This window comes from Crinia signifera, chromosome 1 (assembly GCF_055691185.1).
Source record: "Crinia signifera chromosome 1, ASM5569118v1, whole genome shotgun sequence".
NCBI lineage: Eukaryota > Metazoa > Chordata > Amphibia > Anura > Myobatrachidae > Crinia > Crinia signifera.
In genome coordinates this window covers 183,008,700-183,297,057 of record NC_139217.1, presented here as the reverse complement: position 1 = coordinate 183,297,057, position 288,358 = coordinate 183,008,700, and the positions used below count along the sequence as shown (strand labels likewise).

Sequence of the window (288,358 nt, the reverse complement as noted above, 5' to 3'; positions counted from 1 at the left end):
CCATGTGCACTACAGGTGGGGCAGATGTAACATGTGCAGAGAGAGTTACATTTGGGTGGGGTGTGTTGAAACTGAAATCTAAATTGCAATGTAAGAATAATGCAGCCAGTATTTACCCTGCACAGAAACAAAATAACTCACATACAGTAAATCTAACTCTCTCTCTATACATGTTACATCTGCCCCACCTGCAGTGCATATGGTTTTGCCCATTTTGAGAACAAATTTGTACTGCGATCAGATCTGAATAAGGGCCATAGTGCATTCATGAATGCAGTAAAAACCCTTAAAACTGGGTTTTAATGCATTTCTTCATTAGTTCATCTTGGTCCCTGACTACCTGTTACCTGCCCTGCACAAAAATTATATAAGGACATGTCTGACTGAAAATGTCTTGTATATAGATTTATACAAATATAAGAGGTAAATAATTTTAAAAAAAATACTAAAAATCAAGGGTACAACAGTGCAGCACCTTTGAGTAGGTGCCTGGAGATACCTCTGTAGCCCCTGTAATCCAGGTTTTAAGTCTATCATGCTTAGGCACAGGTGACTTAATTAGTACATCTGTCAGTTTCATTATACTATTGATGTACAAGCAAGGACAATGTTTTGAAACCAGTGGGTTATAGCATATATGCATTTTTGCATCATGTTTTTGCCTATCAAGATTTGAAAAAGAGGCATGATGGGAAATAACCATATTGTCACCCACATTATAATATCTCCCTGGTGATTCTGAAAATAAACTAGCTGGCCATACATCAGAAAGACCTGCTCACATGATTGTGTCCAGATTTCCCTTAAACTCCCCTGCAGAATTGGTGATTTTTGGACGCACAATGTACTCACAATCCACACAAGGTGTGCACATAATCCATCATACAATCCAGCTGCTGCATACAACCAAGGGGTCAGTGCTCATTGCCTGAAGTTAATGCTCATTGCCAAGGGATAATGCTCATTGCCAAGGGTTAATGCTCATTGCCAGGGGTTAATGCTCGCTGTCAAGGGTTAATTGTCATAGCCAGGGGTTAATGCTTGTTGCCAAGGGTTAATGCTCATTGCCCAGGGGCCTCGGAAGAGACAGATTCAAGATGTCATATTTGACCTACCTTTAGCGTCTGACAGGGAGCACAGCGCTGCAGTGTTGCACAGAAGTGCCGGGAGCGCATATCGCTGTGCTCCCTGTCAGACACTAGAGGTCAAATTCAATCTCTAGTGCCTGTCTCCTTTACAGTAGAGGAGTGCGGGGGAAGACAGCAGTGGGCAGAGGAAGGAGGCGGCAGAGGAATGCGGGGGAAAGCGTTGGCAGGAGGAAGGTGGCGGACTCGTCGAACGACCAATTGCATGTGCTTAAAAGCACATGCAATCTGGTCCCAATCTCGACTGATCTCACGACTGGTCCCAATCTCGACTGATCAGTGGGCCAACCATTCAACCCACGGGACCACGCAATGCACGATTGTGTGCATGCGATGTGCACACAATCTGCATGTAATCCGTTTTACAACCCTCGAGATTGTACGCTTGGGTACAATCTTGTTCTGGTGTATGGGGGCCTTAACCTTACTGCAGTTTGCAGATAATTCCCTTTTGTGATATTTGTCTGACCTTGGTTTTAACAGTTTGGTTAATAAATAAAACCATTTGGTATATACATTTAAACCAAACACTTATATTAATACAATTTATTCTAAAACATTGAAAAATGTGCTTTGTGCACGTATATTGTGCCTTTAGGTTAGCAATCCGTATCTTGCTTCTCTAGATATTTGGGAAGAAAGAGGTTAATGAATGCTACACCTGCAATGACAGGAGAAAAATGTCGAGAAGGGGGCTGTATGGATGCAAAATGAATGTGGAAGGCCTTCGTCTTACCACCCAGAGAAAGAGGAACTAAAAGGATTATAAAAGTTCAGATTAAAATGATATGAAATCTAGCATTTGGCTCCTACACTAGTGCCTTGGTCCTGTGAAGCTAATCTGTATGCACTCTGTGACCTCCTCGCAGCGAACCCTGCTAAATATATTATTCCCACGGGGCCTTTCACTGCTGCTTGGTGTCAGAAATCAATATGTATGAGGCGCGTGGATGGGAATTTCTAATAGATCTGCCTGGCCCTGTGCTGCTTTTCAATATCTGCCTTGGACTATTAGTGCCGGCTCAGTGCCTGTGAAATAACCGAGATAATCTTTTAAGGTGCTCTGTTAAGGTGGAACTTAAATGCTGCTCTTTCAATTAAAACAAAACCCCAAAAATTATATGTATGGATACACACATATGTTTGATATTCATAAATGAGTCTTCTTGGCGTAACCTTGTGTAAGTACATTGAAATGAATGATTAGAGCATTGGGGATTAAACTATCACACTGCCTACATGTATTTACTATGAGTCAATTACAAAACAAAAGGCATTAACCCCCAAATAACGCAAAATGAGCTTGATTTGCTGATGATGCCTTTTCTTGTTATTTTTCTGCATTTTTTTTCATTTTCTTATTTGTATTTTGGGTGTTTTCAATCACACTGGGCATGTCACAGCACAGGAACTGACACACAAAGCATTGCAGCAATCTGTATGGCAGATTATTAAGGAGGCAGGTTTTTTGGGCATATTCAATTAATGGCTGCATGGTTTAAGACAATAAGCTCACCGAAAAATAGAATATTAACAATATTCAGCAATATTGACATTTTGTGTCTGTCAATTGCTCTTGTCCGAAAGCAATTTCAGAGAAACACACATACACAGAGATTGTAAATAAGTGTGTCTGCATTAAAAATGTGTATTTTTAGAAGGCACACGTAATAAATCCTGTGTGTGTATGTGTGCATTTGTGGAGCAATGCAATTGTCAGAATTCTTGAGCTGTCTCCCAGTTGTGTGTCTGGAGCAGAGCAAATGCTGAGCTGATTTTCCCCTTCCATTCTTTGTTCTCAGAGGAAGCTGTTCCAGTTCAGTGCACAGAGGTGCAGCCTATGAGAGCCATATTATGCAGAGGGGCCTTTTATTAGGAGAGGAAAAGGTACACGCGCTAATCCATGCATACATTGACAAAGCCCAGGGCTGATTTACCCTATTGCCAGATACTACTCATCTGAAAATCTATCACTCCTTTGGGGAATTTAATAATATTTGTAACTGGGACAAGTTTGCCCTTGTGGGTTGGTTGTCACCCTACCGCAAGTTGGGAAACTAGCATTTAGCCTTGAGTTCTGCTGCACACTTCACTTAACACAGCACAAACCACCTGACAAATGATTGGGAACAAATATCTCCACTGTCTGTCTTTTTCCTGACTTATCTGGACCTTACTGTATGAGACAGGAACGGAATACTGAAGATGTAGCAATAGTCAATGCTTAGAGGACACCTCTATGCGTGAAGAATATATGGAAATGTCACATGGCTTCTGGTTTAGTAGGTTTTGACTCCTGAGTAACTCTTTCAATCCAGTTTCATTTTGAATCTCATTATAATAGAGGTTCATTTTGTGAAGAAGCCATTTGTTGTGCCGTTAGGTTACCTACATCACATTGGACTCATTTCTACCTATTTTTGTGCAAATTATTAATTTACCTCCAACATATTCTGCCTTGAACATTTTCTCCTAACACGTCCCAAAAAATGGGGACGTTCACTGAGTACATAGGAACACATAAAGAAATATAACAAATATGGTAAAATGGGCTGAGACAGGGCACAAATCAAAGTCTTAACTTAACGTTAACGTTACCATCAGACAGATATATCAAACATATCTACTTTAAGTTATAATAAAGTTACACTGTTACTGGGTGCACACACAGGGCAATTCTTCTAAGCAATTTTGACTATGCTATCAAAATCGCTTAGCCCCGCAGTGTCGCTATTGCCTGGCCAAATAGACAGTGCAGGCAAGAATATTCTTGCTGGACTGAGTATATGGCCGTGGCTCCCATGGCTTGCAGGATGTAGTTAGCCGTCTCTCTGACGGCTTAACTGCATCTTGATTCCCATGAGGCTCAGCCGAAATCGCCGGCACTGAGTTCTGTATATACATGGCTTTAGATACGTAAATTGATCAAATAGACAGATATACTTAGGGGTAAACAGTTTAGATGGTTCAGATATATTTATTAGCTTATTAATCTATAGGTATTATGTTGTGTCATTTTCAATAATGACTTTCAATGGCTTTTATTTGGCTATTTATATCCAGTTGTAAGCAGTGGCGTAACGACCAATGATGCGCCCCACCCCAGTTGAGATCTCCCGCCCCTCCCCCTCATGTGGCTGGGACCTGGGCAGCGTGAAGTGCCAGCGCCCGGGTGCTGTGGGTGCGGTGGCGGGAACTGAAGGGTGCTGTGGGTGCAGCTTCCGCAGTGTCTAGGAACTGAAGCAATGAGAGCGGACACTGCGGACGGACAGCCGCAGCAGTGTTTGAAAATTCAAAAGATAGGCCGCTGATTGGCTGATAATGCACTCTCTGTAAGCCAATCATGGGCCTTGACTGCTGCTGGCCGTCCACAGTGTCCGCTCTCAGCGCTTCAGTTCCTGGACACTGCGGCGCTGGCGCTTCACGTTGCCCAGGTATGGGGTGCCATATCACCTGCAATGCTGCACCCACAATGGGGGGATAGGGGGCGCTGGGGGCGTAACAATAGCGCCCGCAGACCCCCGGCGCCCACACATAGTCAGCGCCTCCCCGGGTTTGCAGCGCTATAGTTACGCCACTAGTTGTATGTAGTTCTAAAGGAAATGTGTACTAAAAATACAATAATATAATGTCAAAATCATTTCCACAAGCAAAGTTGTACAATTTTTGTATTAAATAAATCAGTTAAAGATAATGGTTGAGATGCATCAAGCTTCAAAAAGTGATAAAGTGGAGAGTGATAAACAACCAGCCAATCAAAAAAATTACAGGAACTCGCTCAATGTTATAAAAAAGTGCAGAATGTATTACGGTGCACGTCCGGCAGCCGCTCAGGTTGTCAGCTGAACTTTGAGGTTTTTTTTGAAAAGGGGCAGTCATTTACAAGGCATTTTTAGTATTTATTTATTAACAGTTTCTTATATAGCTCAGCATATTCTGTTGCACTTTGCAATAGGAGACAGTGATACAACAAACTGGGTATTTACAGACATTCAAAGGTATGAGGTTCCTGCTCACAAGCTTACAATCTATAGGGAAATAGGCATTGATACACAAGGATATATTTTTATTGTATAAAGTCCGCCAAAATGCAAAGGTTTCTAGTGTGCTGTATGATACGGTGACCCAGTAGTTTGGCCAGGGGTCATGACGATGGAAAATGTAAAAAAGTAAGAGAGAGGCTATGTGAGGCCTGTAGAGTGGGGATGTGATTGGATAGGAATGGTAAGTTGCTGGTTCTGGATTCTGATAAGCTTGCCTGAAAAGGTGAGTTTTCAGAGAGCATTCCAGAGAGTGGGTGTACCTGAAGAAAGTCCTGCAATTGGGAATGGGACCGAGTAATGAGTGTGGATGAGTGACTCAGATCTTGGGAGGAGTGTAGAGGTTGGGTTGGAAGATATTTTGAGATAAGAGAAGAGATGTTTGTTGGTGTTGTTTGTTTTTGCTAGTTCCCAAACTTTTTTGAATCACGGCACCCTAGAGCATCAAAATGTTTTCAAGGCAAACCTAGGCCAAATGTTTCTTATTGAAAAATTTTGAAAAATTATTAAATTAAGTGCATTGTGTTTATACTGTATGTCATAGTTATCTGGTGAGGGACAGAATTTGCTTCTGTTTGTCCACATATATAATGATTGGCAGCCACCAGCACGTTCTGCCTGTTACATTGACCATTAATAATATGAATTGATCCTGGTCCACCAACCCAAGGAACCCTTGCCTAGGCACACAGTTTGGGAACCACTGGTTTAGGGTCTTGTGTGTAAGTAAAAGTATTTTGTATTGAATATGGTAGAATACAGGTAACCAATGAAGTGACTGATAGAGTAGATTTGCAGATGATTTGGCTCAGAAGATTACCCTCGCAGCTGCATTCATGATTGATTGCAGTGGTGAGAGTCTGTATTGGGGAAGGCCAATAAGGAGACTATTGCAATAATCAATGCGTGAGAGGATGAGTTTGAGCAGTGTCTTGCATAAGGTAAAAGCCAATTTTGAATATGTTTGTGTTGGTGCATGTGGCATGATTTCGAGACCGATTGAATGTGTGGAACAAAGGAAAGTTCAGAGGGAAGGATGACACCTAGGCAGCGAGCTTGATTGGTAGGAGTAATTGTCATATTTTCAGCAGAGATAGAGATATCTGGTTGGTATAGGTAACTACTATTTATTGGTGGAAGTATAATTAATTCTCTTTTTTCAAATTCTGTTTTTTTTCATACAAAATGAAACAGCAGAAAGGCATTCAGAGACATGGCCCAATACAGATGGAGACAGGTCCAGGGAGGATAGGTAAAGTTGAGTACTGTATCATCCACATACAGATGATACTGAAATCCAAAAGAGCTGATTAGTTTGCCAAGAGATGAGGTATAGATTGAGAAAAGCAGAGGACCTAAGAGCGAACTGAGGTACTCCAACTGATAGACGTAGCGAAGAGGAGGAGGATTCAGAGAAATTAACACTAAAATGTCATAAACCTACCAGCCGCTTCTCTTGATACTGTTCGTCAATCTGAGTAGCACCGCCTTTATTTATTTATTTATTATTTATTTACAGTTTCTTATATAGCGCAGCAGATTCTGTTGCGCTTTACAATAGTAGACAGTGATGAAACAAACTGGGTAACAACAGACAGACTTGGAGGTAGGAGAGCCCTGCTGCAAGCTTACAATCTATAGGGATATAGGAGGGAAACACAAGGACAGGCATCAGTAATAGCATAGCAGTTCCACCAAGTTACAAGTCCAGAAGGGAAGCTATATAATACACAAGTGCCTCAGAGGGTTATACATGTGGAACTTAAATATCAGTGGCGTAACTATAGCTCCGCAGCCCCCTGGGGCGCAGAGAAATTGGGGGCGCCGCCGGGGGGGCTGCGGGGCTATAGTTACCCGCGGTCTGCGTCTCGCCCGGCTCTCTGTTGGGACCTTCCTGACGTCACGGTCCCGGCCGGCTCCTGCTGCAATGAAAACTGACAATTAGCAAATGGCTGCCCCCATACTGCAGACAGTTTTCTGTCTGCACTATGGGGGCAGCCATTTTCTAAGAGTCCGTTTTCATTGTAGCAGCAGGAGCCGGCCGGGACCGTGACGTCAGGAAGGTTCCGACAGAGAGCCGGGCGAGAGTCGGACGCAGACCGCAGGTAAGAAGGGGGGGGGGGGCAGGTTAGGTGGGGGGCGCTGAATAAATGTGCGGCGGGGGGGCGATAAATAGTTAGTTACGCCCCTGTTAAATATGATAGGCTTGCATGAAGAGGTGAGTTTTCAGGGAACGCCTTTGAAGTTGGACTAACTTTGGACACACGGGGTTATACATATACGGTAGACTGCCACCAGCACAAGCCCAGTTTAGTGGTTCACTTGCAAGGTACAGTACACTTGTGAACATACCTGAACACACACTAACATTTAGAAAAATGGATAACATGAGCCACACGACGCCTTGGGTCATAAGTAACACAGGATAAGAACTGAAATGGAAATGATTTAATTCCAAGAATACTTCAGAGCTTTAGTTACAAAAAATGATCACAAAGATGATAAAGTATATTTTTAGAATACACACAGAGTATGATGCAGTCTCAAGTAAAAATAAAAGGAGATAATTCAGAAGCCTAAATTACACACAAGTATAGTAGTTTGCTGTGGGGAGGGGGGAATTTCACAAGACAAAAAGTATGGTTCTATCCCTGCTTTGTCACGCCAGTTGTCTGCCCCTACCCTTTAGAATGTAAGCTCTAACGAGCAGGGCCCTCTCTCCTCATCTGCTTTTCTAGGAATATATCTCTGCCACTGTTATAATTGCATCAGTGTCCGCTGCTATAACTGTCTTTTATTTACCATAATTTGCATTTGTACTGTAAATCACTATTTTCTTGTTTTGTTCTTTTGCTCATCTATGTATTGTCAGGCGCTGCAGAACCCTTGTGGAGCCATATAAATAAACAATAATAATAATAATATTCATATGGTGCATCCAATGAATGAATACTGGAGCTGATTTTGCCCAAGTTTTATCTTGTAAATTACTGCCCCCTATTATTATTTAAAAAAAACTCCATCCCACATGCCCGCTAGACTTCTGCTGCAATACATCTGACTCAGTATAATAGCTCTTGTCTGTCTGTGCTGCCTTCTGCAGTACTCACTATGGGCCTAATTCTTGTATGTACACAATTGTGATTTTCTAGGCTACAGAGTTGCTAATGTTAGCAAGTGAAGCTTCCGCCAAGAAATGAAAAACTCATTCGCAATTGCATACACATTGGCAGCCCTTATGCAAACATGAGGAACATCAAGGTTAAGGGTTGGTTTAAGGCTATGTAGATTGGACACAGTAGTAGTGATGCAGTTGTCATTTCTTTGCACCTACCAGCTGTGCATCTGGCACTGCTGCATTTTTTTTATATCCATTTACACTTCCAAACGGTCACTTACTGTCAATCATTACTCTCTGAAATCCTCATTGTGGGTGAGATTGCAGTGGCATCTTGAGTTCACAACACTTGCATAATCTGCTGATAATGTCTCCAATGTGTGAACAACAGCCATTGCAAACTAAACGAACATGAATTACAGTAGAACAACCAACAACCCAATAACCCCACAACTGCAGGTAAAGAAAAAAACAGAATAGCCCCACACGTAAAAAAAAAACACACATACAATGTCTCCCACAGGAAAAATAACACATAAATTGGTACCCACAGGGAAAAGAATATCACACACACACACACAAATAGAAAGAAAACACATTTTGGCCTATAATCTCATTGGGAATTTTACTAAAATGAGAGTTCTATTTCACATGGGATGCTGTAATGGGCAACCAATCAGATACTATCTATTATCATCTAGAAGGTGCTAAATACATAAGAAGTAGATTATGATTAGTTGCCCATAGCAACAACATCCCATATGAAAACTACCATATTAGTAATTTCCCCACAATAAAATAACACAGCCAGAAAAAAACGCAGTGTAGAAAAACATTTTACATATAAACATAATATCACCTGCAGAACTACTGTAATCACAGGAGACCAGCCTACAGTTGCTCCAGAAAGTCCAGATCAGTGAGTATCTTCCACCAGAGCTCAACCCCATCACCTTCCATCACAAGTGCTGTGCTGCAGGTAAGGGTCCAGCAGAAGCATGCACAGGCCACTCAGAAGTCTTTGGCGCATGGAACTTGTGCTCCACCAGATTATCTGAGCCCAATGTTTAAAGGCATTAAAATATAAATCGCTTAAAACTATACTTGCCTACTCTCCAAGATCCTTTTTTGGAGTTGTCCCTGGCATCCATGGAACCCTTCCTGCATTCTTCCCACTTCCTAGTGAAGTGGGCAGAATGGAGAGAACCTGTGGTCCATGCAAAAGGAAGTAGGTCCTAGTGATGCCATCCTCTGTTAATTACATGATTTAGGCCCTTTCCTCTGTTCAAAAATGCATGATTCGTGGCACTTTACTGTGGGTGGGGCTTAGTGATGCAAGTGCCCTGGATCTGCTTCATCACAGCGGTTTGTTCTCTCCAGATTTCTCCAAAAGTGCACAATTTAAAAGTAGTTAAGTGCAGTATGGTTACAACAGAAGTGAGATCAGTATCACCTCAGGAAAATTGCATTAGATTTCATCTCAGATTACTTGAATGTTCGCTATTAATTTTTTTTCCGTTTAATTGTTTTCTTAAAGACACTTCCAGTGGATGGATGGTGTGCACTAAAAAATTGCCACTTATAGTTTACCTTAATATAAGACCACAATAATGCTTGCTTGGAAGAAAATAGAAATTATTAAAATAAAAGGAAAAAATATATTTGAAGGGGGGAGAACATTTTTTTTTTTAAGTGAAGATGCAAACAGTGACGGAGGTGAAATAAAGGAGAAGAATTATAGATGATTGTAAGTAATAGGTGTACAGTGGAGGAAAGAAATGAACCACCTGTGAAGAAATAGAGAATGGGAATAGAATGCAGTTGTGATATGGTGTGCACATTGTGAGGACTAGAAATAAATAGATTGGAATCTTTTGAGAAAAAGCAATTGCTTGCTGTGGATGGCAGGCACATCAGTGAGTAGTATACGGTACAATCTTTATGGTTAACTATCTAAACACCACTATCTGCCTGCTTACATGCGTTTGTCACTAAAACAAGATTTTTTTTGTTTTTTAGAACATAAAATGTGTCCCATGGGTTGGAATTAGCACAAATTTGATGTCATTTCTGATTTTCACTGCATCGCGCATCTCTGTCTGTGAGCCGGGGGTCTTAATAGAGGAGGATTAAATGAGCAAGAAGCACTGCTCTCACTGTTGTAATCGCTCACACAGAGGAAATAGGAAAAGGATGCGTGGGTCACAAAGACTAAAGAAGCGCTGCCCAGAGAACCTTTCTTTTTGGTGGTTGAATAAATAGAATGTCATGATGACAGAACAGTAGACCTGTAAATGCCTACCAGACATGGTTTAGCCACTTACTGTACCCTCTTTACACTATATACATAGTTACCACCAAGTAAGTTAATGGTTTTAGCACCTAAGGCAATTATATAGCAACATTATTATTGGGGTTATTCAGAGAGACCTGATCACTGTGCATCCGGGAGGCCACCATTTTTAAATGCAAGCCAATAGCAAGTTGAATTACAAGAAGATGGTGTTTGGGGGTGGTAACCAGATGTTTTCTGGGAATGTCAGGGAAACACAGGCATGACTAAGCATTTCAAGGAAGGCATGTGAAGTCAGCTCCGCCCCCAATCAGCCTGTTCCTATAGCATCGGCCGAGTGGATCCTGGATTCCGCACAGACTGCACACAATGAAAAAAAATCACTCAATGGTGAGTGAGTTGCAACTTGAATTGCAGCTATTCACCAATACGGGATATTTTCACAGGCCTTCCGTAGATCTACACAGGGCGGGACTTCTCTCTGATGGGAGGCAGTTTTCTGATCACAGGGCGTTGTAAATTAGCAGAGAAGCAATCAGGTCTGAGAAACCCCCTGTATTCCAACAAAGGGAGCTTATTCAGAGCTGGTTGCAGTTTTGTGAAATTTAGCAAAAATGCAACCTCCAAGGCTGCATGGTAGGGCGAGGACCCAGCACAGGGCAAGGCCACCCAGCTTGCCTGCTTGCAAAAATTTGCAGGCACTTTGGTCCATAGGGAACCGCTCGCATATGCCACCCCCCCCCCCCCCCTGAAAATGCTGCTTCCTGGCCCTGCAATGCCATGCCATTGCGCTGCAAACGGTCCATTGCGCAGCTCCCTCCCTTTTGGATCATAAACTGTGATCAGCAGATGATCTGCGATTTTTTTACAAGTGCAACCAGGTCTTAATTAGGCCCATTGTTTGTTAGCCTGCAGGTATTTCAGGGATCACATAATAAAATAAACAGTCAGTGGATATCATAAATGATATCGTACATGAGAATGGCAAGTCCTGAGATGGCCCCATGGTGCAGCTAATGAACAGGGATACAGGTAAAATCCCATATGCCCCACTGCTTGAGGGCCACACCCCATCCTCTAGTTTCAGGTCCCAAATTGTGCAGTAAAATTATACATTGGTACCCTTTTAAAGGACCAGTTACATAGTATCTATTTATTGCCCTGCTTCTAATTTCAAGTCCCAGACAGTGCGCCAAAATTACATTGTTACTCTATTAGTGGGTTAGTTATATGGTATCTTTTTAGTGGCTGAACCTTGGGGGGTGGGTGGAGGGTTACACCCCATGTGTAAATTGGCCACACCCCTTAAGCATGGAACACTACCACTGCATTCACCTGTTGGGCCCTGTCCCTCCAGTCTGACACCAGATGGCCCTATGCAATCAGAGTAACGGCAACTGTCTCCCACTTTTTCCAGCCAACCGCCTTCACTTCTGCACCAGCACATTTAATATCCCTTTTCCACTGCCAGAAATATCCTGGGTTTTTGCACAGGAGCGTGCATAAACCCAGGATTGCAGGCAATGGAAATGCTTCCAGTTGAAATTACCCAAAATTTCAACCCTGGTAGTGAGCAGTGTTAAACATGGATTCAAGCCAGTTTAGGGTGCAGTATAAACAGTTAACCAGGGTTGATGCGACCTATGAACAAATCACTGCAATGAAATAGCCAGCACTGGCTCAGGACTTGCCTCTGCTGATGTCACCCATCCAGCATTATGCCAAGTAGTTACAGCAGTGTAAAAAGGGCCACAAGCTGGATCGCACCTGGGTTGAATCCGCGTCCAAAATCCCAGGTGCAGTGAAATAGCTGGTGCTGGGAAATAATCTCCCAGCGCCAACTCTAGACCTGCCTCTGCTGATGTCACCCACTCATCATTATGCTGAGTAGTAACAGCAGTGTAAAATGAGTCACAACCTGGATCAAGGTTGGAGCTGCGTCCAAAGGCAAAAGTTTGCATAGGCAAACTAGGCAATTGCCTAGGGCATTTGGAATGCCTTGGGGCATCAGCAGCTTCTGCTGATTAAAATGATATGCAGCATGCCTATATTCTGTGTGTGAGTGAGGCTGTATCTGCATATGAAATAGTGTATTCATGGAAATCACTGTAACATAGCATTCCGTATGCAGGTACAGCCACAGTCGCACACTGAATATATTCATGCCACATATCATTTAATCATCGGAAGCTCCTTGTGTGTGCTGGTCATAACAATGCAAAAAAGGCACCCAATTTTAGCAGAACTGGCCAGGAGCTGCATGGCTTATTGAGTCAAGATGTATGAGGAAACATTTGTATCCAAGCAGAGGCAGAGGTCACAGTGTTAGCGGCTGTGCGAGTGCTGTCTGCGGGTGGGTTGGTTGTGCAATAGTGTTTGGCATGGGACTTCAAACTGTGGCCCTCCAGATGTTGTGAAACTACAACTCCCAGCATGCCTTGCCACAGTTTTGCTATAAGGGAGTGTTAAAACTGTGGCAAGGCATGCTGGGATTTGTAGTTTCACAACATCTGGAGGGCCACAGTTTGAAGACCCATGGTGTCCGGCAAATGTGTAAGGGGCATTCTGTGTGTCATGTATAAATGAATTAATAATGTGTGACATATGTGTAACAGGCATTATGTGTGTAATGTGTATAAGGGCATTAATGATGTGCAACATATGCTTAATGGGCATTATGTGTGTCATGTGTATAAGGGCATTAATAATGTGTGTTATGTGTAAGGGGCATTACTGTGTGGTATTATCAGGGGTGCTGAGAGAAAGGGGTAGGGGGTACAAATTACCCAGGCCAAAGTCTGATGGAAGGGCCCAGTGGGGGCCCCGGGCCCCCTCCCCTTTAGTGACAGCAGCAGCTCTTCTCCTCTGCCCAGCACACACTGCTTTGTGCTGGCTTGCAGTGTGGCCATGGAGGTGCTTAGAATACAATATTTTCTCAGGATTTTTTTCTAAGGGAATAATGTGAATAATGTGAGAAGTAATGTACATAAGCTAAATTGGTAATACTGTGTGATGTAACATGAATAAGGGACACCATTGCATGATATAATGTGAATAAAGTTGCACTACTGTGTGGCATAATTTGAATTGGGGGTACTATTGGGTGGCCATGCCCCTTCCCAGCAAGAACACACCCCTTTTTGGGCTGTGCACCGAATGTGTGCACTGTTTCTATTTAAAATATTGCGGATAGGAGCACCAAAATGATGACTGCTATGATGAGGGTTGATGGTGCTGGGAAAGGGGAGCAGGGTGTGAGGTGGAACTAGTGGCGGTGCTAGGGGGCACCAGCCAAAATCTTGCCTAAGGTGTCATTTAGGCTAGGGCCGGCTCTGACCTACAGTATTAATTAATAATTATGTAACTTACTGTAAAATGCAGATGTCCCACATTCAGAATTACTGCTCATTCACACTGCCTGTCCTGCTGACTGAACATGTGTGACCCAGGAATGTGCCATTACACATGTCAGTTTCCCTGTCATGGGTTGCACTCAGTAACATCTCCACTTTTAAAAACTGGCACTAAATGTTTTGTGATGAAAATAGTCCTTACCAAAGACCAAAACAATATATCCGCAATACAGGTGCAGCAGTTTATTACGTGAAGGATGATAATAAATGTGTTTGTAAATGATTCAAAATATGGTAAATCTATTATTATTATTATTATTATTATTATTATTATTATTATTATTATTATTTGAGTTCATTTTATATGTTTCTTAGTATTTGAACAGTCATTGAGGTACAATGCTTTGCTGTGTTTATGCACGTCCAATGCATTTTTTTTAAATTAATGTTACTTCTTTAGTTTTAAATTGGGTTCTAAGGTTAAATACTGTACAGTGCAATAAAAACTGAATGGAGCAAGGTGGGTGTTAACTGTGTTCCCTATTCCTATTACACCTACAGTATCTACGGTACTTATGTAGTATCTGGGCTGCCGATTTTTTGATTGTATGCCTTAAGTTAAGGCATACAATCAGATGCGATGCGATGCGATATCGCATCGCATCGCATCGCATCCGATATCGGATGCGATGACCCGATTTTTCCATAGGAATCAATGTTAAAATGATTCCTATGGAAAAATGGGTCCTTTTCATACCCCTACTATCCAAGTGGGCATGGAGTTGGATATAAACCTGTGGCGAGCGTAGCGAGCCACCGAGCCCGAAGCGTGGCGAGCGAAGCGAGCCCCGCGAGGGGACGGTATTCGTCCCCTCGCGGGGCTCGCTTCGCTCGCCACGCTTCGGGCTCGGTGGCTCGCTACGCTCGCCACAGGTTTATATCCAACTCCATGCCCACTTGGATAGTAGGGGTATGAAAAGGACCCATTTTTCCCATTGAATTCCATGTTAAAATGGACTCAGTCCATTTTAACATTGATTCCTATGGAAAAATCGGGTCATCGCATCGCATCGCATCGAATCGCATGGTCGCATGCGATGCGATGCGATCTCCCGATCCGACCCGATTTAGAAATCGGCAGCCCAGATACTACATAAGTACCGTATCTACTAATAGGTTGCTTTTGACTTTTAAATATTCACTTACTGTATGTTCTGTTTACTAATATGGCTACAGTGTAATGAATACTGAATCTGGAGATGGGTGTTTGATTTCTCTAGCTGTGCCACATTCGGTACTTTGTTATAAATTGTACCACTTATTTGTTACAGTCAGCTAGGCTTTCACTGACATAACTGCATCCCATGCAACCATACTGTCCACTTCAGTCCCCTGGCTACAAATTATGAAATCCATTCTGTTCATGTGCCCCATACTGCACAGCTTTTTTCAACTGACTAATGAGTCTTAAAACTAAGGACTGAACCTCCGGTATACTCATCTCAATAAATGATCATGCTCTTAGGGGGTTATTCTGATTCACTCGGAAAGGCACAATCACTCTCTAATGGACAATACCATGAGCACGGCAGGTGCGGCTGATAGTTGGATTTGGGTGGGGGTGTACTTCAAACTGATATCTATATTGCAGTGTAAAAATAAAACAGACAGTATTTACCCTGCACAGAAACAATAAAACACCCACATCTAACTCTCTCTCTGCACATGTTACATCAGCCCCACCTGCAGTGTGCATGGTTTTGTCCATTGGAGAGTGATTGTGCCTTTCCGAGTGAATCAGAATAACCCCCATAATGTATTTGCAGGACATAATCATAGACTATGGGTGACATTCTATGGAATGAGAGTTGTGTTTTTTGGCGATTCTTACTCCAAAAAACGGCTAATTCGCATTTTTCCGTAAATTCGCATATTTAATGTGATTCAAAAAGGTCCCTAAATCGCATATTTTTTGCGATAAGTCATGCGTACTGAAAGTGCGGTAAAAATGCGCACTTTTATCGCATCCAGATGTTTTCCAATAGAAAAGTATACAAATCGCTTATTTAATGGAATGGGATTTCGCAAATCACACTTTTAAGGTGTCTAATAATGGCAATTTTTTCAGACCAGGTTCTGTTGGGCGATTTGGGCCAGAACTCAATTTGGTCAAGTGCACACATGGTTAATGTCATCACAGGTGTCCTTAATTTTACTCACAAACACTCCTACATATACCCCCACATCATTAAGGACACCTGTGAGGGTTTGAGACATGGAGATTGTGCAGAGTGGATTTGAGTTGCTCATTTTGGATTTGGCCCATTTGGAGGAGCTGGGCAGGAGGGAGGAAGCTGCGCACCAGAACCAGGTACCACCCCAAATAGTGCGTACCCCACATATGTATCGTGCTAGGCTGTACCTGGACTCCCTCTCGGATCAACAGGTTGTGGGGATGTTTAGGCTAAACCGCAATAACTTGTTGAACTTATATGAGCAGGTGAGAGATGATTTGGACCCTTTTGGGGGGGGGGGGCAACTATGCAGTGTCTGGGCTGCAGAAATGAATGTGTACCCTCTACTATTTGGCCACTGGCTCCACTCAGTCCGTGACCTCATGGTCCTTGGGGGTATCACAAGCCACTTTCTCAAAGCATTTTACTCAAGTGTTACTTGCTTTTAAGAAGTTGTGGAGGACATACAGTACATCAGATTCCCCAGTTCTGAGTCAGAGTGGCAGGACCACAAGGTTGCTTTCTATAGACTCTCAGCATTCCCTCACGTGCTTGGAGCTATAGACTGCACACACATTGGGATTAGGGCACCGCACGTGCGGGGCCACGTCTCTGTCAATAGGCGTGGGCGGCACTCCCTGAACGTGCAGGTTGTATGTGATGCTCATCTGAAAATCCTAAGTGTGGTTGCAGGATTCCCTGGGAACTGCCATGACGCCTATATTCTGAGACAGTCCGGCCTCTGGAACCGATTTACCCAACAACAAATGCCAGAGGGCTGGCTACTTGGTAAGTACATTTTTACATATTACCCTCTCTATTTGTCTTTGTACCTGCTGAAATGTGTGTGTGTGTTTAAATTTTCACCTACTACTCTTGACCAAGTAAATACTATTTGCCCACTGCACATACCTTACCATATAAGGCAATAACTTCCTTTCTTTGGTTTAGGTGACTCAGGATATGGGTGTCTTTCCTGGCTCATGACACCTTTGCGCACCACCGATGGCCCTGCACAGCACCGGTATAATGAAGCCCATATTGCAACTCGCAATGTGGTGGAGCGTACGTTTGGAGTGTTGAAAAGTAAATTCCGGTGTTTGGACCATCATCTGGTTTGCTGCTTTACCACCCTGCAAAAGTAGTGATGATCGTCCAGGCTTGCTGCATGTTACACAACATAGACCTATACCAACCAGCCTATGTGGAGGAGGATCATGCAGCATTCGTGCAGGAAGCCCAACCTACAGTAGGAGCAAGTTTCATCTTTGCTCCTTTGGTCATGGCTAGCCATGGCTAGCCATGGCTAGCCATGGCTATTCTATTGTTCTCAGCTGCAATACAATACGTATTGCAGCTGAGAACAATAGAATAGCCATGGCCAAAGGAGCAAAGATGAAACTTGCTCCTACTCTACCACACCTCGGGTAGTGAGGGGTACGCAGAGGGGGAATCTGGTGCGTACAGACATCATCAGGCACTACTTTTCTGGTAAGCACATGTGCCCTCTATTGCTACATGTACCTTTGCTGGAAGTGAACTCACCTACATTACATTTATCACTAACATCTTTTTGCCCCCACATTTAGCCCAATAGACACAGTCCAAGGGTACAGTTGGTGGTGCAGACCTATCCCTTGCTGTAAAAAACCTTGTAAGTATATTCACAACATGTATGTGATTTTTGTGCAATCAACTATGGCTCACCTGTTGTTGTGGAACTACATGTCCCAGCATGCCCTGACACACTGTAAGCATGCCAGCTCAAAACATGACTACCACAGCTTGCTGAAATATGTAGTTCCACAACCTCAGACGGGCCAGATTTGAGACAACAGCATCTTCTAACAATACCTTGCCCATATATCATTACATTATGGAACAGATCACACAACAAATGTTTGAAGAATAACACACAGACAAAATGGTATGCGTTGTGACATTTTTACTACAGTATATTATGTCATACATAACCTGCATTTGGCAGTCGCAAACAATAGAAATTTGTATTAATGTCACAAAAATGCAAGCATACTACATGCATTATCAATTTATTTAAAGGACAATAATTATTTTCTCCCTCCATCAGGCCGTGCACTACCACCTCTTGACCCTGCGCACACGCCACCCCGGGTCCTAATACTCCAATGGGGTGGGGAAGTTGGTGAGCCACTTACTGGTGTGCTAGATACACTACTAATTGTAGATGTATTTGCACCTCTGACACCTGACACCTCTATTTGATGGATTTGTGCCTGCATAGCGATCAACGCATTGGTCTGCGCAGTACACGATTGACTAATTGAATGAATACTTTGTGCTAGGCTGCCAATATGGATATTCTGCTCCCTTACAGCAGAACTAAGTTCAGCCAGACGGGTGTCTATGCTATTTGCCATACGCACCTGAGTGCCTACACCAACCCGTACACTCCTAGACAATTTTCTCAACTGTAGAAAGGTGTCACACATGTACCCCTTAATGTTGCCCATTTCCAGACTTTGGGAGGCCATAAATTCTAGTTGTTTGTCCTTGAAATGTACCAAGGAGGTAGCTACTTGGGCAGCAGAAGCAGCTGTAGGGGGAGTATTTCTGGGTGGGGGTGGGTTTGGAGTCACCCCACTTGGTGGCAGATCACTCTGTGATAATGTGTTTATTTCCTCCTCAGCTGCAAACGTGTCCACTGGTTCCAGAATTAGCTCTAGGGCATCCTCCGGCATATCAGAGGATTCTGTGGATTGTTGTCCTAGTTGTACAGTACCTGTGGATACAGAGGAAGAGGTAAGTACAGATGCATATATTGTCCTTTCTGTCGTCAGTACTGTTTTGGTAAGGGTCAGAGATGGTAGACGCCCATACATAGGGGTACTATGTACTTACAAATGGACCCCGATCCTGCATGAAACATTGACAATAATCTTCATTGACATGGCTAGGCCACATTACATTCATGTCCGTTGCAATGTAGCAGCTGGAGATGACTGTAATGTGATTTATTATTTGATGTGACATGGGTGTGTGTACTGTATGTGTAATGGCCTGTGGTTTGAATATTTACCTGCTTCCACAGATGCGGCACCATGGGAGCTTCTTCTCTTGGAAGCTTGATCACTTCGGGACGGACAATCTGTGAAAGGAAAGATCGGCAGACTTTATGTACCGAGCAATGGAGATGCTTTTGTGCAAAATCATCACATAAATTACAATAATGGACAAATTTACCTTTGGTTTAGGGCTATATTATTTACTATTCATATTTTTACAATGATGTTTTGCACCTGTAGTCAGGCAAAAAAATTTAAACACTGCTTGACACATTACAACTGTTGGCAAATCTGTGGTATGTAGGCGTGACTGCTAAACCACCAGTACACCAATGTTTTTGGCCAACATACATATGAAGCTGGTAGAAAAAATGTTACAGTGTGGAACAATAGATGTGCAGTTGTGGAACTACAAGGCCCAGCATTCTGATAATTTTTAAAGTAGGTGTAAACTATTGCCATTGACAGACCTTGCTGGGCAATGTAGTTCCACAGCACCACATTAATTAGTATAACAATACAAAATAACATTGCAGTTTAAATACATTGGCATGTATGTTTCATATTGCATGTGGTGACACTTACCAGCTCTGGGTGGGCTTGCCGGCCTATCGGTATCCACAATGTGCATCCCAGGCAGGACCTCAGGGGGGATAATTCTTTGGAGCTTCACCTCATATGATGTGTAGGTTATTGTGGTGGGGCTTCCTCCGCCAGTCTTGGTGGCCTCCTCCATCTCCATGGCCATTTTCTTTTTCAGCTGCCGCTTGATGTCGTTAAACCGCTTTTTAACGTTTTTGCTTAGCCTCTTGCGGTGACTGACAGCGTTGACCGCCTGGGTGATGTCCTTCCACATACCACGTTTACGATGTGAGGTGGTCTTGTGCTGGTTTTTCCCCAGTAAGCGGTCATACAGGGGTATGATGGCCCGGACAAGCGCCACATTCTCCTCATAGCTGAATCGGACCTTTCTTCCACTTTTGGTGCGGCCAGCTTCACCCTCCTCCTCATCCTCTATATCTTCCACCTGCATGTCAAAATCCTCCTCCATGCCAGTGTCTTCCTCCTCCTCCTCCTCCTCACCTCCATCTTCCTCCATCTTGGACATGTGGCCCTCCTGCAGCTGCTGTGGGGTATGGGCAAGGTCCTGGCTACAGGATGGGGATGCCAGCGGATCCTCCACCTCCTCCTGCTGGGCCTGGTCCGCCAGGGCCTGGTCTGGGGCTGCCCTTGCAGTGGCCATGGTGGCTGCCACACTGCTGCCACTCCCTGTAATGGAGGTCGACCTCACCAGTCCTCTGCTGCCTCTCCCACTGGCTCCTCTTGCCTGGCTGCTGCCACTGCTCCCTCTGCCACTGGCCCCTCTTCCTCTGGTCACACTGCCACTGCTCCCTCTGCCACTGGCCCCTCTGCCACTCCTAACTCTGCCACCAACACCTCTTCCTCTTCTCACAGTGCCACTGCTCCTCTCCATGCTCCTTACTTCCTATCAAAGAGTGAAATGGCGCCAATGCCCCTTTATATAGGGGGTGTGATGCAGAATGGAGGGGACCTAGGTGGCCCAATAGGTTAGGGGGTCATTTCTCATGTGGAGACAGTCTTGTAAATCGCACTCCGGTTGGTCTAAAATGCGCACATGACCGGCGGAAGAAATCGCACTTTTTAGTGACATAATTTCGCATCAATTCGCCGCAAATCGCACTACATCGCACTTTTTTATCCTCTAATGCGCATCCCATTAAATATGCGAATTATGACTAAAAAATGCGATTTCAGAAAGTGCGAAGAACGGCGATGTGGAGTGCGAAAAATATATGCGCTTTTCTCTCAGCCCATAGAATGTCACCCTATGCCTCATAGCTAGAGAAGTCATTTTTTTTTTGTTTTGTTTTCTGTTGGGGTGGGTGGGTAAGGTGTCAAGTAATACACTTTGCCATGGGTAACCAGACAGATTGGTTACAGCAATGAATAGGACTTTGTCTTTCTACTGACTTATTTATTTATTAACAGTTTCTTATATAGCTCAGCATATTCCGTTGCGCTTTACAAAGGAGACAGTCATACAACAAACAGGGTATTTACAGACAGTCAAAATGTGGGAGGGCCCTGTGCGCAAGCTTACAATCTATAGGGACTTAGGGGGTTATTCTGTTTGGTACGGTGGGACCGTATACAAGCGGATCAGGCTTTTTCTTCATCTGCACATGCGTATCTTTCACAATGCGCATGTGCAGCGACCTCACACCGCTCACGGACGGGTCTCTCCGTGCGAAAAAACCTGTCCGCAAGAACACGGTCATTGTGGGCGGCATGTGGGCGTTTTTATGGGAGCGGCCGGAATAATGAGGAAAACTGGGCGTAAACATGGGCGTACACGGGGGTGTGCACACAAAATGCACGGTGCCACAACCGCCTCGATTGGCGAACGCACCGTGCATTTTGGCCCAAAAACAGGCAGACGCCAAAGATTGCTCCTGCCCACCCCTAGAGATACCGCATGAGAGCGGACGCCTGGGTCTGCTAATTAACGCCGATTACTAGTCAAACACATACACATGAATGTAATAAGCAATGCTGTAGGCTATTAAGTGAAAACCATTATTTCACTACCTGCAAGCCACACACAGCACTCAAACACATTGGAAGCTTATCTGGTACTTGTTTCCTAGCACGGCGCCCGTCGGGGTAGATCGCATGCCTTAAGTTAAGGTACTTAAGGCATGCGATGGACGCGATGGACGCGATTTTCTGTCAATTAGCAGCTTTAATTGCCGTCATTGAGAAAATCGCGTTGATCGCGTCCATCGCGTGCCATTATAATGGCACGCGATGCGACCGACACGATCAACGCGATTTTCCCATAGAGATCAATGTTAAATGAGTTTTTAAAGTTAAAATCGCGTTGATCGCGTCGATCGCATGCCATTATAATGGCATGCAATGCGATCGACGCAATCAACGCGATTTTACATAGGGAACAATGTGAAAAGGGCCAATGTGCCCTTTTTTTGATTCTATATGGCCCCTCATGGGTATTAACTATGGTTAATGGTCCCCCATTGTTAACGTCACCCCACTATTGACGCCAACCCGAAGCGTGGCGAGCGCAGCGAGCCCGCAAGGGGCGGCAGTACGCGTCCTCCGACCTTTTCATACCCCCACTATCCACGTCGGCGTGGAGTTGATTTTATAAAGTGTGGCGAGCCCAGCGAGCCACCGAGCCCGAATCGTGGCGAGCGCACGCGTATACCTGTGAAGTTATGCAGCTGCGCTCGCCACGCTTCGGGCTCGGTGGCTCGCTGCGCTCGCCACACTTTATAAAATCAACTCCACGCCGACGTGGATAGTAGGGGTATGAAAAGGTCGGAGGACGTGTACCGCCGCCCCTCGCGGGTTCGATGCACTCGCCACGCTTCAGGTTGGCATCAATAGTGGGGTTGCGTTAACAATGGGGGGCCATTTCACCCATGAGGGGAGGTTTGCAATGAAAATGGGGATTTTTGGGGCTTTTTACATTGGAATCAATGTTGAATTTGGTCTCAGGGACCATTTTACATTGATTCCAATGCAAAAATCGCGTTGATTTGGTTGGCATGCGATGATCTAAACCCATTCAGAAAGTGTTTTTTTCTACTTTAAAAAGCAGGACACTCAATTCACAGGAGTCAACATGTGTCAACTTTTTCACTGTAACACAAACATACCAGTTTTTTATTATAAAAAATACACATAAACCACGTCTAAGAGCAACAATTATGTTTTTGGACTCAATTTCTACTTGCAATGGTGGAGCAATGTCCTAAGGCCATGGCCACTATTTTGCACACAATCTGTATTTTTTTTTCCCAAGAACATACATTATGCACTTTCATATCTGCTATGAACTTTATGTAGCACACTCTGTATGTAAGATGCCACCAAGCACATTATTGCAATCACATATCTCTAACAAAGGATCCCCACATCTGCCTATCACACTCTAAAGTCTTATTTTGAACAATAGTAGAACATGTTTACATGTGGCGTACGCTCAGATATACGGAAGGTGTTGGTGGGAAAACGGATGAGATCCGTCCGTGCACTGTGGCGTACGCTCTGATGTATGCCAGGTATCGGTGGCTAAGAGGGAGATCTGTCCGTGCACGGTGGTGTACGCTCAAGTGATCGCCACTCCCCATTGTTGGTGTCTGTGACCTTCCGTGTGCGGCTGTTCTGTGGGCGGACTTACGCTCACCGCGAGCGTACGGAAAACGCACGGTGTGACAGACCGTACGCACATTTTACAGTACCAAACAGAATAACCCCCTTAGTTCTGGATCTTCGCTGGTACTGTCTAATTCATCTTGTTTTGACAACTACTGTATTTTCGGTACTTGTGTAGTTTCACGGCGCCGCCTTGCGCACAGTCTGTCTCAGAAACTTGGCAGCTTGCCAGAAGCTCTGTTTAACTGTGTGCGTGCCGCTCTAGCTCTGTGTAACCTTGTAAATTCCACTATCCACACCAACCCGAAGTGTGGCGAGCGGCGGCGGTACGCGTCCTACGACCTTTTCATACCCCCACTATCCACGTTGGCGTGGAGTTGATTTTATAAAGTGTGGCGAGTGCAGCGAGCCACCGAGCCCGAAGCGTGGCAAGCGCACGCGGATTACCTGTGAAGTAATCTGCGTCCGCTCGCCACACTTTATAAAATCAACTCCACGCCGACGTGGATAGTGGGGGTATGAAAAGGTCGTAGGACGCGTACCGCCACCGCTCGCCACGCTTCGGGTTGGCGTGTATAGTGGTGCTGTTTCAGGAACACATTCACACCTGCACACTCATACACCTGAGACAGTAATGTCGACACTTTTTGTAACTATGAATTGGTTTTTAGTTAAATGTAAACTAGAAAACTGAGGAAAAAACCATTCATGAACAATAGATAATCAAAGTTAAGAACAGTCAAATTTAGGGAAAAGTCATGATTCAGAAGAGGAACAGGAAGCTGCTGCTGCGTCATCACCGCCACCACTTGCAGAGGAATCAGCTGCAGATGTGGATGCTGTCGGCTCTGCGTCGGCATCATCCTTCTCAAGTAGGTGGAGCAGGATCAGTGCATACAGGATGCGCTTGAAAGGGTCCTGGGCACCTAAACTCTGCCTCCACATAAACTCCTGGAGGTACGAGTCCAGGTGATGGCGCGCGGTCCCCCTTTGGCGCTTATTGCGCCACTTGCAACTGCCCCACAAGCGCTCAATGTTCTGGGTGTGGACCCAAGTGTCAGGATCCACAAAGTTATATTTATGATTCACCTTTCCGTGCTGGTACCCGGCCTGCTTATACGCCCTCCAGCAGTCGGTGAATATAGTGGTGCCCGGTTCCACGTGGGCCTCAATGGCAGCCATTAGGGTGGTCGCATCCCGCCGCTCCATTGCAGTGACGAAACACTGCCCGGTCTCCCTCGAGATGCCCCCGAACACCCACTGCTGGGGCAGGATCCGTCTCACATAACTCTTCCTCTTAACGTAGAGGCTTTCATCCACCTCCACGATGATACCTAGCCCTCCAATCCGCTGCTGAGGCTGCGCTAGCAGGTCCACCGTGCAGGCCTCCCTCATGAGATTGTTATAGAGGACTGCTGTCTTCTGGGAGATGTTCAGCTGGCGGTCGCAAAATTTTATGCTGGTCAGCTCTTCCGCCCAGCAGTAGATGAAGCGGATCAGGGTGATGAAGCTGAAATGAGACCCCCTGAACCACTGCGCTAACCTCACACTCAACTTCTTGCGCAGCTGCGAATGTGACAGTGCCACATGCGCTCCTTCACGCTCAGCCTCATGGGGTGGCCATTGGGGCAGGTCTGGGTCTGTGGCAGGAATTGGTAGGCCTGCAGGAATGCCACCGCCTCCTCCTCTGTCTGCGGCAGACTGAACAGAGACAGACGGTCCATCGCCATAGTCAGGTTCGCCACTGCCATCATACACCTCCGTCTCTCACACAGTGCTACTGCTGACTGACTACGCTAACTGCGTAGCGCTCTGACTGACTACGTTACGCTGTCCGCGCGGTACTAAGCACAGACTGTGCGCGCAAAGTGCCGGGCGTGTGAATTCAGACGCTAAAAGCGTCTAAAATGTTAGCGTCTACATTGGGGAAACCCCCTTTGATAGCGGTGTGCAGGGGTGTGTACTTTAGAAGCCCCGTTTGTGTCCTGTTTATACGCTACATTTCATTACATTATAGCTAGAGTGGCATGGGCATCGCTACGCTACATTACATTACATTATAGCTAGAGTGGCACGCAAGCGTCAGGCAAGCTGCCAAGTTTCTGAGACAGACTGTGCATGCGGCGGCGCCATGAAACTACACAAGAACAGTATTTTCTAGTAAACCTCATGGTGACAAGTCTTACTGCTTCCTTTCATTCCTATGAGCTGGTATATAGGAACCCAGTCAGAGTTGCTGTGACCTACATATTGGGAAGAGTGAAGCTCACACCACCTTAGTGAGCATTGTGACACCTTCCACCCCAGCTCTTGCTGTTTACTTTCTGACTGTATTTTGTATAGCTAACGGTACTCATATCCTATCACCCCTTATCTTCTCTTTACCTTCTAGAATTGAGACCAACCCATATATTTGTGTAATGGTAAATTTTTCTCAATATAATATGTACTGTATGTCTATACCTTGTCAACAACATCTTGAAGAATCCTTTTGTCTATCTCTAAGTCGCAGAGTCTATAGTTGGTACAAAAGATTTGCCTGAAAAGTACTGTATACTTCTGTCTAGGCATGCAATTCCATCAAAGCGTCTCCTCTGAACTTAGCTTATGTTAGAATGCTATGGAACAATTACACCTTTTAGTTAGAAGTGTAAATGCATCTGAAATGCATATGATTCTATATAGCCTGTATTTGTATATGTCCAATTCCAGAGCACCTGCAATAGAAAACATGCAAGATGCACTCTGCTAAAGACATACACCTAACTCTGTACTTTCCCCCTTTATCGTCAGATTACATGTTTGTGGGAAGATGTCATTATCCCATGGAAACAATGACTAGTACAGTGGTTCCCAAATTTTTTTTTTTTAATCACGGCACCCTAGAGCATCAACAGTTTGTCAAAGCATTTAGCTATATACAAATGAAATTCAAAATCTAGGCGCTCTCTGAATGGGCATATATTTCTTATTTTTTATTCTTGAGGCTGTGTAACAGGGTGTAAAAGAGAAAGGGGAGTACTTCCCTTTTACGTAAGTTTCTCCTCCACCGTGTTCTTCTTCGTTTGATCCTCCTTTTTCTCCTTTCCCCTCCAATGGATGGATATGTGGAAGAAAATATATATTGGAGTTATATCTTGTTTCACAGTTTGTATGATAAGTCTTCTACAGGCGGTTTGGACGCATACCAAACTCACTGAAAAATATGCTGGAGAAAGTGTATCAAGGTATCTTTCTACTGGGTGACACGCACCCGTACTCACGCTGTAAACTGTGGTATCAATCACATCAAGGTTTCTTTTCTCTTTCGTTATCTCCAAAATGATTTTTATTGATAAATATACTCATAAAAGACAAAGAATTTTTCTTTAAAAAATTCCAACACATAGAAGCCTGTTAGGGCTGCAGTACCTCCTCCAAACGGTGTTAATATGTCATCTGCACCTCCAAATGGAATTCCGGACCCAAATGGCAGCTGATTGGCATATATACACTCACCTGAACTTGGCAGCAGTCCCCCAGTATGTGCACACTTAGATCTGAGTCAACATGTTTCGAGACTAGGTGTCTCTTCCTCAGGGCTCAGCTAGAAGAGACACCTAGTCTCGAAACATGTCGACTCAGATCTAAGTGTGCACATACAACTGGGGACTGCTGCAAAGTTCAGGTGAGTGTATATATGCCAATCAGCTGCCATTTGGGTCCGGAATTCCATTTGGAGGTGCAGATGACATATTAACACCGTTTGGAGGAGGTACTGCAGCCCTAACAGGCTTCTATGTGTTGGAATTTTTTTAAAAAACCTTTTTTGTCTTTTATGAGTATATTTATCAATAAAAATCATTTTGGAGATAACGAAAGAGAAAAGAAACCTTGATGTGATTGATACCACAGTTTACAGCGTGAGTACGGGTGCGTGTCACCCAGTAGAAAGATACCTTGATACACTTTCTCCAGCATCTTTTTCAGTGAGTTTGGTACGCGTCCAAACCGCCTGTAGAAGACTTATCATACAAACTGTGAAACAAGATATAACTCCAATATATATTTTCTTCCACATATCCATCCATTGGAGGGGAAAGGAGAAAAAGGAGGATCAAACGAAGAAGAACACGGTGGAGGAGAAACTTACGTAAAAGGGAAGTACTCCCCTTTCTCTTTTACACCCTGTTACACAGCCTCAAGAATAAAAAATAAGAAATATATGCCCATTCAGAGAGCGCCTAGATTTTGAATTTCATTTGTATATAGCTAAATCTTTTGTTGGGGGTCCTATAGGGTAAGACCCCAGGAAATTCAGAAGGGCGAACTATAAATATACATCCAGCGCTACGTTAACTTTCAATCTATTCCTTGCTACTAGTTTGTCAAAGCACCCCTAGAGCAAACATTTATTTTTGAGAACTGCAGAAAAAAAAAATTAAATTGTCAATTGTGTTTAAATGTCATCCTTAGTGTCAGTTATATGGTGATGGACAAGATTTGCTTCTGTTTGTCCACATATGTTATGATTGGCAGCCACTAGCACTTATTTTGCCTGTTACATTAACCATAAATAATTTGAATTGGTCATGGACCACCAACCCGAGCCACCCCTGCAAGTGTCCTGAGGCACCCGAAGGGAGCCACGGCACACAGCTTGGGAACCACTGGACTAGTAGATGTTTCTTTATATATGTCAATGGGATGCTGACAGTGAGGACCTATGGGATGTGCATGGGCCTTAGAATCATTTTAGTTTAGTTTTATATAACTATTTCATGTTGTTCTATTCTGAAATAATCTTATTTATAATTATGAGGTTCCTTCCATGTCTACAAATTACTGTGAGAATGATGATAGTGTGCTACAACATTTCACACAGTAGCAGTTAGCTAGACAGTAGGACTACAATATAAATAATTATGAAAAGGCATATTAGTAAGAGTTCCAGTCATGTTGTCTTTTATGTGAACAACTGTTACCCGGACAACGGGACACCATTATTATAATTGGAGGACTTCAATACAAATATACACTATAATGCATATTAGTATGCATTGTGGTCATGTGCTCTAATTGTTATAGCTGTTACCCAGACAACCAGTTTTTGTCCTAGAACAACAGGTATAGTATATGACTTACATTAGTATGACATCTATTTATACATTTATTTACAGTATTTGTATTCACGTGGTCTGGTTTTCGTCATTCACATGATTCATTTGATAATAGATAGAAAAGAAGGATCCATCCAAAACCACGGCTCTAGCATGGGGAAATCTTCAAAAACATAACTTCTACTCCTATGATGTACTAAAATACTGTATATGCAAACTGTATTTTTTTCTAAGAAAACAAAAATTGTCAAACATCCTCTCACATTCTAGCTACAGGTACGAATAGGGTTTATGAACTGTACTATAGGGTATATTGACTAAACATTGGCGAGAGATAAAGTGTGGAGAGATAAATTATCGGACAATAAGCTCCTTCTGTGTTACAAATTTGTTCTCAAAATGGACAAAAGATTTGGATTTGGAGAGTTAGATTTAGGTGAGTTATACTGACCAATTTAGAACTATAAAATAATATTAAAACTCACTGACCTTAACTCCACCAAAATCCTGTATAATCTAAGTGCGTGTGGATACATTTTTAGTGTTTTCATTCTACAGTATATTGCTGAGATACAACCTCAGTTCCATACAGTTGTGCTCATAAGTTTACATACCCTAGCAGAATTTGTCAGAAAATATGAATGATAACTCACAAACTTTTCTTTCACTCATGATTAGTGGTCAGGTGAAGCCATTTATTGTCAAACAACTGTGTTTACTCTTTTTAAATCATAATGACAACAGAAACTACCCAATCGACCCTGATGAAAAGTTTAAATACCCCAGTTCTTAATACCATGTATTGCCCCCTTTAACATTAATGACAGCTTGAAGTCTTTTGTGGTAGTTGTGGATGAGGCTCTTTATTTTCTCAGATGGTAAAGCTTCTTGGCAAAACGCCTCCAGTTCCTGTAAATTCTTGGGCTGTTTTGCATGAACTGAACGTTTGAGATCTCCCCAGAGTGGCTCAATGATATTGAGGTCAGGAAAGTGAGATGGTCACTTCAGAACCTTTACTTTATTCTGCTGTAGCCAATGACAGGTCAACTTGGCTTTGTGTTTTGGATCATTGTCATGTCAGAACATCCAAGTACGTCCCATGCGCAGCTTCCAGACTGATGAGTTCAAATTTTCCTCCAGTATTTTCTGATAACATGCTGCATTCATCTTGCCATCAATTTTGACCAAGTTTCCAGTGACTTTGTAGCTCACACCTCCCCAAAACATCAGCGATCCAAATCCATGTTTCACAGTAGGAATGGTATACCTTTCATCATAGGCGTTGTTGACTCTTCTCCAAATGTAACGTTTATGGTTGTGGCCAAAAATTTAAAGTTTGGTCTCATCCAGGGGCGAATTTAGGGGTCAGGCTGCCCCTAGGCACAACATTTTTGTGCCCCCCCCCCCCCCCCCCCATTTTAATGTAATCATATGTATATACATTGTTATTTATATATTTCATTAAAATTTAACTGTAGCCCACCTTAATATTTTTTTAAGCACTCTGGACTGCTCGCGGTACGGAGGACCCGGAGGGAGGCACTAATTAGTACAGTGATTAGCAGAGTGTCTCCGTCAGTCTCTCTCCGGCTCACACACTGGCATGTATTCAATGCTCCTATGTCGCTGTAAAAAACGGTGAGAGTGCATGTTTTTTGGAGAGTGGTGAACTTTTCTCTCCTATTTTGTGCTTCCCTCTATTCAGCTCTGTTGCTTCTCCAAAAATATTTTGCGAAGCTAACTCAGTTCACCCTTCACTTCTCACCATTTCTGTTCAATGGGGATTTTAGTGTCTCTCTCCAAAAGTGTATTCAATGCACAAATTGCGAGTCCTGCTGGTTTCTTTTTTTACAGCAGTTCACCATTTTTCCCTCGGCATCTTTTTTAGGTGAACTGTAGGACTATCTTTGTTAAAGTTGTTATTTTTTTTGTTTTTTATGGCTTATAAATTAAAAAAAATGTACTCTAATGTATTTATTGCAAGTGCCATAATGCTGTACTTCTATATTAATTTATTTGGAATTTAATAAGTTATTTTAATGGTATCCAATAAGAAATCAGTAATGCTCCTAGTTAGACCCCCCTAACATAAAGCAGCATGCAGGGAAGCTCAGGGAGACCCCACCTAACATAAAACCACAATTTAGGGGTGTATTAAAAAAAAAAAACTAAACCAAAGCCCCCAAAAAGGCATTTAAAAATGCTAACAATTACAAAATAAATAAAATAAAAACCCAGGGCACTGAAAGGCCAAAGCACAACATAATAATAAGAATAAATGAGGACAAAATACACAGCACCAGTCTGCAGCCACAAACCCAATTAAAATTGTCACACAGCCATGTGTTGTATTAAAAACAATGCACAAAACACTAACCTTAAACCTGTTCAGAAGCCAAAATCCACAGATCCCCCGAACACACTGCTCAAACACAAGTCTGCACACCTCACATGGAGAGCAGGAGAAACCTGATCTCTCCTGCTACAGCTCACCCTTTTCCCCTCGCATAATTATGCAGAGTTCGCAAAAAGGGATGGTGAGCTGCAGAAGCGTTGAATAAGGAGACAGACAGAAAGGAGGAGATGATTAAAAGTGGTGAGTGCTTCAGCGAGGTCACGGTGACATGCAGGAGCGAACAGTGAGCCTGACTCGCAAAAAGCATTGAATACATGCCACTGTGACTAACAACTGAGCGCAGGGGGGATCTGCGTGCCTCTCAGCTCAGCTGCTGGATACACAGCAGCCAATAGACTGTGTGTGTGTAGAGTAGCCAATGGGCAGGAGCCGGCAGCAGTGAGCCTGAGCCATTTCTGGAAGCGCAGGGGACCGTCGGACCCAGCCACTAAGCGGTGATGTAATGTGCATGACAGAGTGGGTGGGCAGTGGTGAGTGACGAGCGGCGCTGCCGCCGACATATGATAATTCAAGTCTGCTGCGCTCGTCACTCGCCGCTGCCCTCCTGCTGGGCCATGCTGCTATTTAACTGAATGTCAGCCTGCCTGCCGCCCTTAATTGGTGCCGCCCTGAGGCCGGTGCCTCACGGGCCTAGGCACAAATCCAGCCCTGGTCTCATCACTCCAAATGACTTGGTTCCAGAAGTTTTGAGGCTTGTCGCTGTGCTGTTTGAAGTATTGTAAGCGGGATGCTTTGTGGCATTTGTGTAGTAATGGTTTTCTTCTGGTGACTCAACCATGCAGACCATTTTTCTTCAAATGCCTCCTTGTGCATCTTGAAACAACCACACCACTTTTTTTCCGAGAGTCCTGTATTTCAGCTGAAGTTATTTGTGGATTTTTCTTTGCATACCGAACAATGTTCCTGACAGTTGTGGCTGAAATTTTTGTTGGTCTACCTGACCGTGATTTGGATTTCACAGAATCACTATTTTTCCATTTCTTAATTAGAATTTGAACACTGCTGATTGGCATTCCCAATTGCTTGAATATCTTTTTATATCTCTTCCCTGTTTTATACAGTTCAATTACCTTTTCCCGCATATCCTATGACAATTCTTTTGCTTTACCCATGACTCAGAATCCAGACACGTCAGTGCAGCACTGGATGAAAGATGCAAGGGTCTTTCAGGAGACCAGAAACTCACTGATCTTTTATACACACACACTGATTACTAGCAAACAGATCACAGGTGAGGATGGTTACCTTTAGTGTCAACTTGTGTGCATGTTATCAGGCCAAAAACTCCAGGGTATGTAATCTTTTGATCAGGGTCATTTGGGTAGTTTCTGTTGTCATTATGATTTAAAAAGAGGAAACATAGTTGTTTGACAATAAATGGCTTCACCCAACCACTAAACATGAGTGAAAGAAAAATTTGTGAGTTATCATTCATATTCTCTGACAAATGGCCAGAAAATCAAAAATTCTGCTAGGGTATGTAAACTTATGAACACAACTGTATAGCAAGGCATAGGACAGACCTTTTATTGAAAATATTTCTAACCAAATTTTTAACTTTATAAAAACTTAATGAGTGTAGTATGGAAAAATGCTATTTAACTGTCAACACCAGAATGTCAATGTAATTACGAAAGTCAACATGGACAATACATTGATAGCCATAAACATAACAAAAATGTCTACTGTCAACATGTTAATTGTCAACATTATGTCGATATTTTAGCTATGTTGACATGTTGACTCTGGACATTCAAAACATGTTGACATTCTGACCTGATATCAAACCTAACAATATTTCAGATAACCTAAAAATATGCAAAGAGAAACAAAATAGTGTTGTATCCTTGGACCCTAGATAATTTATAAAATTACTATCCCTCTTTTCCCCAAATAATTATAATGTGTATTAAAGTATACTAACAGACCACACCATTTGATGCATATATCTTAAATGACTAAAGAACATATTTGACCATTATCACTCAGCACTTCACTTTGTCTATAATCACTGGCATTATTTACTAAAAAGCCAGCTTTAGTGTACATTGGCAGCGAAGAGAAGTGATGTCTAGCACGTTTAACTCAGCAGTGTTCAGTGATCAGCAGGAGCTATGGCGTGAAATAGATTGTTGCTATGGAAACCCAGCAAAACTGAACCTGTTTTTCAGCAGTGATGTCATTGCTGTCCAGCTGCTGAAGATGGACAGCAATGGTAAAGGACCATTGGACTTAAAAATATTTAATAGAAAGTATTATCTCTCTGCTTTATTATAGACTTCTGGAAATGTCTGCCGCTTATTTAGGACACTGTCGACAGCGATGCAATTGGATGTGATAGAAAACTAAGATTCATGTCATTTCAGCATTAATTTATCATTTCATATACTGTAAAGTAGGTTGTTGTGTTGTAAATTTTGCATAAAGCTAGCTTGGTGCAGGTGGGACATAAGTGTGTGCAGTCTGGGACTTATTGTAATGACCTTCTATGCCCATGTGTGGTTTTCCAAGTCCCACCTTGATTATAGTGTGGCCTCAATAAGATCTGTTATCCCATTGAATTGCTGTCCACCCTGTAGGCCATGCCTGTCTAACCTATGGCTCCCTAGCTGTTGTGAAATTACACATCCCAGCATGTTTTGCCACAGTTCCCTAACAGCAAAACTGTAGCAAGGCATGCTGAGACATGTAGTTTCACAACAGCTGGAGAGCCCCTGGATGGCCAGGCTTACTGGCGCAATAAGTAGAAGAGGAGGAGACATATCAGAGTCTGGGCTTCTATCTGTCCCTTCATTTAATTGAGTCTAGCAATAAACAAAAAGGTTATACTGTAGTTAGATGGTGGGAGGTCTATCAAAATGTAACCTTGAAGGTGGGAAGTAGGATATGTAATATCCTATTACCCACTACCCAATGGTTCTGGATGAATAATTAATTTTTAAACCCCAATGGGAGCAATAAATGGTACCACAAAAAAGTTCTTAAAATGCACTCTATGCCATAGGTGATTGGTCAATGCTTAGCTCATGATAGGATCTAAAGTTGCTGAAGAAACACAAATTGTGTATATTAAAAACATTTCCATCCAGAGGCTAGATCTGAAATAATGTAAATCATTTTTATACAGTACTTCTATATTTTAAACTCCAGGAAAGTTTTATTTCTTACTATGGGCCAATTAGCTCCTAACATGTTATAGGCCTTTTTTGCTGGGTGGATAGCGTTGCATATGGAAATCGGTGAAACAGCTTAAAAAGTGCAATGCCAAAGGCAAAAGAATATTGTATCCAAAGAGTTAGAAAAAACACAAGAAAACACAAGAAACAGAAAACAGGGTTTACAAAAGAAGTAACAAGTATTGTAAAAGCAAAAAAAAAAAGATGGCTTTTAGGATATATAAGCAGATGCAAAATAATGAAGACAAGAAGAAGGTAATCAGATGTGCAAAGGCCAAAAGCCAAGGAAAAAATGGCCGAGTCAGTGAGTAAAGTAGGCAAAACTCTTTAAGCAAAACTTTTTAAGATCAGTATGTACAGGAAAGGAGAAAAACAAGAATAATAAGACCAAAGACAGAGTCTTGTAGAGAGAGGCAATGTAATAGTAGATCATGTTAATAATTATTTTCACTCAGTATTTACTACTGAAAAAGAGGGGAAGGGGCTTAACACAGTTAAGTTGCAGGGATATTCTGAAAATGAAATAAGTACATTTACAAAGGAGGGGTCCTAAAATAGCTTTAAGGGGTGCTGCAGGGATAATTCCAGTTGATTGGAAAAGAGAAAATGTGGTACCACTGCACAAAACTGGAAGAAGGGAAGATGCAAGAAACTACTGAGCCCTACACCAAAAAAAAAGAGTTCTAAATTATCTAAAATCCAGCAATTTACAGAATCCAAAACAGCATGGATTTAGTCAGGGGAAATTATTTCAAACAAACCGTATTGAATTTCTTGACTGGGTGACTAAATTAATAGATAAAGGAGGAGTCGTAGATATAGCTTATCTAGACTTTAGTAAGGCTTTTCACACTGCCCCACACCGCAGACTGCTAAACATACTGGAAAGCATGGGATAAATGCATGGATAAGATCTTGGTTACAGGATAGAAAACAGAGTTGTAGTAAATGGAGTGCATTCACACGAGGGAAATGTTACATGTGGAGTACATCAGGGATCTGTACTTGGAATAGTGCATTTTACTATCTTTATTGGTGACATTTCAAATGGTATTGAAGGGAAAGTATGCATTTTTGCATATTACATAAAGGTATGCAACAGTGTAGACACACCAGGAGGGGTAAATCAAATGATTGATGATCTAGGTACACTAGAGGAATGGTCAAGAGCATGTGAATTACAGTTTAATGTCAAAGAATTCAAAATCGTGCACTTGGGTCTCAAAAATCCAAAGGCTAAATATAGTATTAATGATATTATATTGGAAACTATTGGAAAGAAAAGGGATAAAGGTGTCACTACTTCAGATGACTTAAAGGCAGGAAGGCAATGTAACGAAGCAATGAGGAAGGCAAGTCAGATGCCTATGGAGAGGATTCAGAAGCAAAAATAAATACTGTAAGTAATAATGCCACTGTATAGGTCATTGGTACGACCTCATCTAGAATAAATGTGTCCAGTTCTAGAGGACATATCTCCAATAGGATATAAATACAAAAGAATCTTTCCCTCCTGGACCTTGTTCAAACTCTTGATATGTTCATACCCCTTTCACAACAGAAAATGCAGTGACCCACCCAGGAATATGGCCCAGGGATCATGCCGGGCCATTCCCTGGTTGGCCCCTTTCACACCAGAAAAGTTCCTGCATTTTCTGGAGTGTGTAGGGGGTGGGAAGGAGGCAGGGAGGAGGCCATCAGGAGGCAGGCAGGTGGCTTGAGGGTGGTGGGATGGCGGATGAAGGTAATGCAGCTCTCTGGTGCCCTCACTGCCACCGGAGAGCTGCATTATCTTCATCCGCTGCCTTTCCTGTCATTTGCGCCCGCCGCCTGTGTGGATGCCCGGCCTGACAGCACACCGAGGACTGGCTATCCAGGTAAGTACCCTCTATCCCTTTCACACCAGCCAGGTCCCCAGGTTGAACCCGGAAACAACCCTGCAATTTTTGCCGTGATTTTGGCCTGGGAACCTCACACACCAGCATTAGTCGCGGGTTGTTCCCGGACCAAACCCCGGTAAATAGGCTGGTGGGAAAGGGGTATAATACATTCCATTATGTCCCCCTTTCCTCTGCTACAAACAATACATATTCAGATTTTTTAGTTTGTCTGGGTAAGTTTTGTGATGTAGGTCATGTACTGTACCTTTTTAGTTGCTCTTCTTTTTACCATCTCTTAAACATAGAAACATACTGTAGAATTTGATCCTTATTTGGTTTGAGGTAACATGTTTAAAAAAGGAGCTGACTAGATGGTCCAAGTGGTTCTTATCTGCCATCAAATTCTATGTTTCTATGTTTAAGAGCTGGTAAAAAGAAGAGCAACTAAAATGGTACAGTACATGACCTACATCACAAAATTTACCCAGACAGACTAAAAAATTCTCAATATATATAGTTTGTAGCAGAGAAGGGAAAGGGGGGACTTAATGGAATGTATAATTATATCAAGGGTTTGAACAATGGCCAGGAGGGAAAAATTGTTCAAATGCAGAGAAGAATTAGAACATGGAGGCATGCACTAAAACTGGAGGCAGGTACAGTAAGTTCAGAGGAGATCTGAGGAAAAATTACTTCACAGAAAGGGCACTGGACAGGTGGAATAGCCTCCCATCAGAGGTTGTAGAGGCTGAGACAATAGAACAAGTTAAACATGCATGGGACAGATATACCGACATTCTAACAGAGAAATTTATCAAATAGGGTCCGGACCACCTATAAGACCAGTGACCATAAATATTTGCTATAACTCGTATTTTACCTGAATATGAGGACTCACTTTTTCATAATGCTGGGTCCTCAGGGACGAACTCCACAGCTGCAATTGGCTACAGTCTACATACTGCCAGTACTGGGCCGAGGCTATTGCAATCACAGCAGTTAACTGGGAATGGATAGTGGCAGCTTGGCCAACCAGTTAAGAGGGCTGTGGGAGGGCTGCTGGGCATGTATGGCAACCCACAGTTCCTCCCATTGGCCTCAGATCCCCATTAATCCTGCATTCAGGGCATCAGTATGTGCCAGGCAATCTTAAATTACATGAGCGGCACCTGTGGCAGTAAGTACGGGTCTCAGGCTGCGTAAGAGGGATCCAGAGGTATGCAAAGAACAGAGATCTGTGAGGGTTCCCAGTGTGGAATCTGGTCTGTTGCGTCTTCCCCAAAATCAGTATTCTTCCAGGTTAGTAGCCACTACACCCCCACCCGCCCCCCCCCCCCATACACACACACACACAAACCCACAGCCTAACCATAACAACCCCCACCCCTGCAGCATAACTTTATATATAAGCCCCTCCCCCAAGCCTAACTCTCTATATACCCCCCACAGATTTACTCTAACCCAGGGCTTGTCAAAACCTGGGGGGAAGCAGATCACGCCAGGCAGAGTGGCAGCTTGTATCAATGGCAACAACCGGGCAGCGTGGTTGACAACCCACCTGGCTCTAGCTGTATCAGAGTAGGTGCAGCTATTTCAAAACTGAAGCTGGCTCGCAAGCCAATTGGAGCTGGTTCGGACCGCAGACCTGATCTCATACAGCTGGGTGAGTTGTCCACCACTCTGTCCGGCTGTTGCCGTTACAGTGCATTTTTAAAGCAGGGAGGGAGAGGAAGGAAAGATGAGAAGGGGTAATCCCCTGTGGCAACAAGCATGTACCCCTGGCAGAGCATGCAACCCCTGGCATCAAGTATGCAACCCCTGGCATCGAGCATGAAATGCCTTGCATCATGCATGAAACCCCTGGCATCAAGCAAGGAACCCACAATGAGCATGTAGGTAAGCGGCACTTATGTGGCATAATATGTAATAGGCATTATAGCCTGTAGTATTATATGTAATAGGCATTATAGTGTGTGGCATAATGTGTAATGGACATTACAGTGTGTGCCATGATGTGTAATAGGCATTACGGTTAGACAGTACTGTATATATTGATTTAAGTAGCCTGTCACTGTTTGGGCTTGGGGGGATTTGTGCAGCCCACTGGGTCCTTGTGTGAGCCTTCAGCCAGCCAACTTAAGTATGGAAGGACAGCAACCATTCCTGTGGTAACCAATGTCTTGACATGTAGGTTGCAAAAGTGGGGTGTTAGGTAATGTTTTTTCTAGCTAGGCCATGCCTTTTTCCGTGCTGGGCCACACAATGTTTTTGTGCACACAGAAATATTTCAGTCCCGTGTTATCTGTGGGGAAGGGGAGGCTGGCGGATGCATTTTTAACTGTTTGTACTTGGAGACAAATTGTATATAAACAGCCCTGGTGTTTTCTAACTTTTAATCAATGTCAACCCAGTCAGGAACATATAGGCTGAGCTTGGCAGGGATGACTCCCGCCCTCCCCTGACTTTTCGGCAATGAAAATCGTCATGTGCGTGAACTGGTGTGATGATGTCACGCGGTGCACCCACCCGCCCGGCTTTCTCTGTGTGGGCAGCGAAGCGGCTGTGTACGTCCTGCTGCTGTGTGCGAGTGTGACATGGGTGGCGTAATGATGAGTAATCATCACGCAGGTTGCGCCCCTGCCTACGCTCAGCACATGAGGCACAGTATAAAGCATTCCTGCACATGCCGGCTGTGTCCGACTGAGAGAGTGTCAGTCACCTCACAGAGCACTGGGCATGCCCCCACAGCAGCGAAAATGGGAGAGTGGCTTGTGGGAGTATCATCCCCACTAACCCCCCCCCCCCCCTTTAAGTGAGACTTTGGCATGGGTTCGCAGCGCAAAGGCCCCTATTATGGAAGTAGTTCAATCCGGGACTACCCATTGCCATATTTATAGATTCGCCAGTGGTTTGAGGGTAACAATATGGTAAAAAAAGGGGGAGACTACTGTAAATGGGCCAAATGGTTCTTTTCTACTGTCAAATTCTATGTTTCTATCTAACATGTCCTCAGCAAAGATTTTCAGGATATACTTTCCTCGGCACAGCATCAGTGGTAGCTAGCAATACTGTAGTTCAGCATTCCATTGTTTGTATGTTATAGATATATTGTATATTGTAAATGTTTCTGTTATGTTTCTATTTCAGATTTAACAAATTCTACTATAACATTTTTTAGATATTCACATCTAGATCGGACTATTGAATTGTACGAGTGATTATCATGTTTGTCTTCTTATACTCATCCTAAAGGGAAGTGTATAGCAAGGGCAGAACAACTATGCTTTATCGTACAGAAGTAATGTGATATAAGTAAAGTTGCAGTTATTTCCATAAAACTGTTATCATCCCAAGATGGTCTAATTAGGGGATCTAATTATTTTTTTAATTATTTTACAATTGTAACACTCATTAGTTATCTCTGATTACGTATAACATGTATACATAATATTGTACCACTGCAATTTTTTGTGCCGGGATTCCACAAAAACCCCAGTTGTTCATGCATTCACTCACTGGAACATTCACATTCACAGTAATTAATTGAGTTCAAGAAATTCATATTCACCTGTGGCCACAGAAACAATATTGCATAATAATGCTTGATAAATGTTAAGCTGCAATATTAATGTGGAGCTCACTAAGGAATAAATATAATCAAAATGACTGGGCAGTGTCAAACATTTATAAGATGCTATTCCCCTAATAGCACTGAAGACTTTTAGTATTTATGCTATTATGTAGTATCTAGCCAAGAGTAGTAATCCAGCATTCAGAGAGCTACATCCATTCTAAATAGTAGTATACAGTAATATATATATATATATTTATATCTAAAGATGCATACACAATGTACTGTACATTTTTTACCAATTTCATTGAAAGATATTGATGACCAATTTCCCTTGAACCCAGTGTGTCCTGGATGAAAGATGTTGATGAAAGATGTTAACGAAAGACGAACAATCTAGCTACAGTTTATGGGCTTCTTTTGAAAGATATCCAAATTGAGCTGCATGCAAAGTTCATAAACAATCTTGATGAACAACTGGCGGTTATGCGCATCATCATTCGTCTTTTGTCGCATAAATACTGTGAGATATTTTGACCAATATTGTTCAGAAGGGCCAAAATTAACGAAATTGCTAAAAAAAATTGTACAGTGTGTATGCACCTTTACACTAAAGCTGAGTAAACTATAGACACTATTTTGACCAATTTTGCCAGCCGTTTGGAAAGACAAACCATTCAAATCATCCAGGTTGTACCCACTATGTCAGGAGAGCCATCCCTGTGCTTTTCATGCATACAGCATTAGTAAATTCCAATAGGCATGCAATGACTGCTGGGGTATGGAAAAAGGGAGGTGTTGCCTAGGCAACCAACTGGGTGCTTGCGGGGAGTATGACGCAAAGCAGCTACTGGGGGAGGGAAGAGAAATCCCTCAAACATATACTTTTTTTTCTTTAGCTCTACTTTTTCTCTATTTTTACTGGTGGGGTATGGTATGCTATGTGTAATACCCTTATTTCCATTTACAATGTCGAAATCAACTGTTTATCTTCCACATTCCAGAGGTATTTCTTGGGGTTGTTTCTCTCAATGCCAGCATAATGTACAAATATATCTTCTTTGGTGCCATCAGTTAGAAAATCCAAATCCACATCATACATTGAACCACACGACCTGGCTCAAAATTTTACTTGCTCTAACTGGCAAGACACTGCTTTTGCATGATGTGCCGACCACTTCAGCCAGATTCTGTAAATTTATACTGTATCTGGGCCTAATTAGTTGGGGTCTCCTGAGGGTTTAGTGCCTCTGATAGACATTGTCACTCCACATATCGACTCTTTTGGCACCGTTGTCATATAGGGTGTCTGATCAAACTGGTCTGTTGGCTGTTGCCCTGGCCTTGCTGTAGGTCTCCAATTATCCCTATACAGTCTTTGCGAGCTCCTTCTTTGACTAGGCCCAAGGAATTTAATTTTAAAATCCAGGAATGTTTCCTCAGGAGCTTGTTTCCACAAAAGCTTAAACTGGGACTGACTGCTTATTCCTTATTCCTTATTCCTACAATAAACTGCTCCACCAGGGTCTCTCACATTTTCCCAGCAGTATCTCACATTTTCCCAGCATTCACTCGCTGATTAGCCTTCAACTCTTCTTGTAAGCGGAGAGCAAAGTCCCTTAAGGACACTTCATAGTTCTGCATCCTTGCATAAAATGATGCGTTTAATTCCAAAATTGTCTTTATTTTCAAATGACTTTGTCAGTCTGTCAAGGATTTGTGCTACTGTTGTCATGAATTAACTTTTCTCAGTGCAGAATACTTCAACTGTACTTTTAGTACTTCAACTCTGACCACAGAATACATTCTCAACATGGATAATACTATGGGCGGTATTCAATGAGCATTTTTCTGTATCACCATCCTCTCCAGAGTAGCATGGCAGAGTTAGTATTATTTTGCTGATTTCTGGCAGCTGCTACAGCTTGATGCTTAGGGTTCTTTTTTCATGGTGTATTTGGGAGTTGCCAGGAGTCTCTGATTCTGTTTGTGACACCCACATTTTTGTGTAATACCCAGGTACTCTGGTGTGCTTGCTGTTTGTGGCACTTTTTCTCACAATTCAGCTAAGGCACACAGTGACAGAGGCAGGTGTAGGTGAAATCTCCCCTCATTGCAGACAAAGTACCACTCCATTAGGATCCAACTCAAATTTATTAACTAAGGATCTTTCCTTTAGCAGGCATTAACAATGCATACAATATACACTTAACACAATAAGAAAAACAGGAATAACAAGGACAGAATTACTTTTCCTCAGGTGAGCAGGTACCAGAAGCCACAAAAGAATATACAAGAATAATGACTGCGCCTTATATACTGCTACCCTTGATCATCCACAAGACATCCCAAAAACTGTTGACTGACCTGAAGTAAGAGCCCTGTATTCATATAAGGGTTTCTTTTCAGTCAAGACATATTAACCAGACTTCAGTGTTCACATAAAGACCAGAATAGCAAGTGGAACAAAGCATCCCGGATGTAGGAGTCCCCAAATGTCCTACAAGGGTATCAAATTATTTTAACTTTATTCATTATAGTTATTCTTGTGTTACACATTCAATATATGTATGTTTTTTTATTTTATTATATTTTTAACTTGAAAGAAACCGTCACTTTATTTGAGAAACAAGCCAGTGCTGGTTAACTCTTTGTTTACTTCCTCCAAAATTCAGGCTGCTATAATGTAATGTGTAGTATATAAAAAAGGGGGTTCCTATTGTAGGCATTATGCATCCTGCCCCAGCTGTTGCTAGGTGGCAATTAAATAATGTAGAACAGATTTGAACCTATGCAACTTTATTGTTCCCCAACTACTAGGTATTGGATTTACACCAAAAAGCAATGGTATTTGTTTGCTGTTAAATATACTATGTCCATAGTTCCAATAGAGGTTTATGTCTGATTTCTTAAGTGTAGACCTTTTGTTGACTTTTAGAAAGAAAGAAGCTGTGATAGAGGAAGATCTTTCTCCTGTGAAAATGCCTTAGAAAGGGTATTCTCAATTTCAGAAATTGAACCCTGAATCTGTTAAGTAATATTGAACAGTATTCAACCTTGAAATTAACCATGTTAAAATGTTTGTATACTATAGCCTGGCAATTCAGTAACCAATAAACTTTTGGCTGCAAAATTCTTATTGTGAAATCTATTATTTATTATGTATATGTGATGGTATTATCTTTGGCCTTAAAGTAAAATCTATTTCTGAGTGTTGATGGCTAACATTATTGATTGACTGCATTGATTCTTAGTATCCTACTTTGCATTAAAAATGTATTCTACAGCGTTCCGAACAAATGTTAACATACAGTAAACTACATCTTATTATTGTGAAGAACAAAACAATATTTAGGAGTTAGTATATAGCATATACCGCATGTTGTATTTTATTTATTTGTTAAAGAATTTAGACCTCCTACATAATTACGGTCTTTTGATTAATACATAATAAATATTACCACCCACCTCTGCCTTTTTTTGCCACAGAAGCCATGGATCATTATCGATTCATACTATTTAACAAGTGAGACCGCAAATAAATCATCGATTTCTCTTGTGAGCCCTCTATGATCTCTCTGATGTCCCCATAGCCTGACATAAGGACAGCAAAGCTGTTGCAGATAGTGATGCACAATGTAACACCATTTTAGATGGGAGTTACCGAGGGTTATTCAGATCTAATAGCTGGGCTGCTAATTTGTAGAGCCCTGTAATCAGGTAATAGCCCCCAATCAGAGAGAAATCCCACTTTGTGCAAGACTAGAACAGCGTGCGAAAAAATTGCAGATCAGCGATTAGCTGCAAATCCATTTGCAACTCACTTATCATCAAATGCTTTTTCCTAGGTGTACAGTACCCCAGGACTTACTCGACCAGTACAATAGAGACAGGCTGATTGGGGCTGGAGTTCACGTCACACACCCTCCCTGAAAATGCCTGGGCACGCCTGCAGTTTCCTAACCAGTGCTAGAGCAGTGCTTACCATCACTTTGCCCTGCCTCCACAACACATTAGTGCAAAGCTACTCTGACTCTCCTGGTTGCTGTACACACTACAGTATGCATGCCATACTTCATAGAAACATAGAATTTGACGGCAGATAAGAACCATTTGGCCCATCTAGTCTGCCCCTTTTTTATCCTTCAGGTAATCTCAACCCTTTCTAATCCTTATTTCTTTGTAAGGATATTCATATGCCTATCCCAAGCATGTTTAAATTGTTCTACTGTCTTAGCCTCTACCAGTGTGTCACGATCCTAGGTGGCGATTCCCCAGACACGCCAATCTGGGAATCCCTGCCACGTGACACGATTACTGAGTACCCCAAGCATGTGTTTATTTCACCACGATTCCGCTTGCCACCAATCAAAGTACACTTTTTGGATGGTAGCGCTCTGGCGTATTCATCAGAGGCTTGGGCTGGACAACAGCATAAACCAAAACTAAATTATGATTTTTAATTTAAGTGAAAACACTACAAGGCAGGTACCCTGGTCCGACCGTTCCCCCTCGTCCCTCCTGGGCAGCAGCAGCACACACCTGCAGCATGTGCTGTGCTGACAGCAGGCTCAGCATGAGCATCTCACTGTGGGCCAGATGTGTCCAGCCAGTCTCAGTGTGCCTACTCCGCTGCCCCATTACGTCAATTGCAAGTGCAGGGCTACTGTGATCCAGCCCTGTCCCGAGTCCTCCTGAGCCCTCCGAGCATGTAATCCCTCATTGCATCGAGCATAAAGGCCCTAGCATTGAGCATTAATAACATGTAGGTAAGCAACACAAGAGTATGTGGCATCATATGTAATAGCCATTACGGTGTTGGGCTATAATGTGTAATGGGAATCACGTGTGTCAAAAAATGTGTAATTGGCATCACAGTGTGTGGCATAATGTATAATGGGCATCACAGTGTAATGTGTAATGAGCATCACACGAGAGGCATAATGTATAATGGGCATTACAGTGTGAGGCGTAATGTGTAATTTCAATATATGTAAATCCAATATAAACTTATATAGGTACTTGTGTAGTTTCACGGTGCCAGCATGGCGCCGTGCGTCTGAGTCCCCTTGCGGGGCTTGCTTCGCTCGCGGCGCCGTGAAACTACACAATAGCCCTTATATATATTAGCCGTAATGCTGATTTGTAAGCCTCAGACCACTTTAAACCCCCATGTTGAAAAATAAGTGACTATCACTTGTAGGTGGATATGTTTTTTCCCTAGTGATCATCTAGCCTATAGTGTTTTAGGAGTCTTGTAAGTTTGAGGGGTTGACAGATTGTTCATCTTGTCTTCTGGAAATTCCATCTTTCCCTCCACATTGTGAGTTTCCTTTCTTGTTTTTGGTTGTGTTTTTGTTCAGTCATGTGATGGTGGCAGATTATTTGTGTACAGTATATGGTATTCTGTATTAGTTGGATGCGCTCTCCCCACAAATGGTGACATATTAGACAATTGTTGTACCAACCTGAAATCAGACTCTGCATCTGGGCATGCTTTGTTGATTATTGAGTTTCTGTATGCAAGTTATTGCCTCATTTTCTGTTCTATTTGTTCACCACCATACCAATAATTAATTAATAAAATTAGATATCAACTTAAATTTGATATTTTTTTTAAATGCCAACTCCAGTGGTCATGTGTCGTTATTTATTAAGTTAAGATATTTAATGGCTAGATATTTTTTAATGGAGGGGCAGAATGTCTTAATAGTTGTTTACAGTCTGATTATCTAGACTACAGTTATTGCATACCTCCCAACTTCTGGCCGGAGGAAATAGGGACACTCGCGCGGCGAAGCCGCGCGAGCGTCCGAAAAGGGGGCGGGGCGTATGCAAATGAGGGCGCGGCTTATGCTAATAAGCCGCAACCTCATTTTCATACGAGAATAGACGCTGTGCGCATGCGCACAGCGTCTATTCTACTAGATTGGGGGGTCTCCCAACTGTCACCCCCCGCAGCGGGACAATGCCTGCCGCGGGTGGGACGTCGGGACAGGACCCGAAAATCGGGACTGTCCCGACGGAATCGTGACAGTTGGGAGGTATGTTATTGGGACCATGGGAACAGTAGTTCAGATAACAGTTTGCTCATACAATTGCAAGTATATAAAGTTATTTATGCATGTTGGGGGTTTTTTTGTAATTTTTTTAATACAGTTTAGTTTTATACAGTATATCTTCAAACACATGTCATTGGTGGACTAAACAGAACAAAAGGCAACTCAATTGTGCACTGTACAATGAATCAAGTATAATCAGTGCATTCTTCTGGTGGTCTAACATTGAATTCTGATAGCTAGTCCCAGAAACAGGAAGGGGTAAATTTACTAAGATTGCAGTTCTATTGAAGATGGATGTTGCCCATAGCAATCAATCAGATCCCATCTATTATCTTCTAGAACAAGGATGGGGAACCTTCGGCCCTCCAGCTGTCGTTGAACTACAAATACCAGCATGCTCTGCTACAGTTTTGCTATTTGGCCATGCTAAAACGTTTGCAGGGAATGCTGAGACATTTAGTTCAATAACAGCTGGAGGGCCAAAGGTAGAATCTGATTGGTTGCTATGAGTAACATCCCATCTTCAATAGAACTCGCATCTTAGTAAATTTACCCCCAAAGACATCAGTTACATAATTTCACAAACTTAAAAAAAAAAGCATCTGCATACTTACCAGCAGCGTGGCAGCCATATATTGTAGCAATATACAGTATATATATAACTTTAGGTGAATAATGAGGAAAGCTAAACAATATTATTATTTGTTCCCATAGATCATTTTCATATAATTGCCATTTGGGATAACTGGCATTTGGATAATCGGTGTCCTACTGTCCACGTGACCTCCCAGTCATTTAGTAGCCCACATTTTACAATATCAATGTAGACTTGTTTGTGCCTCAGAAATAGATGAAGGAAGGTAAAAAGCTGTGATTTACAAGACACTGTTTATTAATAGATATACAGAAACTGTAAACTGGTAATGGATGTGATCTTGGGAAGGTTTACATCACCGCTATTATACTCCATAAATGGAGCTGACAGGCAATTCAGCAACAATCCTGATAACACATTGGTGTGATGAGTTTTGCTCTAGCACTGATTCGTTTGTATTTTAGCTAAGTGGGCTTTGAATGTTCACTAACATCGCTCTGGACTCTGATAGTAAAGGTATGCAGAAACTTGGGTATATGATGTACGCTATTAAAATAATAATAATAGCTACATTTGTTACTGTACATGACATTGGATCTTATAAAATATACAAACACTATAAGAATATAATACAGTTTTAAAGGGAATATAGATGGTTGGACGGCAGTCAGGGGTGCCAGGCAGGGTCACCTGATGTCGGGATCCCGACTATCCCGTTATTTTCCCTCATGGGGGTCCACGACCCCCATAGAGGGAGAATAGAATAGGTGGCTCGCGTAGCGAGCCACCATGCCCGCAGCGTGGCAAGCGCAGCTTAGTTGCACTCGCCATGCTGTCTGGGTCCGGCCAGTCGGGATCCCGACGTCGGGATAATGACTGTCGGACCCCTATACAACACCCGGCAGTCAGGATGCAAGCTGTAAAAGTGGCATCATGATGCTAAGAATCCCAACTGAGGACCGGCAACTATAGTATCCTTACCTTCTACAATACATCCCCTAACCCTACCATTCCATACCCCAGACCTAACAACCCTCCATCCCTTCCAGCACCCTGGGTGTGGTATAGTAGGTTGACAATGTCTAGGTCAACAATGTCTAAGTTGACACTAAAAGGTCAACATGCAGAGGATCAACAGTGTCAAAATCTACACACACGCACACAAAAGGTCAATGTGGAAATGGTCGATGGATGAAAGGGTCATCGTGAGCTTTTCACTTTTTTGGTGTCAGTTTGTAGTATTGAGCACATTGACCTCCAATTAGTAGTTATGATCATGTAGACTATCCTCTGGGCCTGAGGTTGCGCAAACTGCCAATGTTTGTGTAGTTGGGCAAGGCTTTGTGCCAGGTGACTCGCTCTAACGCTGCACTCGACACACTCTAGCATTCCCAATCAGAGTCCACAGTGATGATAAAGTATGAAAAAGGGAAAAATTTCTAAAACCTAATGTAAATCTTTTCACGTGTTGACCATGATCATGTCGACCATTTCAATCTTTTGACCATGTCAGCCATATGCATGTCGACCACACAGTGTTGACCTATTGACTGTTGACCATCACATTGTCAACCTACTGTATCATCTGCATTCCCCACAGCCTAACCCTCCACCTTAGGGCCAATGATTTTGCAGTGCTGCGGCTGGTAATGGTAGGCTGTGCATTGTCACCCCTCACACTGCGCCATATAGATACAGCATTGCAGATATTAGATACTAAATGTAAATATGAAAAAAGAGACTTTAAATAACCATGTAGGACCTGATTCTTAGTTAGACTCTATATTGTTTAAAATCCAGTCATAAAATGCTTGTAAACGGAACATTTGGAGACAGAGAAGGGTGTGATAGTTGCAGAGAAGGGATGGCATATGCCAGGTTCATATTACTAGGTAAAAGATAAAAGAATCCTTCCTAAGCCAAACAGCACATGTGCACCTACTGAACGTTGAGGAGACAGGTAGTAGAGACAAACTTGTTAATTAACTCCTTCAGTGGCAATCCCGAGAATTTTTCGGGCTGTGCCTCAGTGCCCAAGCCCGGAGAATCCCATCTGGGGACTAGGGGATCAGAGTTCAGGAGGCAGAGCAATCTGCCAACGAGTATATAAAACTACATACCAGGTGTGTGGAGCTGGAGCAGTAACCAGCTGCTGGAAGGCTGATATCTCTGGTTCTGGGAACAGTAGAGACAAGCTACTAGTATCCATCAAAGAAGGAGAGTCCCAGCTTTTAGAATATACCCTCAGAAAAACTCTAAGTCAGAGAGAACCTGAAATATCTGACTGGGAAGAGCAATTAACAGGCTTGGATGGGGACCACTGATTTGAAGTCAGATATCTCCGGTTCCCCAGGGCCCATTTTTAAAATTCTTGTACCCATGGAAAGAGGGAAAATTCCTGGGGGGGTTTCTGGGTAATCAGAAACCCCCACCCCTGTGTATGCCACTGGGGTGGGGTTTGTACTTCAAACTGATATCTATATTGCAGTGTAAAAATAAATCAGCCAATATTTACCCTGCACAGAAACACTAAAACACCCAAATATAACTCTCTCTGCAAATGCTACATCAGCCCCACCTGCAGTGCATGTGGTTTTGTCCATTAGAGAGTGATTGGGCCTGTGCAAGTGAACCACAATAACATCCTTAATGTATGTTGCCATCACCTGTATTGAACAAGTTAACCATACCTCCCAACATGACCCTCACCCTAAATAACATAAAAATCATTTTATAAGTAAATTATCCATACCAGTCCCACTCCCAAGCTAAATAAATCTCGTTATTAAGAAATATTTTCTTTGAAGGTAGTACAGCTTGACTAAATGACATCTTCACATTTTAAAAATCACTTTAGAAATTAAAATTAACTCAAATTTCGTATGGACTTCATAATATTTCAAACTGTAACGGAATATACTGAGTCATACAATCTGTGCCAAACCTCATATCTGATCAAATTGACCCTGGTCATAATATATATATATATATATATATATATATATATATATATATATATATATATATATATATATATATATATATATATATATATAAAAATACATCTAAAACAAATACATCTAAAACAAATATATATATATATGTTTTTCATGTTGTATAATTGAATTGACCAACAATTTCCAATCTAAAAAAAAGGTCCCGTTTTTGCCATCCAATTACGCGCAATACATAACTTTGCTAAAGCTGACATATTAGTTACATACAGGTTATCATCCCTTGAAAGTAGTTCAGTATCCCCCGCACCCAATATACACACCTTGGGGGTAAGATAGTCCGATGGGATACCTGTGACTACCAAGGCAGTCTTAATCTGATCCCAGAAATTACGAACTACAGGACATTCCCATATAAGGTGCCAAAAGTTACAGTCAGCCCAATTACACTTTGGACATTCAGCTGAACCTCTAAACTTGACCAAACACATTGGAGTCAAATAAGTTTTATATAAAATAGTTGAACCTGTTGTGTTCTAATTGAGGTGGTAGCAAGAGACGGAAGTTCCCCAGTAGCATCCAATTCATTATCATTAAGAAAACCCAGATCAGCCTCCCATTTCTGACATTGGACCACCAAAGAATCTAAATGATGTTCCGAAAGCAGAAAGGAGTAGGTTATAGTAATATTATTTTTCTGTCTCAATTTTAAAAGAAATATTTTCAGAGGTAATGGTACAATATTAGGGGGAGTATCCTTAAATTGGGCTTGTGGGGCATATCTCAGTTGTAGATAACAACAGAAATAAGCACGTGGTAAGTAAAATTCCTCCTGTATTTGTTTAAAGGTCTTCAAAATACTATTATTATATAATTGTCCCAATGTTCCAGTACCCCAAGGAGTACACACCAGCCCACCCGAAACCTTCCCCATTCCACAAAGCCGACGGGAGTGCCAGAGAGGAGTGTCAGGGTCATAATCACAAAATGTAAACAAGGTTTGGATGTCTCTCCAGATTTTAAGCGCCTGAGTTAGAATAGGGTTTTTTTCAAGTCCAGTGGCACTGCCGTTAAAATCCATTAGTACTGTTGCATAAGTCCAGTCGTAATGCCGTTAAAGTCCAGTGATTATGCTATATAGTCCAGTCCAGTCCAATGATAGTGCTGCATAAGTCCAGGATATCAACATGCCTATTTAAACATGCTTGGGATAGGCATATTGATATCCTTACAAAGCAATAAGGATCAAATATGGTTTGAGGTAACATGTTTAAAAAAAGGGGCAGACATGATGGGCCAAGTGGTTCTTACCTGCCATCAAATTCTATGTTTCTATGTTTCTAACACTAGTGCTAATTTAACCTGAGGATCGCACAACACATTTTTTCTCAAAAGGGGCAAATGTAATATGTGCACTGTTAGCAATGGGTGTTATTTTGTGTCTGTACAGGACAAATACTGTCTTCTTCATGTATACACTGCAATTTTCCGTTTCAACACATCCTACCCAAAACTAAAGGTAGCCATCCACTAGTATGATATGGGCACTTTTTATGCAATTCCGCCGCATTTCTGCGAAGGATCACATGAAAAGTGACACATCGCCTCACATTGCAGTTGCAGATCCCTATGAATATTCATAGCAGCCAATAGCCGTGACTGGGATTGCATACTGTACATCATATGAAAAAGGACCGCATACAATGTATAATAAGTGATCCTGCTGCCCAGCAGGTACTGGGTGAGTTGGCAGGGTATCGAATGCAATACTTCGCCCTAGGGTATGGGCGACTGCCAGACCTGCAGTGAACATGATTTTGCCCATTTTGATCATTTTGTGATCGTGGGCTTTATTCTAGTTCACTCTTAGAAGTAAATTCCTTCTCAAATGGACAAAACTATGTGCACTGCAGGTGGGGCATCTATATTGCAGTGCAGAAATAAAGCAGTCAGTATTTTACCTGAACATAAATAAAATAACTCACCCAAATCTAATTCTCTATGCACATGTTATATCTGCCCCACCTGCAGTGCACATGGTTTTGTCCATTTGAGAAGGAATTTGCCTCTAAGAGTGAACCAGAATAAGGCCCCAAGTCTGAATTAGGCCCTTTGTTGTGGCAAACACTTCTCTTGATTAAAAAAGACTTTTATTATTTTTTATTATTATTATTTTACAAAATATAACTGTAATGTAAAACATGTTTAATTCCAACATAACATTACTTTCCTAATTGCATTTTTCTTACAAAAAACAAGGAAATAAAGACATTTTATTGTTTTATCCATTAAAAGTATATTACATCACCTTAATGTTTTGACATTTTAAAAATACTGTATTCCTCATGTATTTGATTAAAGAAATGTGTACCAGATTTATAACTGAAATGGTTTATTTTACAGCATACAATACAATATATCTACAAACAAAATACATTGACAAAACTATAGTTTTTTAAAGTGTACAAATGCAGTAGGAATAAATTAGATACAGTATGCGTCCTATCACATGGGCATAGGGGACCATTCCCATGTGTCTTGTTTTCCCAGGAAAGCTATGGAAAGCTTTACCTTATGACACGTATTTTCAGAGGATTAAGATTCATGATATGCCTGGAGAAATAGGATTAGTGAGTATGGATTGTTATTATTATTATTATTATTATTATTAGTATTGTAATTGTTATTCAATGCATTTAGCACTCCAAAATGTAGCAAGGGGTAGCATTTATAGACTGTGCAAAGTTAGTACAAAGAGGATCTAATATTATTTTATTTTTTTTAAATGGAAGACCTAGCCTAAGGTTGATTGACAAGGCACAATGTTAAGACTATGTGGACTAGAAATATATATTCTTTTTAACAGGATGGTAGAATGATAATGTGAAGGATGTATATATATATATATATATATATATATATACTGGTACAGCGGCAGCACTCAGACGACTGGAATGAACAGAGACCACACACAGGTTCAAGATCTTTCGAGATTTAATCCTCTGGACATTGGAGTGTACACATGTTCAGGCTACACTGAGATAGGGGATCTTTAACTTTGCCCTAAAAACCTAGAAAGTGATTACATCATCTATTTGAAGGCTGGACAATTTAAGCCTTGTTTCCAGTTTTTGCACCCTTGATTTGAACCTAAAAGTCTATTTGGGGATCATTTTTTGGAGGTTAAGAATAAGGGACCTTGCCATAATTGGCTACCCTTATCTACTTAAGCTTGACTCACCTGTCCTGAGTGCAATTCTCCTATGAAAGTCCATTAGTGAATGGGATCACATTTTACTCACAAATGGTTCAGCTTTATTGAAATTAAGAAAAATTCCCTAATTAAGGAATAAGAACAGTAATTATGTCCGTTACATTTTGAATATCCAGTGGGAATAAATGATTCAAACTTCCTTGCAAATTAAAAACATCTTTAATTCCTTAAGATTCATACTATAAGTATCAAATCCCTGATGAAGTCTCATAAAGAGACGAAACGCAGCGGGTACTTGGTATGATCCCAATCCCAGTATAGACAGTGAATAGTTTAAAATATAGCGCAACCAAAAAGCATGCAGCAGTGGGTGAACCGTGTTTTTTGACACAACACCAAGAATACAATAGAGGTCAAAAAGTGGTTTGTTCACCAATCAGTGATACTTTAGGATGTTCCCATTAAATACACCATTAAGTGATGGATAGATATTAATACATAACTTTTTGTAGACAGATGGAATTTCCAATAATCAGAGTGTAGATTGAATCTGAAATGATACAAAAGTACCCTTTTGTCCCCCAAATTTTGGGACTCACATTAAGGGTACATAACGCAAACACATCATAGTGTAGTATGTTAAAAGCAATTGAAGTTTTAATGTGTAAAAAAAAACTCACAAGGATTGATGAAAAATAAAGCATGAATACATGGAATCCCCAGGCAAAAAACTGCTCACACGTTCCCCAGGCTTGATCCTCAGGAATGTGGAGTCCAACTCCGGAAATCGGGTCACCACAAGAGTCCTCGGAATGGAGGGTGTCAGCAGGCCAGCCAGCAGGGATCCAGGAATAACACCAGACACTAAATGCATTTTGGACGCTGCAGGTCCTTCTTCAGAAGTGTGAATGATCCCAATCCCAAGAGAATACTTCTATTCCAGGAGTATTTGCTTTTTATATGTTTTAAAATAAATGTTTTATATTTAAGAAGAAGTCTTGGTTGTTAATTTTACAAAATGTGGAAAGACTGAATTCATTGTATTGTTGAATTATATATGGGCGCTGAATAACACTATTGGTTTGTGTGTATATATATATATATATATATATATATATATACAGTATGTGTGTGTGTGTGTGTGTGTGTGTGTGTGTGTGTGTGTGTGTGTGTGTATATCAGACAGCTTACATAAGAAAAAAACCTGTAAAGTCATCATTTAAGTAGTGCAGAATTTTACAAAATGTGGAAAGACTGAATTCATTGTATTGTTGAATTATATATGGGCGCTGAATAACACTATTGGTTTGTGTGTATATATATATATATATATATATATATATATATATATACAGTATGTGTGTGTGTGTGTGTATATCAGACAGCTTACATAAGAAAAAAACCTGTAAAGTCATCATTTAAGTAGTGCAGACTCACTCGTTTGTGTTGGAGCAGTGTCTACTTCCAGGCATCCCTGCTCTCACCAGGACGCACATCAATGACGTTATCTCCAAGTGTTGATTGCCGTGACAACATTAGAAACAATAAAGTGCTTTAACATCAACTCGTAACAAGTTTATAACAGTCTAAAAGTGACTGGACTGTGTCTAGCCTCAACGAAGTGATGTGCAAAGGCTGTTCACTTGTGCCCTTTGCAAGGGCTGCCTTTATCACAGAGCGATTGAGCACCATCCACCATCCACTCTTTGAATTGATGCTCCATTTTACCCATATAATTGATAACTAATTTTGTGGTACATGTTAAATAGTCATTAATTGGAAAACTCATTTCTGTGTAAGGATAACCAAATGAGGAACCTGTCTGGAGGAACCCACATGTAGTGCTAGTAACTAGGACAGCAGTAACACCTCTTTTTTTGTGAACATAATAAGGTTGTTATCAAACTACTGCCCATATTGGTGATACCTGTTTTTTTACTCAGCTATCCTGTATGCCGACATTAGAGTGGTATTTTTTAAATTAAGGTCAGGATCAAAATTAATAATCGGCTACAACTTTTTGGCTGACTTGATTACTTTTGGGGAATGATGAGTGTATGGATTCACCCAAATTAGTTTGTTGCGTGTATCTTTGGCTTTAGTTTTAGAACTTGTCTATGTTTTCTTAATTATTGTTTTTACACTCTCATAATCAGGTCTATTATTATATTTAATGCCCAGCTATTTGCTTCACTTGCTTTATAGTTTTATTGTTTGGTTTGCAGTTATACAAGTTTGTGCTGTGTTCAGCGGGCATTAGTAGTCACTTTTAGACTGTTATAAACTCGGCAACTGACACTTGGAGATGACGTCATTGACGTGCATCCCTGCGTGAGCAGGGATGGCCGGAAGTGGATGCTGCTAAAACACAGACGAGTGAGTCTGCACTACTTAAATGGTGACTTTACTGTTTTCTCTTATGTAAGCAGTTTGAGAAAAGCCAATAAAGGCTGAAACATCACAACATTTAAGAGCTTCTGTCATATTTGCTTTTGAAGTTTGGAGTGCTGTCTGCATATCGTGTGTGTGTATGTGTATGTATATATATATATATATATATATATATATATATATATATATACACACACATACAAATATATAAACGGCAAAGTTAAGCAACTCAGAAGTTTATTTTGTCAAGATCCCCACCAAACAAAATTCAACCAAGCTCACTCATTATGTGGACAATTGAATTTAAAGGAATCCCGTGCTTCACTGATTGTAGGGAATTTTTGCTAAGGTTGCCAAATTTCTCTATCAGCTCCAAGAGCTAATTAAAGAATGCCAAAGATTGCAATGTTCAAAGAAACAGCATTCGAAAGCCAAAAACATGCAATAACTACATACAGTGTATGCATTTGGAATATATCATAGACAAAATATATGAATGGATATTAAATTAGAATTTAATTTAACTATTTTGATTATAACAAAGTAAATAATTACAATTACAGTGCATACACTACCAGACATATACTAGTTACAGAAATATAAAACATAAACAAAAATGTTACTTTAAAGCACATGGTAAATATTGTGGTAGTCATTAAGAGTTGGATGCATTTTGCAGAAAAAAAATCAGTTGCAAAATTTGTTCTCTAGGGATGGCACAATTACGTATTTTATATCTTTCAATATCTGCAACTCAAAATACATCTAAATACGTCTAAAGATACAATTAAAAAACAAAGTGTCTTCACTTAATGTGCAACTTGATGATGATGATGAATGTAGCATGAATGTGTTTAAACAGAGAAGTACTGTAAATGAATAGCCTAGTTACAGTGAGGGTTCCTCCATCAGAATGTGACACAGCTTCAGCCTCGTCAAACATCTCCAGTGTTTTCTAGTTTTCTTTGCTCAGCTCAGGATATCTACACAGGTTCTGGACACCATTGGTTCCCAGGCCGCACCACCGGTTCCCAGACCGACATTATTATCGGCTCCTTAGCCATAACATCGGTTCCCATGCCGACCCCTTCTATTGGCTCCCAGGTCACGCCATCGGTTCCCAGACTGATCCCTGCAATTGTACCCATAGGCCACACAATCGGTTCCACCATTGATGGTCCAACATCCCATCATGTTTTAGTGTCATTCACCCTGAGCATTTCACATTCGCCACAGAGAAACCCAGGCAGAGGGCTGTGACCTGTTTGTCAGGTGCAGAAAAGACCCTATCCCCTTGAGGGGGGTCACTGGTGAAAACCCCTGGCAAGTAAGTGTATTCTCCCAGAGCTCTCTAGCACATGAACTATAACTACTTCCAACCACCTAGCTTCCAGTTCCATGTGCCCTCCACTGGCTCACCCAGGTCATTACGGGGAACCTGACAAGCATGTGACAAATGCATTTTTTGGCAGAGTAGAACCTTCAATGTACTAGTATTAGGTCTTTGCCACAATGGGGGTATGAAAATATCATATTAAAAATATATTAAAAACGTATATGCAGTGCAATACTCCCAGTGTCCGACTGGAGCATGGAGAATACAATGGTTGGGACCTACTAAATTTCAGCAAATTAATTAAGCCACTCCTGTTGGTTTTATCCGCCTTTGCTATATTCTTAGAAATCAGTAACATTTACATTATGGTTACTACTTGCTAAAATGCTAACATAGGAACGGACATCATTCTTCGTTGACACACCACCACATCCAGGAACATCCATTACGTGCTTCTATCTCAACATCCTGCTACCCATGGCTACAGTGAGATAGAGTGGCACCTTATTGTGGTGGACATTCAGGACGAGTACATCAGCATCGGACATGCATTATGTTAGCAGAGCATGTCACAGGCTCATGTCATTATGTATTTCTTGTCATTGACATTGTGATGTATCTAAATATATTTCTTGGGGGTAAATTAAGCCATGAAAAAAAATGTGTGCAATTGCACTAATAAAATATATTAAATAATATTATATGACATTGATAGTGCAGTAAGTGTCACCACATGTAAATAATAATAATAATAATAATATTGATAATAATAAATAACTATCAATGATAAAAAAAACACGTGGGTTTATGTTCTTAAAGATCATTTCACAGATGTAGCCCTTAAAAATAGTTACTTGCACTCAGAAAAATATGAAAGATAAAGGCTCAGATGTAATGTGAGCCAAGTTTGGTCCAAGTTTGTGACATGTCTGAATGTTCCGCAAAAGTCGCATATTTTGCAAAGTTGGCCAATGTAATAATGCTTGAATTCCCCAAAAAGTCTAAAGTTTTTTACTCCGAGCAAGAGTGCCCAGTAAAAATTGGGATCTAAAAGTTATCCCCGTGTTAAACCTATAGATGTGTCCACATACATTCTAGTATCTACAGTAGTTATATGACTTAATTTAGCATACCATGATCTCTGTGACAGCCACACCTAGTCAGATATGCCTCCACGTAGTCACATAAACCAGGGGACAAGATCAACTTGAAGCCATATAGCACTCCTTAAGTCTAGTTAAAGGCTGTCTCTAAAGAGGTTAAAAATATATTAGAAATCGGTATGATTTGAAAAGTTTAACAGTAAATGGTCATGCGGCTGCCCCATAGTTGTATTTCCCAAACCAGATAGCAGCCTTTGTTTCTGTAATGACTTCAATAAGCTAAATGGAGTGTTCAAGTCTGAAGCATTCCCCATGCCCAGTGTGAGTTGAAAGGCTAGGAAAATCGAGATATCTCATCACACTGGACCTGACAAAAGGTAACTGGAAAATATCTTTTAACTCACAGGGTAAAATAAAAAAGTCTTATCTATTCCAGAAGGGCTTTTTCACTATAAGATGTTGCTTTTTGGTTTGCATGGTAAGTATAAGGAGCCTTGATAAAGAACAGACCTTGGTTGAAACGCGTTGGCGTGACCCTGATGGGAGAATAAACTGCTGACTACACTACCAGGGATTGTTCCAGATACACGCTCCCCGGGCTGCCACTCTGTGTGACAATCTCTTTTCTGAACTGTCTTTAACCATTCAGTTCCACCACCTCCGGAGGAACCCTACCCCACTCCCCCCCTTGAAATACCCCAAAAAAAGGGGAAGTATTTTGATTTATTTATGTTTTGAAGCGCTGGTGAAGGGTACTCTGCCTGCTTTTGTGTATACGTGTATTTTGGGTGAGGAAGAAACACCCCCATAGAGTGCACATCCCAGCTGCCTCCTTTTGCGCAGATCCTGTTCCACTCACATCTGTGTATATTCGGTAAGTATAAGGGATGGGTCCTAGATGTAATACCCTATGTAATGAGAGGTGATGCCCTAAAGTAACCCGGCCACAGCACTTAAAGCCCCAAAAAACTAACCCAAAACTGACATACAGATACCCATTTACAGGTATTACCTTAATTACAGTACTCAATGTGCAGTATGAAAATGCTAGGATCCCTATTTAAAATCATCATGGACAGGTGGTGAGGGTGCTACTAGGCTGAAGGTTCCTCATACATTCAAATCTACATATAAGTACGCAATATAGGATTATAGGGAGGGGCTCTAGACTGCACACCCTATGTAATGAGAAGTGATACATTTCTGAGGATTTTAGTGCAACACACAAATAGAGAAATTATGCACTATTCAAACATTACTAATTAGAATTGTAATATACAGTATATGCATGCATTCATATGGGGCCCCTGCAACCTTCTAGCATGCAATGGATAGAATGTTAAAGCCCCAAGGACCTGTGTGGTAATTCACATTCCAGCTTCAGAGTGTCATGTGGTTAGAGTACAAGCAGTGCTGGACTCAATCACAAAGATAGGGCTAACAACCAACCCAAAGAAAAGCTGCTTAGCAATGGAAGATGTAAAATACTTAGGCTTCACCATAGGTGGAGCACTGATAAATTCCCAGGTGAACATAATTGAGGATATCCAAAACTGTACCCTTATGGAAAATAAAAAGATTAGAGCCTTTTGGGGATCACATAATAGTATGATTTATTGATGTTTTATTTCTAATTTTGCCACCACAACACTTATGTCATCAGACATCAATAGAGGCAAACAGTCAATTATCTTTAAATGGAACCCTGAGGAAGAAAAGGGATTTCAGGCATTGATAGTGGCATTATGCACACAATCAGTGCTGACACCACCAGACTTTCCTAAAGAAGTTGTGGTTTAGATGGATGCCTCAGTGGTAGGGGTAGGTGTTGTATTTTTCTAACAGAGATAGGAAAGAGCACTCCATTATTTGAATAGCTATTGTGGAAAAATAAGTATTGGTTATTAAGCGGGCATTAGACACTATGGGGCAGATGTATTAAGCCTTAACAAGAGATAAATTCAAGTGTGATAAGGAGAGATAAACGTCCAGCCAATCAGCTGCTTACTGACTTTTTTCAAACACAGCCTGTAACATGGCAGTTAGCAGGTGATTGGCTGGACGTTTATCTCTCCTTACCACACTTGAATTTATCTCTTGTTAAGGCTTAATACATCTGCCCCTTTGAGAGCTTACCTCTTGGGCAGATGAGTCATGCTTTTGTTAAAATGGATGCGTGCAACTAAAGACCAGAATGCATAACCCTTTGAGTGCCAACATCTCTGTGAGAGATGCGCAAAAATATCTGCTAAAAATGCCAACCTCTCTGTGATCAATGTGTAAAACATTCACTATAATTGTTAGCGTCACTCACATTTGTTATTTAAATTAAAATAAAAAATGTTCACACCAATATTGACAAATTCACTTGGCACTCAAAGGGTTAAGTAACAAGATGGATTTTAGCATTGCAATACTTTACGTTGGACATACTGGTACAAAACCTGCCAACACAAATGTGTTGTCTCGCATATTCTGTTAAGGGGCTACACGTTTTCTGCCTGCTAGGTTGTAGAAGGGGGAGGGGGGGGAGTAAAAAAGCACTGGGATAGAGTTCAAAATGAAGGTATATTTTCCCCAGGTTTCCAAGCTATGTATTTTAATACCCTAGGAATAACCTAGTTCTTCTGTTTTGAGATTTTGGGGGGATTTTGGAACCTGGTATAATGTCCCAGGGTATAGGGATGGAGAGTGAAGACAGGCTCTATAAATTCGGCTCAGTGTGGTTCTTATGACCTGTAGCCTGAATTCAGGCTACAGAAATTATTGGAAATTATTGGTTTCACCTGCATGAGGATGTTAAAAGACTGGTAGCCTGATTATTATGGGCCATATGTGATAAAGTGGAGGGGGATAAAGATTGGTAAAGTACCAGCCAATAAGCCCCTATTAGTCATTTTTCAAACCCAGCGTGTATCATGGCATCTATGCTGCTGCTGCTTCCCCAGGAATAGGTGCTGAGCACACCATTCTAACTGTACGTGCTTCCAGGTCAGTGGGAAGAAGTGGTGGTATGGCACACCGCCTTTTACTGGCCCACTTTGACCACGCACCCTAACAAAATCTGTTGATGAAACGCGTTGGGCGTGGCCTGTTCGTGCTGGCGTAGTGACGTCCATCTTCCACCTGAAGTCCTGCTGGTTCCCGGTCTGTTTGGTGTGTGGCTCTGGCGTCTTGGTCAGGGATCATGTGGTCTGCGGCTGAGTGACGGTGCTTTGTGTTCATCTGTCGGGAGGTCCTACGGTGACTGTGACTAATCAGGCTGGCAAGCATATGATTTTAAACTGCAACTATCTACAAATGGGTCCTGGTACGATCAGGGCCGGCAACAGAAATCTTGGGGCCCTGTACAATGATATTTCTGGGGCTCCCCACCTAATCTCAAATCCACACAACACTCTTCTGCATGAGCCTCATTTAACCTTTCGCTGCTCCAGATCCTGCTTTCAGGTGCGGACTTCTCTCATTCTCAGTCCTGCTGGTTTGGCTCCTGGCTGCTGCTTCCTGCTGGCTCCCGGCTGCTGACAGCCTGTCACCTTCACAAAAGAATGCCAAGTAATACCAGCAGTCAGGGCAGGTCGTTCTCAGAGTGCGGAACAGACGACCCGCGCATGCGCAGTAAAAGTACAGGAGCCAGAGACTGAGCTAACAGCACCAGCAGGGGAAGGGGGTGTGTGGCTGTGCGCCTGCGGCCCCAGGCCATACGCACACACAGAGTAGATGGCTCTGCACGCCAAGTGGCAGGGTGCACACACAGTAGACAGCAGTGGCACACAGTGAGTCAGTCAGATGGTGCACAGTAACGGCCGGGCCCCAATGGTCACTGACAGCCAGCTAGCACAGGCAGTGGCCATGCCGGGGCATGGAAACTCTGGGGCCCTTCAGATCTCTGGGGCCCGTCACACTTGTCCCCCTTGACCCCCCTGTCTCCTGCCCTGGATACGATCCCTCTGAATGGAGACTGCACACACTGCATGATACTGTGGACTTTGATATACATTAAGGACATTTGCGCTGGGTTTCATTGTCTTTATATATATATATATATATATATATATATATATATATATACATACACTCACATTTTTCTTGTGCATACATTGGATTTTTTACTAATGCTAGATTTGAAACTAGGTGCTATAGTGTAATTATTTAATTTTTTTGCATGTGGGTGTTGATTCCTTTTTTTTTTATTAAACTGTATATTAAGAAATATTTCTATTAGCTCTGAGGAAACTTTCTTTCAAATTAAACCTTGAGATTTTGAGTACAGTTTTAGTGTAGGTCATGTATACCCAGTAGCCTGTGAAATTATAGTTCATGTGTTTTATGTCAGCTTTTATAAGCCTCAGACTGCTGGACCAAAGCATGTTTGATTTGTGAGTCTTCACAAGCTATACTGTAAGTGATCCCTACTTGAAAGCTGACTGAAAATCTTGATATTGCTATAGCTTTTCTCCTGCTTATTTTCTTTATATTGTCCTTATTTTTTGCTTAATCTGTTTCACTTTCCCCACCTTTTTTTCTTTATACTTGTTTAGTTTTAATGTAGTTTTGATTATTCCTGTCCCATTCCACCATTCACTCAACCCCCAAATTTGCAAAAGTTGGGGAATCTGAAGCTGCTTCCTTACATTCTGCCCATCAGACCAGATCCATACCACCAGTAACATTTCTCAATTGTGATTGTTAGTAAATCTGTGCAGCAGCCTAACAAAGCTACACTCAGAATCAGAGTTGGCCACAAGTGATAAAACAGTCCTGGTGGAGTCAGTCAGGAGCAGCACAACTGAACCATTGTGCCACATCTCCACCTGACCTGTTAGTGGTAAGTAGACAGTGACTGGCCATGTCTTGGGCACTATCCCAAGTACCGGGTTCTGGCCAACATACTGTCGAATGGTACAGCCTGGGTATGGATCAGTTATGATTTTGGTTATAAGAAAGCTTATAACCAAAATGGTACATGAAGAGTACTAAAATATGTAGCCCTCACATTTATTGTCTGTGCAGCATCAAAACACGTGGGGCAGATATGTGAGATCAAGTGTCCCTGGAAGCCCCATATTGGAATGCAGCAGATCAGCAAATGGCAAAACGGGCAGAGTCTGGCAACACAGCAAAATAATGTCCATTTGCAGGAAGTGGAGTGAAACAGATCCACACAGAGGAATGACATTGTAGAGCACTCCAGGAATTTCTAGAATTCAGAGCTGTCTGGTAGAATCCAAAGTAACAGACTATCCAGTGTTCTCTGCTTTGCTTCACTGGGTCATTCTGTTTTGAACCCCCTGGATATGGTTACACAAGTCACAAGGAGTAATATTTGCTTGAAGGTAATTATTCTAGGAAAAGGATGACTGATCTGATGAAGAATAAAATTATCAATGAAGATAAACTTGTAAATTCTCACACAGGGAAAATACTAGTAGTCCAAAATATGCACAAAAGAAGATAACAATACAACCAGAATGGTGTGCATGTCATATATTTGAATGTTCTGGATGCTTTGGTGGCTTGGCACCCATTTGACCCAGGTTACACATATGCGCACTTGTATGCAAAAGGAAAATGCTTTGCCGTTACTATTTTAAAATTGCATCTGGTTATGAAGGCATTTGGCATAATTTTCGAGACCTCCCGGATCTGCAGGTCCTAAGTAAGGTACCCTCTGCCATCCATTTGGAGATTATGACCAAAGTGTTGGCTGGTTTCATAATACGAAGGATTTTTGTTTTTGTTTTTAGGATTTTGGTTTGGGTTTAAGCTGCCTATCCTGAATTGAGTTTCTTGTGATTTTGAAAGCAAAGGTGCATAAGGAAATACTGTTGGGTCACATGACTGAACCATTCCCTGTTCTACCTCTGGAAGATACTGTATAATGCTAGAACCAGTAGGTGTAGTTCCTTAAAAGATGCAAGGAAAGAATCCATTTATTCAGTGGCAGGGTCTCTTCGGTCAACAATGTTATACCTGCTGATTAGTTTTTTAACTCAGCTCTTGATATTGTTATAACTTCTGTACAAGGCGTCCTGCTGTGTATGATTCATTTGAAATTGGCTTTCTGTTTGCTACCCTAAGATTCTTATTATTGCCGGTTTATGGGTGTTCAACTTGATTTTGGATATTACATAGACAAGTAATTAGACGTTTATTGTCTTGCACATTTTTCAAGCAGTTAAGCATTTTCTGGCATTGGCACAAATAATCTACAGTAGCTGTGGATATCACTGTCTTGATGACTTCCCTTACATTTTTCCAGTGGATTCTAACCTTTGTGCTTTTTTAACAGACCTATTCCTAACTTTAGGATGCATATTGTACACATCAAGACTGAAGGTCTGACGCATTGTCTGTCTTACTTGTGTATATAAATCAATACCCATGACATATGTATTTCTCTCCTGAAGGATAAGGTTGGCAAGCTTATCTGGCATTGTGTTTAACTGCTAAGAAAAGCACATACAATATGTCAAGTTACATCTTTAATAAGCCTTTTTAACTTTGCTTGTATGGTGAATCCAATAGGTAGGATTTTTGACTGATGCAAGAAAGGGATATGGCTGGCCTGACTGTCATTGTAAATTTATTGCGATCTCATTATTTGTATTGCCATTTTGGAGCTCATCATTGTTGTTTTTCTATGGATAGCATGTCAGTTGATAACTTCCAAATGCAGTTATTTACAGATGCTACTGAGTCCAAGAGGTTTCAATGTTACCTCAAAGTTTCCTGTTGTTTAACTCCATGCCCTGCAGAATGGGTATTCAAGGGGTCTGACTAGAGACCTCCTACAGAGTGTATGGGGGATCGGGGTGCAGGGAGCAGTGCTAAAATTACATATCTCCCAGAATCACCACAACCACCCAGCTCAACAGTGGGAGATGGAGTTTGATGATCTCTGAGGCCAGTGAGACCACAGATGGAGTCCAGTCAGCACTGTAGTCAGCCAGGAAAAAAATGGTCATGAGCAAATGAAACCTCTGACAATTAGCAGTAAAAGGAAATGGGCAGCTGTAACTACAGTAAGAGCAGCCTCCCATAAGGCAAGCATGTTAAAGGGACATTACTGTGACTCATGATGTTATACGGGGTACTACTGTGTGTAGCATAATGTGCAAGGGGCATTATGGTGTGTGGCTTAATGTGTATTGGGCATTACGGGGCATAATTTTTAAGGGGCATAACGGTGTGGTGCATAATGTGTAAGGGGTAGTAAAATGTGTAATGAGCATTACGTTGTATGGAATAATGTTTAAGGGTTATTTTTACAAGAAAAATGCCAAGTAATGTAAGGCGCATGAATCAGAAACAAAAATATAGTTCTATTTATTGTTTGAGAGAGGTAGGCCTTAAATCATTATCTTACCCCATAAAATCTAAATCTGGCTCTGGGACAGCTACAGTAAGTGTAATTTACATTATTGTGATATTACAAGGGGCCAGCGTGACAGTATGGATAATCTGAATGAATTTCCCTGAATATGAATTTCCCTGAATATGGACTGATCTTCTGTTTATTTCTCTTCTCACAGGTATGTGATTTAAACTGGTCCATTTCTCTACAAGTCGCAGCATTCTGCTCTGCAAAAATCCCTATGAGCCCATTGCAACAGTATTACATGTATGTGATTTAAACTGGTCTATAAAACACTATAACAGCTAATCTGTATTTTTGCCCTTTGCATAACAAATGCTGTATTATTAATGTGTTTCTAGTCTTTATTGTACCTGTTTGAAGCTGTGGTCAGTGAGGCATACTTTATTGTAGTAAATGTTTTGGCTAGTGTTTATGTTACACAGGCCTTGATTAGCTGGTCATGTGACCTCAGCTGTAGTCTATCTTAATTAGACCTGCTATATCTGGTCATATAGAAGGCAGTCCTCTGCCTGGGCAGTTCTCTAACTGAGAAATCTACTAAGTGGGAAATATACAAAGTGGATTTACTTATAAAGAACAGTTATAAAACAGTTGAAAAACATTGAACAACATCAACCAAGGTAAATACTATACTTATTCCACACTTTCTCAAACAATCTCCCCTTTACCTGGTCACCAACAGACAAACTATCACATCATGCTCACCACAATGCTACTTCTCATTTCATTACATGGCATACTTAACAAACTTCAACCATCCTATAATCTCCCTGACACTCACCACTCTGTACACATTGCCTCTTCCATTATTCACTCCCCTCTTCTAAACACTCATGAGCTCTTTAATTACTTCTCTACTTGTACTTTCACATCCACTTCCCATCACCAATACAAAAAACTGCAAACATCCACCTATCTCTATCTCTCCTTTCTAATCTTATTAGCTGGGGACATATCACCTAATCCAGGCCCCAACCACCTGACCCACCCAGATTTAATGGCTTCTAAGCCTAGAAATTCAGCTAACCTCATAAATATCACATGCCTCCCATCACACACCAAGCAACTTACATGTGCCCTATTGAATGCACGCTCTGTTTGCAATAAATTAACATCCATCCATGACCTCTTCATCTCCCACAACTTCAATCTGATGGCAATTACAGAAACCTGGCTCACACAATCAGACACGGTCTCGCCTGCAGCACTGTCACATGGTGGTTTCCACTTCACTCACACCTCTAGGCCTGGTAACTGTAAAGGAGGTGGAGTTGGTATATTACTGTCACAAGACTTCACATACTCAGTTCTCCCACCAGTTCCTTCACTCACATTTACATCATTTGAAGTACACTCCATTAGGGTTTTTTCCCCTTTCTCTCTGCGTGTTGCTGCTATCTATCGTCCACCTGGGCTTCCCAAATCTAAATTTCTGGAAGATTTCTCTGCCTGGCTCCCCCATTTCTTATCCTCTGACATCTCCACTGTCATCCTGGGTGACTTCAATATTGCTATTGACAGTCCACCATCTCTGCATGCCTCCAAACTCCACTCTCTAACCTCCTCTCTTGGCCTCTCCCAGTGGTCCGACGCCGCTACTCATGAGGAAGGCCACTGCCTTGACCTCGTTTTCACCAGGCTGTGCTCAGTCTCTGATTTTACTAACACTCCCTTCCCTCTCTCTGATCACAATCTCATTACTCTCTCACTCTCCTCCATTACCTCAAGCTCACTGACACAGAAATCAGGCAAGCCTACTCTAACCCGCAGAAATACTAATGCTATTAATTTTCCACAACTTTCCACCTCCCTGCAACAACAGCTCTCACTAATTTCTACATTTACCTCTCCTGACTCTGCTGTTTCCCACCTCTACGAGACTCTTGAAACAGCCCTTGATGAAGTGGCTCCAGCTACCCATTATACCCCACGTAGGCTTAGATGCCAACCGTGGCACTCCAACACAACAAGACAACTACGAAATCAGTCACGTAAAGTTGAACGCCAATGGCGTAAATCTCGTAATATTACTGATTTCCTCACATATAAGACTAGCTACCACTCCTACTGCAATGCTTTGGACACGGCCAAACAAACATACTACCAATCTCTCATCTCTTCTCATGCCACCAACCCTAGGCGACTTTTTAACACATTTAAGTCTCTTCTGTACCCTCCCCCTCCTCCCCCACCGGCTACCATCAGTGCACAAGAACTTGCCTCCTACTTTAAGGACAAGATTGATAACATCCGAGATGAAATGGTATGCTCCACAATCTCTAACCCTCTTTCTGCCACACCTGAACCCTCTGGCACTTTCTCTTCGTTTGAGCCCACAAATGAAAAGGAAGTATCCGCACTCTTCTTATCCTCCTACTCTACTACCTCTCCTCTTGATCCTATACCTGCACAAGTCATTAAAAATCTATCTCCTGTGCTTATTCCAACCTTAACTAAAATCTGCAATCTCTCTCTTGCTACTGGTACTTTTCCGTCTCTGCTCAAACATGCAGCGATTACTCCCATTCTGAAAAAACACAATTCTGACCCTAACTCTCTCTCTAACTATCGTCCTATCTCTCAGCTCCCATGCCTCTCCAAGCTACTTGAGAGACTTGTCTACTCTCGCCTAACAAACTTTCTAAACTCCAACACCCTATTAGACCCGCTTCAGTCAGGCTTTCGCTCTCAACACTCCACTGAGACAGCACTGACTAAAGTGGTTAATGATCTGGTAACAGCTAAGTCTAAAGGCCATTACTCACTGCTTATTCTTCTAGATCTTTCTGCTGCGTTTGACACTGTGGATCACACTCTCCTTTTACAAACACTACACTCCCTAGGTCTTAATGATACAGCCCTTTCCTGGTTCACATCTTACCTATCTGATCGCTCTTTCACTGTTCGCTTCTCTGACTCTACTTCCTCTTCACTACCTCTGTCAGTCGGAGTTCCGCAAGGCTCAGTCTTAGGTCCTCTGCTTTTCTCAATCTATACCTCCTCGCTTGGCAAACTAATCAGCTCCTTCGGATTTCAGTATCACTTATATGCGGATGATACTCAAATCTATCTATCAACCCCAGAGTTGTCACCAGTGGTTTTGGGCCGAGTCTCTGAATGTCTCTCTGCCATCTCACTTTGGATGTCTTCTCGCCAACTCAAACTCAATATTTCCAAAACTGAATTACTTATATTCCCGCCAACTAAGAACAGTTACCATCCTGATATCTCCATCACTGTTGACAACTCGACAATCTACCCTACCCAACAAGCTCGTTGCTTAGGGGTCACCCTCGACTCTGACCTGTCCTTTGTTCCCCACATTCAATCTGTCTCCAAATCATGTTACATGCATCTAAAAAACATATCCAAAATACGACCGTATCTCACACAAGACACTACTAAATCTCTTATCCATGCACTCATTATATCCCGCATTGATTATTGCAATAGTCTCCTAACTGGACTTCCCAAGAACAGACTCTCACCACTGCAATCCATTTTAAATGCTGCTGCTAGGCTGATCTTCCTTGCAAGACGCTCATCGTCTGCTGATCCGCTCTGCCAGTCCCTCCATTGGTTGCCTGTATATTACCGTATTCAATATAAAACACTTCTACTTGCATATAAAGCTATTAACCATACTGCACCAGCATATATCTCTGCACTTATCACACAATATCTCCCATCTCGACCACTCCGCTCTGCACAAGATTTGCGTCTCTCATCTGAGCGGATCACTAGCTCCCATTCACTATTACAGGACTTTCATCGGGCTGCTCCCATCCTATGGAATGCCCTTCCATGCACAATTAGACTCTCCGCTAGCCTCCAAACTTTCAAGCGTTCCCTGAAAACTCACCTCTTCAGGCAAGCCTATCATATTTAAGTTCTACACACATAACCCTCTGAGGCACTTATGTATTATATAGCTTCCCTTCTGGACTTGTAACTTGTTGGGACTGCTATGCTATTACTGGTGCCTGTCCTTGTGTTTCCCTCCTATATCCCTATAGATTGTAAGCTTGCAGCAGGGCCCTCCTACCTCCATGTCTGTCTGTTGTTACCCAGTTTGTTTTATCACTGTTTACTATTGTAAAGCGCAACGGAATCTGCTGCGCTATATAAGAAACTGCAAATAAATAAATAATAAATAAATCTGAAGTAAACTTTGTAAAACAAAATCAGTATTTATAAAATGTGCCCAGTCAATATGAATACCTATGTCCCTACTATTCATATTTCAGTAAACAACAATAAAGCAGACATGTGTACAGGACCATTTTTGATGGATTTGGATTTGTTGTCTGGTTTTGATATAGGCTTGGTTTTACATAAAGATATACCCTTACTATGGGCAGTATTCAATGAGAAAAATTCTCCGTGCATGGCGAGAGATTTTTCTCTCGTCATGCACTCGCCCTGTTCCGGAGGGCTCGCTGCCACTCCTGCTCCCACTATTCAATGTGGTTAAGACTCGTCGCCACTCGGGTCTTAACCCCTGCAGCGGACACGGCAGGGAGCTGGCAGGGAGCCGGGGGACGGTGGCAGCCAGGGAGATTAAAGTCTCCCTGGCTGCCCCAGAACATACAGTATGTGGAGGGGAGGAGGGCTCCCCCCCCTATAACCAGCGGGGGACCCAGTATTCACTGCACCCGATCATGCATATGTAATGATCGGGTGCAGTGAATATATGAATATCTAATGAGCGGCTCGAGAGCTCCGGCCCCCTGCTGGCTGCTCTGTGTAAAAAAAAAAAAAAATTTTTAATTAAATATATATTCATGTGCTATAAGCACATGAATAAAAATAACATGCCCCTTCACAGAAAAAAAATCCTGATTTTTTTACACCAAAATTTTTTAAAAAAACTTTTAGTTTAAAAGTTCACATTCCAGTTCTCCATGAAAAGATGGAGAATTGCTACACGGAGAGACACGGCGAAAATCACTTAAAAGACGGCGAAAATATCACATTGAATCGGGTGGTTCACTTTTGGAGAGCAAAATGCTCCTTCCAACGTGAAAATAGCACAAACTCGCCATAAAACAGGCAAATTTTTCTCATTGAATACTGCCCTTTGTGCTATAATGTGTAGTTGCATCGGGATACGGTCATTTGGTCACCAGCAAGATGGTCGACAAGCATTAGGTCAACTCCATTAGGTCAACATGCATTTAGGTCTACATGACATAAGGTTAACATGGGTTAGGTCGACAGGGTCATTAGGTCGAGAGGGTCATCAGGTCGACATGAGTAAAGTTGACAGGTCGTTAGGTCGACATGGTTTTTTTTACTGTTTTTTGGGGGGGCCAAAATGTGCCGATAGGTGGTTCTTTATGCCCTACCATCCACTAGGGCATGGTGGGAGAATAAAATAGTGTGCCAAGCGTAGAAAGGCACCGTGCCTGAAGCATGGCGAGCATAGCAAGCCATGCGAGGGGACACAGTGGTACATTTCGGTGCTGACAGGTGGTATTTCATGCCCTACCATCCACTAGGGCGTGGGGGGAGAATAAAATAGTGTGCAGAGTGTATCGAGGTACCGTGCCCAAAACATGTTGAGCATAGCGATCAATGCGAGGGGACGCAGTGCAATGTTTTAGTGTTTATGTTGACTGTGTAGACATTCCGGTTTTAAAAAAAAACCATGTAGACTTTTTAAATGTTGACCTTACCCATGTCGACCTAATGACCCTGTCGACCTTACCCATGTCGACCTAAAGTCATGTCGACCTTCCGGCATGTCAACATTAACTCATGTCGACCTAATGGTGTTGACCTAACGCTTGTCGACCATAATGCTGTTGACCTAATGATCCATACCCATTGCATCTCATCTCTAGTAATCCTCCCTGTTAATGGAGAAGAAGAGAGGATAGAAATGTAAATAATAGAGTGCACTTTAAGATCTAAATCCACCTAAAAACAAATATCAGGCCTATCAGACTGTACTGTATATAAAAATACTTCAATAGTAAAATCAAATATTTAATTCACAGAATTTACAAAATAGTACAGGCATTGCTGGTTCAAAGGATTTTTTACAATCATGCAAATATGTGCAAGATCCTGTCGGTCAAACAGAGGGGGTTATTCTGGTTAACTCCTTCTGGCAAATTCCTTCTTAGATGGACAAAAAAATGTGCACTGCAGGAGAGCAGATGTAAAATGTGCAGAGAGAATTAGATTTGAATGAGTTATTTTGTTTCTGTGCAGGGAAAATACTGACTGCTTTATTTTTACACTGCAATATAGATCTTACTTTGAAGTATAACCCCACCCAAATCTAAAGGGCCCCACACAGAGGGCAATATTAAGACATTTTCTGAGCGATTTTACATAATTTCTATGAATCTCTCAGAAAATGGCAGAGAATTGCTGTGTGTGACACACACAGCAATTCAAAAGCGCGTCCCAGCCGCTCTGAATCGGTCTGCAATTCATAACAGACAGGCTGGTCAATTTAGAGCACTCGCTCAGTAAATCGCCAGCAGAGCAGGCGGTGTGGGCATTCTGAACAAGTGCTCTGAATCTCACCTGCCTTTTCCGCCTTCCCGCCCACCTACCGCTGCCCACCCGCTGTCCGCCGATGAGGGGAAGACGGGGAATCCCACCTGTCCGCCCACTGTCAGCCGCTAAGGTGAGGACGGGGAATCCCACCTGTCCACCCGCTATCAGCCACTTTGGTGAGGACGGGGAACCCCGCCCGCCTCCCGCTGCCCGCTGTCAGCCGCTGAGGTGAGGACGGGGAGTCCCGCCTGCTCGCCGCTGTCCGCTCGCTGATCTGGAGTCTGCACTAGTTCTGTCCCAGGATATAGTCCAGAAGACGGACAGACAAATCACTGCGTGCAAATCTTTTTGACAGTGGAGGACTGAACAAGGTACAGGATTGAGTTAACAGCCCTGAGTGATTGAGTGTAATATGACTATGAACAGGTTTCCTTCATGTGTGTAAATTATATGATGACTTCTATTTAATATTGTATTTTTACATGAACTACAAGTATCAGCAGACTCCAACACTGCACTGAGTGACAGGAAATTAGGGATTCTGTGCAAATTTTGTGCTGTTTTTTACGTCACTTTCTGTGTGACAGTTGTGACAGATTTGAAATCTCCCGTGCTGAATCTCCCATTGGGCCTTATTCTGATCGGTGCGGACTTTTCCGCATTCTTTCGGATGGCGTTTTTTAGCCGTCTGCGCATGCGTGGAGAACGCTACGCGCATGTGCCACGCATGGTCTCCGTACTTGTTCTCACTAATCCCGTACAGAAGTGTGCACCGCATACATTCGGGCAATAGGGGTGTGTTATGGGCGTCATGCGGAATGACACAGGGGCGTAGTTTCAAAGTGGGCTAAACTGGGCGGAAACATGGGCGGACACGGGGGAGTACACATATATTGGTAGGCGTGCATTCGGACAGCACGCCGAATGCACGTGAACAAAAAGGGAAGAAATGTGCGGTGTCCAAAAGGTTACTTTTGCTTTGCGGACACCACTCGGTCATGCGCTATGCAATCGGAACGCCTAATCAGGACGGACGCACCTCAACCAATGTCACCTGAACCCAATACAATCACATACTTTACCCATGACTTGTTAATTACATGCTTCTCACTGCTACAATTGGAAGCATTGCAGCTTAAAGGGAACATTACATGCTGCACTTGTCACACACTTTTACACTGCAAATAATGCACACAACTTAATAATATTAATACTAATACACATGCCACTTCTGCATGTCTAAATTAATACAGACATTTGTGGGGCCAAAATAACATTTATTAAACAAACTTTGGCAAAAATTTTAAATACATAACAAAACAAATGGTACCATACCAGGACAAAAATTACATAATAAAGAATAAATAGCCACAGCAGAATCATTGGGAACACATCAGGTGGCTTCACAACAAAAGTACAGCACCAACACTTCAAGTACAGCACACTGAAACAGGGCAACAGAGGAACCAAACATGACATTTGAACCGCGGGCAAAAGTGGTGACCCTGGGCACGGATTTGGACACAGGATGCTGACACACACAGCTCAATGGAAGATTTGGGAAGACATAACGGAGGAGATTAATGGGGACACAAGTTCATTTGCGAGCACGTTTGCCCCTGGCAGGCTCCTTGCCACGTGCAGCAGCTCTTCGACCTCGTCCACGGCCAGAGTCCGATGGTGGCTCATGTGGAGCACGTGCTGGTGAGGGGGTGGATCTTCTTCCCCCTCTGGCAGCAGGGAGTGATGAGGTTGGTAATGCACCCGAAGCGGGTGACATTAGGGCCCTATTGCTGTTAACTAGCTCCACCATAAGTTCATTATGGCGGAGGAGGAGGTCGTTTTGCCGCAGGGCTTGATCAGCCAGCACCTGCAGGCTACCAGCAATAGCTTGGTGGCTGCCAGCCATAGCTTGCTGGCTGGCACTCATAGCCTGCAGGCTCTCAGCAATTATCTGCTGGCTGGTGGTCAAACCCTGCAGCACCTCCTCGGCCCTACGCACCCGCTCGAATGCCGACTCTCCCTGCTGCACAATACTATCCAGCACACGGCCCCACATGGACAATTCAGCCGCGGACAATCGCGGCGGCTGCTGCACGGGCCTGCTACTGGGGCCAGGTGGCACAGACTCCACAACCTCCTCAAGAGAATCTTGACCAAGCGGTGGCGATGCTGTTGAACAAGAAAATTCAAATTACCACACATTCCATGCAACATTTAAAACATCTACTTATGGCCTGGCAAATAATTACCTTCAAGAGTAGAAGCCATCACTTCCGCTGGGGACTCGCTGTCTATAGTGCTCACCCCCCGGACCTCCTCCACTGCAATAAAGCACTGGGCCATCTCTTCCAGGGGGGTGAGCTCCAGCTTGGATGGCATGGGGCCAGCCCCAGAGGTCTGGCTGTGTTGCCACCGCTCGGTCAATTTCTTCTTGAGGTTGCCTTTGAAGTCGTGCCACCTGCAATCAAAGTGTACATATTAATACATGTAACTCCTCATGTTTGCTGTATCACCCATTGCAATATGATACATAATACAACATGTGCCTATTGACACCAACCTTACATTATATTCATTTTTCATACCAACCCTTAGCAGATACAAAAACATTCACCCTCCAATAACTATCAATTAAATGTCATGGCCAACATGTCTGTGCCTCCAAGCAACGTGAACACCCATTGGCCAACTAGATCTAATATTGAATGTAAACATTACTGGACTTGTACTACTCTAATGTAACACACATGTACTTGCCTCTTCTTAACATGCTCTGCCTGTCGAACTTGTGGAGCCACTGCATTAATCTCCGCCGTTATCTCCTCCCAGATCTTCCATCTCCTTGTGTGTGTCAACTTCACCGCTGGACACTCAATTAAATCACGTGCCCGGGTCACCAGGATGTCAAGCTCCCGCGGTTCAAATGCCATGTTTCGTGTTGTGGGTTCCCGTGTTGCCCCACTGCGGCCACGGGCACTGGCACGGGCACTGCCACTGCCACGGCCATGGCCACCGGTTGCTGTACCTGAAGTGCTGGGCTGGCTACTCTGTTGGGAAGCCACCTGCTGGGTTCCCAATGATTCTGCTGAGGATGGCCCAGCTGCTGATTGGCCTGATGTTGATGGGCCAGCTCGGTCCTCTGGGTTGAGGGGTACATAGGTGGTGTTGGCCTCCATGCGGGACAACAGATTCTGCACCACCTGCTCTTCCTCTGAGTCTGAGCCTGGCATGTTTGCAACAAGTGTTTGCCTTTCTAGGACCACTTTAAATACTATTTCTGTAATTGGCGTTAATCAGCTGCAAGCTGGGTTCCGTACGCCAGCGTCAACCGTGCGGCGCATACGGCCCGCCCCTTGGTGTGGAGAAATATTTCCAGAAAACCTGGCAAACTCAGTAAGTCTGATTTATTTGCTAAATGCAGATTCCAACACCAATGACCAAATACAACTGAGGTCAGACATGACATGTATATTTGAATGTACTTCTGTACTGTGCACTTGTTTGCTATGTAGTACAACTGACACTACCCATTCCATATGTCAATCCAGTCCACCACTTAGCCACAAGTAATCAGTGCTAGCATCCAAATCACATGTGAAAGCACTCCACATTCAGGTTAGATGCTAGCTACTTTTCATTCCACCTCTGTAGTATGGCCCAGTAGAAGGTAAGTGTACACATGGCTGCATGGGCTCATTTTGGGAAAAGGTCTGCCTTCATTATACATTAGCTGTTTGGTACCTTGTTGAGTTAGGTGTAAGTGTCTAGAGATGCACACTATTTCACCTGTTGCTTATACCCATGTTTGTTGAATGTTATAGATTAGATATAATATGTTTCCATCTTATTTTACACTGTTTAGGATGGGTGTGCGATGCAATCGGTTAGCCGTCTGTTCGGGCGCATACACGCTGTTAGTGTAAAAATGTACAATAAAGTTAATACCAAATATCACTCTGATCAACCAATGACAGCACATGATTGTTAAATTTGTGCCACTCCTAAAATGGCGGCTTATGGCAGAGCAGCACCCTTCTCTGCAGCCGAAATGAGGACACTGGTCTCCGTTATGGAGACCAGGCTGGGCCGTGCTGGCCCGTTTATTACAAATAGGCAGAAACGTTCTGCCTATGCGGTGGCCCGCCGGCGGATATACGCCCGCACCCATGTGCGGCGGACCATCGCACAGCTTGAGCGGCGGTGGTCCGACCTCCGGCGCAGGGAGCCAGAGAGGCTTCAAAGCATAAGGGCCAGCATTGCTAGATGTGAGTATTTCAACAGTAAATGTGGATTTGTACCTGATTGCTTACCTGACATTATTTAATCCACTAAGGTCAGCAGCCTGATCATGAGTTCAACATGCCATACAATATATGAGTGCTACTTCCTGATTGACACCCTGTAATGGTCATAAAATATGTTATTGGGGAGGATTAATGCTTGTGATGCTTACAATGGCCCAAATGTCACAGCATACCTGCCATGTTACAGGCTGTGTTTTGTAAAGGCCACTAAGGAGCTGTTTGCCTGTACAATTATCTGTACTTATAACCTTAGCATTTGTAGCTTCATAAGGCTTAATACAAATGACCCCTAACTGGCACTTTTTTGTTTTTTTCACAAACACAGCACGGGAACGAGCAAGACTGGGCCGAGATAACTCAGAGGCTTCCCAGGCCCAGGAGGAGGCGGAGGAAGTAATGGCCGAGGAGGTTGCCATAGAAGAAGGGGTCGCGGAGGAAGTGGAGGAAGAGGAAAGGGAGGAAGTGGAGGAAGAGGAAAGAGAGGAAGAGGAAAGGGAGGAAGTGGAGGAAGAGGAAAGAGAGGAAGAGGAAAGGGAGGAAGTGGAGGAGGAGGAGGAGTGGGCAGCGGAGGTGGTGGCAATGGAGGCCGAGGTGGCTGAAGAGGCGGAGGTGCCACATGACGAGGCCACAGAAGAAGAGGAGGCCTGTGAGGTGGTGCAGGCACCCCAAATTGGTATGTATAGATAAAGTTTCATTATTCCTTTTGTCATCTTCTATTTGCTAGGTAGCACTGGTGATTCAATTATTTTTTTCTATACTATAAAGTGATAAAACAAACTGTGTAGCAACAGACACACTTAGGGGTTAGATAGGGTGGGCAAACCATCTCTTTCATCCTGGACACATATTAATGACACAGGTTGTGCGGATGGTTGTCAGGTCGATTTTAAGTGCCACTGAACCTGTGTAGTTAATCTGTATCCTGGAAGAAAGCCTCATATAGGTGAGTAGAGTTTACTGGTGATTGATCTTTGTAAACTAGATTCAGTATGGCATAAATGGAGTATGGACAGGCGTGGCTTAGACTGGAGTAACAAGTGGTCAGTGCCCCTGGGCCCTCCTCTAGCTAACCACACCCTGCGGTCTGCATGTATGTTTTGCACCATAATTTTGAGTTGATTTGTTCTTAGTAATGCTTTTGAGCATGGGAGTGGGTTATTGCTACAGCTTCCCCTAACTGGCATTATGACAATGATTTCTGGAGCAGACCATCAGCAGCCAAGCCATGCTTGATTGCACAAATGTACTGAGCATTCCTGAGAGTTGTGTAACTCCCCTGCCAGGCTCCATCATATAACAGACACTGAACTTTGTTTGCCGAATTGTGATTGGTGCAGCGCGTGACATGCTTCTCACAGCTTTGTCATGGGTGGGTTTGGATTGAGAAGTAGCAGTATGACTGTGAGGTGTTTGACAGAGTACAGGGTAGAGGGCCAAAATCAGGCTTTCCATGTAGTATGTATGCATGTATGTATAGGTGTATGTCTCATATATATAGTTATATATGTGTGTATATATATATAGATATATATATAAATATATATATATATCTATATATATATACACACACACCTGTCACAATGCATGTTTCAAATGTTGGTTTGACTATGTTAAATGTATGCATGAATATCATTAGTCATTTTTCATTTTGAATTTCCTCCACAGATGAGCCTGCCCAAGCAGAGGAGGGTCGCCGTGGGGCCCTTCTAAGAATGAGATCCTACATGCGGCTGATTTGGGCCGAAATGGATCGGCTCATAGATGGGCCAAATTAATTTTTTTCACATTTATTTTTTGTTATTTGTATTAATAAATAGTTATTTAAAGTTCAAAGTTGTCCGTGTTTTTTTCTAACATGCAAAAGTATATGTGTAACTTGTTTAAAATCTTTTAAATAAGCTAAATGTAAATAGTGCACATAGATGTATGTTAGGGTCACATGCTGTAAGGGTTAATGTGTGTCATGAATGTAGTAGATATGTGGGTCAGTATAGATGAGCATTTAATTGATTGAAATTGCTAACAATCCCTTTTTCAGGAGGTTGCCTAATAGCCTAAGTGGGTCATGTGATCGCTGTGTGTACTCAGTACAAAAGTGTAGGATTGTGCGTAAATACTCCGCATCGGGGCGTACGGACAGCTTTCCGTATGTTCTCACGCGGTAAGACCGTGCTTGTGCGGGAAGACCGTGCTTGTGCGGGAAGACCGTGCAAGAATCTGTACGTTTCCCCCGCACGCGCACGGTTTGTATGTCGTCCGTACACACGCCCTGTTCTTACAGAGTGAGTCCGTCCGAATGCGGAGGACACGTGGGCGTTTCTACGGACGATGCCCGCACGCTGCCGCACAGCGATGCGTGCGGCCCGCACCTTAAGAATTCGGGAATATCCGCACCGATCAGAATAAGGCCCATTATGAATCTCTGGCACACATTTCTCTGTATGTGGCTCATTATCTGAGAGAGTGAAATCTCTCATGCTGAATCTCCCGTTATGTATCTCTGGCAACTCTCTCTGCACAAGTAACATCTACTCCATCTGCAGTGCACATGGCCATTTGAGAAGGAATTTGCCAGAAGAAGTGAACCAGAATAACCCCCAAAGTGCAGATTGGAAATCTTTCATTTCTCCCATAAAATTATTAAAATGAAACTAATATAATTTGGGCCTTTTTTTGTTACTAGTGCAGCGGATACCCTTTTTTGAATTATGGCACCCTGTAGCCTCAAAATGTTCTCAAGGCACCCCTGGGCCAAATGTTTCTTATTGAGAAATTAAGAAAAAAGGATTAAATTAAGTACATTGTGTTATATATCACAGTTATGTGGTGAGGGACTTGATTTGCTTCTGTTTATCCACATGTACAGAATTATGATTGGCAGCCACCAGCACTAGATTTGCATGTTATATTGCCCATTAATAAATATGAATTGATCCTTGTTAGGAATGCCAATTCCAGGCTATTTTTTCAATCCCGGGATTCGGGATTCAATCCCCAAAATTCTGGCAGGTTTGGATTTCTACAATATACTAAATTCTACACAGTAAATCAGTGCTTAAATCAATTAGTTGTTAAAGAAATATACAAAAGAAATATAGAACAGAAACAAGCTGCTTTTTAAAGTATCCATAGAATGATGGTACAGTAAGTAGACTTTAAAAAATTAACCAACAGTAATACAGTATATTCAGAGTACAGCATGTTATCTGGGGAGGTAGATGTATGTGCCCTATAGCTCATAAAGCCAGTAATAGCTGAAAGTAAAACATTGTGGTATAGGATCTAAGACCTTGGTTTTCATGATGGACAAATGACTTTTCTGTCTGTGAAACTATTATATATGATTTGTGTAGTGTGGGTGCATGCCTATTGTGGCAAATTACTCAATTTCCAAGCCACAATGACCCAAAGCCATCCGCCTAATCTGCTTTGTTGTTGAGTAATCCGGTGTAGACTCTAGAACCTTGGACAGTTGTGCATTGCCCTTTCCTGCATCCCAGAATTGTTTTTCCTCCTTTTTTGGAACATGTCCCTCTTCCCAGTTGTCTGTAGTGGTGGAACACAGATAAGAAGTGTAGACCACGAGGAATGAGCAGTGTTAACTAACTGTGACTTGGGCAGTGTTAATCACCTTAACACACAAGCTAAAAGATGGTAAATATATAGTTAAGATGTTAAGATGTATGTATTCATATATTTATATATATATATATATATATATATATCTATATATATATATATATATATATATATATATATATATATAGATATATATATATATATATATAGATATATATATAGATATATATATATATATATATATATATATATATATATCTATATATATATCTATACATTTCTAAATACCAATATTCCTGTATTTACTGTCAAACTGAGGATTTTTTGAACACAGAGTTCAAAAGTAAAGTAACAATAAATGTTATCAGTCTGTCAGTAAAACCAAACATGGTTTAAAGTTTGTGTTTGTGGTAGATGAGGCTTTTGCCTTACACTAACACCTTTTAGAATCCCTACCCACAAAGAACATTTAATCATGAGGACAAGGGCATAACTCAGGCATGTCCAAACTGTGGCCCTCCAGCTGTTGTGAAACGATACATCCCAGCATGCCTTGCCATAGTTTTAGCATTCCTTAATAGCAAAACTGGCAAGGCATGATGGGACCTGTAGTTTCACAACAGCTGGAGGGCCATAGTTTGGACATGCCTGGCATAACTAATATAGCTGCAAGGGGTGCAGGCAGCTGCTAAGGGGCCCAGAGCTGCAGGGGGCCATCTTTATTGTCTAAGTAATATGTTTTACATACATTTATCACCATCAGTTGTTAAATAGCAAACTTTACACTATTTTACACTATGGTTTATGCAAGACAAGACGGGTGCTAGAAAATTATTTTGATATCATAATGAACAGGTTCTACTTCTTCCACACAGCCAGCAAACTACAGTATGCAATAGAATTGTATATTGCATAATAATTGGCCAGCAAGTTTTGAGTATACTCTTAAGTGTGCTGAAGATTATATACAAGGACATGCTACAGTCTTGTCGAATGTGTTTAACAAAGCAGCAAGATAATCAGATCTATTTTAATTGTGTGGTTTATGGAAAAATAATAGTGCAAATTAAAAATTGTATCATATTTATGAGGAATGCATTTTTTGTTATAATATCAGCAGTTCATCATCAGGGTCATACAGGGCAGCTGTCGACAGACCACCACTAGAACATTCTGCTCTATCATCAAAGTGATCACTATGATTGATGATCTCTGGGAATCCTGCCCAATTGTAAATGTCAGTAGATCAGTAGATCATAGTAGCTGTTAAAGAATGTTTGACTAAAACCAATAATTTTGTTATCTTAAAGTGCATACACACAGTGATTTTTTGGATATGAACAATTTTGACTATGCAATTCCCTTGAACAATAGTTCACAATATTGACTATATTTACATAATTTTGATTATGGAAGATTTTAACTACAGTAGAACACTAAATTGTACACAACATAGTCTCAATTGGCTTTCCTGCAGTTTTTAGTCTTGCGATGCTACAGTAAGTCCATGGGGGCGAGAGCATCGGCATAACAAATTTGCTGCGATTTGTGCTGGCTTTTCTTCCAATTTTTACTATATAGTCAAAATCAGAAGCTGAAATTGCACAGTGTGTATGCACCTTAAGTATACTTTTGAGGATACAAAATTAGTAAGATTTTAATAAAATTACTATAAAATATATGCAACTATTGTAGTTACCAGCCCATCAAAGTGATGGAGCAACATAACAGTAATGTTAGCTTCGGGGGCTTTGGCCACATTTGAAGGTGAGGAGCAATGTTAGCCTTTTATTATATGTGTGAATGTATTTGAACACTTTTTTTGAAAAGTATTGCCTCCATGGCTATAAGTTTTTAATTTGCAAATGCATTTGAACACTTATTTTATACATGATAACTCAGTTTATCTTCTATGTAATGCACTATTCACTTTTCAATGTAGTCGCTATCCCTTTCCACTCATGTGCGCCAACTCTTGACAAGTCGAGCAAACCTGTCGGAGAAGAAAGCTGGTGGTTGTTGACACCAGGACCGAACTGCAGCTTTCACCTCATCATCAGAGTGAAGTGTTGACCTTTAAGGTGCTCTTTCAACTTTGCAAATGATAATGCACAGAGTGGTGTCAACTTATGCTGAAGTGCATGTTGTCTAAAAGTACATCAACAAATCCAATGCAAGTGTCGGATGTGGGGATGTAAATCACCCTAACACTGGTATGTAGAGGATTGTATACTTGTTCTATGGAGTGACGTATCACGCTTCTCTGTTTTGCAGTCAGATGAGTGAGCCTGGATTTGGCATACAGTATGTCAGGAGAATGTTACCTGCCTGACTGCATTATGCTACCTGTGAAGTATGGTGGAGGAGGGATAATAGTATGGGGCTGTGTGTCAGGGTTTGGGCTAGTCCCGTATCATCAGTGAGGGCAAACTTAATGCTTCAGCATACCAAGTCATACGCTATGCTTCCAACTTTGTAGCAACAGTTTGGGGAAGAACCTCTTCTATTACAACGTCAATGTTTCCTAGTTCACAAAGCAAGAGCTATAAAGACATGGGGCCTTATTTTGGTTCATTCTTTCTGACAAAATCCTTCTTAGATGGACAAAACCATTTGCACTGCAGGGGGGGCAGATGTAACATGTGCAGAGAGAATTAGATTTGGGTGAGTAATTTTGTTTCTGTGCAGGGAAAATACTGACTGCTTTATTTTTACACTGCAATATAGATCTCACTTTGAAGTAAAACCCCACCCAAATCTAATTCTCTCTGCACAAGTAACACCTGCCCCACCTGCAGTACACATGGTTTTGCCCATCTAAGAAGGATTTTGTCAGAAAGAATGAACCAAAATAAGGCCCATAGTTTGCTGAGTTTGATGTGGAAGAACACGACTGGCCCGCACAGAGCCAAGTACCATTTGAATTAACTGGAATGGAGATTGCGATCCACGCATTCTCGTCCAACATCAGTGCCTGGCCTCAAAATTCTCTACTGAAGGAATGTGCACAAATTCCCACACAAACAATATTGTGCAAAGCCTTCCGAGAAAAGTGCAAAAGGGGGAACAACTCCATATTTAAGTATATGTATATTTGAAAATCAGGCCTGGATTTAATATTAGACATCTGCCTAGGGGCTCAGAATCTGGGACGCCTCTCCCAAAATAATGGATGACTCTGACAGAGGCAGCAGGTGGTGACTTTCTAAGACACCACCTCCACACGTTCACCTGTAGTTGTGAAAAATCTGTATTGGGGTGTGGGTGCTGGTGGGAGCAGTAAGCTGACGTTGACTATCTGATCACAGCCGCAGGTGCAAAAACCACTGGCCCTGTACACTAGATGGCAGATTGTCCTGGGGGGCACATGTTCCTGAAATCCTATTATTATATTGTTTGCTCTGTAAAAATGTATTCTTGATTTTAGAAGGTTAGCAATGGATATGGCTGAATAGGGCAAACAAAATAATTAGAATATGTGTTCACATAGATTTTTTTCATGTGTGTACTTTATACTCCTATTCATTGTGTTGGGTTTGTAGTGCTCCAAGATCCACAATAGACAATACCATACTCAGCAACAAAGTGTCCCTGGAAACTATTTGTGAAATGTTGGCTGCTATAGCAGAGCTGTGTGGTACTGCCAGGTGAGGGTTTGGCAGAATGCCCAAATATTTGTATTTCATGTCTTGCTGTGTGGTAGAATTTGTCATATTAGTAATAATGTATAGGGGATTTACCTGAAAATATTGTCAGAACACGGCTCAAGTACACAAAATACATATTTAATTAATATTTTTTACTAAGCCTCCATGAGCTATAATATTAAACATAAGAAATATCCTTTGAATGACACAACAAATACTTTAGCCACTGCAGAAAAATAATATATATTGCTAAGACCAGGGCTATTTTTCAGCAGGCTCCAGCAGGAACTGAGGACCTTATTCTAGTTCACTCTTTCTGACAAAATATTTCTTAGATGGACAAAACCATGTGCACTGCAGGTGAGGCAGGTGTAAAACCCCACCCAAATCTAATTATCTCTGCACAAGTAACACCTGCCTCACCTTACCATCTTCTGTGTCCTGCTGCCACTGCTGCCTATCTTGTTAACCCATTATGTGCCAGTTGCTCCTGAATATTACATCTCAGCGGTTGAGTGTTTCCAGCCATCCCCAGCTGAGGTCACCGCTGGTCCTGGCTAGTTATCCCTTACTAACTCCCAGGCTAGTCTCCTATATTGGTTCCCAGGCCAATCCCCTGTTATTGCACCATGTCAGTAACTAACAGCATCAGTGTCCTGACTGTCTACAGTTACTGTTGACATCCAGGCCAACCACCAGATACTGTGCCTAATCAGAGACTGAACCACCTGTGTCCTGATTGTTGACAACTCCTAACGGCTCCCAGACCGTCGACATCTCCTAACGTGTATGGATCCGCACAGACTTTACACTATAAGTGAAACATTTCTTAAATCATCAGAAAAACCAATATGTTCAACTACTTCTACAGTCAATTGTTGTAGTCATTGATTGCTGGTGCGCCCAACACATTCAGTAATTGTGACTGAATAAAAAAGGGGTTTGTTTGCCTAGGTCATTCCCAGAAAACCCCTTAACTTCCTGTTGTTAATGGATAATCTGATTTGTTGAATGAATGCAATTCCATCTGGAGATACTGTGGATGTTTCAAGTTTTTAGATAAACAAATATATATAAATGTTTATTAACGACATCAATTTTAAAGGACAGCTCTCTCCTTTGCAGTAGAAGGACATGCTGATGCTGGGATCTGATTGGATTACTTCCGGAGCTTGGTGCATATGCAGTAAGCAGCCAAACCTCCAAAAATGGCATTTGAGGTTTGACTACAAATTAGACTTTGATGCATCTTGCCCCCAGCATTATAATAAGCTTAAGGTTCAGTTTCCTCAGTAATTCAACTTTTTTTCTTGCAAGCAAAACAACTTCAGAGATATAAGAATACATCTGTATGCAATTAGCCTGAGTCACTATCGAACCCCTGATGAAGTCCCGTGTGGGGACGAAACGCGTTGGAAAAATTTGTTTGCTATCTTGAAACATCTGAACCTTTTAATGGTCTGAACCAACCACCAATACCGAGTGGAAAAATAGACTTTTAATTAACGTTTGAAAATTCATGGACTTTACTTTATTTACTTTTAAAAAGTTTAAGGATTACTTGAAGGCTTGTTTGACCTAATCTGTAAGGTCACCTTAAAGGGCGCCACCTTACAATTGTTTCCCACATCCTATCCATCCCCCATCCAACAGGGGAATTTGTAAGCCAGGCAGCCCAACTAAAAAATCCAAAGTTCAGTGGCGCGAAACTAGAGTCTGTTCTCTCTCTCTCTCTCTCTCTCTCTCTCTCTCTCTCTATATATATATATATATATATATATATATATACACATATTTTATATATATATATATATACACATGTACTGTGTTTTTAGAGTTTAACTATTTAAAACTTTTTTTTAACTATTTAACATTTTTCATTGATGCACCATTCCTAGCTTGGCTTTTCATCCTCTGGAAGTGTGACACATTGTGCCAATCAGTTTCCAGGCAGCCCCTGATTTGATGATTCATTTACAATGTTTATTTCTAAATAATTTATTCATAATAGATTGTAAAGACATTTGTTTTTTTCAGTATTTTAATTAGGAAGCATCAGATAGGTTTAAATTTATAATATGCTTATTAGCCAAAAATTTGGTACTTGTTTCCTAGCAGGGCGCCGTTTTCTTACGTACGCGAACATAGTGAAATCGCATCGCATTACGCTACAGTAGGATGCGATGCGATGCAATGTGATTTTCCCGTTCCCGCTCCCTGTCACTCTGAGGTGATATTCTGTCAGGAGAAGAAGCATACCTCAGAGCTGCTGCTGATTTATTGAAAGTTATTGAGATGGCTGCATCTATGACTATGTTTACGCTGCCTCAGACGGAGGAGGAGGCTATTGCCTTTTTTCAAGGACACAATCTCCTTCCGGTGGCGCAGAATTGCGCGAATGGCCACGTAATGCGCCTTTCTGTGAAGGAAAGCATGTGACGCTGCCATGTAAAAGCGTGCCGGCTAAAGGTGAGCCTCAGAGCGGCCCACTGGTTTCAAGGATGCTGCTTATTGTTTGTCCCCCTTGTGCACCTTATAGACTGTACTCATGGGCCCAGGAGCTGACATCCATTGAGTACTGTCAGCAACAGCTGGACATTTCCAAAAAGATGGCTGTTTTGTACAACAGATGGATGCGGGAGGCGTGTACGATGGACCTCATGGCGCAGCCACAGCACCATATTGGCGGTCCAGGCCACATCGTGGAGGTCAAGGAGAGCATGTTCGTCAGGAGGAAAAGTAATGTCGGCCATATGTTCCCACAGCAGTGGGTTTTTGGGGGAATTTGCAGAGAAACGGGACAGTGCTTCCTCACCATGATGCCAAGACGTGATGCAAGCATTTTGATGGCGGCTATTACTGAGAATGTAGAGCCAGGCACCAGGATTTACAGTGACTGCTGGAGTGCATACAGCACTGAACAGCTAGAACTTGCAGGGTATCAGCATGCCCAAGTCAATCACAAGTTTAATTTTATAGACCCGTCCACAGGGGTGCATACCCAGAATGTGGAAAGAATGTGGGGCGTGTGCAAATGGCGCAATAAGCACCAAAGAGGTACAGCACACCACATGCTCCATTCCTATCTCCGGGAGTTTATGTGGAGAAAAACATTGGATAACCCATTTGAGAGAATCCTGGGAGCACTTACCCTCCTTCCTAAGGATGATTAAGTGATTTGTTAATAATTTATGTTTTACTGTTTTTAACTGATTAATTGTTATTATTATTATCGTTATGCTTTTTAAATTATTTAAGTAAATTTACAGTTCTTAGTTAACACATGTCATCATTACTGTGTCAGCTGTATGATTTTGAAAGTGTGAATGTGTTCCTAAAACACCACCACTATCCACGGCACCCCGAAGCGTGGCGAGCGCAGAGAGCCCCGTAAGGGGTGGCGGAACACATCCTCCCGACCTTTTCATACCCTAACTATCCACGTCGGCGTGGAGTTCACTTTATATAGTGTGGCGAGCGCAGCGAGCCACCAAGCCTGAAGTGTGGCGAGCACAGCGTGCCCCACGAGGGGACACGGAATACATGTAAAGTAATCCGTGTCCCCTCGCGGGGCACGCTGTGCTCGCCACACTTTGGGCTCAGTGGCCGACTGCACTCGCCAAACTATATAAAGTCAACTCCACGACGATGTGGATAGTGGGGGTATGAAAAGGTCATGAGGATGTGCTCCGCTGCGCTCGCCACGCTTCGGAGTGGGGTGGATAGTGGGGGGTGACTAAAACCTCATTGTATATCATACAAGTGTATCTAATGGCATGGCATCGCACCTTCCAAGGTGGTGCGGTGTGATGCGATGCAATCCCCTGGGGCCAACATAGCAGTGAATAAATTACATTAAAAAATCACATTGCATCGCACGCCACTAAAATGGCCCATGCGATGCGATGCGATTTTAGTACGGCGAATAGCCCTGTATGCAAATAGAGTACTGGGCCCCCTGCTAGGAAACAAGTACCAAAAATTCTATCAGTGGGTTAAATTGTGAGCAAGAGATAAAAATCACACTTCACAAATCACACAGGCATAATTACAAAAGGACTTTTTAGCATATTTTGGTATCTCTCTCTTTCTCTCTCTCTCTTGGTATAATAGAAATGGGGGAATCCAATTGTGACTGATGGGCAAAAATATTTGGCTTTTAGTGTGATATTTTTGCACAATGGTATTATTAATAAATTCAATTGCAGCCCCTTTTTCTGCGCCCCCCCCCCCATGTACACTATACAACACTATAGACTATGTTAAAAGATATTCAAGTCAAATTTTAGGAAAATAAGCATTTGAAGAAGTACAGATGAAAATATGGACAATTTTTTAATTGTTATTTTTTTTATTGAAGCAAAGCAATACACATGCCAGTTGTACATACAGAAAGGTCATGAATGAAAAAGTAGTAAGGGTGGATTTAGGGGTTAGAGTGCCCCTAGACACCACCCCTACAATCAATTTTCTGGTAATTTAGGAGTGATAGTAATGAAGCATAAGTTTGAATGCTGTCCCCCAACACTTGCCTGCCCTCATCTTATAATGTAAGACATGTGGCCTCATCTATTCACTTTCTTTTTTTAACCATTCATTTTTATTAAAGTCTCAATTGTGATTTTAGGGTACGCCATACCTGCAAGGCCGCCATCAGGGGGATACTCTGGGGACACTTGTCCCGGGTCCTGGACAGAGACAGGGCCCGGGTGGCAGCGGCATACATTAGGGCCACCTGATGAAACCAGGCAGCCATGGGAGATCCGCAGAGACAACGATGCTGCATTTTCAAGGAGCCAATCGCGAGCAAATTAGAACTCGTGGACCGGCAGGAAAACAGGAGTGGCCTCAACAGTGGACCCGATTGTCTGCTGTTCCAAAAGCTGGGATTGGCGCACCTTGCGAACAGTTACAAATTAGCAATGCTGCTGCATGCCATGGCTTCCTGCTGGCAGCACTAATCTAAAGTGCCACCCAAGCCCGCTCTCTGTTGAGCAGCTAAAGAAGGAAGAAGAAATAGAATGGCCCAGAATGGCCAGAAGGCTTCTAAAAATTAGGTGTCCCTCTCGGTTCAACAAAAAGGTGTGCATATCTCCTGCATCCTCCCCACCGGAAGAGACAAATGACTTTGATGAAGGACTGGTGCTATAATGCATAGAACCAAAGGGGTTCAGCTTCCACCTCCCACCCACCAAACTACACAACAGTGTCTCTTCTCTGAGATACTTCAGTAGGTACGTATGGGGTACTCACACAAAAAGAGAGGAACAAATAGATAGGGGAGGCAATATACAGTAGAAGGGTCTTGAGTACATAACATTGTGTTGCGTTGGATTCTTCTGAAGGCAAATACTAGGGATAGATTCCCTATGAAGTACAGTACTGTACATATGCATAATGTGATCACTCAGTGTCTTTACATCTTCTAAATATCAGGGAGACCCAAAAAGAGTTTAATTATTAATCAAACCATGAAAAGTTCATTTTCAATATAGCTATATATGCCCTACAATATCAAGTAAATTAAAATACAAACACAAAACTATTACTCTCATTGTACAATGTATTATTTTAAAATACCACCAACTCCTACATATTTTGTGAAGCGATTACTCCAAAGGACAGCGATAGGGAGAAAGACAGCAAAAGAAAGTACAGTTTAATTTTTATTTTTGACCTTCCAACGACATGCATTTCCTCTCCTTCTCTCGTCTAGTTATGTCTGTCTCATGTAGGTTAATAGGGTCACTGTGACTGTAGATGATAAAAGTATGCACTGACTTCAGAAATCTGTGATTGTAAAGTCCTTCACAACCGTTCTGTCTTCAATGTATCTAAATCAAACACTTATATCAAAGTAAAAGGCGGAACATGTACATATCTTATCATTCTTGCAATTAGGATATGCAGATACAGAAAAATGCTTTTATTGCTCGTGCAATAGAAATTCATTACAAAATGTTAGCAAGACTATTTATCCTTACTGTGTGTGCGCCTAGATCTTTATGACTTATAGTAAAGAAAATGGTAACAGAAAACATTGGCCCTCTTTCACTATGGATCACTTACAGTATGCTATTCGCAGTGCAGTTTCACAATGGTCGGGAAGCTGTGAACGTGCAGCCGGAGTATGTGCAGAACGGGTTCTGACAGCGCATAGAAAAATGCGATGGCCTCTGCCTGATTGACCGGCAGAGGCATTCACAGGAAGGTACAGGGGCGAGGGTGGGCGGCTTGACCCAAAATTGCTCAGCGACCGTATTGCACCATGTGTACACACCTTAATAGATATCCTTTCTCTATATCTTGCTGCAAACTTTCCTTTTAACTAAAGCCGCGTACACACAGGGCGATGCTGACCTCCATGCTGAGTGACGTACACAGATCTCTCACCACATCTCGTGGCACTAGCGATGCACCATGGGGTGATCAGTGCTCCATTTCTAAGCGATCTAGTCAGATCACTTAGGAATGGGGCTGTATGCACCTTAAACAGATAAACAGATTAGTACTGCACCGCTTCACCTGTGGTAATTGATGTTGTTGGTTGTAAATAATGTGCATCTAATATTCCCAGGTATACAGAGTGATAAAACAAATAAGAATTTGAAGATCTCTACTAGAAAATTTCTAAGATGATAAAAGGTCTATTGGGCCATTGGCTTGAATCAATTAGCAAAATGATGTGTCAGGAGATTTTTCCTTTTTAACCCCTTCCCGACATTTGACGTACATTTACGTCATGGCCGGGATGTACTTCCCGACACATGGCATAAATGTACGTCATGACTTTAAACTGTCACTGCGTCTCGAGACGCAGTGACAGAGGGACGATGTCTGCTGTCCCTGACAGCAGACATGTCCCTGCATGCCCAGGGGGGGCTGCGATGTCGCCCCCCCGTCGGCGATCGCTGTGATTGGCTGTTCAGTGTGAACAGCCATTCACAGCGTTTTCCTGTGTTACCAGCGAATCGGACGCTCGGTAACACAGGTGTCAATCACCGCCGGGCGTCAGGGGGCATGAGGGGGTCATCGGTGACGATGACACCTCACCCCACCCTCACCCCACCTGCCCCCAAGGCTGTGATTGGTCCGTGGGACCCACGGACCAATCACAGCCAAGGCGCGACATTTAAACTACCGGTGACTGCGCTGCAGACGCCATTCCGGTCTGGAATAGCGTGCAGAGCGGTCACCGTGCCTATCTGCCGTGATACTGACCTGATCCTTGCTAATACTTACCTGATCCTTGCAAATACCTTACCTGATCACTTGATCACTGCTTGTAGCGTGCTGGACGCTTCCTGGATCTGACTTCTTGGGACTTCCTGCTGCTGCTGCAGTGTGATAGAGAGATAGAGAGAGAGATAGAGAGAGATAGAGAGATAGTGACAGAGAGAGCTATATTTTGTGTCTGCTACCCCCCCTTTTTGGGGGTGCAGGGGTTTTTTATATATAAATAACTGTCACTGCTGCTGCTGCAGTGTCATAGTGATAGATAGTGATAGATAGTGAGAGATAGTGAGAGATAGTGATAGATAGTGAGAGATAGAGAGATTTGTGTCTGCTACCCCCCCTTTTTGGGGGTGCAGGGTTTTTTTTTATATATATAACTGTCAGTGCTGCTGCTGCAGTGTCATAGTGATAGATAGTGATAGATAGTGAGAGATAGAGAGATAGAGAGAGATAGTGACAGAGAGTGATAGAGAGTGTATATTTTGTGTCTGCTACCCCCCTTTTTTGGGGGTGCAGGTTTTTTTTTTATACATATAACTGTCAGTGCTGCTGCTGCAGTGTGATAGATAGTGATAGATAGTGATAGATAGTGATAGATAGTGAGAGATAGAGAAAGATAGAGAGAGATAGAGAGAGATAGAGAGAGATAGTGACAGAGAGTGATAGAGAGTGTATATTTTGTGTCTGCTACCCCCGCCTTTTGTGCTGATCACTATATCTGAGGTGATCAGCAACTTTTTGGGGGCGCAGAGGTTTTTTTTATATATACCTGTCAGTTGCTGCCAGTTGCACTGTCAGTTGCACCAAAGGTTGTGCACCTGCTGCCCCTCACTGGTAATCAGTGTTGCATCACTGATCACCTTTTTTTTTAGGCTGCTGTGGGTCTATTTTTAATTTTTTTTTTACACACACTGTGATTTTGTGGGTGTCCTGTGGCCACTGTGCGCTGATCAGTGACGTACATCACTGATCATCTTTTTCGGCACAGGGTTGATCTATTTTTTTTTTTTGATCAAATTCCTGTTGCCTTTGAGCGCTGTTCAGTGACGGACGTTACTGACCAACATCTGTGCTCAATTTTTGGCGCAGGGCCTTTTTTTTTTTTTTTAACCCCTTCAATTTTTTTTTTTTTTTAATTGGGTTCAAATTCCTGTATAAAGTATTTTTTTTTTTCTACACTACATACACACTACACACTACACACTACATACCCCCCGGGTTGAAATAAAGTTTGTACCCCCCCCTACACTATACACGTGTTGAAACATTTCACTACCAGTAACACAAAAATAAAAATGGCATCCCAAATGTCATCCCAAATGTCATCCCAGTCATCCAGAAGAATGTATTCAGCGGAGGAGGCATATGCCATGCTTGCCTCTGATTCTGACACAGCCAGTGAGGCAAGCGGGGAATTTGAAGGATTCATCTTAACCTCATCTTCCTCCTCTAGTGATGAGGGACCCCCTCAAAGACGCCCCCGTAGAGCAGCTGAGACCCCCCCACCACCAGACAATTTTGAGCCCCAGGTTCCTGAGTTTTTGGCCATGCCAGGAATCCAATTTGATTCCACAGGTCTCAGAGAAATTGACTTTTTCAAATTATTTTTCTCTGATGATTTTATAAATTTAATTGTGGACCAAACTAATTTATATGCCCAGCAGTTTATTGCTCAAAACCCCACGTCATCATTTGCTAGGTGGACCCCTGTAGATGCAGTAGAGATGATGACGTTTTGGGGTCTGGTGTTTCATATGGGCATAGTAAAAAAGCCAGAAATTAGGCAATATTGGAGTACAGATGTTCTGTACAGCACCCCATTTTACCGTATGGCCATGCCCCGGGCTCGATTTGAGATGATCCTTAAATTTTTGCATTACAACGATAATGCACAGTGCCCACCCAGAGATGATCCCACCTTTGACCGGCTATTCAAAGTCAGGCCGGTCATTGATCATTTCAGTGCCAAATTTGAAGAGATGTACATCCCAGATAAATTCATTTGCATAGACGAGTCCCTTATACATTTTAAAGGAAGGGTTAAATTCCGCCAGTACCTTCCCAGTAAGAGGGCAAGGTATGGCATAAAAATGTATAAGCTGTGTGAAAGCACCTCAGGGTACACCCACAGGTTTAGGGTATATGAAGGGAAGGATTCAAGAATTGAACCGCCAGAATGCCCCCCCTCCCTCGTAGGTGTTAGTGGAAAAATTGTCTGGGATTTAGTGCACCCCTTCCTGGATAAAGGTTATCACCTCTATGTGGATAACTTTTACACCAGCATCCCCCTGTTTAAGGCCCTTGGTTCAAGAGGTACAGCAGCTTGCGGTACTGTGCGCAAGAACCAAAGAGGCCTCCCAAAAACGCACATTGCCCAAGTAATGAGAAGGGGTGAAAGCAGGGGAATATGCACCGAAAATATGTTGTTGGTCAAATATAAGGACAAGAGGGATGTCCTTATACTGACAACAATTCACGGAGACAGTACCACCTCCGTCCCTGTACGAGGTACCAGTACCCACACCTCCAAACCTAATTGTATCCTGGATTACAATAGGTACATGGGCGGAGTGGATCTTTCAGATCAGGTACTGAAGCCGTACAGTGCCCTGCGGAAAACAAAAATCTGGTACAAGAAGCTGGCCGTGTATATCGTCCAGATGGCACTGTATAACGCTTACGTGCTATTCCGTTCTACCGGCCAGAGGGGGACATTTATGCACTTTCAAGAGGAAGTCATAAAGGGCCTAGTATTTGGGAACCAGCAGGCAGAGGGCCCCAGTACTTCTAGTACTGGCCCCCGTATTGTACCAGGGCAGCATTTTCCTGATGAAATCCCCTCCACTGGAAAAAAGGGCAGGACACAAAAAAGGTGCAAAGTTTGCTATAAAAAGGGAATAAGAAAGCAAACTATTTTCCAGTGTGACACTTGCCCCGACAAACCCGGCCTATGTATAAAGGAGTGTTTTAAAATATACCACACATCTATGGATTTTTAGGTTCATCATTTCACCGTGCTTCGGGGGTCTTGCTAATGCCACATAGCACCCACCATTCATTCCACCAGAATCTGAGCCGCAAAATCCAAAAATCACTCCTTCCCTTCTGAGTCCTGCCATGCACCCAACTGGTATTTTTTGGTCACATGTGAGGCATTGCCGTACTCGGGAGAAATTGGGGCACAGATTTTGGGGTGCTTTTTCTCCTTCATACCTTCTGAAAATGAAAAATTTTGAGCCAGAACTGCATTTTTGTGTAAAAAAATGTAATTTTTCATTTTCACTGCCCAGTTGTATCAAAATTGGTGAAACCCCTGGGGGTTTGAAATGTACACTATACCCCTAGATGAATTCCCTGAGGGGTGTAGTTTGCAAAATGGGGTCACTTGTGGGGGGGTTCCACTGTATTGGTGCTTGGGGGGTCTTGCTAATGCGACATAGCACCCACCAACATTCCACCAGAATTTGTGCTGCAAAATCCAAATATCACTCCTTCCCTTCTGAGTCCTGACACTTTTTGGTCACACATGAGGCATTGCCGTACTCGGGAGAAATTGGGGCACAGATTTGGGGTGCTTTTTCTCCTTCATACCTTCTGAAAATGAAAAATTTTGAGCCAGAACTGCATTTTTGTGTAAAAAAATGTAATTTTTCATTTTCACTGCCCAGTTGTATCAAAATTGGTGAAACCCCTGGGGGTTTGAAATGTACACTATACCCCTAGATGAATTCCCTGAGGGGTGTAGTTTGCAAAATGGGGTCACTTGTGGGGGGGTTCCACTGTATTGGTGCTTGAGGGGTCTTGCTAATGCGACATAGCACCCACCAACATTCCACCAGAATTTGTGCTGCAAAATCCAAATATCACTCCTTCCCTTCTGAGTCCTGACACTTTTTGGTCACACATGAGGCATTGCCGTACTCGGGAGAAATTGGGGCACAGATTTAGGGGTGCTTTTTCTCCTTCATACCTTCTGAAAATGAAAAATTTCGAGCCAGAACTGCATTTTTGTGTAAAAAAATGTAATTTTTCATTTTCACTCACCAGTTGTATCAAAATTGGTGAAACCCCTGGGGGTTTGAAATGTACACTATACCCCTAGATGAATTCCCTGAGGGGTGTAGTTTGCAAAATGGGGTCACTTGTGGGGGGGTTCCACTGTATTGGTGCTTTGGGGGTCTTGCTAATGCGACATAGCACCCACCAACATTCCACCACCAAAAATCACTCCTTCCCTTCTGAGTCCTGCCATGCACCCAACTGGTATTTTTTGGTCACATATGAGGCATTGCCATACTCGGGAGAAATTGGGGCACAGATTTTGGGGTGCTTTGTCTCCTTCATTCCTTGTGAAAATGAAAAATTTTGAGCCAGAACTGCATTTTTGTGTAAAAAAATGTAATTTTTCATTTTCACTGCCCAGTTGTATCAAAATTGGTGAAACCCCTGGGGGTTTGAAATGTACACTATACCCCTAGATGAATTCCCTGAGGGTTGTAGTTTGCAAAATGGGGTCACTTGTGGGGGGGTTCCACTGTATTGGTGCTTGGGGGGTCTTGCTAATGCAACATAGCACGCACCAACATTCCACCAGAATCTGAGCTGCAAAATCCAAAAATCACTCCTTCCTTTCTGAGTCCTGCCATGCACCCAAATGGTATTTTTTGGTCACATGTGAGGCATTGCCGTACTCGGGAGAAATTGGGGCACAGATTTTGGGGTGCTTTGTCTCCTTCATTCCTTGTGAAAATGAAAAATTTTGAGCCAGAACTGCATTTTTGTGTAAAAAATGTAATTTTTCATTTTCACTCACCAGTTGTATCAAAATTGGTGAAACCCCTGGGGGTTTGAAATGTACACTATACCCCTAGATAAATTCCCTGAGGGGTGTAGTTTGCAAAATGGGGTCACTTGTGGGGGGGTTCCACTGTATTGGTGCTTGGGGGGTCTTGCTAATGCGACATAGCACCCACCAAAATTCCACCAGAATCTGAGCTGCAAAATCCAAAAATCACTCCTTCCCTTCTGAGTCCTGCCATGCACCCAACTGGTATTTTTTGGTCACATGTGAGGCATTGCCGTACTCGGGAGAAATTGGGGCACAGATTTTGGGGTGCTTTTTCTCCTTCATACCTTCTGAAAATTAAAAATTTTGAGCCAGAACTGCATTTTTGTGTAAAAAAATGTAATTTTTCATTTTCACTGCCCAGTTGTATCAAAATTGGTGAAACCCCTGGGGGTTTGAAATGTACACTATACCCATAGATGAATTCCCTGAGGGGTGTAGTTTGCAAAATGGGGTCACTTGTGGGGGGGTTCCACTGTATTGGTGCTTTGGGGGTCTTGCTAATGCGACATAGCACCCACCAACATTCCACCACCAAAAATCACTCCTTCCTTTCTGAGTCCTGCCATACACCCAACTGGTATTTTTTGGTCACATATGAGGCATTGCCATACTCGGGAGAAATTGGGGCACAGATTTTGGGGTGCTTTGTCTCCTTCATTCCTTGTGAAAATGAAAAATTTTGAGCCAGAACTGCATTTTTGTGTAAAAAAATGTAATTTTTCATTTTCACTGCCCAGTTGTATCAAAATTGGTGAAACCCCTGGGGGTTTGAAATGTACACTATACCCCTAGATGAATTCCCTGAGGGGTGTAGTTTGCAAAATGGGGTCACTTGTGGGGGGGTTCCACTGTATTGGTGCTTGGGGGGTCTTGCTAATGCAACATAGCACCCACCAACATTCCACCAGAATCTGAGCTGCAAAATCCAAAAATCACTCCTTCCTTTCTGAGTCCTGCCATGCACCCAAATGGTATTTTTTGGTCACATGTGAGGCATTGCCGTACTCGGGAGAAATTGGGGCACAGATTTTGGGGTGCTTTTTCTCCTTCATACCTTCTGAAAATGAAAAATTTTGAGCCAGAACTGCATTTTTGTGTAAAAAAATGTAATTTTTCATTTTCACTCACCAGTTGTATCAAAATTGGTGAAACCCCTGGGGGTTTGAAATGTACACTATACCCCTAGATGAATTCCCTGAGGGGTGTAGTTTGCAAAATGGGGTCACTTGTGGGGGGGTTCCACTGTATTGGTGCTTGGGGGGTCTTGCTAATGCGACATAGCACCCACCAAAATTCCACCAGAATCTGAGCTGCAAAATCCAAAAATCACTCCTTCCCTTCTGAGTCCTGCCATGCACCCAACTGGTATTTTTTGGTCACATGTGAGGCATTGCCATACTCGGGAGAAATTGGGGCACAGATTTTGGGGTGCTTTTTCTCCTTCATACCTTCTGAAAATGAAAAATTTTGAGCCAGAACTGCATTTTTGTGTAAAAAAATGTAATTTTTCATTTTCACTGCCCAGTTGTATCAAAATTGGTGAAACCCCTGGGGGTTTGAAATGTACACTATACCCCTAGATGAATTCCCTGAGGGGTGTAGTTTGCAAAATGGGGTCACTTGTGGGGGGGTTCCACTGTATTGGTGCTTGGGGGGTCTTGCTAATGCCACATAGCACCCACCAACATTCCACCACCAAAAATCACTCCTTCCCTTCTGAGTCCTGCCATGCACCCAACTGGTATTTTTTGGTCACATATGAGGCATTGCCATACTCGGGAGAAATTGGGGCACATATTTTGGGGTGCTTTGTCTCCTTCATTCCTTGTGAAAATGAAAAATTTTGAGCCAGAACTGCATTTTTGTGTAAAAAAAATGTAATTTTTCATTTTCACTGCCCAGTTGTATCAAAATTGGTGAAACCCCTGGGGGTTTGAAATGTACACTATACCCCTAGATGAATTCCCTGAGGGGTGTAGTTTGCAAAATGGGGTCACTTGTGGGGGGGTTCCACTGTATTGGTGCTTGGGGGGTCTTGCTAATGCGACATAGCACCCACCAACATTCCACCAGAATCTGAGCTGCAAAATCCAAAAATCACTCCTTCCTTTCTGAGTCCTGCCATGCACCCAAATGGTATTTTTTGGTCACATGTGAGGCATTGCCGTACTCGGGAGAAATTGGGGCACAGATTTTGGGGTGCTTTTTCTCCTTCATACCTTCTGAAAATGAAAAATTTTGAGCCAGAACTGCATTTTTGTGTAAAAAATTTAATGTTTCATTTTCACTGCCCAGTTGTACCACAATTGGTGAAACCCCTGGGGGTTTGAAATGTACACTATACCCCTAGATGAATTCCCTGAGGGGTGTAGTTTGCAAAATGGGGTCACTTGTGGGGGGGTTCCTAACTTTTAGCATCTTATGGTGCCTAGAAACCTACATGGTGCCTAATAAATAATCTCATAAAAAGGAGGCTCCAAAATCAAGTAGGTGCTCCTTCTATTATGAAGCCTGTGGTTTGGTCAACGTGCACACTAGGGCCACATATAGGATATTTATGAAAACAAAAGAATTGGGGGAATCAATTTTTAGTCACATTTCTCTAGTAAAATGTACTGTGTTCCTTAGAAAAATGTATTAAAATTGCAAATCTGCAAAAAAAATGAAATTTTGAAATTTCACCTACACTTTGTTTTAATTCCTGTGAAACACCTAAAGGGTTAACAAACTTCCAAAATGCTGTTTTGAATACTGTGAGGGGTGCAGTTTTTGAAATGGTATCATTTATGGGGGTGTCTCACATACAAGTCCCTCAAAGTCACATCAGAACTGAACTGGTCCCTAAAAAAATCAGTGTTTGAAATTTTCTTGAAAATTTGAGAATTTGCTATTCATATTGTAAGCCTCCTAGTGTCCAAAAAAATGAAAAGGAAGTTGAAATAATGATGTCAACATAAAGTAGACATATGGTCTATGTTAGTTATTAACTATTTTGAGTGGTATGATTATTTGTCTCACAAGCAGAAAATTTAACATTTTGCAAATTGCTAAATTTTCCATTTTTTCACGACATTTTGGTATTTTTCACAAAAAACACAGACTGTATCGACCCAAATTTACCACTAATTTGAAGTACAATGTGTCACGAAAAAACAATCTCAAAATCACTGGGATAAGTAAAAGCAAAAAAAAGTTATCCCCACTTAAGTGAGACATGTCAGATTTGAAAAAAAGGGCTCTGTCAGGAACGCAAAAACTGGCTCTGTCAGGAAGGGGTTAAATAAGAAATTAAAGGAAATAAGTTAAACATTTATTTATTTACACTTTTGGTACTTGTTTCCTAGCACGGCGCCCAATCTTTTGATTGTAGTACATCTTATACAATCGCATTGCATGCAATATAGCGGCATGCGATGCGAGCACGCGAGGGACAGCGGCTATGCGTCCTCTGACCTTTTCATATCCACACTATCCACGTCGGTGTGGAGTTGATTTTAGATAGTGTGGCGAGTGCAGCAAGCCCGAAGCGCAGCGAGCACAGCGAGCCCCGCCAGGGGACACGGATTACTTTACATGTATTCCATTGCGCTTGCCACGCTTCGGGCTCATATTCTGCGTGGGCTCGCCACGCTTCGGGCTCGGTGGCTCGCTGCGCTCGCCACACTATCTAAAATCAACTCCATACCAACGTGGATAGTGGGGGTATGAAAAGGTCGGAGGACGCGTACCGCCACCCCTCGTGGGCTCGCTGCGCTCGCCATGCTTTGAGTTGGCATTGATAGTGGGGGTGGCATTGACAATGGGGGTGCATTTAACATTGTAAGCACCCATCAGGGTGCTTGTATAATAAAAAATCGCATCGCATGCCATTTGCTGGCATGCAATGCTATGCGATATTTCATTGTACAAGCACCCCTGTTAATTTAACATGAATAACGCATTGCATCGCATCGCACACCACTAAGTATGGTATGCGATGGGCGCCGTGCTAGGAAACAAGTACCACACTTTCTTATATAGTGCAGCAGAATCCGTTACAGAACATCTTTAATTGGAACAAAATTTGAGTACACATTTTCTATATGTCTAAGATGTTCTACTTTGGCAAAGGAAACTTTGGACAGAAGCTTGAAAAAGTATAGTATATTTTCCCTTATTTTCCTATTTGTTTTCTATATATTATATGTTTTACCACTTGCACATAAAAAAGACACTAAAAAAAAAAGTCAAATTGATCTTAGTATGAAAACACTTCCTACTAGGTGCATATTGGGAACTTCCATTGTTTGTGCACATTAAGTGGCTTCATTATACTATTGGAGTCAAATTGTTGGTAGGATCAAATAGCAAGACATAGGAATATGCATGTAACAAGGAAATGTATTTAGAATATGCTAATCCGCCATCCAACAGCTTCCTGTTCACTCCTGGGGTTTGTGCATGCTCAAATTCAGCCTGTAATGAACTGGGCTGTATGAGCCTCAAAGTCCTGCTAGCACTGTATAATACTGTCCATCACAATTTAGAAAGCAGACTGCACTTTTTTAAAGTTCTTGAATGTTCTTGAATGTCTGGATCCTGGGAGTCCCAATTCTGAAAAAAGATAAGGACAGATGCAATACTATTCACCATCTAGACCAGTGGTTCCCAACTCTGGTCCTCAAGTACCCCCAACAGTGCAGGTTTTCCAGGTCACCCAGCAGGTGCATTCATTATTCAGACACATTTTAAAAGATCCACAGGTTTAGCTAATTATGTCACTTGTGATTCTGTGTGGAGACTTGGAAAACATGCACTGTTGGAGGACCAGGGTTGGGAACCACTGATCTAGACAGCTGATTGAACGCTGCTTCTTTCCCCAAACCTGACTCAAAATGAAATCAATAACACCCATATTTAGCCCTTTTTTCTGCCTCCAACCTAATATTTAATTAATAGAATTTGAATTGCCTCTTTCTACCCTATCAGTCACAAAACTATATTATATATATTAGCACAATATTTTAATAAACAGACATATGCCACCACCAACCCAACATTAAATGAATGACATATAGTTTTAACAAATAATACTATTCCCACCAACAAAAGCCAACATAGAATGTTATTCCCATCATTAAATACATAGATGTCACATTTCATGAATAGCACCTACAAATATATATATTTATAAGCTCCTAAATTTTATTGCTTCCACACAAAATGAATACCCCCGCAAGCTCCCATATAACATTAACAAACACATAAACTTTATATAACATTAAAACCCTCCACACACAATATCATGTATCATCCTAAGGATTGGACAACAATAGGAGACACAGCAATTATAGGAACAAACCTTAGTACAACACAACTAGAATAGGACCAAGGTCTCAAACACCCTTCCCTTGCCAGGTTTACATTCAACCTACTTAACAACAACTTAGAGAATCACATTGAAATATGCTTTGCACATCATATTTGAGCGTAAAATGTATTATTTTGCACAGGGACATAACCACCATTTGTATTTTAGGCTCACATATAGCCCTTGCGGTTTAAATCTACCATTTGTAGAAATTTCCTCACTAGTCAATTATATGATTAACAAGAGAGCAGGGGCATGAGAGAGTAAAAGACTGATAGCAAATATCCGATATAGTCCTCAATAAAGGAGTCAATGAAATAAACAATCTTTCTGTGTCTTTAAATTCTCCTTTTAGAATTCCTTTCGGCAAAAGCAGATGTATAGTCAAATAAAACAGCAAAATTGCATTAGGGGAATTGATGGTGATTTCCTTTGTAATCTAGTTGCGTTTTCCAAAGTAGCATAGTGGTGGCGGTCCTAATCCACCTTGGGTGTCAACTGCATAATCCACTCAGGCAAAAGTTGTTCCATATCTACTGTTGTGGTCAGCCGAAAGCATATTCAACTGTGTCAGGCCAAGGATTTCCAGTCCCTACGGGAAGAAAATAATAATTAGCGTTTGAAAACAAATTACGTTTCAGGCATGATCAGAATTGTGGCAAGTGAAGCAAATGATTTTCAGAAAGTACAGTATGTTTACAGGTCCTCCTTTCTTACTTTAGCCATTACAGCACATTTAATATGCTTTGAAAATGAGCGTTTGCAATAAAATTCTGTCTGAGTGTACGAGGGTGGAAGAGCCATCAATTTGTTTATTGGTGTGATAAAACTAAAGTCTATAATGTGTCAGGAAGGACACATGGCTATTCATAAAGTGTCCTCGGATTCTTTATCTCATCTAAAGTAATATATCTATTCCTCAAAATCAATATCAAACAAGATCAGGCTTCTCAACAGAATAGCCGTTCTCCCCATACCCTGTACCATCTGTTAATATTAACACTGATGGCAGCAAAGGCCACAGATACCAATTATACACAGTTTCCATTTCAATTGGCAGAGCTATTAAATGTCTCCACCAATTCCACTGCAAACAATGCATTTTAAACAAACTGGAGGAATACTAGATATTTAGAACCAAATTGTATACTTTTAAATCATGCAAAATTCAGATAGATTCTTTGAAAACCGTAAAAAGAAAAAAAAATGTTGCCATCAGATGGAATCTGGGGGTGGCCCTTTCAAATGGCTGCTTTGAGATAACCTCAGGGAATTATCCTAGTTTTTCGTATAATGGATATAAGTCACTACAGTAGGTCGACATGCATTGGGTCGACCACTGAAGGTCGACAGGTGCTTGGGTCGACACCTGTGACAGGTCGGCATGGCTAAGGCCAGCGGGGTTGGAAGGTCGACACAAGCATGAGGTCAACAATTGGCAGGTTGACAGTCAAAAGGTCAACATGAGTTTTTCACAAGTTTTTATTAATAATTAACAGTTTCTTATATAGCGCACACATATTCCGCAGCACTTTACAGAGACTATTTGGACATCAGTCCCTGCCCCAGTGGAGCTTACAATCTATATTCCCTACCACATATACATGCAATCACATTCATTCTAGGGCTAATTTTGTCGAGAGCCAATTCACCTAACCTACCAGTATATTTTTGGATTGTGGGAGGAAACAGGAGTTCTCGTATTAAAATACATCGCCGCCCTTCGTGCCCCCCCCCCCCCCCGCCGCGATGCCAGTGCATATGTACTAACATATGCGGCTGGCATTGCGGTGCGGTAATGGAGCCCCCCGCGATACCTGTACTCTGGTCTGCGGGGGGTCTCCGACACCTCCCAGCCGGCTTCTGATGCCTACACACCGGGGACAGCTAAGCAGGCTGTCCCCGGCGCCTCCTCCTCCCCCCTGCAGCCGGAAGGACGTCCGGCTGCGTTGATAGGGGGAGGAAGGGCTTACCTTCCGGGGTCCAGGAGGACCTGCAAGAAGGTAAGCCCAAGGGAGGGGGGAAAGGGGGGGTCGGCGAGGTGGCGGGGTTGCGGCGAAAAGAAGCCCATAGGCTTCTATAGGCTTCTATAGGGTATCGCCACCCAAAGGTGGCGATACCCTGCCCTGCGATATCGCTGTGAACGGGTTTTAGTACATAGGAAAATGCGGTAAAACGGGGGTTTTACCGCATTTTCCCTTTAGTACATCTCGCCCTAAGAGCAGTAATGCTAACCTTTACACCTTTGGTGATATATATATATATATATATATATATATATATATGAGCGGACATGTGCCGACAGGTAGTATTTCATATGCCCTACCATCCACTACAGCGTGGTGGGAGAATAAAAATGCCTGTGCCCAAAGCATGGCAAGTATAGCAAGCCATGCTAGGGGATGCGGTACATTTAGATGGTGTCCAAGTTGACTATGTCAATCTTAGCCATGTCAACCTACATCAGGTCTCGACCCAAGCCCTGTCAACTTTCAGTGGTTCATGCAATGCATGTCGACCTAAATTGGATTGACCAATTTGTGGCATAAAACACAATTTCTCAAGTAAATGTATCTTGCACTATACTCTGCATCTTCTGTGGATATGTGTCAAGAACCACAAACAATTGTGTGCAATGGCATCACAACAGAGGTGTGGCCCGCACCGAGGTGTCACCCGCAAGGCATGACACTAAAGTGCCAACTCCTGCTCAGTGACTGGAAACGTGTGCTGCACTTTAACATTACGTGCAGCATTCGGCTCCTGTCACTGTATAAGAGCAGAAACAGCACTAACATTGGTCTCCGGGGCAGCTTGCATTTCAGGAACCCGTGGAATGATGAAACACAGGTTCAGACCATGAGGCAACATATCCTACATGCAAGATAACACCCCTTACTCCAAAGGCACCCATTTTCTACCATTGTGCACAAGTTCCACCATTATTACTGATGCACCTGATCATGTGGATATTGGGCCTGATGCGAATTTGGAACACATACAGTATCCAAGTTTGCTTGTTTAAGTCAGACATACATTGGAATAACTTACAGTACATGCAATTTTCCAAACAATGGTTCTGATAGCGAAACGTACATTCACTAATAGACTTGAATAATATTATATTAATCTCCGGAATATAGCCTGTATCCACTTCCGGCGGGGGGCTGGGGATGGTCCAGCCAGTGGGTCCCGGCCATGGTCGCCAAACAACCCCCCCCCCCCCAGCAAAAAGACTGAGGATGCCCAACCGTGACCCCAGTGGGGAAGCATACAGGACTGCAGGGGATGCAGTGTAAATCCCGGAGGTCAGGATCCCGGCGTTCAAAATCCCGACGCCGGAATCCCGATGGCCGAAATCCCGAAACTTTCTCCCTCCGGGGGTGTCCACGACACCCCCGGAGTGAGAATAAATTAGTGTGCCGAGCATAGCGAGGCACCGGGCCCGCTGCGTGGCGAGCGCAGCAAGCCCGCAAGGGGGGGCGATCCACGTCCCGCCCCGGGATTCCGGGGTCGGGATTTTGAACACCTGGATCGCGACCGCCGGGATTTAATACTGAATCCGACTGCAGGATCCCCCTAGGCAGCTACATCAGTGGCCTTCATGGGGAGAATCACCAGAGGTAAAAGTAAGGCTCCTGCCACGGGGGGCAGTGGTGAGAGGCCTGCAACCCAACAAAGGCCAGCATCAGCCCCTGGCCTAACCTACCTCTCCACACTCTAGCCCATCCCTCAGCCGCAGCTCCAATTATGGCCCCCGGACACGCTGACCACCCCTCTGCTTCCCAGGAGATCGGGACTCAGCCACAGAACATGCAGCTGCTGCTGCCCTGGAAGTAGCTATTAACAATATCTCTAATATTGCGCTACTGTATGACAATGGTCGCTTCCTACTAGTAGGAACTTCGAAAGAACAACAAATATCAATAGTGTTTTCTTAGCGCCCAAAGGTATCTATATGAATTTATACTTATTCATGTGAGAATATACTTATTCATGTAAAAATATTGGTACTAGTTTCCTAGCAGGGCGCCCAGATCTCCTACGTACGCTAACCTAGTGAAATCGCATTGCACATCGCATGGCTTTTTGTGGCGTGTGAGATGCGATCTCAGTAGTTAATATGGTAAAACACCACCACTCTCCACGTCACCCTGAAGCGTGGCGAGCTGCGGCGGAATGCGTCCTCCGACCTTTTCATACCCCCACTATCCATTTCGGTGTGGAGTTGGTTTTATATAGTGTGGCGAGCGCAGCAAGCCACCAAGCCTGAAGCGCGGCGAGCGGACGTGGATTACATGTAAAGTAATCTGTGTCCCCTCGCGGGGCTCGCTACGCTAGCCACGCTTTGGACTCGTGGCTCGCTACACCATATAAAATCAACTCCACGCTGACGTGGATAGTGGGGGTATGAAAAGGTCGGAGGACGCGTTCCGCCAAGCTTCCGGGTGACATGGAGAGTGGTGGTGTTTTAGGTGTTTTACCATATGAACTACTGAGATCACACATCTCACGTCACAAAAAAGGGCCATGCGATGCGATGTGCGATGAGATTTCAATCAGGGTGCAGTGAATAAATTAACTAAATTAACTACTGAGATGCATCGCACATCACATTGCACGCATCGCAAGGCACAAAAAGCCATGCTGATGCGATTTCACTACGCAGAATAGCCCTCTACGCAAATAGCTTAGTGGCCCTGCTAGGAAACAAGTACCAAAATATTTATTAAAAAAACAATAAATGGCAACGCTTTCTTTACATGGCTCCTTGTAGCTGGAGTTATTCACAGTATTTAACAGTTGTTTGCAATCACAATATGTGGATGTTACCCAACACGTTTCATTTCATCAAGAAACTTCATCAGGAGAAATACAAGATCTACAACTGTAGAACAGTAAGTGCCATGAAAGTACAACAGTATCCATACAGAAAAACTAAAAAAATACAAAAATGAAGAAAACATAAATGGAAAAAAACATATACATGTTATGGAAGTGGGGAAGAACCAATAATAAAATAACTTTCTTGTTACAACTCTTTTGTCACAACTTTTTTAGACTAGCCTTCTAGATGTTTAGAATAAAGGTAGACTTGATATGACTGGGCTCATGTTTCTGTATATAAATAAATATAGACCAAATGCTGGTACGTACCTTTTAACCAATTTATAATGGAATGGCAATTATGAGCAAACCTGTAATTAAATCCAAGTTTACTTAGGCTTTATGTTGGTATACTCCTAAGAAAGGAATTATTGTCAAATAAGGATCATATGCATATTAATGTATGTTAAATAATTAACATATTTCATATAAAATGAGTAATTAAATATTGAATATTACCTCCTAGTAGAGATGTCTTTCTGAAGACTTTTTCCAATCTTTATAAAGTGGAATGTTTAAACTTCTTTGTATAATAACCTTTCTATTTATTGAAATTTTCACCAAACCTAAAAAAATGGTGTATTTGGGATTTAATAGGATTTAGTAGGTGGTCCCTTTAATTCATTAAGTACAGTTAAAGTGTACATACCTTCTTAAAAGAGGAGTAGGGGGGACTTTTAAGGCCTCATAGTAATAAAAAATGGACAGTTAGAGGAATAATTCCCTCTCAGGGAGAATCTATAAAAAATCATAAATTAATAGATAAATAGTGGCTCTAATAAATTATTTGGAACACAAGGTACACATTGGTTATGAGTTTTGTTTACATACCGTTTGGTCAGAAAGAATACTCTTAAGGGCCCCATACATCAGCAATTAATTGTGACAATTTTCAGATATGGAGATGATTGCCACAATTAATTTTAGATGTGTGGGCTCCCCCTTTTGGCAATCCCAATCAAAATCGCCAATCGATTGCTTAATCAGGTTTTTAAACATGTTTAATAATCTGGTATTATCTGCAGATCTTTTTTATATGTGTGGGCATTCCCAATTTGTCTTCTTCATCTATTTACATTATGAACAGCAATCAATTGGGCAATTTCCAGATATGAAGATGCAATCTTTAGATGGAAAAATCTGCCGATAACTGAAATAAATCTGTAATGTGTGGGCAAAGTCAGATAGATTGTAGAATCCATTTATCTGGCCAAAAAATCCCTGGATCTGGAAATCCATAAATTGTGATTGCTGATGTATGGGGCCCATTACTTGAGGAATGGGTTAGTTTACAACTCCTAATGGGACCATACAATATACATTTTTTTCTTAGACACTTATATATATATACATGCATATATTTTTATTACAGAATATATATTAACAATTTACTTAAAAAATGACAAGGATTGACCAACAAAAGGATGGCAAATCATTACAATTCCCTTAGTTTTAACTGGGACCACTTTTGAGAAGCAAGAAATACTAACAATGATAATGGTAATATAGGTCCTTACCTTAAACTGCAATAGAGTGCACATGTTCTCCTCTGTGTCCAGCTCACAAATGTGAGGTGGAAGTGTTCCTATTCTCTATTTATAGGAAAAATGGGCATTACCTCATTTCTTGTTTGTAAAAAAAAAAAACCAGGAAATAATGTAATGTCAAAATATGTTCCTCCGTGTCTCCCCTGTCCTTGTATACCACTTTCACCAGGGTGCATCTAGGCCCGTAATCTGGTTCACTTGTAAAGGCAAATTTCTTCTCAAATGGACAAAACCATGTGCACTGCAGGTGGGGCAGATGTAACGTGCAGAGTGAGCTATTTTGTTTCTGTGCAGGAAAAAATACTGACTGCTTTATTTTTATACTGCAATATAGATCTCAATAGAATTAAAACCCCACCCCAATCTACTTCTCTCTGCGGATGAAAAAATGTGAAAAATGGGAAATGGGCCAATATGACCCATTTCACATTTTAGATGTCCCCGTCGTCACCCCACGATAGACGCCAACCCGAAGTGTGGCGAGCACAGCGAGCCCCCGAGGGGCGGCGGTGCGCGTCCTCCGACCTTTTCATTCCCCTACTATCCACGTCGGCGTGGAGTTGAGAATAGAATAGTGTGGCGAGCGCAGCGAGCCACCGAGCCCGAAGCGTGGCGAGCGCAGAGAGCCCCGCGAGGGGACACGGATACCTTCACAGTTATACGCGTCCCCTCGCGGGCTTCACAGGTGTCCGTGGCGACGCGGACACCTGTGAAGTCCGCGAAGGGACGCGTTTACCTGTGAAGGTATCCGCGTCCCCTCGCGGGGCTCGCTGCGCTCGCCACGCTTTGGGCTCGGTGGCTCGCTACGCTCGCCACACTATTCTATTCTCAACTCCACGCCGACGTGGATAGTAGGGGAATGAAAAGGTCGGAGGACGCGCACCGCCGCCCCTCGCGGGCTTGCTGCGCTCGCCACGCTTCGGGTTGGCGTCTATCGTGGGGTGGGGTGTACGCCGTGACATTTGGGGGGGTTGGGAATATTTTACATTGAATCCAATGTAAAATCGGGTCCCAGGGACCCGATTTACATTTCATTAAAAAAAATAAATCGGGTCCAAAATCGGTCGGTCGCGTCGATCGCATCGCATGCGACCAAATCGCATGCGATGCGATCGACCCGATTTTTCCGACACGACCACCCCGATGTAAATCGGTGTGGCCGTGCTAGGAAACAAGTACCGAAATTCCTAGTATAAGCAAGTATACCTAGCCAAATAAAGCTGGTTCTGATTCAAAATCACTGTTCCAGAAAAAAAAAAAATATTGGTGGTATACATTATATATTAATTAACAATGAATAAAAGACCTGTCAGTTGAAGTGGTGAATATGCAAACATCTAATTAGAAGTGGCAATCTAAAGCTAGCAACCATCATCATCATCATCCTAGCACTTTTTCACCAGCCCTAAGGCACTCACAGTTGATATGCAATTGACTGATGTATATTATCTCTGCTGGGTTCTATACCTGCCAGAAATATTGCATATACTGTATATGCCTTTACTGTAATACATTACACCACCTGTCCCATTGCATTTCTCTAGTCGGCACAGGTGCCAGATTAAAGTGCACTTTCATATTTTACGTTATGTACAATTAAGTTATGTACGTTAAGTCCAATTCATTATTTACAGTTATTATATAAAAGGGTTCATATGTGCCCATTCCTCTCTGCAGCACAGTTAACAAAGTGTATGTCATGCAACTAATCTATATTGCGCATGCCTCCAGAAACATGGAGACCTACTCATGAATGGATCACTAAGAAAATAAATGCTGCAAGTGATTTGTCCTGCAGCAGCGGTGCCAATGTGGGTCTACAGAGAGGTAAGTAAATTTACATGAGGGTAGGGTGTGCTGTGTGGGTTCTCCTGGACCCATGTGCACTGCACACACTGCAACCATTATAGATATGCCTATGTGTGCAGTTCATGGAGATAGCCAAGATAGTGAGGAGCAGTCATTGTAGTGCAAATTGGTGTACCAACTCTCGAAGATCTGTTTTCTTTAGGAGTCAAGTATACTATATACAGGTCTTTGCTTAAAGTGGTGGCCACAAAGAAAATGCAAGTGGTCTAGCAGCAACCACCAGGATTTACAGTAGTAACAACCACCAGGATTAATGTAGCTAAATCTAGGGGTACATTTAGTAAAGCTTCTAAAAATAAAAGAGGTGATGTTGCACATAGAAACCAATCAGATTCTGTCTATCATTTTCTAGGATGCAATAGAGAAATCAATCTGATTGGTTGCTTTGGGTAGCATCAACTCTTTTCGTTTATAGGAGCTTTAATAAATGTACCCCCTAGGGAGCAAATTCCCAAAAATGGTCTAATGTAAGCTTTGAGAACATGAAATATCAAAATACATAAAGTGCTCAAAAATTAGACTTTTGTCAGATGCAAATTGGCCTCTATGTATTCACAAGATTAGTATTTTAATTATGTGGATATTCTCAGTTCTAGAAAAGAAGGGGGTGAATTTGAAGTGCTAAAGTCCTAAACCAGCATTTTATGACCTTGGATATGGAATAGATTACCTGTGAGTGGAGTGGATACCTGTAATCAAAAATAGAAAATACAGGAAACCATTGAGAATTTTAAAATGCAAGGTTCAAAACCAGTCATTTCTGCCATACAAATAACGACACAAAGAAAATGATTAACCAACATATTTCACTACCTGATGATTAACAGTACAAAAGAACAGTAAAAAATATCCTGTTCATTGTTTCTGTCCCCCACTTGACATTGCAGTGTGAATTTTAGGTTTAGAGTCTCAAAGTCAAGACGAATGATTTAAAATGGATTCTAGGATATTTAAGGGAATCATGAAGTTTCAGCCAAGAATTCTATCAACTGAAAAATATAATCTGATTGATACATCCAACAGTAGCTATATATATGTTTACGTGGTGGATCGACCAGTCATATCGGTTAACAGAAATTAATCATGTACATATAGGGCCTTATTCTGGTTCACTCTTAGGGCAGTATTCAGTGTCGATTCTCGGCATGTGCAGCGAATCCTGTTTAGGATACGCTCCACATTCACCGCGTTCTGGAGGGCTGGAGCATTCGCTGCCAGCCCTCCCTGTCGCCCTATTCAACGCCGCAGGGACTCGCTGCCCCTAACGGCGAATTTTAACCCCTACAGTGAATGCCGCAGGGAGCCAGGGGACAGCGGAAGGCAGGGAGATGGAAGTCTCCCTGCCTGCGCCAGAATGTGTGTGTGGGGGGGGGGGGAAGGGCTCCCGGGGACACAGGCAGCAGCAGCTGCCAGGGGATGCGGGTAGGAAGCCATTGCACTGCTTCCGCTCGTGCATATGTAATGAGCGGGAGCAGTGTGACGTGAATATATGAATATGTAATGAGCGGCTCACGGCCCCCTGCTGGCTGTTATGTGTAAAAAAAAAAAATTATATATATTCATGTGCACATAAATAAAAATAGCATGCCCCTTCACAGGAAAAAAATTACTGATTTTTTTACACCAAATTAAAAAAGAAAAACCTATATTTTAAAAGATAACATTCCAGTTCACCTTACAAAGATGGCGATTGCTACACGGTGAAGCACAGCGAAAATCACACTGAAAGCAACTTGCCATCCTAGCATTGAATACACTTACGGCGAATCACAGTGGAAAAACCGTTGAATAGGGCGAATCACTTTTTCGTAAAAAGATTCGCCTTGTAGCACAAAAATAGCATATATTCGCCGTAAAACAAGGCGAATCAGTGTCATTGACTACTGCCCTTAGAGGAAAATTCCTTCTCAAATGGACAAAAACATGTGCAGAGAGAATTAGATTTGGGTGGGGTTTTTCTTCAAAGTGAGATCTATTGCAGTGTATAAATAAAGCAGCCAGTATTTTCCCTGCACAGAAACAAAATAACTCACCCAAATATAACTCTCTCTGCACATGTTACATCTGCCCCCCCTGCAGTGCAAATTGTTATGTCCAATTGAGAAGGAATTTGCCTCTAAGAGTGAACCAGAATAAGGCCCATAATGCTTTCTTAAATAGAAGTAGAAGATGTTGCAGCAACACATGTAAAGGGGCCTACACACAGCGTGTTGCTGCTGAGCGATCTGAGCAATGTAGATAGCTCAGCACACAGTGCTGCACAGCGATGTGTCAGTGCTGTGTGCTGAGCGATCTGTCAGGGCCAGTGTTCTCTAATGAGACATTGTCATCCACCGGCTACACTGGAATGATACAGTAGGTGGCACTACTGTGTCTTAATTTGGTCCGTTTTGCCGACTATGGGGCAGATGTACGAAGCAGCGTTAAGTGCTTAAGTAGCACTTAACGCCACTAAATGTACTTTTTAACGTTTTGGGGAAATGTATGAAGGGGGCTTCTAACGTCCCCCTGAGGCAGCCCTGAACTTAACGTTCAGGCGCTGTCCTCCTGCTTTGAGTTATAAGCTTTAACGTCGCAGGCAATGTATTATTGCCTTCCCCGACGTTAAGCCAGATTTTTCTCTTCGCCAGCCTCAGGCTGGCGTTAGGTGTTATTTTTTTTTTTTTTTTTACTCCTTCCCTTCCCCCCCGATCCCGCCGGCATGCTGACACCTGCCTCTCCTATCAGCATGCTGGCGCCGCCGCCTGCCCTGCTCGAATCCAATAAAATGTAAAAGTCCGGGCGGGCATGCTGTGCTGTCTCTACAGCGGAGAGGAGAGCCGGAGACGCGGCGGGAGAGTTGTGAGAAATCAAAAGACCGGGCGGATGATGATTGGCTGAGAGCTCAGCCAATCAGCGGTCGCCCGGTCTTTTGTATAGCGGGGACGCAGCAGGAGAGTTGTGATAATTCATATTCAAAAGACCGGGCGGCTCTCCCGCCGCGTCTCCGGCTCTCCTCTCCACTGTAGAGACAGCACAGCATGCCCGCCCGGACTTTTACATTTTATTTCTGTCTACTCTCCCGCAGCGTCCCCGCTCTCTTGGGAACCCTGCGGGGTCCCTACAGAGCACTTCAATTAATTAAATATATCCGCGTGCCGGAGAGCTTTAATAAAGCAGCAGGGACCCAATGAAAAAAAAAAATTAGAAAGGGGGGGGGGGGGGGGTGGGATTCGAGCAGGGCAGGCGGCGGCGCCAGCATGCTGATAGGAGAGGCAGGTGTCAGCATGCCGGCGGGATCGGAGGGGGAGGTATGTAGCTCCCTGTTCATGTCTCCTGCTTTCCCTCTTCTCTGATGCTTCCAGTTTGCAGGTGAAAGCAGGAGGGAGCTCATTTTAATTAAAAACACCATAAATAAAACTCACAAAAAAATGGGGACATATGCTGTGTAGCAGGCGGCGTATGCAGCGTGAGGGGGGAGCAAACTGGCAGCATCAGAGAAGAGGGAAAGCAAGAGACAGGAACAGGGAGCTACATAATAAAAAAAAAACATACTTTAAAAAATGAAGAATCGGAACATGACCTGTGCAGAGGCCAGCTATCAGCAGTGCACAGAGAAGGGAAGAGGAGCAGGGAGCTTACATCGGAGGGGGGAGGACATGCGCAGTGAAGACAGACTAAGACGAAAAACTGGGATCGTAAAAAAAAAAATTGATTACAGAGAACAGGTGAGTTAACGATTAACGTTACTCACTAGTGCCATCTTCATACATTAGGGTAAAATCAGTCCCTGCTTCTGAGCGTTATGCCAGGAGAAGTGGCAAACGTTAAAATACAAACGTTAAGGGGAGATTGATACATCTGCCCCAATGGCTGTGGATTGACGAGTTCACAGATGGATCTCAACATTCCCCGGTCGTTTCCTCTGACACGCCCCCTTTTTTGCCACTAGACAAGCGGAACATTGAATTTCACCTGCCGACAAACTGCTGAGCGGACTGGGGAAGGATTCCGACTGTCGGAACGTTCCAACAGCCAAAATCCGGGATTAAATACCCCCCCCCCCCAATGTCCCCTTTCCTCTTGAATGTTGTGTGGATGAAAATATCCAGCTCAACAGATATTTGTGAAATCAACTAAATATAACTCTCCACCCAAGGGGCTTACAATTACTACAATAAAAGCATATAAACAACTTAAAGTTATACAATAAAAAAAACTTTTCAAATATGTATATTGTACAACTGATAGAGGAGAAAGATTGCCTGCTTACTTTAGCAGATGACATGGTATATGTAATCTTGGAAATCTTGCCTCCCTACTACTGATTTAGTATCATTCCAGTGACATCTTGCATTTGACAGACACATGATTTTATGATCACCTTGGATTCATAGGTGGTTTCACTACTGTGATTGACCACAGTCAAATAGGATTATTAATACCCAACCACTACTCTCAAAACCCTGTTATTAACATACAGCGTCACATTTTATAGACCAGTGCTTCATGCCTACATCATTGTATGGGAGTCTTGTCTTGTGTCTAAGGCGATTATTTACTCTTATTTTGGAGGGTGTGGTGCAGATCTTTGACTCCTTGTACCTCAACATCCCTTCCGGAAGCTGCAGAAAGGTATTATGAATGATTTTGGTTTTAAGCAATAGATTCAATTCTAATCTAAGTAAACCAGAAGCTCCATCCTCTCCATTATTATTTAATGCTTGAAGGTTGTTCATGGGTTATCATGGATTATTATGGTGATAGGTTAGGGATCAGCGTTAAGTACAAGTTTATACTGAGAAGGTGGCTTTGCTGTTTAATACAGTCACACATAGGCCCTTATTCTAGTTCACCACAAAGGCACAAACACTCTCTTATGGACAAAACCATGTACACTGCAGGTGGGGCATATGTAACATGTGCAGAGATAATTAGATTTGGGTAGGGTTTTTACTTCAAAGTGATATCTATATTGCAGTGTAAAAAATAAAGAAGCCAGTATTTACCCTGCACAGAAACAATAAAACACCCAAATCTAACTCTCTCTGCACATGTTACATCTGCCTCACCTGCAGTGCACATGGTTTTGTCCATAAGAGAGTGATTGTGCCTTTCCGAGTGAACCAGAATAACCCCCATAGTAAGGAAATATTCTACATTCTTACACATATTACATAGTAGGTAAGGCTGAAAAAAGACTTGCGTCCATCTAGTTCAACCTGGTATAGATATCTTCATTGCTGATTTGGTAGGTTCTGGTATTTTACAGACAAATTATATTTCTTATTTGTACCCATGGATGTTTTTCTCCAGTAAATGTTTGTCCAACTTTGCCTTGAACGTATTTAATGAGCCAGCCATTACCACGTTTCCAGAGTTTGACTGTTCTGACCGTAAAGAAATTCTTTCTACTAGCTGAATGAAATCTTTTTTCTTCTAATCTATACTCATGCCCTCGCGTCCTAGATTCCTTTCTAGTAGAAAATAGGGTGTGTGACAGTTCCTTATATTGGCCCTTGATATACTTGTACATGTTGAGCATGTCCCCCCTTAAACGTCTCTTTTCTAATGTAAATAGTCCCAAATTGCTTAATCTCTCCCCGTAGCTTAAATTCTCCATTCCCTCATAAGCTTTGTTGCTCGCCTTTGGACTTTTTCTAATTCTATGATGTCCTTTTTATAGTGTGGGGCCCAGAACTGTACTCCGTACTCTAGGTGAGGTCTCACCAATGCTTTATATAGTGGCATAATTACCCTTGAGTCCCTAGTTTCCATTCCCCTCTTAATACATGCCAGAATTTTGTTGGCCTTTTTTGTAGCTACATTACAATGGGCACTACATCCTAGATTGCTGTCTATTTGGACTCCTAGATCCTTTTCAAGTATGGAATTACCCAGTTCCTCTCCGCTAAGGTTGTAACTTGCACACTGGTTGTGTCTCCCAAGGTGCATAACCTTACATTTATCTACATTGAACCTCATCTTCCATTTTTTTGCCCACTCATCTAGAATTGCAAGATCATTTTGAAGCATGGTGACATCTTCTGGTGATTTGATGACTTTGCTAAGTTTTGTATCGTCCGCAAAGATGGATACATTGCTGAGTAACCCTATCCCAATATCGTTAATAAAAATGTTAAACAAAATGGGCCCCAAAACCGAACCCTGGGGCACTCCACTTAGTACCGGTATCATATCTGATACGGCACCATTCACAACCACTCTTTGTTCTCTATTACATAGCCAATTCCCTACCCATCTGCAGATATTTTCACCCAATCCTAGGTTCTCCATTTTATTAATCAATCTCTTGTGTGGGACAGTATCAAATGCTTTAGCGAAATCTAGGAAAATCACATCTACAGCATTTCCATTATCGAGGTTTTTGCTAACCTCTTCATAGAACCCTAGTAGATTAGTTTGGCATGAAATAGTTACATAGTAGGTAAGGCTGAAAAAAGACTTACATAGAACAGTTAATAAGGCAATCAGGTATATAAATGTATAATTGAAAATAAAAAGAAGTCGCAGATAAACTGTCTGGATAGGGGTACATGTAACTTGAAATTTATAAATGAGATGATCACAGGAGAGAATGTATTTTTGTCAGTTTCAATATCATTAAGCTCACAGACAATACCATACAATAGATGAATCAGCTTCGATAGCTATGTCATTGTCTTGCTCACTCCAGGTACCATACTAAGAATGGCACTATCATTTTATGGTGTACAGATACTTCTGTCAGCTCCTCTTTGAACAGTTTGGACCTTAGAATTTGGAGCAAGTTCAACTAAAGATATAACAAAACAAAATACAGCTGGAGAAATCAAGTCCAATGCATGAAGGAGCAAAGGTAATAACATAAATATAATTTGAAAAACATCCCTTCTATTAGTCGACTACATGTAGTAATTGTATAAGGATTATTGTGGTTAATGATTAATAGTATAAATAGGGCTGATGCATCTTCCTCTTTTATTATTAACAGTTCCTTTTAAGCATAACCTCATGTATTTGTAGATACTAGGATGACTTAAATAATAAAAAAAATATATGTGTCAACCCATGGTGGCTGAATCCAAAGGATTCACATCAGAGGCGAGGAGAGAGCAGTGGACAAGGGGGTGTAATATCCGGGCCATCTGTCGCTTTACTACCCTGGAACTCTGCACCTGATTAGGTGCTATAACACATGGCCGCCATCTTGCCGGAGACTGGGCGATCCCCTGCACACGGGCGTCATCCACCCTGCCTGGCTGTGCTCGCAGATGCTTCGCATGAACAGGGACAACAGACTTGATGGACAGGTGCAATAGAGACATGGCCCTCGCCCTCCAGAACGGTTAACTCGTGATCCTGGGGTAATACAGACTGGCATGCAGAGGGACTCCCCAAAAAGGGCATTAAAGCTGAAACCTGCTGGGAAGCTGCACAGTGGCTGGAGGCGCCCTCCTGTGCCGCAATTAAGCCCTCTGGACCCAGGCTATTCATGGATGCATTGACACATCTGAAAGGCAGCTGGGGAACCAAGTCCCCTGGGGTGGTGAATGTATATAAAGCCTGTAATATACAGAGGTATTTATAGTATAAAAGTCACAGGCTATAAGGCCCTGTCCTAGGCCTATTATTATAAATACTGACTGCTTCAGAAGAAAAGGGGCTAGTGTTATTGGGGATTGCCCTCAGGACAAATGTTGTGGACATGGATTGGGGGAAAGACTTTGTGAGTTTGCTGGAGGGGACTCTGGGCAGTAGCTCCCACATAGCAGATGAGAAGGGGCTACTAATGCAGAGTTCAAAGGTTCAAGTACAGATAAGAGTAATAGCATAATAATAACAACACACATGACAAGAAGTCCAAACAATATAAATCAAGTATCTAAGAACATAGGTCATGGCAGTTGTACATTCTAATTGCAGCCGGAAGAAAAGATCTGCAATATCTCTCTGTTGAGCATTGAGGGTAAAGCAACCTATCACTGAAAGTGCTACACAGATCCGTCAATAGTTTTTGAGAGGGTGTGAAGCATTATCCAATAAGGATGTTATCTTGCTAATCAGTCTCCTCTCACCCACTATCTCTACAGAATCCAAAGGCATACCTAGGACAGAACTGGCCTTCCTTACTTGCCTGTTTAGTCTCTTATTGTCGGCAATGGAAACACTGCTGCCCCAGCAGACCACTCTTTAGAATATGGCCGATGCTACTACACAGTCGAAGAAGGTTTTCAGGAGCGTTCCCTGCACTCCAAAGGACCTCAGTCTCCTCCAGATAAAGTCTGCTCTGCCCCTTTCTATGCAGAGCAGCAGAATTATCACACCAGTCAAGTTTATTGTTAAGGTGAAAACCCAGATACTTGTAAGTTCTTACGATCTCAATATCCATTCCCTGAATGATCACCGGAGTTGGGGGTGTATGCTGAAGTTTCCTGAAATCAACTACCAATTAAGAAAAAACCTTATCTGGCAATTGATTTGAAAATGATTGCTCAATTTACATTGCCTATCACCTGCTGATAAACCGCTGCTATCATGGATAAATACGTGGCAAAGTCGCAAAAGGGCTCAAAAGGCTCTAATTCGAACAAAGTAAAAGATGAACAAGAGCAACGGGCCAAACATCAACACCAGCCAGGAGAATATGCTAGATAACAGCTTGGCTTTTAAGTTATCAAGTAGTTCATCAATACAAAAAGCGAAGGAGTTTTCGGAAATTATCTCTCCCCTACTTGATACCAAGCTGGCACCATTGATGGAAGCTATTGAATCTGCCCTAATCTCAGCTAAAGCAGCATTCGTTAAGAATGGACAAAACAGTGGAGAGGGTATCAACATTGGAAGATGAGCTTTGTGAGACTAAAATTCTTGTAATGAAACATGATTTGACCATAAAGGCAATGCACAAAAAATTGGAGGATATTGAGAATAGACATACTATAGACGGATTAACCTGCAACTTATTGGAGTCCCGGAAATTGTTAAAACCAAAGATTTAATACACTTGGTTAACAAACATGACTACCTGAAACATTACAAATTGCTAGAGGCAATACCACCAATATTGTGGAAAGAGCCCATAGAATAGGCCCGGAAGGCATTTAAGGCAACGGCCGAGGCCTGTAATGTTCAAAATATTGAATTATTTAGAAAAGATCAAGTTCGTGGAAGTATAACGCAGGATGAAGGATTTGATATATGATGGTTCTAAATTTCTCATATTTCAAGACATTTCTTCTCAAGTCTCAGTTCGTAGGAAGGAATTTACACCGATTTGTAAAGCTTTATTTGAGAACATCAGATTTGCACTATTTTATCCAGCAAAACTCAGAGTTATTTATAAAGACAAACTGCTGATATTCAATTGACAAAGAACTTTTTGTGTTCCCTCAATCCGCCTTCCCCAAAATCTGGAAACGGGGAGAAGGACTGATGACCTTTCCCATGTGCAATCCTTTAAGATTGTAACTATGTATGTGTTACCTACAGATGGAGCGCCCCTGGTCCTTGCCCGGGGATCGCCAGCATGCCTGCACTGGCGATCGCTGGCGCAGAGGCGCTCCATCTGACTGGGACACCTGTGCGTCTCACACACACACACATGTCCCAGTTTCCAGACGGCGCAGCTGCGGGTCCCTGCCCGTCTCCACTTCAGGGAGACAGGCAGGGATAGGGGGCGGCGGGGTGGGGCACAGGGGGTGGTGGGGGGAGGCGGCGGGTGGTGGAGAAATCACCATAGCCACGGGGTGCCCGAGAGAGTCTCATACACATGCGCCCCTGGCGAGAGAGGGGCACGGGGGTGGTGGGGGAGGCGGCGGGTGGAGAAATCACCATAGCCACGGGGCGCGCGAGAGAGTCTCGTACACGTGCGCCCCTGGCGAGAGCCGGACGCTGGCGAGGGCTGGCAATGGAATCGCCAGCCCCTGCAAGAACTAGGCCGGCTTCATCTGTACTTTGGGATTTCTGAAGTATAGGCAGATTTTTCAGGAAGTTAAGGTACTTTTTAATGTAATCACTCAAAGGACTTCCTATGGGTTGGAGCATTTACCATTAGTAATGTGGCCGGAATTGTGGCTGATTGCTGCTTATTCTTCCTTTTTCTTTTCTTATCAAAGATCATCATTTTATTCTAGCCTAAAAGATGAATTTCCACATATGTACTATAAAGTGGATTCCCTTTTCTGACAGCTGGGAAAGGATTATTTATCCTTTGTAAACAAAGAGTGGGTAAAGGGTGATGGCACATTCTCAGGCTCAGAAGACAGGAGATAGTAGTGTAAAAACCTCTATTCAGATATTAACATGGAATGTGGAAGGGTTAAATACGCCTGTAAAAAGGAACAAAAAGTGCTTATACATCTTAGACGATTTAGGCCTGATACAGTCTTCCTGCAAGAATCTCATTGGAAAGAGGGGATGCGAATGTTCTTAGGGATAAATAGCTGAAAGATTTTAAAAGTGTACCTTATAAATCAAAATCTAGAGGGGAAATAATATTGTTCTGACTGACCCAGAGGGCAGATTTTTATTCCTGAAAGTAAATCTGGAAGGAGAAAAATATACGTTAGCATGTTTATATGCCCCCCCCCTCCTTTAGGTGGGGTAACAGGTCCGGTAAATTACTGGTGACTATAGGCCTTATTCTGATCGTTGCGGCCCGATCAGAATATGCGGCCGCAACCGTACAGGCGAATCCCCGCCTTCCATACGGATCGCCACCTGCCGTCCGTACGCGGATATGTGGCGATCCGCATGAAATTGGACGGGGATACGCCTCCTCCGTCTTGGGAGCAGCCCCTGCATTCGATGGTCGCCGAACATCGAATGCAGGGCCGCACGCTCCACCAGGTCCCGCAACACAAGACCACACGGACACTTGTCCGTGTGAAATCATGTTTGGGGGCGGGCAGCTGACATCCGGCGATGTCAGATGCCCGCCCCGTACCCACGCGTCACGGCCTCATTACCATGCATATCCCCCGCGTTTGCATGGGAACGCCCATGAAACGCGGGGCGTATGCATAGGGTAATGAGGCTAAGTAGCCCCTCACGCCCCTCTACGCCCCCTGTGCGGCGTATAAAGAATCTGTGCGGCGAAATCGCCTGCACATGCGCAGAGTGACCTCTGCACATGCGCAGACGATCAACATCGGCGGTCCTTCCGCATGCGGGAATATCCGCACCGATCAGAATAAGGCCCTATGTCTAGGACTGTTATGGAACATAAAAATATTACAGTGATAAAATTTGCATTGGGTGAGGATTGTCTCCAGACAAAATTGAAAATGCTTTTCTTAAATATTTTAAATCATTATACACAGCAACATCTGATGAATCACAAGATGGGAGGAACTTTTGCTTCAGTCTAACCTTCTTAAGTTAACGCATTTAGAGAAGGAGCAACTGATGGCACCCATAATGGAACTGGAAATTTTTTATTTAACTGCTACACTTCAGTTAGAGAAGTGACCAGGCACAGATGGGTTTTCAGCAGCCTATTACAAAGCAGTCTACACTTATCATGCCATATTGACACACCCTTTATAATTCCATTCTAAACGGTAATAGACCATTTTAATGAGGCCCACATCATACTACTTCCAAAAGCCGATAAAGATCTTAGACTTGTATCTTCATATAGACATATCCTTGTTAAACCAGGACTTTAAGATTTTTTCAAAGCTTATGGCACAAAGGCCACAATTAATATTACCTACTTTGTTACACCCAGCACAAACTGGTTTCGCTAAGGGCCAGCATTCAGTGACTAACATACGTGCTTTGTTGGTGGCCATTATACATGCACATGCCTTGAAAGATAGACAAAGTATTGTTCTTAGTTCTGACGCCAACAAAGCATTTTACAGAGTAACCTGGATACATCTAACCGGACTGTTTGAGTACCAAAGGTTTGGTCCAGAATTTATACATATCATTTCTTACTAATAGTTCCTTAAATTCCCTGGTCTTTCCCTTGCAATGCAGAAATATGTCTCCACTTCTGTTTAATATAGCCTTAGATCCTGTTTTAAGTTATGTTGATAAGATCAAAAATTGGAGTGGTTATATTATAGGCACAGATGAAATTAAAATTTCTGCTTTTGCAGACGATCTGCTGCTCTATTTTACATACTCGAAACAGGCTATTCCCTCACTAATACAAGTACTAAAAAGGTTGGAACCTATCACAGGCTTTAAATGAACTTATTAAAAAACTGTGGCTCTAGTATTAGGGACAGATGGGGTGGGGAGAGACCTTTCCCTTCTTCATGGGCATGGAATTGGATTAAATACTTGGAAGTTAATATTTCCTCTGACCTCAAAGATTTATATATGATATTAATTACACCCCACTAATTAATCAGATGTATTCCAATTTTTTTTAGAAAAATGTACCCCTAATATATATAGGATGGTGACAACTATACAAGATGATCGTGTTTCCTAGATTTTTATACACGGTGCAAATGATACTCCTAATACCTACCAAACGAGATCTTACAATATTTAATGCAGACCTTGGCAGGTGAAAAGCAACAACAAAAGTAATGGGTGGAGAAAATTTACCGTGTCTTTGGGACTATGCTCTAGCTGCAAATTATATAATCACACTAAATTGTATCAATGGCAGAGATGGATATACTGAAAAAACTAGGGAACAAGCATTTAGCCATGACAGAGAGCTGGTCTCAATCTTATACCCCTTTTCCACTAGCAGAAATAAGCTGGTAATTTCAGCGGGGACACGCATCTACCCGGGTTTTCTGCTAGTGGAAATGCTCCCATGTCAAATAACCCAGTTTGGATTCCCCGGCAATCCAACCCAGTTTGGATGATGATCAGGGTTGGACCCAGTTTGCCCCTGGGTTCAGGGGTAGTGGAAATACTCCCAACCCAGTATAGATGAAAAACAGAGCGGATTGGAGCTTCTGGGGTATTTTCATGTGCATTTTGTACATGTTTATGTGAACTTTTTACATGTCTAGGTACACCAATGGCTCATGTATATTGACACAGAGACTTTTGAAAAGGTTTCATATTGAATATTTGGGACTAAAATAAAAGCACAAACTTTTTCAAAGAAATATTTGTGGTCTTTTCTTTAATCAGGAAATGTTTTCGGTATTTATTTCCTAGCACGGCGCCTATTGGTCGGGTCGGAAAAATCGTGTCGATCGCATGCCAACCAAATCGCATGCGATGCGACCGACCCGATTTTTACATTGGAATTAATGTAAAATGGTCCCTGAGACCCGATTTTACATTGATTTCAATGTAAAAAGCCCCAAAACCCCCCATTTTAATAGCAAACCCCCCTGATGGTTGAAATTGCCCTCCATTGTTAACGCCACCCCACTATTGACGGCAACCTGAAGTGTGGCGAGCGCAGCGAGCCCGCGAGGGGCGGCGGTACACGTCCTCCGACCTTTTCATACCCCCACTATCCACGTCGGCGTGGAGTTGATTTTATATAGTGTGGCGAGCGCACCGAGCCACCTAGCCCGAAGCGTGGCGAGCGCATACCTTCACAGGTATACGCATCCCCTCGCCGGGCTCGCTGCGCTCGCCACACTATATAAAGTCAACTCCACGCTGACGTGGATAGTGGGGGTATGAAAAGGTCGGAGGACGCGTACCGCCGCCCCTCACGGGCTCGCTGCGCTCGCCACGCTTCGGGTTGGTGTCAATAGTGAGGTGGCGTTAACAATGGGGGGGCATTAACCATACTTTGTAACCATATACAATGAGAAATTGGCCATATTGGCCCATATCCCATTGTTCCCTATGTAAAATCGGGTTGATCAACCCGATTTTAACTTTAAGAATAATTTAACATTATTCTCTATGGGAAAATCGCATTGATCGCCTCGGTCGCATCGCGGCCCATTGTAATGGGCCGCGATGGACCCGATCAACGCGATTTTATCTTTCACCGGCAAATACACTGGTGATTGACATAAAATTGGGTCCATCGCGTCGATCGGATGCCTTAAGTATCTTAAACTTAAGGCATGCGATCAACCCGACGGGCACCGTGCTAGGAAATAAGTACCATATTTTCTTTAATGGTGGCCCTTTTGGGTAATGGTGGCCCTGTTTTGTGACCTCCCCTTGAAAAAGCCCTTTACAAAAGCCTTTTCTCATGTAATCTATAGGAAAAAGCAGGCTTTACCTGGGTTAAGTGTAAACAGGGCTGATCCAGCAATTTCCCAAATAGAACTGTAGTGGAAATGTGTCTTAAACCCAGGTCCAACCTGGTATTGATCCAGGTACAAATTACCGGGTCTGACCAAGGTTGCCAGTGGAAAAGGGGTATTACATACAGATCAAAGAACCCTCGACCAAGATATAAAAGAAGATATTCTCTTGAATACTACATGTGTAGCATGGAGACTCTTACACACACACACACTCATGTTTTCACAAATAGTATCAAGGAGGATTGCGTTATATGTATCAATTTAAAGACTGTGCACAATACACGCCTCTAATGAGTGCACAACTGCAAACTTAATTTCCAGAGCTTGTATTTCCACTGTTTCAAGTACTCCAGGCTTCTAAATTTATAGCTAAAGTACTATAGGGACTAACGACAAGAGATAAACATACTAACCCAGATGATGTAATTAGGAAGGGCACAAGGATTTTTTCGACTTCACATTTATATATTGTTCCTTTGTACGGCGCTGCGAAACACTTGTGGCGCCTTATAAATAAAATAATAATAATAATAATAATAATATATTCTCACTTTAGGAAAATACTTAATATAGAATTAAAAAATATTGGGCTGCTCAAATGATGAGTAGATTTCCCACACCTTTCTATAGAAAAAAATATTTATTCTTATACACAGATAAATAAGCAATTACATACACTGAAATGCTCCACAAGATTCTTAACAGAGTATATTACATGCCTAAAGGTGCCCATACACGCTGCGATTTGAACTTTTAAAGCTCAAAACGCATCACATTGGCTTAAATTGCACCATGTACCTGCGGGGATGTGATGCGCGTCCCCGCGTGTACAATATTGTAAAGCACAAAAAGTACTTTTTGTGCTTCATTGCATCGCATCAGTTTTGGAGTACATGCAATGCGATGTCCATTAGTGACTATTAACTTAAAAAAAAAAAAAAGAGTCTGAAATCGCATCGCATCCCCTTCCAGTGCCAAAATCGCATGGCACCTGTAAAGTTCAAAACGTACAGCACATGAATATCGCAGCCTGTTTGGGCACCTTTAAGCTTGCGATACATCTACAGATTTATTGTCAGATTTGGCTGGTTGGAACAAAATCCTGGTAAATGACAGTTGACCATTAGCTTTGAAATGCTGGAAAATTGCCAGAACCTGTCATTCCAATATTACCAGGCTTTTGTTCCAACCAGCCGAATCAATCTGTAGATGTTTGGCCGCTTAAGTTATGATATTTAACAAAAGGCTCCACAAATGCAAATTGTTTTAAGTGCTGTTCTCCAGATGCAGACATAATGCACTGTATGTGGGACTGCCCAATAGTGGGAAAGTTCTGGATAGAGGTACAGACTTACAGTATATAAATAATACCCTCCACATCACATTCCAGGTAAATAAAGATTGGGACTTTTGGAATATATATGCAAGGGAACAGGGTTAGAAACGATCAAAATAAATTAGAGTGTTACTTAATAAACAGTCCGCCGCATCCAAAAAAAAACATCCTTTCCAGATGGATAGATAAGACACCAATCCCGATTTTAGTATTGATACCTAGGATTCAATATCTGTTCCAGATGGACTAGACATAAGCCGCTACAAGCAAAGAAAAAAACAGGTGCAAAATTTAAAGACAACTGGCTACCATATATCCAAACCTCAAACAGACCTATTAAAGAAGCACTGAGAAAGGGCTTCAGCACAACAACATCAGTGCTGTAGGTCTAGAATAAATAACAGGTTTAGTTGGAACACTACTGTTATTAATATGCAGGAAGTATTATTGTCTTTTAGAAATCTAGATAGAACATGTAATTCATTTATCACATAGGGATGGTACAGAGGAGTTTTTTATATTTTTAATATTAATTCATCACATATATAATTGCACTTTATATTGAAAATGTTGTTTCCTAGGTGTAGAACCTGTGTAGTGCACTTGTAAAAGACAGTTACAGATGTAGCAGGCTGGAATCGCCAGCCCCTGCCAGCGGCCAGCTTCCGCTAGGGGTGCGCACGCATGAGACGCCGCCTCCCCCGCTGGACCCCCTCGCCACCCTAACCCCTCACCTCCCAAACTGGGCAGCATCTCCCTGAAGCAGAGACAGGCAGGGAGACGCTGCCGTGATACTGGGATAAGTGCTCGCCAGTGAAAGGGATCTGGCGGGCACCGGGGCGCAGATGTAGCTTGCTACATCTGTATATACACCTATCTGTATATACACCTTTGATGGTTTGTATAGAAATAGATTACATTATTGAATCCACGGTGGTAAAGGGCTCTTAATTGCACTTTGTTCACTTTAAATTGATAATTATTATGTTGTAAAATTATTGTTGTATAGGTATATGAGTTTGTCTGGGTCTCCATGCAGCGGCATCTGAATGACAATAAGACGCTGATCCCAGCAGAGTGGGGCAAGATGACGGCCTCCCGACCCATCACTTCCAGGTGACGAAACACTGTATACTTTGTAATCACTTGTGTGTGGCTTGAGAAAGGGATGAAGGCCCCAGAACGTTGCCAATAAACATCACTGTTTGTTATTGTATCCAGTCTCCGAGTGCCGTTCATCATTGGAGCTTATGTTTACATCTGTTGGTAGGCTGTAGTGTAGGAAAATAGAAGTACACCTACAACAAAGCTGGATTTGTGATGAGCATAATATACATTTACTGCAGTCACTCATTGACTTTTCAATGCCCAACAAATCTGAAAATAATTTGAACTTCTACAGTACTTCTATTTTAAGAGTTTTGCAAAGTCTACGTTGCCCATTTTAAAGTTATTTGATTAAATAATTTGGATATCTGCATTCTTCTAAATCATCTCCATTATTTAATAAAACTGAATGGTTAACAGAAACAGGATTCATGGAAAACAGAAAAATTTCAAAACTCTTGAATTGTTCAGAAAACATCAAAACAAACCTACCAGGGAGCATTTAGGGCCTTATTCTAGTTCACTCTTTCTGACAAAATCCTTCTTAGATGTACAAAACCATATACACTGTAGGTGGGACAGATGTAAAATGTGCAGAGAGAATTAGATTTGGGAGAGTTATTTTGTTTCTGTGCAGGGTAAATACTGGCTGCTTTATTTTTACACTGCAATATAGATCTCACTTTGAAGTACCCCCCCCCCCCCCAAATCTAATTCTCTCTGCACAAATTACATCTGGCCCCCCTGCATTGCACATGGTTTTGTCCATCTAAGAAGGATTTTGTCAGAAAGAGTGAATTAGAATAAGGCCCTTAGTGACTATTTTAACCTCCAGAACAGTGGTCCCCACACTTTTTTAAATCGCAGTGTCCTAGAATATCAGCATTTTCTTTCATGACACACCAAGACCATGACACACTGAGGCCAAAATTTTGAAAAAAATGTGATTAAACTTCATCTTTACATCCATTTATCTGGTGATAGACAGGGTTGTACTTCTAATTGTGCACATAGTTTATGGCAAAAACCAGCCCTGATTTTTTTCTATCAAATTGACAATAAATATTTTTATTTGGTCCTGGGCCACTCCTGCAAGATCATATGGCACCCTGATGAAAACCGCTGCTCTAGAAGAAGCTGCCACTTAACTTACATGGCCACTATTACTCAAGATCATTTTCTGTTTGGGACAATTAGAAGGCATTTCCTGAATAAGTATTTGTTTGATTTTGTTCTGCACCTAAATCTGGTCCATTTAGATTTCATGGTACTGTGCAAGACCCTTCAAACAGCAACCACCCAATTCTTTGTAACCTTCCTTACATTTGACAAATCAACTGATTACATTTTCTGCTGAGCACTATACTGTACATTTGACTAACAGCTTATATTCCACCTCAGTTTACATCTGAGTATCTGCTACAAACAGTATATGTTTAAACACATTTTATTTCACTATTCTGACTTTTTATAATAAGGTTCAACGGCAAGTGGACTTATTTTGTGTATGTTGTGCATTCCTTGTATTTGACAGTGCCAAACAACTACCAAAGGGCCTGATTCAGACTTAGTAGCAATCTTAGTAAACTTACAACTGGCAGAGATAGGCTGCATGTAAAGGCATCTAGAACAGGCCCCCCTTTTGGGACCCTCCCTGTGATGTTGCGGGCTCATTGCTATAGAGATGGAGTCAGCCTCTTTGGTGTGAGGGATGGCGATTGAATCGCCAGCCCTCGCCAGCTGCCAAGCCCCACCCTCTGTCAGAAGGGGGCGCGCGAGCATGAGACAGTCGCTTGCCTGTTCCGACGTAGAGCTGCCTCCCCGTCTGCCATTGCCGGTCCCCACCACCTCCCCGCACCCCCCAAACCCTGCCTGTCTCCCTGAAGCGGAGATGGTCAGGATTTCCGCCACCCAGCAACTGGGATGCGTGTGCGTAGCTCGCGCGTCCCAGTCTGATGGAGACCCTCTCAGCCAGTGGGGACATTCTGGTAGGCACTGGTAATGAATGAGAGGGGCTTCATCTGTACTGCGAGCTACACAGTCAAGCGCTTGCACATTACAGGCTGCCCATTGCCATAGCAGACAGGCACAGGCCAACAATATTTTGGGGCGCAGCGGCCGCATGTTACGTCACTCCGCCGCCGCAGCCTCCCCCTTGAGCACTGCATCAATGCTGCCCTCCTGCCAGCTCTGAAACTGCAATAGTCTTTGATTGCAGTTTCAGGGTCATTCATGCACATTCCGTCAGGGTCTGAATCAAGTTTAAAATCAAGGTGGATGTGCACAAGTCAAAACATTTTTTTTAAATCTTCTCTCAAGAAACATTCTCTCATAGTCTATCAAGAAACACTCCTTCCACGATTCTCTTAATTTTAAGGAGTCCCAAGGTTTATTACAATATAACTACTCAAAGAACAACATAAAGTGGACAAAGAGCCATTTCTCCTCATCAACCAGAACACAGTGTGCACAATGTTGTGACATTGTGTCATTGGATGGCAGCAGAGCAGAGGAGCTAAGATCAAGAAACTGGATGGGGCTACTGGAGTGATATGGAGAGGCAAAAATGGGAAGCCGAAGTAAAGGGGGGGGGGGGGGGGAGTGAACTGCACTACATTGTAAGTTTGCAGCAGGGCCCTCTTACCTCCAAGTCTGTCTGCTGTTACCCAGTTTGTTTAATCTCTGTTTACAATTGTAAAGCGCAAAGGAATCTGATGCACTATATAAGAAACTGTATATAAAATAAATAAACTTCTAATTTTATAGCATCTTTTTTTACAAGGTTGTGCAATAACTTGAAAGAGATAAAAAGTGCTGATGTATGTATGTATATATATATGCCGCCTCCACTTTGTTCCTGTACCTTGCTGATCCCTCTGGATTGACTTAGGAAGGCACCCCAGCTTTTGTACCTTTTATTGGACTTTTGATCCTGCTATTGAGTGCCAGTTTCCCAGCCTGTTTATATATATATATATATATATATATATATATATATATATATAATGTTTAAGCTCTTTTGAGAAAATCTGTGGTGCAGTGCAGTGTCATTTAGCTTAGATGTTGTCCAGATTTTTGGGTGTCGTGTCACCTTACTGTCCCTACCTTCCTGTAGTTGGACACTCATTTCAGGTCCGGATCCCTGCAAGCCAGGTGCTGTATTTGGCACAACTGCTGCTTCCCCGCAGCTGTTCCCTATTTCTCTATTGAGAAAAATGAGATGGCTGGAGATGCGCATTGAGATGAAGAGAAACTGGGGAGGTTTGTAGCTGGAAAGACACAGGAAGTGACATGTAACACAATCCTGGAGTGACACATGAAGCACGTGGCTGAAGACACATAGGCATCTTGTTTAGAACAGACAGGTGGCAGGAGTAGAAACAGGGTTACAAGCTTTGAGTGACACGTGGTAGAAGACATGGATCAAGAGGCTGGGGTAACATGGGGCATAAGGCTGGAGAATCGTGGGGAGATGTGGCTGGAAAGACACAAGGCAAGAGGATACAGAGGTCATGAATATAGAGGGACACAGGATATTGGGCTAGAAGAGACATATGGAGCAGGAAGTTAAAATGACATGAGGCATGTGGCTGGATAGACACAGTATTCAGGAGATGTCAAAGGGAGCACTAGGCTGGAGTAATTGCAAGTCAATTTAGAAATTGAGACTTTCAGTGCTTATCTAGATCACACTATGATCTACCATAATTTGTCACCAGATCAAAACACTTCACTCTGAATCTACTTAGAATGACACCATTTCAGCCACAAAGATGTGGTTGTTGATGGGTATAAAGTAAATTTAGGTGGAAATTGAGCAGCACATATATTATTCATATTACCAAATGTTTCTGAATTTTCTTTAGCATGAAAGAGTAATTGGCATATGCACTTGCAAACCTCTACCTTATACCATTCCTTATTATGTGATAATAAACCTACCAACACTCTGACAACCAAAAAATTCCATTTACACAGTGCATGAAACTTGCTGCCAAGGGATGCAAAGTTCACAATTCATTAAAGGTGTCTCAAGTGAAAATGAATTATAATCTAGAAAAGATACATGTAATTATAGAATTCTGAAGACTATGGTTTTTTCATAAGGTCGTTAATTTCAGATGTGGGTAATGAAAACCCCACACAAAAGCCTTGCACATTTTTATATGATTGAATATTTGGCTTTGTAATTAGTACTTTGGTTGCTTTGCCTACTACAAAATAGATATCGGAGAACTTTTAAGCTTACTGTACAATCTCTTATGGTAACATCTTTAGTTTTAATTCAATAATGTGTGTGCCTTATATGAACAAGTACTTTACTCACTGTGATGCCAAGATCTGCATAACAGTCACCAGATAGTAACCCAATTGTTAGTACATAAAAAGAGATCCAAAAAACACTACACTACTATCTTGAACTACTGTACATGTCTTGAATACTTACCCATCTGAAGTACTGCACCAATGACTGCAGCGCTGCAGAGATCACTGAAAAAAATGGTGCTCCTGACATTTCCCGGTGTTTTGTGCATTTGCAGGAGTAAAATCTCTAGTAAAATGTCCGCTGCACCATTTTTAGGGAGATCTACGCATGCGCATTAGAGTCTGGGCCCTCTAGTACTCTACAGCGCTGCCGGCAAAGAGAAGGGGTCACGGATGGAGAAGGCGGCACACAGGCCTTCTGCTCTCTTAAAACGCTTCTTAAGCAACATAAAATTATACTTTCATTAAATCCTAGTTTAAAGAAAAACATTTAAAGCATTACAACAGACAATGTATTAGGAGTTATTTATGTGTTAATTATTAATTTATTATTAAAAGTCAGTTTTTGTAAAAATAAAAAAGTGAGACAGAAATTAGTTTTTTAGATCAATGCAGATATTTTGAATACTAAAGTCCTTTATTTAACAACACAGAAATGTCACAAAAACAACTTTACCGGGCAACTTAATGTGTATTTTTTTTACAGTTTTGTACATGCCCCATAGGTGATTTTTTTTCTTATAAATACACTGTTTTCCAAAACTGTTTTTATCCATAACTGCACAAGCATACATACACCTTACACATATATCTGTTAGAAAATGTAATAGATAACAGCACATTTCAGAAGTAGATAATATTGTGAAGAGAGTACATATCTGTGGGCCATAAATTAAATGTTTAAGAAAAAAAGGAAAAAACTTAGTTCCCTTGATTTTTTTAATGTAGCGTAATCTTTCTAACATCTAGTAGGAGCTGTCTTTTATTTGCTAGAAACATAGTAGATCTCAGTGTGAGACTGCCAAATTTAATGACAAACAAAATCTGGAACATTTAGTTGCTACATGGAACCAACTGTTTCAAATCACTATGCATCTAGCCATGATCAAAGACCTACTACTGTTTTTTGCTGAAGATATTCGACCCTAAATGGTATGTTCATTTAACACATTTCCTTCCTCATTATCTGATTACAGATGTAACCAATATAAATATTTTTATTCTTTTGAATTAATTGTGAGTTACATGCCAAGATTCTGAAACAAAAATAAGCTTTTTACTAATTTATGAAGCTAAATGTAGATGTAATTGTTCATTATCACATCTTTCTTTTTAGGGTACAGTACGTTGTGAATAGCATTTTAGTATTTTAGTCTGTGGCTTTGTTTTTAAGGTACATTTTAAAAGAACATTAAACATTAGTAGAGATGAGCGAAGCAACAGAACAGGTCAATTTGCTGCGATACATAGATGCTGCAATACAAATTTTTAGTTTTGCTTCTTATTGGAAATTGACTATTCTATACTGAATTTATAGATTCAAATTTACCTTTAAAGCAAGCTACAGTGGTAACTGTTAATTCATTTTGGTGTGTGGTGTGATTAAGGTGTAAAAAGATAGAAGGCAGAGTAAAACCAAAATGGAAGATCCTGGGCATAGGAATAAGGGAATATTGTAACGTAAATTCTACCAGAAAAAGGTTCGAAATGTCATACCCAAATGCTGAATGTGCTGAACAGTTTTGATAATTTCACTCATCTCTAAATTGACTTTCCATTTTAAAAAACAAAACCTATTGAAATAAAAACTAAAAAGTAACTTAAAGAAATATTTACTTAGAAATTCTCCAAAACACACACTGTCGCTTTAAACAATTACTAAAACATAGTTTCTAGATTTATAACATTTTAGAAATTTAGTTTCACTAAAATATAAATACATTTAAAAAGGGACAAATGTAATAGGAAATAAACGATGTTTTCTTCATTTTCTGTAGTGTTTTCATTGCTTCAATTGGATTGGACATGTAGGCAACACAATTACAATATATAGATCAATCAGTTCTATAAAAAAAAAAAAACACACAAAGACATGCAACATTAGGGTATCCGACAGTGAGTACATTGTTAAGAATAACTTTGTAGATATTGTACACCTAATGTAGCTTGAACTGATCATTTAACATCTCTGAGAAAACAAGTACAATTTTCCAGAAGGCAAAAAAAGTTACCAACAAAAGTGCAAATAAGGCTTTACTTGTGTTTGATCACTATCGGTGTATAAATACATCTAAAAAGTATCTGGTATTGGATAAACAGGAAAAAAATACGATCCTGATTGGCAAAGATAATGTCTAATTGTATGATGCTGTTTGATACCTTGGATGCCTATATAAAATATTTAATCTATTCATTTAAAACATTACAAAAACACAAAAATGAAAACATACAAGACACACGTATAAGATACATAGAATAGCTAAAACATTATTAAAAATTTTCTGGAGAGGCTTTTAGATAGGTGCTGTTCAGTAGAGTTTTCCAGAAAAAAAATCAAATTGAAAACTTGAATGAAATGTCAGAATTAAACTGAAAGCGACATTTTCTAAGAAACAAAGCAGTACGGTAGAAGCAGTTCCAGACTTGCAGTGGTAAGAGTTACAAGGCCAGCTCTGTCACATATATGGTGGTGGTTTTCAGTAGCAATCAAAACTATTCATAGCAGTCTCAATAGTTTCTGTCAAGGGATCAGTATTGTGTGAGTAATACGTTAGCTGCACTATGGGGATATTCAATCCTGGGTCATGACTGTTGGGCTGGCCTGACAGCTGTGACCCTGTTTCATTCTGTGCCGTCTCAACTTGAAATTGGCAGGCGGGATTCAATGTCCTGTTCGCTGAACACCGAAAAGGGGCCTGTCCGCGAGATGCAGCCATGGATCGTCGAGTTGCGGCCGTGAGCTCGACAATCCACATCCATTCTCGGCAGAGCGGGCCCGACTGCTTTTAAAGTCGGGCATGTTCTGCTGAGATTCCTGTTCAATACTGTTGGGAAAGACAGCATTGAATAGGGCCCCGCCGCTATTTCCCCTGTCGGGAATATCGGCGGGAGTTTGAATTCCCCCTATATATGGTACATGGCAATTTCTGTAATAACTTAATTAATTCAAATGATCTATTGGGGTCCTTCTAACCTATGTATTCATTACACTTTGAAAGTCTGGAGTTGCCCACCTGTATTTGAGATGATATATAGAGGACATATATACAGAAATATATATGTATGTTTTACTTGTCATTACAGTGAGAATGCATTTATATTTTACAGCGTTTACAGTTACTATAGAAAAACGTAACCAGAAGGCATGTACTCAGTTACATGGTCACAGGACACTTCTGTTTCCCTGAACAAATAATTCAAAAGACTGGTCCTATTGGACAAACTACAATACCATATTCTGCTTTTACACTGGTCTACAATGCAGTGAAAAGTGGGTCATCTGTGGTAAGTGCTTCTGAGTAATATACATTTTAATAAAACAAATGCTTACCCACAAAGAATGTTTTGCTTGGTTTGTGCCTTGGGTACATAAAAGAGAGGAGGCCCTCTGATACAGGGGGATAGTGCCATTACTGGCGGATGGAACTCTCCCTACAGTTAGTTTATGATGAATTATAATGTGTTGACCTTGTGGAATATCAGATCAAATTGCTGGGAATGTATGCATGGCAAACAAAAAAGAAAACAATATCTAAAAAAAAAAAAAAAAGACAGTGCTGTTGCTGCTGTAACTATCCAGCTGGCAAAATAATTTTTAAAGCTATAATTTATTGCTCCAGATTTAAGTTGCAGAACCACACTGCTGCTTACAAACTGTTAATCTTCATACAGATGCTCAGACATGATTGTCTCCATGTGTCTAAACGCACAAAATACAAGCTGCTATCTGTACAGTTTACAGTACTGAAACACATATTTGGAAATTAAGTATAGATATGTTAATTTTTTTTTTTTTTAAAGATACATCATATTACAGCAGGGGTTTACCCAAATCTTTCCTTTGCAGTCACTTTAAAGTAGACAACAATTTCACTGTTAATTATAGCTAAAATACATTAAAGAAAGAACCCGGTGTACTAAACATAAGTAAACCAGCCAGGCTCCAGTGAGTTTTTTTTTCTTTGATTTTTTTTAAACATTTTTTTTTTTAACATTATTCATATTTTTTTTTTCTTTTGAGGAAACCCCTGTACACAAATGAAAATAGTGTCTCAGCATATTCTTCAGTCATGGACTTTGCAGTTCCCAAAACAAGACCAGTACTTGTCAATCACTTCAGAGTGCCTTGAAAATAAGATATACATCTGCTTAAAAGAACCATCGGAATGCTTCAGCACTGGGGACCGGTGTTCTCTGCAAATGAGAAAAAAATATATGTTATTATGCTATGATTAGCACTTTTTCATCCATTATAAAAATGAATCTGTTTCTATGTCAAGAAATATGACTAAATTAATAATACATTTTTTTTAATCTTTTTGACCATAGATTTGTTCATTCTTTTGGTGCTTGGTGATATTGGCTACTTATTTTTATATGACCAGTGGTGCCACTGATGGCTGTCTAGGCACTGTGCAGCTTGGCAGGTGTGTGTTCCGTGTGTGATAACTGTATTGTCTCTGCTTGTATTGTTGCCTGCCTGGATGTTGCAATGACCATTGGTGCCGCTGATGGCTGCCTAGGCGCTGTGCCACTCAGCAAATGTACAGTATGTTCCCTGCGTCTATAATCCCCAGGGTACATCTAGTGTATACATGTATCTATAGCTGTACTGTCACTGTTAAACTGTTGCACAGCAATCCAAATATAATTCCTAGTATACAGTATGCAAGTATACCTGGCCAATAAGGCTGATTCAAATGAGTGAATAATGAAATCATTTCTCATTTGTTTTGGAAATTTCCTGAATTCTGTCAACCCCCATTCTGAACTAGTCTTGCAGATTTTTATTTAGCATTGCTGAAGTGAAAATAATTTAGAGGCATAAAGGTGTACACACTGTGCAATTGTGAGCTGAAAGCTGCTCAGTTTTGTCATTTGAGCTCAAAAGCCGCCCAGTGTGTATGGCTGGGCAATGAGTGGTGAGCTCTCGCTCCAGAATCATTGCTGGCAGCCACCATTCGTCTGATGGATTTAGCCGCATCCTGAACGGCTTTCCATAGCGTCCTGCTATGGAAAGCCGTTCACCTCGTGTGAAAATCGCTGGCTGGGGGAAAATCACTCAGCATGTATGCACTGAGCGATTTTCACATGATCTTTGTCTATACACACTGAGCAAAATCACCCAGTGTGTATGGGCCTTATGTTATTTTACAGAGGATGTCATCCAATGAAATTATATCAACACATCTTAATATATATATGAGCAAGACTTGTGATATAAAGAGAAACGAATGTTGATCATGGAACGTTATGCTGCGGTTATTCCAGTTTTACAGCACTCTAGAATGACTATCAGACATAATAAAATTACTTCTAATGCAAATGAATTAACAAATATACTGAATCAGCATTAGCAACTTCTGTTACGCTGGAGCAGTGGTCTATCTTGTTAGAAAGCTTTAGTATTATTTACACCGTTCATGTTTTGAGAAAATACTGTATACCTGCACAGAACAGTTTTGCTTTAGGATGAGGCACATAAATAAAGCATCTTGCTGATATTGAAAAAATATGGAAAGGCAGCCATGGCAGTGATGAGAGGGAATTCTCTTTGAGCTCATGTGAAAGTTAGCTTTATGACGAAGCATTAAATTGCCCATCAATAGACAAGATGCAGGAATAAAAAAAGTAATGCTAAACTGTAACAAATAACCTGGACTACTGTATTTTTGGTCGCTCCTCAGCATAAAAGAATTTCTGAGGTAAAACACAAGTCAACCTGGGTAGCAAGCAGGGTTGGATCCATGTAACAGGGCAGTGTAAACAGGTAACCCAGGTTGTCTTACCCGGGTCCAACAGTGACCCGGGTAAGACAAACAGCGTTGGAGATTGGATTTCCAGGCACTTGTCCAGACTTTGATATAACCCTTTTCCATTTAAAGAAGTTTTTATCTGGTCCTAAGTAATTAAGATCCTTTCCTGGAAACTCAGCTGAACCTTAATCATTTTGTCTGGTAATCCGTATTCTGACCCAGCTTGTTTTTGGACCTTGAGTTATTTGAAACCCTGTGTACTGATCTGGCCTATGTTCTGGACCCTAATATAGGTTGACTGAACATGGATTGCACTGTGAACTTAAATCAGCCTTATCATAAATGGATACCTAACTTCTTCTGCTTGTGTACCAGACCAAGCTTGCCTGGCTACAAAATATATTGCCACTGAAAAGGTGAGTAGCCCATTCCTGCAACTGGGAATCTTATCGCAATAAAGGCACTATTATTTCTATTAGATTGTGACCGTGGCCCTTATTCTGGTTCACTCACAAAGGCAAATTCCTTCTCAAATGGACAAAACCATGTACGCTGCAGGGGGGGGGGGGGGGCAGATGTAACTTGTGGAGAGAGAATTAGATTTGGGTGAGTTATTTTGTTTCTGGCAGGGAAAATACTGACTGCTTTATATTTACACTGCAACATAGATCTCACTTTGAAAAAAATCCCACCCACATCTAATTATCTCTGCACTAGTTACAACTGCCCCCTTGCAGTGAACATGGCTTCACCCATTTGAGAAGGAATTTGCCTTTGTGAGTGAACCAGAATAAGGGCCTGTGTGTATATCTGCCTACTTTTGTCCTCTCTTATCTTTCATTCACCTGTGCCTGAATCAAATACTTGACTGGGTTTCCAGGTGCCCAGAACTTCCCTGTGCACCCATTCACCTTCTTCTGATATCAGCAACTGCCAGCAGTTTATTAAAAACATTGGAAAATATGTAAAAATCCAAATTCATAAAAAAAACACGTTATTAATATAATAAAGCATTTTTTTTTAAATAATATAAATTAATAGTATCTTGCTGATAACATAATAAGAAATGTGTTGGTAGAAGCACCAAATAGTAATCTGATCTGTAAACTTGTGAACAAGTAAAGCAGATTAATGAAAAAAAATGGAGGTTTTCACACCACTGCCCCACTCTCCCCCCAAAAAGAATGTGAATTAAAAATAATGTCTGGCACTTTATATAACACAAGTGAAATTTGTATTTCACCAGAGGGTAATGAAACGACTTAAAATCAAAAGTACAAGCACTACGGCAATACTTGTTAAATAGGCTTCACCGTGTAAGCATTTCACAACCATTTAAGAAAGGAGAAGGTCTGTGTGCAGGCTCCGTGCAGGCCTCATCCTATGTGGTAGCTCATGCGCAGTTCTCCAGAAACATGGCGCCCACGCCTTGTTCCTGGAAACATCTCTATTGATATTCACAAATCACCCAGGAAATGGTCATTTTCCCAGTGATTTATGTCTGCAGGGCTGGTTTCTGCAGCAGGACTTCAGATAGGTTAGTATAATTAAATGGGTGCACACCTTGCACCTATTATGGATACACATATCCCTTTAATATCTTTCATTTGCCATTATATTATAACAAATAACCCATAGCCAAATAACTTAAGGGATATGATTACAATAATAGTTGCCTATGTTGCTGAACAGCAATTACAAGCACAGCATGGTCAAGCTATATCAGCAGGAGGTAAAAGAAAGACATATGGGTATAATGGTATACTATGTTACTGTATGTTGCAGTGGAACTTTGCACATTCCAAAGTTCTAGATGGATTAATACTTAATTGATATATGATCTGCAGCTACCGTTTAAAACGGTATACACAAGTCTGGATGGGGAAGTGCATACAGTATGTGAACCAGTTTTGCCAGTGGATACACTCAGAGTGGACTGGAAGCCTGATCACACCCAGGCCCAATGTTATCAAAAGAAAATATGTATATGTATTTTGATAATCTAATACACTCATATTTGCTTGAAAAAATATTATAATAATTAATACAATATTAATAATATAATTAATATTAATATATAGCCTTTAATTGTTTTTCCCATTGAGCATAATGTTGCATTTAGCAAGCTGCTGGATGTAACTGAAAAGTAATATGGGATAAGAACAATACCACTGACATAGCCTAATGGTTTCACATTCCAATATTATATTGAACCTAACTGGCTACAAATTATACTGTAGGTTTTGTGTCACAAAATTACTACTGATCCCAAACATGATCATGATCAAGATCTACAGTATCAGTCAACTGGGGCTGGCAAAAAAATGTGGCTAGATGATGTGTGTCTCATAATCACGCTGTGGTGTGGGATGTACCTATTTACTTTCAAATATATTTACAATAGATCTACAATGATAATCATTAACGGCAAAGTTTCCCGAACTGTGCTATTACAGTCCAGGTTTTAAGGATATCCATGCTTAAACACAGGTACCTTAATTAATATATCAGTCAATTTGATTTAACCGCCGGGCTCAAGTATGGATTTCCTTAACAAATGGACTGTAATGTCAGAGTTAAGGAACCTCTGATTTATAGAATCATGGTCAACAACATTCTTGTCTAGATGTCTCTCATTACTGTACACTATATTTAGCTAAGGTTTGCCTACCTTTAAAGTCTCCTGTCTGGGAGAAGCCCGGAGAGGAGACTCAGTACTGGGGCCTGATGTAGATGTCATCAAACCCCGCCCCCCGTAACGGAAATCCTGCAATTCACCTGGGGGGGGGGGGCATCAGTATCCAGGAAGGTTGCCCATCTTTCCAGTGGGCCTGGGAGGGGGACCTGATTTTCGGGAGCCTCCCGGCCATTCCGGGGGGGGGGGGGGGGGGGGTAGGCAACCCTGACTTAGCTTTAAGGGCGACTGTAGAACCATCAGTATTTCATTACTCAGAACTTAAAATAAACAATGTTTTTTTTATAAAGCTGTTTTATAAAACTTTTAAATTAAATATATCAAATGGGTTCTGCATAAAAACACAGGTCTTATGCCTTTATTAATATTAGTTGGTGAAAAGATTGCGAGCTGAATGTATTTAATTGGAACCGCATTTTGTGCTATGAAGACAGGTGTACAACCACATGTTTTCTTCTTAAGAGGTGTTATCCAAGTTTAATAAACTGATCCTAGTTTTATTAAACTCAGAGGCATCTTACCACACAATTTTTTTTAGGTAACATTTGTAAAATGTCAGGAATTAATTTTTTTGAACATGTTGGAATTTAAAAGCATCTGTTCAGAGAAGTCACCAGTACTTTACTGGTATGGGCACACGTAGGAAAGCATCTGCAAGTTATTAAACAAGAGTGAGCAGCTATGTATTGCTAGGCAGGTATAGATTAGCTAATTACATTAGCTGATGTAAATATTTAATGTGCGTGATATATATTCTTATCTATAGATGGAGCCACTCTCGTTTAGCGGGGGTCTGGCGGTTGGATCGAAAACCACCAGCTGCCGGAAGGGGATGCTCGCGAGAGCTCCCTGTCAGTCCCCTCCACCTCTCCGTCGAAGTCCGCCGGTCCCCAGCGCCTCCCCGCACCCCCCTAACTCTGTCCGTCTCCCTGAAGCGGAGACGGGCAGGGTTCTCGTCCCCCGCCGCCGGAAAACTTGAGATGAGGTCTATCTGTATAGTATATTAAATGTTACTGACTATGGATGTACTGTAGTTTATCACTATTATGTTAGTGTAATACATTTGTAAGTAGGGTGGCCAATCCCGGGATCGGGATCGGCGGGATCCCGGGATTTGGCCCCTAAAACACCGGGATTTCAATCCCGGGATTGGAGTTTCCAATCCCGGGATTTCGGGATTAGACTGCGCATGCGTCCCGGCGTTGTGGCTCTGCGCAGCGTGATGAGGCCAAAGGTCACGCTGCGCAGGCCAAGAAGCTGCGCAGCCCCGTCCTGTCATCGCCCGGCCGCCTGCCCGGCCGCCCGCACACCTCCCTGCCCGGCTCCGGAAGTGAAGTGGCCATCTCCCGCCCGGCTCCAGCAATGGACCGCCCACCCTCCCAGCTTCACCGAACACCCGCCCGGCCGCACTGCACATGTAAGTAAATATGCGGGGCGGCCGGGGCGGGTTTTTTTAATTAGGGAAGCCAATCCCGGGATCCCGGGATTGGGCATTTTTCAATCCCGAATTCCGGGATTGAAAAAATGCTCTGGGATTGGCTTCCCTATTTGTAAGGTAATAGCTTTATTATTCTATATTTACAATTGACAATGACCAAGCTAGTTGATTCGCACAATGAGTGTGTCAATGTGGTACAACTCAGGCTGCAGGGTAAGGGAGTGCATCGGTGTGATAAAGTGCAGGCTGCGGGGTGAAGGAGCATGTCAGTGTGATAGAGAGCAGGTGGTGGGATGAGGGAGAATGTTAGTGTGATAGAGCGCAGGCCATGGGTTGAAGAAGTGTGTTGGTGTGATAGAATGCAGGTTGCAGGGTGAGGGAGTGTATTGGTGTGATAGAGTGCAGGCCGCTGGGCGAGGAAGCGCGTCGGTGTGATCGAACTCAGGCCACCGGGTGATGATGCTCATCAGTGTCATAGAGAGCAGGCCGCGGGATGAGGGAGCATGTCAGTGTGATAGAACACAGGTCGTGGGGTGAGGGAGCGTGTCGGTGTAATATAGTGCAGGTTACAGTGTAAGGGAGTGCATCAGTGTGATAGAACGCAGGCCGTGGGTTGAGGATGTGTGTCTGTGTGATAGAATGCAGGCTGCGAAGTGAGGGAGTGTATCGGTGTGATAGAGCACAGGCCGCTGGGTGAGGAAGCGCATCGGTGTGATAGAACTCAGGCCGCCAGGTGAGGATGCCCATCAGTGTTATAGAGAGAAGGCCGCGGGATGAAAGAGCGTGTCGGTGTGATAGAGCGCAGGGTGAGGGAGCGCTTCCGTGTGATAGAGGGCAGGTTGGCAGATGCATTAACCTGGCGAAGCAATAAACTGGAGATGGAGATAAAGTGGAAGGAGATAAGGCATCAGCTGTGTTTGAAATATGACAGTTAAGAGTTGATTGGCTGGTGCGTTATCTCCTTCCACTTTATCTCTCCGCCAGGCTTAATACATCTGCCCCAGGGTCAGGGGCCACCTCGGTGTGATAGAGTGCAAGCTGCAGGGCGAGGGAGTGCATCTGTATGATATAGAGCAGGCCACAGGGTGAGGGAGCGTGCCAGTGTGATAGAACGCAGGCCGCAGGGTGAGGGTCAGTGTGAGACCGCAGGCCACAGTGAGGGAGTTTATGTTCCAGCATGGGAGGGGATGAATGGCATTTGATGGGGTGGGGGGTCCCAGAGAAAACATTGTATGGGGCAAATTTCTGTTGCCGGCCCTGACAGTGGAATCCATACTTGTATCTTCCGTGGGATTTGTTGTTGTTTTTTTTTGTCTATTTGCATCCCATAAAAAAAATCTGCAGGTGCTGTGAGTCAGATGTATTAAGCCTGGACCCAGACTGTAATTTGATTGTTGGGAGCTGATTGGATGGTGCGTTATCACCTTCCACTTTTTCACTTCACCAGGCTTAATAAATGTGCCCCTGTATGTCATACTTGCCTACTTCCCTGGATCAGCAGGGAGGCTCCTGATAGCTCCCAGGAGCAATGGGGAAGTCACCCACCCCCCCCCCCCCCCCCCCCGCACATAATATCGGCCATTGGAAGGAATTCAGCATCATCATGGACCTGTATTCTGCCTAAAATTCCAGTAATCCCAGGGGGTTGAGCCACAATTACACATTTTACAGGCACGTTCCTGCTCCATCCCATTACACCCACTGGCAATCTTATCATATGCCATTACAAACAAACATAAACCTGGCTACCTGAAAAGCTCCAGGTATGCTGCATGTCCTGTACATCCACATCCTGTTTTGGAATAGTGGACTGGACATATGCTTGCTCGTCCTATTGTGCCCTGTTATTCGTCTCTAAAGGGCCAACTTAATTCTTCCCACAGGCTATTCAATTACTTCCTGCGACTAGTTATGGCTGATTTCTGCTAGCACCAACCCATATGGAAGACTTCTGATGATAAACAGTTAGCAATGTGCCTAAAGTACATATTTTCAGAAAAATGCAGAAGATGCTGAGGGAAAGAATGTCTTCAACAACAAATCTGTGGGTTCCCTGATTAAGAAGCCATGGCAAATTATCCCAAGAAAGTAGTTGAAGGGTGCTAGCAATCACTTTCAGAGAACTATAACCCAACCACACGCAGGTTCTGATGTACAGGCTGAGAGCTTATGGACACAGCTTTAATGATTCCTTGGCCTTTTTACTATCACCAGAGTCTGATTGCGACATAAGAGACTGATTAATAAAAGCAAGGAATTGGGACTAGGGGATACAATTTGTAGCTGGGTAAGAAGCTGGCTGCATGAAAGACAACTAAGACAACATGGTCTATTTTCCATTCCAAGTGATTCGCATTCGTATTAACCAATACGAATTATTAGTAAATTTGTCGGTACCATTGAAATGAATGCGACCTTATGGCCATATTCTATCAATGGTGTATTCATTTGTATTTTTTAGAAAGTCTAAAAAATACCAATGACAAAAATCTGAATCATATACATTCGTACGTACGGAAATTTGTTGGTACTGTACATGAAATACGTACGTATATCACATCAAATGGGTACAAATACCTGTATTCGTACCCATTGGATCTTAGTACCATTGTGCCTAATTCACCTTATCGCACTGCTGTTAATTTTTTGAGCCATGCGATTACGTGTACACTGCACCCCCAAGTGCAAGCCTGCGATTTACTTAGCAGGGCTGGCAATAATATTGCAGTCCAGTGATTAGCTGAAAATCCATTTGCAAGCTGCTCACCATCCAATGAAAGTGTGCGGTCTGTGCGTAGACAAGGACTTACTCAGCGGCTTGATAGAAAAGCCCCATTTCCCCTGACTGCGAATTATCAGCCGTGCGATCGGGTCTGCATTAGCCCTATTGTTACTGTATGCACCAGAGATGGGGATGTAACTTAGAAAGCTATATAAAAATAAGAAAGGCCTCTGTAAGATTTCTCTCATTATATTAACTCTTTCGTTACCTATTGATTCAATAAACACCTTTTGTCCCAAATCCATTTCCTATCAGCACTGATTTTAGTGACAAACATCCAGATAATTGTCCCTGAAAGCACAGTCCATTCCTTGCCGTGCTCACTGAGAATGCTCTGCATTTGTGCCAGCCTGTCAGCTGCTCGCTTACCTTAATGAACATTTAATTGCAGGCAGGGGGAGCACAATTCATGTTCCTGTCATCAACACGCATCACTCAAGATTAGAATGCTATTCATCTAGGACTAAACTGTGCCAACGAGCATAGCGACGTAGACAACATCTAATAATGGCAAATAAGCATTTTCTGTGTTATGCAGTATACAGCAACCATCACTTTTTCAAGAATAGACATGCTACATGACGTGAGGAATGGATGCAAACTATATGATTTAGTCATATTTAGTAATAATATTAGTAGATTTGAACCCGTTAATCACTAACTGCTTTACCCTGAAGGGCTTGGCCAACTCCCGGGTAATAACCAATCACTGCGATCATCCCAGGAAAGTATTTAGCGATTAGAAACATCAGAGAATTGCAACCCAAAGAGCAAAATGCATGACTAAATGTAAGCCAGAAAATGTGTGACCTGCTTAAATGAAGTCACATGATGCCCTCGTTAGCCTAGACAGCCCTGCTGCTCCAGTCTGACATGTCTACCTGCCAAATTCCTGCAAAACACAGCCATCGGCATTTTATTTCTCCAGAAGGTGGTCTAATTACTAATGCCCAGACTTAATTTCAAAATACATTAGGTACAATAGAGATAACTTTTTTTGTGTTAGCGTGCAGAAGCTAATGTTATTTTGTCCTTCATTTTTGGCAGTATACTGGCATAAATATAGCAAACGTAAAGCAATAGTGCCCGATGTATAATATAAAGGCCCTCACTCTGATTCATTCACTCCCCTGCGCGTTCGCACAGGGGAGCGATATTTTGCAACTGCGCATAAGCATTTAAGCTCATGTGCAGCCACTTTGTGCGAGCGGGCGCAGCAAATTGATTATTCACCGGCCCGTTCACACTTCCAGATGGAGCAGCTCACATTAGAGGGGTCATGCGTGCATGAGAAGCCTGCGCACCCCATTCTGACAGAGCCCTCCGCTGGCCCCCCGTAGCTGCCCGCACCCCCCACTCGCCCTGCCCGTCTCCTTGAAGTGGAGACGAGCAGGGAATCCGCCCTGTGTGGTTGGGGAATCTGCTGTGCGGGTGGCATTTAGATGACCCGCAAAGCTGTGAATTTCACAGCTTTGCAGGTCAATCAGAATAAGGGTCACAGTGTGGTGTATTTAGTGGCTTCAGTACACAGGTACAAATCACAATTTAATTTAAACACCCACACAAAATACAAGAGGGGTGTATGGCAAGTATGGCAGCTAATGTTCAGTCATATTTTCTGGAAACAACTTTGCCATAAACCACATCACGGGGTCACTGCCAGCGATTCGTAAAGGGTCAAGTTTTCCTGTAACACTCCTCGTCCTGAGATGGTGATAACAGCAAAATGTGAATTAAAAAAATAGCTAGCACAAATCATTTTTTTTAATGCCCATTATTTTATTATTTACATATATACTTTTAAGTCTGTGCTTCAGTTGGACAGCACATGACTGTACCCGCTGACTAGAGAACGCAGTCAGTATTGCTAAGGTACAGTAGCTGATATCACTCAGTTGCCACGGCAATAATTTATTGATAAACTGCAAAGATAGGTGATGTTTCATTACTGTGATGAGAGTTGATAAAAAAAACTCAGCCTAATCTCCACATACTGTATTAACAATTAGACACCTAAAAAAACATTAACATGTATTTTATACTAGAGGTAAAATAAAAATAAACATATATTGTGTACAGATGAAGATTCTAAAGATAATGCCTGTTTTTGCAATTTGTGTTTATGATGTCAGCAGGAGGGATGTAACATGTCATCATGGTTTTGCCACTTGCTGCTGAATGCTCTAAATTATGCATTTAAAGGCGATGATGGTCATGATGCTGCAATTCATGGCATATCGTGTCATGAAGCCTTCAGAACACCCACTTCCCTAGGAAAGCTACTTCCCTAGAATTATTAGCCTGACATACTTAGATAGTTAATAGGCCTACCCCAAAAGGTCTACAAGCAATAAGTCAACAGGTAAAGTATTTGAATTTGCGGGAGTGCCAGCGCTACAGATAGACAGTGTTTGACGGGGCTGCCGAGCTGGAGTGGTCCAAGCTCCTAAGAATGCAGAATATCTATGGTTTTAGCCCAGCGCACACCTTCTAATATGTGAAGAAAAATTAATGGGTGTAATAAATCAATCCCCAATTAGTATATCGGACTGAAGAGTATGGACACTTGGTATGTGAAAATGTATTTATTAAATTTTTCGAGGTTATAACAACATATATGGAATAAATACCCTGAGTACTAGGGCACTGGGGTGGAGGAATGATGATGCCCTGGATGGGTGTTAGAGCAGAACTCGCTTAAAAATCCCTTATGCAGATTGGTAATGTGCACCCAAACTTGACAACAGGGAGAACGGTGGTGGGGTGGGAGAGATGGGGAACCTCTGTGTTTGGGCAATGCACAGAGTGATGTGGGGGAAGGGGAGCCACGGGCTGAAGTCTCTGAGTAAAGTCTCTGTGGTCAAGGCAAGTGCATTAAACGGCACCGGGGGCTGGCGTCCCTAACCTGCCCAGTGGTACATCTAACACTTACCCAATACCTGGCAGGCTGATGCGTCTCTAGGAGTCCCATGCCGCGTGTCTCTGAAGTCTTCACCGGCGTCCGCACTGATAGCAGTGCAGCGGCAGAGGTCCACACAGCTGCAACAGTCACTCCCGCCACTTCCGGGTTCGGCTTATGGGCGTTCACCCAGAGTGAGGGTGCAGATGGAGCCATTTCCACTCTATTTATTTTGTTAGGAGGAGACTTGTTTGTATTTTGTGGAGCATGGCTCCCAGGCCACAAGCTCTAAATTGGCTCATGAGCCAGCTCCGCACTTCCAGGTAGTCCCAGACAATGAGCCTGTAATTCTCCTGGGCAATGAGCATTTAAAACCCCTTGGAAATGATCATGTAATCTTCATAGCAATGAGCATGTAGTCCCCGTGGCAACAAGCATGTAATACCCAATGGCAACAAGCATATAACTCTCTAGAAATCAAATAAGAAACTTCTGGCAACGTACATGTAACTCCTGGCAACGGAAAAAAAAGAAACCCATGGCAACCAGTTTGTAGGTAAGCTGTACTTACAGTATGTGGCATAATATGTAATAGGCATTATGGTGTGTGGTATAATATGTAATAGGCATTACGGTGTGCAGCATATGAAATGGCCATTATGGTGTGTGCTATAAAGTGTAATAAGCGTGGTAGGGAATATAGATTGTAAGCTCCACTGGGGCAGGGACTGATGTGAATGGTCAAATATTCTCTGTAAAGCGCTGCGGAATCTGTATGCGCTATATAAGAAATTGCTAATACATAATAAATAAATAATAAATAAGCATTGCGGTGTGCGGCTTAATGTGAAATGGTCATTACGGTTTGCTGCATAATGTGTAATGGGCATTATCATGTGTGGCATAATGTGTAATGGGCCTTGAGGTGTGTGGCATAATGTGTAATGGACATTAAGGTGTGTGGCAGAATGTGTAATGGGCATTACGGTGTGGCTAATAATGGGGGCTCTACCTGGCACAGTGTGTCTAAGGGGCTTTAGCTGGCGCAGTGTGCATAATGGACACTTCTCTGCAGTGTAATGTGAATTGGTACTATTATGTGGCCATGATGAAGCCATGCCCTAAATTTTTTGTGCGCACAGTCCTCTTTTTTAGTCTTGGATTGTTTTGCTGGTGCAAGTCAGACACCCCTTTCACACACTAAAGCAAATTATTGCATCAAGCATTCCATTTGCTTTTCTGTGTGAAAGACAATGGGCGGTATGCAATGCGGGTGGTGAGTGGGGTTTGTATGGTGAGGATTAAGCGAGGAAAAGACATCCTCGCCATCCAGCCCCCTCGCCGGCTGCTCGCCGTATTCTATGTTCCAGGAAATTCTCGCCGGGGGTGGCGAGGATTCCCCAGAATGGCAAGGTTCGCCAAAAATTCAGGGAGCCTGCTGCATATAGCAGCGAGCCTCACCATTTTGATGGCCGCACTCGCCGTTTCCACCTCGCCCTCGCATTGAATATATCCCAATATGTGAATGCTTGGGTTCAATTATGAGAAGAAGTGAATTAAGGACTAAGATAATGCTAGAATCACACCTTGAATGGTTCTAGATATCCCCAGACACAGCTAGAATTTTTTTTTTCGGAGGAGCACACTCTAATGTAGTGTTCCTGCTAGGCTGTTTTAGCGGGGTGCAGCGCCCTGCCTGATTTTTAAAGGGCAAAATACACCTTGCCCCTCTAGCAGCGCCATGCTAAAAGAGAATGCTGCCTGTCCCCAGCACCGCCGTAGATGGCAATGCCCAGTGCAGTGACTTCGGCAGGGCCAGGCCCGTCCCCTATCGTCCCTTTAGTGAAGGCGGCAGCCGGGCCCGTCTGTTTCCACGACATTGCGGTCCGGGCACGCCCCTTTTATGATATTGGTGGCCCGGGACCGCCCACAAGGCGACATCACTGTGCACGGTTGGCCCCCCTAATGCTGCCCCCGTAAACGGGGTCTGCAGCCGCCTCCCTGCCACTAAAATGGCATCAGACTATCAATCCATAACAGTATGATGCAGGCCTGCACCCTATGCTGCAGGACATGATCAGAAAAAACAGTACTTGCAATGATTGGCGCATGTGCAACTGAACCTAACTGACCGTCTATATGTGCAGAGTTTATATAGTCTCATTTAGAGGGGCACAGAAAAGGGCTACGTCAGATGTTTGTGCTATATAAAGGTTAATGATGACATACATTTTATTCCATGAAAAACAAAAAGTCAAGGACTGTATTGTTCTAACAGATTTACATTGTTCATATATTATATGGCGTAGGACAATACGGCATTAAGGGGTTTATTCTGGTTCACTCTTTCTGACAAATTCCTTCTTAGATGGACAAAACCATGTGCACTGCAGGGGGGCAGATGCAACATGTGCAGAGAGAATTAGATTTGGGTGAGTTATTTTTTTTCTGTGCAGGGAAAATACTGACTGCTTTATTTTTACACTGCAATATAGATCTCACTTTGAATTTAAACCCAACCCAAATCTAATTCTCTCTGCACAAGTAACATCTGCCCCACCTGCAGTGCACATGGTTTTGTCCATCTAAGAAGGAATTTGTCAGAAAGAGTGAACCAAAATAACCCCCCTAATGTGAATCTTAATTAGAAATTTAGCTCCTGTTATTTTTTAAACACAGTCAGTAAAATGTAAGGCATAAGCTTATTGGCTCGTTCTTTATCAATCTCAATTTTACCTCTTTCCAAGCTTTGATAAAATACCGCCATTAGTGTAATTATATCAGAGTCAAATCACCAAATAAAAAAAACAAATATCTTGGATTAATATACAGTATGTCCTGTTATGGATTGGTCAGTAGCCCATCTGAAGTAGTATAGGTGTGTGTCAATATTGACAATATATTGTGTACCTCCAGTTTACAGTACAAAAATAACTAGGGACGCTGACTTTTCTGAAACTACATATACATATATTTGGTTTCTTAATTATTTATACTAGGTCCTTCATTATGTTTAAATCTGCAACATTGTCATTAATTAGCTGAGGCATTTCATTAATCCTTTTGGGGAAAGAATTGAAATTACAGTATAGGACAAATATAACCCAATTTAAAGTATTTTAATAATATACATTTTATATAAATTACTAAGAAAAATGGGGTGGGGTATAGCACGCTGACAGTCAGGATTCTGACAGTCATTAGTCCAACGTTGGTACACTGACTGCCAGGACAGCGGGGCGAGCGAAACAAAGCCCCTCGCCACTCTGTGGGATCGGTCACTCGCTGCGCTTGCCACCTATATTATTCTCCCTCTATCCCACGATTAGAGACTAGCCCCTGTTAGTCGGGCTCACGACTGTCGGGATTCTGACATCGGTGTAATGAGTCTAATGACTGACGGAATCCCGAAAATGATAGCACCGCTAAAAAAAGTGAGAGCAGTAAGCTATACTGTATATTGAATTCTGGTTGCCTTTTCAGGGGCAATTCAATACAATATGCTGTCGCATTACCATATATTATTGTAGCCAAAAACTGCTATAAACAATTTAATTATGAAATATTAGTGATATCACTGACGATGATGTGCCTTCACTCAGATGTTCTGGGGCATTTTGTGGTCAATTCATGGAATATGAAATACATCCCTATTGGACGGCTGTATTTACTATTCAGAATTGAATAGTGATGACCTTCTCTACATGAAACAAAGACAGCTTTACAATCTAAAATATATAAAAAAAAGGTTTCAAAAGAAACTGTGCAACATTTCCCAAAATTACTGTAAAGGTCTTTGTCTCTCTGGGGTGAACACTGGACTAATATGACATTATTTCTCTTCTTCCTTAATGAGATAAAACAGATAGCTGAAAATTGCATTTTATTGATTTCGCCTCTATTCAATAAAATAAGAACCTTTGAATGTGGAACGTGGAAGATGAGGACAGAATGTGCTGACCAATATTCCCTGTGTTTTCTCGCCAAAGTGGAAGAGGTTATCCGTATAAGAAATCTCACTGCCAGACTGAGCTCTAGCATATTAGCTGCTACGTGTTGGCCATCTCCTTTCAAGCGGTATAAATTCAAGAGACCCAGCTGGGGAATCAGGCTATTGATGAGATTACGGTGAATTTCTGGATCTCGGTTATGCTTGCAGGGAATCATTATCCTGAGTGACAGGGAAGACAGATTCCCTGGGAAATGAATGCGGGGGAGGGGGTGTTAGGGGATCCTGGCAGATCGGCATTGTCTGAGGCTGCCTTCGCTGCTCACACAGGTGCAAACACAGGCTACAGCAGCTCTGCTCCCCTGAGAGATAACACATGAAACCTGCAGCCATGACTCCCACTAAGAAGCAATGCTGTGAAGCAGGGTCAATGAATATATTATGCTCGGAAAACCTGAGCGGAATTGACCTTCACAGGCTTGACAGACATAACCGGCTTTGCTCCAAAATAAAAAAATAAAAAAAACCTTGCACATAACCAAATGACTGCACATCACATCGATGATATTAATCAAGAAAGGTTATTAACGATGCCATGTTTTTAAAATATTTGAAATGTATGAATCTATCTTCATGCATTTGCTGGCTATGTCTATGATACATTTTGTTTTGTTTTCCTTTGGAACCTCTGAAAATGTTTTATTTGGCATTTAAAATAATATGGGGGCGGGGGTATTTTTCAAAGGAGATAGAGAAAGATAAAATTGTGAGAGATAAAGTACACGCTAATCAGCATCTACCTTACATTTGACTGTGGGCTTAATTCAGCATAGATCCCTAATCAGAGAAGTAACAAACAGAGCGATTAAGGAACAACTGCACAAGCGAGGTGTTCGCATCGCGCATGCGCAGGACCAAATACGGAAGAAAATATCGATATGCATAGATGCCGCAGTTTGATTGACAAGAAGATAGCATTTAGGGACAGAAACATGGAGTTTGCTGGGTGCGTTTCTGAAAGCACAGACGTGCACAGGTGTTTTTCGAGTAGGTCTCTGACGTCAGCGATGTACACCCCCAGCCTGATTCTTGAGTAGATTAGTGGAAGCCCTAAACTGTTGCAGATGGAAAAAACTGTTCAATGGCTTGGTTTTTGCAAACAGATCTGCAAATACATTGCCATTTGCGATGCCTTATAAATTATACATGGGCCCTCCTACCTCCATGTCGGTTTGTATCTACCCAGTTTGTTTAATCACTGTTGTCTCCAATTGTAAAGCGCAATGGAATATGTTGCGCTATTTAAGAAACTGTAAATAATTATAATAATTAAGTAGCAGTTTTGGTAAAAAAGCATGATACAATTGCAAAATACTTGCAATCCCATTGCAGAAATACAGTGCGTTATCATATCTATGGTAGTCCTCTGGCTGTGTAGACAGGCCATTTTCTGTCTCGCATCGGCTGCGTGTGAAGTCATCCAAATATGGTCCAGACATGCTTTATGTTTCCTGGATTATGCCCACACAATGCCGCTTCACTGCCTACCTCAAATCACATTTAAACTGCAGTTACATTTTTCCAGGATGTGATGGCAGGTGTGCATGCTCAGCTGTCCAAAAATAGTAATTTTGCACAATAACAGGCTAAGCTGAATCAGGCCCTTATGGGGTATACACATGGGGCGATTTAAGCCCAATTTCTAGGCGATCTGACTATAAAATGAAGCACAAATCACTGTGCGTAAATGCCCCATAGTGTGTAAACTCCCCATAGTGACAGATTGCTCAGCACACAGCGCTGTGTGCTGAACGATCTGTGCTGAGCAATCTGAGGGATTCAGTGTCGCTCAGCACAAAGCTCAACTCGTCCGACTCACATGACACTTTTTGTGGAGTAGTCTTTTTTAACTTCTCTCTGTGCGTTCCCAAACCAAGCAACAATTGAATTGCTCTGTCGAGCACCATCTAATGGCCGCTGGCACGCACAATAATTGAATGCCCCCATTGGTTCCCAAACGGTGTGCCATGACACCCCGGGGTGTCTCAGGACACTTGCAGGGGTGCCCTGAGTTGGTGGACCAGGACCAATTAAAATGATTTATGATCAACATAACAGGTGAAACCTGTCAATGATAACATGTGGACAAACAGTAGCAAATCCTCTCCATTACATATAACTGACCCTAAGGATGACATATAAACACAATTGACTTAATTTAATATATTTTTTTTCTGAATTTATCAATAATTAACATCTGGCCTAGGGGTGCCGTGAAAATTTTTGTTGATGCTTAAAGGCACCGTGATTCAAAAAAGTTTGGGAACCACTGTATTAGGTTATACTGTATGTGCAAAAAAGATCATCATGTCTATTTTGCATAAGGGCCGGATGCACCAAGCTTCAAAAGTGATAAAATGGAGACTGATAAACAGCCAGCCAATCAGCTCCTGCCTGACATTTTTTAAACACAGCTTGTGACATAGCAGGCAGGAGCTACTGTAATTGGCTGGCTGTTTATTACCTCACCATTTTATAACTTTTGAAGCTTAGTGCATCTGGCCCTAAGATAACCTTTTAAAAACCCAGTAATGTGTAATTATGGTTTCTGGCTAGTAATAAATAACTAAACAGTGGAAGCATGCATGAAATGTATAATCATAAGCGTACCACCAGTATACTATACAGTATATCTCGATAAATTCATCAGCTTGATGCACACATTTACTATTTACTTACAGGCTCTACAGCCATAGAGGCTAAGGGGTACTTACAATTCAGCTACTGGCACTAAAAGGGTCAGAGGTGACTACTGCACTGCCAGGATTTGATTTAAGAAGCGCCCAACTAAGCATAAGTCAGAGTGTGGGCTGGGCTGCTAGGTCAGGTTTCTGGCTGGATGTCTGGTCACAGATGGATTTACCACAGAGCAGCATACTGCACCCTGCAGACAGCAAAGGCTTCACTATACCGCCACAAATGCTGTTCAGCTATATTTATGTGACATGCTCTGCTCCCATCAGCAATATTTATGTTGCACGCTCTCTTGTTTCTCTGTAGTCTGTGCTTGATTATATTTATGCAGCCTGCTCTGGTCTTCAAGACCAGATATAGGACAACATGGATGAAATTTAATAGGATGAGAGATTCAGAAAGTGAGAGATTTGGTAAGAAATCTCCAGGTTTTTTTAAAGCGACAATCATTTACTGTACACTGCAAAACCTGTTTGATTTTGAAGTATAAAATGATTGCCACATTGCCAAAAAACTGGAGATTTCTTACCAAATCTCTCATTTTCTGAATCTCTCATCCTATTAAATCTCACCCTATATTTCTGGGCAACACTTATGTGACATAATGGGTGACATTTAATAGAATGCGATTTTATCGTATTTTTAGAAATCGGCCACCAGCCAAGGATGGTTCGGAATGCGGGTTTTCCCAGACCATCATTGGCTGGTGGGCTGGCCTAAGTCCCGGTCGGGGGGGGGGGGAGCCTCAAAAGTAAACAGAAGACCGGACTGTGGGAACAGCGTTACTGGGTTCCCGGAGAAGCACAGAAGACGTCTGGTAAGTATGCTTTCTATCCACAGGTACCTGGGTGAGTATGGATGAATGGGCTACGTATGAAATAAAGTTTTACTGTAAGTGTGTGTTTGTGTATTTTTTTTTACTTTTTGTACTGCTGGGGCACTACTAGTCCCAGCGAGCCCTTTATTGCCCTGCATGCTGGGACTTGTGGTTCTCCAAGTCTCTGCATGTGGTGCAGGCTTCCTGGGACTTGTAGTGCCACAGCAATACACAATCGTTTTTCTGGTTTTTTTTACCAAATATCAACTCCATGCCCACAGCCCAGGGGCTTCGAGGATAGCCCCGGGCTTCAGCATGGGCAGGTAAATTCTGGAGGGGGGGGACCCCTTCTTTGGGGGGGGGGGGGGGTCCCCCACTTCCCCAGGACCCCTGCCCATGCTGACCGGTCAGAGGGATAAATGCTTTGGCCGGGGGGACTTGTATAAAAAGTCTCCCCCCGGCTGTGGCATTACCCTGCTGGCTGGTTGGGCCCAGTGCTGGTTCTTGAAATACGGGGGTACCAAGGGCGTAACTACCATAGGTGCAGGGGGTGCAGCCGCTATGGGGCCCAGAGCTGAGAGGGGCCCACTTTGCCTGTGAAAGTATCATGTGCTGTATACATTTTTCAGAATTAGGTGATAAATAGGGGCCCTTACAAACTTTTGCTATGGGGCCCACATGTATCTAGTTACGCCACTGGGGGGTACCCTACTCATTTTGTCCCCCGTATTTTGGGAACCAGGACCGGCCCTTGAGCCTGGTGCTGGTTTTATAAAATCCAGGGGACCCCTATTTGGTTTGCCCTTGTGATTTTATGAAACCAGGACCAGCTCTTTGAGCCGGGGCTGGTTATGCTCAGGAGGGGGACCTCACGCTGTTTTTATTTTTTTTATTTAACTCTATTTTTACCCCAGAAACATGCACAGATCACAATGATCTGTGCATGTCTCTGACCAATTCGCCCGCCCATCAAAACCTGGTCTGACAAAAGTGCGATTTATAGACACCTCAAAAGTGAGATTTCCGCTTGCGCATCCCATTAAATATGCGTTTTGTATACTTTTCTGTGCGAGAACATCTGGGTGCGATAAAAACGCGAATTTTTCCCGCACATTGAGAAAGTGCGATTTTTTTCGGGGAAAAAATGCGATTTACGGGACTCTGCGCACCCTATTAATTGGACGATTTGAGGAAAAAAATGCGATAACGCCATTTTGTTTACTAATTATCGCCAAAACACAAAATCGGACTCTATTAAATGTCACCCACAGTCTCTGCATGTATTTCTTATATTCCTTCAGCATACTGTATGCCTAACTTGCTTCATATTCTCTGTCAGGACCATTCCACATTTCATGTACTTGCTATGCATTTTTTTTTAAATGTTGAACAGCACAGCCGTGCAAGGCGTACTTGCCTACCTGACCCTCTCCATGAGGGAGAAAATGCTCTGTTCCTGGACTTCCCTGGTAATGTATGATTGCCAGCACCTGTGGTGAAACACCTTTCTGATCAACTACCTGGCTCACCACAGGTGATGGCAATCATACATGACCAGAGAAGTCCAGGAACAGAGCATTTCCTCCCTCATGGAAAGGGTCAGGTAGGCAAGTATGGCGCAAAGTAGCATTATAGTGTATAGTTATTATATACCTGCGTGCAGTGCACAATTTCTGTGCCCAAAACGGGCTTGGGCTGACAGGAAAAGGGCAAGAGATATCCTATTATTTATTGATTGTGAGTAATAGTTTAATAAACCAGCACAAGCTGAGGCTTATCTGGGATTTGCTTCACCTGGCTCAGGCAGGCGAAGCATAATCCCCAAAAGCAGCCCCATTTTCAGTGAAAAACAGTGGTGCCTTTGCAGAAAAACACAGATTTCACTGAACCTGTGTGTTTTCAGTCTGAAGCAGAACTTTTTATCAGGCGACCGAATAGGATAGAATAATAATAGGATACCCCCATAGTCTTGTGTAAATGCTGGGTTTGGGAAGTCAGGAGCCTGGCTTATTCTGGCACAAATTTACAATGGCAAATATATGAACAGGTATGCAAATAAATCATTTTGGAGAAAAATCATATATAAAACACTGCTTCTGTTTTATAAATGGCTTGGAAATTATTTGAGTATTACTGGGGTATGGGTCATAGGGTCGACTATAAGAAGGTCGACAGGCTATAAGTTGACACATTGAAAAGGTCAACATGGCTTAGGTTGACAGGGATGAAAGGTTGACATAAGCAATAGGTCGACATGGAAATGGTCGACATGAATTTTTTGCGGTCTTTGGTGTCTATGTCGATATATGTCAACATGGACACCCTATCAGTGAACTGCATCTGCTTGCCATGCTTCGGGCACACTATTATATTCTCCCTCTATGTCCATTTGGATAGAAAAGAATAAAAAAATACGGTTTTGTAAAAATAAAAACTCATGTCAACCTTTCCCATGTCCACCTTTTGATTATGTTGATCGCTTTCAAGGTGTATTGCAGTATGCTGCATACCCACAGACTGGTAAGAGTGCCCATGTTGAACTCTTTCCTTTTCACAAAATGTGCATGTGAGTATCAGAACTGGACCATGGATCTAGGTAAGGAGGTGGCCTGGTTTGCTGGATTGCATTTTCTTTTACAACATATGGATGGTTGGGTGCATGCGTGTTTATCTGGGGGAAAAAATGGCACCACGTGAAAGCAAGTGGCACTTTCTGGGCAATGTTCTGCTATAGAACCTTGGGTCTGGTCTTGCATTTGTCACCTACTGTAACTAAACATTGTAGAAGGCCAAGTACATCCCTTCATGGTAATGTTAATGCCTGATGGCTGTGTCTTTTTTTAGCACTGTGTCTTGCCACATTGCAAAAAATGTTCAGGAATGGTTGAGAAACAAAACAAAAGATGGTATTCAATTGTTTATATCGCCCCCGCTCTCCCATCTTAAATCAGGGAGATTGCAGGGCAATATTCAACTGGTCTATTTTTTTCCGCATATCGTGCTCCATATGGTCGGGTTTAGCCATGCATTTGCAGAATCCCCCGGGACAACGTGCTGAAATGCTGTTGAAAAACAATTGAATATCACCAAAAGAGTTCAAGGTATTGAATTAAGCTAAGCATACACTACTGTGATTTCTCACAGCAGTGTAGACCCGGCCAATCACCCGCGAGCTGCCCGGGACCTTCCTGGGCAGCAGGGTCAAATGCGATCCATCACAAGCAGTCCTTTAACTTGTGGTGGGTTGCATGTGTCGACCCCTGTTCCCCGCCAGCCTGTCCTGTCGCCAGGATGGAGGTCAGACCTGCGTGTACAAGACCATGCATCAGACCTGAGGGGACACACTGACCCGATTTGGGTCGATTTCTCAGTACGTTCCTTCGAGAACAGGTGAAATCATCCCAAATCGAATTAGTGTATGGGGGCCTTTAGTCTCCAAATTCACCAGATGTCAAGCCAATTGAGCATCTGTGTGACAAAACAAGTCTGGCTCATGGAGGCCCCACCTCTCAATTTACAGGATTTAAGGGATCTGATGCTAACGTCTCAGCATCAGATACCACAGGACATCTTCAGATGTCTAGTGATGTCTCGACAGGTGTTTTGTTGACAAAAGAGGGACCTACACAATATTGGGCAGGTGGCTTTAATGTTAAGGCTGCTACAAAATTTAGCACTGTACGGTATTTACAGCAAATCCTGCATATGGCATGGGAACTGTTCTAAACTGGGTGAACAAAAGTGAGAGGGACATGCAGTTGTTTCTTTGGGCAGAAAACTCCTGATAGATGTTGCCTATATCCCCATGGAGAATGTATATATAGACATTATATGGGCATTCCATAAATTACACACATCTACGCATGACAGTTTTAACCAACCACAATCTTTTACCCTGGATGGCAGGTGTATTACAGGAATATGATGGGTTGTTGTACATTCACTTGCAACAATAACCCTGATTATTGCTGGCAATCTGAAAGGGTATTGCATATGTCCCTGCAAAAGTAGAGCCTACAATCTATCTTCTCTACCACACGTACACACAATTGTACACTATTATAGCGTGATTCCACATTTAAAGGTTTAAAAATGTAAGCACACCATCCAATGGGTTGACTCCAATATAGCAGAGTTGCTCTGTTATTTTCATTTCACCCCCTGAGCGTGGCGAGCAGCACACTGTCCTGTGTGAAGCTGCCTAGCAACTCCTGGAGTGCCATCAGTATGACAAAAAATGAGGTTGTGTCCCTGGCATATGAGGTTGTGCCCCTGGCATATATAAAAGGTTGTGGCTTTCTGGAATATTTCATGACACAATTCTACAGTGGACCACTGAGTGCCACCCAGCCTAGTTATGCCGCTTCATTACCACATAACTCAAATTACATGCCCACAACACTCCCCTAAAATTCCCAAAACAAAGAATAGCTCCATGCAGTTGCATTGTTGCCACCCAGTTCCTGTCCCAAAATGCCCACTTTACAGATAGCCAGATCTTGCAAACATACAGTACATAGGATGGAGATTTGCAAAAATGGTGCCATAGAATTATGAGCTAATTTCTGTCCCCTTTATGTGGTTTAATTAAAAAAAAACATACATTTTTATATTGGGTAGCACATATCTATTTTTAAAATTTACACTGCCAGATACTGTCCCAAAAGGGTTATTGCCAATGCACAACTGTAGGTCATGCAAACATGCTGGCAGAGCTGGAGGGAGTGGAAGGATCTGAATACATCTTACTTTGAAAGCTCCAAAAATAGGAAATAAACAGCTAATTTCAAATAAAGATGATGTTCACTATTGGTCAAATCCTCAGAGGTTTGTGATGGTCTGAAAGTGATACCAGAGACATGGGGGTGAGGTGGGTGTCCATTGTAAAGCCACAACAGTTTTATGGGTCCTAGATGTTATAGTAGTTTTGGGGCCAGGGTTTACATTTTATAGTACTATATAATAGTATATGGTGTAACTATATTGTATGTAGTTTGCCATGTCTCTGTAGACTGGAAGCCATAATTTCTTACTCTGCTGTAACATCATGGAGACTTCTAAATCTTAGGTGAATAACCCACACATATGTAAAAGAGTACAAGTATCCTGAAGGCGACAGCCCTAACGGCCTGGACAGCTTGATAATGCAATTGACAGTCTTGTCATATTGGCTCTGCCCCTCTTTTACAGTGCTGCCAAGTGCTCCATTGCATATAGCAGGACCACACTGACTTGATTGCGGCATCACGCACAATTGACTGCACCACCACCTGCTGCTCCACTGACCTGGGGGAAGCCAACAAGTCGACAACTATTATTTTCGCTATCATAAATGGTGATTTGTCTACCCATTGTCTTAGCTTTGCTTTTTGAGCCCATTAAGCATGGAGAAACGGCAAATCGCCCACCCTAAAATGCTCAGCTCAAAAGTTTAGCACACATCTCAACGTGTGTATGCCCCTTAAGAGAATTTGAACACTAGCACTTTTTCCCTTGTCTATTTGCCTTTAAAGGAAACATTGGGGCAGATGTATGAACTAGCACTTAATGCTAGTTGGGGAATAACGGTTTTTAAAATCTATGAACAGCGCACCTAACGTGCGCTAGGGACAGCCCACTGAGTAACGGGGCTGCCCCCTGCAATCCCTCCCCAGCAATTAGCGGCGATGGCGATGTATGACTAGCCTCCTAGGCATACATCGCACGTTAACCGGACGCTTCGCCAGCTTAGGGTTAGCGTTGTCCTAGAACCACTGCAAGGACAACGCTAGCCCTGCTGCTGGCTCTGGGCTGCACTCCAGATCTCGCAATAATAGCGAGATCTTGCGCATGCCTAGTGAACCAGCCGGGCAGGCAGTGTGAACTGGTGCCCCATTGAGTGATACAGTCTAGAGGTGGTACCAGCTGTACTACCATGCTTTCCTATAGGTTCTACCTCAAAATTTCCTACATCTATTTTCCTGAAAGTTCAATAATACAGGTATATCAAGTTTGTGTACACACGTTATTGGTTTGTACGTTTGTTCTGTGCCCATTACAGAAAATTCAGTGACAACTAATTGAATTGCACAAAGAGCAACCATAATCTTTTGCTAAGATTCCATCCATGTTTTTGCAGCTAAAATCAGAATGTATTACTTAATGGATCAATCCAGGAAATCCAAATGTGAGGGAAGAAGGGAGGAGAAGAAGGATGTCATGTCATCTTTGCCGCAACCCCCTTTGCAATTCTGGCATCATGTAGCATTACTTGGGGCCATAGGTGCCGATTTATGTTTTTGCTGGAGGGTGCTCAAGCAAAAAATATAGGGGAGTGGCTTCATGGGGAAGGGGCGTGACTACAAAATAATACCAATTTATATTACACAGCACAGTTGTCTCCAATATTCAGTCCCCCTTTTTACACATTACAGCCAAATACATAAATGCCCTCACAATGCCAAATATGAAAATGCCCCCACAATGCCGAATACATAAATGCTCCCACAGTGCCAAATACATAATACATATTACTCCGCAGACGGAATACACTCTGCCCGCCATCCTGGCATACTATTGCCAGGTGGCAGGTCCGGCGATGTGGGTACTGCAGCCGCAAATTAGCAAGCTAATATGGCAGTCCAGCAGCAGGACTCGGACCCGTGGGTCCTCATCAATTTCCGTGGGTGCTCGGGCCCTTGAGCACCCACAGAATCGGCACCTATGCTTGGGGCCATGAATACTTGATTTGCTGCGATTAGGGTAGCATGAAGTATGCAATCTATTCACCAAAGAGTACTCAGAAATTCAGAGGAGTCGTTTGAAAAGTAACTGTAAAATCAACATAGTAGATTTTAGCTTTAGTACTTACTGTTACCCATTTGCTACTTGCTGTTGTCTAATTTACTTTTTGGCTAAAAACACAATATTGTTTAATTGTAGAAAATGTTGGGAATATTTTCATTGTAGGGGACGTTGCTGCCAGTGATGAGATGTCTGTTAAACGCAGACACGATCTTTACAAAAGTCGCTAATTAGATGCTGTTACTTGTCAAAATAATACAAAAACCTATAAGTCTGATGTCAGTGTAGATCATTCCTTCTATGTAATTACAATCAACTTGTGAATGAATGTAAAGCTGATGAGAACTCGTCGGTATAAACCTATGGCAAAAAAAAAAAAACACTCACAAGTTGAGCAAAGATTGAAATTATTTATATGTAACAATCCTTGTACCGATAATTACTTTCCAAGTGCTTATCTCCTGACAGTCTCCAAAGTCTTGGTCCAGATACTGTACATCAGGACTATTTGTAAAAATAAATCGCATGTTGGCAGAACATATAGCTGTAATATCTACCCGGCCTCAGGGGTATATTTACCATTGGATGGGCAATATGCGGTAATTATCAATATGTATCACTGCACATTGACATACTGCCACAATTTACCATACAGTGATTCCTTCATTTCCCATATAGCAAGAGAGATGTGCTTTCCACTGGCAGCAGAACACTTGGGAACAGGAAGAAGGGTGGCTATGGTATGTGCATTGCTAGGTTCCATTTCACCAAATAATCTCAGGGTGGCATTACTTGCAGTGAAGGGCAAAGCTTTTCAAAACTCAGTATATTGGCCACAGTTCTAGATGTCTATGGGGATGGTGGTGGATAACGTATTAAAAATCTCTTCTAGTTTCTGTGTTAACATGACCCCCCCACCACTCGCTTCTTGGATAAAAAGGGGTCATGGCTGTGAGTTTGGAGGGGGCATGGCCTTGGCTGGGTGAGCATGGCCTCTTGGACTCTGTATTTAGCATTTTGGAGGCATGACCTGTGCTCCCTGAGTAGATGCCCCCCACCCGCCCACACACACACCGCTCACCTCCTTGACTGAAGAAATACTGTGTGTGCGCAGGACAGTGTCCAAACAGCGGGACTGGCTCACTGGAATCAGTTTTTTTAGCTAGACTTCTTAAACTCAGAATGAAAAAAAAAAATGACTAAAATTGCATTATCTCGTAACAATATGCATCATACATGTAACCATAGTCTTATCAAATGCAGACTCGAGCTGCGCCTGTGGCAATGCAGAGTCGGATTAAGTCTGGAGAGAAGAGCAGCATGTCACCTCGGCCAGGTCTCCAGGACCTGTCAAATTACCTGCCTGGATGGAGGCAGAGCTATGTGTGAGGACTGGGGGCCGAAATATGGGAGTGTTGCTTTGGGGCTGTTGCTGTAGTAAGATACAGGGGGAATTGGTGTTACCAATGCAACATCAAGGTATTGACAGTTGGCCCTGGGGATTGTTATGGTTTGTGTTAACTGCTGCAAGCTATGTGTGTGTGTGTGTGTGTGTGTGTGTGGGGGGGGGGGGGGGGGGGTTGCAGTCGACATGGCCCTTAGGATTATGGGGCCCACCTAAGCAAAGATGTAAATGTCACATTGAAGAGTAGACAAGTAAGTTTTAATGTCTTATTCTTTCAAATAGACAAAGTGCTAAAAATGCTCTTCTCTACCAAAGTGCAGGTGAAGGAGTGTCTGCCTTCAGGTGTACTAATACAGGTGTACATACACAATATAAACTATACGGAGGAGGAGGGACTGGACTGAACACTCTAGCTCTAAACATCAAGAGAGGTGCTACCATGCTGAGACTTGTAGCAAAACACACATACAAAAAAAGAAAAATACAGGTGCACACAAACATTACTAACCAGAATAATTGTAATAGATTCCTAAGGAGGCCTGCACTGGGGGCGATTTCAGAGCATTTTCTAAACAATCTGACAAGAGCGCTTAGAAAATGCCCTGAAATTGCTATCTGTGTATGGGTCATAGCGATGTGTGGCCCTACATGTTGCTATGACCCATCGATTAAGATCCAGCATGTCGGATAAATCTTGTGAGATCGCTGCTCAGGGCCAGTCATAGGAGACCATTGGCCCTGACAGACCACTCAGCACACAGCACTGACCCATCGCTGTGCAATGCTGTGTGCTGAGCGATCTACATTGCTAAGATCGCTCATCAGTGCCGCCCCATGCGTAGGCCCTTCAGTTTAACTTTGAGTCAAATTTAGTTTTTTTTTTTATAATTTTGAGAGATAAAGTACCAACCTATCAGCCTCCAAACTGTTATGTTACAGGCTGTGTTTGAAATCAGACAGTTAATGCGCCAACACACGGGGAGATGTGCTGCGAGAGCGTTCTGAGCGATACTAGATTGCTTAACACACAACGCTGCATAGCGATGTGCCGCTGAGCGATTAGCCACTGTTCTCCGCTGAGAACACTGGCCTTGACCCCAGCGATTAACTAGAATTATCCAGCATGCTGAATATTAATCACTGGGGCAATAATCCTCCCTGGAGAGGTTAGCCCTAACTTACCACTTTACCCGTGTGTTGGATATCAATTCAATTTGATTTAACTGATAAATATTTTAAAACATGAATAGATTTTTTTTTAACATTTGCACTTACAAACAAGCATTTTCCAAAGCTTGTACTTGGCTATGGCCACCCTAATATGGAAATATTAAAAGATCTTACACGCTGCTTGTTGAATAGGCTTCCCCATGTAAAAAGCTTACTTCCGGCAGCAAAAACCTTTCTGGTCTTAGGTGAAGCAAAGGAGCCCGATGGCTGCCCCTTAAGATTGGATAAATCTGCCCATTAGCGCATGTTCTGAGTAATAGGAATGTCATAGCAACATGGAATTATGTTTTTACTGTACGTTTCTCAGTAGCAAAGCTGATCGGAAGCATTTAGTTAACTCTATATTACAAAAGCAGTGTTTGCTGGTAGGGAAAACGAATGAGAAAGGCCTGAGTATATGCAATGTGCACGTCAATGTAATCAGCACAGATTGCTTGTACTCATTGCTGATACTGCAGTAAGCACTGTGCTGTATCTCACTTGTTTACCAGATCAATCTATTACACGGATGCAGGACTATTGCCCTTTTCTTCCTCTGTAATGTCTATTCTGCCATCACCTTAGACACTGTTGCTAAAAGGAAAGAAACAACTAAACAATCAGCCATCAAATGAAGTAACTAGGCTAGATTAGCGTATCCGGCTGACCCTGATCACGCTGAGATGTGACAAGTTACACCTGTGTGGATGTCTTTGTTTAGAATATAAAGCTGTGTCCACATGGACATTTTCTGACGTGCAGGAAGCGGATACTGCAGGTACAATCATAAAAGATTATGTGTGCATCATTTCTCACACCTCTGCAGGCTCTAGCACTCCCTGTGCATCAGCCTCCATCTGGATGTAGCCTAACAAGAGATCCTTATATTACCACAGTATTTCCGGTCTCCCCATCATTTTTTTTTTGTAGGCAATAGGTTGTACACACCACATAAAGTATTTCAGTAGTATAAGTATAAGCGACTATTTCATTCAAAGGCAGCACTTTCGATGACTGAGTAAATATATATTCCACATGTACACGCACACACATTCACACTACGGGTAATTTTATTTGGAGCCAATTAACTTATCAGAAATTGGAGTACACGCAGGAAGCACATGCATGCAAGCATGCAGCGACTAAACAAACTCCAAACAGTTAGGGCCATGGTGGAAATTGAACTGATGACCTCAGCACTGTGAGGCATTAATGCTAACCATTACACAGTCCGTGCTGCTATCGTACATTGATTTAATGATTGCAGAAATGTCATCTGTGTTCACAGCAGAAATCCATTCTATATATAGGTAGGATGTAGCAATGTATAGCAGTCACCAATGTGACATTTTTGCATTCACACAGGCCAATTTATATATTGGGGCTGATTCAAAGGTGGAAGTTTACTTGTAAAAACCCACCTGTAGCTTCACTGACCAGCTTCTGTTTCCGAAGATGCACCATCAGTTCATCATCGTGGCGATCGGTGGCAGCATCGGACAAATTAGTAACTCCAAGGTTACTCAGGATGTCCGGCTACTGGGCAAAGTGAAACTTTTGGTAGTGCATGTGCAAAAATGTAGGAAAAATATGATGTACCTTCTATTTCTATACATTTTTTGGGAACTGTTTTCTTTAAATCACAATAAAGGTGTGTACACATGGATAGATTTGGCAAAAAATCTGGGCGTTCCCGGCCGATTGAAACGACCAATTGCTCAAAGCATACCGTGTGTATGAGCGATATATCGGACGATGCATATATCCTGCATTCAGAAAGATCATAGACCAATCGTTAGCGATGTGTACCAATTGTTTCATGTGTTTGCACGATGTACGATTTGGTAAGGCTAATTGACTGGCTCCCTCTCCCTCCACCATCGTTAAAGATCAATCGTTCATGCGTGATCGTTTACTCAATCGCTCATCATTTGACACCAAATCGTTTGTGCAGGAGTTCAGAGGAAATCGTTAATGAGACAGGAGAGGCACTGCCAGAGCCCTGCAAAATGACCTCCAGCAGGCCACAACAATATGCATGTGTCTACTCAAACGGTCAGAAACAGACCCCATGAAGGTGGTATGAGGGCCCAACATCCACAGGTGGGGGTTGTGCTTACAGCCCAACACTGTGCAGGACATTTGGCATTTGCCAGAGATCCAAGATTGGCAAATTTGCCACTGGCACCCTGTGCTCTTCACAGATGAAAGCAGGTTCACACTGAGCACGTGACAGATGTGACAGAGTCTGGAGATGCCAAGGAGAACGTTCTGCTGCCTGCAACATCCTCCAGCATGACCGGTTTGGCAGTGGGTCAGTAATGGTGTGGGTTGGCATTTCTTTGGGGGCCATACAGTCCTCCATATGCTAGCCAGAGGTAGCCCTCAGACCCCTTGTGAGACCATATCCTGGTGCGGTTGGCCCTGGGTTCCTCCTAATGCAAAACAATGCTAGACCTCTTGTGGCTGGAGTGTGTCAGCAGTTCCTGCAAGACAAAGGCATTGATGCTATAGACTGGCCCACCCATTCCCCAAACCTGAATCCAATTGAGCACATCTGGGACATCATGTCTCGCTTCATCCACCAATGCCACTTGCACCACAGACTGTCCAGGAGTATTCAATAAGAGTATTTAATTCATTCAGATCTAGTATGTGTTATGTTAGTGTTCCCTTTATTTTTTTGAGCCGTATATATATATATATATATATATCTATATATATATATATATATATATCTATATATATATATATATCTATATAGATATAGTCCAAGGGTATCCACCACCTCTTCGGTGGGGGATGTCAGGCACTCACAGTAAATCTTTAAACTACACAAATAACGGGACAAAGTCTTTATATTTTTAATCACTAAGGCTTCTGTTTACTATATGCTATTTGCTAAGGCAGTTTTTACAGTGTGTGGGTGAGCCGGGGTTGTGAACCTGGCACCTGGTGGCACAGTACTTATCTGTAGAATACTGCAGACAAGTTAGGGGTTCATGATCAACATTTGTTAAAATGCATTATAAGAACAACCTAAAAGAATACAGTTACTGTGCCAAACTCTGGCCAGATATGGGAATAGGGTAATCGGACATATTACTCCTTAAAGGTATAAAGTATTAACCATGGATGGAACATTTTAATTGGACCCTGTATCGGGATCTCCATGGTTTACAGGAGTATAGGTTCAAGTAATCTATCTTTCTCGAATCTGCTTTTATTTCTATTTTGATATTGTGTTTTATTTTATTTTTAGTTTTTATTTTTATTATTATTTTTATTGTTTATTTTTATTTTCATTATTTTTATTTTTTATTATTATTTATTTTTTATCTACTCTGGAAGAACAGGTGAGTTTTTTGAAAAACAACAAATACTAACAAGGGCTTCTGAGAACATACAGAATATTCAAAAGGGCGTATATGAAAAAGAATTTAAACGTACATATTTAAGTGTGTTTACAAAAAAGTGCACACAGATGTACATGTCAAAACAAATAAAGAAATATATATATATATAAATATATATATATATATAAACACACAAGGTTTTGTTCTTTAAATATATACAAAAAAGAGCTCCCTCTTTTTATACAAAATGTATCAGTATGTAAAAAATAAAATATTTTCAAGAAGAATACGTCTATAGAAAAATATCCTTATATATGAAAAAAAAATCCTTTTGTATATGGCAAAAATCTTTTTAGCATGGAAAAGATCTTCTTTATTTCAATAAAATAAAAAAAAATAAAAATTGAGAAAAAGTAAAAAAACTGAGAAAAAAAAATCGCAATTTTTTTTTCAAAAAGATAACAACATGGCAAAAAAGGGGGAAAAAAGAAGTGGAATAGAGACTCCATTCTAGGAGAGCCATAGATTTAAAACAGGGTATCAATGATCCATTATTTGAGAAAGATGTTCAATGGGTTGTTTTCATTTAGGCCTCTAGGGGCCAATGTCCCAAGTTGATAGATCCATCTCTTTTCTCTTTAGCAGTAGACTCCGGTCGCCTCCTCGAGGGGGTGGTGGAACCCAATCTATCAGACGACAACGTAGTGTAGATATTTGGTGATTGGCTTGTAGGAAATGCCTTGGTATTGGCAATTCGGCTTTCCCCGTCTCCAGTGCCGCACGCACAGAGTTGCGGTGATTTGCCATGCGTTCCCGAAACTTACAGATAGTCATCCCCACATAAGCGAGACCGCATGGACAGTTTAGTAAATATATCACATAGTCCATTTGGCAATGCAGCCTATGTTTAATTTTTATAGCTTTGCCTGAGTGCGGATGTGGAAATGTAGCACCTTGGGTCATACTGTTGCACGTTGTGCAACCCGTGCAACGAAAGCACCCTGGTCTTTTTGAGTGCAACCAGGTGGTGTTTTGTTTGATGGTTGGGGTGGCCATTGGCCTCATTAATATTTCTTTCAAATTCGGGCCTTTCCTGAATGCCGTCATAGGTGGTCCATATCTTTGCAACTTCAGGGCATTGTCAGTTGCCAAAATAGGCCAATGCTTCTTTATGCTCTTTTGGATATTAGGTGAGGCATGATCGTATGTATTCACAAAGATCATTCTCTGTGCTGTTTTCGGTCGTACTGAGGCATCCACTACATGTTGGTCTCTATCCATGTTTCGTCATGCTTTTTGAAGACATCTGTCAAGTGTTGTTCTTGAATACCTTCTTTCAAGGAATCTTGTGGTCATTTCTGCCAGTTGCTCTTCCGTCCTGGTTGGCATGGTGTTGTTTCTAATGACCCTCATATACTGCGATATAGGCAGGTTCTCTGTAAGGGCCGAGGGGGCTGGCTTTCTACTGATAATAAGGTGTTGCGGTCCGTTGGTTTCCGGAACACACTTGTCTGCAGCGCGCCGTCAGTGAGAGTTACTGTGATGTCCAGGAAGTCGATCTCTCTGGTTTCAATTTGGTGCGTCAGTCGGATTGGGTGCTCCAGACCATTCAAGTCTTGCAGAGTCTGTGTAACCTAGCAACGTCACAGCAGCCGGGAAACCCGGAAACCTGTGCGTTCCACCTATGCGTGTCAAAAGCCGGCACTTCCGGGTCCCGAACTTCCGGTGACTCCAGAAGCGCGGCTCAGCTGAGCAGGAGGCGGCGTCCTCGTTTGTTTAATCAGTGTGGTGGGTATAAATGCCGGGCCCGGGCAGTGTGAGGTAGCTGCTGCTCCTCTCACCATGGGTCTCCATTTATTGCACCGTTGATTGCTGAAGCATTTACCTGACCAAGTAATGTACAACCCTTTTGTGTATAAGCAATGTTCTGTTTTGCATTTGGTACCTTGTGTTTAGGTTACTAAAATGTCATTTCCATATGTTCATAGGCTCCTTGATAAAGGTCCGCTACTACATGGACCGAAACGTCGGGGCACATATGGAACACAAATGTTGTGATTATTCGCTGATTGAAATGCATTGGATACAATAAAGCCCAAATTGGATTTTATAAACAGTTTGATTTCTGTATTATAAAGGCGAGTGCCTGACATCCCCCACCGAAGCGGTGGTGGATACCCTTGGACTATAATTGGGGTTGTGTGTCAAAGCACATTCCCCTTGTCTGGCACTATTTTGCAGTGTGAGTGCGGTCTTACCCTGGAACTCTATATAGATATAGATATATATACCTGAAAGGTGTGGGACTTTGTTCATTAAGAGTGGGCCATACTACCTGTTGACAGGTGCAGATATATCATTAACAGATACAGAAACCCCTTCCCTGCAGTGACTGCAAGGGTATACCCGCTATTTGGCACTTCTGGCAAATTCCAGAAGAGCTGATGGCCTGATCTGCCAGTCTGGCATAAGTTGCACTGTTCTCCGCTAACAGGACATGGAATTAATTTTCCCAGATATTGTTTAGTGAATATGCACATGTGCAGACTTCCAGAAACACATTCTCCATTATATCTGCTGCACCAATGGAGAGGTAAATATTGAAAATAGGTGAACCGCATTCATTAAAGCTATGCCTGTGCTGGAGTGGTAGCTTCAGTTAGACATGTGTTTTAGGTCGGCATGCAAGTAGAAGCAAATCCGGCACACGGACATGCTGCACCGATTTCCTCTGCTTAAGAAACAACATCAACATGCTTATATATAAGTCCAAATATGTAATACAACTGCTTATCAAACTGTGCCGTATGCCAATGGTTCCCAAATTGCCACTGGGGTGCCTAGGGAAACCTGGTCCCTCACCACATAACATAGTCTAAGGATGACTTATTAGCACTATTTACTTCATTTATATATATTTTTCTGAATTTCTCAGTAAGTAACATTTGCCTTGGCGGGGTTGTAAAAATAGAATCTGAATCTCTAGGGTGCCGTGGTTCAAAAAGAGTTTGGGAACCACTGCCGTATGCAAAAACAGAACCAAACCACATATTCCTGGAAAGGGACCTGCAGAAGGGATTATCTTATGTTAAAGTGGCCAGAAACAATAAGGAACAAAGTGTCATTATCCAACAACACAAAACATTTTTGGGGGGAATATACAGTATGCCTTTAAATATATAAAACAGGATATATGATTTTCTCTGCAATCTCCAAACAATTAGCACATCCTGCCTTCTAGGAAAAGGATTTTACACTTCTGACCACTGCACAATGCTCACATTTTTTAATGTACATTAAAATAATGCATATAATTTGCCTCCTTGCTGGAAAAAGTTATTTATATTTGGTGAAAAGACAGCATTTACTATTTGTTATAGATCACATCCATTTAATATTATAGAGACGTTGGAGGAATGCTATGCCTTGTTAGCAAAGTACGTCAGGGCTTACCAACTGACTATGCTCATAAAACGTATTAGCAGATACCGACTCTGGATTCAGTAGGTGGAATTCGCACAGTAACAGAAATGTAACTGTAGAAACCCTAGTGCTTACTATGTGTCAGTGGGAGATGGAATCAACCAGAAGGATTTGCACTTTGGTTTCTGAAGCAAGTCCTGTGGCTACGCAGAGCGTAGACCTCCTACACAGCTAGAACTGGAAAGGGCTGTGTGTGGGCTATACAGTCTTGCAAACAGTATGTGTATCTATCTATCTATCTATCTATCTATCTATCTATATATATATATATATATATATATATATATATATATAGAGGTAGAGGTGTAGGCCTGGCACTCCTCCAGCAGTATAAGTAACCCAGGTGCCTTCAGGAACAGAAGTACAGGATAGTGAAGAAACAACAGCGGCACTCTGGGGATTTTTAGAAAAAATATATTTTCAGCAAAAAAGCTTCCAACGTTTCGGGGTATGTGACACCCCTTTGTCAAGGTTATACGTGCATACTTTGCCCGTATAACCTTGACAAAGGGGTGTCACATACCCCGAAACGTTGGAAGCTTTTTTGCTGAAAATATATTTTTTCTAAAAATCCCCAGAGTGCCGCTGTTGTTTCTTCACTATCATATATATATATATATATATATATATATATATATATATATATACACACACAGTTAATATCTATATTGGACTTGGTGTAGCTATCACAGCTGTATGTGTGAATGACTTAACAAAGGTCTACATACAGACCAAAATATCAACATTGCTTTGAAATGGAATTGAAAGCATCACGGGATGATTGGAATTTTTATTTTTAAATTGTCCCCCTTACATGCCCATATTGCCGGCATGACAACTTCTATCCCCTAACACCCACACCAACATGTCACCCTCTACCCTTAACACACTTACACACCACCAGTTTGTTAGCCTCTACCGTCTCCTGGCAACAGGTGCATAGGCCCACCATGGGAGTTCCCTATGGATTCAATTGCCAATCCACCCCTGGAAAACATAGAGGGCCGGATCTATCAAGTTTAAAAAAAAGTTATAAAGTGGAGAGTGATAAACAACCAGCCAATCAGCTCCTACCTGTCATGTTACAGGTTGGGTTTGAAAAATGACAGGTAGGAGCTGATTGGCTGACCGTTTATCACTTAACATTTTATCAATTTGTGAAACTTGATACATCTGGCCCTAAATCGTTGTCTCTGTATTTTGGCGAGTGACACTTTTCAATACATTCCGAGATTGTTTTTGTCACGTCCCCACCCCTAAATGTCATCACACTTCAATCACTTACAGCCTAAGAACTTATTGCATCCTGTGACACCGGACCCATTTATGCACCCGGGATCTGAATCTTCCATTAGACAATTGAGTATACATGTGTGATGTCAAGATGCAGCTATTATTAATACCAAAGGTCTGGAGCGAGAACTACTGAATTTAGTTTTTTGAAGAATTTTGAAGAAGGTATTTTTTGCAAATAATGTCTTAACTATGTCAACCTCAGTATTGGGTGTGAAGCAGACCATTAATGAGCTATACTAATCATAAATACAGTACTACCACTTCCTATAGCACCTCTGTCTTTTGACCAAGATAATATACTTTGTACTATACCAACTCCTAGAATAAGAGCGGAGCCCTCTCTCCATCCCCTTTGGCAATGGTAGTGGGCAACCTAAGAAGATAACGCAAGGCCCGATGTCTGTCCCTGAGCTCCCCCTCTGGAGCGAACGGCTCGGCGAGTGTGCAAATTGCCAAAGCCATTTGCTCCAGGGGTCTGCACAAATGCGTCCCGTTCCGAATGGTAATGAATCAGGCCCTTAGTACACTATTAGCAAATTAAGATACAGTATTCAAGAGAAAGAACTCAAGCACGGGAATTTCTTCCTTTGGTCACATCTCGCACCCTATGGCGGAAAAAAGTTACATGTATGATGACACCTGTGTAACTACAGATATGTCTGAAAATCCTACAGATATATTACTGCCAACTCACTTGAATTTGAATTAAATTTACCAGTCATGATTTTCAATGTTTACTGAAAAAAGTGGTTACAGTATTACTGTTTTCCCAAAGTGCATGAAGTGTCAAACTGTGGAGAAATCAGACCTTTCTCTAGTGGCACATTCAACCTCTATTGTTAAAACAAACTATGACAGCAAAGCAGGACTGGTGCTTATGAAGTAATTAAAAGCTGACCTTTTCCGACAGTCGCAAAAAGAGATCCGAGATTGATTAGGTCAATGTGAATCGAACTAATCTTGTTGGGAACGGCCGATATTTCCGGATTGAATACTCCCTCCCCCCATTATTACTTACTATTTATATCTCTACTTCTTTAGCTCATGTGTTGTAGATCCAGAATGATATTTTGTGCCTTCCAAACAGTTGTCATCAGAGGGGGAGTCATCGTATCACCTCTAAAGAAACTGTATACATCTTAGCGCCAAGGCATCATAGGCCTGGAAGCCTACTCAGGTAATGGAAAAATAGGGAGGACAAAGAATTGCATCCCAGACCATGGTTAAATACTAATTGGCACAAGAAATGGCTTGCCCATGGGCAGGCAACAAAAATGCAAGCAGTCTGCATTGTTGCTATTGGCATAAAGGTCCTCCTACACCTAATTCCCAAAGGGTATGGGGTGATAGTGAAACAAGAAATAGATATTGTCCACAACTGTTTTATGCAAACACAGTAGACTGCTTGGAATGGACTTTGGATAGTTCCCTATACACTGAAATGATTTAAACAGTATCAGCTGGTTTGGAACTGGTTTATATTCAACAATGCAAATTATGGTTTTGAATTATTGAATTATTGTTTGCTACCATACTCTACATTGCATTATTACTGTTCTAATTGTATGTTTTGTTGTTAAATTGTCACTATAATGATGCAATGTATGACCAGTTTCAGTAAAGCCCACACTGTATAAGGAACACTTTATTGTGAGAAACTCCTCAAATTGGTCAAGGCAAAAGCCACCATCTTTCATTTGGATGCACCATTTTATATCAAGGCACGTGATATCACCAAAGAAGGTTTTTGGGCATAGCAGGTTTTGCAGAAAAAGTTTAGTATTATGGATAACAATGTATTTTTAGTTTTACATCATATGGAATTTAGTATCTACAGTATTTGTTGCAGATTACTTTTTGTTTCCAAATAAATGTAACTACACTTTTTATGATTCATGACTTGTTTTACACAGTACTCTTATTGCTGGTCACACATCGGCAGTAACTTGCATTCAGCTAATAAACTAAAACAATTATAGGGTCTATGCATGAGCAGTGAAAAGAGTGGAGAAGTGAGGGCAGTGGCTGCTACCAGCGGCGGCTTACCTCTGCGGAGGAGGGGGGCTGTCGTGATGCGGGCCCCCCACTGCCGCCGCCACTGTGCTCATCTCCGCCGCTGCAGCCGCCAATCACGGTCCCAGGGTCATTGTCCCAGCCATCGATCCCGGTCCCCACCGCTGGGCGAATGCATGTGCAATAGCATCCCACAGGGAGGGAACACCTCCCAATCAGACTGCCTTGGGTCTCTGGCAGGTCGGACTTCCAATAGGAAGTCACTGTCAGTCACATTGAAGCCAGTGCACTAGCTGCTACTTAGAATTTCATGGAATGCACTTGCCAAATGTCACTTCAAAGCTGAATGTTTGCCATGAGCAACTCCTCCACTGGCTTACTTCTCCTCTCTTTTCACTGCTTCATTTATAGATCCCTATCTTACCAGCTAAATGATCAGAAAGTCTGAAAAGAAGGGGTGCACTGAGTATGCCTACTTCACATAAGCTATCAGACCCATACATCATAGTAGCCTACCCTCCCGCATTTTGCGGGAGATTACTGAATATGAGGAGAGTCTTTCTTTGCCTCAGAAAGTTATGGAAATCTATTGTATTCCCCACAGCCTCATCAGGGGGAGGGGCTCAGATGAGAGGGCATCATGCGGACATTGGAGTACCGATGAGGACTCTTGTCATTGCAGAATTGTGGATGTCTCCGGGCGCATCTGCCAGCAGTGCTGAGGAAAAGTGAGATTCTTGCATCTGCTGGACAGCATCGGCCGCTCTTCAGTCAGCTTAGTAATAACTGAATGAATAATGAAGCTGTCCACAGCAAAGGGTAAGGTGCCTGAGGGGACACACAGTATATCACATTGCTTTTATGCAAAGTTATAGAAAGACATTCTCCTGGGAATGGTATGTTCCCCTGTGACAGACAGGCACATCATCATTTAGTCAGTCCTGCCCCTTCTGCCCACGTGGTACAGACAGGCAAGCCTCCTAATCATTATCAGCAGCCATCAGCAGCGCATTGCAGGATATGTCAGGCTTTGGGCTAGGTTGCTGCTGGAATAAGAAAGTGTAAAGAAGCGGGTCGGGCTGAGAACTGAACTTCTCCTGCGGAGCTGAGCTGTTCCCACATCACAGTACATGGAACAGCTGCCATGGACTGAGAATGACATTTACAGCCAGCAGGTGCATGCAAAGTTTGTATTCTGCCGATGCCGTCTCTGCTGCTATTTTTGGGTCAACATGCTGGAATAGGATTGCATTTATCAATGTTCTGCAGTCTACAGTTTCCCAGTACTTTCTCAAATTATCTGCACATTGCTGAATGTTTAAAATTTCCCCAAAGTATCCTTGACCAAGTGCTGTTGCACATGAAACGCTTTGGAGCCAGTTTGCAGAACATTGCGCATTACACCACCCACCAACTTAGAAACTCCCCAGCAACACCGCCAGCATCATCAGAAGTTGCCAGGTGGGAGCAACCAACAGAGGAGGCACTGTGAAGGAGACGGACCTGGCAGCAGAAGGCATCCCAGCAGGCAATCAATTGTAGGGCCAGATAGCTTGGGCCAGTCTTTATCACACATCATCCTGCAACCATATCACTTAAAAGAGCTGTAAACAATTGAAATAATCAATTTTATATGTACAGGTGTCCCAAACAAACTTCTCTGAATTACAGTTTGTGTGTGTTTTTTTCATTTGGAAGCAAATGGCTAATTGTGGTTTGCTTTAAAACATTATTCAACTATTATACAAACTTGGAACGACAATCCCATAATGTGTGACAAGTTTAAATCTTATATTAAACAGTCATTGGCACGTTTCTACTGCTTGCATTGCATACATGTTCAGACACCACACTATTACATGGGAAGGAAAGAATTCGAACTCTTTGAGTTCCAACATCTCTGTGAGAGATGTTCAAAATATCTGTTAAAAATACCAGCGTCACTCTCATTTGTTATATAAATGCAAATAAATAATGTGGGAAAAAAGATTATATTTCATATATAAAGTAAACATTACAGGTCATTATGATAATTGAAAATGTTTGCTTGCCAATTTTCACACCTATTTTGACAACTTCACTTGGCACTTCACTTGGGTTAATGGTAAAATTTGTTTATTTTGGTAAAAATTCCTCTGCAAATATTCCAGTGGATCTTGTTCAGACACTTTAGGGTAAAGCAAATGTTACATAATTTTTTGTCCATAAGTTACAGAACAGATTGGCTTGCTAAGATAACTTCAATATCCTTCATCCATATATTTTTAGATTTTTAATATGGTACATTTTCTTTCCATGGAAGGCGTTATGGTGACCGTTTCTTTAATTTTATTATTACACTCATTACCATGAACATGCAGTCGCCAACATATTAAATTCTCCTGTTGTATAAATACAGATGGGACAGAGCCTAATTGATGCATATAACATAATTTTAGTCTCCTCCGCCCGAGGGATTTGCCTGTGATAGATGCAGGGATTTATGATATCAGACTCTACCCCCCCCCCCCCCCCCCCAAGTACAGATGAAAAAAGAAGGTAAGTATGAATTTAAGTTATATTACCATTCGTCCAGTAAGAAAAATGAACATTCCCATTGGATTTTAAAGCGGGAGACAGCATATATTAGTATTCACTTGAACTTAATCAGTACTGTAATTCTATTTGAGATGTATCTTTTGTACTTAAATGTATTATTTTTCACCGACTGTATATTGACTAGTTTGTCACAACTAAGACCATATTATAAGACCGCTGTATCACACCAATGAGTGTATGTATATAGGCGGAGTTTGTAAATTCTCCCCGTACTTGCGTGGGTTTCCTCCAGGTACTGCGATTTCCTACCACATTCCAAAAATATACTGGTTGGCTAATTGGCTCCAAACATAATTAACCCTACAACGTCTGTTTGTGCGTGTACATGTGGTAGGGAATATAGATTGTAAAGGCCCCCCATACACTATGTGATTTGGGCACAGTTTCACCCGATTCGGATGAATCAGGCCATGAAATTGGCCCAAATCGCACTTGTAGAGAGGTCTCAGCCAATCAATGGCTTCCTATTCATCTGTATGGGCTTTTTTTTACCAAGTTCTCTGCTCCTCCCACAGCTGCCCGGCAGCCAGCAGTCTTCTACTGCCCTGAGCTCTGCTCCTGCTGGCACTGCAACAGCTTCCTCACCTGCCTGGCTCCCTACGCAGCCTCCCCCTGCTCCCTTTGCCTGACTCTCTATAAGCCAGCATCCCCCGCCTGCTGATGTCCTCCGCACGGCTCCCTTCTGCAGCTACCCGGGGACTGCATATGATAAATCCATGCGATTTATCATATGCAAAACTTGGCTCATCAAGTGCCTAATTCGCAGATGACACTACTGGCCTTATCAAGGACGGGGACAAATCAGACAAAACAAGAAATGGACTGATTGGCCTGGTGGTGCAGCAGCAACCATCTAGAGCTCAACCCACTCAAAACCATTGAGATGGTAATGGACTTTCGGAAGAAGGCTGTTGGTGTTCCTCCGCTAACAATTGCTGACAGTGTGGTGTCGCTAGTGGACTCCATCAAGTTCCTAGAAACCACAATCTCCCGGAACCTTAAATGGGGCCCCAACACTGATACTATTGTTGGAAAAGCGCAGCAGAGGTTATTCTTCCTTAGGCAACTGAGGAAGTTCAACATCCCACAGAAGCTTTTGCTCCTCTTCTACTCCGCAATGGTGGAGTCTGTACTGTGCTCCTCAATACTTGTTTGGTACGTCAGTGAGAGAGACAAATGTAAACTCCAAAAGCTAGTCAGAACTGCGGAGAAGATAATTGGGACAGACCTTCCCTCTGTCCAGGATCTGTCCCTGTCCAGGGCAAAAAAGCGGGCAACGAAGATAGTAAACGACCAACTACATCCTGGCCATGGCTTGTTTAACCTACTGCCATCAGGCAGACGCTACAGGGCTATTTCCACCAGGTCCACCAGAAGCCTAAAAAGTTTCTTTCCTCAAGCGATTTACCTGTTGACACGTGAACTCATGAACACCTCACTGTCTAGTCACACCATAACGCTTTGCACATAATCTAACACAGTGTCCCCTCTGAATAACTTTCTATATGACTGTACATGTTCCCCCACCTGTTTATATTGTTTATTGTTTATACTATATACTGTTTACTTGTTACGCACCTGGTTGCTACACAACAAACCAAAAAACAAATTCCTAGTATACGCAAGTATACCTGGCCAATAAAGCTTATTCTGATTCTAATCATGTGCCCCCCTCCCGGGGAGCTGCTATGGAAATCAGGTCCGACTTGTCCCTAGGACAAGTCGTACTAATGTATGGGGGCCTTAACCCCTTCCTGACAGAGCCAGTTTTTGCGTTCCTGACAGAGCCATTTTTTTCAAATCTGACATGTTTCACTTAAGTGGGGATAACTTTTTTTTGCTTTTACTTATCCCAGTGATTTTGAGATTGTTTTCTCGTGACACATTGTACTTCAAGTTAGTGGTAAATTTGGGTCGATACAGTCTGTGTTTTTTTGTGAAAAATACCAAAATGTCGTGAAAAAATGGAAAATTTTGCAATTTGCAAAATGTCAAATTTTCTGCTTGTGAGACAAATAAACATACCACTCAAAATAGTTAATAACTAACAAAGACCATATGTCTACTTTATGTTGCAATCATTATTTCAACCTCCTTTTCATTTTTTTGGACACTAGGAGGCTTCAAATATGAATAGCAAATTCTCAAATTTTCAAGAAAATTTCAAACACTGATTTTTTTAGGGACCAGTTCAGTTCTGATGTGACTTTGAGGGACTTGTATGTGAGACACCCCCATAAATGATGCCATTTCAAAAACTGCACCCCTCACAGTATTCAAAACAGCATTTTGGAAGTTTGTTAACCCTTTATGTGTTTCACAGGAATTAAAACAAAGTGTAGGTGAAATTTCAAAATTTCTTTTTTTTTGCAGAGTTTCAATTTTAATACATTTTTCTAACGAACACAGTAGATTTTACTAGAGAAATGTGACTAAAAATTGATTCCCCCAATTCTTTTGTTTTCATAAATATCCTATATGTGGCCCTAGTGTGCACGTTGACCAAACCACAGGCTTCATAATAGAAGGAGCACCTACTTGATTTTGGAGCCTCCTTTTTATGAGATTTTTTTTTAGGCACCATGTAGGTTTCTAGGCACCATAAGTGCTAAAAGTTAGGAACCTCCCCCACAAGTCACCCCATTTTGCAAACTACACCCTTCAGGGAATTCATTTAGGGGTATAGTGTACATTTCAAACCCCCAGGGGTTTCACCAATTTTGATACAACTGGGCTGTGAAAATGAAAAAATTTAATTTTTCATTTTCACAGCTCAGTTGTATCAAAATTGGTGAAACCCCTGGGGGTTTGAAATGTACACTATACCCCCTGATGAATTCCCTGAAGGGTGTAGTTTGCAAAATGGGGTCACTTGTGGGGGGGTTCCACTGTATGGGTGCTTCAGGGGTCATTCAACCAGAATCTGTGCTGCAAAATCCAAAAATCACTCCTTCCCTTCTGAGTCCTGCCATGCACCCAACTGGTATTTTTTGGTCACATGTGAGGCATTGCCATCCTCGGGAGAAATTGGGGCACAGATTTTGGGGTGCTTTGTCTCCTTCATTCCTTGTGAAAATGAAAAATTTTGAGCGAGATCTGCATTTTTGTGTAAAAAAATGTAATTTTTTACACAAAAATGCAGTTCTGGCTCAGAATTTTTCATTTTCGCAAGGAATGAAGGAGACAAAGCACCCCAAAATCTGTGCCCCAATTTCTCCCCAGTACGGCAATGCCTCATATGTGACCCAAAAATACCATTTGGGTGCATGGCAGGACTCAGAAGGGAAGGAGTGATTTTTGGTGGTGGAATGAATGGTGGGTGCTATGTCGCATTAGCAAGACCCCCGAAGCACCAATACAGTGGAACCCCCCCACATGTGACCCCATTTTGGTCACCAGCTTTGGGAGGGGGGCTGGCGCTGCGGCTGGTGGGGGGTTGGGAGGGGTGCTGGCGCTGCGGCAGCCGGGTGGGTGGGAGGGGGGCTGCCGGGTGGGAGGGGGGGGGGGGCTGGCGATCGGTGGTGATCGGTGCTGTACTTAACAGCACCGGTCACCACCGATCACTGTGTTACCGAGCGGCTTAGCCGCCGGTAACACAGAAAACGCTGCAATTGGCTGTTCACATTTGAACAGCCAATCGCAGCGATCGCCGCGAGGGGGGATGTCTGCTGTCAGGGACAGCAGACATCTCCAAACTGTCACCGCGTCTATAGACGCAGTGACAGTTTATAAAACCATGACGTATATATACGTCTTCGGTCGGGAAGTACCTCCCGACCATGACGTATATATACGTCATATGTCGGGAATATCTGTCTGGAAGCATATATATATATATATATATATATATATATATATATATATATACATATACATACATACATAAATATATATATATATATATATATATATACATATATATATACATATATATACACATATATATATACACATATATATATGTGTATATATATATATATATATATATATATATACATATATATGTGTGTATATATATATATATATACATATATACACATACATATATGTGTATATATATATATATATATACACACATACACACACATATATATATATATATTTATATATATATATATTTCATCACATTCCATTTTATTATTTTTTGCTGCTGCTGCGGCTTGCGGGGGGGGGTGGGAGGGGGGAAGCGCTGCGTGCGCTGAGGCTGTTGCTGCTGGGGGAGCCGGGTGAGCCTGCTGCCCCGGAGCTGCCGGGTGAGTGCCGGGTGGGTGGGAGGGGGGTGCTGCTCATCGGTGGTGATCGGTGCTGCACCGATCACCACCGTTTTCTGTGTTACCGAGCGGCTTAGCCGCCGGTAACACAGGAAACGCTGTGATTGGCTGTTCAGATTTGAACAGCCAATCACAGCGATCGCCGACCGGGGGGGGCACCCCTGCCCCCCCTGGGCGGCGAGGGGGGATGTCTGCTGTCAGGGACAGCAGACATCACCTAACTGTCACCGCGTCTATAGACGCAGTGACAGTTAGAAGCCATGACGTACATGTACGTCAAATGTCGGGAAGTACTTCCCGACCATGACGTACATGTACGTCAAATGTCGGGAAGGGGTTAAGTTCCACTGGGGCAGAGACTGATGTGAATGTTCAAATATTCTCTGTAAAGTGCTGTGGAATATGTGTGTGCTATATAAGAAACTGTGGTACTGCTTTCCTAGCACGGTGCCCACGATCTAGATTGTATGTGTGGGGCTGATATCTCAAGCATCTCATGCATCTTATGTGTTTGTGCGGCATAAGATGCATGAGATGATGCAATCGACAAGGTTTTTACATTGGAATCAATGTAAAAAGGCCCCAAAACCCCAATTTTAATTGCTTACCCCCCCTGATGGGTGAAATGGCCCCCCCATTGTTAACGCCACCCCACTATTGACGCCAACCCGAAGCGTGTCGAACGCAGCGAGCCCGCGAGGGGCGGCGGTACGCGTCCTCCGACCTTTTCATACCCCCACTATCCACATCGGCGTGGAGTTGATTTTATATAGTGTGTCGAGCGCAGCGAGCCCGAAGCGTGGCGAGCGGACGCGGAATACATGTAAAGTAGTCCACGTCCCCTCGTCACACTTCGGGCTCGGTGGCTCGCCACACTATATAAACTCCACGCCGACGTGGCAAGTGGGGGTATGAAAAGGTCGGAGGATGCGTACCGCCGCCCCTCGCGGGCTCGCTGCGCTTGCCACGCTTCGGGTTGGCGTTGATAGTGCTGGTGGCGTTAACAATGGTTATTGGGGGCTCACGATTTTTTATCTCATGGATCTCATGCATCTCATGGATCTCATGGATCTTATGGATGCATAAGATCCATGAGATCAAAAAATCGGGTCCATCGCGTTGACCCGATTTTTAAGTACCTTAAACTTAAGGCATACAATCAATGAGACGGGCGTCGTGCTAGGAAAGCAGTACCGAAACTTAATAAATCCTCAGTATCCTGAGGAAGGGGTCACCGAACCCCAAAACGTTGATCTCACTGGATTAAAAATATCCACCTGTTTTCACCATCTCCTAAGTCTCTGAGTCTTTTATATATATAAAATCTAGATTGAGCAGAATACAGTTCATAGTATTCATGGCTAATAGCTTTGAATAGATTTCAAATGGCACCTTGTGTGTCATTCACTCGAGAAATACGGCATTGAACAAATTGCAAAAATGCAAAACACTGAAACCATAGAGGAGCTTTTTATAGCTATGAAATAAATTAAGTAGAAGTCTAGAAAGAGGGGGAAAAAGTATTCCCATAATATTCGAGAGTAGAAGTTAACAAGCCTGCTGGGATCTTTTTAGCCCCTGCAGAGCAGAGACTTCAACATTATTAAATGTCTGTCGCATCTGAAGCATGGTGCAACATAACTCAATAAACAACGGAAAGCATATGATGCTGGTGGAGGGGAGGCTTTAGATTACCCTGCAGAATAATTCAGTTTCAGGACAGGTGTTTGCCTGTGACAGAACAAGATATGACTGGCAAGGAGATAGCAGTGTGAGCTCCTTCTAATAAAGTGTTAAATTGGAACAATTCAACATATCAGTGCTGTCATAGATGTTGACAACATTGAATTATTCTAAACCCTTTCCTGCCCAGGGAGTACAGCTAAGAAATGCACAGTGTTATAAATATGATTTGTCTGTCTTCTATTCAATGTTTCAAGCCCGCAAAAACACATTTAATAGAACATTGCAAATAAACATAATATAATATAAATATAATTTACAGCAAAGAAACCACTTAAGCTCAAATTATAAGGAAGAATAGTACTTATGTGGGTAATTAATTAGCCACTATCCATTTTATCCCCCCAAAAAACAAAAACAAAAGACTGATGGTTATATTACTGGGTTATCTAGATAAAGCACATTTTTCTGGTGATAGCACATAGGTACAGGGATAAGTATCTAGACTAAAGTGTTATCGTAACTTGGGGGGGCTCTAAAGAAATTATACATAATCCCCGATAAGTGTCGCATCAGGGTTAATTGAATAGCTTCCATTGAACCAGTTAGCTGTGGTCATGCGTGTAACTGGATCTGTCCTTAAATTTAGTGAGGGCATGGTGCCAGAATTGTACATATGAAAATATTAATTTGATAATGATATCTTGAACAAGCACATGGATGGGATGATACGGTTGCATACATGTTACATATGGGTATCTATACACATTTAGGGGCTGATCCAGGATCGCTTGCAGCAATCCAAATTTGGTCCCAGCCCCGATGGTCACAAGACATCAGCCGCCACCCTGTTTTCATCCTAGCACTCGTAAATAAAAGTCAGTTGTAAGGGGAGAGAAATCATTTTATGGTTGGCGACAATTAAATGATTTCTCCTTCTAGCGGCTGCATGTGAGGGGATGTATACACATCCCCTCGCACGTTACCGAGGGGATTCAGCGACGGAGGAGGGGTGGGCATTCAAACAGGCGGTGGGTGGCGTTAAACCACTCGCTAAGCAGCAAGTGACTGCACCATATTTGGGTTCCCTTCTGGAAGATGTAAGAGACTCCTGATTTTTGGGGTTGTATCCTGCTGCCTCTGGAAGGGTAAGTTGCTCTCCCACATCCACCCACACCTTGCCTCTCCCTTGGGGAATATTTAAAACATCATTTAGCCTTGCCCCCTAACTGCAGACCTGCAAATCATGGGCATTTTCCCATCTTCAGAGCATGGCCTAATGACATGATAGTTCGTCCTCGCTCCCGGAAGTTGTCTGCTGCATCTACCCTCCGAGCTTCTCCCAGAGTGGAAACAGACAAAGTAGGTAAGTATGGCGTGCAAAAGGTTTTAGGCTTATAGCAGCCGACGTAGAGCTCATCTCAGTCGGCCTCAAATTTGTGTTTTCATATTCTACATGCCAAGAAAGCAACATACACACAAATTGCACAGTGGCACGCATCGAACATTAGGACCGGAGAGGCAAGATACTGTATGGGCGAGAAGGGGCATTCTCACACAGGCAAAGTTCTATAAGAGATGCATTCTCTGCACCTGTTTAAGACAGGAGGAAATAAAGATCAATAATGCATATGGATTGTTGCAAACAAGGTACATATGAGGCTCAGACAAAGCTGGAATCATCCAGACATAAATCACAATTTGCACCCATTTCAAAAACAATGCTGTGTCATATCCTTAAGGTGCATACCCACGGTACGATTTATGTTCCGTATGATTTTGTATACGATTTCCCAGGAACGTCCCAGTGGTCAAAAGCATAAGATTTGTGCTTAAAATAACGTACAATGTGCATAAGATATCATATACGATATGACATCACAGCTGTACTACACTATACTATCTTATGCTTTCTAGCCAGATTGAGTTGCATGTTCACCCGAGCAGCTCCCTCCCAGACGACCGGCGGGAGCGCGCATCGTATGTCGGATAGTGCGTACACACGGTAAGATATAGTGCACTATCTAGCATGCAATTCGAAACTAGCTAGATAGTGTGCTAGATTGTGCACTATATCTTACCGTGGGTACGCACCATAACTGTACAGAAAACATCAATGTGAATATAGGAAGACAATGACCGGGACTAGTTAAATAATACCTTAATTCAAGTTGCCAGGGAAGGCAGGAAGAGTCTGATTGGGCAGGGCAGGCATTTCCATTAGTGGGTACCAAAACACAAGAGAAGCAAGGAGTTGGCTATCAGAGATAAGTTTAGGCACAGGTCAGAGGTCTAAAAAGGGGGAGAGATTTTTTTGAGATTAGGCCATTTGTATGAAATGGTGGTGTAGCTGTAGGCGTTTTAGGTGAATAATTGTACATGCATTTAGTAGAATATGGGGAGTCAGTGTAGGGATTAGCACAGTGGGTGTCATGTGGCCTGCGAGGAAGCACAATCTTGCCAAAAGAATTGAGGATGGACTGTAGCAGGGACTGATTGGTAAGGGGAATGAATGTCAGTTAGGAATTGGTTGCAGTTGTCAATGTAGGAGTGAAAATGTGATCTATTATTTGTACAGTAGAATCCACTTTGTGGATGAGGACACTGCTGACTTATGTATATAAAGGTCTGTGAATGAACGAGGTGTGATCTTCTAAGTGTTTTTAATTATAGATTATATCTGTGGAGTTTGAGCTACAGCACATTTAAAAAGAATATAGAATGCTGGTTAAATATAGTGGGGTTATTCCACAGTTGTCCGCCTCTTGGCTACAAGTACACCTGTAGTGTGTGTAGAGCTAATTGTGGATATTCACTTGTATGCTAGTTATACTACATCTATGTGACCACACCACCACTATTCATGTATAGACGTTAAATGCATTTATTAGTTGTCCGATAGCAATGTGTACTGGATAATTATGTTATTTTCTGAATGAAGTAAGGTGTGTGTTGATAATTTGCCATTTCTGAAATACAATTGAGTTTTCGACGTATACTATATGTCTTGAAACATAAGATAATGGGAAAGATGAATCAAGCTTCATAAAGTTATAAACAGCAAGCCAATCAGCTCGTAACTGCAGTTGACCTGCTGTTTCACTCTCCACATTATCACTTTTTGAAGCTTGGTATACTGTATCTGACCCAATATAAATAAAAAGACCAAATTGATATTACCCCATAAGTAAAAACAAAGTTCAGCCTGGTCTTTTGTTTTATTTCTGCATAACCCTATACAACACTGTCATTGCAATATCTTTTGTTATTATTTGTTATTGTATATTTTCTGTGTCCAATCATGATCAAGGACTGAGGCTCAGACTATTCATCATTAACATTTTAAATATCACCTAGCCAAAATAGTACCAAAGCTTCTGATAAGTGAAGTCAACGCAGCTAGGTCTTAAGTTATATATTCCCATGGCTCGATGTATTCCAACTGTATATATTCTAGAGATTTGGGGTGGGTTTGGGTTTACTTTAATTTAAAAAAATGGCATCTTATTTGATGAATCGGCTCTTGTGTTTTTGAGAGCCAATAAGATAAATCTGAAATTGAGCTAGATTGTCAAATCAGAACCCACAAATATCTAATATATACTTATTATTACAGTATGTACAATTAATGTACATTTGCTCATCAAATACAGTTTTGACTTAACATTCAAACGTTTATTATTTAAAATTAAAATACAAGTTTGCATTTTATATTAATTATAACTGATATAATTGCAATTAAACAAGCAAACCAATTAAGGGCCTGATTCAGATGTATGCTTACACAATCGCAGCTGCGAATCACTGCAGAGGCTGTGTGAGAATATGCAGCTGCAGGGAAGTGTATTGAGATGCCCATTAGCAGCGTTGCAAATTCAAGCATACATGTAGAAAGACGCAAATCTTTGATTAATCATAGCTTTAAGATGCTGGAGAATGTAATCATTACCTCCCCAAAATGCCCCCCTTCTATCCCTTTGAGTGCCAAGTGAATTTGTTAAAATTGGTGTGAAATTGCCAAGCAAACATTTTTATTCATCATAATGACCTTTAATGTTTACCATATATAGGGAATATAATCTTTTTTTTTTTTTTGCACAATATTTTGTATTTAAATTTATATAACATATGTGAGGGACGCTGTCATGTTTAGCTGATATTTTGCACATCTCTCAGTGCTGTTGGCATTTTTAGCAGATATTTTGGGCACCTCTCACAGAGATGTTGGCACTCAAAGGGTTAATCACCCTGCAAATAAACCAAATAAACCATCTCTGTGACTGCAGCTGCAAGACCAATGTGGAACATGTGCAGTGAGACACACACGTGTGGAGATTGCAAAAAAATAAAAAAAATCGCTCAACTGTGCAAACATCGGAATAGCGTAGATTGCTGAAATACACTCTCATTATTTACTGAATTCATGTAAAATATATGTTAGTAAAAACTTTATTTAAGTAACTACTTAACTGTTGAATTCCCCCCCCCCCCCAAAAAAAAAAAAACTCATTTGTATTCTTATTAAAGATAGTTGAAAAAGTGTTTTTACTTATATTTTTACTTATGTGTATAGGCCCCAAGTTTAAGATAACTTCATAACCCCCCCCCCTTTGGCCATTGTAATTTGTTTTATTATTATTATTATTATTGTCCCTTCCCCCGCAGGGTTATTTCTAACCCTGAGCATGTTTTAGCTATGCCCGATGATTAGTTTCCCTGCACTGGCTTCCCTGACCGCTGCTTCTCTCTGTAGCCATCACAGGAAGGGTAGGGGATCCAGCATGCTACTAGCCACAAAAACCGACCCAGAAGGTCCCTCTAAGATTGGCGGCTGCAGGAATATTATCTTTCCGCAGCCGCCAACCACTGGGCATTTCTGACTGGTCACATCTGATGCAGTCAAATCTGGACATATCAGGTAAAGCCCAACCTTGTGTGGGCTTTTCTGATACAACCATGCCAGGCAAGTGGTTAAAGCAGTATACTCAATGTGTCTCCCATATACTGTATATCAAACTAGGATACACTATGACATCCCTCTTAACATTGTGGATGATGAAACATATCAATGCCAGGTTTGGATTATGAATGGGAGATTATTATAACAAAATGTTATGGGTCCTGAACAATGGAAGCTCCCTTTGTCTCAGATCAGTTTTTTAACATGTTGAGATTAGATAACATCTGGCATCTATGTAGAAATAGCCATAAAAAAGAGTGCTCACACAAAATAGAAAAGAGAGGTAGGAAATGAGAGGTAGAGTTAGGTGTCAATGAGGAACTGGTACTGGAAGCGGAATAAGTAAACTGGTTCATGAAAATCAAGGGCTAAGCACAGAGCTTTGTAGGAGTCCCAACGATAGCAGGAGAGGTGGAGATGATGTGCCAGAGTAACAGTTGGATAGGTCAGAAGGGAACTAAGCAAAACTGTGTCATAAAGGCCTATAGAAAAAAGGGAATGCAGAAGAAGGTGATGAAAGGGGTTGGATGCAGGTCTAGTAGGTCCTGCTATAAGTAGATCATTGATCATTTTGTGAGGTCATTTTAAGGGGAATGTTGAGGGCAGAAGGCATAGAGAGAATAATAAGTGAGATAGGCAGTAGCATACAAGTATTTCAACTTCTTATTTGAAGCAAAGGAAAACAGTGAATAAGGGCACTAAAAAGCTGAGTCAAGAAATGGTTTGTTTAGATGGTGAAGAGAGCACATTATTAATAATGTTTGCATATTGTGCCTTAAATGTTAGCAGCATGCGTGATCTGTAATATAGGAGTACTAAAACAAGACTGGGCATTAATAGACAGGTGCAAGTGGGCCTTACACAAAAGCTTAATCTATAGAATAATACGAGTCTGTGGTGGCCAATCTGTGGCTCTTTGATTAATGAGATGTGGCTCCCACACATGCCTCCTCTCACTGTGCATGCCTCCTCTCACTGTGCACTACTCCGCTGTGTGCCAGCTCCCATGTCACTGCCCGCTTGCCCCCTCTGACTGTGAAAACTCTGAATGTTTTTGCACTCCCGGCATGGTTTGTTCCAGATACAAAGTAACTTGAATTTTGATGCTTTGCTGAAAATTATATACATTTTGAGTTTTTGCAGTGGCCTGTGTAATAAATGGCCATACTCTGATAAATGTCCATATTCTGGAAATGTTTCTTGGATGCATCAGACATGAATTGTATAGATTGTGGGAAGCAAAGGACATATCTAAATCATGGCAGAGAATTTGAGGGATAAGGATGTGTTATCTTGTCAACAGAAATAGAAATGTCAGGTACTGTAAGTAACTAGTTGGCTGGTGGGAATATTATTAGCTCTGAGTTTGAGGTAGTAAGATGACATAGAAGATGAAATGACAGAAAGACATTTAGTAACGGAAGACAACACAGATTGGGAGAGATCTAAAGAGGATAGGTACATTTGGGCATCATCCCCATAGAGATGATACTTAAATCTAATGGGGCTTATTAGTTTTCAAAAAGAACCAGGATAAGCAGAGAATGGCAGATGAACTAGGGCTGAACTTTGTGGTACTCCATAACTAAAAGGAAAAAGAGAGGAGGTGGATTCAGAGGAGCAAATACAGAAAGTTTTAATAAAAAGGGTAAGAATCACAATACTACCTGTTTGTGTTCATTTTGTTCTCACTATTCACATTGTTGTATTTTTAATGTGCACATAACACCTTTACTTTACCTTAATAGTAGAGTACAAAGTCTAAAGAATAGGTTGTTGCTTCAAAGTTAATGCATCTGGCTATGTCTTACCATGCTGCATTGACAGACTATATAGCACAGAACTGTAATTCATTAACTTTACAAAGATAAGAAAACAAATAGCCTTTTATAGACAGAAAAAAGGAGAATTTCAATGCGCAGGGCTTCCTGGTGACACACTGTATTGCTGACCCTGTCTTGAAAACGGCCCTTCGGGGTTGAAACGTCGACATCTATGCTGACCCCCGTCAATTAAAATAGTTGTTTTACCTGGAAACTGGTGGCGGGTGCTCCTCTCTGCTTATTCTACTGGAACATTACATATATTTGGAATAGTGACTATTCCTTAGTGGAGCACCCCTCTGTTGTTTACACTGGATGTGAGTGCGGATCCCTGGACCATTATATATAGATATAGATATACCGGTATATATATATATATATATTGGAAAAAAGGGGCGAGAAACAGCGCTCTCTAGTGTGATAAGTGGGTTTCCAATTTTGGTGAATATATAGTTATGCGTACCGTGAGAAGAATAATAATGTGCCCATCAATATATGATGTTTGGAACTCCTGTCCTTGGGTTACCAGGATATTGCCCAGAGATTCAATTCAGCATTTCACAGCAATATGTCCCATGGGTTCATACAGGGTCCAAAATCATCAGTGCCATGTGGTAAATATAAAGGAAGAAAATGAAGGTGCTGTAGTAGAACACAGACCGCTCTCAACGCGTTTCGTCGCTTACTGCCTGTCAAATCGGCTGGACTTTATCAGGAGAGTATAATAACCTGCATTCCTCTTATTCTCAAAGTCCACTGAACAGACTAATGTGTGGTTTTTTTTTTTTTTTTTTTTTGTCTTCTTTATCATTGACTTGCGGTTATTCTGTGTTACGGAGAAACTTAACAGCCACCTATACACAGGATTGTGATATTGGAAGAAGACTCTTCGCTGAAAATCCTTATTGGACTGGTTTAAATCAGAACTCTCTGGGTAGAAGCGCTATACAGTACCCTCTATCTATCTATCTATCTATCTATCTATCTATCTATATATATATATATATATATATATACACATGCACACATATACATGCACACAAACATAAAACATTTGTGGGTATGAACAGAAAAAGGAAAATAAGTGAACATTTATACATGTAAAATATATGGAGTTTATTTGAGGCAATCAATGTAAAACTGTGCATGAATACAATGGGCCTGATTCAGATCTGATGGCTGGGCTCCCACCACCCCTGTCCAGTCTGCTTTTTTTCGGAGACACTCCCAGAAAATGCAGAGGATCCACCTACAAACACCCTTGGCTGTCAATCACCTTGCGAACAGCCAGTGATGGCTAACCATTGGCTTTGTTCACTCGGTCAGCCCGGGCATGTGCAGTCGTTCGATAATTGCTTCGGCTGCGAATATGCAGCTGAGCGAATGGGTCTGATTTGGGCCTAAGGAGCTGCCTGCCACAACATATTGGAACCATCAACTCTCATCAGATGCGTATAAGAAGTCGCCATGCCGTAGATCACTATAGATCGCCAAGCCGTACACACTATAGGCCTGATTCATTGATGGATGCTAAGCAGTAGCTGCTATTATTTGTCACAGCCACAACTGCAAAAGTATGCTAATGCTGCACCCGACGGCCTGTATACTGAGACACCCACCAGCTGTAGCTCTAATTTGCTGTAGTGCACACAAAGGTGAACCATCGAGCAGATATCAACCGCACCATTGCGCTTCTTAGAAATCCTATGGTCTGCGTTTCATCAGGAAGCAGGGAGATTCAGATCATTCTGATAAACATGCACATAAGGAAAACATCAGGCACTTGCACCTGATGTTTTATTGTACCAGATCGTATGCAACTGTAACCATAAGACAAACTTTTCAATTATTGTTCCATTGTACATTTGTGCTAATGTACAAAACACTTATCTGTGTATTGAATACTGTATAATATATAAAAAAGGAAAAGTGTCACAATGCATTCCAGAAAAAAAATTATGTTTCAAAAATAATCTATGCAAAAATGGTACTGTGTAGCGGAAACATGCCGCAAAGATACTATCACAGTGACACATTTCCAAGGACAGATTTATAAATTCCATTAAAACCAAACAGAATTTGTAAGTGTTTAGTGCAGTGATTCCCAAACTGTGGGACAGATTTATTAATCTTGGAGAAGAGATAAACTGGAGATAAAGCGGAGAAAAGGTAAAAGGAGATAAAGCACCAGCCAATCATCTCCCAACTGTCTTTTTCAAACACAGCTGATTGGCTGTGCTTTATTTCCTTTTACCTTTTCTCCGCTTTATCTCCAGTTTCTCTCTTCTCCAAGCTTAATAAATCTGCCCCTGTGTGCCTAGGCACCGTGGGGTGCCTCAGGACACTTGCAGGGGTGCCTTGGGTTGGTGGACCAAGATCAATTCATATTATTTATGGTCAATGTACCAGGCAAAACCAGTGCTTGTGGCTGCCAATCATAATATACAGTATGCGGACAAACAGAAGCAAATCCTGTCCCTCACCAGATAACTGTGACGTATAAACACAATGCACTTCATTTAATATTTTTTTTCTGAATTTCTCGATAAGAAGCATTTGACATAGGGGTGCCTTGAAAATATTTTGATGCTCTAGGGTGCCAGGATTTAAAAAAGTTTGGGAACCACTGGTGTAGTGTATACTTATGTTAACAGATATGGGAAATGGTAGCCAACCATTACCATAACAAAAGGTTTCAAAATCTGAAGTAAACCTTCAATGAACAGCGGTTGCATGTTACATTAAAAATGCTAATTTATTTTTGCTAACAAATAATTTCATTAATTGTTTTCAAATATAAGTTTATTTAAATATAGCAACTTAATACAGGTTTATATCTAGGGGTCTGAGCAGCATAAGGAAGGAAAGAAACCCCCTCCCCCTTCAAGGTGTGTGGTAATAGGACACAAGCGCCGATCTTCTTGTTTGAATAAAGGTGTGCGTAATCTAGTATATAATCCTGCTAATGATCTCAACCATCTCAGCAAGAGGTTGTGACTCCATGTTGTTTACCATCAGGCGAATGACTCTGATCTCTGTGATTCAAGGAGTCAAAAAAACCTGTTGTATTGAATCTTACTTAAGACTCTGTGGATCACTGGCTTAGAGATCCATGGAGTCATGAGGAAGCTTCGCTCCCTCTCCAGTGCTCTGCCTCTCCTGTTCAGCCCAGCACCATCTGCTGCCACCAGCAGTGAGGGCACTTCCTGGTCCTGATGCTTCTGAGCTGAAGGAAACGTACAGATAAACCAGGCAGTCAGCTAGCTCTAAATAAGCAGGATGCTGAATCTGTGAAGAACCCCCTGTAAGTACAGCATGAGGGTGTCATCCGGAGCCTCCAGCAGGTGTGGTTCCCAAAAGCAACAGCTTGGGTGCATGAGGAGGAAGGGAGCACTGAGCACAGATTGTATGGTATGTGTTTGCCTCCCTATCTCATTAGTGGTCACTTTATTACTTTTGTGCCTCTGCAATGATTGTGTGGATGTGCATTCTGCTGACCACACATGTGGTGACCATCAACTTGCTGGGGTACTGTAATAATTTTATTGTCTGATGGGGTCCCAACACAAAAAGTATGAGACCCTCTGTTCAACACCATCAGTGTTTTTGTTGAGATGGTATTTTTACTATTTGAAAGCAGTGTTGTGATGTGCCACCAGTGAATGGTAATGATCTGATGGAGAGATGAACCTCCCCTGGCTCCTTCCTGGCTATTGCATCAGGGAATCACGGATTCGTTGAAGGCTGTCTGTGTCTGTCACATGTGACCTTCTTGGTTCCTCTCCTCCCTAGGCTGTTGTTGGACACATTTCTAGCTTTGAGCATTCATAATTGCTGGTATGCAAGGGCCACATTCGCATGAACCATTACTGAGTTATGTCTACAAAAGTACACTACAGGTATGATAGCTGTGTATATATAGCACAATACTGTAAAACTGTTTGACTGATATATATTTTTTTATTTCTTATTCCCTTAGGAAATATACTGCATTAGAGCTAGGGCTACATTTACATTTATCACTCAGGATTATTTGTCACGCATGAAAGACTTTTAAATGTTATTTTACACGAGTACTGTTCAGATGTCATTAATGGAGTGGGGAGGCTGGATGCTGCACAGAAATGTTCATGCACAGCATTACATTGTAACAATCGCTGAGGTCTATTTACTAAGGCTTGGTAGGTGAAAAACTACCAGCCAATCAGCTTCTAACTACCATTTTACAGGCTGTGTTTGAAAAACTAAGTTAGGAACTGGTTGGTTGATACTATATCTATGTCCATTTTATCTCCATACAAGGCTTAGTAAAAAGACCCTATGGGCCTTATTCTAGTTCACTTTTTCTGACAAAATCCTTCTTAAATGGACAAAACCATGTGCACTGCAGGGGGGGCAGATGTAACATGTGCAGAGAGAATTAGATTTGGGTGAGTCATTTTGTTTCTGTGCAGGGTAAATACTGGCTGCTTTATTTTTACACTGCAATATAGATCTTACTTTGAAGTAAAACCCCACCCAAATCTAAATCTCTCTGCACAAGTTACATCTGCCCCACCTGCAGTACACATGGTTTTGTCCATCTAAGAAGGATTTTGTCAGAAAGAGTGAACTAGAATAAGGCCCAATGTGCTTAACCCGTAAATGCATATTTGCATACCATAGTAGTGGATTTACTATTGAATGATTCAACATTCAAATGATGAATCAAATGATACATTTGATTCCAGAAGCCCAACCCAGAAGGTTTTCTATAATAACTGTAGCAATAAAAATCATTGCAACAGAAAAAAAGCCCACCTAATTCCCCTACTCATCTAGAACACTACCAAAAATAAAATAATTTCCAGGTCTTTTTTTCAGACATACATATAGCAAGTGGAGAAAAAAGAGATCAAATTCTATTGATACAGGGGCGTAACTACCGCCGATGCAGCTGGGGCATTGCACCAAGGCCTTCAGCAGTGAAGGGGCCCAGATATGGCACAATTATCAGCCGCAATCAGTGGTCAAAGTGGGCCGGTATGTGGCAGTATGGCATACCGGCACTTCCCACTGACCCGGGAGTGTGGAGATGCAGGAGATAGGCGAGTGCCTGCTACATTCTGCATAGGCGTCCTGGGCACCTTCCTGATGTGGACTCAACTGCTTTTCAGATCCCTGCAGCACATCAACAGTGGTGAGTCCAAATTTACCTTAGAAGAAATTCCTCACCAAACTGGCCCATCCTTTTCTGTGAGGCCCTAAACTAGGCCACTGGTCTCAAAAATTGCAATGCTCCATTTGCACTACCTGCTAACCGGTCCCAACTTGATTTTATGAGTCCGAACTTACTACTCTCCAAAGTACCTTATATAATCACATAATGACTACACCCTGCTGTCACTCTCCCTTTCGCGGTGTCCCCCACTGTCAATATCCCTGTTCCTATGTCCCCTCTGTCACTTCCCAGTGGTCGAGAGGAAAAGACTGTACAAGTTGGAAAAATGCAGTTGTGTCATGGCTGGTATCGAGGCATATATCTGCCATCAGCTGAGAGCACATACATGCAAAACATGGTGCCTGCACTGCTACTACTATCTGCAGTTTGCATAGACATAGGTCTGCTTTTAACCTTGAGAATGTGCACGCAATTGCAAATGAAGAGTCAATGTATGTAGTCTCTTCTCATTTCTGGGCGGCAGCTTCACTTACTAACATTAGCATTATCGCATCCTAGAAAATCGTGCTTGTAATTACATGTGCATGCAAACATGAATTAGGCCCCTTGTCCTTAAATGGGGTGTGCTATAACTCACAATGTCTATGTCAACAGTCAATAGGTTGACACTGGAAAAGGTTGGGCACAAGCAAAAGGTGGAAAAGATCAAAACATGAAAAGCTTGACATAAGTGTTTAATGTTTTTGTTGAGCATGTGGACAACCAATTAGTGTACCGCATTCCCTCTGCACTCTCCATTCTTTGGACCATGTACCTCGGTCTTCTATGGCCGGATACGGTACACTTTAGTGCTTCCAATCGAAGACTACATGGATGGTAAAGTATGTAAAAGTTAAAAAAAAGCCACGTCAACCTTATGGTGTAGACCTATTGAATGCCAACCTAGACATTGTCTATAAGCCATCCGAATACCCTTGAAATGGATGCCAAAATTAAAAAGCATTGCTATCTCTGACATAATCAATCAGTAAACAACATATATAATGCAGAAAAAAACATAATATATTACACAAATATTCACACTACTCAAGTATTACCAAAATTGTATATAATGGTAAAATAACGTTTAGATCAGGGGTCTTCAACCTTTAAGACTGAGTGGGCCACATAAAAAAATTCAACGAAGTCCGAGGGCCACTAAGTTATACGGAGGTGTTTTAACTATTAAAACTATTTAAAAATGCAGCCAGCTCACCTCACCCCCCACCCCATGTTCAGCAAACCATTTAAAAATGCAGCCAGCTCACCTCACTCCCAACTCCATGTTCAACAAACCATTTCTAAATACAGCCAGCTCACCCTCTCCTGAGGCACCTGCCTTAGTGTCCCTTGCAGAGGGCTTCTGCTGCTGGCGGCGTCTGTCTTTGCTGTCTTAACAGCTAAGGAGCAGGCAGGGACAGGTGCAGTGCGCGGATGGCGGCGGTTGTCACTCCAGTCTGCTGGTTGTCTGAAAGGGCGCGGGCGGAACTTGTGTGCGGCATCAGGAAGTAGACAATGCGCATGTCCGTGCACAGTCCCGCCCGCCCCAGCCTCAACCTCACCCAGCAGCATCCTCCGCCGCATCCCACTGCGAAGAGGACAGCGCGGAAGGATTATTTTTTTTTTCATTCAGCACGCCAATCATTTTAATAATAACCCGCGGGCCATGGGTTGAAGACCCCTGGTTTAGATCATATAAGTGCGCACAATTAACTGTGGATATTTACACAGAACTTTGTCAGTTCCGGAAAGAGCAACATCCACTCTTAAAGATGCAAATAGAATAGAGGTGTAACCAAACAATACAGCCGCTACCCCGTATACCAGAATACCGGTGGGCCAGATGAAACGCAAACATCACTTCCATTAGACGTAACCTGGAAGTGACTAATCACATCCATGTGTGGGGAATAATCATAATTTTCATGAATACGAAGTCCCTAGACTTCAGTGATGGTGTACACATTTAAAGAAGGAACAGGATTCCGAAACATGTTATGAGATGATGGAAGGCGATCTAACTGCTTACTCTCCATCTACAAAGCCTGTGCGGTGGTGCAGCTTTTCTGCTACCCAAGACTTACCATCTTTTAGGCACCTAGCCCACTGCACAACTTTTATATGGTGAGACAAATGATCTGATAGCCCCGTCTTTATTGCACTTGCACTTTGTAAAATTGGCAATTGTGAAATATACTGTAAGTTGAGGTTTTTTGCATGTTTATTTGAAGCAAATAAAATGATGTTATCTAGTAATCTTCCCTTTGTTCTTCATAATATATGAATGTAAAGGGTCCAGATTAATAAACATATCTACCGTGAACTATGTGGCTGTATTGTTTGGTTACACCTTTATTACATTTGCAAAATTGTATATAAGTTGCTGCATACTGTAAATATATCCATGTTACTTATATAGTATATAGCTCCCTGTGGTGCCGCGGTGTCTGTGTCCCTACTGCAAGGATGGATACAGAGGTGGGCGATCGCCCCCCTATCACCCCACCCCCCTTCCCCAGGCAGCTAGAAGTCCTGCTCCCTCCCTTCCTCTCACCCCGCGCTGAATCCCAGCAGCAGTGTCCCCGCTCAGCGTCCTACTACTGCCGCCTCCGGCCATCCCCTTCCCATCCCACACTGTGCACGGCTCCTTACCTGCAGCCTAGCAGCGCTCTCAGTCTGACACTGGAGTGATTTGGGTCCCCAGCACTAAGAGCAGGCAGATAAGACCCTGCTGAGTCCTGACAGGTAAGGAGTCTTGCACAGTGTGGGGCAGTCGGTTAGGTGGATGCAGTGTGGCGGGGGGGTTGCAGTGCAGGTTGGCACAGTGGGGAAAGGAGTTAGGTGGGTGCAGTGGGATAGATGGGTGCCTGGCCGTGCTGTGTGTGCTGGGGGCTGCTGATCGCATGGGAAATTTTTGCATGGCCACCTACTTACCCATATTAATTGTTTGGGCTTAAGGGTGCCTTGAAAAAGTCATGGAGACCCAAAGGGTGCCTTGGACTGAAAAAGTTTGGGAACCACTGACATAGGGGCATAATGAACCATATACTGTAGAATATGAAGCTATGGGAATACAAAAAAGGAGAGATAAGAAATGTCCCAAGGCGCAATATAAGAGTCCTTGCAGTCTCAATAATGGTGGAGGATCACTGAAAAACCTCACTTGTAAATCGTGGAAACTGGAAAAGCAATATTGATGGCGCTTGACTCCATTGTGCATGAATCTAAGGGAAATCAACACAGATTTCCATAAAGTTGCAAGTGGACTGCCTGTATTTAGGTCATGGTACACTACTGTACTTTTTACCCTCTACAGCACGGGTGTCAAACACAAGGCCCGCGGGCCAAATCCGGCCCGCCAGACCTCGTCATGGGGCCCGCGCAGCCGCCGCCACCCACCCCCGCCTGGCGCGGATTACATTACTGCGGGAAGCCATCACAGTGTGAGTGTCACATCACATTCAATGACACTCACATGATGACTCGTCCCAGGCCCCCAGCCAATTTCCCTGCTAGTTATTACTTACATTATTACAAAAAACAGTAATAATTGAATGCAGTGACAATAATTATGATAATAAAGAGTGGACACATAGTCCTACAGATACAACCGGCCCTTTGAGGGTGACCAAACTGCTGATGCGGCCCCCGATGAATTTGAGTTTGACACCCCTGCTCTACAGTAATCTATAGAGAGACCATTATCCCTTCTAACTCTACTTTATAATAAAAAAACACTGATAAACTTATATATTGAATGTGTTAACATACAAAATAACTTGAATGGAACATTGGGTTTGATCCAAAAGCACAGATAACGGATGTGAAGTTGGTTTACACATATTTATTAGTATAACTATGTCTAAGACCTCATCCTTGGATTCCCCTGTAATTCATAATATAATGGATTATCCTTAAGAGTGCTTTTTATTTTTCAAATTATACAGGAATACTATATACAGCCATTCCGTATATATTGAACTTGGTATGGAAAATGCTTATTAAAAATTAATCAGACATTATTTATTGCATAGCCACTGTACATTAAAAACAGGGATATGTAGCTGTTTACATTTTATAGTAATATCTAAAAATATCCAAATTAAGAAATATAGGTCAATACTGAATATATGGTACAGGTTGAGTATCCCTTATCCAAAATGCTCGGGAGAAGAAAAATGTTGGATAACGGATTATTTCATATTTTGGAATATTTTTATATTTGAGTGGGGTATCTTGCATGTATGTTGTATAAACACATGAAATACACACAAATATATTTTATCTGCGCATGAAACAAGGTTTTAAAACAATTTTGTACAATCTTAGACACTGAATTTAAATGCCAAGAAATAATTTTCTTGCATATATTTGGTGCCAGTTATATATCATGTACTCAGTGGTGCCAGTCGCAGATGTACCCAGTAGTTTTTTAGCCAAAAATAAAAAATAAAAGTACATATTGAGAAGTATGGTTTTCAGAATAATTTGGATAACGAATATTTGGATTAGGGATACTCAACCTGTATATTTACAGGGAAAATATTTTAGCTACAAAACGCTAAGTAAATTTACATAGATGGAAGTTCTATTGGGGATGGGATGTTTCCCATAGCAACCAATGCGATTCTATCTATTTTCTTCTAGAAGGTGCTAAATAAATAAGAAGTAGAATCTGGTTGGTTGCTATCGGCAACATCCCATCTTCAAAAGAACTCCAATCTTAGTCAATTTACCCCTAAATATACTCGGAAATGAGGGACAGATGATAACTATGGATAGTTCTTGCCAGCGTTTATTAACTTATACATTGTTTTAGAATGTACAAAAAAATTGTTGTGCACGAATATCAATACTGCAAGTGAAATAACATTGTCCATATTTAAAATATTCCTAGCTCTTGTAACATGCCTGTTATTTTAAAGTAAAGTATTCAGTGAAGGAGCAGTAACAACAATGTTAGAGACAAACTCAAAGTACAGTATCATACTGTCAAATTCAGAACTGCACCCCTGGCCAAGTTTCAAACAACTACACACACAACATTCACTATAAAATACTAATACAAAGCAGTGATAAACTAGATACATGCATATATTTGACAATTGCCAAACACTCTATTCATAATAATGTGAGGTCTTAAACACTTGGCATCTTTTAGCTGAAATGAAGCCAGGATATCTTATACTTTTGTCAACAGCCTCTTAAGCTGGACTTCACATTGAATTAGAACGTCTGTTGCCTTTAAACATGTATGATTGGCTTGGACTTCAGGGAGCTATGAGTTTAGTGAATAATTTATATCATGGCTATTGAGCAGTAACATAAAAGTTCAGAAATTAATATTTCAAGTAACAAGCTTACAGTAACATTGTGAAATAAAAATTGTGTAAAACATGTCATAGAGATTCATACAAACACATATATAAAGTCATAAATGTAAGTCCAACAGATTTATGCATGTGCTCACCGCAAGTAACCGCCAACTACACACCCACGACATGCCTTCAGAACAATTAAGGTGGTATCCAATTAGAACCCCCAAAATTTTGGTTGTGAAAAACATGGAGTTTTTCCATCCGAAAATGTTTGTTTTCAGTGCAAAACCACATACAGTTTGTGTTTTTTCGCAGCCACAATCAGGAAAACAATTATGCTTATCGAGGGTTTAGTTTTGCCTCCCAGGGGCATACAAAACAAAATCCCCAATCAGTACCAGTTTCGGGGCTAATTGTACAGGGGGAAGTTATTAGCCATAATAAACAGAAAAGACATGGCGCTGTGCGTTCCAATCATTAGCCGCAGTAAATTCTTGTGGCTAATTGGATACCGGCCTTAGCCTATGTGTGAACACCCAGCTGTTGGAAATGTATGCTGAATATGAGAGCACAATACAGTAGAATATTTACTGTTCATGAATATAAATGCCTGCTGTTCTTTCATGAACATCTAGAAGACACCCAAAAAGTGAAATATAAAACACTTAACAGCCTATTTTATTATGTAGAGTTAGCACCTAGAGCAGAAGATATTCCATGATATGTAAAGTATTTTTTTCACATGGGAATTATGGTCAAATATCTTTTTCTCTCACCAGCTACCCGGGTCATGAATGAACAAATCAATGTGTTATGGTAGCAATAGAAAACCTTCCCAATCACCTTAATTAATAAAATGGCTTGATGTAATAGGACATTTACTTTACAGATTATTTCTGGTTAATGCTCAATAACAAAGTATTAAGGAGTGAGCTAAAGCTAATTGTTTAAGAAATGGCAATGTAGAGTTCACAAAAAAAGAGAATTTCAGTTTTTAAAAAACTGTTTATTTATTCAGTAATAAGTTGTGGAATGATTGATATCGTTTTATGATGGAAAACTACCCGTCAGTAGGATGTTTCTGGAAATGAGTCATGGATCAATTCTGTATCTATTAATATATAGTTACCCTCTTCCCACTCCTGAAGCCAAATTTAGTGAATCCAACATTAACTCAACATAGTAGCTTCCTCAGCTTCACTGTAGCTCTGTCTTGTTTTATTTCCCGCTAACTAGGCAGTAAGGGTGCTGGCCATTTTCTCAGTGATTTTCTTACTACACGCGCATGATTTCTGCAGCACTGTTTTGGTAATGCTACAGGAGGCTTCTATTACAAGCAGACGCCCCCTGCTGCAGTAGTGATCTGACTTGCATCCTAGGACGCAGCATCAGATCATTTACTCAGGCAGCTTGTGGACGTTTCTTGTGGACGTCAATAAATCACTGAGCAACCGCAGAGATCCCTGACATTTTCCCTCTTCCTAAATGATGGTGACATGCCTTCGTTTGGAGAAAAAGAGCCAATCGCCACCCCGTCCTCACCGCCAAATGGCATCAGACGGTCAATCACTGGCAGTCTGATCATGTAGTGTGTCCATCATTTCAGGACCCATTGGAACATGCACAGAATGGGCACGCAAAGGATCGATAATAATAACTTTGCTGTATGAGTGTAGCTAGAACTTTAGGGAAACACATGAAGTTTTACACCTCTGTGTGTATGGTACATTTTATTAAAGATGGAATTCTGATTCAAACAAACTCCGTAAGTCCTCTCTTAGCCTTATCTATACGTCAATAATTAGCACACAAAATGTTCTATTTATTTATCAGCAAACTCTCATCACTTCACTAACTTCAAAGTGACCATTCATGTCTCTGCTAGAGTCCACGTTACTTACATTTGTAAAAAGCAGCTTATTATGCCTATCAAGATTAGTTACAAAATTGTGTCAGGCTGCCTATTTCCATCCGACAATGTCATTGTGTCACTGGATATGAAAGTGAATTAATCACTTTTAAAATAAATATATATGTATATTAGGTTTTAAATACATTTAAGGGGAAAAAAAAACAATCATTTTACAGATATTTATAGTGAATTGTAAACAACTGGCTGCTTATGGGACCTGCTACACATTGCATTCAGAGTTGGCCTTGAATAATTTAGGTTATACTCCAGAAGGCAGTTTTGACTATGTTATTGAATGTATCTCGAAATGATGGGGGTTTAACAATTCTCGGAGAGAGATATTATTATGAAAGATAAAGTAATAACCAATCAGGTTCCATCTTATATTTTGCAGGCAGTGCTTGAAAATGACAGACAGTGACAGTTAATAGGTTGGTACTTTATCTCTCGCAATTTCATCACTCTCCAAGCTTTGATAAATACCCCTAAATTGTTTAAAAATTAGGTGTCAGATTCTACAATTTTGTAACTTATAACTAATTAATACCAAAGGAAAAAAAGAATAAGGGGTGGAAAAAACATAGTAATAGGTATGACCTCCCAGTATGTTCAGCTGCAAGGTACAGTACACTGTGGCCCTTATTCTGGTTAACTTGCAAAGGTAAATTCCTTATTAAATTGACAAAACCATGTGCGCTGCAAGGGGGCAGATGTAACATGTGCAGAGACAGTTAGTTTCGGTGGGGTTGTACTTCAAAGTGAGATCTATATTGCAGTGTAAAAATAAAGCAATCAGTATTTTCCCTGCACAGAAACAAAATAACTCCCCCAAATCTAAATCTCTCTGCACATTTTACATCTGCTCCCCTGCAGTGCACATGGTTTTGTCAATTAAAGAAGGAATTTACCTTGTGCAAGTGAACCAGAATAAGGGCCTGTATGTATTTTATAACAATGTGCTTTTGGGAGGTAACAGCTACATGTCTACACAGATCACCCGATTATGTGATCACTGGGTTTTCTAGTGACTGTAAATATATGCAAATTGTATGACCATTGTTAAGGCCTATATACACAAGGCAAATTTTTGCTCAAAGTAGCTCAATTTTGAGCTACATCAGCTCAAAATCGGCAAGTGTGTATGGGAGGGCGGTGAGCATTGATGTGTGCTTCAGCATCATAGCTTTTACAGGCCGAGTGAACCATTTTCCACAGTCTTCTACTGTGGAAGTGGTTCGCCCCCAGTGAATATCTCTGTGCCGGGTTAGAATCACTCATTGTGTATGCATGGAGCGATTTAATCGGCCAGCGATTTTCACATCATCGCTCAGCCAACACACTGGGCAAATATGCCCAGTGCATATGCACCTTTAGAGTGTCGGGAATCAAAGCTTTATTCAAATGTGACCTTCTAAAAATTAAGAGTACACACATTGGGCCTAACTCATATGTGGTTAAAGCGGCGTCCTGTGTTGCGGTACCATTTAACTTACAGTTTGGAGGATGGGGAAGTGGAGGAGACGGCCTTCATTTGTGAAAATGGAGGGCTTCCACTGCAGTTTAGGTAGAGGAAATGTAGATGTAATCGCCTCTGTTACAACATGGGTTTCGCAAGCCACCTGTTGGTAAATCAGTGATCCTATGTTGCATCCTAGGATGCAGGTCAGATTACTACTGCAGCTGCAACATCTGCATCTACTTGACACCTCCTGGTGCATTACCATGCAGCAGTGATAGCAATTCCAACTATATCTGAATCAGGTCCCTTGGGCAGATGATTACACTTCTAGGCACCATAATACATTATATTTTTTGAAGAAACACAGTGACCAGGTTTATTCATCTTATGTGTGAACACACATATATATATATATATATATATATATATATATATATATATATATATATATATATATATATATATAATCTTAAAAAGTACCTCAGGTACAGTAATTGTGCCAATGGCAAATCACATAAGTTAACTTGAAGCATTCCTATGCTGCGAGTTTATGGACGTTCAATTCTAAAAAAAATATAGGCATTTGCAAAAAACAATTTGTGTGATTTAATGATATATATATATATATATATATATATATATATATATATAATATTAGAGACTAGTTAAAAGCCCGTCAAAATGTTGGTTTCTGCAATGTACTTTAACTTTGAGCTGTGACAGTTTTTAGACCACAAACTCTCCACTCCACGCGTAGGAGGTTTATTCGCTCCCCTGCGCATAAGCATTTATGCGCACGTGCAGGCTCTGTTTGCGAATGGACGTGATGACTTGTATAGTCAAGGACCCCTTCGCATGGAGCGGTGCAGAAAGAGGGGCTTGGGGTGTCAGCACAGGTCGCTCCCATCATTTCATGGGCATTTCTAAGCTAATGGCACCATGATGCAGGTCTGAGGGTGGGCAGCTGACGTCATCGGATGTGAGATGTCTGCCCTGTTCACGTAGGTGGGTGCTGCAAATCTCATCAATCTTAGTCATCAGAGAGTGACTAAGATTTGCAAACGCTTAAGAAATCATTCGGTGGTCGGCAACCATCTAATGATTTCAGACCCACACAAAAGGCTGCAAATGGATGTTTATGCAAAGCAAAACATCGGTACTTATGTATTATCTGGGCTCCCATGTTAAATGCACCCCATTTTTTCATACCCCTACTATCCAACTACGCATGGAGTTGATTTTATATAGTGTGGCGAGCGCAGCGAGCCACCGTGCCCGAAGCGTGGTGAGCGCAGCGAGCCCCGCGAGGGGACGCGGTCTCATAAGAAAAACGGGAGCCCAGATATTACATAAGTACCAAAACATCCATTTGCATGCATGCAGGGATATTCGCTGTGCGAGGGGGGGCGGGCGTTGGTGTGGGCGACGTTTGTCAACCAGAATGACCCCCGTTTACAATACACTATTTGCATTGCTCTGCACTTATACAGGAGATATTAATAGAGTGGGGTTCACTAAGTGAGAATTCTTATCCTTTTTATTTCATGTTGTTATATGTTTTTATGTTTGGTTTTATTTTGCAACTACCAGTATTATTAAAATTAACCTAATAAAGATAATGTTTTATTAGTCAGGTTTTTTCTAGGTGCACCAGCCTCAGACACTCTTTTAATATCAAATACAGTCGCTGAAGACAGCATATGGATAACAAGTCCATAATTTTGCCCTGACGGGCTGTTTCGGTGTTAGTACACCTTTCTCAAGTGACATCCGATGCCAGAAACTGGCACCACTGTATTTTTTTTTAACGGGTCCCACAGTAAACTACACAGAACAGAAAGACACTGAAATAGTTTTCACTACTGCTCAGCCAGATGACTGTTCCCAACTAAACAGCGCACCCTGGCTTTTATTCAAGGGGGGTAAGGATCGCAGTCCTCCACCCTGACCCCACCCTCCACTGTGATAGGTTACATGCCCTCCCCTTGCAACCCACAACACTGACCTTGCAGCACCAATGTCCATCCCCTGACACCCGGCACTCTCACCAAAAAGACATTGTCACATGCAGATACCGATTCCGAATGGCACACCAAATGGGAATATTATGTGACACGGACATCGGCAAAGCTTGGGCATGTCACAGTCTCATGATCTTCCCATCAAGCTGCCCACATGGACATTTAAGTCTGGGGAGAACAATGGCACTTATGGTGGTCAATGAGTTGATCACTTCTAAATCTAAAAGACAATACAAGCTAAATTTACTAGGATGGCAGTTCTACTTCTTATGTATTTATCACCTGCTAGAAGATAATAGAAAGATGTTGCCCATAGCAACCAATCTATCTACAATAGAACCAATCTTAGTAAATTTACCCCATGCTTGCTTTTAATTATTCAGGACATTTCTGTTGTTTTAGGTATGGCCACCACCATCAATGATCTCAATAAATGACAGTAGACATGTACATGCGCCCAATAAACCATGCGCATGTGCAGTCCATCAACCATCGGAACAGGGCCAAATTCGCCCCCCTCCGAACAAATTAAAATGACCCCCACAGTATGTATGCAAATTACCGGTACATATAAGATACTATTATTCATGCCCTAAAATCATTTGTACTGTACTAAATACTGTAACGCCCTTTTGGTTATTCTTTACAACTTTCATCCATTCAATTTATGAAAAAGAAAAAAGATAGAAGAGAAAAAAAGAAGAAAAAGCAGGAAGAAATAATTATTTATATAGCGCTTTTCTCCACTAGGAATCAAGGCGCTTTATAGATACCATGAACATAATACAGAGGTTTAAACTTTCATAAAATATAGATATATAATGAACATGATACAGAAGTTTAGAATTGCATAAAACAGAGAAACACCACAGAGGTAGGGCAGCCATTTTGGGTCATCAGTTCCAAGAATTATTCATCTTACCCACAAAGGATCCAGGTGAGGCAGACATTTTAGGCGCACTACATAACACTGGGCAGAAAAGGAAATGCCTGGAAGAGATGACACAAAACAGGGGAAATAAAAATACTAGGCAAGAGAAATGATTCTTTCAAAATCATCAGAGCCATGCACTGTTCATCCTACACAAGACAGTACCAGACAAGGCATCCATCTTGGTTGTACTACATAGCATACAATGGGGGAAATTTACTAAGATGTGTATTCTACCTCACATGTGCTGTTGCTATGGACAACCAATCAGATGCTGTCTACTATCTTCTAGATGGTGCTAAATAAATAAGAAGTAGATTCTGATTGGTTGCCCATAGCAACATCACGTGTGAAGTAGGATACACATCTTAGTAAATTTCCCCCAATGTGTCAGGTAAGTAAAAGAAAATTAGACATATTAAGGTAAAAATTATAAACAACTAACAGGATACCCACTGCATACATATTTCTACATGTTATTCATCCAGCCCTTGAAAGTACTAGATTAGGCAGCCAACTACATAAGTTTCAAATGACAAGTTCAGTAACTCTTAGCAATGTAATATACTGTACATGGGGAATTACATTAATAAAAAAAGTAAGTACAATAGGTAGAATTATGCATACTGGATATTTAGGAAGAAGGGGGGTAGGGAGAGTGATCATAGTATATAGGGTCCACGATGAAGCAGTATAGAGACATGGAAAACAATCATTGTATTGCAGATAGACATGCAGCATTATATATATTTATAACATAGGTGCCATACTTCAAAATGAGCCTCCACAATGACAGGCCAAAGCCTGTTTTAGTTGAAAACTACATACTGTATCAGTCGGTACAGGTGTAGGGGGTATTTGAGCAATACATTCAACAGTCTATTAACAGAGGAAATATTGCCTTGAAGTATTGGAGGGTTATCCAATTGTTTTTCCATCTGAAGTAACGGAAGATCGCGGAGTGATGATGAAATGTTTTTTTTTTCTTGTGCACTCACACCCAAACAGCCAGGTATAGCCAAGTAAAGCCACTAAACCCATTTAATCTACCTTGCTATGCAAAAAAATGCAATTGTGTGCCAAAACAGATGAATTTTCGCAGCATCTCAGGAAGCTGCAAGCTAAAACATATTCTATTGCTGCTATTTGTGCCTGAATGGAGCAACAACTAAATTGGCAGCAGTAATTGAAAACAATGGATTTCCCCATAGAATCACCATTGCAGACAAACTTTCATGGGGTTGTGTGCTGTTTTGCAGCCTGGTGCAGGTGCACATAGTTTTTGACCGGGCGGCAAGCAAAGCATGCTGCACTGACACCCGCACTGAGTTCCGAGGGTGAAGCCTGGGGTGCAACAATCAGTGTAGGGGCAGGCCCAGAGGCTTAGAAGGCCCATAGATGATGCTTCCACTGCATCCAGCTGAGCTCACTCATCAACGAATATTCTAAGTCCCACCATGCACATGATACAACAACACACTGCCAATCAAGCACTGCAGACAGCTATATCTTGCCCTGCTGGAGGTATTTCCTGGGTTGATTTTTATCACAATCCCTCTGTTACATTTTTGGGTCTGGCTTTGTATATTGGCAAACAAACAACACTTCTCTTGTCTAAAAATATCACTCAAACCCTAAACTGAGCCCAAGATCTCCAGTTCTGACAAACATTCATTGCTTTTTACCATTTAACAAAACTTTCCACTGAAAACTTTTATTGCCAAAGTTGCTGTGAGAATAATGCCGACGTCGTTCACGGGTAAATAATGCCGACACAGTTCACCTAAGCGGCCGCTCAGCTCAAGCTGCTGTTGGCATATGGAACACTGGTGTGCTTGTGAAGTGGCAAGCGATCACTGCCTCAACTCAGGTGGAGCTGTGTGGTGTGGCCCGGTTCAGGGAGTGGAGAACACACGGTATTCTACCAATCCCTGGCGTCTTGCAGTCACCATCAGTAAGAGCCTAAGCCACGATGACAGGGGACAGGGACCTCTGTCAAGTTCTGATACTAGAGTTAACAAAGAAAATGTGATGAGGCCAGATCCTGAATAGAGCTGGTCAGTGCACACATGTTAAAACCAAATGAAACAGCCAAAAATTGATTTAACTTGCCCCAAAATGGTCTTGCCCACTGAATAAAATGCAGCACAAGTCCAATTCCCTATGGAGGATGAGGTATACACAGGGGGTAGGACTACATGCGTTCACTGTTTACATGAACTCTACATCTGACAGTACACAGCGTTGCAATGTAATGCTGTCTGCAGGTGCCAATGCTGGCCCAAGGTACTGAAAATAGGACCAGCTTGGGGGAATCTGGCACCCTGGCCCAGCCCTCCACTGTATTTGAGGATGGAAGGAGGAAAGAGTGACAGTGGAGAGCAGTGGCAGCCGGATGTCACCCCATGCTATTGCACGGCTAGCCCACAGGTAAACACAGCTCTGGCACTGGTAGCAGAGTGAGCCACATGGCCCAACCACGGTGAGTGATTCCAGCCACGCAAGGAGACGCACACTAATTGGTGGTCTACATGATCAGGTGTCAACTCAGGTTGACATTTTAAATGTGTCAACATTTTACTTGTGTTGCCCTTTTTCCTGTGCTGACCTTGTGCCTGCTGACCTTTCAATGTTGACCTATATAGTGTCAACCTAATATACCACATCCGTACATAAGGGACAGGTCACTGTGCAGCAACAGCAGATGGGCATTTTCCAATGACATAACTGGATGGCCAGGATGAGGCAGATTATTCCCCGAAAATGGTCTCCAAACTTTGAGATCAAGACAGAATATACCAAATAAAATGCATCACTGAGCTAAATACTGTAAGAGTAGCTCATAAGGTCCATACACACTGGATGACTATGCCCAGCGTGTATGGACAGCGATGATGACAATCATCGCTGGGGGGAAAGCCGCTCAGTGCATACACACTGAGCGGCTTTCCCCCTGCCCGGTGCCGACGGAGGGGGGAGGACGGCGTTGCATAGCAGAGAGCTATGCAACGCCGTCCTGAAAGCTGCTCATCTGCTGGTATAACCAGCAGATGAACGGCTTTCCTGGCGATGTTGCAGGAGCGCGCAGCAGCGCTCATCGCCGGGCCATACACACTGGGCGGCTTTGCCCAGCGCGTATGGACAGCGATGATGACAATCATCGCTGGGGGGAAAGCCGCTCAGTGCATACACACTGAGCGTCTTTCCCCCTTCCCGGTGCCGACGGAGGGGGGAGGACGTAACCAGCAGATGAACGGCTTTCCTGGCGATGTTGCAGGAGCGCGCAGCAGCGCTCATCGCCGGGCCATACACACTGGGCGGCTTTGAGCTGAAAGCCGCTGAAACCTGCTGTTTTGAGCGACTTTGAGCTCAAAGTCACCCAGTGTGTATGGGCCTATATTCTGAAATGTTTAATTTGACCAAAATCGATGACATTTGGATTATCTATGACAAGCAGATACAGGTTGTGATGGAGGGGAGAAATATTTTAGCACTTTGTGCTATTTAACAACGTTAAAGCAGAAAGTTCTCAGTATAGTATACTTTCATACTTCATATAAGATCATTTCTTCTTTAGAGTGTTTTTTTTCAACATGAACGAACATGAAGTAAAAAGCATTTAATCTTAAAATGTCTCAAATTTAAACATGTATTTTAGCAAGTGCAGAACCCATTGAATGCTCTTTGTAGACCAAAAATATTAAATATCCTATAAATGTTTCCATTAATATCTTATAGAACTTATCTTTTAAGCAGAAAACCGCAATTGTTATTAATAATCAATTTATTTGCAAATCATTTGTATTACTTTGTCTGCTAGAACAATTGTATGGCAACAAATAATAGATATCATTATTATTACTAGATTGCTGAGGGTTAATGCTGTACGTTGTGTGAGCTAAATGTGTTATTTGTGAAGCCTAACTCCCCCTCCCCCTTGCTATCACTCATTGCTTCTTTCCGCTCATTCCTGCCTTAAGCAATAATATTCAGTCAGGCACGCAGGTGGGGGGTGGGGGTCTCTCAGAGCTGGCACGTTGAAGAGAATGGAAGTAAAAAAAAAAAAAATGACAGAGAGAGAGAGCGTGCGAGAAGGAGAGAGAGAATCTGGTCAAATACATATGATGGGTGGTAGAGCCCAGTCTGCATTGTGAACAAGTGAATTAGGTACTGTAGTTTCTTGTGATGACTATTTTAATTATTATTGTATTTTACAAAATCAAACATAAAATACTTTTATAAACATATAGCTAAACCTACAAAATGACACCAACATTCATCTCTTCACTAATCTCAAAATTAAGTTTTATTAATGTGCAAGTGGTCTCTCTCTAATCCAGACTATTTACCTCAGGGGTCTTCAACCTTTAAGACAGTCTGGGCCACATTAAAAAATTCAACGAAGCCCGAGGGCCACTAAGCTCTACTGTGGTATTTAGCACAGCTCTTTATAGATAGATATCACAGCCCCCGCATAGATAGTTGGCACAGCTGCCCATACACATAAACCCTGCCCCCAATATATAGTCAGCACCAGGGCTGTTTCTAGACAATTAGGGTCCCAGTGTGAACAAATAAAAGGGGTGTGATCTAATTGTAAGGGGCGTGGTCTAATTATAAGAGTGTGAACTGGCAGGAAAACAATTACCTGACACCTCACTTTTGCAACCTGCATGATCAGACATTGGATACCGCAGGAATGGTTGTTGTCCTTCCACGGTTAAGTTGGCTGAAGGCTGCACAGTGACATATAAACATGAAGGCCCATTATACCATGATGCCCATTACACATTATAACACACACCGTGATTCCCATTGCACATTATGCCTCACACCATGATGCACATTGCACTATAATGCCCCCAATACTCCTGCCTATACATATGATGCCCCCAGCAGTGCCTCTCACAAAATGCCACCAGTATTGCCCTCCATAGTCAACACTGCATTGCACAGCCTGCCAGCCCTCCCATAGTCAGCACCACATTGCACTGCCAACCCCACCATAGCCAGCACTTCATAGCCAGACAGCCTCCTCCCCATAGTCTGCACCACATTGCACTGCTTCCCACATGCAAAGGGGCCTAGCGCGGAAGTTTTTTTTTTTTTTTTACACGGCATTGACAGGCGGCAGGTGGCGGGCCATGGGTTGAAGACCCCTGATTTACCTGTTCTTGTTCACAGTTAGTTATAGGACTTTTAGGGCTACTCCCACTGTGGAATGCCTTCCTTGCACAACAAGATCGTCTTTTAGCCTCCAAACATTCAAGCATTATCGCTTTAGGCAAGTTTATATTCCGGAACCATCCACATAACCTCCATAAAATTATTATACCCAATCAATTCTCTTCTATAGAATGTCATACATATTGGGGTTACCAGGGGAAGTGACACCTGTCAAATAAGAGGTTGTGTGCATCAGAGGCGTGTTTGCAAAGGGGGCTTGGATTCGTGTCCATAAAACCACCACCCTTTGTTTTGCAGTCCCTTTGCACAGGCGGATTTTAAGATACATACAAGTCAACCACAATCACATGGATTGCACAAAAATAAGGGTCAGATTTATTAAGCCTGGTGAAGTGATAACCCACCAGCCAATCAACTCCTTACTGTCAACTTGCAGTTTGGTTTTAAAAAATAACAGTTAGAAGCTGAGGGGAAGATTTGTTAAGCTCGGTGAAGTGATAAAGTGTCTGATTTTTATAAATAGCCAATCAGCTCCTAACTGTGTAGTTACAGGCTTCGTTTGAAAAATGACAGGTAGGAGCTGATTGGCTTGTGATAAAAACCAGACACTTTATCACTTCACTGAGCTTAATAAATCTACCCCTGACTGACTGGTGCGGTATCAACAACCACTTTATCACTTCACCATACTTAATACATCTGCTCCTAAGGGCCTAATTCAGAAACTGCATCTTTGTACACAGTGACTGTGCAATAATATGAAGGAGGTGTCTTATGTAAATAGAGGACTCCTGACAGCTTCTGTGATCTGGCATCTGGAAACACAGCATCGGTTCATCTTTGTGAACAGTGGTTAGCCTCAGGTTATTCACCTGAAGCCATTGCAGCTAACCCACGGATGCAGCTACTTTCTTCAGCATACACAAATAATGGGGATTCTGCCTTTTGTTGCTTTGACACATCAAGCAACCTTGCAGCCCCTGATCTGCACATTTGGCATCTGTGCATAAGCAGATTGACAAACATTGAAGAGGAACACAGACCATTGCATAGGGTGTGGTATAGGGTTCCAACAGTCGGGATCCCGACAGTCATTAGCCCGACGTCAGGATCCCTACTGGCCAGACTCAGACAGCATGGCAAGCGCAACAAAGCCCCTTGTGGGCTCGCTGTGGGCACGGTGGCTCGCTATGATCGCCACCTATTCTATTCTCCCTCTATGGGGGTCGTGAACCCCCACGAGGGAGAATAGCCGGTGGCCGCCGGGAACCCGTCTGTCGGTGTTTTAACAGTCGGGATCCCGACGTCGGGTAAATAACTGTTGGGAACCTGACTGTCGAGACCCCGTCCGGCACCCCATTGCATACCTCCCAACTTTCAGGCCTGACGAGGAAGGAAAAAGGCACGCGACAAAGGTGCGTGCCTGGAAATGGGGGAGTGGCTTTCTGGTGAGGGGCGTGGTCTATGGTCACATCGCCCCCTGAGGCCATGCCCCCGTTTTGCTGCTGTGGGACATGGGGTCTCTAGCCATGCCCCCAGCCCCTCTGGCTGCGGGAATGGACGGTGTACGCATTAAATCTATTTACCGCTAGCCAGCAACTGACAAGGGGGACTCTGCCGGCCACGGCAGGGGCGCGGGAACATCCCTGAAAACCTGAACGTTCCTGCAGTAATCAGGACGGTTGGGAGGTATGCCATCCGGTTTACAAACATCTGAATTAGATCCTAAATGTAGATATTCAAGGCCTAATTGACTTTTGTGGTGTGGAGAAAACGCTAACAACAATTAGATGGCAATGGCTGCAGTTGATGATGGGAATGGGGGGACTGCAGCAAGAATCAGAGCTATCTGCTGTGGTGGCTCCTCAGTGAAAAATTCAGAGAGAACTAAATATTTATAAAATTATTATTATTAAAAAAGTCTATTAAAAAATAAACAGCATAAATCTGAAGATTTGTCTGTCAGCTTATGAATGGGGAATATGAATGAACATCTCTTTTCATTATTAAATATGGCTTTTCATAGGCAATTTACTTGTTAACACCACCACTATTATCTCAGTGCAAACTAGGTTTTCTAATCAATGAATATATTTTCACATCCGCCAGGCTGTGGGTGATTCTGCCTGCCCTACCCCTATGTAACACACAAGTTGAATGACTGTAAAATTCCCATTGCTAGACATGGGAAGCAGTCAGCTTGGCCAACTCACCCTTTTCTTCTAATACACGTTGGGCCTGATTCATTAAGAATAAACAATGAATACATGTAAAGTTTAGAATAGGATGGGCACGACTTGAGGACTGCCTACCTTCCGACTGCAGAATTGCATGTGGGAAGATCAATTGGGACATCACCCGAAATTACACGAGTCTCGTACCATTGGGTGGAATGAAAGCAGTTTTGAATTTGTGTTTTGAGGCAATTTGATAATAAATCAATAAAACCTTCCCATATCTGGAAAAACAATTCTGTGTGTTCTTCCTTGTGGAGGGATAATTCAACCCATTCCATGTGAAACACAGGGAAAAGTTTAGCACTAAACAACGGTACAGTGGGGCGTTCTGCATGGATCCAATGGTGTAAAATACATTTGCGGGTAACTGCCAAGATTTTTACACCTATTTTGACAAATTCACTTGGCACTCAAAGGGTTAAGAAAAAATGTGGTCAGATACGGGAGCATGACACTAAGAAGCCACATCCTAGGTCTGTTGGAAGACCCATCAAGCTTATTTAACCTAACAATGTAAATTTGGCAGCGATGGGAGAGGTGTTTTATTATGAGAATGTCCTCTTTCATAAAGCGGTTAGGGGGGAGGGGGGGGAGCCCAATGGCTTGACACTTGCTATGAACAGTATATGAGATTGCCTTCTAAGTCAAAGGATTTGTCTTCATTTGAACAATTAGGGATATTCATGTGTAAATATGGTGGGTGCATTTCTTGATATTTGTAGACTCAATACCATGGCATGTACTGTAGGTGCTGTATGATCAACATGTGATGATCTAATGCTCTATTAAAATCCTTGATTCCTGGAACGGAGAGGTTCCCCAAAAATGCAGCGAGCCCGCAGCATATAGTGGTGAGCCTTGCCATTTTGACGACCGTAGTTGCTGTTACCACCTCGCTGAAAAGAACCAGCAAGGTGGAAAAAGCGAGTGAAGGGTAGTCAGTTCAATATGGACCGTGAGCTATGATGGCGAGCTATTGGCACTGCGTGCAGTCAAAGCTTTCCCTTTGTCATTGAATATACCCCAATATGTTATCATAGTGCATCATTTTATATATAAACACAAAAAATGGGTATATTGCATACTTACTGACTTTTTATGTCCCAGAGAGGAGACACTGCTACACATTGGTGTGGGTGGATGAAGGATGGACTTGCACATTATTAGTCCCTGCCTTCACCGCATCAAAAAAGGCAGCAAAACAGCAGATAGCTGTGTGACCTTTGGTATAACAAATCATGAAGCCGCAGTGAACAATGAGCAAAATTACTGGACTAAAAATGCAAATAAGTGTCCCAAAAATGTTTACAATGTTGGTAATGACATGATTGAGTTAGACTCTTAATGTTATGTAAAAAAAAAAAAAACATAGTGGAAAGATGAATGCAAATAATAGATATTGACTTGTGTGGTCACCTGCTGACTGAACTATTAGTGATCTGGTTACTCGCTGGTTGCTTTTCAATTTGGAAACTTAATAATAGTCTTTGTTTGACCAGCTTTAAGTTACTTACTAATTACAAGTTTTGTACATACAGTATATATATATATATATCTATATATATATATATATATATATATATATATATATATGTGTGTATATGGGATGCAGTTATAATCCTGGCGGTCGGAATCCCACCCATAGAGGGAGAATAAATTAGTGTGCCGAACATAGCGAGACACCGGGCCCGCTGCGTGGCGAGCGTAGCGAGCCTGCAAGGGGGGGGGGGGGGCGATCCACATCCCCACTCCCTGTCAGGATTTCGCCGATCGGGATTCCGGCGTCTGGATTTTGAACGCCGGGATTACGACTGCCGGGATTTCGTATATCAATCCCAGTACACACACACACACACACATATATATATACAGTCTTGTTTAGAGAGCACTCACCAGACTTCCAAGTTTGATGCAGAATAAAACTTTTAATACATCACCAAAGTCATCATAACAATGTCGACGTTTCGAGCCATGCCGGGCCCTTTGTCAAGACCAAGATATGGGTGGATCACAGCCCCAGAAGATATCTCACCATATACAAATACACAATTTAAATACCCTGGAGGCAGGAAGTGCCCCTTGCAGATCGTCAATTAGTAAACTAGCCTCATTACGGCTCTCTAATAAACCCCTACACCAATCTAGCCACAGAGGAAATAATACTATGTAGTTAAACTTACTTTGTCATATAACTTGTATATAAGTAGTACAAAAGAGATGCTTTCTGAATGACAACTCCGGCGTGCATTCCATTCCTTTGGAACGCACAGCCCGAAAGTATTAGCCTCCAATCAGCGGGCTGCATAATGCTCAGCAGGCGCTCTGCCGGAAACTGTCATATGCGTTCCACAACACTTCCCGGAACGCACAGCCATGTCTTCTGGATCACTATAGCTATTGGGCGGTGCGCTCCCCTGGACATTTTAAGCCAATCAGGGTGTGCATTCCACGGCACGGCCATTGCTGCTTCTATCACTGGATCGTGTGTGGAGTTTTAACCCCATAGGGGAATAATCTAGGTTTTCATTAGCGAATTGCAAGTGACATCATATGCCACCAATACATATATAAACATTAGGCATGTATCAAAAGGAAGACAAACAACACATATCACTCATTTAAAAACGATATTAAGTCTATTGGGCAGCCCATTCAGGATGGAACATCCCTGCAGGGCGCCCCAGTAGACTTCTAAAGCAAGACCTTAAAATCCTAGTCTCGAATCCTAATATCATGCAATGCTCATAATCCTATTCCTGATGTAGCGCCCACTCTCCTTCCAGCAGCTATTCCCTGCTGAGAAAATCTGCTTCTACATTCCGGATCCCCGGAATGAACACAGCCGACAGTGTGGCAATGTTCACTTCTGCCCACTGAAATGTCCGCGAGACTTCCTGCATTGCCATCCTGCTGAGAGTCCCGCCCTGATGATTAAGGTAAGCCACAGCCGTGGCATTGTCTGACTGTATGCGTACAGGTGATCCCTTCAGGAAATCCTCCGCCTGTAGAAGGGTCTTCCAAACTGCCCGGAGCTCCAAGATGTTGATCTGCAGTTTGGATTCCTCTTCGGACCACAGACCCTGAAATCTGAGGTGCAGGACCACCGCCCCCCAGCCCACGAGCGATGGGAACGCCCCATTTGCAGGCTTCAACTCCGTCTGCGGATTTCTGCCTATAAGCCTGGAAAATGGTCCGTCCCCCAAGATCCCCCCTAAGCAAGGAGCCGGTTCAGGACTCACCCCAGGGCCCAGGAAACCTCCTTTCCTGGAGGTTGCACACAGAGAGCTGACAGGACGCACTTCTGTCAGCCTCTGCTGTGCTCTCAGTACGAATAACTTCCTCTGGAAGTCGCACACTGGAAACCTGCACTAACTGCCGGGGAAATAATTTGGCCATCCCGGTACTTTACGGAAACGCCTTGATCTCCTCACCAGGCAACCGCTTTTTCCTTCTGGGGATATATACACAGACAGACTCCCTACCAAAAATTGGTAGAAATCGATGCCACCTGACGTTTAGGTAAAGGTGCTCATCATTTGTAAGTTATATTAAATACAGAGATATTTCCTTATTGCGGACAGACATCATCATATTATATTCCCTGCATACTTTAATGCATGTCCTTACATAAAGCTTTTAATGTTTTTTAGGGAGCCACCTTTCCACATATTATTAATCATCTTTTGCACAATTATTTTTTATGTGATTCCTTATTGTTAGAATTGTATATTGACTAGTCATTATTAGTAGTATAAAAATATTTATATTTTAAACTTATTGTGGTTTGTGATTCGGTCATGTCAGCTGATATAATTACTTAATTATAAGCGCAGAGAATTATTCCTGTTTTTTTTTTTGTATTATTAGTTATCAACAGGTATCCAAACAATTGTAAAAGTGCAAATGTTCTTCTATGGGATTTAACTCAGTAAAGGTAACAGGGGAAAATAAATAAGTAGAATACTGTAGTATACCAGGTATCCAGTACCGCAGGTTATAATGAAGAGATAGAAAAAAATAAATTATTGTTCTAAAATATAAACTAAAATGTTAGCAAGAAAAAAGTGGTTTACCTTCTATATAAGGAATCAGAAAACAATGATTCGTGGTGACAGATTTAGACATAAAAAATTCCTGTAAGATGCATTTTTCCTGACTTTGAAAAAAACAAGAGCCTTACATTAGTTATAAAACCTCAGACTCTACTAACCTGAATGCTACCCTGCTCATACAGTACTTCCTAACTGAGAACTGAAGTCATGTATACTGCTGAATGCAGAGAAACTATCATATTAATAAACATATTTGTTGGTAACCGGGCACTTCATGTATTCATCTGAAATAAATGACTTGTTATGTTGGGACAACTCATATGGTAGTTTACACTAATAGATTAAATTCCTGAGACTGGGTAGTTTGCATTGGTAGATATCGCTAAAACCAATATTAATCCATATTTACCTCAATTCGCTCTAAAGGCCCCCTTACACTTGTCAACTTACTGTCTCAACAAATTGAACCTGATTGACTCGAGATTTATCCTATGTGCAGGAGGTTCAATCTCTTCCAATCTCTTAGTTATACCCAATGGCACAGGATTGTGGATTGTGTCCTACACATCAGGCACATAAGATTTTGTCAGACGGCACATTAGATCTTGTCAGATAAATTGACTCAAATTGGATGAAATCTCACAAAATCTTACAAGTGTAAGGGGCCCTTAAGATTAAACATCATTTTACACTGTTCTCATGCTGCTCTTCCTAATTAAATTTTAGTGGACATTACCCAAAATTCCAGTGTGATTTACTAAACTAAACTAAATGGCTACACAGTTTTTGACAAAATATAGTAATATGTATGCTAAGGGGGATATCCTATTAGCAGTCGTAATTTAGGTTAATTGAAAGCTATCCAATTAGCCCCGATGCTGGGGTCCTCATCCCTTGATGCTGGAATTTATCAGGGATTATGCTTCAGGTGCCTCAGCATAGTGGCTAAACCAGACCAAAATCATGAGCATGCCGCTAAGTCCTGCTTTGAGCTCAAATGGGTCACATTTAAATTCCAGCGCCGGTAGCCATTTGCACCCAAACAGAGATACAATTGAATAGCTCTGTTGGGTGCCTTCTGCTGGCTGCAGCAAGCTTAACAATTGAATTTTTCCAATAGGTTACATTCCCATAACCATATGCAGGCTTCTGCTAGTTTTACATAACATAATGTCAGTAGGTAGCTGACCATAGTTTATAAGTGTAGCTTGTGATATTTTTCAAAAGTTTGTACTTTAACATTCTCAAAATTGGTAGAATTTAAATAAAAAAACAAAATTATAAATCTAAGTGATGCTTATATAAACTGTTAAAATGTTATGTATATCTATAGATTGTAAGCTTGCGAGCAGGCCCCTCCTACCTCCATGTTGGTTTGTATCTACCCAGTTTGTTTAATCACTGTTGTTTCCAATTGTAAAGCGCAACGGAATATGCTGCGCTATATAAGAAACTGTAAATAAATAAATATGTGGTTGTTTTGTCAGAATGATGTTGCTAGGGTGTGTACACACTTGTACAATGTGCATGAGATTTTGACTATATAGTCAAAATCTCATCTGGATCTCATGCAGATCGCACAGGTTTTAACCCTTGCGATTCCAATACGATCCCGATGCGCACTCCTGTATCGCAGCCAGAAAGTCTTGGCTGCATAGACTATATAGTGCAGATCTGCACTATATAGTCTAAATTGTTTGCAGATAGTCTAAAGTGTATATATTGTATGCAGATAGTCTAAATTGTAATATAGTCATGATTGTACAAGTGTCTACTCACCCTAGTAAGGAGGATATTTATCAAAGCATAGAGATGGAAAATATGCCAACCAAACAGCTCCTGTCATTTTTTTAAACCCAGCCTATGTGAAATTTAGGAGCTAATTGGCCAGTGTGTTATCACCAGCCACTTTATCACTTCACCAGGCTTAATACATCTGCCCCACAGGTATAAATTCAATGGATGCCAGATCCATTCTGAAACTTATTTGCCGGAATGGATCCGGCATCCATTACAGGTTGAGTATCCGTTATCTAAATATCCGTTATCCAAATTATTCCAGAAACCATACATTCCAGGATTTACCTTTCGGTTTTGGCTGTGTTTCTGTCAAAAGCAGGTGGATTAGCGGCTATTCCGTCAATCCTCCTGGTTGCCGAAATAAAACAGCTAGCATTGAATAGATCGGAACCCCTTCCGATCTATTCATGTTGAACACTGCCATCTTTTCGGCAAGACAGCAGTTTCGACATGAAATTGAATATACCCCTATGTCTGTAAAATGAGAGTTAGTATCTGATTGGTTAGCGCTTTATACATTTCCAGTCTCTCTCCATGCTTTCAGAAATGTCCCTTTTAGTGTATTAATTTAAAGCAGAAGTCAGACATTTGTGACTTGGAATCCACTTTTTGTTTACTTACTTATCAGTGATCTACCGGTGTCAATGCATTGAAACTTAATTCAACATTTATTGGGATGATTTACACTGCATGGTGTCACACAGAATGATAGTTGCTCATTATCAATTTATTGATCCATCACAGGTTTCTGTAAGGGAGGGGATAATCTATATAACAGAAAACAAAACACAAAATGTTTCATGTTTGTTTACAGGCAACAAGATAACCTGTACCATGGATATAGTTCTTCATAGGCTGCTGCTAGATTCCAACTCCCAGCAGACACTGTATTAGCAGCAAACAGATAGGAAGATGGCACTGTGACTACATGGAAAGCTATTAGATTTTAAACATTCCTAGACTTGTGCAGGGCATATTATATACAAGCCCATGTGTGTAATTATGGTGTAGAACAACTATGCCTTCCTCTTCTCCTGAAAAAAAAGGCCTTCCTGCTGCATGCCCAGAACATAAAAAAGAAAAAACAAGTTTTGCCAATTTCTCCTGCTGTCCAGCCCCCCAGAAGTGATGTAGTATTGTTTGACTGTACAATGTTCTGATTTTGCACTCCAGAATGTACTTCAAATAACATATGAAGTGCATGCACCAAACAAAAGTATGGTTCTCTGGGGCAGAGTATTGATGACACCACAGGAGGGAATCTTTTTCCACAGGTTTCTTGCCACTAGGGGGTCAGGCTGGGGGAGGGTGGGGGTTATGCATCAATGGGTGGGGGATATTTCACCAATTCAGGGGTGGAGAAGTAAATCTGCAATGGATCATATAAACACTGGATAATGGATGGATAATGCTTAATGGACACATAGGGCATTCAATCCCGGCCGCTATTTGAGACAGGAGTTTTAGGGGCGGGCGCCTATTCAATGCTGTCTTTCTCGACAGCATTGAAGAGGCAGATCGACAGAACGGGCCCGACTTTAAAAGCAGTCAGGCCCGGTTTGACGATTACAGCCATGAATTGGCGCGGTCGCGGACGAATATTGACAATCCATGGTCGTTTACACGGACACGCCCCCTTTTCACTGAACGGCAGCCGGGTCATTGAATCCCGCCTGGCAATCTGCGATCAAACAAAGCGAAAACGGGCCAGGGTCCGTATTTAAGTGGTACAGATGTGATCAGGTGGGCAATCGGAAAAACTACTATATTTTCAGCTCAAGTCACTCACTCACTATAAAATCCAAGTTTAAAATGGTAGTTGTGTTTCTTTGTAAACAATGTTATGAATATTGTAAAGCAACAATAGTTATGTTAAATATATGTTAGACTGACATCTAGCCAAAAACCCTGTTTCCAATGGCATTATCCAGCAAATTTCCATGATTTGAGCCCCATATCAGGACCAAATATTTTATTCTATACTTCTGCAAAGCTTCTGAACCTATAGATACTAACGAAGAGCTATGTACTGTGTTGAAAACGTGCTTCAACACAAACTGCAAATACCACAGAATACAAGATGTGCTACAACATTCTGTATTTACTGTTTACATTAAAGTTCCAACTCTAAATTGTGCCCACACACGGTGTGATAGTCAGATGCTTTTTGAACTTTTTAGTTCAAAATACATTGCATACCGTTCACATCACACCAAGTTTCTTTTGGCTTGTGATGCAATGCTCGCTCCTGCATATCGAAAGTCAAAAAAGTATGTGCAGCAGTACTTTTTGTACTAGAATGCATCGCATTTAGTTCAAATCGCACCCTGTTTTAGCATATTGCATGCGAATTCATGCAATGCGATCTAGTACAAAACGCACCTAGCACATATTGCACAATGTGTGGGCACCTTAACTTTAACAAAAAATATTTGCTGAAAACAACAATACTGGGTAAATGACTTGACTTCTTAATGTGAAGTTATGTCACCTCTATAAAAATGTAAAATTAAAACATAGGAACTGATTTAGAGATGGACGCTAATGAAATTGCAAAATGTGATTTGCTCGGCTTCACAACTGTTGATATCAGCAAGTGAAGCTGACGCCAAGAAATGAAAGGAGATGTTCATCTGGCCTATCGCAAATCACTCACATTTGTGTGCACATTTGGAGTCTACTGTACACGCAAAAACAGGGAACAATGAGGATAGGGATAGAGTTATGGATATGCATACTTGACATGGCAGTAGTGATGTAATCACCATATTTTTGTACGATCTTGCATCTGATGGCAGGTACACAAAAATGTCCATGACACGTCTGTGTTTTAACAAACACTCCCCATTACCATCCCCAAATGGTTACTTCCCGCCAATTACATTACAATGAAATCTTCACTGTGAGCTGGATCGCAACGGCACATTCACCCAATGTGAATTATCAACACATGCACAGTCTGCCAATAATTGCTCAGTTGCGTGAAACATTCGCACTGCGTCAGTAATGCATTTTCTTGTGTTTTGGTAAGTACACTACTGCATTTGTAATTACTATTATGTAATTAGTACACATGATATTATTGATCTATGGGCCTTATTCTGGTCAGTTCGCACGGACCACAATATTTGCAGGGGCTCCGATGGTGGGTGTATGCGCATGCCCAGGGTCATTTCTGCGCATGTGCATATGCGGGGTGCGTGCGGCCATGGTGAACAGGGTGCTCAACGGGAGGGGGGGCGGGCCATTTGCATATGGGCATGCCTAGCATTCTATGGGCGTTCCCATGAGACCACTCAACGCTCTCATGCAAATACCCCGATGACGTGGGTGCGTGGGGGGGGGGGGGCAGCTGACATCACAGGATGTCAGCTGCCCACCCACTTCCTCCTGAGCATCCACGCATATATAAGTGACTTGAGATTCACTTTTATATGCATGCACCTTGACCATCGAATGATGTGGCTGGATACCACTAGGCTGCAAATGGATGTTACTGTGTAACATCCATTCGCAGGCCCCGTGAGGGAATCACCCTTGCAAATGGGTGGTGCTAGGCCACCATTCGCAAGGCGGGGTTTGGTGGACTTGCAAGGCTGCGAATTCGCAGCCTTGCGAATCAATCAGAATAACTCCCTATATCCCTAGTTTCCACAGCTTATACGATTTGTGCCCTTTTCACCATATTCTAATGGATTGGGCCATTGAAAAATCAGATAAAAGTGCCCAAATCGTACGTGCCCAAGCTCAAATTTGGATAAGATGCGCGGTCCCATGCACATCGGACCCGTACATCCCAAATGCTGCACATAAGATTTACCTATCCTGCAGCACTTGCTGGGGAATGCATACAAATACATCCTATGTTAAAGGTCCGCATACGATGCTCGGTGGGCCGAGGTATTGCATGTAAGGCTGCATGCGATACCTCAGATAAGTGTATGGGGGCCTTTTCTCTGCCTTTTGGTCTTATGTACAGTATGATGACTTTACGTTATAAAAAAGAGCTACAACTGTTAATTGTTTGTTACAAAGTTAATTTATCAACTTTACAGCTTGTAAAAAACCTAATAAAGTACTTCAAAGTATACATGTCAATATTGTTAGTCAATTTCAAATGTAATATCTTCTAATGGTACGGTTTTAAAATTGAATAACATGGGCTTAAACAAAACGATTGAAGATAAAAATAGTCTTTGACATGGCGAAAGTTACTATAAATATAGACATAAATTTAATAGGATGAAAGATTCAGAAAGTGAGAGATTTGGTAAGAATCTTTTTTTTTTTTTAAAGCGGCAATCATTTACACTGCAAAATGTATTATTTATTTACAGATTGTGCTTTACAATTGTAAACAGAGATAAAAAAACTGGGTAACAACAGACAGACTTGGAGGTAGGAGAGCCCTGCTGCAAGCTTATAATCTATAGGGATATAGGAGGGAAACACAAGGACAGGCACCAGTAATAGCATAGCTTGTAGGTTTCAGAAGGGAAGCTATATAATACATGAGTGCCTCAGAGGGTTATGCGTATGCAACTTAAATATGATAGGCTTGCCTATTTTTTTTTCAGAGAACGCTTGAAAGTTTGGAGGTTAGTGGAGAGTCTTATTGTGCGTGGAAGGGCATTCCATAGGATGGGAGCAGCCTAATGAAAGTCCTGTAATTGTGAAATGGAGCTGGTGATCTGTGCAGAAGAGAGGCGCAGATCTTGTGCAGAGCAGAGTAGTCGAGATGGGAGATATTATGTGATAAGTAAAGAGATATAAGCTTGTGCAGTATGGTTAATAGCTTTATATGCTAGTAGAAGGGTTTTATATTGAATACGGTAAAATATAGGCAACCAATGGAAGGAGTGGCTCAGCGGATCAGCAGACGATGAGCATCTTGCTAGGAAGATCAACCTGGCAGCAGCATTTAAAATGGATTGCAGTGGCGTGAGAGTCTGTTCTTGGGAAGACCAGTTTGGAGCCTCCAAACTTTCAAGCATTCCCTGAAAACTCACTTCTTCAGGCAAGCCTATCATATTTAAGTTCCTTATGCATAACGCTCTGATGCACTTATGTATTATATAGCTTCCCTTCTGGACCTACAAGCTATGCTTTGTCCTTGTGTTTCCCGCCTATATCTGTATAGATTGTAAGCTTGCAGTAGGGCCCTCTTACCTCCAAGTCTCTCTGTTGTTACCCAGTTTGTTTTATCTCTGTTTACAATTGTAAAGCGCAAGGGAATCTGCTGTGCTATATAATACCCCTTTCACATCACACTTTTAAAACGGTATATTGCCGTTTTTTTTCCATTTTAAAACGTTTAAGGCTGCAATGTGAAAGTGCCAAAGTTGATTTACCGGTTAAAGTTAACCGGTATTTCAACATGGTTAAAAAGCAGAGTCCTACACGGTTTAAAGCCGTTTTTTTGGGCAAATTGAACAGCTCTATTTCAATGGCTTGAAACGTGTCCCTTGGGAGTTAAACGGGTTGAATGTTTGAATGGTATTAAATGATTTTTAAAACGGTTTTCACCTGCAATGTGAAAGGTCTCAAGGCTCAGACCCGTTTTAAAGTCCCATTTAAGAATACAGGGTCATTACCCATTTCTGCAATGTGAAAGCAGTATAAGAAACTGTAAATAAATAATAAATAAATATTGCAATAATCAATGTGGGATATAATGAGTGCATGGATTAGAGATTTGATTTTGAAGTGTAAATGTTTGCCACTTAAAAAAAAAGGAGATTTCTTACCAAATCTCTCACTTTCTGAATCTCTCATCCTATTAAAATCCTATTAAATTTAACCCAACTATTCTACTTTTGAAGTGTTATAAATCAGTAGATGCTATCTATACATCACATAATGAATAAAATATATTAAATGGTTGGAATTGGTAATCAGCTCAATTAATTCATTCAGGTTAGGATGATGAACTATAGCTTTCGCATTTTCCAAGAAACCATTTACAGAGTTAAGGCCCATGCATACTTGCCAACTTTAAACTGAAACTCGTTCAAAACAGCCGTTTTGAGCGAGTTTCAGCCCAAAGTCGGCAAGTGTGTATGGACCACCGATGCTCGCTAGCGAGGTGGCCAGTCGGCTGGTTTTACCAGCACATCTAGCGATGATGGCTGGTTTTGTAGCCATCATCGCTAGGTGTGTATGGCAGCCAGGCTGAAAGATAAGAGACTTTCAGCCCGGCTGACCACCCCTCTCCCTCCCCCTGCTCCTCCGGTGCCTGAAGTGCATACTCACCAGATACACCATACTCACCAGATTAAGCCGTCCACACTCTGCCTCTGTCCCTGCTGAGATACGCGTCGCCCAGCATCACAGGGAGCCTTGCTCCGCCACGCCCCTCCAACCCACTCGCCATGCCCCCCTGCTCCATACGGAGCACACTTTCCACCAATGTTTTATTGTTTAAGCCAGTAATATATTCATTGCTGGCAGAGGCCAGCAATGTATATATTACTGGTACCACTGGCCACCAATGAATATCTATTAGCCAGTGAATATATACATTGCTGGCACAAGCCAGCAATGTATATATTACCGGCACCACTGGGCACCAATGAATATTTGTTAGCCAGTATAAATATACAAACATTGGTGGCAATGGGCATATACATATATAAACATTGATGGGCAGTGGGCATACACATATATAAACATTGGTGGCAGTGGGCATATAAATATACAAACATTAGTGGCAGTGGGCATATAAAAATATAAACCTTGGTGGCAGTGGGCATATACATATATAAACATTGGTGGGCAGTGGGCATTTAAATATATAAATATTGGTGGGCAGTGTGCATATAAATCATGGGTCCCCAAACTGCGGCCCTCCAGATGTTGTGAAACTACAAATCCCAGCATGCCTTGCCACAGTTTTAACACTCTCTTATAGCAAAACTGTGGCAAGGCATGCTGGGATTTGTAGTTTCACAACATCTGGAGGGCCGCAGTTTGAGGACTCATGATATAAATAGATAAACATTGGTAGGCAGTGGTGGCGGTAACATATACATTGCTAGCCTGCGCCAGCAATGGATATGTTACCGCCAACACTGCCCACAAATGTTTCTATATTTATATGCCCACTGCCACCAATGTATATTTATTTAAATGCTTACTGCCCACCAGTATTTAGCGGCTTTCAGTTCAAAGCCGCCCAGTGTGTATGGCCCGGCGATGAGCGGTGATCGCTGCTGCGCGCTCCCGCAACATCGTCGGGAAAGCCGTCCATCTGCTGGTTATACCAGCAGATGACCGGCTTTCAGGACGGCTTTGCATAGCGCTCTGCTATACAACGCCATCCTCCCCCCCTCCGTCGGTGCCGGGCAGGGGAAAAGCCGCTCAGTGTGTATGCACTAATCGGCTTTGCCAGCAGCAATGATTTTCATCATCGCTATCCATACACGCTGGTCATAGTCGCCCAGTGTGTATGGACCTTAACAGTAGAAACCCAGAATATTGTCCCTGAATGTATTCTGGTACAGACTATCTGCAGACTCCTCCACATAACATGTTTGCTCATGAACTCCAGAAGAGGAAGTAGACTGATTAAAAATGTGTAGGCTGTATAGCATGCACAGCAGTTACACAGAGAATGCTGGCAATGTGCCACTCGTTCCTAGACTGTATGAGAATAATATCCTGTGATGTAATAGAACGAATGCACACTAATGGTCTGGATGCAGTAACAAACTACGCTGCAAGTATTATTCTGTTATTTTTATAGTTTAACAAATAGTTAATGCAAAGCATTTATATAAAAGTTGAAGAGGGCAGCATGCCTTCGGGCTGCAAAGTTTTAAAGCCATACTATTAAGAAATACAAAGCAATTGTATTGATGTAGACATCGTTTTGACAGTGTTGACAATTAGCTTTATAAGCCATCTGTTCTCAACATATTTTTTCATTGCTTGACCCCACATTACAGTGACAATACAAATGACATCAGCATTGCACTGGCAGACAGCCAGGACACTGGCACACAGAGACAATGGGGTCCATTTACTAAGCCTTAAGCCACTGGGCGACTGAGCTGAAAGCCACTCAGTTTACTCTTTTCAGTGGCTTTCAGCTTGAAAGCTGCCCAGTGTGTACGGGGCAGCAATGAGCAGTGATCGCTTACGCACACTCCCGCACATCACTGGCCAGGCCGCTCATCTGTTGTTATTACCAGCAGATGAGTGGCGGAGTGGACAGCTTTTCATAGCATCCTGTTATGGAAAGTCGTCCACCCTGGGGGGAAAAAAATAATCGCTAAAACGGGCAAAAAAAACCGCTCAGTGTGTATGCGCTAAGCGTTTTTAAGCCCAGCGAATTTCCCCGTCTTCATTATCCATACACGCTGGGCAAAATCGTTCAGTGTGTATGGACCTTAAAAGAGAAATAAAGTGGATGGATAAAGGGCCTGTTTCTGGTTCACTTGCAAAAGCAAATTTTCCCTCTAATGGATAAAACCATGTGCACTGCAGGTGGGGCGCAGAGAGTTAGATTTGGGTGGGATTTGTAGTCCAAACTTCAAACTGAGATCTATATTGCAGTGTAAAAATATAGCAGCCAGTAGTATATTTTTAAAAAAAACAGCAACTTGTTTTCATTGCCCCACTTCCTCACTTTCATTATACAGATTAAAAAGAATTTCCAATTATTTGCTATATGTAAAGGTAGTTCATCAGCCTTTCAGTCCATGCGGCTTATTAAAACCTGATCGATGCTGTGCGAAATTGCAGAGCCCTGCGATCAGATAGTCACCGCACCCCGTGCAAGTCTGCGAATGGCATGCGAAAATCACACTAATCGGCGGTTATCTGCTAATCCATTAACAATCTAATGATTTTTTCAATGTGTGGAGTCTGTTCTTAACCCAGAACCTACTCTACTTGTGAGATAGCAACAGACTGCATTTCCCAGAAAACAGCTGGTTACCACCTCCAAATCCTGGCTTCCTGTCAGTTACATTTTGGATTGCGAATAAAAAAAAAAAATTAGATTTTTGTTGCTGCTTTTGCCTTGCGCATACACACTATGATCCATACATATGCACAGTCGTTTGATAATTGGTCGAAATGTGCAGTAATGGTCCTGAGCATGTGCAGGAGGTTTGCGTACAGCTCTGAATTGGGCTCATAATCAACATCTAGGGTGAAATGTAATAGGATGAGAGATTCAGAAAGTGAAATCTCCAGTTTTTTTAAAGCAGAAATTATTTACACTTCAAAATCAAACTGGTTTTGCTGTGTAAATGATTGCCGCTTTAAAAAAAGCTGTAGATTTCTTACAAAATCTCTCAATTTCTGAATCTCGCATCCTATTACATTTTCCCCATAGACTTCATGCTACAAATTTGCTGGGTCATTTTCAAAAAGGCAAACATCAAATGCAATGGGAAAACATTAACAAAAAGAATAATGCAAAGGGATTTAAAGGTTTTCTGTAATATTTGTATTCATTTGTTACTTTATTAACTTTCTTCACCTCTGCAAAAAATAAGTAGCAATAATAAACATGTGTATCTGTTACACAGACACAAAACCCTTCTGTATCTGGTTACTAGGAAGCTAGACCACGTCAGCTGGCATGATGCAGTGGCTCAGGCTTTAGAGAGCGAACAGTGAGAATATCTCTCCTGTCATGCGCAGTCACCTAAATGGGTCGCTTTCACTTAATTCATTGTGGCCTAGAGAGTTCAGAAATCAGAGTGATGTGTTGTGGGAAGTAATCTAGTCATTCAAAAGAGTGGGGGGGGGGGATAAGAATTATGGTGTGCACACTGTACAAATTAGAGGAATTGGGATGGCAGAGTTAAATTAACAATGGTAGAAAAAAGTTATGTTAAAAATTAACAAAGATAATAATGTATAATACAACTGTGCTAAAAATAATAATAATAATAACTGCCTATGTTTACAGCCATATGCTTGTCAGAAAGTAATTTTTCTAAATGTATTTCTACAGTGGGGAGAAAAAAGGTTTTGCCCCTTCCTGATTTCTTCAATTAGTTGCCAATTCCTCACACTTAGGGCCTTATTCTAGTTCACTCTTAGAGGCAAATTCCTTCTTAGCTGGACAAAACCATGCAGGTGGGGCAGATGTAACATGTACAGAGAGAGTTAGATTTGGGTGGGGTTTTCTTCAAAGTGAGATCTATATTGCAGTGTAAAAATAAAGCAGTCAGTATTTTCCCTGCACAGAAACAAAATAACTCGCCCGAATCTAATTCTATCTGCACCTGTTACAGCTGCCCCTCTGCAGTGCACATGGTTTTGTCCAGCTAAGAAGGAATTTGCCTCTAAGAGTGAACTAGAATAAGGCCCTTAATTATTTTGCATCTTCAAACAAAATTGAATGTAAGGCAATCTGAGAAAAAAAAAGACACTATTTAAAAGATCATTTAATTTACTGAATTAAAAAAAGTTATCCAACACCAACCGGCCCTGTGTGAAATAGTAATTGATCCCTTAAATTCCATAAACACTAGGCGATATAGTAAAAGATATCGCTCAGAAGGGCCCTTCTGAGAGATATCTTTTACAATATCGCCTAGCCTGTACACTGAAATTAGTTAACAATGTGTGCTCCTGTGCATCATTAATGACCCCCTCCCTTGTCCTGCATGTTCTGATGAGGGAGGTCCAAAGGGGACCACGTCGCCCCACCACCGTCGCTTCCTTTTCTGCCGGGATCAGCAAGTGTGTATGCACTTGCCGATGCCAGTACCCCAACGAGTTCTTTTAGTTATTATTTCAGCCAATGAATAAAATAGAATTGAATTTGGTTCATTTAGACTAGAAACAATTAAGCTTGACTACTAGTCTAAACATCATACCCCTTTCACACCAGAAAATGCAGGGACCCAACCGGGAATAAGGCCCAGGGATCATCCCGGGGCATTCCCAGGTTGGCCCCTTTCACACCAGAAAAGTCACTGCATTTTCTGGTGTGGGAAGGAGGCATGGAGGAGGCGGGATGGCGGCAGAGGCGGGCAGGAGGTGGGATGGCGGCGGAGACCTCAGGTTGCCGGTCCTCGGTGCAGGCCGGGGATCCACACAGGTGGTGGGCGCAGATGACAGGTCAGATGGCGGGTGCAAATGACGCAGCTCACCGGCTACAGTGAGGGCGCCGGAGAGCTGCGTCATCTTCATCCACCGCCTGTCCTGTCATCTGCGCCCACCACTTTTGTAAATCCCCGTCCTGACCGCACGCACTGAGGACCGACAAACCCGGGTGAGTCGGGGTCCTGGCCCGGACCCCGGGATGAACCCGGGAACTACCCTGCTTTCTAGCAGGGTTGAAATCCCAGCAAATTTTCCCAGGATTTTGGCCCGGGAACTTTACATACCAGCGCTAGTCGCTGGGTTGTTCTCAGGCATAACCCGGGAATTTAAGCTGATGTGAAGTGAAAGAGGTATAAAATAGATCCTTTCCACAAGTGTAAAGTGTGCTACAAGATCTCACCATGCACAGTATGCATTACCAAAACAAATGCATCAGGGATGAAAAATACATTTTACTTAGTATCAGTCTAGAAAGGGTTACAAAGCCAATTCTAATGATCTGAGTATCCAGAAATTCTGCACAGGAAAGCACAATTAGGTTATGCAGCAAGACAACTATTCAAAGCACAGGAGTATGTCCATCTTGCAGTGGCTTAAAAGAAAGATAATGAAGGTTTTGGCATGGCCTAGCCAAAGCCCTAACTACTGTAGAATCCAATTGAGAACTGCAGCAGAATCTTAAAGGGGCAGTTCATGCACGTAAACCCTCCAGTGTGGCAGGATGAAAGAAATCCTGTAAAGAAGAATTGGGCCACAATTTCTCCACAACTATGCGAATGACTGATCTCCAGTTATTGGAAACGCTTGTTTACTGCTAAAGGTGGACAACCAGTTATTAGGTTTTGAGACAGAAAGTAAGATTCACATAGGTTTTAAGGTGCCCATACATGATTGTACCCGTTATGGGCTGGATCGCATCGCAAAGCATGCATTTTGCATGCGATTTGCGTGCGATGTGATCCGCGGGAAGTACAAGTATGTGCAGCACATCATTTTTGTACTGTGCGATGCCCGCACCTTTAGATGTTTTTTCTTCAATAAGTGAAATCATAAATTTTAAACTTTAATGATTGTTTACTCTAACTGCCTTTATCTTATATACATATTTGTTTGAAGATGAGGCAAATTTTTATGCAAAATAAAAAAAAAAATGAAAGGGGGCAAAAACCTTAAGACCACTGTAAATAGCTCTCTTTTGCATATAAATCTATCTACAGCATACTATAGTGCAGGGGTTCTCAAACTTGATCATCAGGACCCCACAGAGTATGCATTCTCCATGCCACCCAGCAGGGATTTGTGATTCTGCGAGAAGACCTGCAAAACATGGACTGTGTGGGGTCCTGTGTGGGGGTCCTGAGGACAGAATTTGAGAACCTTTGCTATAGTATATAGCAAATCTTACAAAGTTATAGTGTTCAATGCAGTGTAATTCATATTCTACTATATTCTAAATGTATAAAAGCAAAAAAGCTCAACAACTTGCATTACTTTCCATACTACAGTGTGTGGAAGTCTAGTTGTACACACGCCATTTTAGGATAGTATGGCCGCCATTTTGGTTCGCAGAGTTGCGCAAATAAAGTTTCCATACCCGAGTATGTGTGACAAAGTGGACCAGAGTAGCCATACTATCACACATAAATTCATAAATACATACTGATACTAAGTAAAATGTAGTTAAAGGTTTAGAACGCCACACATAGCTTAGTTAGCCCTGCATACATCTGTCTGTATCATGTTTGGTACCGTTCCGTTCCGTTCATTATGCGCAGTATTCCGGTCATTGCGAAGATTTCGCAATATACACGGCCCGATAGTTATGGACATAATCCATATTCCAGAGACAGTTTCTGTTGAAAGTATGTAACAAAGGAATCTGGATGAAACTGGTTCTTATCACTGCTGACGCCGAAACCATCAAACAAATGACTCTTAAAGTTCACTCCCCTGCACCTAGTCAAACCAGTTGTATCATCTTACCCCCCAATCACAGTGGACCTGACATATTTTCTTTGACCAATGGAAATGGCCTTTGACCTCCCCCTTCTGACCCTATAAGATAGGCAACCCAGAGCAGTCACAGTCACTTCGGCACATCTACCTTTCCCTGACTTTCCACCGGGCTATAGTTCATCCCTGAACGATAGCGAGCTCTGACCGGACTGCGCTTCGCATATTTGATGAGACGGTAACGGTTGCATTAACGGTATTTATCCTTATTGTATTGTTGGCTGATTGTGTCTTGTATCTGTTTTCTTTCCCCCTAGCAGAGCCTGTTTAGTATTCATTGTTAGTATATCGTATCACTTGTTATACCTGTATTTTCTTATTTCTGTAACCCCCTTTTGTCCATTAGGGACTTAAATACAACTTGATTGCGGAGTTCTTATCTCCTTATTCCTATACAGTGGTCGTGTCTGTTTTATTCGCATAATAGCGATAAGGTACATTACGGACACTGTCCTTTAAGGTATATTCGCAGATTAGAGACAAAGTACTGCGAAGGGATCTCTTATTAAGGTATTGGTTCTTGGTGTATAACATACAATAAAAGGTACGCTACGCTGCGCTACGTTTTGTTCGCACGTAGTTAGGTATAAAGGGTAAGCAGGTTGCGGACACATTACGTAACCTGCTCTTTTCACTTATTGTATCTCTGGTCATATTACATCGCCATTAACAAGTGTAAAGCAAAAAGTGTAGAAAAAAAGTATACTAGTATGAAAGATAAATCCTTCCACAGCCCAATTCAGTAAAGAAAGTTGGTCTTTTTCTATATCACAGGGCTGAAATAGGCTGGGGTTTGTGCCACCACTGATTGAACATCACATGAGATTCAGACACATTATAGCAGCGATCGCAAAAAAAAGTGACCAAATCGCATGTATATTGCCCTAGTGTATGGGCACCGTAACAGTCTCTTCTGTGAGATCCACTTCTTAAGCCACTTGCTGAAGGGCTGTATCCAGTGCTATTTTACAGCAGGAACCAGCAGGAACTCAGTTCCTGAACCTCTAATTAAATATGACATCATCAGGTACTGAAAATGTACTTTTCATAAAATAAGTTTTATTTTAAAGTCACCCTTGATTGCTTTTTTTTCTAAATACAATATATAAATCTCTATCTCGCTCTCTCTCTCTGGGTGAAATGTAATAGGGTGAGAGAATCAGAGTGAGAGATTTGGTAAGCTATCTCCAGTTTTTTTTAAAGCGGCAATCATTTACACTGCAAAATGTAGTGTAAATGATTGCCGCTGTTAAAAAAAAATATTACATTTCACCATTTCTCTCTCTCTCATTCATTCATTCATTTATAATATGTTTCTCAGTAAGTTGAAAACACTTATAAACTTAAAACATCCAGGCAAATCATGTAATAGACACTGGGAGACAGGAGGTGGTAGCCATGCGAGAGGAGTTTCAATGATCCCACTTAGCAAAATAGTGATACAGCGTGTTTCGGGACCTGTAATTAAACCTCTCATGCCCTGATGCTTCATTTACCAGAGCACGCCAGTAAAATGTATCAGGTGAAGTTGTAGCAAACCAAAAAGGGATTTTTGTAAGAACTTACCGTTCGAATCCCTTTCTCTGATATGGTCCTGGTGACACAGCTCAACATTGGGATGTAGGAGGGTCCGTAGGAGCCAGGCACCTATCCTAAAGCTTTTGGAGGGTAGGCTCCTCCCTTCTGCATCCCAGACTTCTCAGTTCAATCTTTCAAAGCCACTGGAATACATTTACTCAGTACAAACGCCTGCACATATTATATGCACAATTTCAAAAATAACTTTTCAACCATATATAACATGAAACATCATGAACACTGGCATACTTACTGAGCGTAAGGGAGGGATCGCTGTGTCACCAGGACCATATCAGAGAAAGGGATTTGAACGGTAAGTTCTTACAAAAATCCATTTTTCTCTTTCAATGGTCCTGGTGACGCAGCTCAACATTGGGACGTTCCAGAGCCGGTCCTTTGGGTGGGTACGCTCAGGTCTACAGCTCTCATCACTGCTCGCCCGAATGAGGCGTCCTCCGACGCGAACTCATGGAACCTATAGAATTTGTCAAAAGTGTGAACAGATGACCAAGTGGCGGCCCTGCAAACCTGCTCAGCTGTGGCCCCATGTCGAACTGCCCAAGAGGTGGCGACCGACCTGGTGGTATGCGCATTAATCCTGGCCGGCACAGGCCTACCAACCTTAGAATATGCAAAGGCAATGACAGAACGCAATCACCTAGCAATGGTCTGCTTAGAGGCAGGCCAACCAATCTTGTGCACATCATACAAGACTAGCAAAGTGTCAGTCTTCCTGACACCCTTCACCCTGTCCACATAAATGCGCAAGGCGCGCACAACATCCAAATTCCTCAATTTGTCCCTTTTTCTTGAACCCTCTGGGGGTGGAAACACAGGCAGAACTATCTCCTGATTCAGATGAAAAGCAGAGACTACTTTTGGCAAAAATTGGGGTACTGTTCGAAGAAAACCCCTGTCATCATGAAAAATAAGAAAAGGAGACTTGCATGACAACGCTCCCAACTCTGATACTCTCTTTGCTGACGCAACAGCCAACAAAAATACAAGCTTCCATGTAAGGAACTTAAGATCAGCCGACCTCAGCGGCTCAAAGGGCGCCTTTTGAAGACACTCCAGTACCAACGATAAATCCCATGGAGCCACTGGTTGCTTGTAGGGAGGTTTCAATTGTGAAACCCCTTGCAGGAAAGTGCACCTCCGGTAGCAAAGCTATCCTTTTCTGGAAATAAATCGACAAGGCCGATATCTGTACCTTGAGTGATTGAAGGCTTAACCCAGACGAAAAATCATCCTGCAAAAACTCCAACAATTTTGAAAGTCGAAACCGCGATGTATGCGACTTCTGCCTTTCACACCACCTAATATAGGTCTTCCAGACCATATAATAGTTTGCTGAAGACACTGACTTCCTAGCTTTTACCATGGTGTTAACCACAGCCTCCTAGAAACCCTTGTTCTTCAAGATGGCGGTTTCAATAGCCAAGCTGTCAAATTTAGCCGAGCTGAATCCATGTGTAAGAACGGCCCTTGGTTTAACAGATCTGACCTCAGAGGTAGACACCACGAGTCCACAGACAATCTCTGAAGCCTCGAGTACCAGGACCTCCTTGGCCAATCCGGGGCTACTAGAATCACCGGAATTCCTTGGGACTGGATTCTTTTCAATACTCTCGCCAGCATTGGAAACGGCGGAAAGGCATAAAGCAGATTCCCCTCCCAGGGAATAGTCATTGCATCCACTGCTTTGGCCCATGGATCTCTTGTCTTGCATAGAACCTGGGCACCTGATGATTTAACCTCGATGCCATCAGGTCCACCTCCGGAGTTCCCCACTTCAGTGTAATCTGATGAAACACCTGTGGGTTCAGGCTCCATTCCCCTTCTAGCAGCTCCTCCCTGCTCAGGAAATCGGCCTCGATATTCTCCACCCCCGCAATGAATATCGCTGACAACACTGGAACATTCTGTTCCGCCCACAAGAAGATCCGGGAAACCTCCCACATGGCCAGCTTGCTGCGTGTGCCTCCCTGATGATTCAGGTACGCCACAGCCGTGGCGTTGTCGGTCTGAATCCTTAAAGGAAGACCCTGCAATCTTTCTCCTGCCAGAGAGATCACTTTCCACACAGCCCGCAGTTCCAGGATATTGATCGGCAAGGCAGACTCCTCCGAGGTCCATAAGCCCTGGAGGTGCAGGTCCAAAACCACTGCCCCCCAGCCCCTGAGACTGGCATCGGTAGAGACTACCAGCCAGTCCCAGGACTGCAGAGACCGACCCCAGTGAAGGGAATCCACCTCCATCCACCAATGCAGGGAAGACCGTGTTTCTGGAGACAACACTATGTGCTCTAACTTCATGGTCTGAGTATTCCCTGACCAAGATGTCAGGATGTTCCACTGGAACACTCGAGAGTGGAACCTGGCGAACTGTAGCGTCTCGAAAGTCGCCACCATTTTCCCAACAGTTTGAGACACCTCCAAACCGATGGGCTCTGAGACCCCAGGATCTCCCGCACCAAGGAGGCCAGGTCCCTGGCCTTTGTCTCTGGTAGGAATACCCCATGTAGATGGGTATCCAGGACAACTCCCAGGAACTGGAGTCTCTGTGACGGCACCAACTGAGACTTTTGTAAATTTAAAAGCCAACCGTGAGCCTGCAAAAACCTGATGGCTTCTGCCAAGTGACTCTGCAACCTTTCCGCCGACTCTGCTTTGAACAGCAGGTCGTCCAAATATGGGCCGCCGCCATTACTGACATTATTTTGGTGAATTCCCTTGGCGCTGTGGCCAGACCAAAGGGCAATGCCTGGAATTGCTAATGCAGGTCTCCTATCACAAACCTCAAGAGAGCCTGATGTTCCGGATGGATAGGCACATGAAGATATGCGTCCTGGACATCCATGGACGCCAAAAATTCTCCCTGGTCCAGGCTTAGCAGCACAGACCGTAGAGATTCCATCTTGAAATGGTCTACCCACAGATGGAGATTCAAGGACTTTAGATTTAAGATTGGTCTGAAAGACCCGTCTGGCTTGGGCACCAAAAACAGAGTGGAATAAAAGCCTTTCTTCCACTCCGCTCGAGGGACCGGGATAACCACACCTTTCTCTAAGAGAGATTGAGCCACCGCCAAAAGAGCTACACGGAGCCGCGACTCCTTTGGCAGTGGTGTAGGAATGAATCTTCTCAGAGGAAGACCTTTGAAGGGAATTCTGTAACCCTGGGATACAATGTCTAGCACCCAGGAATCCCGGCCCAACAATGCCCACGCATCCCTGAACCATCTCAGACACCCACCCCCCCCACCTTGACCACCGCTGGGGTATTCCCCAGGTAGTCATGCGGAGGGCTTGTCCTCTCCTTTGGTGCTTGGTTGCTTATGAAAGGAACCGAACTTTGACTTTGGGGCCTTGCCTCTGGAGGACTGAAACTTTCCCCTAAAAGACTGTCCTCGAAAGGACACACCCCCTCTAGGGGAGGGCCGAAAGGACGGCCTAAAAGCAGAAAACCTTGAGGCCTGCTTAGCTGCAGGAGCCGGCAGGAAGGTACTTTTGCCTCCCGTGGCCTGCTTAATAATGTCTTCCAGCTCTGAACCAAACAACATCTTTCCTTTAAAAGCTAATGCCTCTAAGGCCTTTTTTGATTCGTTATCCGCCTCCCAGGCATTAAGCCAAAGCACTCTCCTGGCATTGACGGATACCGTGGATACTCTGGAAGCCATTTTGAGAGCTTCCTCTTCAGCCTCAAGCACATACTCTGTAGCTGCCTTTAGCTTCTCAGCAAGCAGTAACACACCTGGATCAGCATGCAAAATTGTACATAAGTCATTGGCCCACACAATCATGGCCTTAGAGACCCAGGCTGATGCTATAAGAGGGCGTAAAGTGAAGCCTACCCCCTCAAATATTGCCTTGAGGTTACCTTTCAGCTTCTTGTCTACGGGGTCCTTAAAGGCTGCCCACCCCCCAACAGGTAGCACCGTGGCTTTAGAAAGCCGTGCCACAGAAGCATCTACCACCAGAACTTTTTCCCAGAGGTCTGCATGAGCCTCAGGCATGGGGTATAGACTTAAAAATCTCTTAGGCATCTGCAGCCTTTTATCGGGCGTTTTCCAAGCCCCTTCCAATAAATCCTGTAAACCTTCATCCGCAGGGAAGGTAACAGTTTCCTTACGCTGCCTTTTAAAAACACCTTTTGCAGGAGTTTTATCCTCCACAGACAAGTTGAAATCCTGTTTAACAGCAGTAATCAAATCCTCCACCCCTGAGGCCGAGGAATACTCAGAGTCATCACCCTGATCCCAGGGGATGTCTGTGTACTCTCCCTCCTCTTCAGCAACAAGCAATGGCACTGGATAAGACCTTTTAGGGGTCCCCACAGTATCACCATCAAATTTGTCTTACAAATCATTAAACCTGCTGATCCCCTTAGCAGTATCCTGCATGACCTGTAAGAAGCTAGGATCTGTCTGAGTCAGAGGCAAGGAGCCAGCGGACTGCTGAGATGATGACATAGGTCTCAGGGAAGCTACCAACACATCACTCTGCCTGTCCAGCAATTGCACTAAGGCATTAACAGACCTGCCCAGGGCACTGGCCCACGCAGGTTCCGATTGCTCTACCCTCTGGGGTTCACTCCCCATGGGTCTCACAGCAGCGCAAGTAATACACAAGCCCCCCTTGGCCATCTGCTCAGGGACAAAATTCAGTGTACAAACACTGCAAGCGCTCAATGCATTAAGGGCTCCCTCCCCCAAAGCCACAGACTGTTGCTCAGACATGATGTAAAATTAACACAGTCACAGCGCAAAATGTACAGGTGTTTTATACAGAGCCAATGTACTCACTTATCTGTCTGAAGCGTTCACAGTGGGGAAAACGATGCCCTGGAAATTCAATCACTCTGCCAGGATCTGTCAGCCAGCTCAGCTCCGCTGCAAGCGTTCCGAATGGCGCCAAAACAGAGTGAGGGAAGAGACCAAGTCCCTGCTGCTGCGGGGTCCGTGGCTTTTGGCGCCAACCACCCCCAGACAGCCGCTCCCACTGCAGGATCTCCAAGTTCCAGTGTCTCCCCCTCTGCTGGGGACCACTTGGAACATGCCTGTAACACACTGCTGTCCTCTCATATAGGAGCTCAGTGTGTAAGCTCCGCAGAAAATGGCCGCCGCCATCACAGAGCGCCTGTCCCCCATGATCCCCACCTAGCGTGAAGCCGGTTTCAGAGCGCTCCGGAGCCCAGGCAGCTTCTTAATAGAAGCTGTAAGCGCTGCACAGGGAGACCAGACAGTGTCTCCCCCGTGCACAGTGAGCTGACAGGACGCGCTTCTATCAGCTCCTGCTGCGCTGTCAGTGTGAGGATTCAGTGAGAATCCTCACAATGTGCCTACCTAGCTAGTGTAAAAGTTAATAAAATAAAAAACTCCTAACTAATCCTTTGGCTGCTCCAGCAGCCCTTTAGAATAGCACCCACTCCAGTGGGCACCTAACACGAACTGAGGAGTCTGGGATGCAGAAGGGAGGAGCCTACCCTCCAAAAGCTTTAGGATAGGTGCCTGGATCCTACGGACCCTCCTACATCCCAATGTTGAGCTGTGTCACCAGGACCATTGAAAGAGAAATTTCTTACAATTATGTCCTTTGCCAAAGTGGTGTGACAAAAACATACATATAAATAGCAGGAAAATGGGACTCTTCAAGGTCTAAGCCAAACATACGAAATCTAGGGGACATTACTGGCAGGGAGGCAATATCAGCCCAGGCGGCTTCCAAAAAGGTATTGACTGTTGGACAGGTCCAGAGTAAATGCCAAAATGTAGAATCTATGGCACCGCATCTAGGGCAATCAGTGCTAGATCTCAGTCCCAAGCTATGTAAGGATACTGGAGTGCGATATGTATGATGTAGGATATAGACAAATATCTGCTGATATCTAATGTACGTTGTATATTTAATTGAGGCCAGAACCTGGATCCACTGTTCATTTTCAAGTGTACCCACATCCCTTTCCCATGTCAACTTAAGATGATCAAAAAGATGTGGATAGATATATGCATGAAGAACACCATATAAAATGGAGACTTGTCTCTTTGTACCCTTATTGACAATTAAGTCCTTAATCAGTGAATTAGAAATAGGAGGGGGCACTCCAAATTGGGCCTATACTGTCGAAGTTGTAAGTACATAAAAAAGTCTTTGGTTATATATCGCATATTCCGTGACAAGCTGCTGAAATGAATTAGATGTCCCCTCATATAACTGTGCAATTAAAGTAAGACCAACCCTACCCAAGAAATGATCTCTAGAGAGTTGTATGAATTCTTTATAATTATTATTATACCAGGAGGGTTTCACCATCGGCATGATGCCAGCTATCATAGGATTGAGCTTGATGCCAAACCAACAGTTCCTAACAAAACAAATGTGGGAGACATAGAAGATATGGGTGAAAATAAACCGTGGACAGCAAATAATGCAGAATACGATGGCCCCCCTTACCAAATACCCAGTCTGATAAAGTCAGATTCAGAGAAGCCAAATAATAAATGCATAGACTAGGGAGGCCCAGTCTTCCATTGATCTTGGCTTTGACTAAATTTTTGAATGCCCTACCACAGCAAATAAAGGAAGCGATAATGCTATCTGTTGTTGTAAAGATTTTCTTAGGGATATAGATGGGGGAATGTTGAAGGAGGTATAAGTATTCAGGTTGTATAGCCATCTTAAATAGATTAATACGGACCGTAACAGTAAATTAACCCATTTCTTAAAATTATCCGTAACCGAATTAATGTTTTGTTTTATATACATTTTAATGTTGATCCAGATGCCCAGGAATTGCCATAGTAATGAAGATGTGATAGGCAACACACTAGGTATTACACCCGACAAGGGAAAAATACTAGATTTAGTCCAATTAATTAATAGACCAGAGAAGGTCCCTAATGTATTTACAATATTAAGTAGGGAATCTAAAGAGGCATCAGCATCATTAATAAACAGGAGCACGTCCTCGAGAATATAAAGCCACAACATATTCATGGGTAGCAATAGGTATACCCCCTTCATTGGGAGAGCCTCTAATGTGGTGTAAAATTGCTAAGGCAAATAAAGCCAGTGATAATGAGCAACCCTGAGAGAAAGGGGAAATAACAGAGTCATTAATGTATAGTCTAGCCACCGGAGAGGAACATATTTTGAATCCAGTGAATAAAATTAGATCCGGAAGCTAACTTGCAAAGGACCTCCCAAAGATACCACCACTGCCCCCGATCCAGAACCATTCCCCCTCTGCATGGGGCAGAACAGTCTATGCAAATTGTGAATTGTTGACTTGCCCGGCATAAAGAGAGGGAAACCTGGGTAATATGGAGGAGTGAGCTCCTGTATCTCGAGATATATATATATATCCTATATTAATATTCAGTATATACAATAATGCCAGAAAGCATTTGAAAATGAGACTCACATGTATGTAATCCTGAAGACGGGAGTAATAAATCCTGAAATGACATCCAAGTCTTGCAACGTTTCAGGATTTATTACTCCCGTCTTCAGGTTTACATACATGTGAGTCTCATTTTCAAATGCTTTCTGGCATTATTGTATATACTGAATATTAATATAGGATATATATATCTCGAGATACAGGCACTCACTCCTCCATATTTGAAAATGAGACTCACATGTATGTAAGCCTAAAGACGGGAGTAATAAATCCTGAAACGTTGCAAGACTTGGATGTCAGTGTAACTTATTGATATTCTGATACAAGACCGGGTGATGCTGTACTTTCGGAAACTATATACATATATATAATTTTTTATACATTTTGATACTTTGCTTTCCTCATTGAAATGATCTGTATATGTGCCACTCTCTGGTCATGTTACCTTAATGTCTACTAACCATGTTTGTTATGTGTGATCACCTAGGTGACGATACACAGAAAATTGACTACGCCCCCTGGAGATGCCGGGTACGCTGAAGCTGGGTCGTGTCCATGACGTCATTGGGTCTCCGCCGGGGAGATGGAGACGGGATGGGTGCACTGGGTGCGGTTTCACTTATGCTTCTATATATGTAAGTATGTTTTTGTTTTTTTGCATATCTTGATAAAGGGATTAACCTCCCGAAATGTTGATACAATTCACTTGAGTGGATTGCATTTTTTACTTATTTCATATTAGTCTCCTGAGTGCCATTATTGGACTATGATATATATATATATATATATATATATATATATATATATATATATATCTATATATATATATATAGATATATACACACACACACACACACACACACACACACACACACACAAGCAGACAGCGGTCCACCGCAACATTTTCCCTTGATAAACAAGCCGATTGCTCATTTAAAAACTTCCAAGATCGTCTGGCATCCAAGATTGCATTGCAAATGTGATCATTGATAAAATGGACCCGATAATGAGCTGAAAAATTAGTAAAGACCTTTAATGTATGAGAAACAGTATTATAGCAACAGGTGCTGAGTTTTAAAAGGTTGTATGGAAGTATTAACAATGTCAAAGCAAATCACATTCAGAGAGTGAGTCTCATTTTCAAATGCTTTCTGGCATTATTGTATATACTGAATATTAATATAGGATGTAATGCCCAGTACATTACAGCTGTGACCGATCTCAGGTTTCCTACCCTATACAGAGAATTTCCTTTCCTTACTCCCAAATGCTCAATGAAGACAGCAGATCATCACCGCACAGCAATTAACAGCTGTCTGCAAATATGAGGAAGAAAAAGGCTTCCGGCCTGAGTCATAGAATTCAAGTTCCTAGCTAATTGGCTGGAAGTACAAAGCAGAAGCATATACCCCCGACAATCTGTATATTTCTTATAGATGATAGTAGGGGATTGTAACACATAATATAAACAAAAAATTCCATTTTGGGGCTCAACCGTATTTACCAAGAGCCTCTGCCCCACATATTTCAGTCCGCTAATTTAAAATGGACAATGCTTTTAATCCAATACATTCCATGTTTTGGGCTTAAACATCCCAAAAAGCACTAAGTTTTAGGCCCATACACACTAGTCGATTTTGAGCTGAATAAACATTATTTCAAAGTATATAAAAGAGCAAAATCCAAAATTTCTCGTCCCAATAATTACAATTATGGGTGACACAATCTTACAGTTAAATGTAAATATTTATTATGTTAAATTTCACAATTGCTCTGCTTATTAAAGCTGGGTACACACTAGATGATGTGGGTACTAATGGTGACCAGACCCAGTATTGGCAAGTGCATACACACTTCCTAGTGCCAGCAGAGATTGAGCGCTAAAGGCAGCCATGCTGCACTCTGCAGCATGGCCCTCGCTAGCTAGTGATGTGGGAACACACATCATCAGTCACATAGCGGGTACACACTAGACTATTTGAATAGTTTGTCATTCTAAACCGCTGGATTAGGCCAAATCATCTAGAGCAAGCACATCCAAAATATGTCCCTCCAGCTGTTGTGAAACTACACATGCCAGCATGCCTTGCTATAGTTTTAGCATTCCCTAATAGCAAAACTGTGGCAAGGCATAATGGGACTTGAAGTTTTACAACAGCTGGAGGGCCACAGTTTGGCATACTTGCCTACCTGACCCTCTCCATGAGGGAGAAAATGCTCTGTTCCTGGACTTCCCTGGTAATGTATGATTGCCATCACCTGTGGGGAGCTAGGTAATTGATAAGAAAGGTGATTCGCCACAGGTGCTGGCAATCCTACATTTCCGGGTAAGTCCAGGAACAGAGCATGTTCTCCCTCATGGAGAGGGTCAGGTAGGCAAGTATGCAGTTTGGACATGTTTGGTCTCGAGCAGTCGTAGCCAAACCAGTCCTCAAGATCTACCAATGGTCCACGTTTTCCAAATCACCTAGCTGGTGCACAGCTGTAGTCATTAGTAACTGTCACATTTTTAAACCTGCTGAATTCCTACTATAGATCCACAGGTTGCCTGAAAAACATGAATTGTTGATAGTTCTTGAAGGCAGGTTTGGACACCCCTGGTCTAGAGTGTGCCCAGCTTAAGAATATAATTATTATTATTAAAAACGATTTAGAATCATGTTTTGTTCTATATTATTTTGAAGATCAAGCCCACACATTATTTCTCTAATACAGTAAGATAAAAAATATTTGTCATTAGTAAAGTATTCAAAATTGTTTACCTTAATGTATTTGCATCTCTCAAATATAGACAATAAGAGCAAAAAAGCATTATCATAGAATTACATTTCTTGTCAGTTTATATATGGTATATGGGATAATGGGGCAGATGTATTATTGCGCCCCTAACGTTTTTAAAATTAAGGGTCCTGCTTCTGCTGCTTAACGTGGAGAAACGGGTACCCATTATGGGCAAATGTATCACCCTCCCCCTCCGCCTATAAGGAGAGCTGTTATACCCAGCAAGGCCATGTTTCTGCCCTGCTGGCTTCCTGTTAATTCTAACACTGATTGCTATGGGTTTACGGATACTTATTTTCTAGTTGCGGGCACGCATGCACAATGTGAATGTTGCGCTTGCGCAGTCGTTATTAGCGATCCATGCTGAATAACCCCAAATGTACCCTTACTATAAATTCTGAAGATATTACAAGGTACGGCAGATCTCAATGACCATATGACCCAGAACTGACCTAACAGCCATGACAACTAATGGGGCCCATATATCTACGGGCTGATGACAAAATACACTTTGGAAACTTCTCTTTTTTCAAGACTGCATAGATCTCCTCTACTGACATATAGGGCTACAAAGATGTTCTATTGTAGTGATGGCTAACCTTGACACTCCAGCAGCTATTGAACTATAAATCCCAGCATGCCCTGCATCAGTTTTAGCATGGCCAAATAGCAAAACTGTAGGGCATGGCATGCTGGGATGTGTAGTTCAACAACATCTGGAGTGTCAAGGTTAGCCATCACTGTTCCATTGTATCTAGATGGGATGAGAGCCACAGCAACCAGATTCTACTTCATATTTATTTAGCACCTACTAGAAGATAATAGATATAATCTGATTGGTTGCTATGGGCAACATCCCATCTTCAATAGATTCCCACTTTAGTAAATTTAGCCCATACTTCATTTTATAAGCATTTGATTTTCTTTTATACAATTTTGGTACTTATGTAGTATCTGGGCGCCCGATTTTTTGATTGTATGCCTTAAGTTAAGGCATACAATCAGATGCATCGCATCGCATCGCATACGACCATATCGCATGCGATGCGATGCGATGGACCCGATTTTTCCATAGGATTCAATGTTAAAATGGTCTGAGTCCATTTTAACATAGAATTCAATGGGAAAAAGGGGTCCTTTTCATACCCCTACTATCCAAGTGGGCATGGAGTTGGATATAAACCTGTGGCGAGCGTAGCGAGCCACCGAGCCCGAAGCGTGGCGAGCCCCGCGAGGGGACACAGAATACCGTTCGCTCGCCACGCTTCGGGCTCGGTGGCTCGCTGCGCTCGCCACAGGTTTATATCCAACTCCATGCCCACTTGGATAGTAGGGGTATGAAAAGGACCCCTTTTTCCCATTGAATTCTATGTTAAAATGGACTCAGACCATTTTAACATTGAATCCTATGGAAAAATCGGGTCCATCGCATCGCATCCGATTTGGTCGCATGCGATGCGATGTGCCCGATCCGACCCGATTTCTAAATCGGGCGCCCAGATACTACATAAGTACCACAATTTTATTTTCCTACTGAAAAATATACAAACAAAGCATGGATTTTTCTAAGATTGGATGCTGCAGGCATCCAAAATTGGGTGCAAGGTCTGCAATTTTTTTTAAACCTGGCACCCAATTGAATTCTCCCCTCTGGGCCAGATTGTAAATTGGGAATAAAGCAAGAAAGATGAAGTACAATCAATGTACACCTGGAAAAACCCTTACAAAAATTCCATCAGGGTAAACACTGGCTGCTTTTGCATGTAGCCCACAAAATGATGGACTGCTTTATTTTAACAATAATGACATTTAGATTTGAGAATGGACACACCTCTCCTAAATCTAAAGCAGGGTACAGGGTATTACAATTTATCATTACAAGATGATTCGTAATGATAAATAATTCATATCGGATAGTATGTATTAACTACTGCATATGCTCACCCCCACAGGCCGGCAAGGACATCCTCTACTGTACATTCATTAGGCTTAATCTGAGGACATCGTCAACAACAGCATTCTCCCGGAGGTGGTCACTGACAATATATCGTTGGTTGTTTGGTAGATTAAACAGTGTGTACACACTGTATGGTTTGACAGGAAATGCAAGGGAAAAAATTTAAAATATCATATCAATTGCACAAATTCTAGTGTGTGCCCAGCTTTAGTCTCTCTGTTACATCTGCCCCACCTGCAGTGAAACATGGTATGCCAATGTGCAGAATCACTTGTTCTTCCCTATTCAGAACCATGCCCTTAGTGATATCAATCATGCAGATGAAAAGCTGGCACGGGCTCATTAGCTGTAGGGCAAAAGTTCTGGAGGTGGGATGCATTTATTGGCATTGGCATATTGGCAGTCACAATACTGACACCGACATCCCAACTAGCGACAGGAGAATGATGTCTGAATGCCAAAATCTGTGAAGATACAGATGCCGGAATCCCAACTGCCGCCAGTGATCCATATGTAATCTGGGACAGGAAGGAGTTATGAACGCATTCTCTGATGCCACAAAGTGCTGAACACATAAATATTATTAACATTATCAATGACCAATTTCTATTTGTCTGTGTTACATTACAGCTCAGACATATAAAGTACATGCTGTTGATACTATGGAGAAGATATGGGGGAAGTGGCAAACATCTGGAGAATAATGTAAGGCTACTCACTAGCTAACAAAATGTTTAAATGAGGATTTAAATGTGTTAGTGAAATATGAGAACGTAAGGAGGGATTTTAACTCTATAATTGAAAAGGAAATATGGCAAATAAGAAAAGGGATAGCATTGAGAAAACAGGTAATGATTATACATTAGTCTGTATCTATAAGGGTCTATGGGCCTGAGTCAGAAACAGTATTGATGCAAAATGCATTTGGCCAATGCTTTAAGTCTGTGCATCAGCCTGAGGCTCACCTTGCATGTACCCCGATTCTCTGCACTCAGAAATGCAGCATAGAATGTCATGCAGGGTCTGTGGATTTTAGTGAAAAATCCTGGGAGGTGACGAAACACAGGTTGGAGACATAGGGCCTTATTTGGGTTCACTCTTTCTGACAAAATACTTCTTAGATGGACAAAACCATGTGCACTGCAGGGGGGGAGATGTAACATGTGCAGAGAGAATTAGATTTGGGTGAGTAATTTTGTTTCTGTGCAGGGAAAATACTGGCTGCTTTATTTTTACACTTCAATATAGATCTCACTTTGAAGTAAAACCCCACCCAAATCTAACTCTCTCTGCACATTTTGCATATGCTCCCCTGCAGTGCACATGGTTTTGTCCATCTAAGAAGGATTTTGTCAGAAAGAGTGAACCAAAATAAGGCCCATAGAAACTACACCTGACAGATGCTGCAAGTGACTGTCTCAGTTGTGCAAATCAGACAATATGGGTGGACGGGATGCAGTTAAAATCCCGGCGGTCGGAATCCCGACGCCGGAATCCCGACCGCCGAAATGCCGACACATTCTCCCTCCTGGGGTGTCCACGACACCCCTGGAGGGAGAATTAATTAGTGTGCCGAGCATAGCGAGGCACCGGGCCCGCTGCGTGGCGAGCGCAGCGAGCCTGCAAGGGGGGGCGATCCACGTCCCCCCCTTGTCGGCATTTCGGCTGTCGGGATTCCGGCGTCGGGATTCTGAACGCCGGGATCCCGACCGCCGGGATTCAATACTGAATCCGGGTGGACAATATGAACTTTGTAAACCTGTTAAGGATGAGTGCCCAGAGCAATTCAATTCTCAGCGCTGTAAACACACTAGTGGACATCTTTCACACCATTCTGAAGGTGTGAAGGTGTGAGTAAAGTCAGACTTAAATAGAGCATATGGGGCATTTGCAGTGTTAACACGGTCACCTACAGCATCACACCTGGCACTGAAAATGCAGTTTACTGCAACTAAGCCCAAGGAATTAGTTAAGGAAAACCGCATCTCCTGACTGATGTGTTGGTAGCAATGTGTACAATTGAATAGCTCTGGACACTCATTTATGGAGCTTAACAAATTTGATTTTTCTTTTCTCTATGGGGAACGGGGTTGTATGTGATACATTGCATGTGATCCTGCCACCCAGGCTCAAGGGGGGATAAGATGGCCATACACTGCTGGAATACATTGCAGTAGTATATGGACACCTTTAAAAAAGCAACAGAAATCACTGGTAAAGAAGCCTGATTTAAAATTGATTTCTTCTGGAGTTTTAAAACAATCAGTCAACGTTTCTAATGATCAGCAGCTTGGAAACAACTAAATTTAGTAAAGCTGCCCCAACCATTTTTGGGGGCCTGTTTTAGGCTGCATCTGTGATCCCGTAAACAGCTGCAATATTTCAGATGACTTACTTTCCACTGCCAACCTGCTTGATCATAGGGATGTTTAGAACTATGATATTTGACTGGTCTGTAACTGAAGTGGCTTCTAAGTATAAAGCCACTGAATTTGCACAACTGCCTGTGAGCATCTCAATACAAATCCATGTTGTAGAGACATTGGCATATTTGAATCAGGCCCTAATAGTTTGTAAATGATGATAGGTCCAATTTACATCTTCCGTCACTGCATTTATCAAATTAAATGGAATACATTAAGGATATGCATAGTGCTTGGGGAGAAGAGTAACAATAGCTCTGCAAATCTTATATTCTGCTTTCATCAGTGGGTCCATAATCTCACAGAGAAAAGATGTTGACGCACATTTGGATAAACCACATTTATTATCTCATCACTGGCAATACAGGAGCTCAACAATTACAAATGTATATATTGATTATCATTACTGGAAACGTGTTATATGTCTTTGTTGTTTTTTTTTATTTCTTTATCGTTATAATTTTTAGATATCTAAGACAATAATGTCCTACCTACTTATTGTGTGTATTGAGACTGACACCAGGGAAATATACCAAATCAGAATGCAGCATGTATGGGGGCATGGTTGACAAGAGTTGCCAGGGGAATACTTAGCTGGAGGTCAAATAACGCTGCAGTAACATTGTACTAGCGATAGGATCAATATAATTACACCTCTGAATATCTATGAGCCTGACTAATGCTTTAGCAGATGCTAAATTGTACATAGGTAACATGCAAATGTTCTAGCTGCCTGATAAATGTTTAGAGATGCCAACAGACTGTATGCGCAAATCCAAGTGGATGCATAAAAAACCACACCGGTCTTAAGGTGCCCATACACTAGTAAGATTTATATTCAGATCTGGCTGGTTGGAACATAAACATGGTTATGGATGAGTGTCAGTTTTCCAGCATTTCCAAGCAAATGGTCAACTGTCATTTGCTCTCATCCATAACCATGTTTTTGTTCCAACCAGACAGATCTGCAGATAAATCTGCGTGTGTATGGCCACCAAGTTTCTGCTTAACATCATTCGTGCAGAATGGCAGTAATGATTTCTAGTGCCCAGGATTAGCTCTGTTAAGAAGTTACTCCTGTGCTAAGGGCCCCATTCAGACCTGCAATTTTTGCAAATGGACAAAACCATGCTGCACTGCAGGTGGGGCAAATGTGTCAGGTGCAGAGAGAGGTCTGAAACAGGCCCTAAGTGCCAGGCATGATGCTCTTTCTGCGGTTACTGGCACCAGCAAACATCCCCAAAACCTTACTTAAAATCAGATTACTGCTCACAGCTCAGGATGGTGCAAGCAAACTTGTGGCAGGTTATGGGAATCAGTTGAAATACCCCTGCATTGACCCGCTAACTGATCTGCTCCAGCACTGCCTGTAATCCTTGACACTACTCCATACACAGATCTCCCAGCTATTGTATATGCTACATTAGATCACCAAACATGCCTTCCAGTGCACTAGTGACAGCTGGAAGTACTTGGAGGGATAAGATGCCTATACGATGCTGCATGTACTTTTGTACTAGATCACATCTAGTACAAAGCGCACGCTGCTGTACCACCTCGCATGCATTTTGTACTAGATGCTATGTAATCTAGTACAAAAAGTACGGAGCACATCGCTTCGTGTATGGGCACCATAAAAGTTACATCTGGGGTGTATAGTTCAATCTCACAAAAAATGCCCTTATTATTTGCCCTCTCTACCATACACTACCATGTTTGAGGTGGAGCAATTCTAAATACTGATGACAATCAAGTAGATAGAAATTTGGGAGACTCTTCCGGTAAACATTTATTAATGCATAGCCCCTAAATCTCGTTAAGTGTGACCCGTCCAGTGTTTCTTTTGTTTGCTAGTAAATTCAAACTTCAATCTGCTGCTACAACCTGAAATTATACATTACATAAATAAAAATATCCTATTTATTTGTAAAATATATTATTTACAGTAGGTAGTTATCTGCCAACTCAGCAACACAACTTAAAGGGTGTGCACACAGGGCAATTTGGCCAGACGATTCTGACTAGATAGTCAAAATCGCCTAGGAGTTTAGCCAGAATCGGCCCATTGTGTACACTGCAGGCAATAGCTATGTGCGGCTCCGCTGCATCGCTATTGCCCAGCCAAATAGACTGTGCAGCCAAGTAAAATTTGGCTAAGCGAATGGGTATGGCTGCCGTCTATCTCCGATAGCTTCTACACATCTTGAGTTTGACTAAAGGGCCATACACACTACGCCGACCCCGCAGCGGCAGGACACAGTGGGGAAGGGGGGAACCGCCTTCGGCAAGTGTATACACACTTGCCGATGCCGCACATGAGGGGGGTGACCGTGGTGGGGGAAATGACAGTCATGCTACCTGTTGTTCACAATGTCCTCCCTCATCCGAGCAGGTTGAATGAGGTCGTTAATGACGCACGGGAGTGCGTATCATTAACGATGCACAGAGTACACAATGGAAAATATTGTTCACAACACGAGCCCGTATGTACGTGTGGCTACTACACAACACAAACACAAGCAATAATATTAAGTACATGCATCACTGCAATCTGCGTTAGGCTAAAGTGTCTGTTTTAGACACGTCCAGACCAGACCACGTCATGACAGACTAGTTAAAAGCCTGTCAAAATGATGAATTCTGCAATGTACTTTCACTTTGACCTGTGACAGTTTTTAGCTCAAACTCTCTCCACCCCACCCTTAGTCCCTATCTACGTCCAATCTCTGTATTCGCAGCTCCCCCTCTCCATAGCCAGCAAGATTGAAACACATCAGTGTCCCTGGTATGACATCTTTTAGCATACAAAGGAGTAATTTGGTCAGTCAGGTGGCCTCTAGTGGTCACTGGCAGTACTTCAGCTCATAGAGGTAAGGAGTAGTTAGCCATAGATTAGATACGGTGCACAAAGATATAAAATACTTTGTAAACCCATCACAAAAATAAGTGAGGTACTGTATTAGATATTTGTATTACTGAGCATAAACTTGCTGTGGAATGCAGAGCTGGAGAATCCCCAGGACTCATATAATCATACCATCTCAAAATATTACTGCTAAGTCCTACCGGTGCCTACAGTTTTAGGGTCATTTCTATTTATGCAAAGCAAATCTCACCAGCATGTTTAAAAGGGAAAGTTGGCTTCTGACTTCTCTGACTGGTTACATAAATTGAAATTGGTATAATTCTGTTCAAGCAATGCATAGGAAAATATACACAGTAAATTTCTCTAAACCAATATTTCATCCTCCAGGCACTTTACAGAAAGAATTATGCATTCAACTGCTAGATGAGCATTACAGCACTCTTGCAAAGCGGTGCAGCCTCAATGATTTAATGTTTATTGTAAATTCAAGGGTGAGTAGACCACCGTTACAGGGTGTTCTCCAGCACTTGTGCTTCTGACTGCTAGAGTGCCCGTAGTGACTCTTTATCGCACCCCAAACACGGATCCATTATCAGAACTGCTTAACATTGCAAAGTATTATGCACACTAAAAAATCCATACAACTATAAAACACAAAATGATGAATACACGTCATATTTCAGATATCTCACAGCGTGATCTGTGCATCAGACATCTCCAGATTACCGGGGGTCTGGGTCACTGGGTTGACCAAATTAAGGTCAACATGCATTGGGTCTATCACAGAAGGTGGACAGGGCTTAGGTCGATACATGAAAAAGGTCGACAGGGTCATAAGGTCGAAACAAGCATTAGGTTGACAATGAGTACGTCGACAGTCAAAAGGTTGACATAAGTTTTTCACTTTTTTTTGTCCTGAATTTCGACACGCACCGCTGCGCTCGCCAAACTTCGGACACAATTCTATTCTCCCTCTACACCCTAGTGGATGGTAGGGCGTGGAAAATCCTGTCAGCACATGTCAGCTCAAAGAAAAAGTGATAAACTCATGTCAACCTTTTTTGACTGTTGACCTTCCCATTGTCGACCTTTTGACCCTGTTCACCTTTTTCCTGTCGACCCAATGCATGCCAACCTTAACCCCTTGAGTTGTGGGTTTTTCTGAGGCAGGACAAACCTACCAGGGCAGGTTTGTTCAGGCAGCTCGGGGGGACTCGGGAGCCCGAACTCCCAAGCAATCCTGAGCAGCCCCAAACTTTCCCGAGCAGGGCCAGCCGCCGGTGCCTGCTCACTGCAGCAAATGGTAGCAGGGGAAGCGGCAGCGGAGCTCCAGAGTACAATCGCCGGAGCGGAGGGGCAGGGTGACAACAGGGGGGGGGGGGGATGTGCCCCTAGAGGTGGTGCGCCAGTGGTGCACACCTACATTCTGGTGGTATTCCCAGAAATTTTCTGGACCAGCCCGCTGCAGCAGCACAGCTCAGCCTGGAAAGTTTCAGGGCATACCACCAAAGTGGGTAATAGTGTTCACCTAAGGACCGTATACTGTGACAAGTAATTATTTAATGAATGTGTTACAGATAAATTTTAACATTTCCCTTTCTATATTAGTTATTGACATCTTGAGAAAGTCTATAATCTTGTCTGTGATAAAAGCAATTTATTTCCCCATTCTGTCTTAATAAAGAACACGGATAGAATCTTAGCATGTCTGATAATAGCATATGCTTACAGGTCCAAATTAAAAATGTTCTTGTGCAACAACATATTAAACTTTGCTTAAAAATATTATGTTAATTTTATTAAAGTTGTATTTCGGTGCTGCAGTATAGTTTTTCAGAAGCAGCTTTAGTGTTTATTAAAACAAGAAAGCACATATTGCTGGAGACCACCATGATGGCATCACTGACATCTGGAGGAGGAATTACAGGGTCAGTCAGGAAGGCAAAGCATGCAATGGCTGATGCACACTGCCTGATTAATTCATCTACTACTGTGGCAAGGTGGACTGCCCCAAGTTTACTAAATAGTTAATGGCCCATCAGTTTTTCCAAGGTATGTCATGCTTAAGGAAATCTAGCCTTTGGGACTTGCCATTATTTACAAAGTGCCAACATATTCCACATTGTTGCTCTTTAAGACACAAGCAAAGGAAACCTGCAGTGAATGCACAATAGCAGTTCAATCCTCTCTGACATACTTTTTGCAGCACCTGCGTGACATAACACTCTTCCAGCATATAAATGTTTGCTAGAAGGTTAAATAGTATGATAATGAATTGTGACAACTATAAAACACATTGGAGTAACAAGAAGGCATATATGAACTGTTCATTATAGCATTCCTAGTATGTTTTATTAACTACAGCAGTGTTCTTTCCACAAAAAACATGCAAACAAGATGGAACCAGCCACTTGCCACTGAGGTAGATACTATTTCCAATGCCATAGCAATAGACTGCATACATTTGCAGTGGTACACTACAGTATCCATAAATAAATTGAATTCAGGAAACTCAAAAACACCTGTGACTATCGCATCATTCATCATCATTACTGTACACTTTTTTTTATCTTTACCATAATTGAACAATTATGAACATCAATTGGCACTGCTACCAGCTTGCATCAAACTCTTCAGCAAAGACCTAAACAAATACTTTGTTTATCAACAGGCCAGAAAAAGGAATAGATGACTAAAACCATATACAAATAAATGATACATTGCAGAATCTTGCTCAATGGTGTGCGCTATCTTATACCATAGAGCAGCCAGCACTTGTGCCCGAATCATCCGGGCAAAGGGTGCCAGTCAGGTTGCTGGTGTTAAAACACAATTTGCACCCTTCACCCTCAATTGAATCTCCCCCCCCCCCCCCCCCATTGAGTGCAGTGATCTTCAGCATTTCACAGGTAAAACCAGCATTAAATACACTGGCATTAGCGTTGCCTGAAAAATGTCCAAAGTAGCGCACACTATAATAAAAACCATCATAAACTAAAAACCACATATCATAAATCATTCTGTCAACTGGTTATTGATTATATGGGGTAGGGAAAAGATGAAACGTCCATCAGGTCAATGGCTTTATTAATATCAATAAAACAATTACCACTTTACTTATGCTGTGTACACACGGTGAGATTTGACATTAGATTTTGACTATATAGTCAAAATCACATGCAGATCGCACAGGTTTTTTACCTTTCGATCCCGATGCGCGCTCCCGGGACAGCACAAATCGAAACCCAGATAGACAGGGCAGCAATGACTATATAGTGCAAATCTAATGCAGATTGAATGAATTGTATGTAAATAGTACAGAGATAGAAAAGATTGCATAGCACTCAAATCTTAAGTCGAATAGCAAGGGAATCTCACGGTGTGTACACACCATTAGTTTAAAACATTAAAAAGGAAACATTTAAACGAAATCTTTAGGTATCCGGCACTCTTCAGAAAGGTGGTATAGAACATGAGTTGGTGATCCATGCAGGCTGAAGCTGACCTCATTTGGACAGTGCTCCTTATACCTCGCCTTGCAGCTGCAACATGCTAATGGCAGGAAGTGTGTGATTCCAGACTATAACCATTTTCAGAAACGTGCTCATTACTCAGGCATTTATGAATGAATGGAGCAACCTTTCGCGTCTCAATTACAACAGAAACAACCCAGTGTTTCTAGCAAGTAAAAGCGAAAATCAATCAAACTGAGCCGTTCATATCCCCAAATATCACTGTTGACAAGCTTTTATGGCCTGTATTACAAGGGTGAAAAATCACAGAACTCCATATAGATTCCCCCAAAAAATGAAATGCAATATATGAATTAGGGGCTATGTACACTACAAATAAACATTGCTTCATGCTCTACTTCCGCATAACCAAACAAGAAAGTGATGATTGAGGTCAAATAGGTCATGAACTGGTGGCTATGCAAAAATAACCAAGCACATATACATTAGTGTACTTCGGTACGAGAACATTTGGCAACCATTAATAATATATCTTTAGTAGAGAGCAAATGCAATTACTGTACAGTTTTTTCACACACGCACACACACACGAGTAAGTATTCTGAATATATGGCATAAAGTTTATTGCAGGAATTTTCTCATTGGTTCAGTGGTTTGGACTTTACAGGACATACGAATGTTTCATTTCAGACAAGAAATAACATATTTTACAAACATTTGTATGTATAATTTAATAGGATGGGGTACGAATACAGCAGCTCTTAAAACACGATCTTGTAACACTAAAAATAAATTCATATATCCACTTGGTTCAATCCAGATGAAATCACACACAGAAACATCATATACCTCCCCGCCGCTGTAAAATGGCAATGCAGGGTTAATACTTTATACGTGTGAAGAAAAGTTGCCAAAGTGTCAATTGCAAGAGCGCACACACACATTCACACAAATAATCTCTCTTGTGCACATATAGCTGCGAATTAAGGACAATCTCACAACCTGAAGGAGGTATCAGAAAAGGGGTAGTGTGTCTTGAAGCCAGACAAGAAACACTGAAGGGGTGGAGGGACAGGGGGAAGCAGGGAGCTGGGAAGGCAGGGAAAGAAAGAATCATCTCCTCTGACCTCTAGTGAAGTGCCAGGTTTTTTCTTAAGCTCTTCACATTTCCTAAATTTGCAGATCTGGTGTCCTGTTTTCCGGTTCCTGCAACTGCTGCAGACTCCACAGTTGATGAGCCTCTTGCAGGGCACACAGACCCCACACCTTTTCCTCTTCTTCTTGGCAGGGTTCCCGCCTGCTCCCGAAGAATTATTCTGCGGGCAGTCTGCCAGATTGGCAATTTGAAACGCACTGTCTGTGACGGCTGCCGAGGCTGCTGCGGGGGAGTGAAGGGCTGTCATGACGATGACCCCTGGAGGTAATGAGATGCCCCCTAGAGCCGGAATAGCGGAAAAAGTTCCAACGCGTTCAGGGAGATTCATTATCTCTGCTTCAGCGGCGCCGCATTTGAGCTTGTTCATGCATTCCCCTGCCAAAGGTCTGCAGTGTTCAGGGGATAAGGTGGAAAGGAAATTATTATTTGCCATTTGCAACGACTCTGGCGCTCCGCCAGGCTTTCCCAGCCTTTGGGAGTCGTTTCTGTGCATGCTGGTCCTATTAGGGTTGATAGCGGCTGATTTCCTTCCCCAAAGCATTGCATTATCACAGTTCCAAGGAGACATGCCAATCCGGGCACTGGGGAAAATAGGAGTGGTGATCCTGGCAATCTTAGCAGCCTGGGGAAATCCACCATTGGTTTTGTAAAAGGTTGCAAAGGATCTATACCTCTCCATTTCCGAGTTGTAATCCATGAGGCTGTTTAGTGCCCCCTCGACCAGGTTATCCTTCTGGAGCACAGAAGCCTCAGGGTTCTGTCCATTCTCCACACAGACATTAGTGTTCATATTGGACATCTCTGAGGAGGGTAGGTGGAAGGGGGTAGGAGGGGAGAGAGGGGGGAAACCACCGAAACTGCTTAATTCAGTCACCTTTATTTCTGGTTGAGACCCTCTATATGCAACTGGTTTTATTTATATTTTTGTTGGTTTTGTGGGTTTGGGAGATGTGCCTTTTATTTCTTTCTAGGTGATTTTTCAGCAGACAGCAGTTTGTCACGGAGCATCTTCTTGTGCATTATCACAAACGCCAACTGTTCCAAGTAAAACAAAGAGGATCATTCCAAAAAGGTGCAGGGGAGAGAAAGAAATAAATATACTGTCAAGATCATTTCCGTCACATTAATAAATACGATTCCCCCCAACCCCCTCCTGTCCCTGAACATAATTGAATTGCATAATAGCATTAATAGCTGGATGGAATACCTGAAAGTGGTGAGGAGGGAGAGAGGGGAGGAGAGTGAAATTGGGGGTGTTGACAAATGCCAAGGGAGAGAGAAAGTACAGATCAAAAGACATGTAAATCAGAGATGGAAAGGGTTATAGTACCTCTAACCAGAGGGCATTTAACGTGATGAAATGCATGAATAAAGTCTTGTCAAGGCACGGAAATGCTGGAAGGCTGCAAGCAAAATGGTCTTGAACAGAAAAACGAACAGGAAATTAGCAAATTAAGTGCTGAGAAAGTCGACAATGCATTAGAGTATAAACTGAAGGCAAGCACAATGCTACTAGGAGCCCGCCTGTATACAAGCTCAACTAAAAAGGCAGGGAAAAATAGAAACTACCAGCTGCCACAGTGTCCTTCTGTGTCTGACGGTCATTAGTTTGAATCCCAGCACAGCTGGCTCTGCTAGGGTCTTAATTCAATGTACCAAGGACAGGTCTCAATTGGAGCAGCCATTTAAATGGTGGGGAGTGGGGAGGTGGGCCCCTGCAATGTGAGGGAGGGAGAGCGGATGGATGGAAAGAAGAAAAAGAGATGAGAAAGGGGCCAGATAAAAATAAGTCAGGCAATTTCATATTCTTCTGGTGTTATCTAAGAGCGAGCAGCTGTACTGAGGCTGAGCTTTTTACAATCACAGAATGAGAAGCCCTCTGCATCCCTAAGCCCTGGTGGCAGCACAGTGTGAATAAAAGCTACCTGCACTAGCAGGACGTGGCTAGGGGGAAAGATGCTCCATTGTCTGGGGATATTTAGCTGCCCGCTATACAGTTAAACCTAGTTAACCGCAGATGCTGCCTATATTAGTTTACTTAGCCCGCTTGATATTTCAAACTTTTCTAGCATATGGCAGTCATCTGCATAGCAAACTGAATAAAAGACTAAAAATACACCTATATGCATCCTAATGAGCCATGCATGTTGTCTATCCAATCACCTATCACTGGAACAAGCCACCTGCATTTTCCAAAATAAATAGGAGTGTATATTTTTAGCCAGGGACACTAAATGAGGCCAAAAAAAATTTCACACTCAGATATTCTAAGTTCAAAATGGCTATCAATTAAACTAATTAAACACATAATTAGATTAATGAGGCATTTAAAAGCCTGCCTTAGTAGCACATGACTTCTGCAGATGCGACATTGGGAACATAGTATTATTGTGTGAGCAAATCTTAAATCTAAATGAACAGGAAATAAAGATGAGCCATGGATCTTTTTCTATTTAAGAAGCATCCTCTGGGAATATTGATAGGCATCTGAAATCCCAGAAAGACCTTGCTCTTTCTGCCAAGAGGAAGCACCACTGTCTCTGCCCTCTATCAAGGAAAGAGGAGACTCTACACTCAGAGGTTTGATAGCAGTACAAAGGCTGCCCCAAAAGGCTTCAGGCTAAATGCAACCGAGAGACGCTGTAGGGAATATGAATGTATGGGACATTCTACAGTCCCCAATAATGCCAATGCAAATCACATGTGAAAACTTGCATACTCAAAACTAGTTATGCCAAATCATGTGTGAAAGATGATGCACATTTCTGATTGTGCCAGCAAGCTGACCACAACACATGTCCCTGTGCAGACATTTCCCACACAAACACAAGAAAATAAATACCACATTTTTTTTTATTTTTTTCAGTTTGTGAAGTGCTGAAAAGTCATGTAATACTGTCAAAAATGAGTAAGTGTTCAGGTGACAGCAGCAGAGGTGTACCAGGTAAGGTGAAAAGAGGAAACCAAGTAGAGGAAGGCAAAAATGCAGCAAATAGTTGATCCAAGATCTCTTTAATTATTGTGTGTATAGTTATTACACTAGAAACCCACAGTGCCAAGGGATTGTTCAATATTGCATGGCTGCCACAGAGATCAAAGGTCATATTTAACATCCAGGGGGAGGGGCGGGTGCAGATTAATTAATAAATGAATCCAGCAGCACTTACCCATTAGTCACAGTACAGCAAATCAGCCCCACACTCCTAAGGGGCAAAGGCACACAAACATTCACAGGGGAGAGGAAGGGTGAGAAGGTGCAAGACAGTGACAACAAAATATCTGTACTTACCACTGTATGGAGGCTATGTCAGGGATCCTGCACGCTGGTGTGTGCATCTAATTACCCACACATATCACCTTGCACAGGAAGAATAGGGCACCAAGTCCAGGTGCACTACCAGATCCAGGATACCCACTTTAATACTTCAAATTAATAAAAAAAAAAAAATGAAATTAAAGAAAAAAAATCTACAAAAAAAAAAAGAAAAACAAAACAAATGAAATATAAGGATGGACACGCAATATCTGTATTGGGGGGCAGACAGGTATGTTTATATGTTGGCTGGGCAGGAGGTAGAGGGAGAATGAGAGCTGGGGGGGAGGAGGAGGGAGTGTATTGTGCTGCTGGTGGTCTCTCGGTGGTCCCTGCTCTCCCCTCTGTGTGTGTCTGTAGCTGGCTCTCCCTGTGCTGCTGCTGCTGCTCTCCAGTCAGTTTCCAGCCGATGTGTGTGAGGGAGGGAGGGAGGCAGCAGCCTGGGAGTCAGTCAGTCTCTCTCTCTTTCTCTGCGTGTGGCTGAGAGGCATGGGGGGGCTGCGAGAGGGGGGAGGCAGCGAGAGGGGGATGGGGAAGCAGGAGGAGGGAGGGAGGGAGGGAGGCAGGGGAGAGAGGTGGAGAGTTATTGGCGCCGAGGTGAGGAGGATGCGGGGATGCGGACACCTACTGATGATTGGCTGCAAATTACACCGGGAATCAGAGGCACACACGCGGGCGCTGCTCCCTGTGTAGTCCCCTCTCCCCCCTCCTCCTCCTCCCATCACCTCCTCCTCCCTCCTTCCCACCACAGCTAGTGCTGCTGCTGCTGCTGCTACAAATCCTCTGTGCTCAGCTCCAGAGCAGCCGCCGCCACAGCCACGTCTGCCGCTCCCCCCGCCGTCCTCACCAGGGACACGGCTGCTGCTGGCTGCAGCACCACCATTAGCATCATCATTACTGTCCCGGGGTCGCCGCCTCCTAATGGACAGCCTGCCACATCCTTACATCACCCGTATTCCTCTGCTCCCTCCCAGCGTCACACAGGCCGCTACACCCGCGCTGTGCTGCCAGCATGTTATTGTTTCATTGAGAAAACTGTGCGTGTAGTGTGTGTGTGGCCCCGGGGTGTGATAGCGGTGTGCGGGCATGGCTGGGCGCATCACTAATTACTGTCATCAGTATTAGGCACACAGCACTAAACACCCTGTACTCCTAATTATTATATGGCACGGGCAGCCCCTTCTCCCGTGTCTGTGGAAGTACCAAGATTGTGCACGGTTATATAATACTGGCATGTGTGTAATTGCGCATTCGCTTCATTATCGCCAATGTTCTATAGACACTTTTTAACCAGTTACCTGCCAGTGGTTTTGTTTATACCATATACATTGTTATACATTGTTGATATGACAGCATACAATACAACTTCTTATACACCTGATTTAACCATCTTCTATGTTGTCTTAGTTTCATTAATTAATTGAATGTTTGTTTACATTACATTTAGCTGGGTACACACTGGCGTTCCCAGGGGGACTGATGTTTAGTGTATGCACATGCGCAGAAATGTACATGCGGCCACAGTGAACAGACTGTTCTCCGGGTGCACGCATCCACCAGACGGAGGACGGCGGCGGATAGTCGACCCCATAGTAACACCAATCGTTTGATGGGTGTTTTCATGGAAATTGGCCCATGATGTGGGTGCCAGGGGCGGCCAGCTAATATCACCGGATGCCAGCTGCCCGCCCACTTCCTGCTGAATGTCCACTCATTTCTAAGGTTACCTATGATTAACCTCAGATGTGCGTGGGCCTTCCACATCATTCGATGGTTGGCAACCATCATATGATGTGGGTGTTCCCCCATCAAACAGAATAACCCCCACTATACGATTTGCGGCACCACCAAATGAATGATCTACTGCTTACATACTGATCGATATCGCTAGCGATATTGTTTATTGACGTCACCAGGTACCCCCTTCAGTCATTGGCAATATAGTCAAAATTATACTGCATGTTTAGGCAACAGGGGGCTCCTTAATAAACCACAGGAGCAATGGCCCTGATTCAGGTTGGCTCGGTAAGCTGTAAACATCCCAGCCTACGGAGCGCCTGAGACGCCGCCCAGCTGAATAACCGTCCCCGCTATACCATATGAGAGGATGTGTACGAGAACACATCCCCTAGCATGCTTCCACTAGCAGGAGAAATCATTGGTCGTCACCAACCATTGAATGGTGTCCTGCCTTCGCAAATAGAAGTTAGTGAAAACTGACTTTTATCTACTAGTGCGAAACCGGGACAGGCAGCTGACGTCTTGTGACATCAGCTGCCCACCCCCCGGCAGGCGTCAGCCGATCTGCGTACCCATGGGAACGCCCATAAAACACTGGGCATTCCCATGGCCTAGCCCTGTTCCCAGTGCCGTCCGTCACCCTTTCTCCCCACAACGAACGGCCCAGTGAGTGTGTAAGAGGGTTATTCTGATTAATTCGCAGCAAGGCTACGTTCTCACGAGGACTAATGTTTTTGTACTGCACATGCGGATTTCTGCGCATGTGCATACGCAGTGTCTGTGCACCTACGGCGAATAGACTGTTTACCGGGTGCATGCAGCCCCATTAGCATATGGGAACACCCAGCATTTCATGGGTGTTCTCATGCTAATGAGGCCGTGACATGGGGGGCAGGCAGCTGACATCACCGGATGTCAGCTGCCCGCCCATTTCCTTCCCAGCGTTCACACATATGTAAGTGACTTGAGAGCTACTTTTCTATGCGTGCACCTTCCACATCTTTCGATGTCTGCAACCATATGCGCTTGCGCATTCTCCCTATTCCGAATGGTGTTTAATTAGGCCCAATATGCACTATAATATCATTAACTATTTTGTTATTGTGTATATCGTTTGCGAATATTGTATAGTGTGTTCTCAACGATACTGTAAATACCCTTTTAATCTTTTTATGATACCCTTTTGGGTCCACAAAGCACATGTTAAGAATCTAGACTGTAGAGAGGATTGTATCAGGCTACCCAGAGACAGACACATACACTCAGTGCTCTGACCTGGAGCAGAAAATTAGTCACCCAGGAAACATAATAGCGATAATCTGACCGTGGCGAGGATGGGTCAGCTAATACACATTCCAATTTGAGGACACATGGCAGGCTTTCTCTCTAATAACATCTCCCCTTTTCCCTCCACAATGAGTGTCCAGTGTTGTGCTGGCAGCTACTAGTCTGGTTATTCAGCTACATTTTTTTTTTTATATATGTAGCACAACAAAATACCTTTAAAATAAAAACTTGATGCTGTTTTGTTTGTGTTTTTTATACTACACACTTTGTTCTAGATATGCAGTTATTTAAAAAAAAAGTTTCTCATTAGGAAAAGGTTAATATAAATTGAGGTGAATTCTAAAAATAAACTGAAAAATCTATTTTATTTAATGAGGATGGGAACACAGGTGACAGGGCTCGCTGGCTGAGCAGTCACTGCACTGTTACAGCCGTGGTGTATGAATTTTGACAAGGTATAAAATCTGCCACATGCTGCACCTGCTGAGGAGACTGAAGCAAGAATAGACAAACAAAGAGTTATTCCAGTGAGGTGCAGTTGGTGTTCCGGAATTCCTAAATGTGTCCTAGAATAATAATGAGCTTTTAAGACTTATAGGCCTATTTAATAAGGTGTTGTTTTTTTTTATTTATTTTTTTCATAAAATGATGCTGAAACTGGTTTCTGCATGATTTTATGTGTCTCCTCTATGTACTAATAACCTAATGTAAGAGTTTTCACAGAAATCTACAAAAGGCTAACTCATGCTTGCCTATTCTCCTGGAATTGTCAGCCAAGTGTCCCACATCCTGCCAGAACCCCTGCACCCTGATCCCTATTGGCTGCTCACTTGCAGGGCACAAGGGGGAACCAATGATGAGATTTGTGAAACATTGTGGCCCTGTCCCTGCTAAATCATGATTTTTTTTACATATATTACCATTGACCATCACCCTCTGCACTGACCACACTGCCCCCTCCCGGAGAAGGGGCACAAAAGTACAGATGGAACCACCGTCAGCCAGCCTGCCTGATCGCCAGATAGCATGTGCTGTTGCACACTGGCTGACTGGGACGCACAAGCGTCTCACTCGATCGCACGTCACAGTCAGCAAAATGGCAGGAAGCGATGATCAGCTGCTTCCCTGCTCATCTCTGCTTCAGGGAGATGGGGCAGGCTGCTGCAGACGGCAGGCATGGGGGGAGAGAGGCGGCGGGCTTCGACAACAGGGTGTGCGAGCGTCTCGTGCGAGTGTGACTCTTCTTTCAGAGATTGGCGATAGAATCGCCAGGAGCAGCTCAAATGAGAGCTGCTCCATCTATGGTAAGTATTGGCTAATTACCATAGCAGATGACAGCCTCCATTATTGTCAAGCTTTTCAGAGTTTGTCCCCACTTGTTTAAAGCACCCCCAGCTAGAGTAAACCACTTTATTCCTATGGGGCCATTGCCCCAGATGAGGGATCTTACAATCATCCCACACACTCTGCTGGTTATTCTAGTTTCATCAGTGGGGAAGGGGGGGGGACGCAGAGCCCATGGGAATGCCCAGCATGTCATGGGCGTTTCCCTGAAACCGCTGGGTGCTCCCATGTAAATGGCCCGGTAACCATTCACAAATTTGCATCATTGCGTGTGGACCAGAATAAGTTCCTCTGTCCAGCTTACCATCTGACACGGTGTGCATGAACAATGTCTGATTCTCCTAAAAGATTCGTTTACTAATGTGACCGGGGATGTAACTTGCAGGGCCAGCGGCTACTGCTACTACTGCCTCTATAATTTAAGTTTAGTACATAACCATGGCAGTACAGCGATTATTAATAGGAAAATATTTACTGCCTGCAATAAATATGTAACCTTTGAAGTTAATTTGAATAATCGCAGAAAGAAAAATATATGTTTTTTGCTTTTCGTTTTACTTCTTAAAATTATGACTTTAATAATAATAAGAAGAATTTTCTGTTTATCCCAGTTGTGATATGTAACAAATAGTGAAACATAAGTGGAACTGTGTTGATATAAAGTAAGGGGCAAGAAATGTAATTTAAAGTAAGCCTAGCATTGTGGTAGCTTCCACACACACTCTTTTTCCAGAAGGACAACTAACAATTTACTATGCATGATCATTTATTTATTAACATGTTCTTAAGGTGTGTACACACGGCAGGCAGGGCTACCAATAGGGGGGTGCTGTGGGCACAGCTGTCCTGGGCCCAGGCCTCTGGAAGGGCCCGGGCAGCTAATTTTGTCCACCGCAAACCCCCCCACTGACTGCCTCCGATGTGCTGCATGCGCTGCGCTCGGTGCACTGAACGAAGCTTTTTCAATGCGGGACGCCGGCGGACAATTACAATGCTGCACCAGTGTGCACCAGAGTGGCTGCCGGTACACAAGCTCTGATTGGCTCACCAGCCAGTGCTGTATTTTAATTGACTGCAGGCGTACTGCATTGAAGAAGCCTGTGCATCGGGACCTGCAGGAGGGGATGAGGGAGCAGGAGTCGGGCAGTAAGTGAAGGAAGGGGGGAGAGATGAGTGGGGGGCCGGAGGGGCCCGGACTGGAAATCGGTCCCGGGCCCCAAAATTCCTAGTGGCAGCCCTGACGGCAGGATATGCCGTGAGATGTGAGTCCCGATACGATCAGATCGCATTGGAACTCGCATCTCATGGCATGCTAGAGGGGCACAATTTAGACTATATAGTGCAGATCTGCACTATATAGTGTTGCCTGCCCTCTCTATCTGGCTGCCGATTTGCGCTCACACGGGAGCGCGCATCGGCAGCGCATCGGGCTCGCAAGCCCTAAAAAAGCATGCGATTTGCATGCGATATGGCTTCCGATGTTCAGTATATCGGGAACATCGGAAGCCATATCTTACCATGTGTACACACTATTACATAGACCCTTATTCAGATCTGATAGCAGTACAAATTTGTTTGGAAAATGGGCAAAACCATGTGCGCTGCAGGTGGGGCAGATGTAACACGTGCAGAGCAACTTAAATTTGGGTGGGGTGTGTAGAAACTGAAATCTAAATTGCTGTGTAAAAAGAATGCAGCCAGTATTTTACCCTGCACAGAAACAAAATAACTCAAACTAATGTCTGTGGTGGGATCGGTATCCGGACAGATCATAGACTGACTCATGATAGACAGTCATATGGTCGACCACTAAGGTTCAACAGTCAAAAGTTCGACAGGGTCAAAAGATTGACAGTCAAAAGGTCAACAGGGTTTAAAGGTCTACAGTAAAAAGGTCGACATAGAAAAATTAAATACTTAATTTTGGATTAGGCAGAGCTCGGATGCTTGCTGCCTGCCTCCTGATCGTTCCTGTCTGCTATCTGCTCCTCTCCGGTAGTTGAGCCGCCCACATTGCTGACTGCATAACTCAGTATCCACAGCTCAGCTTCCTTTTCTTTCAAGATGCACAGGTCTGCACGGCGTCGCACTCAGCACACAGCTCTCACTTCCTTCTCTCACTTCCTGTCCCGGCATTCACCCTGCCGCCGCGGAGACAGATAGATTTCTGCTGCGCTAAATGGAACTTCCGGAACGCCGTTCCTGGTGAGGTCATTTTTCACCAGAACTGCAGGAACGGCGTTCCGGAGCGTTCCGCCCGAAAAATAGCACTGTTAATGCCTAATTAGGATAATAATGGCAAACCACATTAAGCGGCCACCCATGGTAGCCCCGAGAGACTTATCCCCATTTATTACCCTGAACAGGGCTCAACGTCTACCCAATGTCTAAGGTGCACTGATTACCTCAACCAAGCCTGAGGAGGCAGAGTTGTACAAATCCCCATTGCCTTATTCCAGTTTGAACTGTTACCTACTCCCAGTGATTTTCACTATAACATTATGTTTGAATTGACATTGTGCTTGGATAAAGGGGGTTATTCTGTTTCAATCACTCTTTAATGGACAAAACCATATGCACTGCAGGTGGGGCTGATGTAACATGTGCAGAGAGAGTTAGATTTGGGTGGGGATTGTACTTCAAACTGATATCTACAGTATATTGCAGTGTAAAAATAAAGCAGCCGGTATTTCTCTTTCGTCTTTCCATCCTGATGACACAGCTTCAACCATGGGATGTAGGAGCGTCCGCAGGAGCAAGGCACCTATGCTGACTTCTTTGAGAGAGAGAGGCAGGCTCCTCCCTTCTGCATCCCAGGATACTTCAGTTCGTTTTAGGTGCCCACTGGAGTGGGTGCTGTTATTTCTGGATAGAATAGCTAGGATTTTTTTATTTCATTAATATACTAGTAATTGCAGGTTTTATGCAGATAAGGGGTGACATTCTATGGGATGCGATTATCGTTTTTTTGCGGTAATTAGACCACAAAATGGTGATATCGCATTTTCCCATTAAATCGTTTATTTAATGGAATGCGCTCAGGGACTGAAATCGCATATTATGTGCGTTAAGGTATGCTGAATAAAAATGCGAGATTAATTCGCATTTTTATCGCATCCAGATGTTTTCCTATACAAAAGTATACAAGTCGCATATTTAATGCTATGCGCATTTGCATCGCATTTTTTAGGTGACTAATTATCGCACTAATTTCAGACCTGGGTCTGTTAGGCGAATTAGCCAGAACCCTGCACAGATCGCAATGTTCTGTGCAGGGTTCTGCTGTCAAAAATAAAATAAAGGGTTAAAAAACAAAAAAAACGAGCGTGGGGTCCCCCACCCGAGTATAACCAGCCCCGGGCTCACTGAGCCGGTGCTGATGACATAAAATCAGGGTCCCCGACAAATAGGGGTCCCCTTGATTTTATGAAACCAGCACCAGACTCAAGGTCCGGTGCTGGTTCCCAAAATACGGGGGACAAAGTGACTAGGGGTCCCCCGTATTTTAAGAACCAGCACCGGACACAACCAGCCAGCAGGGTAATGCCACAGCTGGGGGAAACTTATTATATAAGCTCCCGCGGCCAAAGCATTAACCCCCTGGCTGGTCAGCATGGGCAGGGGTCCTGGGGAAGTGGGGACCCCCCCAATGAAGGGGTCCCCCCCCTCCAGGACTTACCAGCCCATGCTGATAGTCCGGGGCTGTCCCCGATGCCCCTGGCCGGTGGGCATCGGGCTGATGATTTGTGTAAAAAAAAGAATTAAAACTATTGTTTTACACTGGCGAACTATGAGTCCCAGCAAGCCTACCCCGCATGCTGGGACTTGGGGAACCACAAGTCCCAGCATGCGGGGCATTAAAGTTCCCGCTGGCACTTGTAGTTCTGCAGTGAAAAAAATAGTGCACAAAATCACACTGACACCCTGTAAAATAAAACTTTAATACACACAAAACACACACACACTGATACTTACCTACCTTGAGCCCGTAGGTCAGTCCCTGGATCCTGGGTCCGTCCTCCGGGGCTCCAGGGCAGAAGAGTCCGGTTCCGGGGCCTTGGTCCTGGTTCCGGGGCTGGTCCTGGGGTTCCGGGGCTCCTGGCCTGCAGAATCCGGAGTCCGGGATCCGAGGTAGTCCAGAGGGGTACCTAAGGAAGCAAATCCAACTTACCTGGTCCCCGGCGGCGACCTCGGACTCCTCACCGGTGACTGCGCTTCTCCCATCTGCTACCCGGCTTGCAGGACTTTGACCGGCGCTGAGATGTTTCCTCCTCGGCGTCTCTGGACAGAATGATTTCTGGCCAATCAGGAGCCGACTTTCTCGGCTCCTGATTGGCCAAGAAATCATTCTGTCCAGAGACGCCGAGGAGGAAACATCTCAGCGCCGGTCAAAGTCCTGCAAGCCGGGTAGCAGATGGGAGAAGCGCAGTCACCGGTGAGGAGTCCGAGGTCGCCGCCGGGGACCAGGTAAGTTGGATTTGCTTCCTTAGGTACCCCTCTGGACTACCTCGGATCCCGGACCCCGGATTCTGCAGGCCAGGAGCCCCGGAACCCCAGGACCAGCCCCGGAACCAGGACCAAGGCCCCGGAACCGGACTCTTCTGCCCTGGAGCCCCGGAGGACGGACCCAGGATCCAGGGACCGACCTACGGGCTCAAGGTAGGTAAGTATCAGTGTGTGTGTGTTTTGTGTGTATTAAAGTTTTATTTTACAGGGTGTCAGTGTGATTTTGTGCACTATTTTTTTCACTGCAGAACTACAAGTGCCAGCGGGCCCTTTAATGCCCCGCATGCTGGGACTTGTGGTTCCCCAAGTCCCAGCATGCGGGGTAGGCTTGCTGGGACTCATAGTTCGCCAGTGTAAAACAATAGTTTTAATTCTTTTTTTTTTACACAAATCATCAGCCCGATGCCCACCGGCCAGGGGCAGCGGGGACAGCCCCGGACTATCAGCATGGGCTGGTAAGTCCTGGAGGGGGGGGACCCCTTCATTGGGGGGGTCCCCACTTCCCCAGGACCCCTGCCCATGCTGACCAGCCAGGGGGTTAATGCTTTGGCCGCGGGAGCTTATATAATAAGTTTCCCCCGGCTGTGGCATTACCCTGCTGGCTAGTTGTGTCCGGTGCTGGTTCTTAAAATACGGGGGACCCCTAGTCACTTTGTCCCCCGTATTTTGGGAACCAGCGCCGGACCTTGAGTCTGGTGCTGGTTTCATAAAATCAAGGGGACCCCTATTTGTCGGGGACCCTGATTTTATGTCACCAGCACCGGCTCAGTGAGCCCGGGGCTGGTTATACTCGGGCGGGGGACCCCGCGCTGGTTTTTTTTTTTACAACTTTGCGCTGTCCTGCAAATGTGCGATTTTCAGACATGAAAATCGCACATTTTCAGGACTAAATACAGCGCACCACTTCGCTGCAAATCGCCCCTCTTCGCACTTTTCAGCCTCCAATGCGCATCACATTAAATATGCGCATTTTGACTGAAAAATGCGAATTTAAAATAGGCGATTTGCGGCGATGTGGTGCGCAAATAAAACATGCGCTTTTTGCGCAAAGCATAGAATCTCACCCAAGGTGCGTACATATGGATAGATTTGACCAACGATTCGATCTCGTTAACGATTTGCTCTGAACTCCTGCAAAAACGATTTCTTGTCAAATGTTAAACGATTGAGCAAACGATTGCTTAAAAACGACCGATCGTTAACGTGTTGTTATCGTTTGTCGTTCCTCCATAAACACAGCAGATTGATCTTCTGCCCTGTGAAATTTTAATTATGGGTGTGACTTAAAAAAGAGGTTAGCCAGTGGTTAGCCATTTGTCAGCCAATCCAAATCGTTTCCTGTGGAAATGATATGCAAACGATTGGTACACATCGATAGCGATTGGTCGCTGATCTTTCTGCATGCAGGAAAGATCAGCGACCTCTACTAACGACTGGCGGGTGTGCGCATCGTCGCCTATATCGTCCATGGACGATTTGAACGATTGGTCGTTAAAATCGATCGGGAACGCCCAGATCGTTGGTCAAATCTATCCGTATGTACGCACCTTTACTTCTCACACACAGGGCGCAGCAGAGGCTGACAGAAGCACGTCCTGTCAGCGCTCTGTGTGCAGAGGGAAGCAGGCTGCTCCCTCTGCGCAGCGCTTACCTCTTTTAAAATGGAGGTTTCCTGGGCCCTGGGGGGGTCCAGAACTGGCTTCCTGCTTAGGGGGGGATTGTAGGGGACGGAGCCCCTGCGATGGTGGGTGCCATCTTGGACGTGCTTATAAGATGAAATCCCATCCAGGGAGGTGAAGCTTATTACAGGAGTCAAGCTTTGCTGGACAGCTCCAAGTGATCCCACAAAGAAGGGGAGGCACTGGAGTTAGGAGAAACACTAGGAGGCGCGGCAGATGGATGAAAAGGGCGCCCTTTTTAGCTTCCTCCCCTGCTGCAACAAGGGACTTGGTCTCTTCCTGCTCCTGGTGCTGGCGCTATTTCTCTCCAAGACTGCGGAGCTGATACAAACTTCTGGGTTTTCAGTGGGCCCATCCCAAGGGGACCCTTTAATGTTGCAGGACATGCAGGACACTGCTCAGAATGTCAATAGGTTAAATGTATTGATGGAACAGTTTGACAAATCTTTGCAAACTGATAGTGTCATTGTCCTATATCCACCCCTCCTCTGTTAAATTTGGATTCAGCGGAGGAGGGAGCTTGTGTAGAAGATACCGTTTGGGATCAGTCAGAGGAGGTTGATGCCTCTGTTCCCGGTATTAAGGATTTAATTATGGCAGTCAAGCAGACTTTAAGCTTGTCTGAGGATGAAAAAGTGTCTTCACACTGTGTCTTTAAGAAGGTTCGCCGGGATACGGTGACATTTCCCTCGGATGAGGGCATGGTTTCCTTGTTAGGTGAAGCATGGAAATGTCCTAATAAAAAGCTCATTATATCAAGGAGTTTTGCTAACATGTACCCAATGCCTGAGGAACATGTAAAATTATGGGAAAAAGTCCCTTTGGTGGATGCACCTGTGGGCTAGGTTGTCCAAGGCTACAGCACTGCCTGTTCAAGGGGGTGTGGCCTTTAAAGATCCAGTGGACAAAAAGGTGGAAGGTTGCCTTAAGGCAGTGTTTGAAGGGGTGGCGTTTACTCTTCGCCCCATTATTGCTTTTGCTTGGGTAGTCAAAGCCATGATTAAATGGGCTGAGGCCTTAGGAAATCAAGTTCAGCCTGATTCAGATGCTTTCACACTGGCTGCGAAGCTTAGATGTGCTGCAGAATATATTTGTGGGCTGGGGTAGAAGGGGCTAGGATGGCCTCAAAGGTATCAGCCACTTCTATTCCTGCTAAAAGCTTGGGAGGCAGACAGCAAGTCCAAGAAGTCTTTGGAGACGCTGGCCTTTAAAGAGAGTTTCTTTTTGGATCTGAGCTAGACTCCATTATAAAGCAGGCCACAGGAGGAGGGAAAAGTACCTTTCTTCCCACTACTCCGAAACATTCTGTATCCAAGTTTGGGGCCTTTAAACCATCCTTTCGTCCCTCCTTTTGGGGGGGGGGGGGGGCTCTAATAGAGGACAGACGGGAAGAGAAAAGTTTCCAGCTAATAAGGGCAGTGCCTCCAGGTCTTGTTTCGGAGCTTTCGCTAAGAAACATGTGTCCAAGGGAGAGGATAAGTCCTCCGCATGATGGGGCGGAGACTCCCTGTCTGTGGCCTCAGAGTGGGGGGTCGTCTCCTGCAGTTTCGAAACAAGTGGAACCTTGCCACTTTGGATCCTTTGCTTCTTTACATTATTTCCCAGGGTTACAAGATAAATCTCAGATTTCTCCCTACCCCTTTACTGCGAGAAGCTCGCATGCGCAGGGCTCTATTGGAAGTGGCAACATCTCTTGTAGAGAAAGAGGTAGTGGTCCCGGTACAGATGAAGTGGGCCTCGCTGTTGCAGGGGATGGCGGAAGATTCGCCATCCGCCATCCCATGCCAGCCGCCGTAAGGGGACGCGCGCGCACGAGATGCACGCTCGTCGCCTTACAACAGGGCTCCCCCCGGGTCCCCGCCGCCTCGCCGAGGGTCGCCCCGGGTCCCCGCCGTCTCGCCCCCCCCCCCAACCCTGTCCGTCTCCCTGAAGCGGAGAAGGACAGGGTTCCCGTCCCCCCGCTGATGGGAAACTGAGACGCGCGCGCGTCTCAGTCAGATGGGGCATCTCTTCGCCAGATTCTGGCGCAGCGCCAGCAAAGAAGAGACCAGCTCCATCTGTACCTCAGGAGGAACGGAAGAATGGATTTTATTCAATTATTTTCCTGGTGCCCAAGCCGGATGGGTCATTCAGGCACATTCTAAATGTAAAATCTTTAAACCTGCATCTATGGGGGTTATTCTAGTCCATTCTTTCTGACAAAATCCTTCTTAGATGGACAAAACCATGTGCACTGCGGGTGGGGCAGATGTAACTTGTGCAGAGAGAATTAGATTTGGGTGGGGTTTTTCTTCAAAGTGAGATCTATATTGAAGTGTAAAATCATGCAGTTAGCATTTTCCCTGCACAGAAACAAAATAACTCACCCAAATCGAATTCTCTCTGCACATGTTACATCTGCCCCCCTGCAGTGCACATGGTTTTGTCCATCTAAGAAGGATTTTGTCAGAAAGAATGAACTAGAATAAACCCCTATGTGTGGACCATTTTCGCATGGAATCTTTTCGGTCAGTGCTGTTAAGCATAGACTCGGGAGAATTTCTGGCGTCAGTGGACATCCAGGATGCTTACTTGCATGTACCTATTTTCAAGGAACATCACTCGCTGCTACGGTTCGCAATAGGGGAAATGCATTTGCAGTTTCAGGCTCTGCCTTTTGGTCTGGCTACAGCGCCGATAGTCTTCACAAAAGTGATGGCGGTCATGGCAGCAGTCCTCCGGTTGAAAGAGATAGTAATTATCCCTTGGGGGAATGGGTTGTCGGGAAGATTGCGCTGTGGACGATGTAGGGGGTATTTCTGATGCAAAGTGTGGAAGGTATACTACCAATACCTTCTATGTATACAAGTTACAAAAGGGGGGTTTACACCTTACGGTGTCACTTTGCGCTGAAAAAGACCTATCAATAATATTCAAATTGCTATGCACATGAGTGATAAATAAAGAGTGTACACTTCTGTTTAAGTCACTTTCTTAAGGCCTATGAACTTTAGGGAGGTAGGGTCGCTTTTATGTTCTGCCTTGTAGTGTGCTGGTACACTGTGATTTTCTTTTCCGTTTCTTATATTACATATATGCTTCTGTACTCTTGTGTGGAGTTTTCTTTAGTTTGAAAAAACTCAGGAGCCCGAGGTGTGCTCCCTACCACCAGTGCTGTGCCTAAACACGTGCAAAGGGGGCCGTGCGTTCGAGTGGGCTTATCTCCCGGAGGAGACGGGCCCTGTTTTTCCCCTAACCCCTCTCAACCATAAGGCCGAAGAGGGGAAAATAGGGAACGGTGGGTCCTCTTCGCCGAAGCTTAGAGAGACCCTCATTCCTCAACCCCCGAAAGGGTTAGGACGGTGGGTCCTCCGCACCCCATGGTTTGGAGAGACCCGCAGTGGACTTCCCTCTGCCTTGCGGCTCGGGGTCGTCCTCGGGGGGACCGCAGCTCTCCCCAAAAGGCGAGAGCTTTGGCACTGTGGAAGTCTAGGTGCACACACGCCATTTTGTGATAGTATGGCCGCCATTTTGGTTCGCAGAGTTGCGCAAATAAAGTTTCCATACCCGAGTATGTGTGACAAAGTGGACCAGAAGAGTAGACATACTATCACACATAAATTCATAATAACACACTTACACGAAATGAAATATAGTTAAAGGTTTAGAACGCCACACATAGCTTAGTTAGCCCTGCACCCGTCTGTCTGTATCGTGTTTAGTACCGTTCCGTTCAGTTCATTATGCGAAGTATTCCGGTCATTGCGAATATTTCGCAATATACACTGCCCGATAGTTATGGACATAATCCATATTCCAGAGACAGTTTCTGTTGAAAGTAGGTAACAAAGGAAACTAGATGAAACCAGTTCTTATCCCTGCTGACGCCGAAACCATCAAACAAAGGACTCTTAAAGTTCACTCCCCTGCAACTATTCAGACCAGGTGCAGCGTCTAACCCCCCAATCACAGCTGAACTGACATACGACCTCCGACCAATGAAAACGGCCTTTGACCTCCCCTTTCTGACCCTATAAGATAGGCGACCCAGAGCAGCCAGGGTCTCTTCGGCACATCTACCTTCCCATGGCTTTTCTACCGGACTATAGTTCAGCCCTGAACGATAGTGAGCTCTGACCGGACTGCACTTCGCATATTTGATGAGACGGGTAACGGTTGCATTAACGGTATTTATACTTATTGTATAGTTGGCTGGTTGTGTCTTGTATCTGTATTCTTTCCCCTTAGCAGAGCCTGTTTAGTATTCATTGTTAGCATATTGTATTACTTGTTATACCTGTTTATTCTTATTTCTGTAACCCCCTTTTGTCCATTAGGGACTTAAATACAACCTTTTTACGGAGTTCTTATCTCCTTATTTCTATACAGTGGTCGTGTCTGTTTATTCGCATAATAGCGACAAGGTATATTACGGACACTGTCCGATAAGGTATATTCGCAGATTAGAGACAAAGTACTGCGAAGGAATCTCTGATTAAGGTATTGGTTCTTGGTGTACATAATACAACAAAAGGTACGCTACGCTGCGCTACGCTTTGTTCGCACGTAGTTAGGTATAAAGGGTACGTTGGTTGTGGACTTATTACGTAACCAGCGCTTTTCACTTATTGTCTCTCTGGTCATATTAAATCGTCATTAACAATTGGGGGCGCGTCCGTCCGCTCCACATTCCAGAACTCAGTACCAGGCGTGCGACCCGACCTATACCAGCAAAAGGGTGGAAGTATTATCCATTGCTGGATAGGTCGGGTCCGCGGCGGTGCGGGGTTCGGGAAGTGCTAGCGTTGAACCCGGAGCACAATAAGTGAAAGCCACGTGTTTAAAGCATATATTAAGTGTTTAGTAAACTGTACTTCTGCCTGCCACAAGTAGTTTAACGGGGTATAGTGTCTTGAGTTGCTTGTTCATTACAGTATATGTACCACGTGCGATAAGGTTCGCACACGTGGAGTCTGTGTTTATTATAGTACATAGAAGATCCCCTCTGTGCAAAACTATAATTGTTTATTGTTAGTTACTGCAAAACCAGGGACTCCGCCACGTGGCGACAAGTCCTGGGCCTTTTGCAGTAACGTAAAGCGTCTATTGTGTATTACGCAAGGTGCGCGCGCACGTGCCCATATCGGGAAATTTTCGCATCTTTGTACGTGATTTACGGATTAAGTGCGGGATTTATTTCGCATCTTGATACGTAACTTTCGGACGGAGTTAAGGGATTTATTCCACATTTAGGCGCAATTACTGCGTATAGCGAAACCCGAGTGCAACCTTGCAAATACACTATAGAACACGTGGGTGGCCGATTCATCGGCGGCCTGTGAACAGCGCATGTACACACGTGGCTGTTCATTGGTACTGCACATGCAGCACACATAGGAACTCAAAGGTGAACAGTATTGAACCACTAGCTTTATTTAAACAGTATAGCAATATACTGTGGATAAGGTGGTGATTAAATAAAGAGAAAATAAGTTTTTTTTTCTTTTTGTTCATTTTCTCATTAAGCAAGCAACTTAAGCATTATTTTAATAGATTCCTATAGCGTATTATAAGGGATTTATACCTGCATAAGTATCTAGTGAAAAGCTACCAGCCTGGGAAGATTTTCTGTACAGAAATATTTCAAATATATGCATAAGACCAAGGTGTAACCAGCGCCCAGTGTGAAAAATAACTGAGGCGAACGGGTGTGTGACGACACGACTCAAGCGCAGTGTAGTCCAGTGTAGGACAGTCCAGTTAGGACCGGGTTCACGTGACGACGTGCCCATAGGAACTGCCCCTTCAGTGGAATTGATTCCGCTAGGAGGGTACAAGAAGATACATCGGAACGCACTTGTTTCCGATTAGCTACTTTAGAAATCCAATTTTTGGGGGTATAGGAAAACAAGTTTGTTATACCCTGGAAAAATTGTGCCGCACCAAGCAAGTTGGCTAGAAGTTCGCTGCTAGTTGAAAGACTTGGTGATTGAGTATCGTACCTCGTATCCTTCGCACCTGCTTGACTGTGGGATGTTCTAGGAAGCTGTAGAAGTGAGTGTTTGGGGAGCTCTCAGATAATTAATAACCCACCGATATCTATTAAGCTGTGAACGTTTATTCCTGTAATTATGGGTAATAACGGGTCACGCTGTGATAACGTGCATGTTAGGGAGGAAGCAAGCCGGCCAAAAGGATCGGCGGCTTTTATTATGTGCAGGAAGCACGGTGAACTCGCAGTTGTTTACCAAAATAAATGGAGAAAAATGACACAAGGCAGCAAGTTAGAATTTCCCAGTGTTGGTAGCTTCGATCCAGAAATCTTATCAGCAGTAAAAGATGAAATATGCCTACTCTCCAGTCGTAAGGAGAGAGTGAAGCATATAGATATTCTTAAATTGTGGCAGAAGGAAGGACAGGAACAATGGGGAACCAGAGGTCTGGCAATACTTGACGCAATCAGCCACAATAAAAATGCAACCGTTACAACCGCTGCCACAATAGAATCAGCTCCCCCACCCCCATATGTGCCGAAGGGGTTAATGACTCATAAGAAAGACATGAGTAATAATGTATCCATTGCTAACTTGTACCCTGTTTTTACCCCCTATAAGCAAGATACATGTCACGATCCGAGCTGTCAGACAGACTTTCTTACCGGCTAAGTGCCTTCGCAGGTTCAGCTTGCGGTCCAGACGTCACCTCTGCCGGCGTCCTGTCTGCCGTGCGCCATCATCGCTGCCATCCTCCAGTCTGCTCAGCGCTGCTGAGTCCGCGGCTGCGCGGTGCACTGCTCTCCTTGTCCCCAGTGACAGTATCCAATGCACGCCAATCCACCTGTCCGCCGCCATTGCTCCCAGTATCCAGCATGGTGTGCGCAAACATACTTTCCCGCCATAGCCTGACATGGGGGCTGCCATGTTTTCCCAGTCACATGTCATTCCCATCCAATCCTGTGTGATCTGATCTCCCAGTCATACCTGCCCGGCCAATCCTGGCCACCCAGTGGGTATAAGTATGCTGGGAGCTCTCAGATCAATGCTAGTGCTTCAGTTGTCTCCTGTATATGGTCAGCTGTCCTTGTCTCCGTGCAAGTGTACTTCTCCGCTGGTGTTGTCTCCCATTCTGCAGAGCGTTCCAGGTTATTCCATCTCCTGTCGACATCCAGGTTATTCCATCACCTGTGAGCCTGCCTCGTCAGCCCAGCGGTCCAGCCTAGCTCCAGGACTCTGGTCCTCCGATGCTCCTGCATCATCCATCTCCGATGTTCCACCATCGATAGTCCGATACTCCGGACCCACAGTCAAGCTTCCGTCCGTCATTCCGGACCCACAGTCAAGCTCCTACCTTCCGTCCGTCATTCCGGACCCACAGTCTTCATCTCCGATATCCATCCGATGTTCCACCATCGATTCCACAATTCATCATCCCTGTAAAGTATTGCAATCTGCATGAACTGTTATTACTCCTGCATACTTTACTGTCTGTACCATTACAACCTTCTGCATAATAAACCTGGTTGTATTTTTACCTCTGACTACTCATTGGCTCTGGGTGCACTGTCGCGCAGTTCATGCGCAGGGGTCCTCTCCAACCTCCCCGGTTCAGGTACCGGTCCAGGTCCCCACCAGAGGTCTCAGTCTTGTCGACTGAGTCCCCTGGTGTGACAATACAGATTCACAAGAGAGATTCCTGACATCAGCCATCCCTTGCGAAGCTAGCGGAAAGGAGAGAGAGGCTGAGACAGCCCAAGCTGCTGCTGCCATTCTGGTCGAGGAGATGGCTGATGCCAGGAACACGATTGGAGACACAGGTAAGTACACACAACACAGCACAGAGATAGTTGCTCCTGGGATGTTGTCCAATGGTGCAGGGGGGATACAGATCCACCCTCTGCACACAGTGGAACCTCCTTGTGGACGGGGAGACGGGGATGAGGTAATGCCTGTAAAGGATAGTGACATGCACAATACATGGACACGATTGTAACGTCATTCAATCATCAAAAATTTCCCTGATCCCAGCAAAGATCTGGCAAAGTGTCAGAAATTTGTAAGGGAGCGAGGAAATTCAGATGAGCCCACCAATAAGGATTGGCGATACATGTTGAGAGCTTGCCTCCCTTCACACATAGATGTCCAGAAGTTCATTCGAGACAGTGGTGTGGAGGGCGATAAGATTTTAACTGAACAGGGCAACCAGGAAAATATACGCCTAATAAATATACAATTGGGTGTATATTTCCCAGCGACAGTTGAAAATACCCTAGGGTTCACCACCACACAGAAAGATGGTGAGTCCACCAGCGGATATTTCAACCGTGCTTTAAAGGCGTTGCCAAAACACTCTGGTATCCCCAGCCCCGGGGACAGCATACATCTTAAGGAAGGGATTGTCTCTGTGCTGATACAAGGTCTTAGAAAAAATCTGAGAACCAACATAGAAACCATTCACCCCAACTGCAGACAGATGTCAATACACACTTTAAAGAAATCTGCTGTTGATCTGGACAAACGATTTATGACAGAAAGACAAAACCAAATAGTATGTTTCAAATGTGGAAACAATGGACACATAGCCAGACATTGCAGGGTAAGTAACCATAGAAAACATAACACATATGTAAGTAACTGAGAGAAACAATGGGAGAAGACAGGTAGGTCTCAACACATAGCCATAGCCCCACCTAGTAGCCAACGCCGCCCTAAGCATGACACATATATGCAAACAGGGAGTAGGACACACATACACCCCACATCCAGGTAACATAAGACAATATCTGAGGGAGGAGCCTCAGATATGGGTAAGTGGAATAGTTTAAATATAAAGTTTTTTTTTTGTACCAAACCCGTTAACAATATTCCCTCCTGGTCTAGGTTGTGTCAAGCAATTAGTAGCAGCAATTGGGGTAACAGGAAAAATACAGCATTACCCACTGACGAAACCAGCAGATGTTACAAGCGGGCCTCTGCATACCAAACACTCTTTTCTGTTGGCTGCAGCGGCCCGACTAACCTCCTGGGTAGAGATTTACTATGTAAAATGGGATGTGTCATCTATTGCACCCCTGATGGGGTATTTCTGGACACTCCTAGAAATCTTTCACAAGAAGTGCAAGATATGCTGGACAGTCCTCAGAGGCTAATGTTGTATTCCACTGTTATAGAGTCAAATCCATCTAAGGTAGCTAAAAACTACAGCACAAATACCGAGTTCCCTTTGAACTAAAGATGGGAAGGACACAGGATCAATGGCAACCATAGCTTCAATAGAAACCCTGTTAAAAACAGAAAGTATAGCGCCCCAAAGTACAGCCTCACCATTCGAAATCTGAGGTTGAGCTGGAAAAATACCCAGTGAAATAACAAGGTTCCCAAAAGAGAACTTTTAGCTAAATACCCCTAGACACAGCCCATAGTCACAACCACACTGGGAAACAGAAAGAAAGGGAGGGCTTACAAATCAGAACAGGAGTTGAAAAGGGTAAGAACCAAATAGTTGAGAGCCAATTCCCCCATAGTGCTAAATCCTGGTGTCATCAAAATAAAAGAAAATTTTCGGTTGAAAATAAATGTACACATTACTGTCATTAATATTTTCTACCCTTTTTGAGTTTCTCTCTTTTTCTTTTTTTTCTTTTTTCCAATTTTTCTCCTTCCCCTACTCTTCTGTTCCAGAAACCCACAAATCATAGAAAAATAGTTCGAAGAATCTGTCGCACTCCCAGCAGAGAAATACCATTGTGAATATGCGATACCCCATAAAGCGAGTAGTCACAATATATTTTTCGGTAAATCTTGAACAAAGTCCCAGTAACTTTAAGCATTGCTCCTAATGTTACCCAGGGCAACCACAGCCACCATCTTGTGAAAAGCAGTCCAAGTAATGCACAAAGCATTCCCCTTCTACAAAGAATGAAAAGGGTTGTAAAACGCATTTACATATAAATAGGTACAATCGCAAAACCCATGTCTTCACAGACAAATGTGGATAGTAAAGAAGAAGAAACAGGCCTGATTACAGCCTTTTGCCATGGGTAAAACTGACACAAGGGACCATGTGATTTAGAATATTAGACCTGCTGAGGGGGCGACAGATATAGTGACGTAAGAAACCTGGCGATGCCAGCCTGACCAATGTCGTACTGCAGTGTACAATTAAACCCTATTACTTAAGCACTTCATACTTGTCTACACAGTGTAGTTGCCATAGCACTACTGGTAAACAAAACTGAGAATGTGGTGTTGGGGTGTGTTTTACCTGTTTATGCTCCTCATATAATCTGGACACTCCTAAAATTCTGCCTAAACATGTGAAAAATATTCATCAGCCAAGTTCACTAAATGGGAACTTGCATTGATGTTACCAGTAAAATGGGTAATATTGTAAACCCAGCAACACTCTTACCAGGTGTGCCCGCCAAAGGCACAAAGGGTGGATTGGTGCTGGTGCTGAGGTTGCTGGAATGGTGGAATTTAGTGGGAGCCGAGACGAATATGATTGCATGACATGTTTGAGTCAGACCGTTTGCAGCAGGCCCCCAAAGGGTGGTAACAACCCATTGGAAGAGGTAATTCATTTTTTTTTTCGTTCTTTCCACAACACCGAGAGGGAAAATTGTACACTGGCTATACCGTAATAGATGGAAAAGGCATAGTAGAGGCTGAACCCATTGGACGTCTCACTCAGCAACAGCAGTCTCATTAATAGTACTGCGAACTGAGAGAAAAACAGCCAATATTCATGCCGACTCCAAGTATGTTTGTTGGGGTAATACAGAAGATCTTAGGCCCTATGGCGCCTCAGATGTTTTGTTTCAGTAGCTGGCACTCCAGTGGCGCAAGCGTTGTAAGTTTAAAAGATTTCTGACAGTCACACAGCTGCCGGACAGAGTGGCTGTTATCAAGTGTAAAGGCCACATCTTCGATGAGGATTCAGTGTCACTTGATAATGAACATGCTGGCAAGGCAGCTGGGTGAGCCATGCGCTCTGCGGATAATGTTTGTGTTCCCCCTGTAAATGTCAGTATATTCACATAGAAATACAAGATTTGTGTCCCCTGCAGGAGAAGCAGTCTGGAAGCCGAAGGGATGTGGACAGGAATAGAAAGATGGACAAGGAAAACCAGTGACTCTGAGAACATGCCAAACTGTCAGGACAGAGATAGCCCATGGCCTGACTTGTCTTGACAGGGAAGGTATGTGGAAAAATTAGTCTGAAATTTCTGGCGTGCCCACAGACAGGTAAGACGACAGGATCATGCCTTACTTGTCTGGGGGGGAAAGAAACTGCAACGGTTGTTCCCACAGAGCCATCTCCACATCCCTCCTCCAGCAGGATCCTCTGCAGGTAATACAAAATTGGCTTCGTACAGTCCACTCTAGAAGCATTTATTTATTTTTTATTTTTTTATATATATATATATATATATATGTGTTGACGTTTGTGTGTATAGATATAGCAGCCCAGAAGCACCCTTGAGTATGCAAGTATATTTATATATATGAAAGGTTTAAGTCATGTATGAACCTTCAGGGACTGATGGTACACCCCATAATCTCTTTTGTAGTAGTAGAATCACTCTCAGAACTCCACCTCATTGGTCCCCATCGAAACATTGCTTGGCGGGCAGCCACAGGTTATGGTAATCCCACAAGGAGATCCTAGACCACAAATGCAAGTGATGTATCCACACCTGGAAAACTGCAGCAAAAGGACTTTGTTGACACCTGTTGTGAACTGTCATAACCATGAACCAGGGGATGTTGTTGTTGTTTCCCTTGCTTTGCCATATACAGGTTGCTTGATAGACCTTTGGAAAGGACCACCCCAGATCTTGTTGACCAGCACTACCTCAATAACAAAGTCGCAGAGAGAGAGATTCGGGTACGTTCGTCCTACTGCCAAAGGAACAGAAAACCAAAAGGTCCTTACACTCGAGGGCGAAAGAAAGAAATCGCTAAGAGGCACCATTTCGGGAGGACTGGAGAGCAGCTAAGGTCAAGCAACCTGTACAAGCTACAAAAGGGACTGTGACACACCCCACTGGTAACAGGTTGGAAGGATCACTAACCAAATTTTTCCTCTTTTTTTCTCTATTGTTGTGGGTCCTATTCTTGTCTCCCCCCCACTATCCGTTATCTTCAAAATCAAGGATACCGCCGCTGCACTGCTGCCAGGCATTGGACGGACGATACAGAGTTCTGAGAGTGTGTTACCCATCCCAGTTTAGGTCAAGGTAGAATCTATAAACTTGATACATTACCCAGGACCGGATGTTTGATAGTGATAATACCATCATACTTAAAAGCATACCAAAAAGAGAGACAACAAAGAGTTCAAGGGTCTGTTGTCACAAACAATACCTACCAAAGGATGCCATATCTGAAAAACGTGTATATGTTGTAACCACCCCTGTTTTTATTTTGATCCCAAAACTGTACATTATCCTTCGTGACCCTGAGTAGATTGTTCGATAAATGCGGCCCATCGTTTATCCATGATCCTGGATCGGCCGAGAGCAGATGGTTTACTCCCCTTATATGTTTAATTCATGTATCCCAATTTCTCTGTTAGGATTATGAATTTCTGTATTGTCGTGTGAAATGTTTTGTATTGTAACAGTTTTATATTTACTGTTAAAGGGTGGACTGTGGAAGTCTAGGTGCACACACGCCATTTTGTGATAGTATGGCCGCCATTTTGGTTCGCAGAGTTGCGCAAATAAAGTTTCCATACCCGAGTATGTGTGACAAAGTGGACCAGAAGAGTAGACATACTATCACACATAAATTCATAATAACACACTTACACGAAATGAAATATAGTTAAAGGTTTAGAACGCCACACATAGCTTAGTTAGCCCTGCACCCGTCTGTCTGTATCGTGTTTAGTACCGTTCCGTTCAGTTCATTATGCGAAGTATTCCGGTCATTGCGAATATTTCGCAATATACACTGCCCGATAGTTATGGACATAATCCATATTCCAGAGACAGTTTCTGTTGAAAGTAGGTAACAAAGGAAACTAGATGAAACCAGTTCTTATCCCTGCTGACGCCGAAACCATCAAACAAAGGACTCTTAAAGTTCACTCCCCTGCAACTATTCAGACCAGGTGCAGCGTCTAACCCCCCAATCACAGCTGAACTGACATACGACCTCCGACCAATGAAAACGGCCTTTGACCTCCCCTTTCTGACCCTATAAGATAGGCGACCCAGAGCAGCCAGGGTCTCTTCGGCACATCTACCTTCCCATGACTTTTCTACCGGACTATAGTTCAGCCCTGAACGATAGTGAGCTCTGACCGGACTGCACTTCGCATATTTGATGAGACGGGTAACGGTTGCATTAACGGTATTTATACTTATTGTATAGTTGGCTGGTTGTGTCTTGTATCTGTATTCTTTCCCCTTAGCAGAGCCTGTTTAGTATTCATTGTTAGCATATTGTATTACTTGTTATACCTGTTTATTCTTATTTCTGTAACCCCCTTTTGTCCATTAGGGACTTAAATACAACCTTTTTACGGAGTTCTTATCTCCTTATTTCTATACAGTGGTCGTGTCTGTTTATTCGCATAATAGCGACAAGGTATATTACGGACACTGTCCGATAAGGTATATTCGCAGATTAGAGACAAAGTACTGCGAAGGAATCTCTGATTAAGGTATTGGTTCTTGGTGTACATAATACAATAAAAGGTACGCTACGCTGCGCTACGCTTTGTTCGCACGTAGTTAGGTATAAAGGGTACGTTGGTTGCGGACTTATTACGTAACCAGCGCTTTTCACTTATTGTCTCTCTGGTCATATTAAATCGTCATTAACAGCACGTTGGGGAAATGGAAGGCCCGTAATGGACGACCACACAACCCAAAAAAACGTGACACACTACAGAAAACAAAAAAACGTGAAAAAGTGCACGAACGTGAAGAGGAAGAGAAATAAATTATAAAGAGGACCCCAGCCAGAAGGCCGGGGTGGGGGTGTGAAAAATTGTCCTACCCCATCCAAAAGGACGAGGTAAGGACGTGCAGCCTATCCTAGAGGGGGAAGTGCGCAGTGCAAGTGCTTACTTGTGCCAGGTGATTTGGGGATCACCCGTGCAGGTTCAGCACCCCCGAGTTTCCCGGGGGCACAGTGCAGCCTTGGACTCCAGGCAGCCAGCCAGTCAGCGTCCGACAAGTGTTTCTCCGCTCAACCAGTGGGCCCTTTCCGACCCCCGGCATGGGAATGGATACTCCACCGGGCTTTTTCGGTGAGTCTCCCCCGCAGAGGCCCAAATAGACCAACTGAGGAAGAAGAAACCACCTACTCAGTCCCGACGTTTCACCTCTCCCAGGGATTGAGTACTGGGCTGGGCTTTTTGCTGTCTCCCTGGCCGGGGGCGACATGTTACCCCCGGACCAGAGAGCAATCTACTCGGTCCCAGCTTTTCCCTTCTTCCTGGGAGTGGATACTAGACCGGGCTTTTCGAGTGACTCTCCCACAGAGGCAAAGACCCCTGAACAAGAGCCCCATCTCAAAGCCCGATGCTTCTCCCCTCCCTACCAGTGAAAAGAATGGTATTCCCTCCCTAGCAGGGCATCGATACTCAGCCATTCCCAGCACTCGCCCAGAACATGAGGTGGATTAATCACATCATGCTCAGTAACAAGATACTGCGGTACTGCTTTTCTCTATTCTCTGCCAGGGGGCGGTCCAGACTCAACTGATAAGAACAGATACTACACTAGATCTTAGCCAAAAGGCCGAGAAGCGAAGGGTTTTGATGTATTTGAACTTAAGAGCTCATTTAAGTATTAGGACAGTGCAGGATCTTTGTCCTCCATTTGGTACAAACAGGAAAGAGCATCAGGTTACACATGTAAAAGTGACTGTAAAGTGCTTGTCCAACTACCCAGATGATTGATGTGGATTAACAATCATCTACACTGCAGGGCTACAGTGATAAGGACAACACACATTAATTGGTTCTGTGGAACTACATAACTCAGCAAAATACCCAGTCCATTTATTAGCAACCCAAGCTAGAAACATGTGTTTTTGCTGGGATATGTAGTTCCACAGACACAAATCAATTGGACACATAAACCATTCCACCATAATTGCATGCGCACATGACATAGCAAAATGTGTAGTTGACATGTGTGAACACTTACCAGTTGGCGGTGGAGGGGGGCCTGTCTGTATCGGCAATGTGAATGCCGGGAAGCACCTCCGGTGGGATAATTCTGCGTAGCAGCCTCTCATAGGCCTTAAAGTGGACTTCCTGCCTAGGTCCACCTCCTGTGCAACAGGCCTCTTTCTTCTCCAGGGCAAGCTTGGCTTTGAGGAGGCGCTTGATGTCATTATATCGCTTCTTGACGTTGCGCACACTCCTCTTGTGTGTGCTGACTGCATTGACCACGGAGGTTATATTGTCCCACGTCCCCTTCTTCCTTGCCACACTTGTGCGGTGATGGTGAGGACCAAGCATGCGGTCATACTGGGGCAAGAGTGCACGCACCAGGGCCATATTCTCCTCGTATGAGAACCTGACTTTCCTCCCACTAGCTGTACGAGCTGCATCATCCTCCTCCTCCCAGGGGCGGATTGGGATGGAAAACCAGCCCGGGAAATTTCTGGAACCAGCCCTAATGGGGGCGGGGTCTGTTGAGGGGCGGAGTCTAATATGTGCAGTGGTGGAAGTGGAAATAATGAAGTGGGGGTATGTAAAAGTTAAGGCCGTAACTATGCACACGCCAAAGGCGCGTGTACTCTGGAAAAGGGGGTGTGTCCTAAAGTGTAGTGTACCACCCCATATACCCCTTATAACACAAAAGTAGGATCCCTTAGACCAGTGGTCAGGGAACTTGGTCCTCATTACCCCACACAGTGCATGTTTTGCTGGTAACCCATCAGGTGCACAGGTGTACTAATTACTCACAGACACATTTTATAAGGTCCGCAGGTGGAGTTAATTATTTCACTTGTGAATCTGTGCGGAGACCTGCAAAACATGCACTGCGTGGGGTAATGAGGACCGAGTTCCCTGACCACTGCCTTAGACTATCTAGTACTGGGAGAGCACTCAGAGTGAGAGGGGGGTGCAGGGTGGGAGAAGGGCCTTAACTTTCTGTCTGGCGCAGCCCATGTTCTTTCCATTCCCTGGCTGCAATGGCCATGTGCAACAATGCCATAACTAGATATTCTGGTGCCTCGTACCAGAAGGGGAATTGGAACCCCCTCCCCTCCACCCTCACATACACAAATAGGCATAGTGCACGCCCTAGGCCGGTGCACCAAAAGTTTAGGTGCATGGCTTCATGGGAAGGGGCATGGCCACATAATATTACCAATTCACATTACACCACATAGTAATGTCCGTAATTCACATTACACCACACAGCAGTGCCACTTATACACACTGCACCAGGTAGACCGTAACACCCCTTAAACATTATGCCACACACTGTAATGTCCATTATACATGTTGTACACCATAGTGCCCATTACAAATTATGCTGCAGACCATAATGCCCCTCACCGTAATGTCCATCACATTAAACCACACACCATAATGCATATTACACATTATGCCACATACCCTAATGTCCATTACACATTATTTTGTACACTGTAGTGCCCAATACACATTATGCCGCAGACCATAATGCCCCTTACACATTATGCCACTCACTTTAATGCCCATCACATTATGCCACACACCATAATGCATATTATACATTATGTCACACACTGTAATGCCCATTACACATTATGCCACACAGCATAATGCCCATAAATAGAATTGTACCAGTCCATTGCCACAGTATCAGGCTAGGGGGAGGACAGACTGCATTGATAGGCATGAAAAATATTTTTGCCATTTTAAATATTGAATTATGATCACTTATATTTCCCCTAACCCCCTCACTTTTTGGGTCAGTGTTCCGCCTGCCAGTGTTGAACATATCCTTCTAAGAGGAAGGCTATATGCTATATAATCCTCCGCCTTCTCACCAATGACATGGCACCTGGTGGGCAGGTGTGTGCACAGCGTGATTTCATAGAGTCACATTATGCGGTTACATTCAGGGGCTGGCTGGCAAACTTTAGCCTGGGGGCATTCATACAACACCGGCCCATGAGTCTCAGCCCATCCTCAGGAGCCAGGAGAAGACTAAAGGTGGGTTAAAAGAAAGAGGCAGGATGCTGGGTTTTAAAGTGTAAGGGAGCCGGGGACAGGAAGAAGTGTGAGATGTACCTTAGGGCAGGTATGTCCAAACTATGGCCCTCCAGCTATTGTGAAACCACAATTCCCATCATGCCTTGCCACAGTTTTGCTATTAGGGAATGCTAAAACTATTGCAAGGCATGCTGGGATGTGTAGTTTCACAACAGCTGGAGGGCCATAGTTTGGACATGCCTGCCTTAGGGAGAGTGAGGGGTGACTCCTAGGGCCAGTACTGCAGTGCTGACAGATCCCCACTGACATCAGGGAAGGCAGACAATGGAGGAGATGTGGGCACATCCAAAGCTGTCTATGGGCAGTATTCAATGAGAAAAATTTGCCGTGTTTTATGGCGAGTTTGTGCTTTTCTCGCGTTGGACGGAGGCTTTTGCTCTCCAAAAGCGAGCAACCCTATTCAATGTGACATTTTCGCCGTCGGAGAACAGTGATTTATTGCTTGCTCTCCATCTTTTACTCGCCGCCACTCTCCGCGTGTTGTCAATGGGATTTTACATGTAGATTCTCCATCTCTCGCCGTCACTCTCCATGAGTGTATTCAATGAAAAGATGGAGAATAAATTTCTAGGTAAAGTTCTCCGTGCCTCTCCGTGTATCCCTCGTCATCTTTTCATGGTAGAAAAGTATTCAGATTTCATGTAATAAGACTTTTGCAGTGTTATTTTAAACTGTACTAGTGTATTTTAATTTATTTTGAGTTTCCTTCAAGTTCATTTTGTTCTCCAAGTTCTTTATAAATATATATTTGATTTATAAGTTTTTTTTTTTTTACCCAGCATGCATTATTTTACCCATGATTCTCCACACGTTTTTTACCCATGAATCACCTCCCCACCTCACTCCTTCGTTTGGCCTTTGAGGAGATAACACAGCTTTTGCAGTCTGCTGTTTGGAAACGTTTTTTCAGGGTAATTTGCGTTTTTTTGCATTTGTCTGCAATTACTTAACACTGTCTACAGTTATGGAGTTGTTTATGGACACTTTTGTCACGTTCATGCTGAATGCCTGCGTGGAGGAGGAATCAGATATGGATGATGGCACTAGTGTTTCGGCGATAGCTCCATTAGGTGAGGCAGTGCGGGTTTCAGTCCCACGTCCACGCCATTTTCGTAATAGGCGTGAATTGGGTGATCTCACCGAGGCGGAGGTGATATCTAATTATCGCCTTTCGTCTGAGGCAATCCACATGCTCTATGATCTCATGGAGCCAGACCTGGTCGCACGGAAACGGGGCAATCACGCACTCAGCGGTTTCCAGAAACTGTTGGGTGCGTTGCATTTTTTTGCGTCGGGCACATTCCAGCCCACTTTGAGCCAAACCTGCGGATACTCACAGCCGACCCTTTCGCGCTGTATAGGCCAGGTCATAAAGGCATTCCGCAAATTGACGACCCAGTTTATAAAATTCCCAGATCATGAGAGCGGTTGGAATGAGATCAGATTTGGTTTTTATTCAAAATGGAAGTTCCCCAATGTGCTGGGCGCGATCGACTGCACCCATGTGGCGTTCAGACCACCGCGTGACACTGAGGAGTGTTTTCGCAATCGAAAACATTTTCACTCATTGAACGTTCAGGTGGTCTGCGACCACCGAATGAAAATTACTGATTTACTCGTGGGTTTTCCTGGGTCGGCCCACGACTCGTTCATTTTAAGCCAGTCTGCCTTGTATGCCGATTTCGAGCACGGTCGAATGCCGGACGGCTGGCTGTTAGGTGAGTAGCCTATTCCTTTTCTTTTTTTTTCTTATTGCAATACAAATCTCTACAATTGTATTTTTTCATTTTTTGATATAGGTGATGGCGGTTATCCCAATAAGGACTGGCTCCTGACCCCATTGTCTGATCCGGTGGGCGAAGCTGCAGAAAACTACCAAAGGGCTCATACGACAGCGAGGGCAGTAATTGAGCGAACCTTCAGTGTCCTTAAAAGCCGGTTCAGATGTTTAGACAAGACCGGTGGAGCCCTTTTATACTCACCGGCGAAGGTTTGCAGTATAATTAATGCCTGTTGTGTCCTACACAACATTTGTATCGCAAACCGTTTGCCGGTGACTGTAGATGCCGCGGTTTTCCGGCATGGGGACCTTTCTACAGATTTGCACACCGGTATGAATGAACGAGATACAGCGAGAGCTCGACTCATCCGGACTTATTTTTCACGCTGTGAGTATTTTTATTCCATAGTTTCTTCTTTTTTTATAAATATATTTTTTTAACCCCTTCCTGACAGAGCCAGTTTTTGCGTTCCTGACAGAGCCATTTTTTTCAAATCTGACATGTTTCACTTAAGTGGGGATAACTTTTTTTTGCTTTTACTTATCCCAGTGATTTTGAGATTGTTTTCTCGTGACACATTGTACTTCAAATTAGTGGTAAATTTGGGTCGATACAGTCTGTGTTTTTTTGTGAAAAATACCAAAATGTCGTGAAAAAATGGAAAATTTTGCAATTTGCAAAATGTCACATTTTCTGCTTGTGAGACAAATAAACATACCACTCAAAATAGTTAATAACTAACAAAGACCATATGTCTACTTTATGTTGCAATCATTATTTCAACCTCCTTTTCATTTTTTTGGACACTAGGAGGCTTCAAATATGAATAGCAAATTCTCAAATTTTCAAGAAAATTTCAAACACTGATTTTTTTAGGGACCAGTTCAGTTCTGATGTGACTTTGAGGGACTTGTATGTGAGACACCCCCATAAATGATGCCATTTCAAAAACTGCACCCCTCACAGTATTCAAAACAGCATTTTGGAAGTTTGTTAACCCTTTATGTGTTTCACAGGAATTAAAACAAAGTGTCGGTGAAATTTCAAAATTTCTTTTTTTTTGCAGAGTTTCAATTTTAATACATTTTTCTAACAAATACAGTAGATTTTACTAGAGAAATGTGACTAAAAATTGATTCCCCCAATTCTTTTGTTTTCATAAATATCCTATATGTGGCCCTAGT

General features: G+C 42.7%; 1 protein-coding gene and 1 pseudogene across 5 annotated transcripts; both read right to left on the bottom strand.

Moving 5' to 3' along the window:
• Positions 1–99,901: 99,901 nt before the first annotated feature.
• On the bottom strand, positions 99,902–258,675 carry CXXC4 (CXXC finger protein 4). Of its 5 annotated transcripts, XM_083178931.1 has the most exons (4): positions 257,600–258,669; positions 254,282–255,345; positions 204,306–204,373; positions 129,901–133,697 (listed from the first exon to the last, which is right to left on the bottom strand). In XM_083178931.1, exons 2-3 carry the CDS (start codon positions 255,107–255,109, stop codon positions 204,344–204,346), a joined length of 858 nt encoding a protein of 285 aa, XP_083035057.1. In that variant the 5' UTR covers positions 255,110–255,345; positions 257,600–258,669; the 3' UTR covers positions 129,901–133,697; positions 204,306–204,343. The 5 variants fall into 5 exon arrangements, with proteins under 5 accessions (XP_083035036.1, XP_083035057.1, XP_083035047.1 ...); XM_083178910.1 differs by lacking the exons at positions 129,901–133,697; positions 204,306–204,373 and adding an exon at positions 99,902–100,681 and having other exon boundaries at positions 257,600–258,671; XM_083178921.1 differs by lacking the exon at positions 204,306–204,373 and having other exon boundaries at positions 257,600–258,360.
• Positions 258,676–282,784: 24,109 nt separating this feature from the next.
• On the bottom strand, positions 282,785–282,925 carry LOC146045353 (U2 spliceosomal RNA; annotated as a pseudogene).
• Positions 282,926–288,358: the final 5,433 nt, after the last annotated feature.

Bases quoted from the DNA above. Each gene is read 5' to 3' on its own strand.
- CXXC4 (XM_083178892.1), bottom strand. From the start codon at position 255,109: ATGTCCAATATGAACACTAATGTCTGTGTGGAGAATGGACAGAACCCT.